The following is a 259,545-nucleotide window of genomic DNA, read 5'->3' on the forward strand; positions in this document are numbered from 1 at the left end:
TCTTACCTAGATCTTTCATCTCAAATTCTGACTTCAGGTGCGCAGCAGTTTTCGCGAGCTCTTCAGGAGTTCTGATAAGATTCATGTCATCGACATATACTGCAACAATCACAAATCCGGAATGTGACTTCTTAATGAACACACAAGGTCATAATTCGTTGTTCACATATCCCTAACTAGTCAAATACTCACTCAAACGGTTATACCACATTCTTCCGGATTGTTTCAAATCATAGAGTGAAAGCCTCAGCCGAATTGAGAGTGTGTTCCGAGGTTTAGAAATATTTGAACCAGTCAATGTAAGTCCTTCGGGAACTTTCATATGGATTTCCATATCAAGATCCCCATAGAGATACGCGGTTACTACGTCCATCAGCTGCATATCCAGTATTCGAAAACTACCAAACTGATAAAGTAGCGAAAAGTAATCACATCCATAACGAGTGAATAAGTTTTGTCATAGTTAATCCCGGAGCATTGTGAGAAGCCTTGTGCAACAGGATGAGCTTTTTAACGCATAATTTCATTCTTCTCATTACGCTTCCGAACGAAAACCCACTTGTAGGCAACGAGCTTCACATGTGGAGGAGTAGGAGCTATGGGTCCAAACACTTTACATTTCGCAAGCGAATCGAGTTCGATTTGGATTGCTTGTTCCCAGTTTGACTAATCAGTTCTACGTCGACATTCATCAACGGAACACAATTCAATGTCAACGCTCAACATGATCGCAGTAACTACTACAAATGTTAATGCATCGTCGATAATCATCTCATTTCTATGCCACACATCATCTAAGCTAGCATAATAGATCGAAATCTCATGATTATTGGGAAGAAGATTCGTCTTTTCAAGGATGCTTCCATAATCTAGAATTTCCTCATGAGTAGGGTAGAATGCGTAAGCAATAGTCGGATTCACGGTAAGTTCTTCAGGACCTTGTGCCGTGGTTTTCCTCTTCCGAGGGTGTGAATCCTTTAAACCAAGGGGTCTGCCATGCTTTTATGTAGGGGTAGATGATTGCCTAGCCGCTCATGTACATGGATAACCAATATTGGCGTCCCAGGCTTCCAGGAGGGCAGTCCGTTGTACATTTGGTACATCTATCTTTGCAGGCGTATTCGCACGTAGAATATGTGATCTTGTCACGCGCGCTAGATCGATGAAAGCATCTGGCGTGCTCTAGAGATCTAATATGTGCTACACTTTAGTTTCAGACTGAGTGGTGCGGGGATCTAAATGAGACAAAGTAGGAGTCGTCTACGATAATTCGCGTCGTTCTTCAGGAACAATGACGTTCTTATCTCCCCTCAACGACGGGAAGATTGTCTCATAGAAGTGACAATCCACGAAACGAGTGGTAAACAGATCGCCTGTCAAAGGTTTTAAGTAATGAATAATTGAAGCAGAATCATATCCAACATAGATTCCCATCCTTCGCTGAGGCCTCATTTTTGTACGTAAGGGCGGAGAGATCGACACATATACCACACAACCAAAAATACGTAGATGCGATATGTCGGATTCCTATCTGGTAACCAACTGAAGGGTACTAAATGGTTGTGTCGTAACAGGCCTCAGGCAGACCAACTTTGTTGCGTGCGATATTGCATGGCCCCAAGCAGCGATTGGGAACTTGGTACGTATGATCAACGATCGAGCAATCATTTGTAAGCGCTTAATGAAAGCCTCTGCCAGGCCGTTCTTGGTGTGAACATAGGGTATAAGATGTTCAACTTCAACCTCAACCGACATGCAATAGTCATCAAAAGTTTTAGATGTGAATTCTCTAGCATTATCCAATCGAATAGATTTGATTAGATAATTAGGGTAGTGAGCCTTGAGCTTGATAACCTGAGCCAACAGTTTGGAGAATGCAGTGTTCCTTGTGGACAACAAACACACTTGTGACCAACGTGTGGAAGCGTCAACCAAAACCATAAAGTATCTAAATGGTCTGCAGGGAGGGTGAATCGGTCCACAAATGTCCCCTGAATCCGTTGTAGAAAAATGGGAGGATTCGAACGAATCTTGTCATAAGAAGGCTTAGTAATAAGCTTTCCCATCGAACATGTTTGACATGCGATTCCTTGGATCGAACCTAAACTTTGGGTTAGTGGATGCCGGTGTGAACATTTGAGGATACGGCGAATCTCTATTCGTCCATGATGTCCCAAACGATCATGCCAAAGTGTAATTTCGTGCGTGATCCTAGTAGTAGGGCCAGCCACATAGTGGCATTCAATGGGGAGTATGGTCGTAGTATACAAACTTCTCGGGATACGCTCCATCTTATCTAGAATACGCTTCTAGCCATATTCGTAGGAAGTTATGCATAAAAATTCAACTCCGTTTTCTTCGTGGGTTTCAGCGTGGTAATTGTTGTCTTTAATATCCTTGAAACTTAACAACATTCTTCCGGAATGTGGAGAATAGAGTGCCTCAGAAATGGTCAACATTGTACCATTAGACAACATTATACGTGCCTTACCGTATCCTTCTATCAGGTTGGATGGGCCTGAGAGGGTTGTCAAAGATGCATTCTTAGGTGTGAAGTTAGTGAAATAGATGTGTTCATGCAAAACTGTATGCATGGTTGCACTATCTGCCAGACAACTAACTTTCCCACTAGTCATACCTAGAATGAAAAATTAATTTGAATCAGTCACTTGCATAAAAGTTTATAAAAACAATTATCAATTCAAAATAATTTCATTTATTCAAGGATTAAAAACTTAATATCCATAACAAATCATCAACTAATAATCCAAACATAAAGGAAAATTGTTCAAAAATCAACCAAAAACAAATGAGGGGTTCGGCCACTAGGTGGAATTCGGCCCCAATTGTCTTATTTCAACTCCCCATTGTCTTATTTCAACTAAAAATAAGTCTATGTCTAAAATTCTAATCTTCCATAGGGGTGGTATCCACCTGAAAATCAGAAACCTTCAACTTTGTAGTCTCCGGTTCGTCCACTTGCATGAAGTTTGATTTAAACTTCTTACGACAAGAATGGTATTCATCTACAACCTTCTTAGGAGCTCGGCAAACACGGGACCAATGGTCCTTTGAACCATAACGACAACACATGTTCGCATCCATGGTTTCAGGTGCTTTGCCCTTATTCTTGAAGTTCGTGGCCTTGGGAGCGAGGTTTGGGCGCTTCTGGGCTTTGTTTCCTCCCTTGGATGGGCCTTGACTTTGTTAACCTTGGTAGGATGGCTTATGGCCACCCCTATCACGCCCCATTTGGCGTTTTGGGCGTTGGTGATTGCTATAATGTGCTTCAGGCACAGCAGTCACCCTAGTAGGCCGAACCTGATGATTCTTCATCACCGGCTGGTTCTGCTTTTCAGCGAGAAGTAAAACAGAGATCAAATCAAAAAACTTGGTGAACTTCTGAGCTCTATATTGTTGCTGCAGAACAATATTAGAAGCAAAAATGGTCGAATAGGTCTTCTTCAGAAGTGATCGAATTCGACAAACTTCATAATTATATCCATTCATAGACTTAAAGTCTTGGAAACGCAAATGTTGCCAGTCGTGTCTTGCTTCAGGCAAAAATATGTCCTTTTGGTGATCAAAATGATCAGCCAATGAGACCCATAATGCACGTGGATCCTCCTCAGCAAGATATTCAGTTTGTAGAGCGTCATGAATATGTCTTCGGATGAAGATCATAGTAGTGGCTTTTTTCAGCTTCGCCAACAGGCTCGTCCGTTACTTCTTCAATGGCAGGACACAAGTTCTTTGCAGTGAGGTGGAGCTTCACATATCCAGAAACCTCTAAAGCGACGAAGTTGAGTTTGTTCAAATTTGACATGTTCCTCTCACAAAATAGATGGACAAGATGTGGTTAGTATGATGGAGAAAAAGCAATCCATTCGTGTAGGAGTAGAACATATAGGTTCTAATAGACATGATTTGGTTTAATTTTGCATGAAAAACTTCGAGTTTTCATGGGTGATGTGTTTAAATGAAAAACTTCAAGTTTTCAAACAAGGCATGGTTATAAGAAACTTCAGATTTCAAAATAATTATGAACTTCAGGTTCATATATTCCTGCAGGCAAATACAAATATATACAAACAAATATGCAACAAGAATATGCAAAGAAATCATTTTAAGTTTATAATTATAATTGAATTTTAATTATTTGGACTTCGGGCCAAATTAAAGTGTGGGCGAAAAAATATAAAACCCATTTGGCCTAAAATATTTAGGCGAATAAAACACGGGACCCAAAAGAAGATATAAGCCCACGGGGTGGCTTAATAACATGGTGTCGTGTGAGCTAGGCCCAAAATTGGGTTGGGGGGTCACAGGTGAGCTTCAGGCTCATAGGTAGATATGGGCAAGGGAATAGGCTGCTGATGGCAGACCCAAAAAAATTCAACATGGGCTGCATCATGCAAGCCCAAAAACCAATTTTTTTTTTTTACGCAGCCCGCTTCAGACGAGCCCAGAACAATAAAAAATTGTTTTTTTTCCATACAGGCTAGGCCGTGACATCGCATAGCAGTAGCAAGCCCAACAAGCACTGATGCAGGCCGAGTGGTCGAGACCTAATTTGGGCTTGGGTCGAGGAGGTTCGAGACACCCCAGCGACGCTGGGTGTCGGAACGTAGCTGGGAGGACGCCAGTGTCACTTCAGGCGACTATCCTCGGGGGTTTATGGCACGGAGAAGCATGGGAAACCAACTGGGGACCCAAATAAGAACGGAGATTGGAGAAATCTCGACGTGATATCAAAACCCTAGAATTTTCGATTGTAATTTCAAAGAAAAATTCGAATTTCAGACAAGAACTCGTCGGGGGGTAGCCGGAGGTGGCTGGGCATGGCTCCAGGCCATGCTATTCGATGGTTTCACGGGGGGCAATGCCTTCTGGGCGTCAGGTCTAGGGTGTTGGGCCTAGAGCTGTAGCTCTAGGATAGGTTCTTAGCTCGGGAAAGCATGGGGGTGGCTCATCGCCATGGATGAAGGTCACGAGTTCGAAAAAACCCTAGGTTTCCCGTTTTAATAATTTTTCTTTCATTTTTATTTCAATTCAAACTCTGCCGTGTAAGTTTATCTTACATTGCCGGTCCCACGCCCGGATAAAGGAGGAGGGGGAGGGCGTCAGGTAGTCGACAGCCGGCACTCCATGATCACGTCGAATCCTTATGAAAATGAATCCAGAACGAAATCGCGCTAAAGCTAGGGCGTCACCCGTAAGTGGCGCGTTGTGTGGCCTGAGCACAGTGATAAGTGAGCAAGGGTCGCTGTATCTCCATCGGCACCCAGATGCAGTGTTAAATGAGCAAGGGGGCTATAGAAACTTCTTTTCGAACGACTCCACTCAAAGTTGTTTGGGAGCATATGCTCCTATCAACTTTACACGGGACACACAAAAGAAGTACTTTGATCCTATTAGACGGGGAAGGGTGAAGAAGCTAGGACAGAAGGGTAGAGTTCAAGAGAGCAAAATGCGTTTAGGAACGTGGAATATAGGAACCTTGACGGGAAAATCTATGGAAGTAGTAGAAGTTATGGTGAGGAGAAGGATAAATATTATGTGCCTACAAGAAACTAAGTGGGTTGGTCGTAAGGCAAAGGATCTAGAAAACTCAGGGTTTAAACTATGGTATTCGGGCACAAATAGAACGAGAAACGGTGTTGGCATCATCGTGGACAAGACCTTGACACAAGATGTTGTAGATGTCAAGAGGGTAGGAGATAGAATCATGGCAATCAAGATTGTAATAGGACAAGAACTTATCAATGTGATTAGTGCGTACGCACCTCAAGTAGGGTTGGATACGAGTTCGAAGGAGAAATTTTGGGAAGACCTTGGAGACTTGGTGCAAGGAATTGCTCAGACAGAGAAGTTATTTATAGGAGGAGATTTAAATGGACACGTGGGCAGGGAGACAGGCAACTATGGAGGTTTTCATGGTGGCCATGGTTTTGGGGAGAGAAACGAGGATGGGGAAGCTATCTTGGATTTTGCAATGGCATATGATCTCTTCTTAGCCAACACCTTCTTTAAGAAGAGAGAAGAACATGTGATCACCTACAAAAGTGGGTCGTCAAAAACACAAATAGATTTTCTTCTAATGAGGAAAGGGGATCGTATAACTTGTAAGGATTGCAAAGTTATACCAGGAGAGAGCGTGGCTAATCAACATCGCTTGTTGGTGATGGATGTACATATCAAAAGAGTGAGAAAAAAGAACAAGACTTGGAAGTGCCCAATGACTAGATGGTGGAATCTAAAAAAAGAAAAACAAGCCATTTTCAAAGAGAAAGTCATCACCCAGTGTGTGTGGGATAGAGAGGGGGAAGCTAACCAAATGTGGGATTCCATGGCTAGTTGTATCCGAAAAGTAGCAAAAGAGGTATTAGGAGAGTCCAAGGGCTTTGCCCCACACCAAAAGGAATCTTGGTGGTGGAATGAGGAGGTACAAGCAAAGGTGAAGGCTAAGAAGGAATGTTGTAAAGCCTTATACAAGGATAGGACCGATGAAAATGGTGAAAGGTATAGAAAAGCGAAGCAAGAGGCGAAGAAAGCTGTGAGAGAAGCTAAGTTAGCGGCTTATGACGATATGTATAAGCGACTAGATACCAAAGAAGGAGAGTTGGATATCTATAAACTAGCTAGAGCAAGGGACAAGAAGACAAGGGACCTAAACCAAGTGAGGTGCATCAAGGATGAGGATGGAAAGGTTCTTGCTACAGAGAACGCGGTTAAAGACAGATGGAAAGGTTATTTTCATAATCTTTTCAATGAAGGACATGAAATGAGTGCTTCTTTAGGGGAGTTGAGTAACTCAGAAGAGTGTAGAAACTACTCTTTTTATCGTAGAATCCGGAAGGAAGAAGTGGGTGTAGCTTTGAAGAAGATGAAGCATAGAAAAGCAGTAGGCCCAGACGATATACCAATCGAAGTGTGGAAAGTTTTGGGAGAGACAGGTATAACATGGCTCACTAACCTTTTCAATAGGATTTTGAAAACGAAGAAGATGCCGAATGAGTGGCGAATGAGCACTTTGGTGCCTATCTACAAGAATAAGGGCGATGTACAAAATTTCATGAACTATAGGGGTATTAAGCTAATGAGTCATACAATGAAGCTCTGGGAGAGAGTCATTGAGCATAGATTGAGGCAAGAGACACGGGTTTCGGACAACCAATTCGGGTTCATGCTAGGGCGCTCAACCATGGAGGCAATCTATCTCTTACGAAGATTGATGGAAAGATATAGAGATGGGAAAAAGGATTTACACATGGTCTTTATAGATTTGGAAAAAGCGTATGATAGGGTCCCAAGAGACATTCTTTGGAGGATTTTAGAGAAGAAAGGAGTACGAGTAGCATATATCCAAGCTATACAGGATATGTATGAAGGAGCAAAGACTGCCGTAAGAACTCATGAAGGACAAACCGAAAGCTTTCCCATAACTGTAGGATTACATCAAGGCTCATCCTTAAGTCCTTACCTTTTTGCGTTGGTAATGGATGAGTTAACATGACATATTCAAGGTGATATTCCTTGGTGTATGCTTTTCGCAGACGATATAGTGTTGATAGATGAAACTCAGGAAGGGGTAAATGCAAAGCTTAACCTTTGGAGAGAAGTGTTGGAATCTAAAGGTCTTCGCCTAAGCCGATCAAAGACAGAATATATGGAGTGCAAGTTCAGTGCAAATGGAGGCCAAAACGAGTTAGGGGTGAGGATCGGAGATCAAGAAATACCAAAGAGCGACCGTTTTCGTTACCTAGGATCTATCTTGCAAAAGAACGGAGAATTAGATGGAGATCTCAACCATAGAATACAAGCTGGATGGATGAAGTGGAAGAGTGCATCCGGCGTGTTGTGTGACCGTCGTATGCCACTGAAGCTCAAGGGAAAATTTTATAGGACGGCAATAAGGCCGGCGATGTTGTATGGCACAGAATGTTGGGCGGTGAAGCATCAACACGTACACAAAATGGGTGTAGCGGAGATGAGGATGCTTCGTTGGATGTGTGGGCACACGAGAAAGGATAAGATTAGGAATGAGGATATCCGGGGTAAAGTAGGACTAGCCGAAATTGAAGGAAAGATGAGAGAAAATCGGTTACGGTGGTTTGGACATGTGCAAAGAAGGCCTACTGACGCTCCGATTAGAAGATGCGACTATGGGACAGAGGTTCAGGGCCGAAGGGGCAGAGGAAGACCTAGGAAAACTTTGGAAGGGACCCTAAGAAAAGACTTAGAGTACTTGGATCTAACGGATGACATGACACAGGACAGAACACAATGGCGTTCTAAGATTCATATAGCCGATCCCACTCAGTGACTTGGATTTTCCAAGTCTCCAACCAAGAAGTTTTCCTCACTCGGGAAATTAAGGGAACACTACCTCAACCTATATGCTTCACTCACAAAGCTTCAACAAAAGAAAATTCAAAGAACTTAGCGAAGAAGGCTTTGGTGTATTTAACACAATACGTTGAAATGAAGGAAAGCTTATTTATTGATATCCCCGATAAGTTACAAATATGTACATATACTTGAGTCAAAATAAACAAACAAGAGGGAGCCTTCACAAAGGTTGCTTAGGAGAAGTCTCAGCAGGCGGTAGAGCCTCAGAAAGAGAAGGCACCGGAGGAGGATCATTCGGAGCCTCAGTACTGGACAAAACCCTAGAAGGAGGAGGCATCAGAGGTTGATCATTTGGAGCTTCATTACGCGGTACAGCCCCAGAAGACGAAGGCAATAAATGCCTTTGGAACAAACCCACAAATCTCTGATGATCAAGTAAAACCTGACCATCAGATTCCTTCATCTGGTCAAGCTTCCTCTTCATGTTTGTAGCATAGTCATGTGCGAGCCGGTGCAACTGTTTATTCTCATGCTTGAGCCCTCTAATCTCATGTTTGAGACTCATCACTTCAGCCGCCAATGATTCAACTTGGCGGGTTCGAGCAAATAGGCGTTGGGCCATATTAGACACAGAACCTGCACACTGAACACTGAGAGCCAGAGAATCCTTAACAGCCAACTCATTAGACCGTTTGGAAAGTAGTCTGTTATCTTTGGGAGTGAGAAGGTTCATGGCCACTACCGCAGCGGTCATATCATTCTTCATCACGGAATCCCCAACGGTAAGAGGACCAGTAGGGGAGACGAAGGATGGGCGCCATATGTTGTCTGGAGAAGGCGGGGCTGCCTCTTCAACAAGGTTCAAGTCAAAACGACGGTCGGAGGGGCCAGACATTTTCAAAGGTGTTGAAGAGAGAAGAGGTCGGACAAATCAAGATCTTAGAAGTGCAAGAATGAAGCTTCTACTGGTGGATATTCAAGTGTGCTTTGGAACTTAATGTCAGCCCCTATAAAAATCTGTACTCGACGAAGCTTCAGCAATCGAAGAGGCGCCTGCTCAGAAATCGAAGAGGCGTTTGCTTTCTCAAAAGCTGGGCTGCTCAGAGACCACGAGGGTCGATCTCAGAAATCGAAGAGGCGTTTGCTTTCTCAAAAGCTGGGCTGCTCAAAGACCACGAAGGCCGATCTCAGAAATCGAAGAGGCTTGTTTTCTCAAAAGCTGGGATGCTCAGAGACCACGAGGGCCGATCTCAGAAATCGAAGAGGCACCTACTTTTCCAGCCTTGTCAGCACCTGTCACACGCACACTCAGCTTTGCGGAAACTATGGGCATTCTGTCGAAAATTTCTGACGAAGTAGAAAGCACATGAATCGTACTGTTCAATCACCCACTTCCCACACGCAACAGTAGCTCATGGGTACCACAGATAACTTTGCCAAAGTTCTCTGACAAAGTTGAGACACGTGAAGCTTGCAGCTCCCACTACATCGCTCTGACCAAGAAGGGTAAAAGAATTGCAAAGAAACAACACTAACAAAGTTTAAACACATAAATTTTGAAGGTCTAGCTACCATAGTATTACCCACAAGGGTAAAGGAACAGTACCACTGCTGGATAATTGGAAAGTCCTGGTGTGTCAACCTCTGTGCTTCGTGGCAAGGTAGACTAGCAAACATGCCCAACCTGTACTCACATTCGAGAAAACACTCCCAACAAGATTGCTTGCTCCAAAATCGAAGAGGCACCGCCCTCCGAATCTCAAGAGCCAGACTCCCAACATGATTACTTTCTCAAAAATCGAAGAGAGGGTAAAGGAACAGTACCACAGCTGGATAATTGGAAAGTCCCTGTGTGTCAACCTTTGTGTTTCGTGGCAAGGTAGACTAGCAAACATGCCCAACCTTTACTCACATTCGAGAAAACACTCCCAACAAGATTGCTTGCTCCAAAATCGAAAAGGCACCGCCTTCCGAATCTCGAGAGCCAGACTCCCAACATGATTACTTTCTCAAAAATCGAAGAGAGGGTAAAGGAACAGTACCACTGCTGGATAATTGGAAAGTCCCTGTGTGTCAACCTCTGTGCTTCGTGGCAAGGTAGACTAGCAAACACGTCCAACCTTTACTCACATTCGAGAAAACACTCCCAACAAGATTGCTTGCTCCAAAATCGAAGAGGCACCGCCCTCCGAATCTCGAGAGCCAGACTCCCAACATGATTGCTTTCTCAAAAATCGAAGAGACACCGCTCTCCGAATCTCGAGAGCCAGACCCCCGGCAGGATTGCTTTCTCAAAAATCGAAGAGGCATCGTTCTTCGAATCTCGAGAGCCAGATCCCCGACAGGATTGCTTGTTCGAAAATCGAAGAGGCACCACTTTCCCAACTTCAAGAGCTGGATCTCCTTGGATAAAGCTTGTCTGTAATCTTCACACGCAACATCAGCTTTCCAGATACCACAGACCACTTTTTCAAAGTGCTCTGACAGGGTTAAAACATGTGAAGTTGGCAGCTCCCACTACCGTGCTATAACCAAGCAGGGTAAAGGAATAGCATTATTACTTGATGTTAGGGAGACTCCTACATATGTCGACCTCCATCCCTAACGGACAAGCAGACCTGCAAAAATGCTCAACCCTTTCTCTTATCTGAGAGGGCACTCCCAACGAAGCATTTCGAAATATTCAGCTTTCTTTCCCCCTGATAATACCTCTGTAAACAAGCTATACTAGAGCAAGAATATCTCATATCATCAGGGTTAAAAGCAAGAGTATCCCATATCATGCTTTTTCCCTGTCTTTTCCTTTGGCCTTGTTCTTACCTGCAAGACAAGGAGAAAGAGAGCAATCAGTCAGCACTTGGAATCAAGCTTCCAGCCAGGAACTGACTGCCTGGAACCCCTTACCTGATTACTTACCTGGCATTGCTCTCGAGTACTCATCTTCAAAATCTTATGCTTCCAGGGAAGATACCGCATCTGCCTGAGGAACAAATAGGGCAAGTGAGAAGGATACAAGGAAGCATGTGGAGACAAGCGTAACAGCACACGTGCCGATACATCCACTACTCTGTCAAAAGCAAAAGTATCCCATATCAGCAGGGTCGAACGTACTCTAGATTTGATGGACTTGTTTTGACCCTCAAATTCTTCAGTCGACCTTATACTCTGGAGGAAACCAGAAAACCCTCCAGCCCAGTTCAAGAATAAGCCTGTGGAAAGTTACTTCTTCAAAAGCAAAAGTATCCCATATCATCTCTCCTCATTTTTCTTCTCTTTATCCTTCATGTTGCCTGCAAGATAGGGAGAATGTGAACAATCAGCCGAAGCTCTGATTGCTTACCTTGTCTGTCACCTCTTTCAGCAGATCCCCTAGCTCGGCGACTTGGGGGACTCCTACTACATGGTTTGTATCGCGCTTGACCAAGCATGAAACTACAAGTAAGCTTCAAGTGAAATTGATACATTACCTTGTGCATCTCCACCAGTTACAGATACCACCCCTGGATGGAGGAAGAGTACTTCCAGAGAATATGCCACATCTACCTATGAGACAGATAAGGCAAGTCAAGACGATACCACACTCCGGTACTTAGAAGTTTCGTGGCTACGAGATCATTCTCCCACAATATTTCCTAATGTCATTTGTACTAAATCATTCACTTGTACTCATTAAAGGAGAGCTTGAACCTATGTACTTGTGTAAACCCTTCACAATTAATGAGAACTCCTCTATTCCGTGGACGTAGCCAATCTGGGTGAACCACGTACATCTTGTGTTTGCTTTTGTGTAAACCCTTCACAATTAATGAGAACTCCTCTATTCCGTGGACATAGCCAATCTGGGTGAACCACGTACATCTTGTGTTTGCTTTCCTATCTCTATCCATTTATATACTTATCCACACTAATGACCGGAGCAATCTAGCGAAGATCACAAAAAGTGACCGTTTTCGCTACCTAGGATCTATCTTGCAAGAGAACGGAGAATTAGATGGAGATCTCAACCATAGAATACAAGCTGGATGGATAAAGTGTAAGAGTGCATCCGGCGTGTTGTGTGACCATCGTAGGCCACTGAAGTTCAAGGGAAAATTTTATAGGACGGCAATAAGGCCAGCGATGTTGTATGGCACAGAATGTTGGGCAGTGAAGCATCAACGTACACAAAATGGGTGTAGCGGAGATGAGGATGCTTCGTGGGATTTATGGGCACACGAGAAAGGATAAGATTGGGAATGAGGTTATCCTAGGTAAAGTAGGAGTAGCCAAAATTGAAGGAAATATGAGAGAAAATCGGTTCCGGTGGTTTGGACATGTGCAAAGAAGGCCTACTGACGCTCCGGTTCGAAAATGTGACTATGGGACAGAGGTTCAGGGCCGAAGGGGTAGAGGAAGACCTAGGAAAACTTTGGAAGAGACCCTAAGAAAAGACTTGAGTACTTGGATCTAACGGAGGACATGACACAAAACCGAGCGCAATGGCGTTCTAGGATTCATATAGCCGACCCCACTTAGTGGGAAAAGGCTTTGTTGTTGTTGTTGTTGTTGATTTTTATTTCAATTCAATTATATACATATATGATTAAATTCAACATAAATTCAATTTAATAGTATGCATATGCAAAAATATTTGATGTAATTCATGCCAATATCAAATTCACATAATTTCAACAATTATGATTATGAGGCATACACAATTTATGTAGAATCTAAAATTCGTAAAACGTAAAGTTGGGTCCTGCATCATGGTGAATGTTCATGCTATCAGGGCTGCAAAAATATTGAGTTAAAAGCCATTGTTTTGAAAGAACCTGATTGCGTGATGATATGGATAAACTGGTTTGATGCAGAAAAATTCTTCAATGTTAGATTCCTTAGCGCAGCGGTAGAAGCGTGCTGATAACGTGTTGTGGTCTATTTTATTTGATAATATTTAGGGTGGCCGGCGGCAAGGAGAAGAGAGAAAAGAGAGATGTGTTTGTGGAATTGTAGGGGAATGTGTGTTGTTATCCCTCCTACATTGTGCCTTTATATATAGCAGTAGAAGGAGAGAAGATATTCCTTCTTCCCCAAGTACTACAAGTTGTAATAAGAAAGGATAACTAGAATAAAATCTAATCTAGAATTTACACAATCACACTTAAACTAGAAATGTTTACAACAACTTGTATAAAAATAATACTAATAATTAAAATAAAGGGCTTTTAGATCCAGCTCCAAGAATATAGGTTGTTTTTTGGTGTGAGTCGAGTTATCTAATTACATATTTTTATACCAATTTTGTCTTTTTAGACAAATATTTAAATTCATTAACTTTTGTGCAAAGCTAGATTATAAAAAAGAAAAAAAAACATAATTCAATTAATCTGTGTTATAGGTAGAATATGAAAAAAAAAAAAAAAAAAAAACCCTATGATATAGGTAGATAAATAATTAAACATACATTATACCTATAAGAAAGATATTAAACCTAACTAAAAGGTACCAAAACATAATATACCTACAAGCAAGACACATTAATCAGTGATACATGTTGATTATAAAAAAGAATCATTCGTATAGGTAGATAAATACAATTAACAATGTGATATACTTTGATTATCTTTAGAGCAAAAAGAAGAATAACAAGAAATAACAACAAAAAAAAGAAGATAAATACAATTAATTTTTATAGTAAATATTATCAATAAATAAATAATTATTGATAATAAAATAATCCTAAATGACACATCCTGACCCGAATTGTCCACTAGGACTTCGAATCAAGTTGTGCTAGCTGACACCTGGAAGGTGACGAAGCCATAACGTGTAGTGATGTGGAAAATGTTAATGAATTTAAACTTAAAAGTGCCTAAATACAAGAGTGCACTGGGAGCAGGAATGAACCCATTTCACACGTGACGTCAGAACATAAGTAAAGTACAGAAGAGTGGATTGAGAATCATACCATTGAAGGTAATCTCCAATACCACAATTTGCCATGAATCCTCGTCGATAAGAAAGCCTAGCTATTAAAACCTGGAGGGGCGAAAAAACAAGGGTGAGTGGGCCTGAAAATAAAGTTTTAATAAAAACATTTTGAAAACGTTAACCCCTCGCTGTAAAACCTACATAGTTTCCAGAAAATCATACTAAGTATAAGTATGAAATCAAATGTAAATCAACAATAAATCCAGAAATATTCCAAATCACTACATATCAGCAATAGTATATTAAAATCAGGTGCTCATCAATCTATTCTGACACACGAATTGGAGTTGCCTAATGCAACATGTACGATAATGTCGGAGTTGTCTATTGTTGCAACCTATACGATAGTGTCAGAGTTGCCTATTATTGCAAACTGTACAACAATGTCAGAGTCGCCTATTATTGCAACATGTACGATTGTGATGAATGTTCGAGTGTAGTGAATAATGAACTACGAATAGCTTGATCCCTATTTAGGGTACGTAGGCAGTCTAACGAGAATGTTAGATGCAGCCATAAAGTCTACGAAGAATTATTGCGCAGTTGGATCTTAAGTTGTGTTCTGCCATTTCCCGGAGGCGAGGTATGTTAGAGATACGGGTAGCATTGGTCCCCGGACCTTTGAATTTTCAGCGAAGGTTGATGCTTGCCTTGTAGTATAGGTGGTATCAAATTTAGAGTTTCCTTAGATTTGTGAACCTTGGAGTGAGAGACTAGTACGTCTTGCCTATGGGGTATGAATTGGGTAGTTAAGTTGACCGTTCTTTCGAATCATTTACATTGGTCGTGGTGATTCAATTCGTATTAGTTTCGTTTTCTTCTTATTCCAAGTGTCCTGTCCGAGAACGTTGTGTTCTTTTGAATCTGGTGGCTAGAGTTTCCTTAGTGAGTTAGTCGTTGAGGTAGAAGTTTAGTTTCGTGGCGAAGTGGTTGTCTTGAAATCCCCGTGTTGGATTTGATTGACAAAAGCGTTAGTGGGGGGATACCTCTTGGATTCGTATTTTTTTTTTTTTTGGATTCTTGAAGTATCGAAAGTGAAGTTGGCTAAGTTCTTAGTGTCGAAGAGAAGGGCGAGATCCTTATCCGATGTTGATGACGTGGTTGTCAATATCGAGTTCGAATAGTGATGTGGTTGTTCCTTGTAGTTTGGCTTATGGAAATTTCGGGGACGAAATTTCTATAAGGTGGGGAGGATGTGATATCCCATCCCCAAAATTAGTATTTTATTTTATTCTTGACGTATTTCAAAGATTTAATTGAAACTAGTTCGTTAATTCTCCAATTTTGAGAAAAACGAAGTGAGGGGTACTTTAGTCATTTCCAATTTTCTCGACCTTTTCAGTAACTCTTGAGTTGGTTAGGTAGAGTTTGATTCCATGAGGGCATATGTGTAAACGGATCTTAATTCCAAGTCACAACGAAGAAGTTAGAGTCGTTTGAAGTTGGTGGCATTTTGGTAATTTTACCAAAATGCTATAATTGGAGAGAAACCTCCAGAAAATCGGGAATGTTTCTAAAAAAATGAGGAAGGGCTGCTGCTAACCCGTTTTGGGGGCGAATTGGACTCGTTAACCCACAAACCTGACCCCGCTTATATCTCCTTCATCCGGGCTCCGTTTTGGGTGATCTTGGTGTCCATGGAAAGCTCTTGACGAACCCTACATCTCTGTAGTGTCAGATTTCCCATTTTCGTTTGCATCTTTGTAGTTCGAAGCCACAAAGCCCACGACCTTTCCGGCGGCTTTATCATTTTTTCGGTGATTCCGGCAACCATTTCCTTCAAGTGAGGTATGAAACTTCATCTACTCTTCATAATCTTCAACTTGGTATGCTTAGACAACACTCGTGGACGGTCCCACGCACCGCCACACGCGGTGGTAGTCAAGGTGGAGGGTTTAGAAACCCCGAATTTTCAACATTAACTAAATGAGTTCAATTTTACATGGTAGCTAGAGCTCAACAAGTGAAACACTTTTCACAACTAGGCCAACGATAAATTCTAACCGGAAACCATCCAAATTCAACGGAGAAAACCAAATTTCTAGGGTTCTAAACACTCAACTCTAAAATGAATGCGAAAGCACAAACTAAGCATACCAACTTGAAGATTATGAAAAGTAGATGAAGTTTCATACCTCACTCGAAGGAAATGGTTGCCGAAATCACCGGAAAAATTATAAAACCGCCAAAAAGGTCGTGGGCTTTGTGGCTTCGAACTGTAAAGATGGAAAAGAAAACGGGAAATCTAACACTACAGAGATGTAGGGTTCGTCAAGAGCTTTCCATGGACACCAAGATCACCCAAAACAGAGCTCGGATGAAGGAGATATAAGCAGGTCAAGTTTGTGGGTTAACAGGTCCAATTCGCCCCCCAAAACGGGTTAGCAGCAGCCCCTCCCCCTTTTTTCAGAAACATTCCTGATTTTCTGGAGGTTTCTCTCCAATTATAGCATTTTGGTAAAATTACCAAAATGCCACCAACTTCAAACTACTCTAACTTCTTCGTTGTGACTCAGAATTAAGATCCATTTACACCTATGCCTTCATGGAATCGAACTCTACCTAACCAACTCAAGAGTTGACCGAAAAGGTCGAGAAAATTGGAAATGACTAAAGTACCCCTCACTTCGTTTTTCTCAAAATTGGAGAATTAACGAACTAGTTTTAATTAAATCTCCGAAATACGTCAAGAATAAAATAAGGTGGTGTTGATCGGCGACTCGGGCATTGAAAAATCGAACCTTTTGGCGGTTCACGAAGAACGAGTTCAGCCTCGAATCCAAGTCCACCATTGGCGTCGAGTTTGCCACCAGAAGCATTCGGGTCGATGATAAGTCGTCAAGGCCCAGATTTGGGACACCACCGGCCAGGAAAGCCATGGGAGAAAGGTAACTTTTTAGTTAGCTGAGCTGAATCTTACTGGGTTTGTATTTGTTTTCGGAATCCATTTCGAACAATCTTCATTAAGTATAAACACTAGCAGACTATCTTCTTGTTAGTTGACCCCGAATAGACTGGAGCAAGATTTGGCTAATGTGGACAGATCCATAACTTCATGGCTGGTAGCTACTTGGCATCCACCCTGGTATAGTACCTCCTTCTTGTACTTCTCTCTGAATTCCTCCATGAAGACGAAGAAGGAGCATCCAAACAACAAGTCGGTAGCTGCTGTCGGTGCCGGTATCGCAGATACAAGTGGATATTATCGTGTCAAAAAACGGAAATGGGGTGTACAAGACGATCGCCGAGGCGATCAAAAAGACGCCTGAGTATAGTTCTCGTCGGACAATTATTTACGACAGGGCAGGAAGGTATGAAGAGAAGAATATGAAGGTGGGGAGAAAGAATACCAACTTGATATTCATCGGAGACGGGAAGGGCAAAACCGTAATCACCAGTGAGAAAAACGTCTCTCAGAACCTGACCACATTCCACACTGCATCCTTCGGGACTGTGTGTAAAGAGGAAATGAGAGGAAGGACGATGGCGGGTTATCAGCTCTGCAGGCGGATGTGCAACACATTCAACTGATGAAATGGAAGCTTGCGTCATAGATGACAAAAAGAGATATGGAGCTGTTTCTGGACTCACCACTATTTTCTACCACTAACTTTCGAAAAAGGGTGAAATTTTCATCATGAAGTTTCCCACCATGCCCATTTTCTGAAAAAAAATTAAAAAAAAAAAAAAAAAAGCTACAGGAAAAGGAGCAAGTAGGTGTATTTAAAGAGACTAATTTGCTGTTAATTTGAAGGTGGACGGTATGGAAAAGCTAAGGATGTGTTTGCTATAAGCAGGCATGCAAATCTGCAAAGATAAGACATTGAGCATCATTCCCATCATGCCCATGTCTCTCTTCTGCCACACTCAATCATCCACTATCCCACTAAAAAAAAAAAAAAAAAACCCACAGGATAACATGCAAAAGTATCCCACTGAACAAACACTCATGAGGAAAAGTCACAGCTTATTATATGTGCTCAAAAAATGGAGCAGGGCCAAAGAAGGATGAGTCAGAGAGGGGTGAGTTCTATTGAAGCAGGGAGATCAAGAAAAGCAAATGGGTGGTGTCAGAAAGGTCGTCCAAGCAGCTGTCACTTTAGAGAAAGGAATATTGCCCTTTTACAGCTGGAGTATATTGACCTTTACAACCAACAAGTGAAAGAGGAAAAGCAACGAAGAAGAAGATAAGCTTTCTCAATAATAAGTCTATTATTATTCCTTATGTGGAAGGCGAAGGCCCATATGCCCAAAAGAGCTAGGCCCTATGGCTTTAAACTCCAACCTTCATCCCTCCACTTAAGGTTCACCCACTTGCTTATCACCAACCAGGTGATCAAAAGTAGGTCCAGTACTCCAAAATTATCCGGCAACCTGCTGCTATTATCATCAACCAGGTGATCAAAAGTACGTCCAATACACCAAAATTATTCGCCAGCCTGCCGCTATTATCAACAACTAGGTGATCAAAAGTACGTCCAGTACTCCAAAATTATACAGGAGCATCACTCATGTCAATCATACATAAACATTCATAAGCATCACTCATGTCAATCATACATAAACATTCAAGAGCATTACTCATGTCAACATTCATGAGCATCACTCATGTCAACATCCATGAGCATCAATCATGTCAATCAACATAAACATTCATGAGCATCACTCATGTCAATCAGCTTCAAAAGCTTCATTTACAGAGCTCCATCTTTGAAAACTTCATTTACAGAGCTCTAGCTTCGAAAGCTTCATTTACAAGAGCTCCAAATTCGAAAGCTTCATTTACAAAGCTCCGACTTCAAAAGCTTCATTTACAAAAGCTCCAGCTTCAAAGCTTCACTTTCAAAGCTTCACCTACAAAGCTTTAGTGCATGGTATACAAAGACCGCCTCCGAACAACCGCCACTTCGGCCCATACATGGATTCAATTTGAAGTCTCCAGCCAACAGACTTTATTGACTGAAGACTTGGGGGACTACACTATGTACCATATATTGGGCTTCACAATTGGGCCTCATGAAAAATACTTGGGGTACTTAGCCCATTATTTATGTACTGAGGAGCGAACCCTTATTCTATAAAAGGGACTCCCTCACTTTCATTAGAGAGCACCCATTATTCATGTATTGAGGAACGAACCCTTATTTTATAAAAGGGACTCTTTCACCTTCATTAGAGAGATACTTAGCCCATCATTTGAACGAGCCTTTATTCTATAAAAGGGACTCCCTCACCTTCAACGCCACAAGCCGAGCCAACCAAGGCAACATAAGCCACAAGCCGAGTAGCCTCGCAACATGTGCTACTTCTAGTTGAGCATCATTTCACATCGAGCACCACCTTATATCGAGTATCAGTTCTAGATGACATCTAGTTATTTCGGCCCACACATGGACTGAATTTCAAGTCTCCAGCCAAAAGACTCTCTTGACTGAAGACTTAGGGGACTACTGTTTGTACCATATTTGGGGCTTCCGTATTTAGACCTCGTATAAATACTCGGGGGACTCAAATGTAATTATGTAATAAATGAAAGGGCAAATATGTAATAAGTGAGGAGCCCTTATTCTATAAAATGACTCATCACTCTCCTCATTGGGAGAGGTCAAGTTTTAGGCCTCTAGCCTTCTTGTATATTCACCATTCAGAGTGAAACAATATCAACATCAGTGTGGATGTAGCCCAAACATTGGGGTGAACCATGATACATCTTGTGTTCTTTACTTTCCAGCAGATTCATGGTCGGATTTACGTTGTTCCAAGACCTCCGGTTTTGTGCATCAACAATGCTTAACAATTAACAAGAATTGACTTTCGTTTTCTTTTCTTTTTTCCCAAACCCTAAAACATGATAATTTGATCAACACACCCAATGTATAAAATTGAAAGTAATAAGAAGATTGATACAAAGCAATTATGGAAAGAACAAAGAGAGCTGGGAGTTTGTTACCAATGTTGCAGGTCGACAAAAGGAATCATACTTTCATTATAATTCTCTTTGCTTCTTCAGACATCGTCTTCAACACTTCCTTCGACCTCTCTCAAAAATTGGGGTACAGTTTTTCTCCTCGTTCCCCCCTTCTTCCTCTTTTTTTTTTCTTTTTCCCGTTCTCCTTTCCTCCTTATTCCCGTTCATAGTTTCGGGGCAACGCCATCTCCCCACTTTTTCTTTTTCTCTTCCTCTCCTTCCAGAAGCCTCATCTTTCCCCCTTTTCTTGGGTTTTTTTTTATTTTTTATTTTTTATTTTTTATTTTTATACTTTAGTTAACACTTTATATTATTATTAGTTTTACTCTTTAAATTTAGAATTACAAGAATACCCTTAATATTTGTGTTTTGTAAAATCTTCATTATGGCTCTAATTTCCTCTCCACTTGCGCTCGTACGCTCGTATCGACGAGTACTACGAACATGTGCTAAGACATATGTGTCACGAGTTCAATGGTCAACAAAAGTCAACACTTTCTCCTCTAAGAGTATTTTGGACATTTCACAATTTTTCAGAAAATAAAATATAGTAACTTAGAGACATGTTGTAACATTCTATCCTCCTTAAAAAAAAATTTCGTCCTCGAAATTTCTACAATATAATTATAGAAAAGATGGAGATAATGATTTGTCTCATATAACCTTCGGTTCCCAATTAACTTCCTTGATTTCATGATTACTCCATGAATTTATATAGATATATATATATATATATATAAAGATAGACATAAGTACAAAGATTAGAACTTAACAATTTGCATGCAAACTACATGCAACGTAGATAAAAGAAGAGAAAAGTTCAGGGAAATGTAAATGAAATGGAGAAGTGGCAGAAGGTATATATAAGACAGGAGTCGGCAAGTATAGCAGGAGGTGTCCAATATTATTGGATAACAAGGTATGAGAGATTGACACTTGTTAGGGTAGTAGTGTTGGCTACCAAGTGGATAAATAAGTGTCACTTACAGAGGATGAATGGTACACACGAAGCAACCTCAAGCGCCGGATCCTTTTCCTGGGGATCCTAGGGATCCCGTGATCGTGACCATTCATATTATATAGTGTGGTAAAAAATCATTTCAAAATTTAAAATTTAAAATTAAATATAAATAGTATCTAAGAAAAACTGACAGCACGATATACAATAAACGGTCACGATCACGAAATTCCTAGAATCCCTAGAAAAAGGATCCGTCCAAGATCATTTTCCACCTCAAGCTCCAATGTAATGTATGCAAATAAGATTGGAATGAATGATTGGATGGTCAATACGGTGGTGCACGTAAGAAGTGAACATCTGGGTATATGGATGACTCAGTTAATAGCAGGGTCCGACACTTGCTATACAAGTGTCATCATGAACAACCACAAACAACATTGATCTTGATCACCAGGTCTTGCATGTAGGAGGTGTACTAACCTAATGCATGAAACGAAAGATATCTAGACTACTATAGTTTGTTATATATACATATACATGCATACATACGTATACAATACATAGAACATAAATATGAAACAAAAGATATTTAATATTATATATATATGTTTTTTTAAATACAGGGTCTCACAGGATCTGTTAAACTCAGCTGAGTATACAGGTCTTTGGGAACAACATATTGCCCAATAAGACGCTGAATTTCTAAGCTACTCCTGGTATCAGTTTTCTATGTTTTTGTGTCTTTTATTTTATATTTTTTTTACAAATGATATTATTTACACTAAGGGAGAGGGGGTAGGCTAAGCTTAGCAATAATATGGTTCAAATTCACCTTTAGCGAGAATCGAATCTAAGACCTCTCACTTGCAAATGAAGAGAAATACCGATAGATAATAGTACTAAGTGGCTTGTATCTTTTTTGAACAAACGATATTTCTACACTAAGAGCAACTCCACATTTGCAAAGGCCCCCACGGGCTATTTACTATTTAATCCACCAAGTGAACAGTAACTGTGACACACCCCGACCGAGATCAAGGCATGCTGGCCGTCACGTGATGGTGACGTAGCCATGTGCACAGTGCAGAAGCATTAAGGATAAGAAATATACGAATAATTAAAAACCGAAACTACTAGAGTGCATTAGAAAACGATGAGTGTTAGGAGTAAGATACAAAAGTAAGTACTCCTAATCAAAACATAGAAAGTCTAGGTGAAGTCCAGTAGGACAAGCACTAGTTATACAGTACCATAAGATGTCCTACAATTATTTTGATATATCAGAACCGTCGAAATCCTCAAGGCCACCAACAGCAAGCTTACCTAAAACCTGGAGGGGCGCAAAACAGAAAACGTGAGTGGGCAAAAACAAATGTTTTACAAAACCAATTCATTTATCAACATTTCTAACCCCTCGCTATAAAACATGTACAATTTTTCCCAGAATCAGAATATAAGCATATACATAAATATATATGTAAATATCTCAATTCAAATCATGCTTCACATAATCATATTCATATGTATGCCATGCCAAGATATAACAGAGTAAGTAATTCAGGTGAGAATAATTTCATATAAATGTAATATATTAGCCGGAACCCCTGTGGTAGTCTGTACGGCTGAATTCATAGCTCAAAAGTCAATCTAGCCGGAGTCACTACAATGACCTATACGGCACTATACTGCACAAGAGTCGGAACCAAATGAAAAGGTATGTACAACAATACTGGGTGTAACATAATTATGCTCAATACTACTCTCACATAATAGCTGGGCGATAAAGCGCCGGTCACCTACGAGTCGGAACCATAGTAAAGGTCTATACGACAAGACTGTGCACCTAAATTGGATCCAATATGAGCATATGGTGCGGGAGGTGACATTATAAATAGGTCTGTGCCATAGCTCTGGCTAAATCACTATCACCTTAGGTGCAGTTTTATGAGCTCAACATTATTCAATCACATATCACATCATCGATAATTCACATAACCAAACATAACTCACCTGAGCTTACCTGAGCATCCACAACACCACAATTATATATATATATATATATATATAATGCATCATATATCAATTCATATACGGATTATAAATTTATATGCATGGCATTCAAGGCATACTCTTATTTAAACATATTTTCTGGGAAAATATCAAGTATATTAATATATACTAAAAACCAAAAGCCCACTCACAAGTATGTCGAAGGGTCGTAGCCCCCGAGTCGCCCTTGAACGCGCTCGTATTTGGGATAAGTCTCACCTATATGCGAATTAACTATAAAAACATTATTTAAAGCACAAGGGCAAAACTAGCTAATAACTTCTCATACAATGCTCAAATGGGGTGTCAAATATACCAATGTGATCTACACAACTCCACGAATATCCTCATATTTTTCGAATAATTTTCTGACCACCCACGCGCTGCCACGCGCCGGCCAAGGCACGGGCGGGCACGTACTTGGCACACCAACGGCAACAGTGACGCTGTTAGGAATATTCCGTTAAATAGTAACAGAAACCATTAAAGTTAACTGACACCGTGGAATATTCCATCAAAGTTGACGGAATATTCCGTCATCCCTAACCTCAAACCTCCGACAACCGTCGCCGGTGCTGGAAACTGGGCAAAACTTGCAACCTTGATATCTCACTCGATATTCAACCAAATTTCACGAATTTTATGTCAAAATGAAGCTTAGAACAATTAGAACAAACCCATACCAGTTTTAGGACCTAAATCCTACAAGATTCGCTGGAAAACTCCTCGATATTCTAGCCAAAACCTGCAACTCGCCGTTCTCGCTATTCCGACGTCCAATTTCTTCCAACGAACCACTTCTAGCCTCGTGAGGACCTCCTGAAGCTACCTAAATTGGTACCATTCAACTCGTATGGACCTCAGGATCACAATGGTGTCCTTTAAACCTTCGATCTGCAAGTTTTCTTCTAAATTTGATGTTGTCCGTACATGAGGGAAGGAGAGAGAGAGTGAGTACGAGAGAGGAGAGAGCACGGGAGAGAAAAGAGAGGAAGGGTGTGTGTGTGTGAGTGGTCCACGTGGTTCACCAACCAAAACCACATAAACTTAGTTCAATTTTTGTCCAAAGATAAAGGAGAAATGCAAGTTTGAACCACCCCTATCATGCATAATACACACCACAACACTCATGTTTAAGGGTATCATAGTCAATTCACGTTGTTGAAATTAAATATTCGGGACGGGTTGTGACAATCTGCCCTTAATGAACAACAACTGCCTTTTGCATCTCTACCCCTACACTGAATAGCCTTGGCAATAGGCAATAAAATATTAGTATTTTTTTATTCATAAAATAATACAAAATAATTTAATTTGTAATTTTGGATAAGATTTTTAATCATTTTCGTTGTGCCACGTGTCATTATCCAATAAGGCAATTATTGGTGATGGATTTCGATAAGATTTTTATCCAATGCCGTCGTGCCACGTGTTGTTACCTTTTCAAAATCGTTGAGGATAGATTTCCGATAAGATTTTTAACCAATCACGCCTCCATATAATCCACCATCCATCCTCAGAAATCTCACACCAATTTTCTCAAGATCTCTATCATTATTCATAGTTTCTGCTTCCTTCTTCACCAAAATCAAAATCTGTATCATTATTCATAGTTTCTGCTTCCTTCTTATAATGTCTTCTTCTTCAAGGATGACGTGGGAAATCAATCAGCAAGAGGAATAATTGTTTAACCAATAAGAATGAATGTTCAATCTCCAGGTGGCCCAAAATGAGATAGAAGATGATGAGGAATGTAGAATAAGAGATGACGAAGCAAGAATGGCCAGAGCCTCACATTCCCATCAAGTTTTCCAAGTTGTGGCTCAGATCTGCAGGCCCAGCCGTTTCGCAAACCTTGATAGAAGTAGGCAATGACGAGGTACGGAACTCTTGGATGATTATTTTGTCCATAACAGTGCATTCCCTGATACATACTTTAGACGTCGTTATAGAATGGAACGACATTTGTTCAACAAAATCATGATTGCCATTTGCAACCATGATTCTTACTTTGTGCAAAAGAATGATGCTTTTGGTGTTATGGGTCACCTTCATGAGCAAAAAATTATTGCTGCCTTTGCGGATGCTTGAATATGGAGCATCTACAGACCAAGTGGTTGAGATAGCGAGGATGGGGAAATCAATCATTCTTGAGTCCCTGATGAGGTATTGCGAAGCAATCGAATCTATCTACACCGCAGAGTACCTCCAAAGACCTACTGAGATGGACTTGCAAAGGCTTCTGAAGAAGGGCGAGATGTGAGGTTTTCCTAGGATAATTAGAAGCATCGAGTGTATGCACTGGACCTCGAAAAACTATCAAAGTGCATGGCAAGGAGCTTATGGGGACAGAAAATGAGCAAAAAGTATCATTTTGAAGGCAGTGGCATCTTTTGATACATGGATTTGGCACGCCTTTTTCGGGATTCTGAGAGCTCAAAATGACCTCAATGTCCTTACCCAATCCCCAGTGTTCAACGATGTCCTGCAAGGAAAGGCACCAAAAGTCACATACTGAGTCAACAGACATAAGTACGATAGGGCATACTATCTAGCAGACGGCATTTACCCAAGGTGGTCATCGTTTATCAAAACAGTGCCATGTCCACAAAGTGCAAAGGAAAAACACTTTGCAAGCTGTCAAGAGGGGTGCAAGAAGGATATGGAGTGTTGTTTTGGTATCCTCCAAGCTCGCTGGGCAATTGTCAGGGGTGTTGCCAGAATGTTTGATTTAAAGTCGCTTCGATCCATCATAATGACGTGTATAATTCTTCACAACATGATTGTGGAAGATGAGTACGATTATGATGCCGTTGATGAATATGAGCCAGACACAAAGAATAATTCCAAAACATAAATATATTGTGCTCATGACGCCACCAAAGAACTCTAGCAACACGAGCCATTAGAAAAGGATGGATGTTACAATGAAAGGCTCATTCAACGATATACTACACTTTAAAAGCCATATATGCACAATTCCTGGCAAATTGACTTGATAGAGCATCAGTGGGAATTGAAACAAGCTCAAGATACTTAAGTTCATTTAGTGTGTTTGTTTTTATTTGGTGTGCTTATTTAATTTTATTTGGTGTGTTTTTTTAGTTCATTTGGTGAGTTTTTTTATTATTTGGTATGTTTATGTAATTTTATTTGGTGTGTTTTTTTTAGTTCATTTAGTGAGTTTTTTTATTATTTGGTATGTTTATGTAATTTTATTTGGTGTGTTTTTTTTAGTTCATTTAGTGAGTTTTTTATTATTTGGTAAGTTTATGTAATTTTATTTGGTGTGTTTATGTCATTTGAATAAAGATTCTCTTAGTATAAATAAATTTACTCTCACTTTAAATAAAGTACTAAATTCAATAAATTGGAAACAACATAAAGTACTCTAGTCAATAAATAATAAATTACAACTCAAAGTGATTGGAAAAATATGGGCTCCGATTACAAAAAGTACTCTATTCATCATCACTTAACCAATTTGTGGTGCTAGGATGATCTTCTCTTGTCGTGCTAGGATCATCTCCTCTTGCTCTCGCTTCTCTTGCACACCTACTTCGCACCACGTCCACTTTCTCCAACTTCCAAAAATATTTAAAATTTGGAGACTTCCCTTCTAAAGGCGTGTTCATAATGTCACGATCTCGTTGAGCCATTCTTTCTTCTCTAACATGTTCCCTTTCTTGCCTAAGTAGCTCTCTTTCTCTCTCATTAGCTTGAAATGCTCTCTCAATAGCTGCAGCTTTTGCCTCCTCTCTAGCCTTATCAGCCTCAAATTTTGCCATTTCCTGCACCAAAGTCAATTCACCTTGGCTGCAAGTTCTTCCATATACTTTGCATAATCATTCTTGGAAGCACTCCCTTTTCTCTTTGAAGCCTTCTTACCTTAAGGCCTAATTGGATAATAGGTCGACCCCAACGCTTGTTCAGGGAGGCATTTTGGGCATTTCTTCTGTATCATCTTCATGAACATGCGAGGCATAATCGGGTGTAGAATGTAGAGGGGTGATGTTCATGAAAACTTTTGGACCGACAGACACAACCCTGAATTTAGGACAATATTTGACAATATTCCAACATTTCCACCGGTTGAATGATTTGTTTTTGCTTTTGGTTTTGGCATTATACCAAACTTGTGCTTGAAGTTCCTACACAATGCGGGAGAAGATATAATTATAATGAAAGTAGGTAACAAATAAATAATACAAACAAATAATTATAATGAAAGTAGATAACAAATAAATAATACAAACAAATAATTATAATGAAAGTAGCTAACAAATAATTATAATGTAAATTTGGGTATAGTACAAACAAATAAATAATATATTGTTACCTAATCCGCTAAATTTTCCCCACTTCGAAGATTACTACTAGATTGTGCCAAGGCATCTCTCCACATACTAAATGATTGGCTAAGTAATTTCCAACGACTAGACATCGATTCTTTGGTTCTTTTTCCACCAATTTTCTCAAGAAAATTGGTATGAATAAGACTCCATATTTATCGCAACTGCATCTCATTACCTGTAATCAGATCATGAGTAACTTCAACCAAGCTAGTACACAATGCAACATCTCCAATAAGCGTCCAATTCGTACCTGCATCAGTAGTCATTTTGTTGGAAAAAAATTGGATTGAAACTTTGAGAGAAAGATAGGAATGTCGTTGAAAGTAGTTGAGAAAATATGAAATTGTGGTGTAAGGTTGAAGATAATGAGAAGGTATTTATAGAAAAGTAAAATTTTTTTTTTTAATTTTTCAATTTTTTTTTCAGATTTTTATTCATTTTTTAAAATTTTTTATTCACCTAATTAATCTCTGTCGTTGGATTAAAAAAAAATTGAATTCCAACACTCCAGATTGTGCCATGTGTGACACACCCCGACCCGGAATGTCCACTAAGACTTCGAATCGAGCTGGGCTGGCCGACACCTAAAAGGTGACGAAGCCATAAAGTGTGATGATGTGGAAAAATGTGAATAAATTTAAACCTAAGAGTGCCTAAATACCAAAGTGCGATGGTGAGTGGGAAGGAACCCACTTCACACGTGACGTTAGAGCATAAGTAATTACAGTAGAGTGGATTAAGAATCGTACCCTCGAAAGAATCTCCAATACTAAGAATCGCCACAAATCTTCGACGATAAGAAAGCTCAGCTAATAAAACCTGGAGGGTGTAAACAAAACAAGGGTGAGTGGCCCTAGAAATGGAATTTTAATAGAAACCATCTAAAGTATTATAACCCCTCACTGCAACACCTGTATAGTTTTCATAAAATCATACCATGTATCAATATGAAATCAAAAGTATATCAACAGTAAACCATAAATATACCACAACACAGCATCTCATCAGCAATATCAATAATCATGTAATTAATAACTCATACTAGCACGCACGTCGGAGTCACTTTTGGTGACCTGTACCACTGCACCCATAACTCATCAATCAATGCTACCTCATAAGTCGAAATCACCTATAGTGACCTGTACGACTTATCCATATCTCATCACATATGCTAGCTCATAAGTTAGGAGTCACCTCTAGTGACCTGTACGACTTATCCATATCTCATCACATATGCTAGCTCATAAGTCGAGAGTCACCTTTAGTGACCTGTACGACTTATCCATAGCTCAATAAGTATACCTACACATGAGTCGGAACCACCTAAATGGTCGGTACGACAAGACTGGTGTAATTAAATACGATCACGTGAATACTGTGCGAATAATCGCGGATCACCTATGAGTCAGAACCACCTATAGTGGTCTGTACGACAAGACTGTGCACCTACCTTGGATTCAAGGTGAGCGTAAGGTGCGAGAGGTGAACATCACGTGAAAGACTGTTTCCTGACCACAAGTGGGAGCACTAACACCGGGATGCAGGTTTATGAGCTCTAAATGCATCTCATATGACATATACAACTCATAGGCAACATGTACGACAATGTCGGAGTTGCCTAAAACATAATATAGTCATGCCATCACTCGATCATTTCAACTAATACCATAAACTCACCTGAACTTACCTGGGTGTCCTGCGTTAGCCTTTGCACTTCAAAGCGTTTACAATAATTATGTGCAGGTAATATACATATAGATAAACCATGATACAATCTAATACTCAACAATGTTATAACATTTTTCCAATATATACATATACATATATATATATATATATATATAATGTGGCATAAAATGCACAATCGATAACGCCCGACTACCGAATTATTTATTTTCGAAAATAATTGTCGGGGATAAGTCCAACTAAACACTAGTTTAATTAACTATCATTACTTACGTTTCCTTATTTCAATTTCTTGATTCCTTCCACATTGATTATGACCAACATCCAATCACTAAAAACATACGGTTAAGTCTCATATTTTCACCAATTTCCTTCACTTTAATCAATTCCCAAATAAGGTTTTTGTCTCAATTATTGTATGGCTGCATCTAACGTCTCGTTAGACTGCCTACGTACCCTAAACAGGGATCAAGCCATTCGTAGTTCACAATAGTATTTCAAAGCATTCACATTAATCATAAGCAATAATCGATTTATAAACATTTATGGAATGGTCTACCATATATATATATATAATACACGATAGAATGGAAAAGACCCACTCACCTGAGGTTCATGCCACGACTCCCTAGCATGCATGTCGAGACATCACGAACCATCGTCGCTTATGACCAATTATCAAATCACATCTCAGAGTTCTAACCGATAAAATACACAATTTACATAAAACACATCCCTACGTAATTTAATTTGGAAGAGCTGCACTGTTGGAAATGTGCCCTAAAACCAATCATATGATGATACTTTACGGACATTTCACAAAGTTAAACTAATGTAGTTTAAATATAAAGGGCAAAGATTATTGTTTGAGCCATCTCATATAAATGTTATATGCTTAAACAATAAGTCCAAGGAATATGTGATTGGGAGAATGCAATCTAAAGAAGTTAGATTCATGAGACCATTCTTTCGTAGACACATCCTAAACGTTCCTGATCATAGGATTGCCAATTGGGCATTGACAGTCCGTTAAGATCAGTACATGATGTGTCTTCTCTCAGGGAGAGTGACTAGTCTCGAGTCATTGGTGTGTGTGACATCAAGACAAGTACGTAGGTGCTCAATAGAGAATGAGTTCACTGAACACGATCAACGAAGAGTTCTCATATTCATGCCACATGAGAACTCATGGTTGGGATAATGCAAAGTAGTCCTTTGACCTGAGGCATCACAGTTGTCTTGTGGTTAAGTCCTTGATCTTTGATTATGTCAAAGTCACCCCATCCGCGGGTGTCCACGGCATCGTTGGGGTTAAGCCACTTAGCCATGGAGGCAATTGAATGCGCAACAAGGGATCTCTAACCTTCAAACCGTTTGGGGGAGAATACTCTATGATATGATTGAAAATCTCTAATCAGAGTATGAATGAGATTTAGGAAGGCATTCCAAATCACATTCAAGGTAATCATATAAGTAAACGAATCACATTGGATAGTAGACATGAATAAACTATCAAACCAAACAATGTGGTCAAGAGTATTGTTTTAGAGAAAGACCGTATTGCATTTGTAATCCTAAACTGAATAGGTTCTCCACCTCTTCTGATTAGCTTGGGTAACCATGATATGCTGCTAGGTGTCACTCATGGTTTGTGGAAGCCCTAAACGTGTATAATCACTAAAGGGAGTATTAAAAGTAAGTTTCAATTCACAATCGGTTTGAAAGAGTTCTAATCGTCCACTGCCTCGCTAAAAGGAACCTAATGGATCGTACACCGTGTAAGGTAAAGATTGAAGAAACAATGGAGATGAGTAAGAATAATTAAATGGTTTAATTATTTATGGCAAGGATTAATTAATATGTTAATTAATCAAACGAATAAGTTCGTTAAAAGACCACGGGTTAGTTTTGGGCCTCAAGGCCCAATGGGCTTCGAACGTCAAGCCCATTGACTTAAGTTGTATGACAACTTAATGACTAATAATTCACAAAGGCCCTAAAAGCCCAATGAAACCCAATGGCCGGCCATTTAGAGATGGAGTGGGTTTTGGACTTATTTACAAGTTTGCCACTCCAATGAATTAAGGTATAAATGTGACTTTATAGCCAAAATTCATTTAGGGTTTCTTTTGGAGAAAGGATGAGAACACAAAGCTCTCTTTTCTCTCTAAAGAGGCCGGCCACCCTAGAGGAAATTAACTAGCAATCTTGCTTCCTCTAGGTCACTCATTTCTTCATCAATCCATCCTTGGTGTGGAAACTTAGAGGTTCTCAATTTTGGGAACTTGGAGAATCTATTCTTCCATCCAAATCCATGGATCTAAGAAGCAAGGAATGAAGGCCCTCTCCTTGGGTGATTAGCCTTTGCTTATGCAAAGAGGAATCTACAAAGGTATAAATTTCTCAACTCACTTTGATTTGAGTTGAGTCTTGGTTCACCAATCTACTAGGCTTTGAATTTCATGGGTAATGTTTTGTTTTTGAGTGCATGCTAGCATGATTCCGCCTTTAATTGTTAATTGCATGCTTATAGATGTTGCTCAAATGAACATGTTTTCACAAAATCATCCTTCATGCACCACGGATTTCTAATCTGTTGCTTCCAAAGATCCACATTATACCTCTAGAACAACATCCTAAAATTCCATTACGATCCAACGGTCAGATCTCCGCCAATTGCCAAAACTGAGTGGCAGTTAACGTTTTATTTCATGAACTTACAAATCCAATTCGGGAAGATCCGTACATCGGATTCCCGATCCGTAAGTTCCTATGGTCCACAAATATTATGTACTATAACGTATTAAAGTTTGGTGATGATCCAACGGTCAGATCGTCGATTCATGTTTTTACCAAGTAACATATCATAAAGAATTTAGGTTCAAACGATCAACCAATGTCGTACTAACATAAAAAATGAACTCAATATATCTAATTTAGCCTAAAAATAACATCGACGACCCCTTAGCCATGCGTCGCCGCACACACTGCCGTGAGTGGCGGTCGACCGTCCCGACTCGCCGGAAAAATCAACTATTTCTAAAAATTCTCAAACTTCACAAAAATAAATATCTCATTGAGTGGAACAACTTTTATACCTGCCACGAAGTCCAAAAGTGGACGAAAGATGATCAATTTTGCCCACAAAGCCGAAGGGTGCCTAAAGCTTCCCGGTGTCGATTCGTCGTCTACGGTGCTCCAACGGGGTCAAGGTTGGTTGGGTTTTGCTCTTGGGATGATGGGCTACAAAGCCCAAGTGGTGGCATCGGCCATGGATTTTCCGATTCGTCAGAAATTTGAAAAAGGTGGCTGGAGTACTATTGATGTTCGTCGACCTTCGTGGCCTCAAACCGCCACATACCGTGGTTAATCAAGGTGGTTCTTGGGTGGGTTTTGTATAGGGGAATGAGAGCTTCAAGATGGTGGTGGTGGCGTCAAAAATCTCCGCCAAAGTTGGTCAGAATCGGCCTTGGATAATGGGAGCTTGCGATGGGTGTGGGTCGACGAGAAGGCTACTTCCTCCCTTTTTTTTTTTTTTTATTCTTCTCTCCTGATTTCTGATTGGGCTTCTACCCTTTTTCTACCTTTTATCCAATTAACTAACTTTAAATAACCAACTTCAAACGTTCGTAACTATACCGTTATAATCCGGACTCGCAAACGCCTTTCGCCTATGCGTTCGTACCAACGAATACTACTTAAATACGACAAAAGAATAAGTCACACATTCCTCTAGACGATGGTCAACAGAAATCAAAATCTTTGCCTCTAGACATTTTTGTCAATTCCCTCGATTAAAATAAATTTAAAAAAAATGAAATTTTAGGGACGGGTTGTCACAATGTGGCACAACGGTAATATTTAAGAATTTATAAACTGTTTTTTCTTTTTCTTTTTAAATTTATAAAAGCGAATAACGTGGACCGTTGATCTCAGTTCCAACGACTGAAATTAAATAAGGTTTTTAAATTTTTGTTACCGTTGGAAATCCAACAGTCCACAAATTGTTGTCGTTGAAATCCAAATGACAAGGGGAAGCCACATGACCTTCCAACGGTAACATTTTCAGAGTGCACCGCAGGCCCCAGCTTCTGAAATCATGTCGGATGACGTGCGCCAACGCGCGCTTGAAGCCCACGCGCCTTATAGAAAAAAATATATAAAAAGTGGATGACGTATGGGCGACGTCAGCCTTGCATTACGTTGCCTTCGGGCTCTCGGGCTAGCAACCTGTGTCGGACCTCTCCATCGGGCCCGCTCGGGCTCCATCGCCAGCACACGCTAGACCAAGTCGCTCGGGCTATCTGGCCCTGTTCCAACGCTAGTCAACCGGGCAATAGCCCACGGTGGAACTGCTCTAAGGGGTGGGAGAGTTGGCTAAGTACTGGTTTGATACTGAGGTGCTTTTATAAAAAGTGGGTATAAAAAAAGTTGAACTCAAAAAGGTGTTTGGTAAACACTTAAAAACAGCTTATTTTCACAATTTTGGGTGAAAAAAAAGCTGAAAACGTGAAGCGGCAAAAATGAGCTTATTCTCATAGCACAATAGAAGCAGTCTTTTTTCAAAGCATAGCAATATCAAACCAGCCTCACAATTGGCTAGCAATAATGTGGTTCTAATTCGTCTTTCGTGAGAATCAAATCTAAAATTTCTCACTTACAAATGAAGAAGAATATAACTAGACCACAATACCAGGTGGCTTGCATTTTTTATTTACCTATGCACTAGGTTTCTGTGCATAGTCTACATGTAACACAGATTAATTGTATTTCATTTTTTTTTCTTTTTATAAACTACCTTTATAACAAAAGTTTGAATTTAAACTTTTTTAAAATGACAAAGTTGATTTTAAATATATATATATATATATATATATATATATATAATTAGATAATTGAATCCAGTCTAAAAAATAACCTATATTTTTTAACTTAGGTCTAAAAACCCTTTTAAAATTAGGAACTTTAACGAAAAGCTCCCGGTACTGTTAATTTTAACGAAAAACCACATTTTTACACTAAAAAGTCAATATTGATACTATTTATTTTACCATTTATTTTGTATTTATAGTTAAAACTTAAAGTTTTCAAGCCCTTTTCATTAGTTTTCCTTTTAAAATTTAAATTACGTATAGTTAGTTAAGGTTATATGAGGAAATTTGGATAAATAATCAAAATTTGAATTTCATATAGAATTTTAGTTACCTTTTTAAATCTACGATAATTATAACCAAAAGTTGGTTTGAAAGTACTAATATACCCTACATAACCTTATGTGTTTCCAAAGTCACGAGCTTTTCTTTTTATGTCAAATGTTGTCACTGTGTTGCTCTGAGGCACAAGCTTCTTTCTTTTTATTCATCAAACACAAGGACAAGTTGCAGTAGCAACAGTAGCACCTTCCTGCTTAGAATTTCCTCTTCAACCAACGACGCCATGTCATCTCCAAGCCGCCGCAGGCACCCTCTCCCTTGAATTTTCCCAAAAATTTAACTACATTTTTTTTAATTAATGGTGTTTTAGGATTGGAATGGTAGTTGGGTTGTAATCCTTCCAAAAACTTATTCGGGCTCGAGACTAATTAAAATCAATGTTCCTCAACTAAAAATTCATTATTATTGGTCTCTCAACTCAACAAAATGCACAACTATGGTCCCTCAACTAAAAATTCATTACCATTGGTCCCTCAACTTTAATTTAACTAAAGAAATGGTCCCTTAACTTTAACCCAATTGTAGAAATAGTTCTTCCAACATAACTTGTTTTGACAAAATTTTTGATGTAGTTGACGAAAATGACCATAATTACACACTTTGATGAGTTGAGGGACCCTAATTATATAAATGGATATTCCAACATAACTTATTTTGACAAAATTTTGACGAAAATGATTATAGCTACACATTTTGATAAGTTGAGGGACCAATGATAATAAATTTTTAGTTAAAAAATTATTACTTCAATTTAATTAAAGTTAAAAGACCATTCCTACAATTTACTCATTATTATAAACTTAAAAAGATGACTATAATTATATATAGAGTCTAACTATCAAAACCCACACAGAAATGCTCTCCTCATCTCTCCTCCTATCCAAATCCAATCTCCTCTGGCCGGTCTTCAACTCCACACCCATGTAGCTTCATCTCCTCCACTGTAACAAAACCCAGATATCCCATTTCTCTGGAACAATGGAAGGTACTCTCTTTCCATCTCGACCTGTATAGCCCATCCCAGCAAACAGACCAACGCAGCCAAACCCTCCTGTGAAATTCAACTCAACGACGCTGCCACCGCCTCCTCAGTCGCGAGCTCCGCCGTTTCCTATAGACTCTCTCCTGCAGCACCTTCTGAGCCTCTCCTCGCCTCCCAACACTCCCACAAGCTCAAGCCTTTAAACCCACCTCACCAAACCAATGGCAGTCTCCTTTCTCTTCAAATTTCGGTGGATTCGACCTCCAAACAGCATCAAATGAAGAAACCCACCTCAGTTTTGGCCCCAAATTTTGAGGACGATCGAGAGCTGGTGGAATCGGGAGATGGGGTTCTTGATTTTTTTACTATAAAGGGTAAGTTGATGTTCAATTCCATTGTAAAGCAGCCTTTGCACGGTTTGGATGATTTCTTTGGTTCTGTGAAGTTTGAGTTATTTGAAGTTGATTTAATTAGTTTGTTGAAAGCATTAGATCTTTCTGGCAATAGGGAAAGAGCCCTTTTGTTGTTTGAATGGATTCTGTCCAACTTAAGCTCTGAAAATTTGAAATTAAATAACCAGATGATTGAACTAATGGTTAGAATTCTTGGGAGAGAGTCGCAGCATGCTATTGCATCGAAGCTGTTCGATGTAATTCCCATAGAAGAATACTCGCTGGATGTCCGAGCTTACACGACTATCCTTCATGCGCACTCTCGTAGTGGTAAGTACGAAAGTGCAATTGACTAGTTTGACAAAATGATGGAAAATGGTATGTCACCAACTTTGGTGACTTACAATGTCATGCTTGATGTATATGGGAAGATGGGTCGATCTTGGGATAAGATTTTAGGACTCTTGGATGAGATGAGGAGGAAGGGATTGGAATTTGATGAGTTTACTTGTAGAACGGTGATATCTGCTTGTGGGCGAGAGGGTTTGTTGAACGAGGCAAATGAGTTCTTTGTCGGGTTAACGTCACAAGGCTATGTACCTGGAAATGTTACCTATAATGCTTTGTTACAAGTTTTTGGCAAGGCAGGGGTATTTACGGAGGCCTTGAGCATATTAAAAGAAATGGAGGATAATAATTGCCCACCTGATGCTGTTACTTACAATGAGCTTGTGGCAGCTTATGTGAGGGCAGGATTCTTTGAGGAAGGTGCATCTGTCATAGAAACGATGGCCCAAAAAGGAACAATGCCAAATGCTGTTACATACACAACTGTGATAAATGCATATGGTAAAGCTAGAAAGGAGGAAGAGGCTCTAAGGTTGTTCAATCATATGAAGGCGACAGGTTGTGTTCCTAATGTTTGCACATTCAATGCTGTTCTCGGAATGCTGGGAAAGAAGTCACTGCCCGAGGAGATGATAAAGTTACTTTGTGAAATGAAGTCAAGTGGATGTGCCCCCAACCGTATTACATGGAACACAATGCTTGCCATGTGTGGTGATAAGGGTAGGCACAAGTATGTGAACCAGGTATTTCGAGAAATGAAGAATTGTGGTTTTGAGCCAGACAGAGACACATTCAATACCTTAATCAGTGCATATGGACGGTGTGGATCAGAAATAGACGCTGCACAGATGTACGATGAGATGATCAAAGCAGGATTTACTTCATGCGTTACAACTTACAATGCACTTCTAAATGCTCTGGCTCGGATAGGGGACTGGAGAGCAGCAGAAGCTGTTATGCTAGACATGAGAAATAAGGGCTTCAAGCCTAATGAAACATCATATTCATTGATGATCAACTGTCATGCCAAAGGAGGGAATGTCAAGGGGATCGAGAGTATTGAGAGAGAAATTTATGGCTATCATATTTTCCCCAGTTGGATTCTTTTGAGAACTCTTATTCTTGCGAATTTCAAGTGCAGAGCACTGGACGGCATGGAGAGGGCATTCCATCAATTGCAAAACAACGGATACAAACCTGACTTGGTTGTATTCAACGCTATGCTTTCAATTTTTGCTAGAAACAACATGTATGATCGGGCCAATGACATGCTGTACATGATTCATGAAAACGGCCTTCAGCCAGATCTCGTAACTTACAATAGCTTGATGGACATGTACACCAGAAAGGGAGAGTGTTGGAAAGCAGAAGAAATCCTCATGGCCATACAAAAATCTGGTGGGAAACCAGACCTCGTCTCTTATAACACAGTCATCAAAGGGTTTTGCAGGCAAGGGTACATGCAGGAGGCCATAAGAATTCTCTCTGAGATGACAACTAGAGGGTTTCGACCATGTATTTTCACCTACAATACTTTCATCACAGGCTATGCAGGGCTGGGAATGTTATCAGAAATAGATGAAGTGATTAGCTATATGACTCAGAACAATTGCAGGCCAAATGAGCTAAGCTACACGATTGCGGTGGATGGTTATTGTAAAGCGAAAAAATATAAAGAAGCCATGGACTTTCTGTCGAAGATTAAGGAAATTGATACTTCTTTTGATGGTCAATATGTGCAAAGACTTGCTTCTCGCACTCGGGGCAATTTGCATTCATGAATTATTGATTGTTCGTTGATGGTTTCTTTTTGGTCTTTTTGTCTTAACACCGGCATATATAGGGTTTCCAAGGCTAATGTAATTGTAAAAGAATGTAAAATCGCCTATTTGGCTGTCCTGTTTCAAACCTTTGTTGCTTCGTTGTTGTTGTTTTTTTTTTTTTTTATTAAATGAAGTATGTTAGATTAGCCACCGATGAAGTTTGAAGTTCTTAATGTAAGGAATGGTGCTTTCATTGTGACAGCAAGCGTTTGTAAATACTATTTCCAAATTTGAAACCGTTCATAATGTGGTTTATAGGAATGCTAGCTACCTTTCCCATTTACTCTCTTCTTCGTGCCCGACCCACTTGTTTGTACCATACTTAGGGCATCTGTATTTAGATCTCATATAAATACTCGGGGGATTTAAATGTAATTATCTGATAAATGAAGGGGCAAATATGTAATAAGGGAGGAGCCCTTATTCTATAAAAGGACTGCTCACTCTCCTCATTAGGGGAGGTCAAGATTTAGGCCATGGGAGGGAGAAAATAGGCTAGAGAGCACATTGTCTCTAGCCTTCTTGTATATTCACCATTCAAAGTGAAACAATATCAACATCAGTGTGGACGTAGCCCAAACATTTGGGTGAACCACAATACATCTTGTATTCTTTACTTTCTTACAGATTCACGATCGGATTTACGTTGTTCCAAGACCCTCCGGTTTTGTGCATCAACATTTGACACCGTCTGTGGGAAACGATACGAAAAGTTATGTCGGTTCTCTTTCATTTTTTCATCTCACCACCGTGAAACCTCACCACACTCCACCGTGAATCTGCAAAAACCAAGAAAACCAAACCCCAAACTCTGACACTTCTACCTCCACATTCCACATGACCACAGACAGGAAGAGCCTGGCCTCTCTCTGCTAGTAAACATAAAAATCCCAACTCATTCTCTCTCTCTAGACTCTCTGTTTCTCTTCCCAAGGGTTAGGGTTTAACCTTGCTCTTCTGCCAATGGACTCAACCAAGAAGCTAAAGATGGACGAGAACGGCGTCGTTCTGGACACGGATCCTGCCTCCGCCCCCAAGCTCTCCCCCGAAGACGCTCGCAGGCTCATCGAATGATAAACCCCCGCTTATCCTCTCTTTTCCGTAAACCCTAAATCCCCAATCTAAGCAGCTGAATCAAAATCTCGGATATGGCAACGGTTCTAGGGCAACTGATATGGGAGATAATGAAGAAGAACAACTCTTTTTTGGTGAAGGAGTTCGGGAGGAGTCACGTCTGCGTGCGGTTCACCAAGGAGCCCAACAACCTCCTCAATCTCCACTCCTACAAGCATTCTGGGTTGGCAAACAAGAAAACCGTGACCATTCAGGGTGTGGGAAAAGATCAATCTGTGCTGCTGGCGACAAGTAAGACCAAGAAGCAGAACAAGCCCGTTGCTATGTTGCATAAGTTTGTGATGAAGTAGGAGTTTCGCAGGATGGCCAAGGCGGTTGCGAATCAGTTTTATGCTGCCGTGATAACTTTCGTCATGAAGGAGTCAGAGACCGTCCCGGTCCGTCGGGTGTGTAACACTGGGGATTTGGATTTGCAGACGATCAATAGCATGCATAGTAACGGGGGCAAGTGGTACAACACTTGCAATATGATGGTTATAACAGATCATCAGAAAGTAGTCCCCCGACTTCATTTACAGACAATCATCATAAAGCTGGTCTTATCACAGCCATAATAGTCACAATGGCGGGAAAGGTGGTGCCTTTAGCTTCAGATTAGGTTTTTCAAGTCGTTTTTCTTTGGAGGCTGAGCAAGTCTCCGCCGACTGGCCCTTTTGGCTCAGCGCCGCCGCCGACGAGGCCATATACGGGTAGATCCCCCTCAAAGCTGATGCTTATGAGAAGTTGGAAAAGAACGAACTCTTTGGCAACAACTATGGAGCTCTGTGGCCCTGCGATGGCATGCCAGGGCTTTGTGCATGACCCCATGCCTATTTTTCTAAAAAAGCCACGGAACAGAACAAAGGGGCAGCTGTCAAATACTTTATTGAAAAAACTTTAAAGGTACCACTTGAGCCTGCACAACAAGAGGTGCCGACACCAAGTCTTGTTGGAGCTGGCAAATGACCCAAAACTTGATACTTTACAGTGCACCACTACACTGCACCAAGGTCCCCCATCCCACTTTCTGTTGGACCAAAAATGCCCACTCTAAAATGATAAGTTTTCTTATAATCATCCTATTATTAATTCTATCATTATTCCGTTTGCCATCTGACAAAAGGAAAAAAAATAAAGAAAGCTTTACTTTTCCTTTTCAGCAAACATCATTATGTTTTCTCAATATCATTGTTTATTTAATATCTTATTATTTTATTTGTGTCATGCTGACTAATTATAAAATAATAATTTTATTATTTTTATATCATGATGACTTATGATTAAATAATATAATTTCTGATATCATATGATTACTACCACGTTATTGATTTATATAACATGTGATTTATCAAACAATTGAATAAATCATTTATTCATGATTATATATATATACACACATATTTAGGCAATACCTAATATATTATTGATTTATGCAGCATGTCATTTATCAAACAATTGAATAAATCATTTATTCATGATTATATATATATACACACACATTTTGGCAATACCTAATATATTGTTGATTTATGCAACATGTCATTTATCACACAACAAAATAAATCATTTATTCACAAAAGGCACATAATACAATATTTTACCTTGACAAACTTTGTCATTTTGATTTATTCATTATACGGTCGTACTTATACTGTCATTTATTGTAAGGAATTATTGAGCAACTAGATCCATTGATCAACATTGTTGCTGATTAAAGAAGTCTACCAACTTATAGACTGATAAGCCACATGCTTATAGTGATCTCTTGTCTGACCGGACACCCACTTGCTTATTACCAACCAGGTGATCGAAAGTACGTCTAGTACTCCAAAATTATTCAGCACCCTGCCGCTATTATCACCCACTAGGTGATCAAAAGTACATCAAGTACTCCAAAATTATTCTGCACCATGCCGCTATTATCACCCACTAGGTGATCAAAAGTACGTCCAGTACTCCAAATTTATTCGGCACCCTGCCGCTATTATCACCAACCAGGTGATCAAAAGTACGTCCAGTACTCCAAAATTATTCGGCACCCTGCCGCTATTATCACCAACCAGGTGATCAAAAGTACGTCCAGTACTCCAAAATTATTCGGCACCCTGCCGCTATTATTACCAACCAGGTGATCAAAAGTACGTCCAGTACTCCAAATTTATTCGGCACCCTGCCGCTATTAGCACCAACTAGGTGATAGGGTGCCGCTATTATTACCAACCAGGTGATCAAAAGTACGTCCAGTACTCCAAAATTATTCGGCAGCATGCCGCTATTATCACCAACTAGGTGATCAAAAGTACGTCCAGTACTCCAAAATTATACATAAGGATCACTCATGTCAATTATACATAAACATTCATGAGCATCACTCATGTCAATCATACATAAACATTCATGAGCATCACTCATGTCAACATTCATGAGCATCACTCATGTCAACATCCATGAGCATCACTCATGTCAATCAACATAAACATTCATGAGCATCACTTATGTCAATCAGCTTCGAAAGCTTCATTTACAGAGTTCCAGCTTCGAAAGCTTCATTTACAGAGTTCCAGCTTCGAAAGCTTCATTTACAAAAGCTCCAGCTTTAAAGCTTCACTTTCAAAGCTTCACCACAAAGCTTCATTGCATGGTATACAAAGACCGCCTCCGAACAACCTCCACTTCGGGCCATACATGGATTGAATTTGAAGTCTCCAGCAAACAGACTCTATTGACTGAAGACTTGGAGGACTACACTATGTACCATATATTGGGCTTCCGCAACTGGGTCTCATGAAAAATACTTGGGGGACTTAGACCATCATTTATGTATTGAGGAGCGAACCCTTATTCTATAAAAGGGACTCCATCACTTTCATTGGAGAGCACCCATTATTCATGTATTGAGAAGCGAACCCTTATTTTATAAAAGGGACTCCCTCACCTTCATTAGAGAGCATCGCCGCCAGCTGAGCAACCGCCTCGCCACCAGCATCACTCCTAACCCATCACTTAGGTATTGAGGAGCGAGCCCTTATTCTATAAAAGGGACTCCCTCACCATCATTAGAGAGCATCGCCGCCTGCTGAGCAATCACCTCGTCGCGAGCATCACTCCTAACTCATCACTTATGTATTGAGGAGCGAGCCCTTATTCTATAAAAGGGACTCCGTCACCTTCAACGCCACATGTCGAGCCAACCAAGGCAACATAAGCCATAAGCCGAGCAGCCTCGCAACATGTGCTACTTCTAGTTGAGCATCATTTCACATTGAGCACCGCCTTATATCGAGTATTCAGTTCTAGATGACATCTAGTTACTTCGGCTCACACATGGACTGAATTTCAAGTCTCCAGCCAAAAGAATCTCTTGACTGAAGACTTGGGGGACTACTGTTTGTACCATACTTAAGGCCTCCGTATTTAGATCTCGTATAAATACTTGGGGGACTCAAATGTAATTATCTGATAAATGAAGGGGCAAATATGTAATAAGTGAGGAACTCTTATTCTATAAAAAGACCCCTCACTCTCCTCATTAGGGGAGGTCAAGATTTAGGCCATGGGAATGGAGAAAATAGGCTAGAGAGCACACTGCCTCTAGCCTTCTTGTATATTCACCATTTATAGTGAAACAATATCAACAACAATGTGGACATAGCCCAAACATTAGGGTGAACCACGATACATCTTGTGTTATTTACTTTCTTGCAGATTCACGGTCAGATTTACATTGTTCCAAGACCCTCCGGTTTTGTGCATCAACACCACTCACCTTTTTAAACATTTATTTTCAGATGAATGTGTAAGAGTAGACCCGGTAGTTTCTGATACAACACGGTGACACGACACGAAAATAACGAGTTTCGGGTCAACATGATAACTAATCGGATCATTATCGGGTAACCCGCTAAGAACCCGTTAATAACGGGTACACACGTGAGTAACCTGTTTCGACCCGTTAAGAAAAAAAATATTTTGATAATTTTAAAGTTTAATTACTAAAAGATTTATTATAAAATACAATAGCCATATTAATATATACAATATATTCTATATTAAATATATAGTTTTGTATTATTATTCTATATAAGTAAAAAAAAAAAGTTTTTGTCATTATTTATTTTTATTATGAGAGTTCCTTATTATCATTACTAGGATAAATTTTACTTAATATGTTGTTGTCCAAAATTATAATCAACTAGTATAGTATTTGCATAGGTAAGAACTAAGAAGACATACATACAAGTATAAAAAATGTGAAAGAATATATAAACACTCGTGATTTATCATTATTCCTCCACGAGCAGATAATGGTTACACTTACATTATCGTTTAGATTTTTAAAATCCTCCAAACCCTCATGAATAATGTTTTTTATTTGAGGGCAAAATTAATAATAATTATTGTAGAAGTGTAATATAAAAAAAATATATACAACCACTCATAATGACAAACTTTACAACTTTCATAAAGGGGTCAGCTTCGAAATCCAACACTATAACCCATAAACCCTACATTTATATTTAACCGTTAATTGTCATCTAGCTTTATTCTTTTTACTGAATTTCATTTTAAATTTTTTTTTTTTTTTTGAAAACATGATCATCTGGCGGATGTAAGAAGATGAACGGTTCAGATCTTTGATATCACTTTTCGATATTTATGGTTAACTAAAATATGAGTTGATGTCATATAGTTTGTAGAAACTTTATAAACATCAAGCAATATTTTAACTAACCGTAAAACTCTGAACGTAATATCAACGATCCAAACTGTTCATCTTCCTGCATCCTCTAATAGATCATGTTTTCAAAAAAGAAAATCTGAAATAAAAAAAAAAAACAAAATTTGATGAGAAAAATGAAGCGTAAATGTAAACAACAATCAACGGTTAAATTTTGATCTATGATTTATATGATTAGAGTGACGAATTTCTAAGTTAAGCTATTCACGAAAGTTGTAAAACTTGTCATTACGAGCGTTTATATATTTTTTCTATATTTTTTTACACATCTACATTAATTAAAAAACTATTAAATACTTTACTTAAATAACAGTTGTAAGATAAATGAGAGTAAATATGTACCATTGGATTCTATTTCACTTATATTATTATAACTTTTTTGGACGAAAAAACCCCTTCTCTATTCCATTATTTTCCAATTTTACCATTTGTTCAAAACAAAAGCCCTAATCCGTCTCCCCACTCCCGTAACCCTCTCCTCTTCGGCAACACCACAGCCGCCGACGACACTGCTACCGTAAGTCTACTTCTCCAAAAAATGAAAAGCTGGGATTGGCTCCATTGGGATTGGGATTTGGATTTCAATATGAGTAGGCAATTTTGAATTAAATTGGAATTCGGATCAAGAACTGCGTTTTCAGATTTGGGTTTTTTTTTCTTCTAGTTTTTGTTAAGGTTTCCTGTTAATTGATGCTTAAACCTGCCAAATCTAAACCTCTGATGTTAATTTATGCTTAAACCTGCCAAATCTAAATATAGTCCCTCCCAAATTTTGCATTATTTCTTGTGCTAATTGTTATCTGGGATGGATTGGGATGTATGTAGTTTAATCTATTGGGAGGTATGTAATTCTAATGTGGGTTTTCGATTTGAATTGGACTGTAGTTCTTGAGCTAATTGTTATTTGGATTTCATTCTTCACGCAAGGCATTTTCTCATTCTTTTCATTTGAATGTCAATATTATACTGAAAATGATCATTTTTATCTAATAATTAGACTTTCTCTTATAATATATTTAGCATCAGTAACAAATTATAAGGGAAAAGTGAAGTACTTGTAGAGAATACCCAGAGAAGGCTACAGGAAATTGCTCAGCCATGATATCCATGGCTGGAAGAAATGCCACAACCTATTCATAAATTCATACCAAACAACAATTAGGATATAGTAGGACAAAGCTTAAGCAAGCTGAGGTAGACTGTGAGTTCTTGAAGAAGTTCTGTGAAACACTAACAGATTAAACCAACCTTTGTACATGCATATGCCAACAACCACCCTCACTATGTGTCCATCTTGTGAAAGAATCGGATGTGCGGAAGAAAATGTGCAAGGTTCCAATGTTCTAATGTTCCAATGTCCTTGATTTTGCAAATCTTTTGAACATTTGATATTTTATAATGTTCTAATGTTTTTTTATTATGCTCTTATTTTGGGTATGTAAATATATACTTAAAATAAAAATGCTATTTTATGTTTTGGATGTGACAATATGGTATGTATATACTTATTTAGTATTATGTTTTTCATTTGATTATTTATTAGTTTAAAATATATTTTCCTTAACGAGTAACGGGTCGGGTCATATTACCTGTTAATATTATCGGGTCGATTTCAGGTTGGATTATTTTACCCGTTTATTTTAATGGGTGTTACACGACACAACCCGTTAAGATATCGGGTATGACACAAAAATAACACGAACACGAAAAACACGACACGAATGCCAGGTCTTTGTAAGAGGAGTCCACATGTCAAAAAAGGCTAAATCGCAAAAATGGTCTTTGAGATTTGTATAACACATCACTTTGGTCCCTGAGATTTCAAATCAATAAAAGTGGTCCTTGAGATTGTCCACCATCCATCATTTTCGTCATTCCGTTAAAAACTTTGTTAAGTGTCCCGGAGCTCTTGACCGGAAGTTTGGGCAATTTTTAAAGTTTTGTAACTCAATCGTTTTTTAACCAAATTTGACCCAAAATATATCAAAATGAAGGTAGGAAAGTGTAGAATAAGATTACACCTATTTGAAAGCCCAATGGTTGTTGAAGATGGCCATAAAATAGCCTCAAAGTTGACTGGTCTGGGGGAAAACTGGAAAACTTGCTGAAAACTGGGTAAACTTTAAACGTTCATAACTTCTTTAATACTCAACGAAATCAAGTGATTTAAAAATAAAAATCATACTTCTCGACAAGACGAAGATAATGGTGCCCTTTTTTTTTACTACTAACTCGTTGTGGTTTGGCCGGAAAACGGCTCGAAAGTGGCTAACTTGAGACCAAGACAGCCAATTTCGAGCCGTTGTCCGGCCAAACCATGGCGAGTTAGCCATAAAAAAAGGTACCATTTTTTTCGTCTCGTCGAGAAGTATGATTTTTGTTCTTGAATCACTTGATTTCGTTGAGTATTGAAGAAGTTATGAACGTTTAAAGTTTACCCAATTTCCGGCAAGTTTTTCAGTTTTTCCTCGGACCAGTCAACTTGGAGGTTATTTTCCGGTCATCTCCGGCAACCATTGGGCTTCCAAATAGGTATAATCGTATTCTACACTTTCCTATCTTCATTTTGATATATTATGGGTCAAATTTGGTTAAGAAACGATTGAATTACGAAGCTTTGAAAATTGGCCAAACTTCTGGCCAAGAGCTCCAGGACACTTAACGGAGTTTTTAACGGAATGACAAAAATAATGGATGGTGGACAATCTTAGGGACCACTCCTATTGATTTGAAATCTCAAGGACCAAAGTGATATGTTATATAAATCTCAGGGACCATTTTCACGATTTAGCCGTCAAAAAATGAGTGGAAAAGGCACAAAGGCGAAGACAAATGGAGAAGGTATATAGCATACCCCTTACCGGATTTTACTTATCAGCACATAGCTGATAAGCATTGTACAATTCTGAAAGAGTTACACCGTTACATGATCAAATAAAGCTTTCGGAGGGAACTATTTGATCGAAAATTTTCAACGCAGGTCAAGAAAAGGTTAATCTTGGCTGAAACCGTCATTAGATACTAGGTACCTATGGTTATTTCCTAGTATAAAGGGCACTGGTGCCGTTTGCACTTGAAAGATAGTAAACTGGAGTTGCTATAATGTGCCTATTAGTCAGACCACAAACTGCTACAATTGGAATAATTAAGAGTGATAAGGATTTAATACTCTGAAAGGCATCTAGAACCCAGGCTCAAAATTGTCTTTGGCTAGAAAGTGATTCTTCTAGTCTTATTTTTATTCTTCCGATCGACTGATTTTGATCCTCATTGGCCTCATTGCATGCAATAGTTTATTTGTTTGGACTGCATTTAGAAGATGACTTTCTTCGCCTCTCACATATGTCGCTAAGGAAATGTTGTTGAGGACAATTTTGTTAACATGAGCTTGTCTTCTCAAACTATGGTATGACATGATTCCCCTCCGAGGATTCATCCTACTTTGTTTTCTGACTACGTTGACTTTCCTAACTTCTTCTCAAATTAATGTGCATCACATCAAATAGGTTTATCTCACTTTTTCGTTTCTTGACTTTGTGATATTACTTGATCTACTTTGCGCGCACTGGTGAAACCCGACCCGGCTCCCAACAACTCCAGCCGGTCCAGAGAGTTTCCATTTTTACGATCAAGGCAGTTAAAAGTCCAGCCGACCATCCGTTAGGCTTTAAGCTAACTTCCACAAACACTTGCCACCACTCGTATTTCTCAATCTTTACCCACACCCACACCCACACCTCCCACCTCCCACCTCCCACCTCCCACCTCCTCCGTTCCCCTTCCATCTCTGCCAACAACAATTCCAATCGAACTTTCCATTGGTTGAAGGAGGAAGACGACGATTCAAATTCTTCTGGCCGATTGAAAGCAATATCTATGGAGTGGGATAGCAATTCCGATCTGAGCTCCGAGGAGGAGGAGGACGAGGAAGGGAGCTTGATTTTCCCTGACGACGACGACGTTTCTGCCCCTGGTCCGCTTCCGCTTCCGTTCCCCGTCGAGAATTTGCTCCAAACGGCGCCGTGTGGCTTCGTTGTGACGGACGCTCTCGACCCTGACCACCCCATCATCTACGTCAACACTGTGTTTGAAATGGTCTCGGGGTACCGTGCCGAGGAGGTTCTTGGTCGCAATTGGTCAGTTTTCTATCTTGGGATTTTGATATTAGGGTTTTGAATGGGGGTTTTATTGGTGCGTCTTTGTTTTGGGTGCTTTTGGTGGGAGATTGATTTGGGGTTCTCAGAAATGCTTAATTTTTGTTGAGAAAACCGTGGGGATTGTATTTTGCGTTATTAAAGAAGCTGCGTGATGGGTATTTTGGATTGAATAGATTTTTTTCTGTGGTGATTGTGGTTGGTATTGGGCAGCTTATTGGGTTTGTGAGTTCTCGAGGGTTTTGTTTGTGCTCGGAAATTGGATGAAAATTAAGCAAATTGGAGCTGGAAGTAATTGTTCTGTTGATTCTTTGTGGTCATAAACCCAGTCATGAGACTAGTGGTGGCGTGTTGTGTTTAGTGTTACTTCCTGTAGGACCAATACAAATTTCTCATGGTGTAGATGTCAAAGCAAATGATAATCTCAGGATATAATTATAACAAAATTTGATGCGACAGGTTTCTGTTGAGTGTTTGGGTGTTGCCTTGTTGCTCTATTTTATTGAAGTTTTTAATTTTAATTTTTTTTCATAAGAAACGAGAAATTCATATAAAGTAGAAAATAATTGTAAATGGGATGGACAAGTAGCCCTTCTAGGTACCCCAATTAGAAAACACTACATAAAAGGAATAAAACAAGCCACACTCGATACAGGACTCCACTGTAGTTGATGAACCACACCAAATACATCTCTAGAGTGCTCTAGGAGGCCAAAAGTCTGGCTCTCCTAAATGAAAACTCTAATCATCCTCTGTATCTTGAAAATTTATTTTATTTTCTGAATATGTGTATTTTAATACAAAGTCTTCTCCGCCTCTAATCTAGGGTATAAGCTTGGGGAATTTGATTGTTGCTACTATAATGCTTGAAATCTATTAGTAAGTTCATTGACACGAGTTGTATAATAGGTTTGTTTAGCTAAAATCTATAATATTGTTGAATTGAATGCTTTTATTTTCTTTCCATTAGTCATAATATGAAAGATTATATTGTAGGGATGTTTTTTGGTGCTTTACCTGTTAGTTGAAATATTTTTATGCAAGGGGTTCATGCTTTTTATTTATTTATTTATTTTTTATGGTTTTGTCTCCTGGTTGTAGCATCATGAGTAAATGTCATACAATGAATACATCAAATTGCAAGCATCAAGTTAACTTTTGAAGATTCATATGCTAGATGGTATCTAATATGATCCATCTATTTTTCTATCATTGTCCTAACTGGTTGAGTAGTGAAATGCCTAATGTCGCTCAAAAGTGTTTAGATTTTCCATGATTACAAGCAGATAAAGAAGAAAGAGCATAAGTCTCTTATGATATTACAGCCACCATAATTGGCCACTTTAAAGTAGGATAAAGCTTAAATATTCACCACTAAATTGTCATTTGATAAACCTGTTTGAGCATAGAGATTGTGTCAGTAGGGAAGATTACCTAAATTCTACGCCAAAATTGAGTTGTTGGAGGTTGTACATATCCAACTTGATTGAAGTAAATTTTCCCTCAAAAGATTCCCTCAGGGTTTTAACAAAGTATGTATAATAGAAACAGTTGTTTTACAAAAAAATTTGCGTGGCCAACTTAGTGGGAAAAGGTTTTGTTGTTGTTGTTGTTGTATTCATTTTATATAACTTAGAATAGTGCAATCTTATACACATCATAAGGTGTTAGTCATCGAAGCTCAGCTGTAAAGCATAAGAAAAATGTTTTTTCTTATTGCACCATAGTATTGGCTCATATAAGTCATAAAATATAAGTGTTGACTACTAAAGGAGCTGGGCATTCTGAAATTCGTGTATGTTTCTGTTTGTGAGCTTCTTGGTGTTTGTGGCTTAACTAGGTTATGAAGATATTGAACAAGCTCTAAAAATGATTTAATCCAGTCTAAGAATGTTTGATCATCACATTTAGGTGTAACTAAGCTATCAGGATCATAATCAAGAACGAGTTGGTGTGTATTTGACTGCTTACGAATATAAAAACCTGATATAAAAGGGATTGTAATTTTGGGTCCCACTTTACACTGTTGTCCAATGATGCAAAGTGTCTAATTTGGATTTCCATTTAGGAAGTATCCATGTGGAAAATCAACAAAATCAAAATTTAAATGGGAAAGTTATAAAGAAATCTAAAAATTAGTCAAGTTGGACACTTGGGCCACATTGCTGGGTGGCCCTACCAATGCAACCCCTTTTGGTTCTTATCGAAATAGATCCCTCTTAAGAAGAGGACTATATGTATTTATGTACAAGTGTATATATATTATATAATTATATATATATATATATAAAGAAGGAAAAATTATGTGCTAGGGTTATTGTTTGGTTACATGTAACATTGCATTGAGGATAGTGCTTCAAGTTTTATTGCTAAATGCTTGTTTATTTTTCTTTTCTTGGTCTTTTTTAGTATTAGTACTAGACACGTTTAATTGTTCATCTACTGGCTATTTTATAGGGTTGGCCATCCATAGTGAATGCAACACATTCTTCACTCTTGTCAGAAGAGAACCACACTTGGATATGTGAAAAGAACAACCAAAATCAAGAAACCAACTACTAGAACACTCGATAGAATCTGAGTTGAATATTTTGACATTATGGGCACTGTATCAATGACTTGAGTTGAATCGATGGCTCTCTTGTACTGGATGCGACTAGCATTCAATTGAACCTGAGTTGAATCATTGAAATTATGGTCACTGTATAAATGACCTTACCTATTGCCTTTGCCCTGAGCTTAGGATAGTAATATTGTTTGACCATATGTCATGACAATAATAATTTATTTGCCCTTGTGATTCCTAGTATTTGATCCATCAGGGGCCTTACGAATCACATGGAGTGTGTAGTCCAAAGTTCAAACCATGGGGAAAAGATTGATTTCATTATATGAGTAGCTGATTCACCTTGAGGGGAAACAAAAGATTGAAGTTTCATAATTTTTGGTACTTTTGACAGTTTTAAACTTTTATTATTATTTATTGATCTGATAAAATAGTTGCTTTCACTTTATAGTATTGCAAAATCAAGATTAAGTTAACAATGACAGTAATTGAGTCAAAATTACAATAGCAAAGCTGCAACATGCGAATTATTACAAAGTTTACTGCTGTAAGATATCCTGATTTTTGGGGAGGTAAGTATAAACTTTGCTACATCTTTGACATTTGGTTCTATTGTGTTTAAACCTTACCTTATTGAAGGCAAAACATAAATAAAAATATGATTTAGTTGCTATATACTAGAGTGTAATTTTTTATTTTTGTTTTTATATTTGGAGACAAACCAAATAGTCTTTGTGTTTCTTTTAGTTTGAGGGCTCTCTTTTGTTGGAGTTGGATGTTAGCTAAAGAAATAGTGCATCTTTCTTTCTCTTCCTTCCTCTGCTTTGTTCTGATGTAGGTGCTTTTTTTTGCAGCCGGTTTTTGCAATATAGAGGACCATTTGCAAAAAGAAGGCATCCACTAGTAGACTCTGCAGTAGTTGCAGAAATTAAAAGATGTCTGGAGGAGGGTATTGAATTCCAAGGTGAGTTATTAAACTTTAGGAAAGATGGATCTCCAATGATGAATAGATTGCGGCTGACACCAATCTATGGGGATGATGATGTGATAACTCACGTCATCGGGATTCAGTTCTTCACGGAGGCAGACATTGATCTAGGTCCTGTGCCTGGCACTTCAATCAAGGAGTCAGCAAAATTTTCTGATCGGTTTCGTTCTTGTCTTTCTGGTTTCCGTCCTGCTGCCTTCCTGGGGGAGCGGAATATGTGTCGTGGGGTTTGTGGAATGTTGCAATTGAGTGATGAGGTACTTGCTCTCAAGATTCTATCGAAATTGGCACCTAGAGACATTGCATCTATTGGTTCAGTCTGTAGGCGGCTGTATGAGCTTTCGAAGAATGAAGACCTTTGGAGAATGGTCTGCCAAAATGCATGGGGTAGTGAAACAACTCGGGTTTTAGAGGCCGTGCCTGGTGCAAAGAGGCTAGGTTGGGGTAGGTTGGCACGGGAGCTGACTACTCTTGAAGCAGCGACATGGAGAAAGGTGACTGTTGGAGGTTCTGTTGAACCCTCACGCTGTAACTTTAGTGCTTGTGCAGTTGGAAATCGTGTTGTCCTTTTTGGTGGTGAAGGGGTTAATATGCAACCGATGAATGACACCTTCATATTGGATCTAAATGCCAGTAACCCAGAGTGGCAGCATGTCCAAGTCAGCTCTCCTCCACCTGGTCGTTGGGGCCATACACTATCTTGTGTGAATGGGTCCCATTTGGTGGTATTTGGAGGCTGTGGAAGGCAGGGCTTGCTAAATGATGTGTTCGTACTGGATTTGGACGCAAAGCCTCCAACTTGGCGTGAAATATCTGGGTTGGCTCCTCCACTTCCTAGATCATGGCACAGTTCCTGCACTCTTGATGGCACCAAGTTGATAGTTTCAGGTGGCTGTGCAGATTCTGGAGTACTCCTTAGTGATACTTTTTTGCTTGATCTCTCAATGGAGAAACCTGTGTGGAGAGAGATACCGGTAGCATGGAAGCCCCCTTCAAGATTGGGCCACACCCTGTCTGTATATGGTGGTAGAAAAATTTTGATGTTTGGGGGCCTGGCCAAAAGTGGTCCACTTCGTTTTCGTTCCAGCGATGTGTTCACAATGGATCTGAGTGAGGATGAACCGTGTTGGAGGTGTGTTACAGGGAGTGGAATGCCCGGTTCTGGAAATCCAGGGGGCATGGCTCCTCCTCCTAGACTGGATCATGTAGCTGTGAGCCTTCCAGGTGGGAGAATACTGATCTTTGGAGGGTCTGTTGCTGGTCTTCACTCTGCGTCACAACTTTATCTCTTAGATCCAATGGATGAAAAACCTACATGGAGGATATTGAATGTACCTGGGCGGCCCCCAAGATTCGCCTGGGGACATAGTACTTGTGTTGTTGGAGGGACAAGGGCAATTGTCCTTGGTGGTCAAACTGGAGAAGAGTGGATGTTAAGTGAACTCCATGAGCTTTCACTGGCAAACTCTGTAATCTGATTAAGAGTATATGGGAACACGCTGTAACCACACATTAGCCTTCAAGTGCAAGATTGGGGTTCATTCGGAGGAATCGGCCAGGCAGAGGTTGCTGCTTCAGTCGCTAATAGCTCTTGACAAAAGTTACTTTAGTCGGGGCTTGTTTTGGGTGTTAGAGGTAGTGCACATTTCTTATATGGAATTGTCCTGGCTCGAGATGAACTTTCAATAATTTCATGAGTGACTTGAACCATGTTTGTTTTTTGTGAGGTTTGTGTGACTACCCTTCAGTACGGAGAGTGACTTATTCTTCCTTGGTCAGGTTAGTAGTACATAGTGGATAGGTAGGTTTATATATGTAGGCCTAGTCTTATTATACCTATGTGTTGTTTTACGTTCTGTAATTTGAACCAAATGTGAAAAATGATGCATGTTTATAGTAACGTATTGCTAGTCCGCTCCTCTATATGTAATGAATCCTTGTTCAGCTATCCTTCATTTGAGTAAGACATGGCATCCAGCTTAGAAGATAGACAAGTAAGGATTGTGTGGCAGATTTGTGTAGAAGCCAGCCTTCAACTCTGCAGAACATGGCGGTCATATTTGGGTGCAGACCAAGTTTTCCGACTTGAGTTTCAAGCATTTCCAGTCTCAAAGGAATGCGGCTTCTTTGGTTTGCTTCCCTGAATCTTTGCTCTTTAGTTTCTCTTTGATTCCGTGTTATCTTACATTTTCCTCGTTACCCGCAGCCAGATACATTTGTTATATAAAGTTGACTGCTGCTGTGACTTGATATCGTTTGTATGCGCTTACCGAGTTTGTGATTGGAAGGAATATGGCATCTGCTTTTGCTTTCGCTTTGTGTTGGCATATGACTACTTGTGTAGTGTGAGTTAAAAGAGTAATCTTGTATTTTGATAGCTTTCATTCCACATTCTTTCTCCCACTTCACAAAATTTACCGTAAAGTTTGCGAATTTACTGCTTCTGAATTTAGTTTTTACTTGGAGGTATGGACTTGATTGTATGTAGAATTACATGCTTAGTGCTCTCTCGTATCGGTAAAGTATACAAATACGCCTCAGTCGTGTATGTTTGATGATTGTTGATGCCTTGATGGTATGGAAAATGAAAATCTTGGCTTCTTCATGCGGCAGTAGAACCGGTTACTTGGAAATTAGTTTGTTTTGTTTACGAGGCAAAACTTGATAGTTCATTTGTTAGAGCATCTTCAACAGGGTGGCGTTCTATGTTAATGAAATAAGAACATGTGAACAACTTACACGTGTTTATTTTATTAGCACTGAGACATCACCGTAGTATTATACTTGCTATGTAAGCCCTCTTACAGGCTAGCTATTTTATTAATTTTAGCTGAAAACTCGCGAAAATCAAGTGGAACGACTCTCTTTCAATGCTACAAATAACCTTTGGGGGCTATTCTTTGTATTTTTGCTACAATTCATATGCAATTATGTGTAACTAATACACTGACAGGTTGTTTGTAATATACTTTTAATTCTTTTGGTAATACAAAAGGCTATTGTTATTCACTCCCAATAAACTCTCCTACTTCCCACTAAGGATTGGCTTGGTATTGCTATGTTTTGAAAAAAAAAAAATTGTTTATGCTGTGCTGTGAGAATAAGCTCATTTTTTGCTACTACACATTTTTAGCTTTTTTTTCACCCAAAACTGTGAAAATAAGCTGTTTTTAAGTGTTTACCAAACACTTTTTTTAGCTCAGTTTTTTTTTTATACCCACTTTTTATAAAAGCACCTCGGTACCAAACCAGTACTAACAACTTCTACTTCCTTGAATAGATTTTGACTGTTTCAAACTCAACAATGACGAGAACCAAGTCAAGGTTTACTTTCTTTCACGTGTAGTTATTTTGTCGAATGAAGTTTTTCACCGGCGAGTGTCCTCGATAAGTACTTTACCGGACATAGTGCGCCACATCCCTTTTCCTTTCGATCAAAATGTTATCCTACTCCGTTTTCATGTAAGGTGTAGATAAATTTTTTTAGACCCAACATGGTTCACCACCAGTGATATTGTTCTAACTCAACCATCTATTATTAGATGTTGAGCTTTATCACAAAAGATCTCGGTGATATTTTGGAATCTCTCATATATTAGTTATATGTTATTTTGTCATACAACCAATGTGAGATCTTATACTCTAACATGCCCCTTTATGAGTGGTCCCCACTGGGTCACAAGAGAAACCAATTCCCATATTGAGAACTGTTCAAGTCATTATACTAGAGCTAACGCCAATCTTTTTGAGAGTCCGGTTAGTTAGTCGGTATTCAATCTTTGGAGTCCATGCTAATCTTTTCAAAGGCCCAATTTTCTCGGTTTGTATTCAGTCATTGGAGCCAATGCCAACTTTTTCAAGGGCCCAATTGTTTAATTAATACCTTTAAGGTGGAGTTAGTGCAACTTTTAAAATTTGAACTTGAGGAAGCATGATTCGTGCTAGTAACTTGGGCCCATGATGTGTTGAGAGAATAATCTGTTTTCATACCATGATAAACTTTTCAAGTCAATATGGTCCACCACCAACATCATTAATATTATCCCTACTTAACAACCTATTACTAAGGGATGAATTTTATCACAAAATGTTTCAGTGATATTAGGAGTGAAATCTCTCATATATCAATTGTATACTATTTTTCATACGACCAATATGGGATTCTATAATTCAACAGGTTTTAGTAGGGCCAGCTATAAGTGTGTCCAACACCTTATCAATTATTCACAAAGAGCTTGTAGTAATTTCCCTTTGCTTTGGTTTTATCCACTAAGTTTTCCTATCAAGGTTTTTATGATGCAACAACCCTTGACTGGTGGACATGGGGAGTCTTGTAAATATTGTTTTTTATGTGGTTGTTCACTTGGATCATTATATTATAATATATATATATATATATATATATATATATATATATATATCCCTGGGGTTTACTTGTACACAAAGCTCAAATTTCCTTATTTACATCATAAAGAAATTTCCTTATTTACATCATATAGAATGAAACATCTATATATATATGATACTTAAAAGACTACAATGATGCTTATATTTTTATATTGATACTTGAATTATTGTACGTAGTCATGCATTATGCTATTGTAGGAGATTTTACATTGTTATATTATTGTGCTACTTTTCTATCTTTTAGTTATATGTTGTCATCTGTTCTAAGCTTCTGTCATGTTTTCAATGTTGCTTAGCTCTTTTTTCTGACATATTACTCCAAAATTGTTCATCTCCTTCTGAAGCAAAAATTTGATTTTACTAAGTTCATTTGAATAACATCTACACATGCAATTAGTAATTAAAGGCGGAACAATGCTTGTATGTACTCAAATTTAAACTTTATCCATTAAATTCAAAGCCTAGTAGTTGTGACTCAAGACTCAACTCAAATATTAAAGAAAGGAGTTGAGATTTATTATACATTTGTTGAATCCTCTATGCATAAGCAAATGTTAATCACCCATGAGAGAGGGCCTTTATTCATAATTTCTTTGCTCCATGGATTTCTTGGTGGATGATAGAAGAATGGATTCTCCAAGTTCCCAAGAAAGGAAACCTCTATGTATCCACATCCATGAGGTGAAGGAAAAAGAGATGAGTGACTTGGAAGGATTTTGATGCTAGTTAAAATCCGCCCAAGTGGCTGTCCTCCTAGAGGTGGAAGGAGAGCATTTTTGTTCTCTCCAATTCCCTCATGTAACCCCAATGAAATTTGGCATACAAATTTTCTTTTATAGCCACTCACGTTTGAGTGGCATGAATGTAATTATCCTCAATGACCGGGGCATTAGGTGTTAGTGAGCCTTTTGCCCTTTTGTGATTTAAGTTGTCATACAACTCAAGTTATTAGGCTTGACTATTCAAAGCCCAATGGACCTTGGGGCCCAAAACTAACATGAGATCTAAAACGAACTTATCCATTTGATTAATTAACATATTAGTTAATTCTAGCCAAAAACAATTAAACTATCTAATCGTCCTTACTCAACTCCGTTGTTTCTTCAATATCAACCTCACATGGTGTAGATCCATTAAGTTCTTATTACTAATACTCGCAAGTCCGTCTCGGCATGAAACATATCCTTAAGGATGCAACCAATATCTTCGATTCCTCCACTTTGTACCTCCAATAAATCCACTTATGGCAATATTCATCTTTGCAAATTTTTCAATCATCACCTTCTTTGCCTATAAACATTGTTCAATCATCACCTTTTTTGCCTTATAAACTTGACGATAAGGTTTAAATAAGTGTGAGGCGCTTGCCATATAGTAGTTATGTCGCTCTTTGAAAACTGTTACAACAAACTAATCATGATCATTTGCCTTCGACAATTCAACTTTTGCCTTGCAGTCAATCCTAGTGTCTGGCCTCTTACCTTTTCGATTGGGTTTGGTAAGCATCCACCTTCTTTAACATGATTTGCAACTAACAAGGGAAGAGCAGAGGTTGCTCTTAAAACCCCAAGAAGTTGGAACTCAATCTCAAAAGGGAGAAGGAAAGAGCAGAGGTTGCTCCTAAAACCCCAAGAAGTGCAGAGCCACAAACAAGCACGCTCCAAAGCTAGACAATGGCCGTGACGATGACAAGGGAATTTTGATAGGCTTGGGCAATTTGGAGGAACCAAACTCGTGTGAGCAGATGGAGATGTACTCATGTACGTCACTGCCAAACGCTATAGGCTGCCTGTCAAGTGGAAGCAAACTCCCGAGTTATACGGGTACAGATGGGTACACTCCCACCGGTCCATTCCACATCTACCAACTAGGAAAATTACTTTACTTAAAAATATACCCACAAAGACAAAGATATGACCGCTTGGGGTTGCGTGCAGTCGACACCACTCCTCCTCCCATCCACCAGCTCACTGCTTTCACTCGGTCTCTCTAACTTAAAGCAACTCCACTCCCCTTCTCAGTTCTCACTCAAAACCCACGAAGATCCCTCACCTTCCCTCACTTTCTCTCCCATCTTCCTCCAAACCAAACACAACCCAGATGGCCATCAACAGGGACTCCACTCCCCCTCCAATGATCGGCAAGATTGGGCCCTACACTGTCTTTATGACGCCGCCCGAACCGGTTTTTGAATCTCCCCGGAAGGTTCCCGCGCCGGTCTTTGAGTCCCCCAAGAAGGTGGCCCCGCCCCCGGTCCAGCCGCCGCCTCAGCAATTGCTGAAGCCCATTGCCGTATCTTCGGATTCCTCGTCCGATGGCTCGGTGTTGGGGATTTTTAAGAATGCGGTCACCAAAGTGCAGAAGGGTAATGCGTGTCTTTGTTTTACTATGTTTTTGTGTGGTGTTTGGTTGTTCTGTGGTTGTGGGTGGGGGAGTGGAGGAAAAGGAAGGATAATTTGGGATTTTGGCATGAAATTAATCAAGGAAAGCCAACCAGATCTTATTGTGAATTGTGGGGTAAATAATTTTATTTGTTAGGAAGATTAAATTTCCATTGGATCGATGTTTTTATTGTTTTCTTTTTGCTTGCCGAAAGTATGCAGGGACCATTGGTGATCTTACAACCCCTGCTAGGTTTCTGAGAAACTAGATAGGAGATTATACAGTGTCTGGTTTGCAGAAACTTAAAACAAATGTTCCGCAAGCTGAATTTTGTTTTGTAGTTTCGCCAATCCTGCATCTTCTGAAGTCTTTTAGGCAGAGTTTTGGTGAATACTTTTACTGATATGTTCTTCCCTAGTGAACTACAGCTAAGGGTGGCTCTTTGGTTATGTTGCAGCTCATTCAAGTTTGGACGACCATTTGGCACGCTGGTTTGGATTAAATCAGTCAAAATATCAGTGGGCGCTAGATGATTATTACCAGAGCAAGGGAGTGGTAAGCATTCGTTTGCTTGCATTCGTAATGCTTGTTTACATTTCGTTGCGTTTTTATGTTGTACTGTTTAGTGGCTTAGATTGATATGTTGTTGGATTGAGCATTTAATAGATTGAAGTGTGCAGATGTTGATTGATGCTGATATAAGCAACTGAGTTCAATCAATGGATTATTTTTCTTGTCCTGAGTTCTTCGTTAATGTTCCGGTTTTGCATTTATAAATGTCTTCCTAGGACAAAGGTTCTAAAAGACGTTAGGCGCTAGTTGGGCGGTGGGCAGAGCCTAGTGCCTAGGCGGGGGCCTAGGTGGTTTTATTTATTTGTTATTATTATTATTATATATTTTAATTAAATTTATTATATAACATATAATTAAATGTCTACTTATACTGAAAATAAATACATAATTGGATTGAGATACATAAATTGCAAAATTGAATGACATGTAGATTATCAAGTATTAGGACATATTGAAAACATGGGAACAAGCATATAATGAGTGATCATTTAAGTATTCAACTAGTTTCTTACAATTTATTGAAAAATTAGAATGCAAAATGAAAGTTATCTATTTTCTATTTAAGTGAGATTTATGACCTAGGAGGCGTCTAGGTGTACTAGGCGGGTCTAGGAGGCATCTAGGTGTACTGGGCAGGCGCCTAGGCAGGTCTATGCGTCCTTTCTTAATTTTCAAACGCCTAGGGAATAATCGGGCGGTGACTAGTCGCCTAGGCACGGCCTAAATGACACTAGGCTGGGATTCTTAGAACAGTGCCTAAGACCAGTGCCATGAAAATCAAGGGTTTTAAGTCATCTGGTTAGAAAAAGGTTGTTATTTTGTATTTTCAGAACGTCCTTTATTTTTTATTAGAAATTTACAACTGGGAGAGTATGCAATGATGAAAGAAAGGACATAAAATTAGGATATACTCACTTGTTGGTCCAAGAGTATCCAACTTAAGACTAGCCTGTTCTAATAAAATGATTCAAATATACGAAATAGAATATCAAAGATCCATTATAATGTAGTATCAGTTCCTCATACTTTCGATGTCGTAAGGGAAAATTAATACTCAATTGTAAAATATTTTACAAGAACAACCCCCACGTCCCCATTTTGTTTTGTGATGTCAGAACATGTCTGAGATGTAATACAAGTATTGAAATTGTGACCAATGAGTGATAAACTTGTGTGAATAAGACATTCAGCCTTATAGCAGCTGATCCTTAAGATTGTTCTTATGAACTTGTGTTACATGATTATTATTTCTGCATCATCTTTGGCATTGTTTCTCAACTTATTCTGATATAAATCCTGAGGTGACATGGAAACCCGTGTTTGCCATTGCCTACCGCTGAAGTGACATGGAAACCCGTGTTTGCTGTTGCCTACCGCTGAAGTGACATGGAAACCATAACAGATACTTGTCCTTGATTGAAATCCCTATCCTTGGTATATATAACCCCCAGAAAACTTACTGGGGCAGGTTGATAATGTAAGGGTGCCTAGTGTAACAACCATAACCCCTTGAACCCCAAACTTGTTTGGAAATAAGCATGTCTAACTCTTAAGTTGGTTTCCTTATCTCCAAGGATTTTGTGCATATGTTTTTCATTTTTGGGTATGTTTTTGCTAACTTGAGTACAACGGTACCATTTAGCTTACTTGATTACAAATGACCTTTGTTGCTGTTATCTGTAACCAACAACTTGATGCTTTTACTTGATTACAGGAAAAGGACGATGCAAAACCAAAAGAGATATCTAGCAAAATGCAGAGTGTGTAACATGGTTTCTGGACGGGTGAAGATAACATGATGTTTAAATACCCCCTTATGTTTCAACTGGGAATTTACGTTGGTTTGCAGAATTAATTGCAAGAGAGAGCTCGTGCAGACATCTTTTGAGTCTACTATATATACATATATATGGAGTAGAAGTGCATCTGAATCTGTAGAATCCAACCAACTTCTGGGTTTCCGGTTAATGCAATTATCCACCTGCTGCAACAGCTGAATTTGGTTGTCTAACAATTTATAAGCCATCTGAGTCCATGGTTTCAACCGAACTTTTCTTTATGTACTCCTTTAAGCTGCCAGCTGATTGTTGTTGCTGTTGTACTTGTGGGTTCTGCACTTTCGGCTTATTGGTGTATTTTTATTTTTCGTGAAAGCCATAATTTGTGGCTTGTGATTGTAGGAGATGCTTTTATTGTGATCTATTTGCTGTTTGTCATCATTGATTCACTTCTAAACGTCAGTCACATAAGAGCTGGGTCAGTCCCTGGAAATCTCGTTTCCATCAACTCAATCAGTCCCTGGAAAGCTCGCTTTCATCAACTAGATCATAACCATGCACTGTCTTAAGTCTTTTAGGAAGGCGGGGGGCGGGGTGTGGTTCGTTTTTCTTGGATCAAGCAATAGATTTTGTAGATTAGATGTTAGATAGCCATTCACAGGGTTTGAACTCACTCTCATGCAAAGTGGATGAGGTAACTTAGTGCATGATAGAGTGGTGAAGGTGATATATTATTCCGAAGTATCACTTTAATCTCGGGACCTCTCCGAACATCGGAAAGAGAAAAATCACTAGACCAAATAAATACTTGGTTATCAAATTATCAAATATTACGCTTGGAATGGCAGTTTCTCAGTTGCAGTGCTTGTATTTTTTTTTGTTTTTGGTTTTCCCCTAATGGTCGTGGCCCCTTCCCAAGAATCCTTTTACAACATCAATCGTGGCCTATGACAGTTGTTCATATGCTGGTCTGAGTCTGACAATTCGTGTGCTTCCTGAAACTCGCATAACACAATTACTTTAGTCTAAAGGAGGGGACATTGCACTGTACAAATGAACAGTGATTTGGAGTGAATTTCACTTTATTTATGAAGCTGATAATCGTGGAAAGGCAGGGGTGCGATGGTCGTTTTAGTCTGCAGGGTTTCGAACGGATTGGGTGGGTTAGGGAGACTTTCATTTCCCTTCCTTCTGTGAGCTGCAGAGGGACTCGGTGAGACCATGCCGTCAGGAGAGAGATAGGGATTTGGTGAGGGGAAGGCATGCGGCTTGCAGAGAGGCAGAGAGGAGGAGGAGGAGGAGAGAGAGAGAGAGAGAAAAGCTTACAGGTAGGAGGTTGAGTCATGAATGGCAAGCTTACACGTACATCTCGGACTCATAAATTGCGTAAAGTCGTCTTTGTATCTATCAAAGGCATATATTATCAGGTTTGGTTATGTACTGTACACTGCTTATCAAATCTTCAACCGTACATTTTATGTTATTGTGTTATTTGGCCGAGGTTAAGGGGCAAAAAGTCACACGGTTGACCCCTCACCCTTTGCAGCAAGTTTTGACTCATGATATTGATTATATTTCCTACTTCGTATTTCTTTTTGTCCGTTTTCAACCTCTATTCGATTCCCAAGTGGGAGTTTGATAAAGAATGTGACTTTGTGATGACACAGTTTTTGAAATTGTGTTGTGGCCATGTGTGAAGTTGAATGATGCAACCTTTGATCTCTCCCATCTGAATAAAGCTAAATTTTACATGATTTTGTCTAGACTTCGTTTAAAGATTTAAAATTTCTCTTCACTCTGTTAATGGCTTTGATTTTTCCCCATCTGTTTTGCAGTTTGAGTCTACTGAGTTCTGCGGATTCCCTCAATTGCAGTCATCTCTTCTGCAAGTAATCTCTACCTTCATTGTTATTCGCATATGAATGTTAGGTTTTATTTGGATGTATTAATACTTGGAATGTGCTTCATCATATTGCCTGTGTTTGCTTATTTTTTACAGCACTTGCACCGTGAAGTTGATGAAATCGGGTTCCATTTGTCCAGTTTATAAAATTCCATATCGACGCAGAGGTATGAATCATGATAATTTTATGCGTGCAATGATCAATTGGCGATGGATACATCAATCTTTTGTGTTTCGGTTTCTTTCGTGTTTGTGTAACTGATCCTGGGATGTTTGTTGCAGGCACTGGGAAGACAACTCTATCTACGGATCATAATCGGTATCTACTTGGAGATGATGAGCACTGCTGGAGCAACAATAGTGTGTCAAACATTGAAGGTGGTTGCTATGCCAAGTGTATTGATTTGTCAAAGGACAAGGAACCAGATATTTGGAATGCTATCAAATTTGGGACTGGTACTTAACATCATGATATAATTGAACATTCTACTTTAAAAATGACAGTTAGCGCGAAATGTTTATGTTCTGTTTCATGATTGGAGTGATATTTCAAATTCTTATCAAATATGGTTGCATGTGTCTGGTAGTTTTGGAGAATGTTGTGTTCGAGAAGTTGATTACTCAGAGAAATCTGTTACTGGTAAGTAATTTAAATTATGGGGTTATTCAATTGAAAGTTTTAATTTGTTTAGTTTAGTTTTTTTTTTTAATTTTATTTATTTATTTATAATTTTGGTATTTTGTTTGTGTTTGATTATATTGAATTCAGATTTTAGTGGACTTATGTTTGGGTTTGATATTTTCCTACAAGTCGTGATTGAGGGAGCTTGAAATGGCAATTGGATTTCATCGTCGTTGGTAAGGAAGACCCTTCCAGCATCTTCCATTTTGTTCCATCGCTTTTCTACTTCTCTTGAGTGCATCCGGCGTATTGTGTGACCGCCGTATGCCACTGAAGCTCAAGGGAAAATTTTATAGGACGGCAATAAGGCCGGCGATGCTGTATGGCACAGAATGTTGGGCGGTGAAACATCAACACGTACACAAAATGGGTGTAGCGGAGATGAGGATGCTTCGTTGGATGTGTGGGCACACGAGAAAGGATAAGATTAGGAATGAGGATATCCGGGGTAAAGTAGGAGTAGCCGAAATTGAAGGAAAGATGAGAGAAAATCGGTTACGGTGGTTTGGACATGTGCAAAGAAGGCCTACTGACGCTCCGATTAGAAGATGCGACTATGGGACAGAGGTTCAGGGCCGAAGGGGTAGAGGAAGACCTAGGAAAACTTTGGAAGAGACTCTAAGAAAAGACTTAGAGTACTTGGATCTAACGAAGGACATGACTCAGGATCGAGCACAATGGCGTTCTAAGATTCATATAGCCGATCCCACTCAGTGACTTGGATTTTCCAAGTCTCCAACCGAGAAGTTTTCCTCACTCGGGAAATTAAGGGAACACTACCCCAACCTACATGCTCTACTCAGAAAGCTTCAACATACAAGCTTCAACAAAAGAAAATTCAAAGAACTTAGCGAAGAAGGCTTTGGTGTATTTAACACAATACGTTGAAATGAAGGAAAGCTTATTTATTGATATCCCCGATAAGCTACAAATATGTACATATACATGAGTCAAAATAAACACACAAGAGGGAGCCTTCACAAAGGTTGCTTAGGAGAAGTCTCAGCAGTCGGTAGAGCCCCAGAAAGAGAAGGCACCGGAGGGGGATCATTTGGAGCCTCAGTACTGGACAGAACCCTAGAAGGAGGAGGCATCAGAGGTTGATCATTCGGAGCTTCATTACGTGGTACAGCCCCAGAAGACGAAGGCAATAAATGCCTTTGGAACAAACCCACAAATCTCTGATGATCAAGTAAAACCTGACCATCAGTTTCCTTCATCTGGTCAAGCTTCCTCTTCATGTTTGTAGCATAGTCATGTGCGAGCCGGTGCAACTGTTTATTCTCATGTTTGAGCCCTCTAATCTCCTGTTTGAGACTCATCACTTCAGCCGCCAATGATTCAACTTGGCGGGTTCGAGCAAATAGGCGTTGGGCCATATTAGACACAAAACCTGCACACTGAACAGTGAGAGCCAGCGAATCCTTAACAGCTAACTCATCAGACCGTTTGGAAAGTAGTCTGTTATCTTTGGGAGTGAGAAGGTTCCTGGCCACCACCGCAGCGGTCATATCATTCTTCATCACGGAATCCCCAACGGTAAGAGGACCAGTAGGGGAGACGAATGATGGGCGCCATATGTTGTCTGGAGAAGGCGGGGCTGCCTCTTCAACAAGGTTCAAGTCAAAACGACGGTCGGAGGGGCCAGACATTTTCAAAGGTGTTGAAGAGAGAAGAGGTCGGACAAATCAAGATCTTAGAAGTGCAAGAATGAAGCTTCTACTAGTGGAGATTCAAGTGTGCTTTGGAACTTAATGCCAGCCCCTATAAAAATCTGCACTCGACGGAGCTTCAGAAATCGAAGAGGCGCCTGCTCAGAAATCGAAGAGGCGTTTGCTTTCTCAAAAGCTGGGCTGCTTAGAGATCACGAGGGTTGATCTCAGAAATCGAAGAGGCGTTTGCTTTCTCAAAAGTTGGGCTGCTCAAAGACCACGAAGGCGGATCTCAGAAATCGACGAGGCGCTGGCTTTCTCAAAAGCTGGGCTCCCCAGAGACCACGAGGGCCGATCTCAGAAATCGAAGAGGCACCTACTTTTCCAGCCTTGTCAGCACTTGTCACACGCACACTCAGCTTTGCGGAAATTATGGGCATTCTGTCGAAGACTTCTGGGGAAGTAGAAAACACATGAATCTTACTTTTCAATCACCCACTTCCCACACGCAACAATAGCTCATGGGTACCACAGATAACTTTGCCAAAGTTCTCTGCCAAAGTTGAGCACGTGAAGCTTGAAACTCCCACTACATCGCTCTGACCAAGAAGGGTAAAAGAATAGCAAAGAAACAGCACTAACAAAGTTTAGACCCATAAATTTTGAAGGTCTAGCTACCATATTATTACCCACAAGGGTAAAGGAACAGTACCACTGCTGGATAATTGGAAAGTCCCTGTGTGTCAACCTCTGTGCTTCGTGGCAAGGTAGACTAGCAAACATGTCCAACCTTTACTCACATTCGAGAAAACACTCCCAATAAGATTGCTTGCTCCAAAATCGAAGAGGCACCGTCTTCCGAATCTCGAGAGCCAGACTCCCAACATGACTACTTTCTTAAAAATCGAAGAGAGGGTAAAGGAACAGTACCATTGCTGGATAATTGGAAAGTCCCTGTGTGTCAACCTCTGTGCTTCGTGGCAAGGTAGACTAGCAAACATGCCCAACCTTTACTCACATTCGAGAAAACACTCCCAACAAGATTGCTTGCTCCAAAATTGAAGAGGCACCGCCCTCCGAATCTCGAGAGCTAGACTCCCAACATGATTACTTTCTCAAAAATCGAAGAGACACTGCTCCCCGAATCTTCGAGAGCCAGACCCCCAGCATGATTGCTTTCTCAAAAATCGATGAGGCATCGTTCTCCGAATCAATCGAAGAGGCGCTCGCTTTCTCAAAAGCTGGGCTGCTCAGAGACCACGAGGGCCGATCTCAGAAATCGAAGAGGCACCTACTATTCTAGCCTTGTCAGCACCTGTCACACGCACACTCAGCTTTGCAGAAATTATGGGCATTCTGTCGAAGACTTCTGGTGAAGTAGAAAGCACATGAATCTTACTGTTCAATCACCCACTTCCCACACGCAACAATAGCTCATGGGTACCACAGATAACTTTGCCAAAATTCTCTGCCAAAGTTGAGCACGTGAAGCTTGCAGCTCCCACTACATCGCTCTGACCAAGAAAGGTAAAAGAATAGCAAAGAAACAGCACTAACAAAGTTTAGACACATAAATTTTGAAGGTCTAGCTACCATATTATTACCCACAAGGGTAACGGAACAGTACCATTGCTGGATAATTGGAAAGTTCCTGTGTGTCAACCTCTGTGCTTCGTGGCAAGGTAGACTAGCAAACATGCCCAACCTTTACTCACATTCGAGAAAACACTCCCAACAAGATTACTTGCTCCAAAATCGAAGAGGCACCGTCCTCCGAATCTCGAGAGCCAGACTCCCAACATGACTACTTTCTCAAAAGCGAAGATAGGGTAAAGGAACAGTACCATTGCTAGATAATTGGAAAGTCCCTGTGTGTCAACCTTTGTGCTTCGGGGCAAGGTAGACTAGCAAACATGCCCAACCTTTACTCACATTCGAGACAACACTCCCAACAGGATTGCTTGCTCCAAAATCGAAGAGGCACCGCCCTCCGAATCTCGAGAGCCAGACTCCCAACATGATTACTTCCTCAAAAATCGAAGAGACACTACTCTCCGAATCTCGAGAGCCAGACCCCCAGCATGATTGCTTTCTCAAAAATCGAAGAGGCATCGTTCTCCGAATCTCGAGAGCCAGATACCACAGACCACTTTTTCAAAGTGCTCTGACAGAGTTAAAACATGTGAAACTGGCAGCTCCCACTACCGTGCTATGACCAAGCAGGGTAAATGAATAGCATTACTACTTGTTGTTAGGGAGACTCCTATATATGTCGACCTCCATCCCCAACGGACAGGCAGACCTGCAAAAATGCTCAACCCTTCATCATATCTAAGAGGGCACTCCCAACGAAGCCTTTCGAAATATTCAGCTTTCTTTCCCCCCGATAATACCTCTGCAAACAAGCTATACTAGAGCAAGAATATCTCATATCATCAGGGTTAAAAGCAAGAGTATCCCATATCATGCTTTTTCCCTGTCTTTTCCTTTGGCCTTGTTTTTACCTGCAAGACAAGGAGAAAGAGAGCAATCAGTCAGCACTTGGAATCAAGCTTCCAGCCAGGAACTGACTGCCTGGAACCCCTTACCTGATTACTTACCTGGCATTGCTCTCGAGTACTCATCTTCAACATCTTATGTTTCCAGGGAAGATTTCTGCATCTGCTTGAGGAACAGATAGGGCAAGTGCGAAGGATACAAGGAAGCATGTGGAGACAAGCGTAACAGCACACGTGCCGATACATCCATTACTCTGTCAAAAGCAAAAGTATCCCATATCAGCAGGGTGGAACGTACTCTAGATTTGATGGACTTGTTTTGACCCTCAAATTCTTCAGTCGGCCTTATACTCTGGAGGAAACCAGAAAACCCTCCAGCTCAGTTCAAGAATAAGCCTGTGGAAAGTTACTTCTTCAAAAGCAAAAGTATCTCATATCATCTCTTCTCATTTTTCTTCTCTTTATCCTTCATGCTGCTGCAAGATGGGGAGAAGGTGAACAATCAGTCGGAGCTCTGATTGCTTACCTTGTCTGTCACCTCTTTCAGCAGACCCCCTAGCTCGGCGACTTGGGGGACTCCTACTACATGGTTTGTATCGCGCTTGACCAAGCTTGAAACTACAAGTAAGCTTCAAGTGAAATTGATACATTACCTTGTGCATCTCCACCAGTTAAAGATATCACCCCTGGATGGAGGAAGAGTACTTCCAGAGAAGATGCCACATCTACCTATGAGACAGATAAGGCAAGTCAAGACGACACCACACTCCGATACTTAGAAGTTTCGTGATTACGAGATCATTCTCCCACAATATTTCCTAATGTCATTTGTACTAAATCATTCACTTGTACTCATTAAAGGAGAGCTTGAACCCATGTACTTGTGTAAACCCTTCACAATTAATGAGAACTCTTCTATTCCGTGGACGTAGCCAATCTGGGTGAACCACGTACATCTTGTGTTTGCTTTCCTATCTCTATCCATTTATATACTTATCCACACTAATGACCGGAGCAATCTAGCGAAGATCACAAAAAGCGACCGTTTTCGCTACCTAGGATCTATCTTGCAAGAGAACGGAGAATTAGATGGAGATCTCAACCATAGAATACGAGCTGGATGGATGAAGGGTAAGAGTGCATCCGGCGTGTTGTGTGACCGTCGTAGGCCACTGAAGCTCAAGGGAAAATTTTATAGGACGGCAATAAGGCCAGCGATGTTGTATGGCACAAAATGTTGGGCGGTGAAGCATCAACACGTACACAAAATGGGTGTAGCGGAGATGAGGATGCTTTGTGGGATGTGTGGGCACACGAGAAAGGATAAGATTGGGAATGAGGATATCCGAGGTAAAGTAGGAGTAGCCGAAATTGTAGGAAAGATGAGAGAAAATCGGCTCCGGTGATTTGGACATGTGCAAAGAAGGCCGACTGACGCTCCGGTTCGAAGATGTGACTACGGGACAGAGGTTCAGGGCCGAAGGGGTAGAGGAAGACCTAGGAAAACTTTGGAAGAGACTCTAAGAAAAGACTTAGAGTACTTGGATCTAACGGAGGACATGATACAAAACCGAGCGCAATGGCGTTCTAGGATTCATATAGCCGACCCCACTTAGTGGGAAAAGGCTTTGTTGTTGTTGTTGTTGTTGTTGTTGCTTTTCTACTTCTCTTCCTCCCTCTTTCTCTTCCCCTCTCTCTGCCTCAAATTCAATCCGATCATCTAAAAACGTAGTTCCTCTATTTTTCTCCGCCGTTTTTCAGAAACCGATCAGGCGTTTCAGATGCTTTGCTTCATTAACTTCTTGATCTTTTGTTTGATTCAGAAGAAAGTTTCCAAATAGATTAGTATAAAATTCAAGCCTTTGCCTTTTTGTACTGAGTATTCTGTTATTTTTTGGTGTTTCTTCCCGATTTTCTCTTATCTTATTGAAGTTTAGCAACAATACTCATCATGCGAAGTTTATTGGATCATGGATTTTTCTAGGTTTATTATATGCAGTGACGATTATTTCAATCAGGAACTATATATTTAAATTTGCTGTTAGCAGGATAGTAGTGAGGCCTTTTTGTACTCACTATCAGTCCACAACCATTTTCTGTGTTTCAATCTTCAAATTTGCGAATGCCCTTTGCTATGGTATGGGGCGTCCAAGAGAATCGGTTTCAGGATTAGGTTTGGTTGGATTTCAAGGATTACGTTTGGGGTTTTGTTTGTAAGATTTGTAGAGAGATGGGGGTGTTTCAGATAAGATTTAGGAGATTTGGTTTAGGAATTGCAGAGAGGGATAGGGAGTGTCCGAGAGAAGTGTGGGACGATTTAGGCGGGATTTGAGGGATTTGGTTTAGGCTTTGTTTTCTGCGATTTCCAGAGACACATTTTAACAGCTTTATCCGAATGATCAATGAGAACATTATCAAGTATAAGGCCATCTCTAACCGAGGACTGGCCAGAGGGCTCGTTTTAGCCCTCTGGCCCTCCAAGATTCCCCAAGATATTAATATTTTAATGAACAGTATAGGGCCATATTTGCCTCCGTATCCAACCGAGGGCCAGAGGGCCAGAGGGCCAGAGGGCTCGTTTTAGCCCTGTCATAAAAAACCGTCTCCAACCAAGGGCCAAAGGGCCATAGGGCCAAACATAATTTATTATTTAAATTTAAAAACTACAACAACTTAAATTTAAAAACAACAACTTATATTTAAAAACTACAAATTAAATTTAAAAACAACATTAACTTAAATTTAAAAATTACAACGACTTAAATTTAATATCCATAATCAACATCATCCGCCATTGTAGGAGTATAGTTAGAGGTAAACAATTGCCGCCGAGATATAATTTAAATTTCATTGCAGATGAGGCCATTTTTTTTGAAAAAAATGAAGGAAATATTGAAGGAAATTATTGAAAAAATATTGAAGGAAATTATTGAAAAATTGAAACAAATATTATAGATGAAGGAAATATTGCAAATGAAGTGAAGAAATATTATAGATGAAGGAAATATTGAAAAATTGAAACAAATATTATAGATGAAGGAAATTATTGAAAAATTGAAACAAATATTATAGATGAAGGAAATATTGGAAAATATATTGAAGGAAATATTGAGAAATATATTGAAGGAAATATTGAAAAATATTGAAGAAGGAAATATTGCAAATGAGGTGAAGAATTGAAAGAACTTCACCATATTTATAGAAGAAAAGAAATGTTTAAAATTAAAAAAAAAAAAACCAACGGCTAGATGCAACGGCTAGCTGACTCAGTTAGTCGTTATATTAAAAAAAATTTCAAACTATTAGTGTTGGTTATAACCGACACTAATAGTAAAACTATAAAAAAAAAGAATTTCTCTTTAATGCTGTCGGTTATAACCGACAACAATAGGAAAACTATAAAAAAAAAATAGCCAGCCCGGGGCTGGCTGGTTGGTCGAAAGCAGCCAGCCCTTTGGCCCTTTGGCCCTTTGAAATTCCGTGGGGCCCTCCCAGATTCCCGAACCCTCTGGCCTAGCCCTCTGTTGGAGACGATTTTAGGGCTATTTTCGGCCCTCTGGACCATTCGGTTGGAGATGGCCTAAATGACTAGTTGTCAACTGGCAATGGAACCCCATCACTGTAACTGGATATAATAATTTAAAACCCATTGTGGGTTAGAGCTTTGCCACACACCAAGCAAAGATGTCTCAATATGATTTGTTAGTTTTGATGATAAAATTTCAATTTCTTTGCTTTGTTTGGAAATTTATACGTTTATCTTTGGTCAAATGTAGGGGACAATGTGAAAATTGATGTTCTGAGACTTACCCTTGTGCACTTTCACAGATTAAGTCCATTATACCGTCACAATTTAAGTTACTTTTATTGTATCTGTTTGTTTGCACTTTGAATTCTTAATCTCAGTCTCACTGCTTTTTCATAGGAGCAGTATGTATCCTACGCTGTCCAATGTCATTTTCTTAGTCGAAGGTTTAACATCTCAACCCTAGCAGCCAGAACCCCAAAGGTTGCATCTTCCAAGTCGGTATGTGACAATCTTCAATCCCTTCTGTGCGATTTCTCTGATTAGAATCTCAGATGGTTCCTCAGGAGGGCATATTTGTGAGTTTTTGGTTTTTAGGGTTTATTTTTTGGAAATTTTCTTTCTTTTTTGGCTATAAATCTCGGGATTTTGGGGTTTTTACAGTAGTGGGTTTTTGGGTTTAAAGTTTTGGAAATTTTCTTTCTTTTTCGAATAATTTTGACAATTGGGGAATTACGTTAGGGTTTCAAATCGGGACATGCGTATTCGAACTCTAATTCATGATTTGTGTTTGTGATCTTTGCGATTCGTTCGAGGAACCAATGTTTCGTCATCTAGCGGTTAAGGTACGCATGCTATTGAGTTGATTAATTTGAAATTTGATGTGATTTTTGTTGTTTTTACTGGCAATGCTAAAAACTTCTTCAACCAGATAGACTCATTAGCTTCTTTGGAAGGCAATAAGCAAGTGCTAACTTCTTTTTTTTATTGAATTGCATCTCCAATTATTTTCCTTTGTTTGGTGAGAAAGTGTCTTTTAGTTATGAGCTATGATGCACGGATACTTCTGTTTGGTCCCGTATCCCGTATCCGATACTTGATCGGATACGATACCTGCCCGATACTCTCGGATACTCGTCCAACACGTATCCTGGTTGATGGACACGAATTTGACATAATGGATATGCGTATCCTACATTCAGGATACACGTATACATTTACACTTTCAAAAAAAGGTAATGAGGAGGAGAAAATTAATAGGAGACATCTATAATTGAAAATTGCTAAATACAAAGAGCTTCCCTCTAATTAAAACCATGAATACGATTCTCACACTTCTTCTACTGTATAAAGAGGATTAGATTTTGAACTTTCCTTCTCTAACAACTCAAATGTACTTGAATTTGAATGATGAATTATGTTTTAAAATGTATATTTTTGTTGCTATATAGATTTTTATTTGCCGTATCCATAGCGTATCGTATCTTAATTTTTAGAGATTTTCCGTATCGCCGTGTCGTGTCGTATCGTATCGCCGTATCCGTATCCGTATCCATGCTTCATAGGTTATGAGATCCATGTTCCTATAATACACTTTTAATGTTGATTGCACATTCTTCATTTATAGTTGCTGCTCTTACTTTTTTCTAAAGGTCGATGCTGGTATTTATTTAATTTGCTCACTTTTGCTTCTTGTAGTGTCTCCATGGTCAATGTCCCATTCTTCATTGTTGACAATTTTATCATTTGATATACTTCAACTTCTCATTCATCATGATTCAAACTTTCAGCTATATGGATTAGTACTGAGTGAAGTACGAGTGGCAGTAGAGAATAATGTGAAAAGATTTGTTACGGGTTAAGGGTGAATCCGAGGTAAGTTGCTGTCCAGTTTTTTCGACGAGGTTTTCCAAGTTTCCGGCAAGTTTCTTATTTAATTTTCATTGTTTTTGCAAGGAACCAGAGCAGTTCCAGCGACGGGGAAGGCCATGAGGCAGCGCAGAGGAAAATCCTTCCCACCTCTTCCATACTTTTAAGTTCGCGACCTCTGCTGCTTCCAGCTCCGGACCGGGATCTGAAGCCCTCATGTGTAGATTCCCTCACACTTCTCCCTCTCTCATTTCCATGCTAATCATCCCAATTTTCATTTTTGTGTCGAATTCTAAATTTTAGAATCAGGGTTTAGATTAGAACCATGTGTTACGCAATTGGGATTTTGAGTACAGTTACTATTTCATGTTTCCCTCTTTTTTTAATAGATAATCAACTATTATTAAGCTGTTTTGGTAGTGATTAGAACTTCCTTTAGAAAGAATGAATCAAGTGATAGAGAGATAAGCTAATTGAAACAGTACAAATATGAAGTAAAAAAGGTTTTGCTTTTTTAAGGTTTCAATTTTTTTGAAGTTTGGAGGCTTATGTCAATCTATAACAATTGTTTGAATGGTTGTATCTAAGTATGCATTATACATTCAATTGAGCCGATGATGCATGTGTGCCAACGAATTTTGAAGAGTTCGGCTTGGTTTTCTCTCTTTGGTCTTTAACATGAAAGGTGAGGCACCTGTTCGTCGACTAATTGAGTCCCTTCTCCAAGTTTTTAGTATATATTGGGTCGCTGTAATTTGCTTTTATGAGCACATCTGTGACTAAAGAAAATTTAAGCTGTCAAGTTCCCACAATGTCTAAGGATATATCAAGTTTAACAAGTCACGAACTGTGATCAATCGAAATGCAGTGAAATTAGGGATTTTACACTAAAAAACTCAATTAACTTTAGACCATAGGATTATCATTTTGCACATATGAGTATCATTAACCTGCTCATTTTATTTTTCTGGATAAGAAACAAATTGTCATTGAAGGGAGCATACACTGTACAAAAACAAAGTTTATGTAAGATTTATATACATTAGATATTTGCTGCTGTAGTTTTTACTTGCTATATATAGTGGGTCATAGTGGATAGCTGGGATAACCTCACAATAAGTATGTATTCTTCTTCTATTTAATCAATTCTATAGCTGTTGTTTTTTCCTGATCCATATTTGCATTCTACATGTTATCTTTGTGACTGACTTATCAGGTCACTAAGCAGCAAGCGGATGTGCTGTTTTTTATTTTAGTCAAAGGGAACAAACGAATGGTCTAAGAGATTGCCTAAATGGATCCTAGAATTGTAAAAAAATGCATAAAAGTTTGAAATGAATTGAGATCCAATATTATGAGTTGATTATCAGTACCATACATAAAACAAAGGAGTTCTTCTTGATTCAAAGGTGAACCGGTTCATGAAATTATGATATTCTGAACAGTGAATTTGTGTTTTCAGGTAAACAAGAAGCTAAAGCATAACTAACGGATTTGTTGACCTATTGTGGAAGGTGAGATGCCAACTTTGTTTCCCAATACTTTTATGGAAATTTTAATATTTTATATTTTGAAACTCTAAACTGATAGTTCTTCACATGTTTTATGTAAATAGTTACACATCTATGCACAAATGCTTACAATCAGTTCATCCAAATCTTGGTTATTTAAATTCTTAAGAGATGCCTATGTTGATTTGTGATTTTGTTGCCCTGTGTTTTACTTTGTTGGCTGGCAAGAAGCATGTTCAGTTGATTCAATTTATTCTTTTACTTTCTATGACAGAGCAATCCTTTGGCATCAAGGTTTTTTTTTTTTTTTTTTTTTTTTTTTGTTGTTGAATCTGGCCAGCTACGTGCAATTACATGTGTGAGAGACTTTTTAAATTAGATGCACTACACGCTTCTCACTGATTTTATAACGTCAGATTCTCTTTTAGTTGTTGTTTTAAATTTGGGCTTCCATTTGGTTGAGCATCCTTCTCTCCAAAAGGTAACATTGTTTCTAATGCCTAATCAAATTTTGATTTCTTGGTCTCTCACATCTTGAACCAGATTACTCTGGGTTTGGTAGGTATGAATGATTCTAGCCTTTTTTTAGAGGAACTATGCTTTCCATATCAAACAGAATATTCTGTTATTAGAAGCAATTACATAGAGTTAGGCCAACTAAAATGGCTGGACAGAAAAAATGGTCCTAATTGTTCACTCTCTAATGATGTTGGCAAGTAACGTTGATTGTTCTAAACACTGGCAGTGCTTCTGTTTTCCACAATGTAAGCCCAAGATTATGCGATGGTGCTCAATTTGGATTTGTTGCATTGCTAGAAAGATGATCCTGCAGTAATTGTTGAAGACAGTTATGCCAAGGTATTGATTCTTTCAATCCCAGTTTAAAAAACAGTCAGATTTATATATATTTTGCATCATTATAATTAGTCTACTTGGGTTAGCTTAATATTACAGAGAACAGCCTACTACACATCCATATATAGCAAGCAAAGTTTCATTTCGTTGGTTCTTAGGCACTAGACAGTCTTTCCTTTAGCTTATAATTAGTTGCTCATGAATTCTTGGCATCTTATTTTATTCTTCTTATTGGGGTGTTTTAAAGCACCGTAGATTTTTTCAAGGAGCTTCCTCAGTTTGTTGTCAAGGCTGGTTCAATTTTAAGTAATATTTATGGTGTAGATTGGGAAAACAAACTTGAGGTATTAATTTTTCAGAGATAGTTTATGCTTGAAATTAGCCCTGTTTTTATATCTTCCAACATTCTGTTTTCATGGAGTTACTATGTGCTTGAAAACTTGCTGAAACAACAATGGAACAGTGTTTTTGTTATTTGTTAACTGCTGAAACAGGTGACAGGCCTACAGGCCATATATTTTGCCACCTTAACTGCAAGGGCAAAATATGTGTGGACTGCATCTTGCTTCTGTTTCTTACGAAAATAGGCGTCCTGCATTTTTTTTTATTTGAACATTAGTGCTTGAAAGCTTAGCTGCTGAAACAAAAACAGAACACTTTTAATGTTTTTTGTTAACTGCTAAAACGGGCGGCTAGCTTGCAGGACATATATTTTGCCATCTAAACTTCAGAGGCAATATATGTGTGAACTGCATGTTGCTTCTGTTTCTTATGGAAACAATGGATTTTTTGCAACCACGTCTTTTGTAATAAAAAACGTTCAACTTCGTCCTGTTAATTGTACAATGTCTTTTCATATCAGTTATGTTGAATGTATATAAAAACCAAGTTGCTTATCTTACCGACCCCTTTCAGTCATCTAACCCTCTGTTAAATAGAATTGTCAAGAAAAAGAAGTTAATTGTGATGAAAAATGACCTCAGGCACAGAGAGCTGTAAACGGAACTTGGGGCCATCATAGTGGTAGAGTATGCACTGCAGGAAGCTGTGCACTTACTTCAACAGGAGGTTGAAAGAGCTCAAGCAAAGAATTCCAATCTCAAGAAAGGTAAATTTTTTAGAATCCTTCAGACATTAAAAATTTAGTATTGTTAAGTAAGCTGTTGAAATGTTAATACTTTCTTAACATGGGTGGTCTCTGGAATTTGGTACTAAACTACTAATTGATGAAAAACATATTAGCGAACGGGGTACCTTCGATCTTCATACGTTGGCTTTTCTTGGTCTTTTCGTGATCAAGACACTAGGCGGTAGATAGGGTACGTTGTTTGCTTCTCTTGTCTCATTTGGTTTTGTGTTCTGTTTCTTTCTTTCATTTGTAATCGGAACATGACAGAGCAAACCAAAATGTTCCAGCTAATAATCACTTTGTAGCTTGCCTTGTTATCTCAACACCCAATGTCATGGAAACTCCAGAAAGGTTTAGTATCTTTTGTCATTTGTAATCTAAACTTTGATACTCTTTGGTGACGTCATCGGAGCGTGTAAGATTTCTCTATGTTCTCTTCCTTGTTCTAGTGTAATCTATCCCCTCATAATGTCAAATCAAGCATTTGGTGCCATCATTGGAGCGTGTAAGATTTCTCTCCGTTCTCTTCCTTTCGGTCTTGGTTTGTTAGTTGTTTGTATTTTTGTTCAGGAGAAATAATAGTGATTTGTTACTGGTGTTCTATTGACAGGTATTGGTGTTGTGCTCTTGGGTAAGATCTCATCTCTCTCTCTCTTTCTCTCTCTCTCTCTCTCTCATCCCTTCATTCCCATTGTTCGCGGCAGGAATTCCCGTCGGGGGTGTTTCCTGGCCGACGAGCACACAGCTCCCCTGGAGGTTCGGCGTCGGTTGAGGGCTGCTGTCGGGCTTCTGCTTTCCTGTTGGGCTTTGTCGGGCAAGTCTCGTCGGGCAAGACTCGTCGGGCGAAACTCTTCGGGCAAGGCTGAAAGAGAAGGACAGCGTTAACTTTGAGAGGGTGCCTTTGTGGGGCCTTAGGTGTAGGCCTTGAGGCTCACAATCAAGGTTAACATTTTGGTGCTCAGGCGTGCCACTGCCATCTTCATTATGGCAGATGTCGAATAGATGTCAAGTTTTAGTTGTGAATATGTATATGCCCGAGAAACCGTGTTAGATATAACAGGTGCCTTTGTGGGGCCTTAGGTATAGGCCTTGAGGCTTCCTGTCAAACTAAACCAGTGCTTGAGCATATTATATTTGGTCTTTATGGTTGTCGGGGTCTTATAACTATTATATTTCTGATTATCCGAGTCTGAGAGGTAGAGCGAACCCAAATAGGTGCCTTTGTGGGGCCTTAGGTGTAGGCCTTGAGGCTTCCCATTAGAATCCGTTCTTATACTCAAACCATCTAGATCGCAGAATAGAATAAATCCAAATAAGTGCCTTTGTGGGGCCTTAGGTATAGGCCTTGAGGCTTCCTATCAGAATCCATTCTATACTTAAGCGTTCTATAATAATCATGATATAATAGAAATAAAACCAAGAGGTAGGTCGATTACTTGCGCCCCAAGTAACTTCGGACTTCTCGTTTATCAAGGATTGTTGTGGATGAGTTAAGTCCACATAAAGTTCTTTTTTATGCCTTGAGGCCAAGGACTTTTAAACTAATCAGATTTACATGCCTGAGGGCTTAGGACTTGGATCTGATTTAAACACTGAAGATATATTCAAATCGGATCCAAGTACTGAGAACGCTTTGTCATTGTGATTTTACTAGAAACAACTTGCATATAACTGGAAATATACAACATATTGCTAGACTTTAAAGAAAGAGAAGACAAAGACAGAGCAAAGCAGGTCGGGCAAGATTAAACCTTATCAATTAAGGCTGATCGTCTTGCAGGTCCCTATCTTTGTAGTTCTGTCAAAGGTCTGAAAGCTTAGAGGGGGAGAGGGGAAAGGAGAATACAAAGGGTGAATTGATACTACAACCTGTTCGAACAAGGTAGCAGAGCTATTACAGGGGTTGGGAGAAAAGATTATCCCGCGGGGGATGAAGGCTTGGGCTGACTACAGCTTCGTTTTGAAAGGCAAATCTGGCTTTTTGAGCAGAGTTTGTGCTTTTGTTTGTTTGATTGAGTGTCGTTATTCCTGTCTTCTCTTCCTCCTTTTATAGACGACTCGGTTTGGCTCCTGTAGTGACAGCTTTGCCCGAATGCGGTCTGAGGGTGATGACTCATCAGCTTTATTACATGTAATGCCATCATAAAGTACTTTATGGGCTGTGCAGTCTGATCAGTCTACACCACTTGGTCCTTGGGTAGGTAGGCAAGTGACCCTTATGAATTGTATCAAGTCAGAAAAGGCCCTTTCCTGCTTTCCCAAGTTTCGGCCGGGCCTTGATCTTCTATTCCTCCAGGCCTCCTTTTGGGCCGACTCCATCCTTGGGCCAAAAATCGAGTTTTAATCCAAACACCCATGCTTTCCCATTCTGATCGTAACAGGGACAATACTCATATATCGATGACAGGAGGGAGGGGGGACTCCTGGTTAAGCTGCACTGGAACTTTGGCTGCAATTCTCTGTAACACCCAAATGTGACGTCTACAGCTTTGGGATGCTCTTGTTTGAGATCATTGGTAGGAGAAAGAACCATGACATCAATCTTCCTGATAGCCAAGAGTGGTTCCCAGGTTTGGTGTGGAAGAAGTTTGAATCCAAAGAACTAGGAGAGTTAATGGTAGCTTGTGGGATAGATGAAAAAGATAAAGAGATAGCAGAGAGAATGGTAAACGTAGCTCTGTGGTGTACTCAGTATAGGCCGGAGTCGAGGCCTTCGATGAGCGGTGTGGTAAAACTGTTGGAAGGAGATATTGAGATTCCCAGACCTACAACTAACCCTTTTCAGCACTTTGATTCCAGGCAATCCATACCCTAATGCACCTATCTACAATTCTTCAGTTGCAACAAATAGTACTTGAGCTTTGGATTCAGAGTTATCCCATACTGTAACTGGATATAGCGGTGTGTGCGCTACTCCTCTCATGAGGAAATATGAGCTGGAAATAGCGTCTACCTAGGTAAGCCGATGTAAATCCCTCATGGTCTCTCTCTCTCTCTCTCTCTCTCTCTCTCTCTCTCTCTCTCTATATATATATATATTGTGAAGGGTCGTATATCTGCAATTGTGAACAATAATTAATACTAGTGTGCCAACTTTTTGTTTGATTAAAATACAGTTACTCTATTCTTTCTACAAGAAGCTGCATAAACCTTTCCTGATTAGTTTCATGGAAAAGTACCTTCTTTGGCCTATAAATTATATGGGACAGAAAACTGGTGTAGCCATGTCGATTTTTAATTTCTTCCAGTCATACTCATAGGACTGTATCCGCCACAAAAAAAAATCTCTTTGTTCATTCGCACCAGAAATTTCCAACTCTGTGATGTTGCTCCTCATTTCACTGACAAATGGTTGCTGAATTACATGACCAAAGAAAAAACTGACTCTACTGACTTGGATTGAGTGGAGTTAATCATGCTCGTTGCTCAATCTGAAGCATGAATGCATTTGCGAGGCTGTGAGAGGCCGGGTGGCCTACCTGTGGATTGTCAGTCAACGGACAATGTTGCCTCCCTTGTCAGAAAAATGGACGTTTACATTCAAGGTTTGCAATCTTACCCGTAATTCGGCAGATTTCTTTTTTGAAAGCGTGATCTAGACAGACTAGTCATTCAAGGTTTAGCAAAGTAAACATAATCATAATAGAAACAGGTATCAGAGTCAAATTTTCCAAACCATGCACATTAATTTAAGGTCGCCTGCTACTTTAAAAATGTGCTTTGCAACACTTGTTCTCTATCATCACTTGTTCTTTAAATTTTATTATTAACGGGACGGGTGAGAGTCAAACTCTTACTACACTGGTAAATTGCTCATGCCATGAGTTTCTCGAACCTAAACTCTTGACTCTGACCTTAGGATGAGCCCTAGAACTTGGAGATTCGTTGCCCCCATCACCAAGAAAACCTCTTTGTGCGGGTTGACCAAGAAAATCTGTATGATGGTTTTCTACCTAGGACATTTCCTTGTAACGAGACTAGGCCGTTTGTCGTTGGCAATGTTTCCGTTCTTAGCTGTTTCCTTATCGCTCCGGATAGTCGAGAGGGAAGTTCTGTCTGTTTGCTCATATACAGCCAAGAAGGGATACAAAGCAAGGTTTTGGATCTTTTAATATGGTCTTAATGCTCTCTTATTTAAGTTTATTTTTAGCCGGCCTCGTTATCTCATCCTCGTCAAGAAATACCCCACACGCTTTCATTAATCGTATATCCATGGAATCATGGGAAATTAAGGATAACATTGACATATAAAAAACGTAACGGAGACTTCACCAAACTTTAACTCTTTGTTCTTTTGTACTTGATCTTTCTCTCTAATGCATCTCATGTGTAATTATCTGAATTCTGCTATTAGTCTCTTGCACATTTGAGAGTTTGTTGAATGCTTTTCATAACTCTATTGAAATCGGTCTACCTCCTCTCTTAATGTCGAGTTACCAGAGTCCACCGCCACCTTCAAATTCTGGAGAGACAGCAGTTATTGTTGTTAGCTTGGGTAAAGATATATTTCACTCCCCGTTTCCTTTCTTTTTCGCATTACATTTTTTTTTCTGAAGTTGATAATGGTTTTTCATCAATGCGTTTTGAATTTTTCCAGTAGTGTTCTTGGTGAAGATCGTTATCGTGGTGGTCGTTTGCATGAAAAGGAATCAGAGAGGCAGCTCTGTTAATCCAGACTTTCTGACGCTCACAATGAACAAGTTTCTAAACGATATGGAAAGAGAGAAGCCCATCAGGTTCACTTCTCAACAACTTCGCATTGCGACTGATAACTTCACCAACCTGTTGGGCCAAGGAGGTTTTGGTGCAGTTTATAAGGGGATATTTAGCAACGGAACCCTTGTAGCCGTTAAGGTTCTAAATGGGAGCTCAGACAAAAGAATCGAGGAACAATTCATGGCGGAAGTTAGTACAATCGGAAGAATCCATCACTTCAATCTGGTCCGTCTTTATGGATTCTGCTTTGAGAAACACCTCAGAGCACTTAAGTACATGGGAAATGGATCGCTTGACAAGTACTTATTTTGTAGCAACGCGGTGCTCTTAGGATTTGAGAAGTTACATGAAATTGCTGTTGGGACGGCGAGAGGGATCGCTTACTTGCACGAAGAATGTCAACAACGAATAATCCATTACGATATAAAACCTGAAAATATTCTTTTGGATGCAAACTTCTTTCCAAAAGTAGCTGATTTCGGTTTGGCCAAGTTGTGTAACAGGGACAATACTCACATAACCATGACAGGGGGGAGAGGGACTCCGGGTTATGCTGCACCGGAAGTTTGGCTGAGGTTTCCTATAACACACAAATGTGACGTGTACAGCTTTGGAATGCTATTGTTTGAGATCATAGGAAGGAGAAGGAATCTGGACAACAATATTCAAGATAGCCAAGATTGGTTCCCGAGGTGGGTATGGAAGAAGTTTGAACCGGGGGAATTAGGAGAGCTGATGGTAGTTTGTGGAATAGAGGAGAAAGATAAAGAGAGGGCAGAGAGAATGGTAAAGGTAGCTCTGTGGTGTGTACAGTATATGCCCGAGGCAAGGCCTTTGATGAGTGCCGTGGTTAAAATGTTGGAAGGTGCAGTTGAGATTCCTACACCTTCAACTAACCCTTTCCAGCACTTGATGCCGGTCGCTCCATACCCTACTGCACCTGTCTATGATACTTCAAATCCAACATATAGAACCAGCACTTTTGGTTCGGATCCTTCTCAGACTGTTACTGGATATAGCGTCGTACGTGCTACTCCTATCATGAGGAGATATGAGATTGAAATAGCGTCTACCTAGGCCGGAACTGCATCTGCTCATCCTGTTGTGCAGATTGCTGAGAATAAATGTATACTAGTGCATGTAAAGCAACTCCTTTTTCACGGCAAACTACTCCATAATAATTATTTCCATTTAGCGTCAAGTAAAATTTATATCATCCTGATGTGAATGTTTATAGAATTTTTAGTTCAGAGGTCCAGGATTTCTTCAAGTGACGCAGTTTAAACATTGAATTCGGTGGCAGCTACTGATTATTTATTTCCATTCCTCGATTTACCGCATCGATTTTCGTCTAATCCATACGTACGATTGCGAAATGTTTAGGGTTAAACTATATTAGATTAAACCGTCTCAAACCGTCATATCCATATAACAATACCAACTCTGGAAATTTGGATCAAACTAACTAGCAATCTTACTTGCAGGTTTCCAGTCGCGTACTTATAGCTTTTGCTGTGGATTTAGTTTTGTACTAGAAAATAAAAACTGCAATATCAGTGCAGATAGAAACTCTCTCATATCTTTTCCTATGAGATATGTACCGCATGACCCGATAGAAAATTATGCATATGAACAACATCTCATAAACTTTGGAGCAAATAGAAATGTGCTTTCAAGCACTATTACAATATCTGCCAGCGGTGTGGAAATACACAGACACATATGGTTTGGGTTCGGACGTTTTTGCATGGCTCATTCCGTAATGTATTTCAACTATCCAACAATTTATATTTCAACTTATCATTCATTGATCATCCTTGCAAACAATGATATAAATCAAAACCATTAGAGCATCGGAAAGTGAGACCCTAAAGTGTAGAGACTCACCAAATACTTAGTGTATGTACCCACATATAGGGACCGAAATGATGGAGCCCAATGACAATTTGAGTGTTGTGATTTTTAATGGGTGATGTAGGACGCCGGTAATTGCAAGGTTAATTAGTTGTTGATGATAACATACCCAGTTAGTCAGTTACCCACTATCGTTTGTATTAAGAAAAATGTAATATTATTACTTTAGTCTAAAGAAAGCTTTGGAATTGGCACTGTAGAAATGAATAGTGTTTGGGTCCGAATTTCATTTTATTTACGGGCATGCCATTCCTTTAAAAAATGGGCTTTGTGGGTTTGGGCTCCGGATGAAGTTTTATTTGCTTGGTTGGCATTGTATTGGGCGGATGGAAATGGGGTTTGGGCACACAATCACCCACAGAGAGGAGTCACCTGCAGATTAGAGAGAGATGAGAGCTCACAGAATGGAGAGAGAGATGAGAGCTGACAGAATGGAGAGAGAGTGAGGGCCGCCCATTTTGACTCAGGGAGAGATGGCTGTGCTTCGGGTGGTTGGGGGAGGACAGGGGGAGTGACATACTGGAGAGAGATGGGTGCTAGGGTTTTCGACTCAGTGAGAGAGAGATTTATCTAGGTCCTCTGCCAAGACCTATGGCGTTTCCTCTGATTTTAGAGAGAGAGAGAGAGAGAGAGAGAGAGAGAGAGAGAGAAAGAAAGAGAGAGAGAAGGACAGGGAAGGCATGGTTGTGTGCAGTTTGTGGGGTTGGCCAGTCAGGAAGTGGTGACTGAGGGAGGTATGGGTGACTTTGAGGGACTGACAGATTGGAGAGAGATGGGAGTTAGAGGTATGGATGAGTTTATTGTTTTTAATTCATTGTTTACTGTTTGATTTGCCATCTGCTTTCTTCAAATTGTCATAGATATTTTTTTCCTTCTTTAAAGTTGTCATAGATTTTTTTATGTGGTTTAGTTCATCGGCAGTCTATTGTTTTCCCTAGTAGAAAGGTCCAGTCTTGCTGTATCCTCCGACTCACTCTACTCTGTCTCTGTCTTTGTGATTCTGGGTTCTGTTCTGCCATTTTTTCTTCTCAAAGAAACCTAATTGCAGTTTCCTTTTCTATTTCCAAGCTTTTGCTATGCTTTGTGCTGCTGTATTTTCTATTTTTAATGAGGCTCGATTGAAATATACATCAGTTTGATTGAAATATGCATCAACTTGAATGATTATGTTGCTGTGTTTCGAATAATAGCAACTTTAATAGGTCTTAAGTGTCTAATTCATTGAACTATTGCATATATTGTGAGGTATTTAATTTTTCCGTTGATTTTCATGTTGAAGATATAGATTTTCATTCTGTCGCTGGAGCTAACTTTCCTTTTAAGTGAAGTATTTAATTTTTTTTGTTTCGTCAGCAGATCATTTGTTCGTATTTTTCATTGCAACCTTTTATGTGTATAAATATGCATGTGATTTTTTTTCCAGGAAAATAATTGCAGAAAGGGAAGGTACTTGCCACCAAGGTGCGTTTCGTTTGGGTTTCTAATGTCTATAAAATTAGATTTAATACTTGCAAGTGAATTTTCCCTAGAAACAATCAGATTTTTGGATCTAAGTTGCTAATTGTTTTAATTTTGTATAGGCTGCAATAAAATCTGCACCCACAACTGGAGGAGTCAAGAACCCTAACCATTACCGCCCTAGAACCGTCGCCCTTTGGTGAGTTTTCAACACAATATAGTTCAAATCCTCTGAATCGTGATCTTGAATTTTACTATGTTGCATTTCGTTATCTGAACTCTGTCCTTTTATTTATAAATCTGTTTGATTGAAAATTAGTCCATTCGGACCGTCTTCCACCCAAACAACCACTATATAGTTTGAAGAATGCATTTAATCTTTCTCGCAACGCCATTTATTTTTCTCTCAGCCCCCTACAAGGGGATTTGATTGCATCATATTGGTTTGGTCACTCATCTCTTTGTCCCCTTTTCAATAAAATTTTGTGCGATGTGGATGTGGGTTATTCTCAATGTTTAAATGGTAATTATTTGACAACTTCAGCAAAATTCTGTGTATGATATAATAAAGCTTTTTCTTACTGAATGTAAGCAAAAGTTTTGCAAATTAGAAGTGATAAAAATCTTTGTTTCATATAGCTACACTACTGCATAGCAGTATTTGATCAAACAATAATACGTTTTTTTTACAACAGTGATGCAGAAGGGTGAGCGTTGGAGTTGGAAATAAGTAGGACTTTGTATGGATTATTCTCTCCCTTCCCTGCATTAGAAGGTAAGTATTATTCCAAAATGTTTAGTATAAGTGAAGTTCAGATTGTTGAACTGTAGCTTTTTAATTTGACAAGTTCAAAAATTTTCATTGAAATTGAAGCATTTTGAGGATCTCTTTTGAGTTTTATTGTTGTATTATTGTTTTATTCTCACCTATTTTTGTTTCTACCAATTTTGCTTATTTATGTTTGATTAAGAATATGGATATTGAAAGTTTTGTTAATTTTTTCTCATCCCTCCTTTACAAAATTCGGTGAAATGCATTGCAGGTCATCAGTGCCATTTTGCCTCCAAAGTTTCCAAGTTAACTAAACTCACGTCCCTTAGGCCCGTTTCTCCTCCTTGACTCGCTGTGAAGAAGCTCAACTTCTCAGGGTTTGGTTTTTATTATTAGAACTTTCGTTTTTTACATATGTTTGTGATTAATGGTTTTCTTTTGAAAAAATGCTAATGGAAAATTGAATTTGAGTTATGATTTGTGATTTGTGATTTTTATTCGTCGTCTTACTAAGATTTTTGTCCATTTTGTCCAGCTCTCTCTCACAGCGGAATCACCATCACCACCCAACAAACCCAAGTGGGGGAATTTCAATTACTGTTCTTGGAGGGAGGTAAAGTTGCTATCTTTCTCTACAAAGTGTTGGATTTTTTAAAATTTGGGTTCCATATTTTTTTTCTCTATTGGTTTAGCTTATGTCAAATTTCGCTATGTCTTAAGGTTCACTTATGCCTTATAATTGGTAATATTTTTAGTGCGGTTGTGTACAACACTATGTGGTGTTCACGCACAGCCGTTTTGTTATTGGTTTTGGCTGTTTGTTATTATGTTCCATTCCACTTTGATATCCTTTAATAGAAAATGCTAAAATCCTAACTCATTCCCATTCAATGACATCTTAAGTTGTTGTAGAAGCAAATGATCCAATAATTACATATTTAATTAGAACTCCATGAGTGTTTTTTTCAATGATTTGTTGATTTTGTGTGATTTCGGTTGGATGGCTATCATAAAGCGAATCCTCAACTTTGTTCGTGTATATTGAGAGTAAATTAGAGAGCTAAAAGGTAGTAAAGTTTGAATATTTATGTTTAATGTTGTTTTGAGTTTGGAATAATTTTGTTTGTTTGATATTAGAAATTTAGTGATAGGGAATTGGCACTTTTCTCAGTTTTGAACAGCGTTTAACTCGTTTCTAATTTTCTGTTTGGTTTCCAAGAAAATCGAGGGAAAAAAGGATAGAAGATTAATGAATTCATTGAATTGAGTGATTTAAGTCCATTTTTAATTGAAGTTATTCCCCTTGCTTTCATTTCTGTTTTTTTTTCTTTTGGGTTTCCAGCACGTTGAGGATGGTAAAATAAATTATTTTGATTTTGGAAGTCTACTTTGTTTTTCAGCTTTAGTTCTTGGGAGAACCAAAAATGTGATTTCATGGATGGTGGTTGTATTTGTCTGTCATTTGAAAGCAATTGAAACAGAGAGAGAGAGAAGGGAGAGGAAAAGGATTTGGTCCTTATTTAATTCTTCTTCTATTTCATAGATTCAAAATGTGTAGTATCTCATTTAATTGGTGTACCTTTGCTTATTTAACTCAAATTTAATATGATTTGGTCCTCCAATTTCTCTAAATTGCTAATGGATTTATTTTCTTTGGAAATTTTATGAACTCTGGTTGTGGGATGATGCTTGCAGGTGAACTATATGCATGGTTTTTTGGGATGAGTTAGGAAGATCCACCTGAAAACAGCATAAAAGATAGAGAACTGGTATGTTGCTTTGTCTTTCTGTTGGATTTTGATGTTTATGTTTTGCTACTAAGAGGATTTTATGGTGTTCTAAATCTGTTTTGTAAATGTGCTTAAAGATTGGACATGTTCTTGAATATTAGCCATGTTGTTTGAATTGGATATGTGATTGAATTTTAGGTATTTAGTTTGAATTGATTCGGATATGTGGTTTATTGAACTGGAATTTCAATATGTGCTGATAGGAATTGGATATGTTGAATTAGAGATGTGCTACTTTGAATTGGATAGGTTGAAAAATGACAAGCCATGGTATAATGACAGCTTTTTTTTTTTTTTTTTGCCCCAAGTTTACATAAGTCCCAAAGGTTGAATGTCGTTGCAATTTGGACGATCAGCCATTGATCGAAATCATTAGAAAACATGACTCAGGAGAGAAATGACAAGTCCATCACATATTAGAAAATCAGTTTTGCCCATTGATCTAAATCATTATAGGATTAAAAACTAGAATCTGACTTTGGAAGAACTGACATTCTCTTCTAAAACAGCTTCCTCCAACAAAAAACGTTCTTGCAGATGTTTAATTGCACATAGCAATGGAAAAAGATAATAGGTCAGAAGTTAATAGTTTACACCCATATTTCAACACGGTGATTGTTTGTTTTGAACATACACCAGGTTCACCTTATATCAGCAGTTTCCCAGTCACACGAGCATAAACATTAGATATGAGTTTAATAAAAAAAAATATTGGTAGATTTGTATATGCTCCCTTGGGAACTAATTTTGTGTGGAATTTTGTTGTATAGGCTATGGAGTAAATACATGTTGCATGACGTGACTTATTTGAGTTCATTAGAGGGTCGTGGCGATGCCCATGTAAAGGTGCATGTCATGCTTCTTATGAAAACTTTCCCTTCATCTTTATGAAATTATGAAAACTTTCCCTTCATCTTTAGATTAGCAAATAGAAGATTGAATTCAGAACAATATGATTTCGATTGCTTTTTCTTTGCTCATTTGATTCGCTGGGTTTACAGATTTTAAAGGTTCAACATCGACCCTATGTTCATTTCACATGAAATTTCCTTTTTATTTTTCTGGGTATAAATTATCTGTGAAATGCTGGTTTGATTTGACTTTTGAAAGAAGAAAAGAAAAGGATAACTGAGAGATTGGTTTTTGAAGAAAACCCATCTGGATATGGAATAAGATCCTTTGACTAGGCCTAAGAGTCGTACGTCAAGATTTTGAGTTGTTTATTTGGGCCATAAGACCCATTGGTACCTAAAATGTGTACTCCATTGACGGACACCTTTTGAAAATTTAAATTCAACCAAAGGAATTTGAACATTTGTGCTTTGGAAGTTAGCTACTTGAACAAGTACTTGAACATTTGGCATATATTTTATCCTTTTCCATAATCCCTGTTGGATCAATACTCCCCATCAACATGTAAGTCTTGGCACTAGAATTTTTTCCTTTTTTAAGATTGGTATTTTCCTCTTTCTTCAGGAATGACAATGTTGCAAATATGATTATTCTAGAGGAATATAAGAAGACATCATCTTAAACGTAGTGAAAGGAACTGCAAATACAAAACATGAAGGAACGAAACCCATCAAGGAACTAGAAATAGTAAAAGGAAAAATAAATTTGATAGGATGTTATATAATCCATGGACATGTATAAAAACAATAATATGGCAGCCATTTGAAAAGAAAGAAATATCAGCTTACCTTTGGTTGATGCACGCCTATTGAAGAAAACACCACGAGTATTTTCCTGATTTTTCATCAGTAACTCCATAAAATAATATTTCCGCACCCCTCCATGGCATAGAAGGGCAATTGAATTCCTATTGGACATAGAATGCAGTAGGACTAAGATACGATCACATTACATGAACTTTAATTACTTTTCATGACATAGTTTCAATTTCTTTGCTTTGCTTTGGAAATTTGTGTGTTGATCTCGATTTAGCTTGCAGTTTAACTATTGAGGATTCTTAATGTATTTTGGTTTTACATGGATTCCATTTTTGTGATTGCCACCCTTAGTCGGTGGTATTATCTTTACAATGGATTTAAATTGCGGATTTAGAGAATCTGATAACAAAACTAAATTATATGTTCCATGCTTTTCGTTTTCATTTTGGGTTTTGCTTTGTTTGGAAATTTGTGCATTTATCTTTGGTCAAATATAGGCAACGATGTGAAAGTTGATGTTTTGAGACTTACCCTTTGTTTGGTGCACTTTCACAGATTGAGTCCATTATACTGTCACAATTTAAGTTACTTTTGTTGTATTCCACTTCGAATTCTTAATCTCACTGCTTTTTCACAGGTTAGATCGGGCTTACATCGTAGAGTTGTAATCTGGTTTTGCTGTTGCCTTTAACGTAGGGGTTATGAGCCATACATTTCAATCAAGCCTTTGGTATGTCCTGAACTTCGATACATTGTTTCCCCCATGCTTTCCGTTTCAGCCAGTGCGATTTTAGAAATTTTTTAACTAAACCTTTGGTTTCTTCGTCTTATATTATACGTTTGTCCCATGCTTTGTTTCTCACTCTTGGTTGTCTTTATCACCTCTGATTGTCCAAAGGTCCGATAGTACTTTGTTTTTTTGGGTTTAAATAATGTCTATGCAATTCTATTATTTTTTTGAAAATTTCTTGCTCTCTCTGTTTGTAAAGCAAAATAAACTAGTTGAAGTATCTTCTAAAGGGCTCCTGCAATCTTTATAATTACTCTGTTGTTTCCTTTAGTTATGGGTATCTGACTTTCATTTTAATTTCTATATATGTCGTTCCAATGGAATCAAGTGCCAAAATTAGAATAAACATCTTTTAGTCAAGTTGGACACTTATCCATATAATGTTTGGTTCAGGGATCCTTATACAAACATAATCTTCTGATGTATTTCAATTAGTGTGAAAACTGTCTTAACTATACAATTGATGCGTTATAGTCTTAGTTTATTGAATCCGTTTGTTAACGGTTTGAATTCTTACTGTGAATCTCACTCATTTTTTGCAGTTTAGATTAGACTCTCATCACATCATTATAATCTCCTCTTGCTGCTGCGTGCATTTGAATCAACACTTTGGTATGTCACCTGAACTTAAATGCATTCTTTTTCGCTTGAGGCACCACGACTTTATAATTGTTTGATTGATTGTTTGGTTTGATCGCCTTATCTTATTCATTTGCTTTCTGCTTTGTTTTTCATTCTTGGTTGTCTCGATCATCGTCTCATTGTCCAGAGGTCAAATGGTTTGACTTTTTTTTTTGTTTTAATTATGTTTGTGCAATTCTATTATTGTTTCAAAGTTCCTTGCTATCTCTGTGATTCTGGTTTAACCCAGTGCTCTTAATTCTTTATCGGATGTTCTTGGGCATTTAATCTCTGTTATTCTGTTATTAGTTGGTTGGTGTTTTCGTTTGGTTTTCTAATAGTGAACTATCTCATCCTCCCCGAAGTGCTTTAACATGTTTTGTTGATAATTGCGCTCTCTAAACGAAGTGGACACTTTTAACTTCCATATTTAAGAAAATGAGTGGCCTTTTAACAATGCAAGAATGCAGCTAAGATGTTAAGAAAAAAAATCATGGATATTTACCTTCAAACTACAACTATCATTAGATCATAAATAATTAAGTTATGTATTTTCTTTATCGGCCATCACTTCAAAATTTGATCCAAAACACTGTCAAAATGCTTTTTGGTTCTGTTTTCTATATTTGTTATCTAAATTCTGCAAATCTTCTACATTTACATGATTAATCTGAGTTTTTAAGATTTTTAGTAATTGTGTTGTAATTAGTGACTCGAATTGTTTTGGATCTGTCGTCAAATTATGTAGCAGTAGCCAAATATAAACATTTGAAATAACATTACTTAAAATAGTGGTTTTAATCCGAACTCAATTCTTTCGGGGACATATTGTAGGTTGATTCACTTTCTGAGATGTAATATAGTTGGCGTGTTGGGGCTGATTGTGGAGATTCTGTTTGCATTGTAATTGTTGTTGTAAAGAGTCCCTATATGCTGCTTAAAGGCCGGTATCGACTGATTCGTGATCTGATTACTCGAGAAGGTCCATTTTTTGAAATAGCTTGCATCCTTATTGCTGGTTTGACAATCATTACATGGCTAATTGTGGTTGTTTCAAGTATCGTGTTGGCAGTTTTCATGAACATTTTAATTGGATTGTATGCATCAGTTGTAGCATATCAGGTTTGCTTACACCAGACTAAAATCATTGTAATCTCCTTGGCTTTTCAGGACGCATTATATGTGTGAACTACATGTTTCTTCTGTTTCTTAAGGAAACAAAACTTTCTTGGAAACCATCTCTTTCTAATCAAAGACTTTCAGTTTCTTCCCACTCATTGTACACTGTCTTTATATGCCAGCTTACTTAAATGTATATAAAAGCAAAATTGCTTATCTTATCGACCTCATTCACTCATGTAACCATCTGTTTGTTAATAATTGTGTTGAATTTATTCAACTTAAATGTGTTTTATTCATCCGATTACGCCTGAAACAGTTGGTTCCCGCATCAACGTGCGGGCGTAATTTCTAGTCTATTCTAAAATTGAGGATGAGGCTGCCAAAAAGGGGGTGGTTAGGGGTTGATTTTGTCTCCTCAAATCAAGGTTTGAACCCACCTTCACTCCCTTCCTCTTCCTCATCTCAGCCGCAGAGGGTTGAACCCCCCGCCTCCAGAAGCTACTCCAACAACAACAACAAAGCCTTTTCCCACTAAGTGGGGTCGGCTATATGAATCCTAGAACACCATTGCGCTCAGTGTTGTGTCATGTCCTCCGTTAGATCCAAGTACTCTAAGTCTTTTCTTAGGGTCTCTTCCAAAGTTTTCCTAGGTCTTCCTCTACCCCTTCAGCCCCGAACCTCTGTTCCGTAGTCACATCTTCGAACTGGAGCGTCAGTAGGCCTTCTTTGCACATGTCCAAACCACCGTAACCGATTTTCTCTCATCTTTCCTTCAACTTCGGCTACTCCTACTTTACCTCGGATATCCTCATTCACAATCTTATCCTTTCTCGTGTGCCCACACATCCCACGAAGCATCCTTATCTCCGCTACACCCATTTTGTGTACGTGTTGATGCTTCACCGCCCAACATTCTGTGCCATACAACATCGCTGGCCTTATTGCCATCCTATAAAATTTTCCCTTGAGCTTCAGTGACCTACGACGGTCACACAACACGCCGGATGCACTCTTACACTTTATCCATCCAGCTTGTATTCTATGGTTGAGATCTCCATCTAATTCTCTGTTCTCTTGCAAGATAGATCCTAGGTAGCGAAAACGGTCGCTTTTTGTGATCGTCGCTAGATTGCTCCGGTCATTAGTGTGGATAAGTATATAAATGGATAGAGATAGGAAAGCAAACACCAGATGTACGTGGTTCACCCATATTGGCTACGTCCACGAAATAGAGGAGTTCTCATTAATTGTGAAGGGTTTACACAAGTACATAGGTTCAAGCTCTCTTTTAGTGAGTACTAGTGAATGATTTAGTACAAATGACATTAGGAAATATTGTGGGAGAATGATCTCGTAATCACGAAACTTCTAAGTTCCGGAGTGTGGTATCGTCTTAACTTGCCTTATCTGTCTCGTAGGTAGATGTGGCATCTTCTCTGGAAGTACTCTTCCTCCATCCAGGGGTGGTATCTTTAACTGGTGGAGATGCACAAGGTAATGTATCAATTTCACTTGAAGCTTACTTGTAGTTTCAGGCTTGGTCAAGCGCGATACAAACCATGTAGTAGGAGTCCTCCAAGTCGCCGATCTAGGGGATCTGCTGAAAGAGGTGACAGACAAGGTAAGCAATCAGAGCTCCAAGTAATCAGTCCCAGATCAGAACTTTGATTTCGAGTTCCGGCTGATTGTTCACATTCTCCCTATCTTGCAGGCAGCATGAAGGATAAAGAGAAGAAAAATGAGAAGAGATGATATGGGATACTTTTGCTTTTGAAGAAGTAACTTTCCACAGGCTTATTCTTGAACTGGGCTGGAGGGTTTTCTGGTTTCCTCCAGAGTATAAGGCCGACTGAAGAATTTGAAGGTCAAAACAAGTCCATCAAATCTATAGTACGTTCGACCCTGCTGATATGGGATACTGTTGCTTTTGACAGAGTAGTGGATGTATCGGCACGTGTGCTGTTACGCTTGTCTCCACATGCTTCCTTGTATCCTTCTCACTTGCCCTATATGTTCCTCAGGCAGATGCGGTATCTTCCCTGGAAGCATAAGATGTTGAAGATGAGTACTCGAGAGCAATGCCAGGTAAGTAATCAAGTAAGGGGTTCTAGGCAGTCAGTTCCTGACTGGAAGCTTGATTCCAAGTGCTGACTGATTGCTCTCTTTCTCCTTGTCTTGCAGGTAAGAACAAGGCCAAAGGAAAAGACAGGGAAAAAACATGATATGGGATACTCTTGCTTTTAACCCTGATGATATGAGATATTCTTGCTCTAGTATAGCTTGTTTGCAGAGGTATTATCGGGGGGAAAGAAAGCTGAATATTTCGAAAGGCTTCTTTGGGAGTGCCCTCTCAGATATGAGTAAGGGTTGAGCATTTTTGCAGGTCTGCCTGTCTGTTGGGGATAGAGGTCAACATATATAGGAGTCTCCCTAACAACAAGTAGTAATGCTATTCCTTTACCCTGCTTGGTCATAACACGGTAGTGGGAGCTGCCAGCTTCACATGTTTTAACTCTGTCAGAGCACTTTGAAAAAGTGGTCTGTGGTATCTGGAAAGCTGATGTTGCGTGTAAACATTACAGACAAGCTTTATCCAAGGAGATCCGGCTCTTGAAGTTGGGAAAGTGGTGCCTCTTCGGTTTTCGAACAAGCAATCCTGTCGGAGATCTGGCTCTCGAGATTCGGAGAACGATGCCTTTTCGATTTTTGAGAAAGTAATCCTGCTAGGGGTCTGGCTCTCGAGATTCGGAGAGCGGTGTCTCTTCGATTTTTGAGAAAGTAATCATGTTGGGAGTCTGGCTCTCGAGATTCGGAGGGCGGTGCCTCTTCGATTTTGGAGCAAGCAATCTTGTTGGGAGTGTTTTCTCGAATGTGAGAAAAGGTTGGGCATGTTTGCTAGTCTATCTTGCCACGAAGCACAGAGGTTGACACACAGGGACTTTCCAATTATCCAGCAGTGGTACTGTTCCTTCACCCTTGTGGGTAATAATATGGTAGCTAGACCTTCAAAATTTATGTGTCTAAACTTTGTTAGTGCTGTTTCTTTGCTATTCTTTTACCCTTCTTGGTCAGAGCGGTGTAGTGGGAGCTGCAAGCTTCACGTGTCTCAACTTTGTCAGAGAACTTTGGCAAAGTTATCTGTGGTACTCATGAGCTAGTGTTGCGTGTGGGAAGTGGGTGATTGAACAGTAAGATTCATGTGCTTTCTACTTCACCAGAAATCTTCGACATAATGCCCATAATTTTCGCAAAGCTGACAGGTGCTGACAAGGCTGGAAAAGTAGGTGCCTCTTCGATTTCTGAGATCGGCCCTCGTGGTCTCTGAGCAGCCCAGCTTTTGAGAAAGCAAGCGCATCTTCGATTTCTGAGATCGGCCTTCGTGGTCTTAAGCAGCCTAACTTTTGAGAAAGCAAACGTCTCGTGGTCTCTGAGCAGCCTAGCTTTTGAGAAAGCAAACGCCTCTTCGATTTCTGAAGCTCCGTCGAGTGCAGATTTTTATAAAGGCTGGCATTAAGTTCCAAAACACACTTGAATCTCCACCAGTAGAAGCTCCATTCTTGCACTTCTAAGATCTTGATTTGTCCGACCTCTTCTCTCTTCAACACCTTTGAAAATGTCTAGCCCTTCCGACCGTCGTTTTGACTTGAACCTTGTTGAAGAGGCAGCCACGCCTTTTCCAGACAACATATGGCGTCCATCATTCGTCTCCCCTACTGGTCCTCTTACCGTTAGGGATTCCGTGATGAAGAATGATATGACCGCTGCGGTAGTGGCCAGGAACCTTCTCACTCCCAAAGATAACAGACTACTTTCCAAACGGTCTGATGAGTTGGCTGTTAAGGATTCTCTGGCTCTCAGTGTTCAGTGTGCAGGTTCTGTGTCTAACATGGCCCAACGCCTATTTGCTCGAACCCGCCAAGTTGAATCATTGGCGGCTGAAGTGATGAGTCTCAAACAGGAGATTAGAGGGCTCAAGCATGAGAATAAACAGTTGCACCGGCTCGTACATGACTATGCTACAAACATGAAGAGGAAGCTTGACCAGATGAAGGAATCTGATGGTCAGGTTTTACTTGATCATCAGAGATTTGTGGGTTTGTTCCAAAGGCATTTATTGCCTTCGTCTTCTGGGGCTGTACCGCGTAATGAAGCTCCAATTGATCAACCTCTGCTGCCTCCTCCTTCTAGGGTTCTGTCCAGTATTGAGGCTCCAAATGATCCCCCTCCAGTGCCTGCTCTTTCTGGGGCTCTACCGACTGCTGAGACTTCTCCTAAGCAACCTTTGTGAAGGCTCCCTCTTGTTTGTTTATTTTGACTCATGTATATGTACATATTTGTGACTTATCGGGGATATCAATAAATAACTTTCCTTCATTTCAACGTATTGTGTTAAATACACCAAAGCCTTCTTCACTAAGTTCTCTGAATTTTCTTTTGTTGAAGCTTGTATGTTGAAGCTTTGTGAGTGGAGCATGTAGGTTGAGGTAGTATTCCCTTAATTTCCCGAGTGAGGAAAACTTCTCGGTTGGAGACTTGGAAAATCCAAGTCACTGAGTGGGATCAGCTATATGAATCTTTGAACGCCATTGTACTTGGTCCTGTGTCATGTCCTCCGTTAGATCCAAGTACTCTAAGTCTTTTCTTATAGTCTCTTCCAAAGTTTTCCTTGGTCTTCCTCTACCCCTTCGGCCCTGAACCTCTATCCCATAGTCGCATCTTCTAATCTGAGCGTCAGTAGGCCTTATTTGCACATGTCTAAACCACCGTAACCGATTTTCTCTCATCTTTCCTTCAATTTCGGCTACTCCTACTTTACCCCGGATATCCTCATTCCTAATCTTATTCTTTCTTGTGTGCCCACACATCCAACGAAGCATCCTCATCTCCGCTACACCCATTTTGTGTACGTGTTGATGCTTCACCGCCCAACATTCTGTGCCATACAACATCGCCGGCCTTATTGCCGTCCTATAAAATTTTCCCTTGAGCTTCAGTGGCATACGGCGGTCACACAACACGCCGGATGCACTCTTCCACTTCATCCATCCAGCTTGTATTCTATGGTTGAGATCTCCATCTAATTCTCCGTTCTTTTGCAAGATAGATCCTAGGTAACGAAAACGATCGCTCTTTGGTATTTCTTGATCTCCGATCCTCACCCCTAACTCGTTTTGGCCTCCATTTGCACTGAACTTGCACTCCATATATTCTGTCTTTGATCGGCTTAGGCAAAGACCTTTAGATTCCAACACTTCTCTCCAAAGGTTAAGCTTTGCATTTACCCCTTCTTGAGTTTCATCTATCAACACTATATCGTCTGCGAAAAGCATACACCAAGGAATATCATCTTGAATATGTCCTGTTAACTCATCCATTACCAACGCAAAAAGGTAAGGACTTAAGGATGAGCCTTGATGTAATCCTACAGTTATGGGAAAGCTTTCGGTTTGTCCTTCATGAGTTCTTACGGCAGTTTTTACTCCTTCATACATATCCTTTATAGCTTGGATATATGATACTCGTACTCTTTTCTTCTCTAAAATCCTCCAAAGAATGTCTCTTGGGACCCTATCATACGGTTTTTCCAAATCTATAAAGACCATGTGTAAATCCTTTTTCCCATCTCTATATCTTTCCATCAATCTTCGTAAGAGATAGATTGCCTCCATGGTTGAGCGCCCTGGCATGAACCCGAATTGGTTGTCCGAAACCCGTGTCTCTTGCCTCAATCTATGCTCAATGACTCTCTCCCAGAGCTTCATTGTATGACTCATTAGCTTAATACCCCTATAGTTCATGCAATTTTGTACGTCGCCCTTATTCTTGTAGATAGGCACCAAAGTGCTCGTTCGCCACTCATTTGGCATCTTCTTCGTTTTCAAAATCCTATTGAAAAGGTCAGTGAGCCATGTTATACCTGTCTCTCCCAAAACTTTCCACACTTCGATTGGTATATCGTCTGGGCCTACTGCTTTTCTATGGTTCATCTTCTTCAAAGCTACAACCACTTCTTCCTTCTGGATTCGACGATAAAAAGAGTAGTTTCTACACTCTTCTGAGTTACTCAACTCCCCTAAAGAAGCACTCCTTTCATGTCCTTCATTGAAAAGATTATGAAAATAACCTCTTCATCTATCTTTAACCGCGTTCTCTGTAGCAAGAACCTTTCCATCCTCATCCTTGATGCACCTCACTTGGTTTAGGTCCCTTGTCTTCTTTTCCCTTGCTCTAGCTAGTTTATAGATATCCAACTCTCCTTCTTTGGTATCTAGTCGCTTATACATATCGTCATAAGCCGCTAACTTAGCTTCTCTCACAGCTTTCTTCGCCTCTTGCTTTGCTTTTCTATACCTTTCACCATTTTCATCGGTCCTATCCTTGTATAAGGCTTTACAACATTCCTTCTTAGCCTTCACCTTTGTTTGTACCTCCTCATTCCACCACCAAGATTCCTTTTGGTGTGGGGCAAAGCCCTTGGACTCTCCTAATACCTCTTTTGCTACTTTTCGCATACAACTAGCCATGGAATCCCACATTTGGCTAGCTTCCCCCTCTCTATCTCACACACACTGGGTGATTACTTTCTCTTTGAAAATGACTTGTTTTTCTTCTTTTAGATTCCACCATCTAGTCCTTGGGCACTTCCAAATCTTGTTCTTTTTTCTCACTCTTTTGATATGTACATCCATCACCAATAAGCGATGTTGATTAGCCACGCTCTCTCCTCTTGGTATAACTTTGCAATCCTTACAAGTTATACGATCCCCTTTCCTCATTAGAAGAAAATCTATTTGTGTTTTTGACGACCCACTCTTGTAGATGATCACATGTTCTTCTCTCTTCTTAAAGAAGGTGTTGGTTAAGAAGAGATCATATGCCATTGCAAAATCCAAGATAGCTTCCCCATCCTCGTTTCTCTCCCCAAAACCATGGCCACCATGAAAACCTCCATAGTTGCCTGTCTCCCTGCCCACGTGTCTATTTAAATCTCCTCCTATAAATAACTTCTCCGTCTGAGCAATTCCTTGCACCAAGTCTCCAAGGTCTTCCCAAAATTTCTCATTCGAACTCATATCCAACCCTACTTGAGGTGCGTACGCACTAATCACATTGATAAGTTCTTGTCCTATTACAATCTTGATTGCCATGATTCTATCTCCTACCCTCTTGACATTTACAACATCTTGTGTCAAGGTCTTGTCCACGATGATGCCAACACCGTTTCTCGTTCTATTTGTGCCCGAGTGCCAAAGTTTAAACCCTGAGTTTTCTAGATCCTTTGCCTTAAGACCAACCCACTTAGTTTCTTGTAGGCACATAATATTTATCCTTCTCCTCATCATAACTTCCACTACTTCCATAGATTTTCCCGTTAAGGTTCCTATATTCCACGTTCCTAAACGCATTCTACTCTCCTGAACTCTACCCTTCTGTCCTAACTTCTTCACCCTCCCTCGTCCAATGGAATCAAAGTACTTCTTTTGTGTGTCCCGTGTAAAGTTGATAGGTGCATATGCTCCCAAACAACTTTGAGTGAAGTCGTTCGAAAAGAAGTTTCTATGGCCCCCTTGCTCATTTAACACTGCATCCGGGTGCCTATGGAGATACAGCGACCCTTGCTCACTTATCACTGTGCTCGGGCCACACAGCGCACTACTTACGGGTGACGCTCTAGCTTTAGCACGATTTCGTTCTGAATTCATTTTCATAAGGATTCGACGTAACTGTGGAGTGCCGGCTGTCGACTACCTGACGCCCTCCCCCTCCTCCTTTACCCGGGCTTGGGACCGGCAATGTAAGATAAACTTACATAGGCGGAGTTCTCCAGAAGCTACTCCAAACCCCTAAATTTTATCCCAAACCCAAAGAAGCCCCGAAATCCCAATTCAGTTTCACGGAATCAGGGTGTCCTGCTGGTCAAACTGCAGTGAAGAAAACTGAGGTGGGTTCATCCAACGGTCAACTGGTGTCTGTGCGTATTGTTGAGACAGCAACTGGGCAGCAACAAGAACATGAAGAGAAGAAGAAGAGAGAATCGCTGTTGGTGGTGTTCCGGGGGAAGACGTTGGGGCATCGGAGTCCAGCAAAGCCCATTACGAGGATGATGATTGTGATGTGGTGAGTAGAATGGAAGAGTTGTAGGTCGTTGTCGAATTAATGATCAGGCTTAGGAGGATGAGGTAATCTGAGACTTTCAAGTTTTTTTACTTTCTCATTTTGTGTAGCTTGAATTTTAGTTCAGGATTGCTTATTTCGCTATACTCTGCTGGAATCATGAGAATTACCGCCCCCCCAAAAAAAAAAAAAAAAAAAAAAACCAACAGAAATTAAATTTGTCTTTCATTGTTTCATACATATTTTTGTAAACAAAAAACATAAAACGGAAAATTTTTAAAAAAGAATAAATTATAACGTGGAACTCAAAAAAAACTCTTATCACTTTCAACACATAAAAGTTTATGTACTCTTGTATTTGGCTTTAATTGGTGGGAAAGGTCATGAGTTTTTTGGTGTCATGAGCCCTCATGCGTCTGTTCTCGAATTTAGGCGCATAATTTTTCTATTGTAGTAGTTTTTGCTGGGCTTATCTTGGATTTAGGTTATTCAATATATAGTTTATTGAGAAAGGTTTTAATCTTCTGGGTTCATAAAGGTTGAAGCTTTTGCAGTTTTTATGTAGACCCATCTGCTCAAAACTAATGGATTTATGATGTTCTTTTGATTTGTAGGTCCACTTGCTGATTGGAAATCCCAGCACCTGCTATCAATCTATCTACTGGTAAGTTCTTATGGTTAATGAAAGAGAGGGAAAAAAGTCGACTTTTGTATCTCTCTCCAGTTGTTTTGGAATTGATTTGCATAAACACTCATCTTTGATTTCTTCATTTTCTCATTACCTCTTTTCTATATTTGATCGTTGAGGTGGTGTGTGCTTTAGTTTGGCCTTTTGTTTATGAATTTCATAAAATCAAAAAATCTGCTGTGTGCTGAGTTTTATTGGCGTAAATCTATTGATGCCTGGTTTTTTTATAACTTCATTTTCTACATTGCTTTTGTTTTTAATGATGTTTTCTTGCTTAATGATTACTTATTGAAAGTCCTAGGATGGGTACTAACTTAACTAAAATTATAAATAAATTTCAACTTAAAACTAGTTCAAATTGTGATTTATATTAATCAGTTATGCGGCTTTAATTCTACACAAAATATCCAGCATAAATATAAAGAGTACACAATGATGTAGGATTTTACGAGGCAAAACCCACCACTGGGAAAATCCTCGGGCTACCAAGCCAGGAAGCACTAAGAAAGAAAGAATACATAAAGACTTACAAAACTCATCAACTAGACACTCATACCAGTTGGCAGCTTTGTCTCCGCGCTTTGCTACTCGATCTTTCTTCAGTCTTCGAGTTGAAGTGGCACACCCCTAACGCAGTCGTCAATCACTTTTCCCTCGAACTTTGCAGGATGCTAACTCGATCATGCAGAATGTTTATATGATGAAGTGTTTGGTTGAAAAATCAATCAATTATGAAAATCACAAGGCACATTTTCACAATTGACATTCAATAAAAAACCAAATGAAAATCAGCATGAAAATAATATTTTCTCTTTAAAAACACATGCTATTGAAACCACAAGACAGCAGCAATATCAAAAATATTTTTTCCTTATTCCCATAAACGCCAAGCTGCTGCCCTTTTCTTTTATTTGTCAAAGGAGCCGAATATAAGCATGTGTGGTTGTCAAAAGGAGCCCAATAATTGCATGTGTGGCTGCCTTTTAAACAAAACAAAACCCTAACTCCTATCTACCTCACGGCACCTCCCAATTAAATTGATAAGGATGGCAAACCATTTAGATAACTCCCATGCAATTAGATTATTTTGAAATCATGTTTTAATAATTAATGTAGAAAGGATAAGTCATTCTAAAGAGATAAAACCCACAAAGGGTAAGAGTCCTATCCCAAATACAATAATATATGGATGTAGATGAATGTAGTTGGATGCATGCATGCAAACGTACCTGGATGAGTATCGCGTTTCAGTAACATCTTCGCATTGAAAGTGTGAGAAACCTCCCTAGACTAAAACTATTACAATTGTAAATATGTAACAAGTCTAAGCTATTATAGACTCAGGCATTTTGTCAGGGATTGCCAATTTTACCCTAACACTTATTTCCTTGGATCAATTGTATATGTCTAATAGAGGAGGTAGCATGCAATTTCGTATTATTTACACACGTATACATATTAATGGAATTAGTATTTAATTAGCTACAATCACTAATTTGGAGATGCATAATGTGCGTGCAAACTCTTCTCATGTGGAACAAGTAAAGAAGGTGAATCCCATTTGGTGGAGTGGAATGAGAGCGGAGGGGCTATCAAAATGACATATTATGGTTTTAGAAAACGCTCTTTAGACGTTGTTCAGTCAAGTTAGATATCATGCCAGGTTTTGTTACATTACAGTGATGATTATGAATTTCTAGAAGAAAATGAGTATTTCAGAGAGAGAATTCACAGAGGAGAGTGAGCTGATTTCATTTCTTCTTCATTACTCTATCGGAATGTAACCGATTGCAAATTCATACATAGCACTATCACACTCTCTCTCTCATAACAGAAAGTATACATCACAGCCATTCATTTCATCTATCCTATGAGATAGCTACAGCTTTCACTCTACATTGTTAACTCTCATTCAATCTAGAGCATTCATTTTGGAATGTAATCCAATGGCTCTAATTAAAACAAGTAAAATGAATTTATTTATTTCAGCTAAAACACTTAAACACTAACACTCCCTTCTAAGTTTTTAGTTGAAATTGTTGTACTTTTATGCACAAACGGAAACGAATTATAACAAAGTACCAAATATCAACGTTGTAGATGGAAAGCTAAAACAAACAATCTCAAACTAACACAAGAGATTTACGTGGTTTGGCGTAAAGCCTACTCCACGGGCGAATCACGAAAAGGAATTTCACTAAACAAACGGAGATTACAAAAGAGTGTTTAAACTCTACAACCTAAATCTCACAAATTACAAACCCTAAACCAAACGAGTAGAGAACTCAAAACAAAAGGAGAAGATTCTCCCAAATTGCTCTCTAACTCACAAATTGACTCTCACCAAATTGCCACACGAATGAGTCACACAAAATACACTAACCCTAAGGTCCTATTTATAGTGCATAGGACTTAGGTTACAATAGGAATCCTAATAGGAAATAAATCCAAATCCTAATCAAATAGGTAATTAACAAAATCTCTCCACCAAGGAAACTAACTAAGAAGTCAAAACCAAACCCAAATAGGACACCAAAACCAAATAGGTAACACAAACCTAATTTATTGCATTATCCTAATTTTGAGCCAAAAACCCAACAATCTCCACCTCGGCGAGAAATTAGCAAACTTCCAAATTTTGGGATACCAAAATACAAACGCAAACGTGCACCAAATTCTTTCGAAACTAATCTCCACCTAGACTCAAAAAATCCAAAAGTCTTCAAACTTCAACAAATTCCATTATGGAAACTAACAAATACGAAACAAAATCCAAGTAAAAGCTTGAACATACGAACAAAAAGTGCGAATTGCATTCCACCCAAAGAGCTTGAGTACCAAGCTCCACCTCTTCACATAACCTTTAGAGGAGTTCAGAACAACGATCTTCTGCAATGTTTGCATCAACACTAGCAAAAGATTTATCAAACAACTTCTTTTTGCCCTTGAGTTTAGGGCAATCTACTTTCCAATGACCATCCTTATAACAATAGCTACAAGTGTTCTTTCCAAGTTTGCTCCTTTCCTTATTCCTTCCTTGAACTACCAAAACTCCATCTTGTGTGTCAGACATTTTATTCTTTAGCTCTTTAGAATTCAAAGGGACTTTAACATCTTCCAAACTAAGGCTTTCTCTACCAAATAGCATGGTATCGACAAAGTGTTCATATGAAGGAGATAAAGAACACAACAAAGTTATCGCATAATCCTCATCACTAATTTGGTTGTCCACACTTTTCAAATCCATCATAAGTTTATTGAATTCATCAACATGCTTATGAATTGACGTACCTTTATCCATACGAAGAGTATGCAAACTTTTCTTCAAATACAACCGTTTAGCAAGGGATTTGGTCATATATAAGCTCTCCAATTTTATCCATAACTCAGGTGCAGATTTGATGCTACCAACTTCACGTAAGACTTCATTCAATAAAGTCAGCAGGATTGCTCCAAGTGCCTGTTCCATAACGTCTTCTTTTTCTTCATCAGTCCACGAATCCGGCAAAGCCTTCACACCCTTTAGTGTTTTCAAAAGCCCTTGTTGAACTAACAAAGCATGCATCTTCAATTGCCAAATACCAAAGTCATTGCCGTCGAACTTTTCAATATCAACCTTCACCGACGACACAGAAGGCTTCATCGTGATTGCCAAACAAAGCCCAAGCTGAAACCTGGGCTCTGATACCACTTGTTGTACTTTTATGCGCAAATAGAAATTATAACAAAGTGCCAAATATCAATGTCGTAGATGAAAGCTAAAACAAACAATCTCAAACTAACACGAGATTTACGTGGTTCGGCGTAAAGCCTACTCCACGGGCGAAGCATGGAAAGGAATTTTACTAAACAAACGGAGATTACAAAAGAGTGTTTAAACTCTCACAACCCAAATCCCACAAATTACAAACCCTAAACCAAACAAGTAGAGAACTCAAAACAAAAGGAGAAGATTCTCCCAAATTGCTCTCTAACTCACAAATTGATTCTCACCAAATTGCCGCACGAATGAGTCACACAAAATACACTAACCCTAAGGTCCTATTTATAGTGCATCTCTGATAAAATGGAACCTTCTGTTTATGTGTCTTGTCTTATGATGTGCCACTGGATTCTTAGAGATTGCAATAGCAGAGGTATTATCACATAGAATCTGAGTAGGCTCCACTTGTTCCTCTCCAAAATATGATAAGACAAACCTTAACCAGATGGCTTGAGCAGTTGCTTCTGCAGCACTAACATACTCAGCCTCTGCAGTGGACAATGCTACACTGCTTTGTTTGATTGAGGCCCAAGAGAATGCTCCAGAACCAAAGCTAAAAGCATATCCGGAGGTGCTCTTCATGTCATCTTCACTCCCTGCCCAGTCACTATGACAGTATCCAATAAGCATAGCATCTTTTGCCCTTTTCATATGCAATTCCATAGTCCAGTGTGCCTTGGATATACCTTATCACTCTCTTTGCAGTTCCCATATGTTTCCTGGTTGGATTATGCATGAACCGAGCAAGTAAACTTGCAACAAACATGATATCAGGTCTTGTAGCTGTTAAATATAATAAGCTACAAACAATTTTCCTGTAAAGACTCTCATCAGCTATTTCACTTCCATCTTCTTTGCTTAATCTTTCATTTGTTGCAAGTGGAGTTGCAACAGGTTTGCACTCCTTCAATCCAAATTTCTCCAACAAGGTCCTTGCATATTTCTTTTGATGCAGAAAGATACAACCTTCTGTTTGAATGACTCCAAGTCCCAAGAAATGATGCAATAGTCCCAAGTCAGACATTTCATACTTTCCCATAATTTCTTCTTTAAACTCATCCATTAATGTACTGGAACTCCCTGTGTATATAATGTCATCAACATACAAAGAAACAATGAGTATTCCTGCCTCAGTTGCTTTGATGTAGAGAGTTGCCTCACTTGGACTTCTGTGAAAACCAGAACTGCAAAAGTATGAGTCAATCTCCTTGTACCAGGCCCTTGGTGCCTGTTTCAACCTATACAAGGCCTTCTTGAGCTTGTAAACCTTGTCCTCATTGCCTTTAATCACAAAACCAAGTGGTTGATCTACATATACTTCCTCATTTAGAACTCCATTCATAAATGCGGACTTTACATCAAGTAGGAACAGCTTTTATCCTTTCTGTGCAGCAAGCCCAATTAGAGTCCTAATAGTGTCAAGCCTTGCCACAGGAGCAAATGTCTCATTGAAATCGATCCCAGGCTTTTGAGAGTATCCCTTAGCCACTAACCTTGCCTTATTCTTCTGTATAGACCCATCTAGGTTCAATTTTGTTTTGTAGATCCACTTGACACCAACAACCGGCTTATTAAATGGTCTATCAACAAGTTCCCAGGTACAATTCTTCTCTATCATGCCAATTTTTGCTTCCATTGCCTTTTGCCATGACTCATCTTTTGCTGCTTCCTCAAAGTTCTCAGGCTCAATAATGCACATATTGCATTTTGCATATATTTCTGTCAAGCTTTTGAACTTCAAAGGAGTATGATCATAGTCTTGAGGACTTGTGTTATTCTGCATTTGCACCAGCCTTGAGCCATTTTCAATTGACTCATTGGTTTCAGATGATGATGCTAAGGATTCATCATTTACATCACTTTTATCACTTGAGTTCCCTTCCACACTTTGCTCACACATTTTCTTTCCAGGTATAGATACACTGATGGTTTTCTCAGGTTGAGACTTCCAATCCTAGCAAGTATTTTCATCAACTATTACATCCCTTGACACAATTATTCTCTTTGAGATAGGATCATAGAGTCTATAACCTTTCTTACACGTGCCATATCCCAAGAGAATGCATTTAGTACTTGTTTCATCTAACTTCTGTCTAATTTGTCTTAGAATGTAAGCATAACACACAACCAAAAATCTTTAAGTGTTTGATCCCTGGTTTTCTACCACTATATGCCTCAAAAGGAGTCTTCTTATCAAGAGACTTGGTGGGACATCGGTTCAAAATATATACTGCTATATTAACAGCTTTTGCCCAGAAATCAAATGGAACACCCTTTTCAATCATCATACACTTTGCCATTTCAACTATGGTTCTATTATTCCTCTCAGCTACACCATTTTGCTGAGGTGTGTATGCCACTGTCAGTTGTCTTTCCATGCCCATTCCTTCACATAATTCCCTGAACTCATTAGATACATATTCTCCTTCTCTGTCACTTCTCAACTTCTTCAATTTGTAGCCACTTTGCAGTTCAACTGTGAGCTTAAATTTCTTGAATATACTAAACACCTCTGACTTGTTCCTTAAGAAGTAAACCCAACACATTCGAGTGCAGTCATCTATAAAGGTAAGAAAATACTTATTTCCAGCCTTTGTAGAAGTCTACATAGGTCCACAGATGTCAGAGTGAATGAGTTCAAGAGGTAATGAAGCCCTCCATGATGCTTCATTTGGAAATGCATCTCTGCAATGCTTCCCAAGAGCACATCCTTCACATATCTCATTGGTCATTTCAAGATCAGGCAAACCCAACACCATATTATGTTCTCTGAGTTGCTTCAAGCTGCCTAAATTCAAATGTCCTAATCTCCTATGCCAGATTGTAGAAGACCGATACACACCAGCCTTTAGAGCAACCTGCATCTCAGGTTTAAGTCTCAAAGGAAAACTTCTGTTGCCCTTCATTGGTATTCTAGCTATCAGATTTGACATGGAACCATCATCATATATTTCTGCAGTTGTACCTCCAAACACAAGAAAGTAACCGTGTTCCATCATTTGCCTTATACTGAGCAAATTGTCTTTTAAACCTGGAATTAACATCACCTCCTTGATATACCTCCTTCCCATTTTGGTATTAACTACTAAACTTCCTTTCCTGTAACTTCAATGAGCTGTCCAGTACCCATTTCTACCTTAGCAGTTATAGTTCTATCAATGTCAACCAGCAAATCCTCCCTTCCAGTCATATGGTTACTGCAACCACTGTCTACATACCATATATCTTCACTTTTCTTAATAGTGACATTATTGCAGACATAGAACATAGTAGGAGTGTCATTGACTTGATTAACAAAGTTCACATGTTGGTTAGCCTTCTCCTTCTTGCCCCGCAATCTCTTGCAATATGCCCCAACTTATGACAATTATGACACCTTGGCTTATCTTTGAACCATTCACCAAAATGCAGTTTATCACAATGTATACAAGGATTCTTAGCTCCTTCAGAAGTACTTGCAACTTTTCCAGTTTGATTTGCAGATCTATTATCCCCCTTTTTAAATTTGGACTTCCAATTCTTCTGTGGTTTGAACCCTTGATTCCCATTGTACTTATTTTGTTTTGGAGCTATACTGAGACTAACAAATGCTTTCTCATTGTGAGTTTCATCATGCCTGTCAATTCGTAGCTCATATCCCTTGAGAATAGCTACAACATCTTGAACATCAACAGTATCTAGATCCTTAGTATTTTCAATCGCAGAAGCAATACTATCAAAGGACCTAGGTAAACTTATCAGCAACTTTTGAACAATTCTCTGATTACTAATATCCTCACCATAGCTTCTCATTTGACTAATCAAATCAAATAATCTAACTAGATATGCAGAGAAAGCTTCATTTTCACCCATTCTAGTATACTCAAAATCACAACGTAAGCCTTGGAGTTTCACAGCCCGTACCTGTTTATCTCCTACAAATTCTTGTTTCAGCACATTCCAAGCAGCATTTGCAGTCTATTGGATGGCGATTCTCAGAAAGATCTGATCAGAAACCGCCCCTTGAATGATTCCAAGTGCCTTTGCATCTCTGACTATATTCTCCTTCAATAGCTTGCTCTCAGCAACAATGAGTTCTTCATCCTTCTTCGCCGAAGTATCAAAACCCTTCTCGACGATATCCCAGAGCTCATGTGATCGGAATATTGTCTTCATCCGAATTTGCCAGAAGTCAAAGTTGTCACCATTGAATACCGGCGCACGAAGATCTGCACCACCCGATCCAGCCATATGAGACTAGATCCAAGATCACTGTGATTTCTTCTCCGAGTTTTCTTCAGTGAGGAAGCTCGACGGTCAGTTCGAGTTCTTCACTGTGAGCTTCACAGATTCACGCCTAGTTGTAGATGATGCAACCTGGCTCTGAGGCCATGTTAGATTACAGTGATGATTATGAATTTCTAGAAGAAAATGAGTATTTCAGAGAGAGAATTCACAGAGGAGAGTGAGCTGATTTCATTTCTTCTTCATTACTCTATCGGAACGTAACCGATTGCAAATTCATACAGAGCACTATCACACTCTCTCTCATAACAGAAAGTATACATCACATCCATTCATTTCATCTATCCTATGAGATAGCTACAGCTGTCACTCTACATTGTTAACTCATTCAATCTAGAGCATTCATTTTGGAATGTAATCCAATGGCTCTAATTAAAACAAGTAGAATGAATTTATTTATTTCAGCTAAAACACTTAAACACTAACAGGTTTTTTTCTATAATTTTGAGGCATTTGGGTTCCATCTTAGTAATCATTGTGGTTTTTATGTTGTTCAAATATCTTTTTTTTTTCCTCTCATTGTATCAAGCTATTCAATAGATTGATATACTTTTGCTTTTTGTATCATTCTTATCATATACGGTTACACCCATGAGTTGGTATCAAGTCAGGCTGTGCACTAAATTGTTATCATTTTTGCAATGACTGTGCTTTATTACCAATGTGTTGGATATACCCCAAGAGGGCTATCAAATTAAGTTATGGAATATGGATAATACCAAAGTGTTGACATCTGTGGAATCAGATGGCAATTGCCTGTGAGTAACACTCTTTTTACATTTCATAAACACCATTCAATAAATTTGAGTTAGGGTTTTGTTCAATTCAATTTCAATAGTTTGATTCTAATTTGGTGAATAAAATTTCTTTCATAGTTCATTCAATTTGTTTCATTTTCTGATTTGGATTTTGAAAGTGAGTAAAGTTTCTGTTTGTTTGCTTGCTGCAGTTATTGAACTTATGCCATTACAATATTTGTTTCCTTACGTTTTGTCTTCTGCATTATGTCTATGTAGAACTACCATTTGGATAATGTGAATGACAACTTTCATGTATATTTTTGTAGCATCTACACATGATCAGGATGTCTTTAGCTTCTATGAAGACGAGCAACATTGTAATGGATTCGAAGAAGTATTGACACAATATGGAGATATCGTTCCCCATCTTTGACTTGCAGGTCCTGCAACCTCTAGCCACCGTAAGGGTTAATCTGTATCTTTTTTGTTCCTTACTGCAGGACCTACATCTTTTGCACCAACTATTAAGATGGCCATGACAAAAACAGAAACCTCACATTCCATTTCCCTCAAAACATAAACCTCACCTTCCATTTCGAATTGCATCCTTCGTTTGAACCGTTGCTCAGTTCTCTCGCAGAAACTACCAACGAGAACATCTTCTGAAAACCACAAATTTGGTGCACATTCAAAGAAAAAAATCTTAAACCCAGAAAAGGTTGGGTTTTTTGGTGAGTTTTTGGCCGATTTCGCGTAGGTCATTTTTTGGTTTGAATATTATGGCTTTCGAATTGTAATTGGTTTTCTGTGCAACTTTTGTTTTAGTGATTTGAGGGGTTTTGTTTTCAAGAGGAGACCAGTTTGTTGGTGATGAGGATATGCAACAGCAGAGGTGTCTGCATTTGATAATAAATGCAAGGAAATTGACTGGTAATTAACAGTATTACCATGTATATGTCTTCAGTTGTTGCTACTGAAAGTATTTAGTTGAATTCTACTATTTATAAAAAAACATCTAAACAATGATATGTAATCTATGAGAAGAGATTTAATGGCATTACTATGTTTTTAGTTCGATTCAGTGATGCAAACTGTTAATTTCCTTTGCAATTACTTTTATTTCAAGATATTGCACTCTTCTTTCAATCCTGCAACATCTCGCGGGCATTCCTTGCTAGTAGTTATATATCTTTGACTTTTAAGACTATAAACCTCCTTTTTTTAAAAAAAAAAACAAAAACCGTCCTTTTTCTTTTGTCATCGTTGAATTATGTGTGTGCATGTGTGAATTAAAAATAAGGCCATCTTAAATTATGTAGCAATGCATCTTTTTTTCAACTAAGTATTAAGTTAATGTTTTGTTTATTAGGGATTGATTCAATGTATTTCTTTTCAATAATAGTAAGCTAATGTCATCTTTTTGTGTCTCTAATTATTCTTATATTTTCTATATAGACCTAGTTTAATTATAAAAGAAAATTGAGATTAACACACTACAATATATGAACCCTAGGCTTTTTATCATTATGTGCCCAACTACTTACCTAATCGATTTGCAAGGACATAATATAATAATGAAGTAAATTTCTAGTTATGTTTTTTAAAGAAAAAATGTTCACAAAAATATTTTACAAGAACGTAATATTAAACTAATTCAAAAAATGTTAACATAAACAAAAATGTACACAATAACATTTTTTTTAAGCCTAATTAGTTCTTGGACATGGTCTTCCATGCTTAAATATCTATTTTAGACGTTCAATTTCTCCATTTATTATCCAGTACTTTTTAAATCTAGGATATGCTTTTCGCTTAGTTATTTGATGGTTTTAGATTTATGAATACAGGTTTGTGTTTTTTAGCCCAGATACTATTTCAAAGCTGAAGGAAACATTGTTCGTGAATAGCACATTGTCTACAAAGACGACATAGAAGACAGTTTACTTCATGTGAAAAAGAAGGGTTAGTTCTCACTAGAAAATAATCGGATGAATGAAACACATTTAAGTTGAATAAATGTAACACAATTATGAACAAACAGAGGGATACATGAGGTCGATAAGATACACTTTATGCTACCTTGTGCCAAAGAGTTTATGCTAGCATGCCCTCTTATGTTTAAGGAGCAATTGAAAGAAAATAGTTCATGAATGTCGCGCTTCTGCTGGCAGACTCATATCAGGATCACTATAGGTTCTGGGAAAGGATTGCCAAAAGAATGCATGCATAACTTCTCCTACAATTACCTAAATGAATGCATGCATACTTCTACAGTAAATTTGTTCACCTGAGTCATAATCCCCTTGCAAGGATTATAAAACTCAAAGCTTACTGTCCAAAACCAAATCATTTGTACCATTTACATGCTTGTGCAACATATGCCTTACACTGGAAAAACATCAAAAATCAAATACAAATTTGTAAATCATGGACGGATTTTGTTTTACATTTTTATAATCAAATCAAGTGGCAGTGTAGCACGTAAAATTACAAACTTGAAGTAACCAGAGAGCAGAAATTAAGATGTAGAGATATCCTCAAACTTGCAACATATTGTATGGAAGCTAACCGTAGAGGTTTGTGAAGCAAACTGCGGCATGAGTTGCAGTCAATTGAACAAAAACATAGTAGTTTAACTAAAAAATGCATGATGAAATGCATTCATAGTTTTCATGCATGACACAACCCTATATTATTCCGTAAGTCAATATCATTCCACAGTGAAATTATAATGCTTACTTGTCGCAGAAAGGGCAATGCCACGATGAGGGCATATGGCGAAACTTAGTAACCTGTAGCATTCATTGCACTTTGTAGCCGATATGTTTTTGCCTATCTGATGGCATCTACCAACATAAAAAAGGCCACAAAAGGGATGCCAAGTCTACTTTGATTCTTATATCAAGCGATAAATAGAATAGATAGATGATGTTTTCCATATCAATAGCATACTAAGAAATCTGAAGGACACAACACAGTAGCTTACTAATTCAAAAGATTAAATGAACTATAAATGGACTAATGGTTAATCGAACAAATTCAATACAACTGAATCACATTCTAATTTTAAGCTAAGCACTATATTGCCAAGAAAAGTGCTCATATTGCTGTGAATGTAAAAAAAAAATGAGTTAGCACTATCCACTGCTCATTTTGCTAAACAAAATGCCTAGAATCTATTCATTTCAAGTAAGTAAAAATCCAGAACAGGAAGATGGAGATATTGAATGTTGAAAAGTGATTAAATTGCCATCCTAACAATCGATTTAACTTTTATACACCTATAGGTATCAAATTCGATCTTAGACAAAAATAAAGCTGCTGATGAGATAACTGATTCCTGGTGTGAGTCATCACTTCTACTTTTGTATGGCAATGATTACTTGAAGTTCTCATGCATACCAGCTCTCAATAGACTCAACAACACATGGAGGTAAGGACCAATCCAGTAATCTTGAGAAAAGGGGATCCCTGAACCCTCAAAACCCACATACATCTTTTGGCAAGGTAAGTCATATTGCCAAAGCACAAAGGAAAATAATACTAATAATAATGTATTGACACATTTAAAGAGAAATTTCGAACCTATTGTACAATGCAAGAAGGTCTGGGAGTATTGAAAAAAAATGTCTATAAGAAGTATTCAATTTTTTCTTTACTATGCTCAAATATGTGGATGTTCATCGTACTGCTATAATGATGACAATTATTTGTCAAATGCAAGTGGATTTCTGCCATTTTATCAGAAAATGTTAATATCAAAGGAAAGTAAGTTTGTATGGAATAACAATCGTTTAAAATTAATGACCATATTAAGAACAGAAAATTTTCAGCAAATAATTGAATGTAATACAATAGACATAGATGAGAGGGTTGAGTAATTAGGAATTCTATCGTTCATGTGAAAAAGAAAACATGCATTATAGTTGAAACAACTCTTTACCTTTTCAATTGTTATCGGTATTACATGGACTAAAAGAACAGGAGAAGTAAGATTTCATGTAGAAGATCGCTTGTATAAACTAAATCCAGTAAATCAGAGATAAATGTAATACAACAATACACGACTGGAAAAGAGAGAGTACAAAATCTAGTCTACTGCTTAAGCATGACTCTATGTAAGATTCTTTTCCCTTCCGTTAAAGTTTGAACAGACCAACATATCACATTAAGGAAAACAAATCACCTTCTCAGTGTCAAGTTGACCCTTCAATTTCTTATCTTTCAAGCCTTGAAAACACAAAATCCAAGATGCAGTGACAAATAAACATGTATAAGTTTCATGAAAACTCAAAGTTTCTAGGCCATACCTCCAAATTTGCTTCTGCTCCTCTAAGAAACTTCTTCACTCTCTTATCTAACTCATCAGAAATCTTCTCCTGCAAATTAAGGTACTGCCCATCTTATTTTCTCATTCTCTTTTTATGAAAATTATGTGCACATAAGAGCCTAAAGTTCGGCTCTCACGTTGGTGAGTTAAATAGTGCAATGTACAAAAGGTGAGAGCTTAATCCAGAGCTATCATAACTAAAATATCAAAATATCAAAACTCGAAAATCTCCACCTAACAAACATCTAAAAAACATATTTTCAATGAGATTGAGTAGAATCATGACTGCAAGCAAATCTTGTGGGACTGCTACAAAAAATATAAACCAGTTGATTTCCGTAATAAAATATAATTAGTTGATTTTCAGGCGGACCTGTTCCTTTGCAGGCACAGTGTCAATAGTGCCACCAGCTTGTTTCACACCCATTTAGCTTACAGCAGTCTCGAATCCTTCAAACGCACAATACCTTGAAACTTGATGAGTAATACAATTCAACGACGACATTCAAATTTTATTTTTCCAAAGAAAAAAAAGATAAACTGGTCCACAAAAATCTTTTAGCTTGAAAATCCACACCCACAAATCAACCCAATTCAAATGGTGAATTTGTTATAAATGAACACTACAATTTGAGGATCGATCAAATACCAGCTTAACAGCCACCTCCTCCCCATTGTGCACATTTACACCTAACACCAGAAGAGCAATTTCATTACAAAACACATTAAATTAACACAATGAGTAATTTTCTAAGAAAAAAAGAATATCAAGCACTGATTAGCATACCTAAATAGAGTTCTCCCAAAGACCCACTCCCAATCTTCCTCCCCAGCTTAAACTTCCGAGCAATCACATGCTCCATGATGCAACAATGTCCAATACGATTCGACCCACAGACTCAAACTGGCTTTATTTCACATCAATTTGTGCAAAATTCTTCCTTCCCAATCCAATCCAGCTACACAGCATGCTCAACTGACGAAAATATGCATATCCCCTTCTGATTCATCCACTTTGAAATCTGCAACCTATAACACATTATTACTAAAGCAGAGGAATTTTCAATTACTTATGATACAAACAAACACATTAACTAACAAAAATCCTAATTCCCTCTTTCACTCACTTTCTTTAACTAAAATTTAATTACTTTGATGCTTCTTTCAATTTTCTTTCATTTTATGAGCAACCAAACAGGGGATAACACAAATTGCAAGGTAAGAAAGAAAGATGGAAACCTGTATGGCTTGGGAGAAGCGTTTCCACTTTCAGAATGATGCGCTGAAGCTCGGTGACTCGGACTTTGTTGAATTTGGGGCAAAATAAGAAACTTTAACGAAAAACTCCGGTACTGTTCATTTTAACAAAAAAAATCATATTTTTACACTAAAAAATCAATTTTGGTACTATTTACTTTATCATTTATTTTGTCCTTATCGTTAAAACTCAAAGTTTTCAAGCCATTTTCATTAGTTTTCCTAAAAAAAAAAAAAACAATCAATAAACCATGGCTTGTCATTTTTCAACCTATCCAATTCAAAGTAGCACATCTCTAATTCAACATATCCAATTCATATCAGCACATATCCAAATTCCAGTTCAATAAACCACATATCCAAATCAATTCAAACAAAATGGCTAATATTCAAGAACATGTCCAATCTTTAAGCACATTTACAAAACAAATTTAGAACACTATAAAATCCTCTTACTAGCAGAACATAAACGTCAAAATCCAACAGAAAGACAAAGCATCATACCAATTCTCTATCTTGTATGCTGTTTTCAGGTGGATCTTCCTAACTCGTCCTAAAAAACCGTGTATAAAGTTCACCTGCAAGCATCATCCCATAGCCAAAAATTAGATAGAACCAAGGAATACATAAGGAACCAAGAAATGGGAAAAAAAAATAATCAACCAACAGAGGAATGAGAAGCAAACACCAGAAAATTTTGAAGAAGCATAGAAATGAGCACATTGAAACCCAAAAATTCGAATGATGATTCTAACAAAGCAAACAGAAAGCAAAACAATAAAAAATTATTTTCAAACAGTGCATAACCTATAGAATCAGAGGGAAAAAATAAAAACCCATACCCGGCTATACACCCCTCTGTTACTCTCTCCTCACTGACCCTGCGCACTAACCCATTAATTAACCCAAAAAAATGCACACAACCATGCTTTATATATCTCTATCTCCCTATCCATCTTTCTCTATAAAATTAGAAATCCCCGAAAACCGGACTTAACATACTAAACAGTTAGAAAATCTAAGGCACCATTAAAGAATACAATTTAAAAAAGAAACTTATCTTTGGATTTGAGGCATGCAGCGCAAGATTCGGCACACCCCACTCTCAGTAGGGTTTGTTGATGACCCTACCCTATTTCCCTGAAATCACCCATATGGTCTTCTCTGACTATACCAACCCTCCTATATGCAGCAACAGTGTTGAGACCCCTACCACTCCCCCTTGCTCTCCTTCCATCGCCATGTCTCTCTCTGTGTCTCTGTGTGTGTGTGGTAGGTTCCAGAAGGGCTAAGAGGCGAAATTGCAGAGAAAAAGGAAATGACAGAGAAATTATAAGAACATCTTTTCATTCATATCCTAAAAGGGTACCACCATGGGCATTGTTTACCCACATCATTCACTACAGACAAAGAGTTCGGGACATTATTGCTGAGTCACTATGTTCTACTATTCCACTACTAGATAAGGATTAAGCAAAAGGAAATAAGCTGAGGTGGATTAGAATCCTAACAAGGCACCCCCTCGAAGAAGCCTGTCTTCAGGCGTTGAAGTCCGGAAAACGACTGATGATGGAGTCTGCGTCTTCCCACGTGGCATCATGTTCGGGCAAGCCTTGCCAATTGATTAGCAGCGAGTTACTGCCTGGTTGCTCCATTTGAACATGCTGTGTTGGAGTATCATTTCTGGAAACCACAAGAAGGTGCCATCTGCCGCGACGAGTGGCAGCGTTGGGGACGCAGCAATATGAGAGCCAAGTTTAGGCTTAAGGAGCGAGACGTGGAAGGTTGGATGAATGCGGGATTGAGGGGGAAGGTCCAAGGTGTAAGCAACTGGGCCAATGTGGGTTAACACCTGAAAGGGGCCGTAGTAACGAGGAGCGAGTTTGGGACAATAAGTCTTCGACACTGAGGTCTGTCGGTATGGCTAGAGCTTGAGGAAGACCCAATCCCCAACATGAAAGGTTCTCTTCGAGTGGTGCTTGTCTACTTGTTGATGTATTCGATTCTGAGCGATATGTATATTCTCTTGTAAGTGCTTGAGAAGAGTGTCTCTATCCCTGAGAGTGATATCAACCAGATGGACCAGCGAGGAACCTGGAAGATATGAGGACACTGTTGGTGGGGGATAGCCATAAACCACCTGGAAGGGCGTCATCTTGATCGTTGCTTGAAAGGTAGTGTTATACCACCATTTCGCCTATGGAAGCCAACGGAGCCAAGTAGTTGGTTTGTCCATGACAAAATTGCGCAGATAGTGCTCCAGTGTTCTGTTCAAGACCTCAGTCTGTCCATCCGATTGTGGATGGTAAGCTGAGCTTTTACAAAGTGTCGTTTGTTGGTTTTTGAAGAAGGCAGTCCAAAATGCACTTAGGAAAATCGAATCATGGTCACTAACAATGGATGCCGGCATCCTGTGCAACCGAAATACCTCATGAATGAACACATCTGCAATTTGAGGGGCGGTATAGGGATGCTTAATAGGAATGAGGTGGTCATATTTGGAGAGACGATCCACGACCACCAAAATAGCATTCCGACCAGTTGCCGAAGGAAAGCCTTCGATGAAGTCCATGGCAATATCTGTCCAAACTTGGTGCGGAATGGGAAGTGGCTGTAAAAAACTTGGTGGTTTAATTGTTTTGTAATGGGTGAGTTGACAAACATCACAAGAAGCCACAAAACTCCTGACATCTTTTTTTATGTCGGGCCAGTTGAAGTTATGAGTGAGGCGCTTATAGGTGCATAAAAATCCGAAATGGCCTGCAGACGGAGAAGCATGGAATTCCTTGAGGAGTCGGCCACGCCACGGGGACATAGCTGGGATAAAAAGATCGGACTTGTAATAAAGGAGGTTGCCCTGCACCTTGAAGGAGACTTTACTGTTGGGATCTTGCTGCAACGCCTTAATGACCTCATTGGTGTGCGGGTTTGCTGCATAAGAGGTCTAGATGTTAGCCACACAATCAAAGAGTGGTTGGGAGAGTCCCATCAAGGAGAGGAGTTTGGGCCGACGGGATAATGCATTGGCTGCGACATTAGAAGTTCTGGGACGATACGCCAAAGTCTACTTGTACCCCAGTAGTTTGAGCAGCCACTTTTGTTGAGCTGGAGTGGTGATGCGTTGGTCCAAAAAGTATTGGAGTGTTTGGTGGTCCATGAGAATGGTGAAGTGGTGCCCGATTAAATAGGAACACCATTTTTGGACCGCAAACACCACAACTAGCATTTCTTTGTCATACATCGAGAGAGATTGGTGTTTGGGTGCCAATGGTTTGCTTAAGAAATCGATTGGGTGGTTGTCATATGACAGCACTGAACCAATGCCAACGTTGGAGGCATCGCATTCCAAGGTGAAAGACTTGGTGAAGTCGGGAAGGGCCAGGACCGGTGTGGATGACAAAGCCACCTTGAGGGCCGTAAACGTCGTGTGTTCTGCGGAGGACCATGAGAAGTTATCCTTCTTCAGTAAGTCTGTCAGAGGCTTGGCAATGAGTCCAAAATGCCGTACGAACTTGGACACTAAAAGGAGTTGGCCACTCTGCAATGGCTGCTATCTTGGAAGGGTCAACAGTAACGCCACCAGCGGATATAATATGGCCTAAATAGGTAATAGAGTGTTGTCCAAAGAGGCACTTCGACGGTTTCAAACGGAGCTGATGCTAATGGAGAATATCAAAGACAGCGGTCAAATGGGAAACATGATGGTCCAAGGAGTCACTGAAGACCAAGATATCGTAAAAAAACGAGAACAGATTTCCGGAGTAAGGGTTTTAAAATAGAGTTCATCATAACTTGAAAGATGGTCGGGGCATTGGTGAGACCAAAGGGCATGATGGTAAATTCGTAGTGGCCCCTCATGTATGTGGAATGCAGTCTTGTGGATGTTCGCCTCATACATGAGGATTTGGTGGTAATTGGAGCGGAGGTCCAATTTTGAAAAGATGATCACACCTTGTAATTCCACCAAAAGTTCATCAATAATAGGAATCGAAAAACAATCCTTGATGGTGACTGCATTGATTACTCTATACTTAACACAAAATCGCCAGGACGAGTCGGTTTTAGCTACCAACAAAGCTGGAGAAGAAAAATGACTCATGCTGGGACGGATGAGGCTGACTGCCAGCATCTCTTCAACTTGGTGCTCCAGTTCCGCCTTTTGGGCATGGCCGTAATGATATGGGCGAACGTTAATTGGGCCCGTGCTGGGGAGTAATGGAATGCGATGATCAATAGCATGATTGAGGGGTAAGGATGTTGGTGGTTGAAAGAGCTCGTGATACGCCGTGATGAGTGATTGAATGCTTGTCGGTGGTAGGGAAGGTGATTTATCTGTTGCGGTGATATTAGCTAGATGCGGAATGGGTGGGTGAGGGAAACCAACAGAAGGTGAGACACTCTGGTGCACATGGGAGAGAAGCACATCGAATGTGGAAGAGCCTACCAACCGGTAGTTCGTGCCGTGCACCGAGAACTCCATGATTTTAAGTAAAAAGTTCTAACGAATGAAGCCCAAAGTTTCCAACCAATCCACGCCTAATACTACGTCACAACCCGTCACCGTGAGGAGGTGGAAATCACTAGTGAAGGTATATCCTTGGAGACGGATTGGAACTTGGGGAGCCACCCCTTTGGTGCGAAAACAACAGCCTGTGGCCACCATGACCGCCTCGGTTCGAGACGTGTCGACGTGGAGTCCCAAACGAGTCGCCACCTGTGGGTTGAGGAAACTTTGGTTAGCCCCATAGTTAATGAACACTTGAATATGTGTGTGTTGAATGAAGCCTTCCAAACACATCGCTCGGCAGCGGGCACGCTTGGTGGTTGATATCGTGTTAAGAGCGATGGGGTGTTCCGGCTGTTCAACTAGGGTAGGAGGCTGTAGGAAGGTGTCTGCAAGGTCTGGAAAAGGTGCCAAATCTTCCTCATCGGCCAGTAACATGAGAATATGGGACTGTTTACAGTGATGGTCGAGACGATATTGTTCGTCACAGTTGAAACAAAACCCTTGTTCTCAACGGGTGCGCATCTCGGTCTAAGTGAGCTGGAGGATCGGCTTTGTTGGTGGAGGGTTGGGTGTTGTGAGGGAGGGTCGAGAGGTAGGGTTGAGGATGTTGGAAATGTGCCCTAAAACCAATCATATGATGATACTTTACGGACATTTCACATGTTAAACTAATCTAGTTTAATATCAAGGGCAAAGATTATTGTTTGAGCCGTCTCATATAAATGTTATATGCTTAAACGATAAGTCCAAGGAATATGTAATTAGGAGAATGTAATTTAAACAAGTTAGATTTATGAGACCATTCTCTTTCGTATACATATCCTAAACGTTCCTGATCATAGGATCGCCAATTGGGCATTGACAGTCCGTTAAGATCAGTACGTGCTGTGTCTTCTCTCAGGGAGAGTGAATAGTCTCGAGTCATTGGTGTGTGTGACATCAAGACAAGTACGTAGGTGCTCAATAGAGAATGAGTTCACTGAACACGATCAACGAAGAGTTCTCATACTCATGTCACATGAGAACTCATGGTTGGGATAATGCAAAGTAGTCCTTTGACCTGAGGCATCATAGTTGTCTTGTGGTTAGGTCCTTGATCTTTGATTATGTCAAAGTCACCCCATCCGTGGGTGTCCACGGCATCGTCGGGGTTAAGCCTCTTAACCATGGAGGCAAGTGAATGCGCAACAAGGGATCTCTAACCTTCAAACCGTTTGGGGGAGAATACTCTATGATATGATTAAGAATCTCTGGCCAGAGTATGAATGAGATTTAGGAAGTCGTTCCAAATCACATTCAAGGTAATCATATAAGCACACGAATCACATTGGATAGTAGACATGAATAAACTATCAAACCAAACAATGTGGTCAAGCTTATTGTATTAGAGAAAGACCGTATTGCATTTGTAATCCTAAACTGAATAGGTTCTCCACCTCTTCTGATTAGCTTGGGTAACCATGATATGCTGCTAGGTGTCACTCATGGTTTGTGGAAGCCCTAAACGTGTATAATCACTAAAGGGAGAATTGAAAGTAAGTTTCAATTCACAATCGATTTGAAATGGTTTTAATCGCCCACTGCCTCGCTAAAAGGAACCTAATGCATCGTACACAGTGTAAGGTGGAGATTGAAGAAACAATGGAGATGAGTAAGAATAATTAAATGGTTTAATTATTTATGGCAAGGATTAATTAATATGTTAATTAATCAAACGAATAAGTTCGTTAAAGACCTCGGGATAGTTTTGGACCTTAAGGCCCAATGGGCTTCGAACGTCAAGCCTATTGACTTAAGTTGTATGACAACTTAATGACAAATAATTCACAAAGGCCTTAAAAGCCCAATGAAACCCTATGGCCGGCCATTTTGTTAAAGGAGTCGGTTTTGGACTTATTTACAAGTTTGCCACTCTAATGAATTAAGGTATAAATATGACTTTATAGCCAAAATTCATTTGGGGTTTTCTTTTGGGGAAAGGATGAGAACATAAGCTCTCATTTCTCTCTAAAGTGGCCGGCCTCCTTGGAGGGTTTAGCTAGCAATCCTACTACTCCAAGGTCACTCATTTCTTCTCCAATCTAACATTGGTGAAGAGACTTAGATGTTCTCAATTTTGGGAACTTGGAGAAACCTATTCTTCCATACCAAATCCATGGATCTAAGAAGCAAGGAATGAAGGCCCTCTCTTTGGGTGATTAGCCTTTGCTTATGCAAAGAGGAATCTACAAAGGTATAATTTCTCAACTAACAAATGTTGTTTTAAGTTGAGTCAAGGTTCACCAATCTACTAGGCTTTGAATTTCATGGTTAATGTTTTGTTTTTAAGTGCATACAAGCATGATTCCGTCTTTAATTTGTTAATTGCATGCTATAGATGTTGCTTAAATGAACATGTTTTTCACAAAATTTCCTTCACAGGATATGTGGGTTGGGTATGGGTGAAAGTAGGGGTTTAGAGGTGTAGGGGGAAGTACGTAAATTGCCGGAGCGTACCACCGGCTGGCAACCTTGTTTATGCTCATAAATGCGAGTGAGTTCAATGGCACGCTCTAGAGTGGTTGGTGCCAGGACCACGACATCGTCCTACAACTCATCTTTGAGGCCGCCTAAGAAGACTCCTAGAATTTGTGCATCAGTCTAATCGGGAGCGTCGCATGAGAGGCGAATGAACTGGCCCACATACGCCTCCACTGTTATGGTCTGGGAAATGTGCAATAGGGCCATGTTGAAGTTCAAGGAATCTGTTGGGCCAAACTGTTGTAGCAGTTAGGCTATGAAGGTGGCCTATGACGAAAGCGGAAACCATATTTTGAACCAGCGGAGCCAATAAGCCGCATCATCGCTAAGATGAAGTCCTGCCACTGTGATGCGGTGATGCTCGACTATTTTGTGATAGTCTAAGAATTCATCAACCATTGCAAGCCATCCATATGGGTCGTCCCTACAAAAATGAGGAAGTTCGATTTTCAAGGTTTTCGGCGCTGAGAAGGTCGGTGAAGAGGGTGGGTAGTGGCAGGGAACATGGAGGTTGGGGTTAAAGGAAGAAGGGTTTGGGCTGGTAGAGGATGATGGAAGGTAGCGAGAGGTGGAGGGTTAGCTCAAGGAGTGAAGTGGAAAGGAAGTGGATGAGGGACTCGCGGCGAGGTGCGACCTTAGAGGGTGGGTGGATGTTATCGGTTGGGAGGGAGAGACCCCATGTGGGTGGTGGTATGAGAGTGTGGACAAAAGAGAAGGGGGAAGGGCCGAGGGAAATGGGGATAGAACCAATCAGAATTTAGGGGCCGGGTTGGGGTGGGGTATTTAGAGCACGAATCTCGTTGAGAATCGTCTGTTGCACTTGATCTTGACGGAGTCGGTGGACAGAGAGATCGGCCATGGCTTGTTGGAGGTCTTCATTGCAGACGATCATTATGGACAGGGCTTCTTGAAACTCCTGAAGCTGAGTGAGGATTGGATGTTGTTAAAATTCACGGTCCATCTCATCCTCCATCATGTCGGCCACCGTGATCGACGCCTTACTCTTGCCCATGGATGCAAACCTGGCTCTGGATACCAAATGGTAGGTTCTAGAAGGGCTAAGAGGCGAAATTGTAGAGAAAAAGGAAATGACAGAGAAATTATAAAAACAACATTTCATTCATATCCCAAAAGGGTACCACCATCGGCATTGTATACCCACATCATTCACTACAGACAAAGAGTTAGGTACACTATTGTTGAGTCACTATGTTCAATTATTCCACCACTAGATAAGGATTAAGAAAAAGGAAATAAGCTGAGGTGGATTAGAATCCTAACAGTGTGCATGTGTGTATGTCTCTCTCTTTTTCTCTCTCTCTCTCGCATACCCTACCTCTCCCCCTTGCTCTCCTTCCATTGCCATGTCCGTATGTGTGTGTGTGTGTCTCTCTCTCTCTCTCTCTCGCAGACCCTCCCTGAAATCCTAATTGAACGACAACAAATGTTACCTACCCGGTGACCCCTTATCTCGCCCAAAACAGAGAGGACAAAATTGCCTTTCGTAATAGACCATCCCTACCATCGGATTGTAATCTTTGATGGGCAAAAATGTAATTATATAATTTGGGCCTTACTGAGGGCCGGGCTTCCCAACTAAAACCAACACATTTGGGCCTGGCTGTGGGCTGGGCTGCTAACCCAAAACCAACACAAAGACCAATGGCATGGTTGTAATTAATCTGAAATTCGGATTGAAAAATTGTTCATTTGAATAGTGCCAATTTCAAACCTTTCTTTAAAGCAACTCCAATGTATCAAAGGCCTCATAGGGCAACTTCTTATTCACTCCCCTCCAGTGAACATTAACTGCTTTTAATGAACAGTAATTGCCCTTTACATCTCCACCCCTAACTGAATAGCCATGGCAATACGCAATAAAATATTAGTATTTTTTATAATACAAAATAATTTTATTTGTAATTTCGGGATTTTTAATCGTTCTCATTGTGCCACATATTATTATCCGAAAAGATAATTGTTGGTGATAGATTTCGATAAGATTTTTATCCAATGCCGTCATGCCACGTGTCGTTACCTTTTTCAGAATCATTGAGAATAGATTTCCGATAAGATTTTTAACCAATCACGTCGTGTCACGTGTCACAATCTATTTACAATCTTTGAGGATAGATTTTGATCAGATTTTTAATGAATGACAGCATGCCACGTGACATTATCTACAACCTAATCATTCCTTTTTCCTCCTTATAACCCACCATCCATCCTAAGAAATCACACACCAAAATCAAAATCTCTATCATTATTCATAGTTTCTGCTTCTTTCTTACAATGTCTTCTTCAAGGATGTTGTGGGAAATCGATGAGCAAGAGAAAGAATTGTTTAAGCAAGGGGAAGAAATGTTCAATTTCCAAGTGGGCGCAAATGAGATGGAAGAGGAAGAGGATGAGGAGTTTAGAAGGAGAGATGACAAAGTAAGAAGCCAAAGAGCCTCACATTCCCGTCGAGTCATCCAAGTTGTGGCTCAGATCTCCAGACCCCAACCGTTCCGCAAACATTGATAGAAGCAAGCAATGAAGAGGTACTGATCTCTTGGATGATTATTTTGTCCGCAACAGTGCATTCCCTAATATGTACTTTAGACGTGGGTTTAGAATGGAATGACATTTGTTAAAAAAATCATGATTGTTGTTTGCAACCATGATTCTTACGTTGTGCAAAAGAAGGATGCTTTTAGTGTTATGGGTCTCCTTCCTAAGCAAAAAATTAATGCTGCCTTGCGGATGCTTGCATATAGAGCATCTGCAGACCAAGTGGATGAGATAGTGAGGATGAGGAAATCAACCATTCTTGAGTCCCTGATGAGGTTTTGCTCCGCAATCGAATCTATCTACACCACAGAGTACCTCCGGAGACTTACTGAGATGGACTTGCAAAGGCTTCTGAAGAAATGCAAGATGCGAGGTTTTCCTGGGATGATTCGAAGCATCGACTGTATGCAATGGACCTGGAAAAACTATCCAAGTGCATGGCAAGGAGCTTATAGGGACATAAAAGGAGGAAAAAGTATCATTTTGGAGGCGGTGGCCTCAATGTCCTTGCCCAATCCCCAGTATTCAACGATATCCTGCAAGGAAAAGTACCAAGAATCACGTACTGAGTCAACGAACTTAAGTACCATGGGCCATACTACCTAGCAGACGAGATTTACCCAAGGTGGTCATTGTTTGTCTAAACAGTGCCACATCCGCGAAGTGCAAAAGAAAAACACTTTGCAAGCTATCAAGAGGGGTGTAGGAAGGATGTGGAACGTTGTTTTGATATCCTCCAAGCTTGTTGGGCAATTGTCAGGGGTGCTACCAGAATGTTTGATTTAGAGTCGCTTTGATCCATTATGATGATGTGCATCATTCTTCACAACATGATTGTGGAAGATGAGTACGATTATGATGTCATTAATGAATATGAGCTAGACACGATGAACAATTCCATAACACAAATATATTGTGCTCATGACACCACATAAGAACCCGTGCAGCATGAGCCATTACAAAAGGATGAACGTTATAATGAAAGGCTCATTCAATGATATACTTCACTTCAGGACCCATATATGCACAATACCTGGCAAAATGACTTGATAGAGCACTAGTGGGAATTGAAACAAGCTCAAGAAACTTAAGTTCATTTAGTGTGTTTGTTTTTTTTTTTGGTGTGTTTATTTAATTTTTTTTGGTGTGTTTTTTAAGTTCATTTAGTGAGTTTTTTTTATTTTTTTTATTTTTATATTTGGTGTGTTTGTAATTTTATTTGGTATGTTTATATAATTTTATTTGGTGTGTTTATGTCCTTTGAATAAAGATTCTCTTAGTTTAAATAAATTACCAAATTAAATAAATATACTCTTAGTTTAAATAAAGTACTAAATTCAATAAATTGAAAACAACATAAAGTACTCTATTCAATAAATAAGAAATTACAATCCAAAGTGATTAGAAAATTATGCGCTTTGATTAAAAACAAATTCCCTAATCTCTCGTGAATGGAAAATCATCACCTAACCAATTTGTGGTGCTAGGATCATCTCCTCTTGTGGTGCTAGGACCATCTCCTCTTGCTCTCTCTTCTCTTGCACACCTCCTTCGCACCACGTCCGCTTTCTCCGAATTCCAAAAATATTTAGAATTTGGAGACATTGCCTCTACAGGCTCCTTCATAATGTCATGATCTTGTTGTGCCCTTCTTTCTTCTTTAAGCTCTTCCCTTTCTTGCCTAAGTAGCTCTCTTTCTCTCTCATTAGCTTGAAATAATCTCTCGGCAGCTGCAACTTTTGCCTCCTCTCTAGCCTTATCAGCCTCAAATTTAGCCATTTCCCATGCCAAAGTCAATTCACCTTGGTGAGCAAGTTCTTCCATATATTTTGCATAATCATTCTTGGAAGCACTCCCTTTTCTCTTTGAAGTCTTCTTACCTTGAGGCATAATTGGATAACGGGTAGACCCCGACCTTTCTTCTGTATCAGTTTCATGAACATGCTAGGCATGATCATGCGTAGAGTGTAGAGGGGTGCTGTTCATGACAACTTTTATTTTAAAACTAAACGATCATGCCTCGCATGTTCATGAAACCTACATAGAAGATTACTACTAGCTTGTGCCAAGGCGTCTCTCCAAAAACTAAACGATTGGTTGAGTATTCTCCAACGACTGGACATTGATTCTTTGGTTCTTTTCCCACCCATTTTCTCAAGAAAAAGGGTATGAATAAGACTCCAAATTTCTCGCAACTGCATCTCATTACCCGTAATTGGATCATGAGTAACTTCAACCCAGCAAGAACACAGCGTAACATCTTCAATAAGCGTCCAATTCGTACATGCATCATTAGTCATTTTGTTGGAAACCAATTGGATTCAAACTTTGAGAGAAAGATTGGAATGTGGTTGAAAGTATTTGAGAAAATATGAAATTGTGGTCTAGGGTGGAAAGATAATGAGAAGGTATTTATAGAGAAGTAAAATCAATTTTTTTTTTTGGATTTTTTATTAACTTAATTAATTTCTGCCGTTGGATTAAAAAAATTTGAAATCCAACCCTTCAGATTATGACACATGGCACAACGGTAACATCTCATTTTTTTTTTCTGTTTTTTCTTTTGTTTTTAAAATTTTTAAAGGTGAATAACGTAGACCGTTAATCTCAAATCCAATGGCTGATATTGAGGAAGGTTTGAAAATTTTTTTGACCGTTGGAAATCCAACTGTCTAGAAAAAAGTATCTGTTGAAATCCAACGGACGAGAACATGCCACGTGGCCCACCAACGTTAACATTTCAGCCGTCTGCATCGTGAGCCCCACCGACTGAAAAGCTGTCCGTGACTCGCCCCCACGTCCACGTGTGCGACACGTGCCTGACGCAAATTTGGCCTTAGGCTCTCAGGCCACTGATTCAAGCCGGGCCTCTCACTCGGGCCCCCCCTCAGTCCAATCGCCTGCATGGGCTGGAGTAAGGAGCTGGGGCTATAGGGTAGGTGGTCTCACCGGTCCATCGGGCTGGATCTCCCGCTGGAGTTGCTCTTAGACTAAATTAATTACTTTTTTACATTATTTGAAATCAAATTTCGTCTCATTGAGCTTAGCTTAATCATTTTGTTGCATACATTGAATTGTTGGCGCTAATTGCTGGAAAAAAAAAAAACCATAATTTAAAATTTTTGAATGCAGATTTGTGTTTGTTTATCCAGATACTATTTCAAAGCTGGAGAAAGCATTATTGATTAATACTAGAAAACATGATAGTCTGCAGTGTTTGGAAATGCTCAAACTGCTTGCACATTGTATACTATAGACTGCAATGAGACAAGAGTGTATTTCCAAAAGGCATCTAACGAGGTACTTTCACCAAAAAAACTTCAAATAAATTGTATTATTTTTAAACTTTTTATGTCTAATAAGTACTATATGTTATTTTTACAAAATCCAGGTGATTTTCCATCTGTCTATTCTGATTGATGTCAAAATTTGATTCTTTGCCCAATTCAAATTTAATATCAACTCAATTTTAGCTCACTCAATTGCATGTAACTTTTTAATCTCAGTTTTCCATAATTTTTCTTATCTAAATATCTCATAATTATTTTCCTTTGGCTACGTCGTTGTCAACTCAGTGTTTGATCATTACTCTATACCTTTTAAATAGTTTGTGTGATCAATTCATACATAGTACCAATATCATTATTTATCTGTGAGTACACTTAATATATAAAGTCATCATTTCGCTGCCTTACTCTGCTAATTGAATTTCTATCATACCTTCAATGTTGCCATTTCATTTTTAGGAAAACTAATGAAAAGGGCTTGAAAACTTTGAGTTTTAATGATAAGGACAAAATAAAGGGTAGAGTGAATAGTACTAGAATTGACTTTTTAGTGTAAAAATGTGGTTTTTCGTTAAAGTGAACAGTACCGGGTGCTTTTCGTTAAAGTTCCCTTCATTTTTTCATTCAATTTAGTATAAAGACTGTATGGTTTAAGTTGCCAAGACAGATGATGATCCCGCATTTAATAGTTATTTGTTTTCCTTGGTTTAGGTTTAAACCAAAACAAAGTCACAAAGGAATGATGCACAGTGATATAGAATACTTACATTACAACTTCAGCTATACAACTTTTCCCACTCCAATTGATCAACAGGTATATAACTTTCTGTTTACACCCTACCAAACAATATTTTCTCCTACGTTTCATCTAGCTTTTATATGATATACATTTATCTTTTTGGATCTTTGTTATACATTTAAAATAGTGAGACAAAACAAATCAGTGAGGCAAACGCACAAAAGTTTCATAAGAAGATATAAAATTGCTGAGAAAGGTAACTATACTTTATCCTTATTTTCTTTATAGTATAATTTCATTGTCATATAAATTTATTTCATGTGTTTCAATATCCCCGTTTTGTCAATTCATCTTCACGGGCTAAAGTTACTGGAGTTGCCATCTTGCACTACTCCAATTCTCAAGGACCTGCATCAGGTCCTCTCCCTGATCCTCCTAATGATTACAACACATAATACTCAATGAATCAAGCAAGATCCATAAGGTTGTAGTTGATTATATTTCTTTTTGGTTTACTAACAAACACTCATTCAGTTACTCCCTAAATTTTAATGGCAATGGGGATAACCTTCATATGTACATAAATTGCTTACCCTATTATCAGTGTTGTCAGTCATTAACCTCCGACAAAAAAAATTCTTTTTTCATAAGCGTTTGTTTTATATTAGAGTTGCAATAATCTTTCCATACATGTTGTCATACCCCCATGAGCTTGCCAAAGGTACTGACTGGTTGCTGATTGTAGGTTCACGTACAAATGTGACTAGCGGGTCAAGTTCTATAAGAGCAAGTCCACCGGGAGTGGATTGCCCAGCACCCAACACCAAAAACAGGTCGGCCCCCAGCCAAATCACTCCACCCTAGCTTAATAGGTTGGCACCCAGCCGAAGCCAGGCAAGAAACCGACCCAAAATCGACAGACCCAACAGCCGAGCCATCTAACGTGAGCAATTCCGTGCTTGGCGGTTGCGACGGTGTTGGCCATGGGGGCGTTCACCACCAAAATAGGAAACCCCAATAACACCCTTCATCAATCACCTTGCCGCACTTAAATCTCACCCCAAAATAAGAAACTAGACGTGTACCTCCAGGAACGACACCCAAACAACCCAGATCATCCAACAACCATCAATGCCACCCCAACAACTTTCACTTTTGGAATTTCACCGCGGAATCTAACTGTCTGCGCTCCTACCCGATGTAGTGGACCAGGATTGAGACTGCTTTCGTCGACAAGTCCGCTCGTCGTTGGACCAGGAGTTGCCGAGCTATGTAACGGTGGCTATGGGGATAAAGGGGCTGGGAAAGAAAGGCTTGAGATGAAAGGTTGGGGATGGTGAACAGGCTTGAGCAAAATTTTTTTATATATTATTTTATAATAAAAAATAATAATATTTTAATAAGATTGACTAGGATATTTTTTGTTAGGGATGGATATGCATTTGGTCTATTACTATCCATTGATGTCTATCACTGTTCACTGAGTGGATTACGTAGGCTGGGTGTTGGCGTATTTTTTTAAGGGTGGACTTGCTTCAAGGAGGTGGAAGCAGAAGAAGAATTGGCGTCACCCTTCAGTTTTTCAACCAAAACACTAGTAGAAAAAAGCCTACCTATCTACCACGGTTGATGCCCGTGGTAAATTGCAATCCACCACGAACACTGTGCCCGTTAGCATTCTGGATGTGATAAAAAGTCTCAGTTTCTACCACAGACTATGCCCGTTCTCAAATGCAATATAACCACGGATTGTACCCGTGGTAATTTGGAATCTAACACCACATGCTATGACCGTTGTCGATTATTAATTGACCACAGCCAATGCCCGTTATAAATTATTTTCCAAAATAAAAAAAAAACTATTTAACAAATATATTTATATATCTGTATGTATACATTTTAGTACAGAATAACCAACAATATTCCATATTTACTACAATATAATAACTACGTAAAAAATCACAAATTCAAATATTACAAGTAGTACATTGTTGGCCCTCTTCCCTTTCTCTTTTTGCTTCATTCACATCATCACTTGAGTGCATCTCGTCACTGTCTAGCAAACCATCAAAATCTAGACACCTAAAAATTGAAACCAAAATCGTAGAGAGATTAACAAATAAATGTTTTGTATCCTAGAAGAAAAAACGAATTTAGAGAGAGATTTCACGGAGTAACCAAATGCATCTAGAAGACCACTCAATTTATACCAAATTTATAGAGAAGCAAATAACCCAGTTTACAAATGCGTTCCAAAATGTCATAACTCTTTGAGATATTTTGTCAAACACTTAGTGGTCATACTACACTTACCCCAAATTACTTGTAGCAAATTTGATAACCACTTTAGGTTCTCTCTCCTTCCTGCAAGAAAAAAGATGATCATATGGGTAAGAAGGCTCACTAAAAACGAAGTGTCATTAGCGTGCAAATAAAAGTATCTTTCCTTTTGTACATACAATGTATGTAGCTCCTTCATCACCCCTTCATATAGCTTTTTCATCACTCCTTCATCACTTGCAAGTTCAAATACTGGAAAACACATTGCTCTCAGATAAAACCCATGAGATCCTGAATCATGTAATACATTAAGTTGCATGTTGAACCTAGTTAAAGTGAGACTATGATTACACAACCAACAAAATTTCCTCCAATGGCAGCCATGACTTGGCTAAAGAATGTGGCAATTGTCTGACAAAAAGATAACATTCCATCAAAGTCTTTTAAAGAATACAAGAAAAAAACTTTGAACAAGAAAGAGGCAAACAAGAATTTCAAAAATTGAAAAACATTTAATCAAAATTTTGGCTTATTTGTAACCCATTGCAGTTGGCCCTGTAACAACCTACAGAAAGCTACCGTATAAGCTTCCTTATATACAAAGTAAATCCCTAGATTCTAGAGTGATGACACAAATGGCATCAAACTTTAGCCTAGATTCCCTATTCATCTCCACTCCAGTATAGAGTCAAAACACTTGCTATTACTTGGGAAAGAATCCAAAACAAAATCCAGAACTATAACCTGCTCATTAGCCAAGGGAGGAAGCCCACCAACGTATGCCCTATGTGCATGCCTTGTAGCCTGCAAGAGAGAAATATATATACACTGCTCATCGACCAATGAAAAAGACGCTGTTCATGTATTTATGAGAAAAACAAATTGTGCAAATATATATATATATATATATATATATATATATGAACATAAATACAATAAATTTACTTGCTGAGTCATGGCTTGAGCTGGCATCAATGGAAGAGCCATCTGTAACAAGCAAAAGCATATGAAGTTATTCACAAAGAACACAAAAGAAAAATCGAACTCAAGATCCCATAGAAGCTTATACTGGTGAAACGTACATACAATTAATGCCCCAAAAGGTAATGAATTTTGTACAACTCCAGGCATCGTTTGTGGAATACCTGACAGTTGTCCTGTATTATTATTATTGAAGAGATAACAGAAGGATAAGTAGTATAGCTTTACGGAAAAATTATGTCACAATTACACTATTAATGAAATCCATCTGAAAGCCCAGAAGTATCTTTTACATTGAAAAACCAACCAAATTCTTTTACCTTAAATCATCAAGAAAAACCTAAGAACTCAGGAAAAAACCAACCTGCAAGTTCATATCAAACAAAAAAATATTCTGGAAAAAAAAAAAGACCAAATAATTAAGAAAAAACTACACATGTATAAATTAATCGGGTAAACAATTTCAACATTTTGTGAAGAAAAAAATAATAATTTCAACATTACCCATAATAATAAAAAAAAAAAAACTATTTTACCCAAACAGAGACTTTGGAGGGTGGATCCGTAGATGCAAAAGTGAAGGGCTACTGGAAGCTCAAGATTGGAGGTAGGTACCTATGAATCCAACACAAAAATCATGATTAGAACAAAAGGAGAAGTATTGGGCAACAGATCGAGGTATTCTGGGTGTGGATTTGGCTTGTTGGTTGAAAGGGTCTTTATGGTTTTTGGTTGTGGAGAGTGACATAGAGGGAAAGGATAAGAGAGGGTTTTAGCGATTGGCTCGAAAGACCCTGGTATTGCCGTAGTAGAGAGAGAAGAAGATTGAGAGATGAGATGGCGGTGGCTGCCATGATGTTGGGTCACGATGATGGAGAGAGGGAGAGGGAGAAGTCTGAGAGACAGAGAGAAAAACAAAATACAGGGAGTTGAGATTTTGGGCGCCATGCCAAAATTTTGGCAGCCCTCCAAATTTTTAATCTCCCGCCTCCTTCAAATGTTTTCAATTATGTAGGATAAAAACATCCACCACGGACCAAAGACGTAGTGAATTCACAAAAGGCGATATTGTAGTTTGAAGTGACCATTACGAGTATATCTCGTGGTAATTATGATATTCCATCATGGATTTAAATGTCTGTTGTAAATTATTCGCTTTTAACAATAGGTCAAAATCTGACCGTGATGGATTAATGTTATCTACCACGAGTTAAACTTGATCGTGGTAATTGAATAGTTTTTACCACGAGTTATATATGTCCATGATAGAATTGATGTGGTAGATGAAATGTTTTGTTCTAGTGAAACCTTTATAAATGATTTATACAAGCTTCTTTGTTTTGTATCTCTGAAATTTGAGTTCTTTGACTAAAACTGTGAATAGTGATTGGTAAATATTTCGCATTTTTTTTCTATGGGCCATTTGTGTTCTATTTGGGTTGTATTTTGAGTCATGTAATTTAAATTGCAAACAAAAGGCCGAAGAAGATAAAACCAGTACAAGCTCTCATGGGAAAGTTGAAATTGAAACTACACTATGGAATGTTAAATATTTAGTCTAAATCTGAAGATTGAAAATAAAATAACTACTGAGCAGAGTTAAATTTTTAGCTTCAAATATCCTTAAGCCTGGTTTGGTACTGAGGTGATTCTGAAAAAAGCTGGTATAAAAAAAAAGCTCCTAGCTTTTTTTGTGTTTGGTAAACATTCAGCTTCAGCTTTTTTCACAGTTTTGGGTGAGAAAAGGAAAAAACAGAAGCTGCAAATCCCAGCTTTGAAAAACCGGTTTTTTTTCACATTCGTTTTACATAAAAGTTTACCAAACACTATAATACTGCCTTTTTTTTTCAAAAGCATTTTTACAAAAAAGTTTACCAAACACTCTACAGTTTTATTTCACAACCGCTTATTCTCATAGCACAGCAGAAACAGCTTTTTTTCAAAACACAACAATACCAAACCAGCCCTTAGGCGGACACAAAATTTTAACCCCAACATCCAATTTAATTAATTTAATTTTGATAAGTGAGTTAAGAGTTTTTCTATGACTGTATTACTGTGTTTGATAAATGAATGACAAATTGGAAATAGTTTATTACTTGTGTTTTTCTTAGGTGTGTACTAAATTGGATGTTGGTTTGGTTATTTCTGAACTTTTCACATGACTTTCATTACCCAATAGAGAATATGAAAACCCTAACCTTAATTTTGTAAATTGATTTTGGTACCTGCAAATGAGGAAAGGGTAAAGTTTCTTATCCATTTAGTTTTTGATCCTGAAATTAATTTATCTGTGAGTTCTGGATCTCCGTACATTTTGGGTAAATTTAAAAGACTTTTTGTTTTCGAATGCCTTTTTGTTTTCTATTTTTGTCTTTGAGCTTCTGCTTTTTGGGCATTTTGGGTTGTATTTTCTATTTCCCAGTAGAGAGAGAAATTGATCTTCAATAAGAGCAAGTCCACCCATGGACATTGCTCGGGGGACAGGGGAGAGGAAAGGGCCCGAGGCCCTATGAACTTGCTCCAGCGTTGAAGGAGCCCAAGCAGAGGTGAGGCCCGAGCTCCGGGCCTGTGAATAGTTGACAGCCCGAAAGTCTGAGTGGGTGTGACGCTTTACTAGAAATGACAGCTTTACTTTATTGATTTTTTTTTAATCAATTTAGGATGTGCTTGTTTGGCATCACTAGCCCTCACTAGACTAGACTGGACTAAGTTTTAGTCCAGTCTTGTGTTTGTTCCCTACTCGGACTAAGTTTAGTGGGATTAGCAGGGACTCGCGCCCTGGCTAATAGGCCTTAGCGAGACCCCCGATTCAGAGAGGACTGCTAAGCCGCCCTCTAATCTCGTCATCTCCTTTCACCTTCGCACATTCGCACATCAACCGCAGCAACTGCAGCTTGCTCCTCGTCCCTTCGCACCTTCGCCCTCTCCCTTCTCCTTCCTTATCGTACCACCTCGTAGTCGTCCAACATATAAACAATCGACGACGGACCAGTATCGTTGTCAGTGGTCTGATCAGGTGAGCTTCATTTGCCTTGCATTTCAATGGGTAATTTTTTAATTTTCCAAATTCAATTGGTTTTTGTTCATTCCTTTCAGTTTTGTTTATGCATTTCAATGGGAGTTTTGAGTTTTGTTTAGGGTTTTTGGTGATTAACTATAATCCAACATTCATAATTATTTAATTTAGTAGAACGGCACTGGCACTGACTGCAGCTTGTTTTTTGGATATACTTATGAAGAATTTGACATTCAGGAATCCATTCACAGCTTATGGATGTTTTCAATTTTTGTGGTTCTTCAAGTGTAATGTGTGAGAAATTCACCCTTATATGGAGATCTTAGTAATGGATTAGGGATGTATCATGTCCAGGATGATTGGTGTTGTATTGGCAATGACGCGGTATCTAGTTGGATTGGATGTGTTGAACAATTATGCTATGAGCTAAGATTTAAGAAGAGGCCTCTACCTATTCTGATCATACTTGATCTTTTTCGAGCTTTGTATTCGAATATTTAACCGTTTCTTCAACTCCAGACCTAGAAGGAAAACCATTTCTTTAGCCCTTAAGGGTGCCACTTGTTTTCTAGTGAATATTTAACATATTGGAAGTTTCTCTTTGGAAACTTTTGTGAGTAATCGTTTTCTGAAGCTTTCATCAACGTTTTGTGAGTAACCATTTCTTATACACAGTTTATATTGGAAAGAAAAGATTGGGGGTATGAATACTATGTATGCGGAAATGAAATGCTTGCAGTCGCTTATACCTTTTTGGAAAATCAGTGTGATCTTTGGCAGGGCTTTTTGGCAAAAGGAAAGGTCATATTAGTTTATGGTATGCAAAAGTGGCAGTTTTGAATGCTTTCTATGGTCTTTTCCCATATTTGGGGTGTTGCCATGAGTCCTATAGAGCTGATGTTTTTGTTCTGTTTTCTTTTGTGTATTTTTTTTCTTTTTTTATTTCGTTGCCTTTTTCGTGATCGTGGGATTGAAAATATCACTTTTATTCCTCATAATGCGATGGTTCTCACATATTCGTTGTTGGGTGGGCGAGATGTATTTTTTTCCTTACTTTCTGTGTATAATATGTAACTATGAGTTGTATTTGGGTTTAGGGGTTGTGAGTAGCAAATCAATGCTCCCTTGTATGAGTTGGGATGGAAACAGCTGTTTGACTATTGTCTGTTTTTCTTTTTGGGAGACATATTCTGTGCTCCTTATGTACATTTTACTGGACGTAGTTTTGTACTTCTCTTCATAGATTTCATGTTGTCGATTTCTCAACAATGTATCATTTAGTCAAGTTGTCTGAAATGGTTGTTTAGACAAGTTGTATTGTTTCTCAACAATGTATTTTAGAAATTTGGTGTGTAGTCATGTTTAGTGTATGAGAAGTTGCATCGTCCTTGAAGAAGGCGTTCACTGGAGGTGATTTGATTTACATGTCTTCCTGCCAGCACTACCTTTTTAATGAACCCTTGAAGGATTGTGCTTTGCTCGAATTACTATCATATAAATTATATTCTTTGCTGTATCTTGATTCTGTTAGTATACAGTAATTCTGCATGTACTTTGTAGTCCTGTTGTTGTTTGAGCTCTGTCATTGTAAGTTTTCATTTTAAGCTTCGTAGTTGGTTTTTCAATTTGAAGCATTGAAACTCTACGCAAGCGGAAAGCTGCATTTTGTTTCAGATTTAGTCTTTTGAGCTATGGCTTTTATCTTGAAGCTCTGTTTGTCAGTATGCAATAGTTGAGACCATTCATGTCGATTTTTCTGTTGCATCATAGTTCTTAGCTGCAACTGTTAAGACTAGAGGAAGACAATGATCTTTGCATATGCTAGAGTTTCAAGTTTTTTTTTTTTTTTTTGGCTTATGAACTAATCTTTGCATATGCTTACTTTTTGGTATCAGGTTGGACTAGCCATTTGGGAAGCTTGAAACTCTGGTGGGAAAGTTGCCTGTGGTAAGAGAGATTTACACTCACTCCTACGACAAGATAGAGTCCAACTGCTACCCAAAACGCAGGCCAGGTGATATGAAATGCATCTAAAAGAGTAAGCAAATGCAAAGCCAAAAGGACCCAACTACTGAGCCTATACCCACGATGTTCCATTCCCTAATAAGCTATAAGCCTGCCAAAACTAAATTCAAATGGTTCTCTTATCTTATCCAATCCATGCAACAGAATGTTTCAACTTAGTTTGAATGAGTCAACGATCTTGGAAGTATGAATTTTGTAATTTATGTATTTAGTTCTTAGTTATTTGTTATGTTTTAATTTGAAGAGTTTGATTTCATCTCAAACTCTCTGTCAACTCTATATATATAATGAAAATATACATATGGCTAATTCATCTAGCCTAATTATACCTGAACTGAGATTTCTATCTTGGTATCATCCCTCTTTGCGTCTAACGACAAACTTTCTCTCAACTTTTCCCATGGATCTTGTTAATCGTACAACCTTAGGATATGGATGTATTTTGTTCGGCCAATGCTACTCTTGAATCATGTATGTTTCTTTTGTTGGCAAGAGAATTTGGTTTTTGTATTTTTATTGAGTCTCACTCTCATCCAATATTATTAATTTTAATAATATCTTTAATAAAAAAGCAATTAAAACAAAACAATAATGTAGTCCTAGTCTGAGCAAACACCAAACTGGTGACAATACTGTTTTCATTATCCTGCTTCTTAGTCCAACACTGCACCAAACATTTCACTAAGCTAGTCCAGCTTAGTCTAGTCTAAGCCAGTCCAGCTTAGTTCCTGAAGATAGTCCAGTCCGAGGCAGTCTGGTACAACAAACGCACCCTTAAGGTACTATGAATTGGGACCCGACAATCCACCATATGCTGACAAGTTCTACGACTTTTGTGGGGCTGAGGTTCCTGAGGCATCCAGCTGCACTACCAGTTTCCATGTTTCGTATGATGACGATTGATCCATGTAATATCTCTCTTTTAAGTTTCATCATTTCATTCAATCTTGCTCTTGCACTCTAACCAAGGTTTTGTATTTCCAATAATCTCATCTCTTTTATATAAACATGAAGTTGATTCGTAATTGGTTTTTTTTTTCTTAAGGTCTGTGTTTATTTTCATTACTGTATTAATGTTTTCTGCTGTTGTTTATATAATTCTAAGAGGAGAGAGATTAATGGCAATATGGCATGAGGGTAAAAAAGACAAGCAAAGGAGGGAAGGATGAGGAATGCACGGGTTGGCCTATTTTGGCCTGAGTTTTTTTTTTTTAATTGGTTTGGGATTTCGTTTATGTTTGCGGTTCTTTTGCCCTAATTAATATTGTTTGGAATTCATTAGAATTTTGTTTATGTTTGGGGTTGTCATGTTCGAGTATTTAATTAGGATAAACCTAATTTGGTAGTTTACGTTACAGTTGTTAGTTTTCTTAAAGGATAAATCCAAGCGATAATGCCTTTTCTGATTTATGTGCAAATGTTAACACTTTGTAGATTTTCAGTTTTTAAACAATAAGAAAATCTAACCGTTCAGACTCTAGAGTATTTTGTCATTAAGGTAAATGATTTTCATTTTTTGCTTTGTGCCTTTTGTGATTAAGAAAGTTTAGTCATTTGTTTATTCACTTAGTAATTAACTGGTGAGAGGATGAAACATTTCACTGCTGGTTACTAAAAAACTAACATAATCTGACAGAAGAGCTTTCGTTTCTTTTTCTTTGCTTGCATTAATTTTGTATTGTGTTTTTTTTTTTTTAGAATTTTTTGTGCATATTTTTGGGAATTTTTATTTGGTTAGAGAAAGGGGAAGAATATAAGGAGAGGAATTATATCCTTCGAGTTTCTGGAAGTTTTAATGCGATTCGCATCTTGCATTTTTGTAACGTCTGTACAAGTTGTCACTTAGATCTTTTGGTTTTTGGCTACTTTAGTTTTTGATCATTAAATTGTAAGATTAAAGTTTGTGATTGAGTTCTTATTTAATGCCAGATTGGAATGGGTGCAATCTAAGCACTCCTAAAATTGAAAAGTTCTCCGAAGATTTTGAGAATGGCTGTGTCATATATGGTTTATCATCCATGCAAGGATGACGTACCACAATGGAGGATGCTGTGAGTACATTAAACTTTTCTCTTCCTATTAGAAGAAGTTTTCAAAACATAAATTCTTTTATGTCTGTTCTTAGAAGTTTCTATTGTTGTATCCTTTTCCGTTTTTATTTAGCATGCTATAGTTTGGATTCAACTTAATATGATTTTACTTGACATGTTCAATTGACTGCATAGATCTAATTCCATTGGCGGATTATTATCTATCCATAGTTTGCATGCATCAGTAAACATCGTTTTTTTCACCACCAAGTACGATTACTGAAAACATATATAATAGAGAATTTATTTACTTTTTGATGGACATACTAGAGAATTCGTAAACATGCTAATAGAAAATACTCTTGATAAGCACTAGAGAATGATGTGATGCATATTCTGGGTCCTATACATATAGCTAGTTGCTAGTGATTTTGTCACCAGAAAACTCAGTGGGTGAAATCTTGCCTTACCAATAGACATGTGATACACTTTTTTAAGACTAAGAGTATGTTCTAATTTACAGTTGGGAGCATTAATAGTTGTTTTATCTAATTTTAAAGGATCCTTTGTTTGGATGAACCTTATCTGTGTGGTGCTAGGTCATGGTGGGTACAAGAAACGAAATAGAACTGTTTCTTCCTTATGTATAAGTGTCTTGATTTAAGATATTGTTCTTTGTTTGTTTTGCCATAAAGTTTGTTTAGTTAAACACTTGCCTTAGCCATGAATCTTAATTTTCTGTTAATATTGCATATACTTCATTCCAAGTTTGACTCAAATTTAGATGTCAGTACGTCAGCCATGAATCTGCATTTCTTTGTGATGGTTCAATTACAAATTTTGATTCCCGGTTGAGTGGATTTGATATTGGTGCTTGCGTAGAGGTAACTTTTAACATATTTTTCTTTCAAACCCGTCTCTAAAAAGTTCCGCCACACTGTTTTCATAGAAATCAAGTGCCCCCGTTGTACTGTAATTGGTTCATAATGTTGCTTACTCTTCTATTTAAATTCTGGGAAAACTTTGTATGTACTTTAACCGGTAGTTGTTTTAGCTCAGGACAAACTTTATAGCTCTGCAATTACTCTGCTTGCTTGGAAATTATGTTCCTTTTCATGCTCTTTGTTGCTCAAACTGCGTCGTTCTTTTTGCTGCAAAAAGTTTGCATATTTTGTTCTTCAATTTTGCCAGAGTTAATTTCAAATGCCAACTTTCCTTTTCCTTTTTATAGGTAATTGATCATTATGCGGTTTGTAAATTGGATTTTTCTAACTGGTGGGTTATCAAATTGATAAAATTGGCGAATTTGATTAATGTAGTGTCAAATTGGTGGAGCATGAGTTATGACAGCGAGAAGAGAAGGGGTTAATTGGTGTGTTGTCTCAAGGTGATTTCTGCTTATTTCTCCATTTGTTACGGATGACTGGATGCCTATGATTAAGTGAAAGTGAAATCTAAGAGGTTTTTTTGTTGTTATTGTTGGGAATTTGCCTAATTTTAGGAATGGGAACTGATTTTGGTGAACGAAGCTCTAGAGTTCAAGTCATGTGTTCTGACTGTTTTTATTTCAATCAGTTTAACTGCCATTTTAACCATTGAATAAGCCATGCTTAGTTGAATGTATATAATAGTCAAGCTGCTTATCTTATCGACCTCATTCACTCATGTGTCCCTCTGTTCATTCATCATTATGTTGAATTTATTCAGGTTAAATGCGTCTTATTCATGCAGTTACACCTGAAATAGTTAGTTCTCGCCGCAACGCCCGGGCTTAATATCTAGTAGGTTCTAAGGGAATGTTGAGAGAGAAGATTTCCCCAATAAATGAACGAGAGTAGATGAATTCCATGAAGAACTAAGAACTGCTCTCTCTCTCTCTCTATATATATCTTCTGATTAATGTCGAGTCTAGATTCATCATCAAATGGGAGCAATAACATCTATTGCTATAGTCATGGGTAAAGATCAATGTCTCTCCTCTTTACCTTTTTCTTTTCTGCATTCACTACTTATGTTTATAATTCATTTGTCAGTAAGGAGTTCTCAATTTTGCAACTACAGTGTGCAAGAAATGTAAGGAACTCACAAGAAAGAAACAAATTCAGAATGGCAGCTTAGTGAGGATCACAAGTCTAGACTTTCAGACACTTGCAACAACCCTTGAGCTGATATCTTGGAGGCAAAGTTACAAGTTTTGAATTTCATTTGTTTATGTTTAATTTCATATGTAATCTGAGCCATTGGATCATAGTCCAAGTGGTCTCTTCTCTAGCCTAGGATTTAAGTGATAGATTATGACAAGTGTAATCACCTCACAGGGTGATAGAATCAAAGGCTAGGATTTAATCTTGGTGTAAAGTTGTTAGAGAAGAATCTCACTGCTCTCTCTCCTCTAATGGTTATATTTCCTTCTTCCCAAACACTCAAAACCTTAAGCTATAAACTCTAACATGGCATCAGAGCCAGGTTCGGTTGCCTAAACTGGGCGTGAATCTGTGAAAAGAAAACTAGAATCGATTCGAGCTGTGATCGAGCTCATTTGAAGATCGAGGTGGTGTGATTTATTGAATCCAATGTCTAATATGGTAGGATCGAGCACCGTTGAGCTTCGCACGCCAGTTTTCAATGGAGAAAATTACGATTTCTGGAGTATTCGAATGAAAACCATTATGAAATCTCATGGTCTGTGGGATCTTGTTGAAAATGGTTTCGATGGTCCAGATCCAAAGAATGAGAATGAGAAGATAGAATATGTAGATAAAAAGGAAAGGGATCGCTGGAGTGGAGAAGCTTACGATGACTGAAATCCTGATGAAGGATGCTCGCGCACTTGGGTTAATCCAAGGTGCTGTCTTAGATAAAATATTCCTCAGAATTGTGAACAAGGAAACCTTAAGGGGTGCTTGGGACATTCTGAAGCAAGAGTTCAGAGGACATAAGCAAGTAAGGAGCGTAAAATTGCAAGGTTTGTGATGAGTAGATTTTATATTATATATTTTACCCTAAGCTTAGTATATTTTGGTTAATATATTGGAAGAATTTTGATACTTTGAATTGTATTTTCAATATAGGACTTTCGACTTCCTCTGAAGCAAAATAGAACCAAATGGACGAATTTTAGAGTGATTCTAGTTGGAGGACGTTTGTGAGTCACTTAGCTTGATCGTATCAAAATTTGGGATTTTTCCATCAAGCGGTTATTTTCTGGCGATAAAAGAAAGAAGCAGTGCGCAGTGCTGGAAAATAACGTTTTTGGGCTTAAATGGCGTTTTTGGAGCCTAAGATGACCTCGGATGGGTTCGTGGCCTTCTGGAGAAGTGTTCAGAATATTCCAAACATTACATCCAGCTATATTGGGCCAGTTTTGGAGCAGCTTATGGGTCCAAAACGTGGGTGTTCACATTTTAGGCGAATTTGACAATTTAATTTAGGGTTATGTTTCCTATTTTATTTAATTATTATTATTAGTTTCCTAGTGGGAAGAAAGGACCTGTTTTTGGGGTTTGTGAGGGGGTTTAGCAAATATATTGCTTGGCCGTCTACAGTTTTAGACGACGCTTTCTTTTATACAATTTTGGAGACAGAGATAATTGTTAGGGTTTTGGAGACTTTTTGCTTGAAGGTGCTTTCAATCCTTTTCTTGAATATATTTTCTATGATTTCAATTATGAGTATGCGGAACTAATTTCTTTTGCTAGGGCGAACCCTTGAGCCTTAGCATGAATATGTGATTTTTATTTAATTGCTTATGATTGATTGCATGCATACTTTGAATTGTTAATCACCGGGATAAAAACTATCTAATTGTCTTAATGCCTGATCACCATTAGGATCTTTAGAAAAGTAATTTGATGCAATTTTGGTCGGAAGGTTCATTGAAATTGACGCTGGCTTCTTGTGATTAATAATTGTAATTTCACTTAGGATGAATATCACGTCTTAAGGATTGCATGGTTTTTCAAAGGATTTTCATAAAGCATAATGAGTCTTTCATGTTCAGATTTGATCCGAACGTCCGGACGAGTTGCATGTTAGATATACGTTCTATGTTGGAGGTTCCAAGTAGAATATGAATTAGGAAAATCTAACCTTCAAAGTGGCATGTATAGATCATAAGTAATGGGTAAAAATTCATAGGATTGCTAGGTGATGGTGGAACCCTAGTGTTTTCTTAATTTGATTTCTCCCAAAACTGTTTTTTTTTTCTCTCTAGCTCTAATATTGGAGATTGTTTATTTTAATTCTTTAATTTCGTTTTTATTTTAATTAGGTTATAAAATCAATCACCTGAACTTCTACTTTACAATAATTAAATGGAATCTGATTAGTTTCGAATTATTTAATAATCCCTGTGGAGACGACCTTGCGAGATCCGTTTATACTACAATAACCTTGTGATTCTTGCAAGTAAAATAGGAGATTTAAGCCCGTTCACATGAGTAGTAAAAATCCTATCAAGAAAATGGCGCTGTTGCCGGGGATTATTTAAAATAATCCCTACTAATCAGATTTTCAATTAGTTATTGCTGTTTATACATATAACAAAAAAAAATTAATTTTCGTTTTTATTTTATTTTTACGGATTACAACAGTACAGCAGTGCAGATTTCAGAAATCTGTGCATGGTCAGCACCCATTCAACAGTGCAGAAATTGATTCCACTTAATCCAGAACTTGAGCAGAATTTAAGGAGGAGACGCAGGGAGCAAATTTTGCAGTGGGTTCCTCCTCTGCAAGGAACTTTTCTACAGTCTTTAAATTCTGGAGACCTGCACAGTAAAGGAAAAATGACATTCGTTATTCCAGTGGCGGGTTTGCCTTTGGGTGATTCTTTAACAGTCCATACCACAAACATACCAAGTTGCATTACTTATCCGGCAGTGGAGGAAGGGTCTACATTTGAAATAAAGTAGCACATGTTGAATATTCTACTTTCATTTCATGGGTTATCATCTGACGATCCAAACATGCATATTGCAGAATTTTTAATGGGTTGCAAAAATATTTTGGTGAGGGGATTTTCAGCCGAATCTATTAAGCTTTGTTTGTTTCCATACACTCTAAAAGATCAAGCAAGGAGATGGCTTCTCACACTCCCATCTGGAAGCATTACAACTTGGGCCCAACTCAGTGAAATTTTTTTAAACAAGTATTATCCAGCTTCGAAGACTCTTGACATGAGAACTCATATTTTATCATTTGCCCAAAAGCCAAATGAAGAGTTTCATGAGGAGTGGGAGCAGTTCAAAGAGTTGATTAGAAAATGTCCACATTCGGGTATTAACACTACTGATCAAATGCATATATTTTTTAGAGGGTTAAATATGACTACAAAAACTCTTGTCAACACTTCATGCGGAGGTTTGTACAAAGATAAAAATGCACAAGAGGCTTGTTTATTATTTGAAAAAATGGCAGCAGATACACAATAATGGGCAGTTGAGCAGCCACAATCTAGATCTGTTTTTGAGATGTCAAATGGTTCACCATATGTGTCGGCACAAATTGAAAAAATGGAGAAAAAGCTTGAAAGATTTGATGCAAAATTTGACATGTTATTACAAAGAATTTTGGGTTCACAGGTTGCTGTACAGCAGCCTTTACAAGCTGCCTGCAGCATTTGCAGCTTGACAAATCATGATTTTTTGAGCTGTCCACATAAAGATGCTTATCCAGAGTTTATAGCGGAGCAGGTTAATTCATTTAATAATTTTCAACGTCCCAGATATGACCCGTATTCAAATTTCTACAACTCAGGTTGGAGAGATCATCCTAATTCAAAGTGGGACAAAGATCAGCACTCTAGGCCTCAATTTCAACAGCAGGTACATCAACTTGCTGCACCTAAGGCTGCTTGGGAGGTTGCAATTGGAAAATTAGCAAATATTACCACTCACGAAATCCAAAATCTACATGCATCAATGAAAAATATGGAAAAACAAATTAGGCAGATTGCTGTGCAGGTTTCAGAAAGAGCTCCGGGTACATTTTCTAGTCAAACAGTACCTAATCCAAGAGGACGAGAAGAATGCAATGCTATACAGACTTTACAGTCTGGCAAAAGTTACAACAACAGACATGAAAATTCTGTTGGAAATTCGCAGGCAGTAGAACTGCCTCAAACTACATCTGCAAATTTTACAGATTCTGAAATTTCTGCAGATTCTGGGCAGTCCTAAGACAGATCCGAAAATACTGCAGAAGCTACCACAAAAACTGCAGAACGTGTTTATGAGCCTCCTATGCCTTATCCAGAAAGGTTAAAGCCTAAAGCTAAAGATCAACAGTTGACAGATTTTATAAAGACTTTGGCTAAAGTTCAGATAAATCTTCCATTAATTGACATAATCAAGAACATTCCATCTTATGCCAAGTTTTTGAAGGATGTTTGCACAAAGAAAAAGAAGCTCGTTGATTTTGAAAAAGTGATTCTTACATAACAATGTAGCGCAGTTCTATTACACAAGTTGCCCCCAAAGAAAAAAGATCCTGGGAGTTTTACTATTTCTTGTACTATTGGCAATTTTGATTTTAAAAGTGCTTTAATTGATTTAGGTGCTAATGTAAACGTAATGCCTTATTCTGTTTTTAAATGTTTAGGTGAAGGAGAGCTGAAGCCAAACTCCAACATTATTCAATTGGTTGACCGTTCAATTACCTATCCTAGAGGGATCATTGAAGATGTTATTGTGAAGGTTGACAATTTATATTTACCAGCTGATTTTATGGTGTTGGACATGGATGAGGATTTGACAACGCCCATCATTTTGGGCCGCCCATTCCTAGCAACAACCCGCACTCTTATTTATGTTGAAGCCGGAACATTAACATTCCGGGTTGAAGATCAAACTGTTGTTTTCAAGTTGTTTGAAGCAAGCATACATTCAAGTGATAAGTACGTGTTGATGCATTGGATGGTTTACCAAGTGCCGAGTTTATGAGCAGATCATCAATTGACCATCTGTCCATAAAGCCTCCGAATTTGACTCGAGATTCCATAAGTCCTAAACCACAGCAGCAAATGGTGCTACATGATGACCAGCCAATTAACACTATGAAAAAACATGAAAATTTGCCAGGCAGCCCAGATGTTAAGAAAATACAGCCTGGTAAAAAGGTGTGGCTGTTGAATACCAATTTCAAGTTAGTTCCAGGGAGACAAGAATCTCGGTGGAAAGGCCCTTATATGGTTAAGCAGGTTTTTCAAAACGGTAACGTGGACATTGAACCAGAAGGCAGGGGTTGTTTGCTCAAGGTCAAGAAATATGAACTAAAACCATGCATAGGGAAATTTGGTGAAAGCGAGTCTTTGACTCTGAAGGCACCAGTGATCTAGCCACCGAAGTTCTGCAACGTCTAGCTACAGACTTAAAATAAAGCGCTTGTTGGGAGGCAACCCAATTTTTCTAAACTCTTTCCTTATTTTATTTTATTTTTTCGTTTGATTTTTTTTTATTATAAGTTAAATTTCTAGATGCATATATATATATATATACACCTAAGTTTTCAAAAAAAAAAAAAAAAAAAACAAACCATGAAAAATAAAAAAACATGTCGCTTTCTTTATTTATGCATGTTGATTTTAACTTCGTTTTTAATATTCGCCTTTATTGGTTAATTGCAGGTTGAAAACATGGAAAATAAAGAGCGTCCTATGCTGGAATCCTGCACCCAGCAGCAAGTCTACGTTCACATCAACCACATTTAGAGCAGTCAACATAAAAAGTCATTCACAGATGCAAGTTTGGGGGGAGATTGTTGCAGATCCAGCACAGAGACATAATTTTGAGCAGTTAATTTTCTGCAGCTCAGTTTTGCGATGCATGGAGGAGAAGCACAGTTAAATCACAGATCCATACACCACAAAACTGAGTACAACTTTTATTACCAGATCTACAACAATTCCACTTGCAAGGATATGAAATTTTACGTCCCAGATGCACTGATCTGGGCTCTTGGAAGCTTGTGTCGTTTTGTTTATTGAAGCTGATTTTTGTCCATCCACTTTCCTTCCCATCGGTTTTATCATGGATTTGCCTTTCCTGCACAGTTCACAACAGAAAGACTAGTGACACTTTGATTTTCATGATCCAGGTTCTATATCACTTAACACACAACATTGTGAAAGTCATTCTAGGTCTTTAGGGATGAGTGTATACCCTCCATATCGACAGATCAAGACCTTTGCGAGGGGGTACTGAGGCTGCATGACTCGGGTCCGCGATGTCTTCAATGTTTGTTTTGTCTTTGCTATTGTTCAGCTTCCAGCTTGAGAACCTTTGCACCCTAACGCGATGTACATATTTTACATATGCCGAGTGAAGTTTATATGAGACATGCAGTAAGAGATTAGTTATGGAGGGTTGTGAGTTTACCTTTTTGTGTTTCGGATTTGAGCTAATCGAGTGTTGTTCTCCCTTTTGCCCATTATGTCTTCCGCGGATCCAACACCTCCTACACAAATCAGCCAAGCCTCTGTTAGTTTGGTTCTTTTCTGTATAAAACATCATCAGATGGATTACACAAGGCCAGGGGTGATGTTTACCTCAGTGGAACGATTGGAGCTTAAATGTGTCTACATTTCCATGGTAGCACTTGATTTGGGTTGTTGCAGAAAAGAGTGTGTGGTTGCGTGGCTAAGGCTAAGGGTTTGTGTCGAGGTGCAAGAGAAGGGTAAACCATTGAAGTCGAAATGGTGAATGTGGTGCAGCTAGGTTCTAAAATGTGAGAACGGGAGAGCCATTTCTGATTTTAGTGAAAGATAGGGCTAAAAAATAAAAAATAAAATGGAAGGTTTGTATGAAGAGGGATGCCGAACTAAGAAGACAATGGAGAGATTAAAAGCCTTTTCAGATTTTCTAGAGAGAGCTAGATGGGCACATGGGGTTAATCTTAACCCTTGATTTGGAATCCTATGGAGCTACCCTTCCTGATGCATGACACGGGAGTGCATCATCAGTTTTTTATGCTCCTTAGGACACAGTTTGAAGAGAGGGGAGAGAGCCGTTTGGGCTCTGGGTTTGATGACTGACATGTACTGATGCTTGATGCCAATTTCAACACGGCATGCTAGCTGCATGCCTTTCAAAAAAGGGAATCCAATGTTTTCAAATGTTGGTGCACAGGTTTTGGTGCACATGTGCCGTGCACATGGACTTGGTGTGTGGTCCGGGTTCTCAATGAAGTGGGCTCTTTGTGGCTTTTTATTTGGCTACCCATTTATTAACCAGCAACTTCATTTTCCAGCCCAGGTAATATCTTTCTTTTTCTTTGGTTTTGTTAATCATTTACACTTTTATAATTATTATATTTTAGTTTAAGTTTATTTCATTTTTGTCATGTTTCTTTTATTTTCCACACCTTGAGGACAACGTGTGAAATAAGTTTGGGGGTGGGAAAGTAAAATTTTAGGATTTTAATTTTTTTGTCAAGTTAAAATTTTTCTTTTTAAGTTAATATCCATAGATTATTTTAAAAGTTGGAACAGATGGACATGGTGAAGATTAATCCCACAGTAGAGTCTTTTCTATTTATCGTTGCTTAGACACTAATTCATGAATTATACTTTGAACTTTGCACATCACACCAACATGGTTTGTGGGGAGTGAGATTGAAACACTTACTTTTAGTCTAAGTTTATTTTTAATTTTTGTTTTAAGTAAAGTCAGTTATTATTGTGAATAAAGTAATAATTGTCTCACCCGAGGTTTTGCCTAGTAACCGGGCCAGTCCTGCCTAATTAGCAGTGATTCTTGCGTCAAACGGTAGATTTTTGGCATGGGGCAGGGTGGTTAGTTGGTTTCGTAGCCTTTTCAGCTCGGGTTAATAAGTCCTTAGGGGTGTTCTACACCTAGTGCCCTAAAGCCCTAGTGGTTTGGGAGTCATTGACCTAAAGCTCGCTACATGGGTTGGATTGAAAGCTTAAGTGAACCGACATTGCACGACCACTACTGTTACTGAAAAAAAAAATGTTATAAATGAAAAAAAAAAAAGAGAAAAATTGAAGAGAAAAAGAAAATGAAAAATAGTTATATTTAAAGTTAGTATGTGTGAAAGTGTGAAATAAAGAATCACGAGAGGTAAGGGTTTTAGTTGAGTCTCCTTAACTATGTTGGTTCACTTTACACCAAAGGAAGTTTGTGAATTCTTTTCTAATTGATTCTAAATGGTTTAGACTCTGTGGTGGGATTAGTTGAAACTTTTGAAAAGATGTTCTAGTTTTTAAAATTTGCTATGGATTGCAACTTAAAGGTGGAAGTTTTGTCTTGGTTGAGTTTTAGCTAGTTGTCTAGTTTGTTAAGTTTTTATTTTTGTTTGAGTCTTGTTTTGCTTGAGGACAAGCAAAAAGCTAAGTTTGGGGGTATTTGATGAGTAGATTTTATATTATATATTTTACCCTAAGCTTAGTATATTTTGGTTAATATATTGGAAGAATTTTGATACTTTGAATTGTATTTTCAATATAGGACTTTCGACTTCCTCTGGAGCAAAATAGGACCAAATGGACGAATTTTGGAGTGATTCCAGTTGGAGGACATTTGTGAGTCACTTAGCTTGATCGTATCAAAATTTGGGATTTGTTCATCAAGCGGTTATTTTCTGGCGATAAAAGAAAGAAGCAGTGTGCAGTGCTGGAAAATGACGTTTTTGGGCTTAAATGGTGTTTTTGGAGCCTAAGATGACCTCGGATGGGTTCGTGGCCTTCTGGAGAAGTGTTCAGAATATTCCAAACATTAAATCCAGCTATATTGGGCCAGTTTTGGAGCAGCTTATGGGTCCAAAACGTGGGTGTTCAGATTTTAGGCGAATTTGACAATTTAATTTAGGGTTATGTTTCCTATTTTATTTAATTATTATTATTAGTTTCCTAGTGGGAAGAAATGACCTGTTTTTAGGGTTTGTGAGGGGGTTTAGCAAATATATTGCTTGGCCGTCTACAGTTTTAGACGACGCTTTCTTTTATACAATTTTGGAGACAGAGATAATTGTTAGGGTTTTGGAGACTTTTTACTTGAAGGTGCTTTCAATCCTTTTCTTGAATATATTTTCTATGATTTCAATTATGAGTATGCGGAACTAATTTCTTTTGCTAGGGCGAACCCTTGAGCCTTAGCATGAATATGTGATTTTTATTTAATGGTTCGCCCTAGCATGAATATGTGATTTTTATTTAATTGCTTATGATTGATTGCATGCATACTTTGAATTGTTAATCACCGAGATAAAAACTATCTAATTGTCTTAATGCCTGATCACCATTAGGATCTTTAGAAAAGTAATTTGATGCAATTTTGGTCGGAAGGTTCCCTGAAATTGACGCTGGCTTCTTGTGATTAATAATAATAATTTCACTTAGGATGAATATCACGTCTTAAGGATTGCATGGTTTTTCAAAGGATTTTCATAAAGCATAATGAGTCTTTCATGTTCAGATTTGATCCGAACGTCCGGACGGGTTGCATGTTAGATATACGTTCTATGTTGGAGGTTCCAAGTAGAATATGAATTAGGAAAATCTAACCTTCAAAGTGGCATGTATTGATCATAAGTAATGGGTGAAAATTCATAGGATTGCTAGGTAATGGTGGAACCCTAGTGTTTTCTTAATTTGATTTCTCCCAAAACTGTTTTTTTTTTTTTTCTCTCTAGCTCTAATATCGCAGATTGTTTATTTTAATTCTTTAATTTCGTTTTTATTTTAATTAGGTTATAAAATCAATCACCTGAACTTCTACTTTACAATAATTAAATGGAATCTGATTAGTTTTGAATTATTTAATAATCTCTGTGGAGACGACCTTGCGAGATCCGTTTATACTACAATAACCTTGTGATTCTTGCAAGTAAAATAGGAGATTTAAGCCCGTTCACATGAGTAGTAAAAATCCTATCAGTTTGCTTCGAGAATTTGAATACACTCGTATGAAAGATAGTGAATCCTTATCTATGTATCTTGCTAGACTGTTTAATATAATGAATCAAATGAAGAGTTATGGTGAGAATCTGACTAGAGAGAGAGTTGTGCAAAAATTATTGATTAGTTTGGCTATATCATATGATCCTATTAGCTCTGTGATTGAACACTCTAAAGACCTTGAAACTCTTGAGGTTTAAAAGGTAACTGCTTCTCTGAAAAGCTTTGAGCTCAGATTGGATAGACATGCTGAAAACTCCATAGAGAAGGCTTTTACAAGTCTAAATGTAGGAGGTAAAAATCCTAAGGGTGGAGGTTATTCTGGAAATCAAAAATTTCAGAAAAACTGAAAATCCAAAGGAAAGAAATGGGATAATAAGCCTAATTTCACTCCCAAACCAAATGTCCCTCATGATTGAAACAAAAAAGCTTGTAAACACTATGATAAATTGCATTATGGCAAGTGTTGGTTTGAAGGGAAGCCTAAATGCACAGGTTGTGGGAAGTTTGGGCATATGCTCAGAGATTGCAATGGAAATAAAGGTGTACAGAAGGTGAACTATGCAAATCAAATAGAAGAAACTGGTTCCTTATTCTATGTATGCAATGTTGTGACAGATGTGAAGGTGAACCACTTATGGTACATTAATAGTAGTTGTAGTAACCACGTGATAGGTGATGAAAGGTTGCTAGTTAATATTCAAAGAACTTTGACTTCCAAAGTGAAGATGGGAATTGGAGAAATTGTTTAGGTGGCAGGAAAGGGAACTCTAGTGATAGAGACCAAATTAGGAAGGAAGCACATTCAAGAAGTGATGCTTGTTCCTGGACTTGAAGAGAATCTTCTTAGTGTTGGACAAATGATGGAGCATGGGTATTATCTGGTGTTTGGAGGAAATGTAGTGAATATCTTCGATGGCTGGTCCCTTGACAATCTTGTAGTTAGAGTGCAAATGACAAACAATAAATGTTTTCCCCATACTTTTATGCCTGCAAATCAGTTGGCCTTGAAGTCAAGTGTAACACACTGTTTGTATATATGGCACAAGAGATTTGGGCATCTAAATGACAGAAGCATGAAATTGCTTAAAGATCAAGAAATGGTTCATGGGTTGCCTCATTTGGAGAAGACTTCTATTATGTGTGAGGGTTGTATGCTAGGGAAGCACTATACAGACTCTTTTCCATCAAAATCTACTTGGAGAGCTAAACTTCCATTGGAATTGGTTCATACAGACATCTAGACCAATGCAAATTGAATTTATCTCTGGAAATAGGTACTTTCTGTTGTTCACAGACGATTGTACTATAATGACATGGGTGTACTTTCTTAGGAACAAATCAAATGCATTTGAATGTTTCAAAAAGTTCAAAGCTATGACTGAGCTACAGTGTGGATATAAGGTGAAATGTCTAAGAGGTGATAGAGGTGGAGAGTTTATGTCAAATGAATTTAACAAGTATTGCAATGAGCTTGGAATTCAAAGACAATTAACTATGGCATACTCTCCTCAACAGAATGGAGTGGTTGAGAGGAATAATAGAACTATGGTGTAAATGTCAAAGTGTATGAACACTATAGTCTATATACTTAATAGATGTCCTTCTAAGTCTCTTAAGAAAATAACGCCATTTGAAGCATACATTGGCAGAAAACCAAGCATTGCACAGTTGAAAGTCTTTGGATCACTATGCTATGTGCACATCTCTACAACACTAAGGCATAAGCTTGAAGAAAACAGTCACAAATGCATTTTTGTGGGTTATGGACTCTGTGAGAAAGGGTACAAGTTATTTGATCCAAGTTCCAGAAAGATCATCTTGTCCAGAGATGTAGTCTTTGATGAAAATGCATCATGGAAGTGGGAGAACACTGAGAGAAGTGAAATGAGAGTTCCTATGATTGCTGAGGGTCAAATGGCAGGATGCAATGAAGGACATAAGCAATTTGAAGTCAGTGAACCAAGTCAATCCTTGGATACATCAACTCAAGTGGATGAAGTTATTACACCACTGAGTGAGGAAGTTCTTGGAGGCCCTCAAGCAATCGATCACACACCACAAAAATGGAGAAGCATCAATGAGATCATGGCACAATGTAACATGTGCATTGTGGAACCAGAGAACTATAAAGAAGCAGTTCTAGATAAGTCATGGAAGGATGCAATAAAATCTAAGCTGGAAATGATTAAGAAAAACAACACATGGGAGCTAGTTGACAGACCATTTGACAAGCCAATCATTGGTGTTAAGTGGGTCTATTAAGCCAAGTTGAATCTTGATGGACCTGTGCAAAAGAACAAGGCTAGACTGGTGGCAAAAGGCTACTCCCAAAGCCTGGGATAGACTACAATGAGACATTTGCTCCAGTGGCAAGGTTAAACACAATCAGGACATTAATAGCTCTTGCTACACATAAGGAATGAAGCTTGTACCAGTTAAATGTAAAGTCTGCCTTTTTGAATGGAGTCTTGAAGGAAAAAGTTTATGTTGAGCAGCCACAAAGGTTTGTGAATGAGAGTGAAGAAACCAAGGTGTATAGGTTGAACAAGGCTTTGTATGGGCTGAAGCAAGATCCTAGAGCCTGGTATGATGAGATAGACTCCTAGTTTACTTGCAAGATTCATGCATAACCCCACAAAGAAACATACGGGAATATCCTAAAGAGTGTTGAGATACATTCAGGGCACTCTTGATTTTGGAATTGAATTTGTGAAAGGAAAGACAACCACTCTAATTGGCTACTATTATAGTGACTGGGCAAGAAGTGAAGACGATATGAGAAGCTACATCAAACAAAACACAGTGGCATTGTCCACTACAGAAGCATAATATGTTAATGCTGCAGAAGCTACATCAAAGGCAAAATGGCTAAGATTTGTGCTTGAAGACTTTGGGGAGGAACAAGTGGAAGGCACACCAATTCTGTGTGATAACACATTTGCCATAGCAATGGCAAAGAATCCAGTTCTCCACCAGAGAACTAGACACATCAGTTGAAAGTTCAATTTCATCAGAGAAGCCATTCAAGTAAAGGAAATTGAACTGATTTATTGTAAAACAGAAGACCAGATTGCTGATATCCTAACTCAAGCTTTGCCAAAGGATCCGTTTGTTTGTTTGAGAGGATTGGTTGGTGTGAAATCAGCTAAAGGGTTAGAAGGGAATGTTGATGTGTAACCCTTGAGCTGATATCTTGGAGGCAAAGTTACAAGTTTTGAATTTCATTTTTTTATGTTTAATTTCCGATGTAATCTGAGCCATTGGATCATAGTCCAAGTGGTCTCTTCTCTAGCCTAGGATTTAAGTGATAGATTATGACACGTGTAATCACCTCATAGGGTGATAGAATCAAAGGCTAGGATTTAATCTTGGTGTAAAGTTGTTAGAGAAGAATCTCACTTCTCTCTCCTTTAATGGTTATATTTGGTTAGTGGAGTGTGAAATTCAATTGGAACCTTCATCACTCTCGCAGCACCATAGCTGCATTTTCTCTGCAATTTTCCTTCTTCCCAAACACTCAAAACCTTCATAAAACTAAATACCAAAAGGTATGAACTCTAACACAATTATCTATATGATATGGAAAGAGAGAAGACCATCAGCTCCAATAGCTTCGGATTGCAACTCCAGACTTTGGGACACTCACAATGGACAACTTTCTAAATGATATGGAAAGGGAGAAACCCATCAGGTTCACTTCCCAATAGCTCCGGATTGCTACTGATAACTTCACCAATCTGTTGGGCCAAGGAGGACTTGGTGCAGTTTATAAAGGAATATTTAGTAATGGAAACCTTGTAGCAGTGAAGGTTCTATATGGAAGTTCGGATAAGAGAATCAAGGAACAATTTATGGCCGAAGTTAGTACAATCGGAACCCATCACTTCAATCCGGTCCGTCTTTATGGTTTCTGCTTCGAGGAACAACTCAGAGCGCTTGTTTATGAATACATGGTAAATGGATCGCTTGACAGCTACTTATTTCGTACCAACACGGTGGCTTTAGGATTTGAAAAGCTTCATGAGATTGCTGTGGGATAGCAAGAGGGATCGCTTACTTGCACGAAGAATGCTAACAACGAATTATCCATTATGACATAATGCCAGAAAATATTCTTTTGGATGCAAACTTCTTTCCAAAAGTAGGTTTGGCCAAGTTGTGTAACAGGGAAAATACTCATATAACCCTGACAGGTGGGAGAGGGACTCCGGGTTATGCTGCACCGGAGGTTTGGCTGAGGTTTCCTATAACACACAAATGTGATGTGCATAGCTTTGGAATGCTATTGTTTGAGATCATAGGAAGGAGAAGGAATCTCGATGTCAATATTCAAGATAGCCTAGATTGGTTTCCGAGGTGGGTATGGAAGAAGTTTGAGCAGGGGGAATTAGGAGAGCTGATGGTAGTTTGTGGAATATAGGAGAAAGATAAATAGAGGGCAGAGAGAATGGTAAAGGTAGCTCTGGTGTGTGTACGGTATATGCCCAAGGCAAGGCCTTTGATGAGTGTCATCGTTAAAATGTTGGAAGGTGAAATTGAGATTCCTACACCTTCAACTAACCCTTTCCAGCACTTGATGTCGGACACTCCGTACCCTACTGCACCTAACTATGATACTTCAAATCCAAGAGACAGTACCGCCAGTGAGTATTCTTCGGGTCCTTCTCAAACTGTCGTACATGGTAATCCTATCATGAAGAAATATGAGATTGAAACAGTGTCTGCCTAGCTAAACTGAATTCTGTTTCTCTCTTTCTCTCTCTCTCTCTCTAAATGTTTCATATCTTTTTGTTTTATGAACACTGATAAGGGTGACTACGTAATTCATCATATTCTGTAGATTCTGGAGAGTAAATGTATGACATCTCCTTTCATCAAATGGCATCTTCTTTCATCAAACTACTCCATGAGGAGTTCCATATATGGAGTTAATGTTAAATCCTTCTGAAGTGAATAAATTTTTTGGAGGTTTGTGGAATTTACAGTTCTGATTCATGTGGTAGCTACTTATTATATCCATGCCTCGATTTACCGCATTGATTTGCGTCTAATATACACATACAACTTCGACTTGCTATTATCTTGGCTTGTTATATCACACAGCCACTTCACTATTAGGCAAGTCTATTAGATTATCACAATCATAAACATACAAACTCGAGTTTTGTATCAAAATAACTACTAATTAATCTTACTTCCAAGTTCCCAATTACATACCTAGCGTTTGCATGGGTCTTGAAACACCATTTTCAGAGAAAGGACCCAAGCTAATGAAGGAAAAGAAATGGTAAAGTAAAAGAAACAAGGTGTGTGAAAAAAAATTAATTATTATGTGATTAGAAGAAAATTCTATATTATTTTATTTTTGGAAAAAGAAAATTTTGTTGTGGCCTATATTTAACTGAGAGAAAGGGAAGAGGCATGGCATGTAGAGAAAGAGAGATAGAAAATAGACTTGAGGAATTTTATGTGTTATTCTCTAGTCCTCATGTGTTTATTTATAGTAATCCGAGGAGAATTTCTTACCTTGCAAGTAATACAAAGTTTAATAGGAAAGATCTTCTAGATCCCGAAGGATTCCTAATTTATCTTTACTTAGGATTTACACAATCACACATGTATTAGCATGTATATCACAAAAAATTTGTATATTATTAAGAGCATATCAATTTAGTGGAGTCATGGAATACATGCACAGTACATATTGCTAAAAATTATTTATATGCTTTCTAAAAAAAAAGAAAGAAAACAAAAAAAAAACCTTTACATGCATTGCTGATTATATATAGTGGATGTAGCCCTCAAAAGGTCCGAGAATGTTTGTGCTAAGGGCATTGACTCAACCACGAATAAGCAATGGAAACATGAGAAAAAGTGTGGTCTTCCACTTGGCTTAAGATTTGACAAAGAGACAGAGTGGTGAGATTTGTACATTGCTGATGCATATTATGGCCCTCTAGTTGTTGGCCCTCTAGGAGGACTTGCCACTTCTTTGTCAACTCATGTGGGAAGGAAGCCTATACTTTATGCAAATGACCTTGACATCCACAAGAATGGCTCTATTTTCTTCACAGACACATGCAAGAGATACAACCGAATGTAAGTATAAAAGTGCTTCTATGTTTAGAATTGCTTTTGTAGGGAGCATTTTATGTTCATAAACTTTTTTATGTGAAAATATTATAAGAAAAGCACATCTTGGAAAACACTTAAAAGCACTTAAAATATTGTTAGGTATTTCTCTTGAAAGTATCCCAAAACAAAAAAAAAAAAAAAAAAAAAAAGAAAAAAATTTCTTTTTAAAATACAGATGCACTTTTTAACTTTTCTTGGCTGAATATGAGAACGCTTTCAGCCCTTCTAAGATGATTGCATTAGTAATCATATAGTTTATGTGCCTTCACATGTTAATGCTTGGTAACGATACTAATTGGTAACCAAATGAGGCATTAATGGACACTAATCAAATTGCAGGAATCATTTCGTTATACTATTGGAAGGAGAATCCACTAGTAGGCTTCTGAGATATGATCCTCCTACTAAAACAACTCAGACAATGTAAGAATAAATGAGAAAGGCGGGTAGCAATAGATTGTTGCAGGACTCAAGCACAAAAGAGAGAATAATCCATGCATATAGAGTGTCTACTTTCGCTTGCCCATCCGAATGACCTACTTAGCGTGAATTATGGGGATGAAGATGTACACATTGATCTCACTCTTCAATGAGAAGGGAGAAATTTTGGAAGTTCTTGAGATAGAAAGGTGTGGTTATGAAACTTGTGAGTGAAGTTAGAGAAGTAAAAGGCAAACTGTGGATTGGAACTGTAGCTCATAACCACATTGCCATCCTCCATTACCCTCAAGAGATCATTATTTACTAGCTGTTGGAATCAAATTTGCGCACCGCCACAAATGGTGGGGACACGAACTCGAGCAATCTGTAAAATAGAAAACAATCGTAAGTTTGAGACCTGAGGCGGAGGTGTCTGTGCCAGCCAAAGCCTCTCTAACGGTCAAGTTAGTAAAAAGTTTAGTCTCAAACAATGGGCAAAAGAATTCAAGTATTGGGATTGCGTTACTAGAGACGAACCTTAGATGGGCGTATTTATACCGTGGGGAGGGAGACATTTTTAGGATAGAATCCTCATTCTAAGCTGGGAAATTCCTAGAGGATATCTAGAAGTAGACATTGCATCTTCTTAGGAATTGTGATTACTTGTGGTGCACGCCAATTCCTAGATTGTAGGAATTCCATGACTCATAAGGATTTGATTGAGTCCATATTTGGATCGAATCGCACGTCTTGTGGAAAAGCATGGTCACCTAGCGGAGTCACTAGGACTTCACCTATTTCCCCGGAACAGGGTGATGGTGGCACCATGCTCCATCTGATCCAGCTTCACTTGAAGTTGTTGAGTCAATGAACGGGCTTTTGAGGTAATAGTATTTGGTTCAGCCTTATTCTGGCCCTAAAAAATCATAGTTCCACAATTGCCCTTAACTATATATCGGAGAAGGCAACTTGTCCCCCTTGAGAATGAATAGTTATCTAAAGAGCACACCTTTCAGAGTAAGCTGGAATACATATCATTAGTCTTTTATCTTCTTACTTTGATCTGACCTTTTCTAATGAAGTGGCGACGCTTAATCTAGAAGTATAGTGGCGAAGCCAGGAATAAATTAGGGGAGGGGCGAAATTCAAAATCGTAAAAAGTTAAAAAAAAATAATAATAATAAACATAGACAACCAAATCTTTTTACATATTAGACAATATCAATATCGTTTATAATGTATCAATATAAAGAAAATACAATTGTTGTGGGCAAGATTTCAAGTCATAAAAGCATCGCATAATAGGCTCATTATCAATAAAAGCAAAAATATCTCTTTAAATATAAAAAACCAAGCTATCACTCAACCATTGATTTCCATTTTGTTACGCACTGGTGTTTTGAGAATATTCATAGCACTGTTTCTTATAGTTTTGTCTCATTATGTAACTGTATAATGGAAAAAGTCTTAGACTATCAATTTTAGAGTAGAGTCTATTATATGACTAATAACTAATATATTAAACTAACAATTTAATTAATCAATATCAATAATCATATAAATTATTCAATAACTATTAATTTACTTCATCAATAATCAACCATTTCATTTATCAATAATCATATAATTCATATCAGTAATTAATAATCAAATAACAGACACTATAATTCTATATCAATTAAACACAATTTCATATTAAATTATCAATTATGAATTCAACCTTAAAAAAAAAAGCTATAAAATCCTGCTTTGAAGCAGAAGCTGCTGAGGGGCAATTCGGGCGGAAGAACTCTATCTTCTCGTGCAGCTGTGCTTGCTAGCTTACTGATTTGGGTGGGGCAGATTGGGACAGGGAATGAAGGATTAATGGGGCCTAGTGTTCCCCATATTGTATTATATATAATTTTTTTGATGGAATAAAACGATGTTGGGTTAATGGGGATAATACCTACTTTTTTTTAATTGAATAAAAACGACGCCATCCAGCTTAGGTCTACCTTTCGTTTTGGGCTTGGATTTTTTGAAAAAGAAAGAAAAGCCATCGTGCGCAGCAGCAATAGAAAACAAAACCCTTACCTGCAAATTTTTCGGTGGACCAGAGGGGCGGCTACTCGTTCCTAGGCTTCATTTTCGGCGAGAGGATGGGCAGCTGGCCCTCCTTGCTCCTTTGTAGCTTCACCTATATCTGGACGTGCTTTCTTGAATATCGTGTCATAAAGTTTGTAATGATGAGGCGTGCATTTGTTGCGTGTGCACAAAAAATGAGAAATTATCTTCGATATTCTGCCTTAATGTTTAACTGTTGGATTTGTTCATACCAAGGAAAACCAGTCCATATTCAACTGCTGAGGTGATTTGAAATATCTCCTTAAATACTTATTGGATCCTTGTCCTCATTTCTTCATCAAATCACTAATTTCTTTGTCTGTCCATGAACATTCTGACTGTTTTTTTTTTTTTTCAATTCACACTTGCCTTTACCGTACTTTCCCAAAATTCGTTCCCTTAACGAAGACATGGCTGCCACTTCATCTGTTCATCCCGCTGCTCATGTCAACTTCGATACTTTCTCTGAACCTGATATGGTCAGAGTTCGTAATAAAGAAGATGAGACAACATTTCTCTCAGGTCGATGTCATTCGTTTAATGAATGCAAAGTCTAGTGGGAAGACAATCATGATGTGACCAACGATCTCCCCAAGCCTTCAGGCCATGATCCTCCTTGTACTAGAATACATCCCTATTATTTGGATTTAGGGCTAAGGTTCCCTTTATTGCCTTTGTTGAAGGAAATCTTGATCTTATACCAAATTGACCTCTGTAATCTCACCCTGTCTTCCATGTGCATTTTCACCTGCTTCAAGCATTTAAACGACTAGTACGGAGCTTTCTCAATCTGACCCAGTACTATTTTTAGTCCCAATCTGACCTCCGGTGGTCTGTTTGCATTATTGATCTGCCCAGGCAGGACTAAGATTGGTATAGAGATATTCTCCTCATTGAGGGGAATTGAGATGAAGATATATCGGGGTTGAGAGTCCCCAACAAACCTATCAATAATTTTGACTACAAAATAGATATATTAAGAGCCTCCACCTATGTAACAACCCATCCCGGTTATTTAAACGGATTTTGAATCAGGAGGATATTTCTGTAATTTCATTAAAAAGGGTATATTTTCTAATTTTAGGTTTGCTTTTGGGACCTAAAATGGTGAGCCAGGTGGGACCCTTTTCTTTTTTTGGTTCCCTGGTCTCCGTTCCTTTATGGCTGCCACTTGGCAATCCTATTTCTTTCCCACTTCTTCTCTCTTTTCTGTCTCGAATCCTTCTCTTCTCTCCCTTACAAACTCTCAGCTTTCTCTCTCTCTTTGTAAATTGTCGTAGCTTTCTCAATTCTCTCATCTCCTCTCGATGAACCCTCGCACACACATAAATGCCTACAAACCAACCAAACCACCATAATCACCTGTGACCTCCCTTCCCTCCTTCACCCTTCCTATCTCTTCGTCAGCACTGTGCAACGCCACTGTACACGTGGCTCTCCGATGAGCTAAGTCAAAACGTGCCCTAAATGTTCCTAAATTGGGTTGAGTGAGTGTGTTGGTAGTGTTTGAAGCTTGTTGGTAGTGTTTTAATGCAGGAACATCTCAGAAACACCTTTGCCATATTTTCCAGCAAGGAACTCGGCCTTTGTTGGCATTCTTCGGCCGATCTCGACGTCAACATAACCCCATCTTGGTATATTCTTATTCCTTGCCTTGATATCTACATTTTTGGTTTTTACATCATTGAGAATGGTTAAGATTCGAGCTCCACTGAAGCTCAGGAATTATCTTGCTGATTTCTGACCTCCTTCCTTGGGTCCGGTGACCCACAAACCTTAGACCCAAAACCCTTTTTAACCAGCCCAATCCCTTAACCTTTTAAACCAAAGGACCAAATTAAATAATCGGGCTTTCAAGCCCAAAACTCTAGTTTAACTAGGCCCTTGGGCTGTGCACCTAGGCCTAGGCCCGTCATTAACCCAGCCTAGGAACTTTTTTTAAACCCAAACCTAAGCTTTGGCCCAAACCCATAGAGCCGACCCAAAGTCTAGGCCCATAACCGGTTGGAACCTTCCAAGGATATTCCTGGAACATTCCTTAGAATATTCCTAGTAATATTTCCCTGTTGACTTTTTGTTGAGTTTTTTGAAATTTACCAGGGACCCTTCTTAGGGTAATTCGACGTCCTGGATCTGTATTTGAGGTCCGTTTTCCCAAATCCAATCATTTTAATATATTTTTATTATGTGCTTAGGGGCAATTATTGTGGCGTTTCCATGTTCGCTAGTTTGTGTGGCACTTCAACGGTGAAGTATCTGTGAGTAGACTATTTCTAAAATCTATTTTTTAATAGTAGAAATACATACATGAAAAGCATGATTTGGTGATCACGTTTTAGATAACGTTTTATGAGTAAATTGGATTTACCTTATACGATTATCATGCTTACTTAGAATATTTTGGAATACCTTATTTTCTATCGAACCCATGTTCCTTGTAGGATATCTGATGGATGACGATATACTATTTAGAACATGTTTTTACAAACTTCTTTATAGTATACATGATGGATGACTTTATACTATGAAGATGTTTTTCAGATATATGTACCTATGTTTGGAAAGATTATATTCAAAGGTTTTGTGCGTAGCTAGTAGATACATATTGACCCTCGGGTTGGGTGTTGTTGGAGCCTGCCGGTGATGATACTTATATTAACCTGTGGGTTGGGTGCGGTAGGAGCCTACGGGCGATTGATACTTGTGAAAGAAGTGTTCTGAAGGAAATGTTCTGAAGGAAGAGTTCTGTATGCCTTCGGGCACTACTGATACCACTAGTTAGCACACTATATACAATATATGTTTTATGAATGTTTTTATGGCATGCTAGGGTTTCGGAAAACCTATCACATATTATACTATTGAGTTTTCATAAAATTTTGGGGGTTAGTATGTTGAATAACTATTTCAGTATTATGTATATATTAACTTGGTCTACTTATGTTTGTTTTGCACCCCCTTAGGATTTAAAATCGAGGCGTACAATCCCTCAAGGCACATCCGCATCGGCATCTTCGAGTCCTCTCAGTGTAGGACCCACTCCTTGTTCATTAAACTTTACATTATTTATTTTTAGTGTTCTGGTTAGTTGTGTGGTCTGAACACGTTCTTAAGTTGCATATTCATTGTATTTAAATTTATAAGTCTTATTTATTCTTCTTTTTCATGCATTATAATATGGCTTCATCACTTTCGGGTGTCGACCAGCACATGCCTACCCTGGTGTTTGGGAGAATATCGGGGTCCGGCGTGTCAGCCTATGTCGACCTGAGCTCATTGTTAAAGTTTTCCATATTATCTCCTCTGCATACTGAATTAGTTTGTTACATGACTTTCAACATCGGATCAATACTCTGTAATCTGCATTCTCTAAGAATTGCGGTCGGAGTTTGATCTACATAGGAATGTTGGGAAACAGAAAAATCTTAGTGGTACAAGTTGGTTAAGACCAACTGGGGATCTGAAGCAGTGTTGTACTCTACGACATGCGTTCCCCAAGAATGGCGGCCATAGTCATGTCTTAGTAGTAATTACTCAAAACTTTCGAAGCGCGTGTTGGAGAAAACGAGTAAGCACTAGTTGTGATGAAGTTAGTAAGTGGTAATTGGTGGGATCGAATTGATGTCCTCATACTCATTCCCATTGAAGAAATTCGTGTGAATCTTTAGAGCAATTCTCTACGATTGTCCTATTGATAACCTTCTTGCTTACTCCAACGACGAAGTCAAGTTCCTTAACCATCGACTGTTAGTTTCACGCCAAATTCTTTGAGCGTTGACTTCATTTAGACTAAATAATTTCTTGGGAGACTATTCGGTAACATACGTTATTCTCATCAATTTCCAAAAAGGTTGCGACCATTGGAAATTGAAAACCCTCACAATGAGTTGTGAAATGCAAAGTATCCTTGGTCTTGTGCTCTAGATTTGATGGATTTGTTTTGACCCTCAAATTCTTGAGTGTTCTTTTAGCCTTCTCGACATGGTTTCTCGCTCAATCAATGAGGAATTCAAGATTGATCGATTCGGTGAAAGTGTGCACCTAGTTCATATCGATTATGACAGGAACGTTAGGAGAAAAACCTTTTCACAAGCTTACCAGACTTACCGGAAAGAGTCCCACGTGGATGTGGGGTTTGAGCCGTCTTTTAGTAAAAGTTTGGTGAAGGTAGTAGTACAGGTGGTCAGCGGATTGCATCACAAATCACTATCTTCACGTAGAAATGAATAGTCATCTCTTATTATTTTGCTGCAATTCATAAACATCATAATACTTTGGTAGATATTTTCCAACAATATGATGCCTATGAATTGTAGCAAGATGATGAGATGTGATCGCCTCAACGCATCTTTCCATTGCTTCACTCTAAGACCTTATTGTTCATGAATACGTAGATATGATTGGTACCCTCTTGAATGGTACCACAACGTGGTCGAGGTAAGAATTGGATGATCTTTGCACTTCTGTCGAAAAATGTGTACTCTCATGGGGTTTTTAGGTTGATCACTTGTGAGTCCTTCTTCTTTCCTCCAACATTGACCTTGTTTGACTAGAAATCTACAACTAAGCAAAAATGGAGAGGTGGATTGAGCACTACAACAGTCCCGAAGAGATACTGCTTGTGAAGGAAGGTGACTTCTCGTTTTTTTGCTTGCTTGGCTCGAGCTTTTGGGACTACTATTAACATGGTAGCCACTTCTTTTGAATCCCAAGATACAGTTTTCAAATGGGTTCTTTATTGGCAAAACACTGGAGTAGTTGGTCACATTTGGAAGAATCGAGAATGATGGGGTGCTTGATGCTGGATGGAGTTTTTACGACGACAACTTTTATTTTGTTTAGTTTGGGGTATGACACTTTTTGCGACATGGTACGAGAGTTTCTACATACAACACTGGTTGACAGAGGAGTTTTACCAACTGGTATTCGGAGGATCGAATTTACGATGTGGGAATTTGTGCACCCTTCGGAAATTACTACTTGCTTATCGAGACAACAATGTGTGGTCGATATCGCGGGTAGCCGATTGTGATATCGATAGCTTATTCATTTGGTTTGTTAAGCAAGTGGGCAAGTAGACCCGTCTGCGGTAGCTGTTACCATGTTGTATTGTTGGGGCTCGACCCAAAGATAACTATTCTCGAAGTACGCGACGTTACGTATGCTTGGGCAAGACCCACTTTCCTTTGCGGTTTTGGTTTTTAGTACAAGTATTTTAACTTACCATATTATAGTTATACTTGTTTTTTGGTGTTACAAATGTTTTGGGGGAAGTATTTTCGTTTTCAGTTTTAAGAGTTTTCGACCTCTATGTTATTACATATCTATTTTGACTTTATCATATTCTACGTACTTACTTTTGACCCTATGCTATTATATATTTTCGGCTTTATATCTTTATAAAGTATGTCTTCTACTTTTTCACTGATAGGGGAAGAAGGTATGAGCCTAGAGGCACGAAAGATGGAATCATTTCAACCCTAGCGCGACGAGGTGGCATTTTCCCTTTCGTACAACTGCTCTGACTTGATTTCTTCTATATATATATTTTTTTTCTTCTCCCTATTTTTGAGTTTTTCTGTGTATCAAGTTATTTCAAAATTTTGGGACGAAATTTTATTTAACGGGGGTATATTGAAACAACCCGTTTTGGTTATTTAAACGGCTTTTGAATTAGGAGGACATTTATGTAATTTCACGAAAAAGGGTATATTTTCTAATTTTAGGTTTGCTTTGGGGACCTTAAATGGTGAGTCGGGTGGGACCCCTTTCTGTTTTTGGTTTCCTGGTCTCCCTTCCCTTATGGCTGCCACGTGGCAGTCCTCTTTCTTTCCCCCTTCTTCTCTCTTCTCTGTCTCGGATCCCTCTCTTCTTTCCCATACAAACTCTCAGCTCTCTTTCTCTCTCTTTCTCTCTCGCAGCTCTCCCAATTCCTTCTTCCCCTTTTGGTGAACCCTCGCACACACATACATGCCTATAGACCAACCAAACCACTATCATCACCTGTGACCTCCCTTCCTTCCCTCACCTTTCCGATCTCTCTGTCGGCACTGTACTCGTGGCTCTCCGATGAGGTAAGTCGAAACTTGCCCAAAATGTTCCTAAATTGGGTTTAGTGAGTGTGTTGGTAGTGTTTTAATGCATGAACACCTTAGAAACACCTTCACCATATTTTCCAGCGAGGAACTTGGCCTTTGCTGGCATTCTCTAGCCAATCTCGACATCAACTCAACCCCATCTTGGTATATTCTTGTTCCTTGCCTTGATATCTACATTTTTGGTTTTTACATCATTGAGAATGGTTAAAATTCAAGCTCCATCGAAGCTTAGGAATTCTTCGGTCAGTTTTCGGCCTTCTTCTTCCTTGGGGCTAGTGACCCACAAACTTGAGACCCAAAACCCTTTTTAACCAACCCAATCCCTTAGCATTTCAAACCAAAGGACCCAATTAAATAACCGGGCTTTCAAGCCCAAAACTCTAGTTTAACCAGGCCCTTGGGCCATGTACCTTGGCCCATGCCGGTCATTAACCTAGCCCAGGAACTTTTTTTAATCCCAAACCCAAGCTTTGGCCCAAACCCATAGAGCCGACCCAAAGTCTAGGCCCAAAACCGGTTGGAACCTTCCAAGGATTTTCCTGGAACATTCTTCGGAATATTCCTTGGAATATTTCCCTATTGACTTTTTGTTGAGTTTTTCGAAATTTACCAGGGACCATTCTTAGGGTAATTCGACGTCTTGGATCCGTTTTTGACGTCCGTTTTCGCAAATCCAATCGTTTTAATATATTTTTATTAATTTGACCCTTTATGTGCTTAGGGGCAATTATTGTGGTGTTTTCGTCTTCGCTAGTTTGCGTGGTTCTTTGACGACAAAGTATCTGTGAGTAGACCCTTTCTAAAATGCATTTTTTAATAGTAGAAATGCATACATGAAAAGCATGATTTGGTGATCAAGTTTTAGATAACATTTTATGAGTAAATTGGATTTACCTTATACGATTATCATGCTTACTTAGAATATTTTGGAATACCTTATTTTCTATCAAACCCATGTTCCTTTTAGTATATCTAATGGATGACGATATACTATTTAGAACATATTTTTACACACTTCTTTATAGTATCGATGATGGATGACCTTATACTATGAAGATTTTTTCATATATATGTACCTATATTTGGAAAGATTATATTCAATGGTTTTGTGCATAGCTAGTAGACAAATATTGACATTCGGGTTGGGTGCTGTAGGAGCCTGTGGGTGATGATACTTATATTAACTTTCGGGTTGGGCGATGTAGGAGCCTATGGGTGATGATACATATATTGACCTTCGGGTTGGGTGCTGTAGGAGCTTACGGGCGATTGATACTTGTGAAAGAAGTGTTTTGAATGAAGAATTCTATATGCCTTCGGGCGTTACTGATACCACTAGTTAGCACACTATATACAATATATGTTTTATGAAAGTTTTTATGGCATGCTAGGGTTTCGGAAAACCTATCATATATTATACTATTGAGTTTTCATAAAACTTTTGGGGGTTAGTATGCTGAATAACTATTTCAGTATTATGTATATATCAATTTGGTCCACTCATGTTTGTTTTGTGCCCCTTCAAGATTTAGAATTGAGGCGTATAATCCTGGCGTCAAGGCACTTCCGCATTGGCATCTTCGAGTCCTCTCGATTTAGGACCCACTCCTTGTTCATTAAACTTTACATTATTTCTTTTTAGTGTTCTAGTTAGTTGTGTGCTTTGAACACGTTCCTAAGTTGCATATTCATTGTATTTAAATTTATAAGTCTTATTTATTCCTCCTTTTCATGCATTCTAATATGGCTTCGTCACCTTCGGCTGTCGGCTAGCACGTGCCTACTCTAGTGTTTGGGAGAATATCGGGTTCGGGCGTGTCAGCCTATGTCGACCTGAGCTCATCGTTAGTGTTTTCCATATTATCCCCTCTGCATACCGAAGCTGGAAATGGCTCATTGCCCTTGAGAGGGAGAGAGTACATGGGAGGGATGCCATCGTAGATCTTTGCTCCAACTACCCTATTTAAAACCGAAAGTGGGTTAAGGCTGAGATTGCCAGATTGCACCCGAAACCAAAAACTGCTAAAGGTGTTTTCAAGTCCGAGAAGAAGAAGAGGAAGAAACCGGAAGAGGTTATTCCAAAAGAGGGCTAGGCCAACGAGTAGTTCTGGCGGTCGCCAAGGTAAAATGCTAGAAACTATTGACCTCACTTCTTCAGCTGAGGAAGGCTTTCAGCAACCATCGATAATCGGCGGAGGAGAAGGGGGAGATTCTATCCTCGAGAGAGTTAGGAGCCCTGTCAGAGGTTCTCCAGAGAAAACATTTTCTGCCGTAGTACAAAAATAGACGATGTCGAAGCAACAACAGCAACTATAACATCAAAGTTCTCAGATTCGGACTTCCGTTTTGCTTATGCCATGAGTTTCTTGAAATGCATGCAGTGCTTTGTTGGGTGTTTCCAGTATATATCAACTTAAACTCGGATCTGACCTTAGGATGAGCCCTAGAACTTGGAGATTCATTGCCCCCATCACCAAGAAAACCTGTATGATGGTCTTCTACCTAGGACATTTCTGTGTAACGAGACGAGGTCGTTCGTCGGTGGCAATGTTTCCATTATATAGCTGTTCCCATATAATTCCCAGGTATCATTTGTTTTTTTGCCGATGATGATATCTTGGGACTTATCACTGGATACTTGAGAGGGAAGATTATGTCTGTTTGCTCATATACAGCCAAGAAAGGATACAAAGCAAGGTTTTGGATCTTTTAATATGGTCTTAATGCTCTCTTATTTAAGTTTATTTTTACGGCCTTGTTATCTCCTCCTCATCACGAAAAGCCCAACGCGCTTTCATTATCCGTATATTCATGGAATCATGGGAAATTAAGGATGACATTGACATATAGAAGATAATGAAGACTTCACCAAACTTTAACTCTTTGTACTTCAATCACTCTCTAATGTATCTTCTCATGTGTAATTATCTAAATTCTGCTATTATTCTCTGGTACATTTGAGAGTTTGTTGAATGCTTTTCATAACTCTATTGAAATTGGTTTACCTCCTCGTTAATATCGAGTTACCAGAGTCCAATGTCACCTTCAAATTATGGAGAGACAGCGGCTATTGTTGTTGGCTTGGGTAAAGATTTATGTCACTTCCTGTTTCCTTTCTTTTCCGCAATGCCTTTTTTTTTTTTTTTTTTCCTGAAGTTGATAATGGTTTTTCATCATTGATGAATTTTTACAATAGTGTTCTTGGTGAAGATCGTTTGTTTGCATGAAAAGGAGTCAGAGAGGCAGCTTTGTTAATCCAGATTTTCTGACACTCACAATGAATAAGTTTCTAAACGATATGAAAAGAGAGAAGCCCGTCAGGTTCACTTCTCAACAACTTCGCATTGCCACTTATAATTTCACCAACCTGTTGGGCCGAGGAGGTTTTGTTGCAGTTTATAAAGGGATATTTAGCAATGGAACCCTTGTGGCCGTTATGGTTCTAAATGGGAGCTCAGACAAAAGAATCGAGGAACAATTCATGGCAGAAGTTAGTACAATCGGAAAAATCCATCACTTCAATCTGGTATGTCTTTGGATTCTGCTTTGAGAAACACCTAAGAGCACTTGTTTATGAGTACATGGGAAATTAATCGCTTGACAAGTACTGATTTCGTAGCAACGCAATGAGCTTTAGGATTTGAAAAGTTTCATGAAATTGTTATTGGGACAGAGAGATAGATCGCTTACTTGCACAAAGAATGCCAACAACGAACAATCCATTACGACATAAAACCTAAAAATATTCTTTTGGATGCAAACTTCTTTCCAAAGGTAGTTGATTTCGTTTTGGCCAAGCTGTGTAACAGGGACAATACTCACATAACCATGACAGGGGGGAGTGGGACTCCAGGTTATATTGCACCGAAAGTTTGGCTGAGGTTTCCTATAACACAGAAATGTGATGTGTACAACTTTGGAATGCTATTGTTTGAGATCATAAACAGGAGAAAGAATCTCGACAACTATATTCAAGAAAGCCAAGTTCGTTCTCGAGTTGGGTATGGAAGAAGTTTGAACGGGGGGAATTAGGAGAGCTGATGGTAGTTTGTGGAATAGAGGAGAAAAATAAAGACAACGCAGAGAGAATGGTAAAGGTAGCTTTGTGGTGTGTGTAGACTTTATTTGAAAGGATCCAATCAACTAAGTTGCTAAACTACATGAACGTTAGAATTATAAGCATGCTTGTGCCCTAATGAGTTGTTGCTAAAATGCAGTAATCTGCATAAACCCTAATAACAAATTGATGTATGAACTGACCTGAATTCGCAGCCATACTTCTCGATATTGTGGTGTCTTCCCTTCTCTTGTACTCGGTGCAATAATGTTCTGGATTTACAATGGGGCTAACCCTTCTTAATGAACATAAAGATTATACACCGAGAAGTGGGACCAATCCACACCATTGATTTTGGTAACAGCCTCATCCCATTACCATGACAGTTACCATCAGTTTTCAAATTACAAACCAACAGCCTCACGGTTTAATTAATTCTTGTGGCCTATATCATTTTCCCCTCCATTATGTGTTAAGTTTGCCAGGATACAAACTCTTAGTAGTGCACGTGAGTTATAGGTCATTTCTAAGTTAACTTGTTGTCCAAGTATTGATGAACTCACTGGAATTCAAATGTGATGAAATCACATGAATTCCAACATTCTCCCACATGAGTGATATCAAAACTCTTCACTTTATCACAACAACTTAGTAAATGTGATCACTAAGCTAACTTGATTAGAGAACTTTCATAACTAACTAAAACATTGTATTCGCAGAACCTAAGAGAAACATAATACTCTAATTCATGTATTAGTTCTCCAAGATCACTAAACAAATACAATACAATGTGAATGCTGTCATTGAGGAATATTATTATTTGGGAGCATAATAGTATACTAACACACTCCCACATTTTTTGTTCTAAGATGTCATGAACATCTCTTATGCATTAACTTTGCAAAGATTCATTTCAAGTAAATAATATACTCAGTAATTTGTACTTTGCATTCCAAGTGAAATTAATCACTCAAACAATTCATCAACTTCATTAAACATCAATTAACAAGATTTAGAACTATAGTACCTTGCTCCCACATTACTTATGATCCATTGATGGCTGCAGGCCCATCTTGAGTACATGCTTATTACATGTAGAGACATTCAATGCTTTTGTCAATAGATCTGCTACCATTTCATGAGTGCTGATATGCTCAATGTCTATAACCTCACCTCTAACTTGATCCTGCACTTTTAAGTACTTGATATCCCTAAGTCTCGAGTCTTCTGATCTCTTGTTATTCTTGGCAAATATTGCAGAGGTGTTGTCACGATATATCTTCATTGGTCTCTCAATGATCCTCACTACCTTCATGTGATGTAGCAAATTTTTCAACCAATTTGGTTGTCTCATTGCCTCAAAACAACCAATGTACTCAGACTTCATTATTGACACATCTCTTGTTTGTTGTTTCTTGCTTCTCCATGACATTGCAACTTTAACAAACATGAAAATTTATCCACTGGTTGACATCTTGTCATCCACACACCCTCCAAGATCCGCATTTGTGTAGCATACTAATTCCAAATTATCAACATAGTTGTAGCATAATACATAACTTTGTGTTCTTTTTAGATACCTAAGAACCTTCTTTCCAACATTCCAATGAACCACATCAGGATTCGATTGAAACCTTCCTAAAACACTCAATGCAAATGCCAAATTAGGTCTTGTGCATACTTGTGCATACATTACACTGCCAACTAGAGATGTATAGGGTGTATCCTTCATCACTAGTATGTCATGATCAGTAATGGGACGTTGTTTCAAGGAAAGTCTGTCACCTTTACCAATTGGTAATTCACCATCATTGCAGTGCTCCATATTGAACTTTTTAACACCTTCTTAATATAAGCCTTATGTGCCAATCCCAGAGTTTGTTGAGATCTGTTTCTACTGACAAAAGCTTCTTGGTTTTTTCAATAAGTCAATACGGTTACTTGCAAGTAAAATGCCATCCACATATAGAACCAGAAAGATGAAATTAGACTTCACAATTCTCATGTAGATGCAATTGTCATTCTTGTTTTTTGCAAAACCAGAAGTTGTCATAACTAGATCAAACTTTTTGTACCATTGTCTTGATGCTTGTTTCAAGTCATAAATAGATTTGTTCAATTTGCAGACCCATTGCTCATTCCCCCTTTCAATGAATCTGTTGACCCTAAAAACTACTAAGCTTACGAGGCGCGCATGCCGATTAATTAATAAGCTAACTACATTTTTCAATTATGTGTAGGGTGTGCCAACTCGACGGCCGAGCTCGGCCGGGGAGTAAAATTTGTTGGTGTTGCGTTGAGTGCGCTGCTGACTTCTTGATCTTGCAACTGCGACTGAGGAAGGAACACGTCTTGGCCTTCGGGTTTTAGAGCCTAAAGACAAGGTTGCTAGTCTCGCGAAGTTCCGGATCGTCAGCGCCAGGTTCGGTCACGGTGATTATATTTGTAAGAGTATAAGCATACCGAACTGTTTCCAAACTATACGGACACAAGTACTCAAAATAGATATATGTCTTGGTGGTGAATGTGGTTCGGCCGTCAGAATGCTGAACTCTAAAACTTACTTGTGAATATCTAATCATAAAACAACTCGATGTTCAATGCGCCGAGCCTAGTAATCTGTAACACCTCACTCCGCCAAGAAGGCTAATGAGATGACCTCTGCCAATAAGGATTCAAAAATCCTTCTCGACCGAGACTTGGATAGATAATCAATTGGCCTCAACTCAGTGTTGTTTATCCCAACTGAAGGTTCTCCGCGGTCAGTTGATTCTACGGCAATAGTGTTGTTTATCCAAACTGAACGTGTTTACCAGTTGCCTTCACAGTGTTGTTTATCCAAACTGAAGATGTGTCGGCAAAAAAGAAAATAAAAATCTTAAGGTTGTTGAGAGGTTTCGCGTAGAGCAAGAGTTTGCGCATGGTAGTTTGTGTGTTGAGTTAGATGGGCTTAGAATGATGCACCCCCTTCTTATTTATAGCAGCCAATCTTATCATGGCCGAACCATAATTATACTCGGATTAGGATTCCTTAACCTAATCCAACCAGGTCTCGGCCAATCCTGCCTCTATTAGGGCTTTGAACTAACCACTTTATCCGGCCACATTCACCTCTCAAATCTTAGCATCCTCATCCTATCGAGACTTCTTATTATACTAGGATTCGACTTACCCCATCAATCCGTCTTATACTAGGACTCAGCCGAACTTAACCACGCAGCCCATAATAACTAAAATTCACGATAATTCTAGAAACATACTGCTGGGCCGAGAATAACTCCTAACTCGGCCCACATCAATATTTTGGGCCCAAACATTGCCCCTTTTCTTTTGAGGTCCTTAGCTTTCACTCCTAAGCCGAGCGTCGACCTTGAAGAAGCGAAATCGACTCTTATACTTCTTCAGTACTGAAACACCTCAAATAGCCCAAACACGCGCATTTATGAGACATGATCACACGGGCTTGATTCTTTTAACATCCTACCACACGGTAATCTTTTACTTGCTTGTCCTTTAATGATGACATTTGAAATGTGCAGACGTTAAACATCTTTTCATCATTAATCCTGCTGTTACACATACTCGTGCTACCTTGAATCACGAACGGCTAGGTCATCGAATCGTCCTTTCATCATAAAAAACCACCACCACACGTCACCACGTCGCCTCAATCCACGAGTTCTTCGGTCTTTTCATACTGATTTCCTGAATCTCCATGATGATTGTAAAACTGTCCGATTGGTCTTACCCTTTCTTTTCAAAATTAAACGATTCGCCTTCTTCCAAAACCTTTATAAATACCCAAAGTCCTTCATTTTTCCTTTTACGCCTTCCGAACTTTCAAACCTTTTACTTCCAGATCAACCTTCAAACCTCCCTTTCTAACCAAAAAACTTTTGAGTCCAGAAATTTCTTCGAGTTCTCAACAATGGCTCCCAACACCTTTATCTCCAAACTTTCCGACGAATGCGCCAAGTGACGGGACTTCATCGACCAGAGTGCCATCAAAACCCTATGATTTGAATGTGACTCGAGCACTTCTCACCAAATCCTGGGAACACTCTTTAAAGACAACGTCCCAGCGTCCATTACCAACCTCCTCAAAGATCACTACTTGGAACCTTTGCTTCAAGGATATGACTGGTCAAAGTGGGAATTGACCAAACCCCAAGGGGCCTGGCCTTCAACTACCGCAACCTGGGTAGCGTGGGTCGAAAGAATGGAGAAGTTTTTCAGTAAGGAATGAAAGATTCTCAGCATTTATGATGCCATTAAGCTCTTGACCATCGAGATCGCCATGGATAAAGAACTTCTCATGGCAGCTCATGGCTTTTGGTGCTCGGCCACCAATACTATGGTCTTCCTGCTTGGCCCTATTGGCCCCACTATTCTCGACATCTCAGCCATTCCTGGGACCTCCTCTTCAGGTCTTCCGATTGACGTCTCCTTTTCTAGGTGCCCATCCAACCTCGACCTCAAGATACTCTTCGATGAACACGCAGTCAAGTCGTTGAGGAACCAAGAGCCCTAGAAAGAAGAAGTTAAGAAGTTGCATAAGAACTTTTTCAACTACAAGACCCTCATAAAACACTTCACTGGCCAAGGGGAAGAAAACCTCAAGAATGGAGAACGCGAAGCCTTCTTTTTTTATTGGTACAACAAATTTATTTGTTGTACCAAGTCGATTAAATGTTTGGTTGAGAACATCCCGGTCACTGAAGCCTTAGCCAGTGGTCATATCCTGGCTCTTAGCTCAACTATCCTAGCCAACCTCACTCATTGCCTAGCCGAGACGACGGTCAACAAGATTGACCCACACCAAAGTGGCCCACTCTGGGTTCTTCAACTCTGACTGCAAGTCTATTTTGCCACCTTCAGGCCCCCCAACTTCAGACCCTCTGAAGCGTTAGGTCTTCAATTGGCTCTAGACCTGCTCATTCTCACTTGGCCGAAGAAGTTTTTAAACACTTTTTCAGCCTAGAAGACCGTTATGATGACAAGTTTTTAATCTATCATCGTCAAGAATACCCTTTTCCATCAAGCTCCCATCCTCGACATGGAATGAAGCTGAAGACGCTAACCTCTGAAAGAACTAGGGATCGTTTGTGTTAACTCGCGACCTTCCTCTCAGCTGCAATACTAAGCACGCAAGTTGGGAAGTCTACCAACCCCACTTCACTGTACGATAACTTGGTTACCTCCAAGGCTGGCCCACTGCCTTCACTCACCTCTCGTTCTCTCGTAAGCCGATGACGCCTCTCTGGTTCTTCAGAAAGAGAATGTGGGGAGGCCGAGCAAGAATTTCAAGAAAGGTGCAAGAAATTCCACCTCTGGCCGAACATCCCTGCGACTCTCAATACTGCCACCTTTGTTAACTGGTGGGCCGTATATACTCAAGACTTTTTTGGTGCACCGGTTGAAAACGTTATCAAGAAAATTTCGCCCCAAGAATTCTTTTTATATTCCACATCCAAGCCGTCTAAAGTGATTCTAACAAATTCAACTTCAGGGAGAGATACTCGACACCAATTTCTAGCCGACTTGAACCTTGTTAAGTATTCCATTGGCGACTCGTCAGATGCTTGAGCCATCCTAGCCAGTGATGAAACTGACATTTCCATCCCCGGTCGGTAGAATTGTTCATGGAACTTTTCGACCAGCTCCTCCCAACTTTGGATGGAATTGGGCGGAAGGTTGATGTACCAAGCAAATGCTAAACCTGTTAGCGAGAAGTTGAATAGTTGCAGTTTGTGGAAGTCGCTATTAATATCTTCGTATTGCGCAGTGAACCGAGCCACATGTTTTAATGAGGACATGGACGATTCTTCAGCAAAAAGTCTGAAATCTGGGATCTTGAAGCCTTTAAGATATTCAAACTTCTCTACGTACTGGGTATGGATGGATGAATTTCAGGAACTTCGGCCCTTTCTTTAAAGCCGAGTCGATCATCCTTTGGACCTCGATCATATTGACTGATGTTGCTTCCATTCTCTGGTCGGATTCGTCTGATCTACTGCTTGATCTTCCTCTTTTTTTCCAAGTCAATCGTTTTGAGTCGAGTAGATCATGTTTCGGCCTGTAGTGGATTACTTTTAAGTGGAAGTTGTCGGGACTGATCAGTAGACCTCACTTTAAAGGCTCTGCTAACCAATAGTTTGAGCAATTTGGTGTGTGTATGACTATTATTTCGTATCACCTCGAGCAAACTGTTCAATTTTTGGCTAACTGTCTATTTAACCTGCCGAGATTACTTGTCAAGTCATCTTCGAAGAAACGACCTAGTTGGGGATCAGAGCCTTCACCACCATTTTCATTGCAGTCCTCCATTATCCCTTCAATGAAAACACCTGCGGTTTTGTTGGGAATTTCTATATTGCGAGGCTGGGTACCGCGACAAACTTTATTTTCTCGGTGTGTTACACTTGTAGCCTCAGGTATCACAGTAATAAGAGGATTTTGTGCATGTGACAAATTTTGTCTAGGGCTCCGAACTGGTAGGTCGGTCGTTGACTTTCCCATAATTGCTTTCTTTTTTATTGACCGTGTCTCAATGGTCATGGACTCCGAGGCTAAACCTGTCCTACTGGGCATGCCAAAATGTTGACCCTAAAAACTATCAAGCCTACGTGGTGCGCAGGCCGAGTAATTAATAAGCTAACTACGTCCTTCGGTTATGTGTAGGCCGTGCCAACTCGACGGTCGAGCTTGGCCGAGGAGTAAAATTTGTTGGTGTTGCGTTGAGCGCGCTGCTAACTTCTTGATCATATGATTGCAGCCGAGGAAGGAACACGTCTCGACCTTCGGGTTCTAGAGGCCGAAGACAAGGCTGCTAGTCTTACGAAGTTCATGGATCGTCGGCGCCAGGTTCGGTCACGGTGATTATATTCGTAAGAGTATAAGCATGCTGAACTGGCTCCAAACTATACAAACACAAGTACTCAAAAGAGATATATGTCTTGTTGGTGAATGTGGTTCGGCCGTCATAATGCCGAACTCTAAAACTTACTTGTGAATATCCAATCATAAAACAACTTGGCATTCAATGCGCCGAACCCAATAATCTATAACACCTCACTTCGTCAAGAAGGCTAATGAGATGACCTCTGCCAATAAGGATTCGAAAATCCTTCTCGACCGAGACTTGGATAGATAATCAGTCGGCCTCAACGCATTGCTGTTTATCTAAACTGAAGGTGCTCTGTGATCAATTGATTCTACGGCAACAGTGTTGTTTATCCAAACTGAAGGTGTTTGTTGGTTGCCTTCACAGTGCTGTTTATCCAAACTGAATATGTGTCGGTGAAAAAGAAAATAAAAATCTCAAGGTTGTTGAGTTTAGGCATGGCAGTTTGTGTATTGAGTTGGAGGGGCTTAGAATGATGCACCCTCTTCTTATTGATATCAGCCAATCTTATCATGGCCGAACCAGAACTATACTCAGATTAGGATTCCTTAACCTAATCCAACCAGGTCTCGGCCAATCCTGCCTTTATTAGGGCTTTGAACAACCACTTTATCTGACCACATTCACCTCTCAAATCTCAGCATCCTCATTCGATTGAGACTTCTTGTTATACTAGGATTCGACTTACCCCATCAATCCGCCTCATACTAGGAGTATAAAACAAGGGATACTTTGGATGCGGTCCCTAATTCTTAACATTCTTTGATTAAAACCTTAATAGTATTCAAAGTTTGTTCAAAGTCCCTTGACTTTGTACACCTCATTATATTATTATTATTATTTATATTTTTATAGTTTTGATATTAATTGTTTGATATTTTATGAGATTTATAATCTTATAAATTTAAAATCCCTCATTATAATACTATTAGAAACTGTTACAATTAAAAAATTCAAACATTTTGACTGAATAAGTGGATAAAAACTATGTAAAAATTAGAAATAATAAATGGCAAAAGAATGTATCCATAGTGTTAAAAAAATTGGTACATGTCACATATAACAAAGTGGTACATTAATAAAGAAGAATGGGTACATTATAAATAAATTAGGGTACAGATAAAAGATTAAAAAATTATGAGTACAAATGCATTTTTAAAAAATATAGGCGGTAAAAGAAATTAATAAATGGGTACAAAATAAAACTAAAAAGAAAATACTACAAATTTAAAAAAAAATGTTGCAAATTAAAAGTGGGTACAAACAAAAAATATAAATATATGATCCAAAGTTTAGGCATAAAATATAAATATACCATATGTAATTTTTCTATCATTGATTAAATATACAATGTCATGTGACGGTATACACATAGGTACAAACACAAATAAAACTTTAAAAAATATGGGCACAAAAAAGAAACTAATATATGGGTACAAATAAAAAATGAAAAGAAAATTGGTACAAATTAAAAAATATTTGCAAATTAAAAATAGGTACAAACTAAAAATAAAAATATATGATAAAAAATTTAGCCATAAATATAAATATACTAATTGTAACATTTTTAACACTAAAGGAATATAGTTAAAAATAAAAATATTTTATTATTCAAATAATTAATGATGTTATTAATACCCAAGGACTTTGATTAAAAATTAAAAATGAATAAGATTTTAATCAATGAAGTAACAAAAAGAAGGATGTGAACCTAATTTTCCCATAAAACAAATATAGGGACAAAATGGATCGGAAAGTGAGTCTCTGAAGTATAGAGGCTTATCGAATACTTGGTGTATGCAGTGGCGGATCCAGGAAATAATGTTTGAGGGGTCAATAAGGATAGCGCGCGTAGCGCGAAATTTTTTTTCAACAGAAACGGCATGCATATCGAGAATGTGACATCACCGGCAATTCTATCGGGAATGTGACATCACCGGCACCATAGACTTCATTTTCGGCAATGCAGCTGTAGTTTTCCAGGACTGCAACATCCAGCCCAGGCAACCTATGGAAAACCAATTCAACACCATCACAGCTTAAGGCAAAAAGGACCCAAATCAAAACACCGGCATTTCAATCCAAAATTGCAGATTCTCTGCGCTAGACAGTAATCTCACAGCTAAAACATATCTGGGCAGGCCTTGGAAGGATTACTCCACCACAGTCATCATGCAGTCTGAGATAGGATCATTCTTGAACCCATCGGGCTGGAAAGAATGGGTTACAAATGTTGACCCCCCATTCCTTCTTCTTCAACCTGCAACCAAAGTCCTTTTCTTATTTCAGACATTTCATCGAACACGTGGTGTGCAGCTCCAAGAGGTCGCACCAGCAGCTCCAAGGGGTCGCACCAGCAGCTCCAAGGGACCTTTAAGGTTATTTCCATGGCTTCCAAGGGGTCGTGCGACCCCATTGACCCCACTGTGGCTCCGCCTCTGGGTGTATGTACCCACATATAGGGACTTTATAGGAATTTAAATGGTGGAGCCCAATCAGCTCCAAGGGGTCGCACCAGCAGCTCCAAGGGGTCGCACCAGCAGCTCCAAGGGACCTCTAAGGTTATTTCCATGGCTTCCAAGGGGTCGTGCGACCCCATTGACCCCACTGTGGCTCCGCATCTGGGTGTATGTACCCACATATAGGGACTTTATAGGAATTTAAATGGTGGAGCCCAATGGCAATTTGGGTAGAAAATTGGCTCACCAATTTCAGGGATAAGGATCCTCTTTGTGAGGATCCTGGGAATCAATTCACCTTAGCCGTTCATCATACATTGTGCAACTAGCTTTAGTAAGGTACTGCTTGTGCTCAATTTTAAATTAAAAATTTCAAAATGATTTCTGACCGTTGGGTGACTGATGAAGGGATAAGATGAACTGATCGTTAAGATCTTCACAAAGAGGATCCAAATAGAATCATATTCCCAATTTGAGGGTTGTTGTGATTTTTAAAAGGATGATGTAGGACCCCAGTAATTGCAAGGGACGCATAGGATAATTAGTTGTTGATAACATACCGAGTTAGTTTGTAACCCATTATGTTTGCATTAAGAAAAATGTAATATGGTCAGGCCCTTTAAGGGAACGAATCCCCATTTTTCAAAAAAAATGGGGACACCCTCTTAATCATTAGATTTGGTTTTAATGAAATTTTGTGGTTGATATTAAATCACATGCCACAAAATCTCAACCACAGGATTTCATTAAAGCCAAATCTAACGGTTAAGAGGATATGCATTTTTTTTTGAAAAATGAGAATCCCTTCCCTTAAAGGCTTTGGTAATATAGTAATTATATATTTTTGACTTTACAGACTTTACAAACCTCAATTTTCTTTTGTCATCGTTGAATTATGTGTGTGCATGTGTGAATTCAAAATAAGGCAATCATAAATTATGTAGTAATGTATTTCTTTTAAACTAAGTATTAAGTCAATTTTTTGTTTATTAGGAAGTGAATCAATGGATTTCTTTTAAATAACAGTAAGCTAAAGCCATCTTTTCGTGTCCCTAATTATTCCTTATCTTGACACACCCCGACCTAGATCGAGGCATGTTGGCCGTCACGTAAGGGTGACGTAGCCATGTGCATAGTACGGAAGCAATAGAGATATAAGGAATTATGAATAAACAAAAACCAAATCAACTAGAGTACTAGAGAAGATAAGGTGCAAGTGCGAGATTAAGTGTGAAATACACAACTAGAGCATAACTTCCTAGATGCAATCAACCAGGACAAGTACTAATTATACAACACTTGAGGGTGATCCTACATGGTGATGTTCTGTCAGAACCCCCGTCAGAATCCTCGTGATCCACTAAGCACTTCTACTTAAAACTTGGAGGGGCACAAAACAGAAAGTGTGAGTGGGTAAAAACAAAGTTTTTCAAAATCATTTCATTTCTCAAAAGTTCTAACCCCTCGCTGTAAAACCTGTATAATTTTCCCAGAAAAATAGAATATATACATATCTCAAAACCATGCTCAGAAAACGATATTCATAAGTATGCCATGCCAAAGTATCTCAATGCAATGCAATAGGTAAACCAGGCAAAATATATAAATATCAAATATCGCATCAACCAAATCTCTCTAACTCAAACTGCACTACTGAGTATATAGCTCATAACCAATCTCAATCATATCAAATCAAATCAAATCCTGCACATGAGTCGGAACCACCTACAGTGGTTTGCATGACAAGACTAGGTGTAAAGTAAATATGCTCTAGTTCTACGATCACGCGAAGGCTGTGCAAATGATTACGGGTCATCTACGAGTCGAAACCACCTAAAGTGGTATGTACGACAATCCTGTGCACCTAACTTGAATCCAAAGTGAGCATATGGTGCGGGAGGTGAACATCACATGAAGGACTGTGTCCTAACTCTGGGTGGGAGCACTAACACCGGGGTGCAGGTTTATGAGCTCTCAACACATTACAACATATCTCACATAACCGAAACAATCTCATACCTTTGATTTATGAACGTACCTGGCACTTACCTGTGCGTCCGCAGCACCAATCATGAATGTATGCAACTACTAATGCATAATTAAAATAGACAGATACTTGCATGGCATTTCCGAAACATATATCCATTTAAACATATTTTCTAGGAAAAATCTCAAGTATATAGGTATATACGAAAAACCAAAATCCCACTCACTGTTATGTTGAAGGGTTGTAGCCCCCGAGCCTCGATTGATGCGCTCGTCCTCAGGATAGGTTTCACATATATGCGAAATAACTGAATGAACGTTATTTAAAGCACATAACCAAAATTAGGTAATAATTCTCATACAATGATCAAATGGGGTATTTGAATATACCACCATGATCTACTCAACCTAAGGAACATCCCCATATTTTTAGAAAAAAATTCTGACGTCCCATGCGCCGTTATACACCGGCCAAGGCACGGCCAGACTCGCCCCCACGTGCAGTCAACGTTGATGGAATCCTTAACCGCTGTTAGGGAATATCCCGCCAAAAATTAGAATATTCCATTAAAACTAACCTGACGCCATTAGCTGCCGTTAGGAATATTCTGTCAATATCGACGGAATATTCTCCTTTGTTCTCCGGCGAATCGCCGATCACAGTTGCCGTTGTCGAAAACTGGAAATTCGAAAAGCCTTAATATCTTCTTCATTTTTCAACCAAATTTCACAAATTTTATACCAAAATGAAGCTTAAGACAAGTAGAAAATAACCTTACCTTTCAAAAGTCCTAAAATCGACGAAACTCGCCGGAAAATCCTTCTATAATCCGGCTAAACCTACGACTCGTCGAAACTCAACTTCCTGACATTCATTTTTCTTTTCTGAGCTTCGTGAAGATGATCTAAAGCTTCCTATAACCTTAGAATCTTCCAAAAACTCCACATTTACGTGTGCATGAACAATGCTCAAATCGGAGATTATGGTTTCTCGGGGTTTTTTGAGGTTTCACGTCCAAATAATAGTATCGATAGGTTCTTGGGCTCGTAAGGAACTTGAAAATGGTCTCCATAACCTCGATCCGTGAAGAAATAGTTTGCTTGAGGTTCGTCCGTACGTATGGTACGAAAATGGAGAAAAACTGAGAGGGAAGAGAGAAAAAGAGAGGGTCAACGGTAGAGAGAAAGTGTGAGTGTGTGTGGTCCTAGTTGGGTCACCAACCAGCACAAAAGCTTAAGTCCTTTAGTTCTAATTGGTCCCAAAATATTAGGGACTTAATGAATTGGTCCAAATCCAAAATTTAAACCACACAACACCACAAACGCTCAAGGGCATATTTGACATTTCACGCCTAAAAATATAATATTTCAGGACGGGTTGTCACAATCTACCCCTTTAAGGAAATTTCGTCCTCGAAATTTATACACAACAATACATCCACTAATAACCATAAAACAATCGTGGATACATCTCTCTCATTCGATCTTTTGTCTCCCAAGTAGCCTCTTCCACTGAATGATTTCTCCACAAAACTTTCACCAAATGCACTGTCTTATTTCTCAGAACCTTATCCTTCCAATCCAAAATAGTTACTGGCTCCTCATCATAAGTCAAATCCAAATTAATTTCCAGCGGTTGATGAGGTATCACATGACAAGGATCTGAGATATAATGACGCAGCATAGAGACATGAAAAGCATCGTGCACTTTGGATAACTCTAGAGGCAATTCAAACCTGTAAGCAACCTCACCGACTCGCTCAGTGATCATATACGGTCCAATGTACCTAGGACTCTGCTTCCCTTTCTTTCCAAACTGCACAACACCTTTGCATGGTGATAGCTTCAGAAATACCCAATCACCTACATTATACACCCGGTCAGTGGCATGTCTGTCTGCTAGACTTTTCTGTCGATCCTGAGCCGCTTTCAGGTTAGACTTAATCACCTAAATATTCTGAGTAATCTCATCCACCATCTCAGGACCCACCAAAACTCTTTCACCAACCTTTGACCAACATAAGGGGGTGCGACAAGATTTACCATAAAGAGCCTTAAAAGGTGACATACCAATACTGGAATGAAAGCTGTTGTTGTAGACAAATTCCATCAAATCCAACCGCTTATGCCAAGCGTCACTAAACTGCAACATCGAAAATCTCAGCATATCCTCCAATGTCTGAATGGTCCTCTCTGATTGTCCATCTGTTTGAGGATGATATGTTGTACTATAAAATAATCTCGAACTAAGAACTTCCTGGAATGCTATCAAGAACTTGGAAGTAAATCTAGGATCACGATCTGAGATAATACTAACTAGGACTCCATGGTACTTCACAATCTTCGATACGAATAATTCAGCTAATCGGCTTAAAGAATACTTCTCCCTCATATGAATAATATGTGTTGACTTAGTAAGCCGATCAACTATCACCCAAATACCATAGTAACCATTTTGTGTACGAGGACGCTTGTACACAAAATCCATAGTAATATTTTCCCATTTCCACTGTGGTACGGGAAGTGGCTGCATCAATCCAAAATGTTTATTCCGTTCAGCTTTAACCTGCTGGCAAATGACACACCTATTCACATATTCAACAATTTCTCTTTTCATACCCGGCCAATAATAAAATGGTCGAATGGTATGATGCATTTTAGTGCCTTCGAGATGCATTGCATAAGCTGAAATGTGTGCTTCATCAAGAATTACCTTATTTAATTCCATATTATTTGGCACATACATCCTACTATCCTGCATAAGCATGCCATCAGTTTCTCGAATTTTGAAGTCTTTCTTCTTCCCCCGATTCTTTGCTTGAATTATTTCCTTGGTCTTTTCATCATCCATTTGGGCTTCAAGCACTCGATCAATTAAAATTGGCCTGACTTGAAAATTAGCAAGTAAGGCTTCATCTCCATCTTTCACTCCTAACTCCACTCCAGTGGACCTTAAATCCGCAAAAATAGGAACATGACAATCATAGATGGCATTAAGTCTAGCTAGAGTCTTCCTACTAAGTACATCCGCCACTGCATTTGCACGACCAGGGTGATACTCAATCGTGCAATCATAGTCATTAAGCAACTCAATCCACCTTCGCTGCCGAAGATTAAGATTCTTTTGAGTAAAAAGATACTGAAGGCTCTTATGATCTATGAAGATCTTACATTGCTCACCATAAAGATAATGTCTCCAAATCTTCAAAGCAAAGATGATAGTTGCTAACTTCAAATCATGAGTAGGGTAATTCTTCTCATGAGGTTTCAACTGTCTCGAAGCATAAGCAATCACCATACCATGTTGCATCAATACACAACCCAAACCATTCAAAGAAGCATCACTGTAGACCTCAAAATTACCACTATCATCTGGGAGTGCCAAAACAGATGCATAAATGAGATAATACTTCAACTGCTGAAAACTTTGCTCACAATTATCATCCCACTCAAACTTAACTTCTTTTCTAGTCAACCTCGTTAATGGCAAAGCAATGACTGAGAAATCCTTAACAAGCCGTCTATAATAGCCTGCTAGGCCAAGAAAACTCCGCACCTCAGTGACAATTCAAGGTTGTTCCCAATTCTCCACAGCTGCTACCTTTTGAGAATCCACTTGAATGCCTTAAGCAGAAATGACATGTCCCAAAAATGCCACTTGATTCAACCAAAATTGACATTTGATAAACTTAGCATATAACTGATGTTCCCTTAATTTCTTCAATACCAAAGTATGATGTCGAACATATTCTGCTTTAGTCTTAGAGTATACCAAAATGTCATCAATAAAAACAATGACAAACCTGTCTATAAATGGCTAGAATACTCGATTCATCAAATCCATAAAAGTTGTTGGTGCATTCGTTAATCCGAATGGCATCACAAGAAACTCATAATGACCATAACGAGTCCTGAAAGCAGTCTTAGGGACATCCTCGTTGCTGATCTTCAATTGGCACCTCGAAGCTGATCAAACAAATCATCTATACGTGGCAATGGATAACGGTTTTTAATCGTTACCCGATTCAATTGCCTATAATCAATACATAGCCTCAAAGTCCTGTCTTTCTTCCTTACAAACAAAACTGGAGCTCCCCAGGGTGAAGTACTAGGCTGAATAAAACATTTATCAACTAATTCCTGTAACTGGACTTTCAATTCCCTCAATTCAGCATGAGCCATTCTATTCGGAGTCAAAGATATAGGATCCGTACCTGGAAGCAAATCAATAGTGAATTCCACATCTGGGTCTGGCAGCAATCCGGGTAAATCATCAGGAAAATGTCTGACTACTCGAATATCCTCCACACTACTAGGAGCAACATCATTCAACACTACATGAGCTAAATATCCCTGGCAACCTTTCGATAACAACCTCTTTGCTCCTACAGCAGAAATAACACCATGCCTCACCCCACTACGATCTCCCACAAAAGTAACTTCAGACAATCCAGGACGATGGAAAGTAATCGTTTTCCTGTAGCAATCTATCTTGGCACGATTATAATGCAACTAATCTGTGCCCAAAATCACATCAAAATCAACAATATCTAACGGGATAAGATTAGCTGGCATAACCACATCATCTAACATCACTGGACATCCTGGATATACACAATCAACATAACATCTCTCCCCTCTAGGCATAGCAAACTCTAAATCATACCTTAGAGGCGTAGGATGAGGTTGCGTCACTTGAGCGAATGTATGAGAAATCACAGAATGCGTAGCACCACAATTAATTAAAACTCTAGCAAAGTGATCGAGAATGTTTAACGTACCCATGATCAAGTCCGGATGATTCTAAGCATCTTGCAGAGAGATATTATTAACACGTCCCTAGGCTTGCTGTCGTCCTCCACGACCTCTACTAGCTTGATTACCTCGCTCCTGCACACCTCGTCCCTGACTTGGCTGACCAGATTGCTTAGAAGATTCTGCACTGCTGGAAGTAATCTCTACCTGAAGGGGTTGTCCTCCTTGGTACCATTGAGATCCACCAGCTGCAACGGAAGGATACGGTGTATACCTTCCAGGATACTGAGAATACCCACTCTAGTAATAGGGATCTTGCGAATACTAATACTGCCCTGAAGCATAAGGAGCGGCATCACCCTGATAATGGTAAGCACCACCTCGACCCATCTGACCATAACTACCAGACCCTGGAACTTGTTGGATCGGCACTGGTGGTGGCATAGAAGGCTGATGGGGCCTCTGCTGACTCTGAGGACAATTTATAGCTCTATGTCCCATTTTCCCACAAGTAAAACATCCATTGTTGCCTCTCCTACACTCTCCAAAATGCATATCATTACATCTGCAGCACAAAGGAGCACTTCCTCTTCCAGCATCTCCCTGCCTCTAAAATCTAGGACCTCTTGTAAATCTACCACCTTTCCTCTATCCAGTGGCACTAAAACCTCCACTAGAAGAGCTGGAACTAGTCCCACTCCTCTTAAAGCATGGAGTCTTGCGAGGTCATTGAGAAGATTGACCTTTACCTTTATCATCTCCCCTCTGATTCCCATTCTTTTCTTCCTCATCTTCACTTTCACTGGGCATATTTTCTGAGTCCTTAATCCTCAACAAAATCTCATAAAACTCCTGGTAAGTAGCACAAGGAATTGAGGTAGCTATAGAACGCCATTTCTTCTTAGTACCCAACCTAAAACGACGAAGCATATCAACCAGATTAGCAGCAACCTCCGGATGATAGTGAGACAAGTCAATGAATCTCCTATAATACTCATTTGCTATCATCTTCCCCTGCTTTCATTGAGTAAACTCTTGCTTTTTGTGATCAATATATTTAGGGGGAATAAACCTTTTCTAAAACAACTGCTTAAACACTTCCCAATCCATAATTTCCTCTAGGGTCAACTGATAAGACTCCTGTCTCTAGTAGGATGCAGGCTCCGGACCCAAAAACCAGGTAGTCATTTTGACCCACCTATCAGGATGAAGATTCCCCTGACTCTGCATTACACGAAAAGTCTTCTCAATATGATTGATCCATTTCTTCGCTCCTTCATGTCCTTCATTCCCCATAAAATGATTCAACTTCAGGTTATACACAATTTCAAGAGGTGTCATTTGGGGAGGACGAAGCGAAAACTGAATGGCATTAGCAATAGCTTCCCCTAACTAAGCTATATCGGGGAAACTAGGTTCAACAGAAGGACGTGGATCTTTACGAGGCGACATAGTTATGACATAAGACATCAAAATAATTAGAAATTCTCAAGATATGCAGGAACGCAAACCTAATGCTCTGATACCAAACTGACACACCCCAACTTAGATCGAGGCATGCTGGTCGTCATTTGAGGGTGATGTAGCCATGTGCACAGTGCGGAAGCAATAGAGATATAAGGAATTACGAATAAACAAAAGCCAAATCAACTAGAGTACTAGATAAGATAAGGTGCAAGTGTGAGATTAAGTGTGAAATACACAACTAGAGCATAACCTCCTAGATGTAGTCAACCAAGACAAGTACTAATTATAATACCCCTGAGGGTGATCCTACACAGTGATGTTCTGTCAGAACCCTTGTCAGAATCCTCGTGATCCACCAAGCATTTCTACTTAAAACCTGGAAGGGCGCAAAACAGAAAGTGTGAGTGGGCAAAAACAAAGCTTTTCAAACTCATATCATTTCTCAAAAGTTCTAACCCCTCACCGTAAAACCTGTATAATTTTCCCAGAAAAATAGAATATATACATATCTCAAAACCATGCTCAGAAAACGATATTCATAAGTATGTCATGCCAAAGTATTTCAATGCAATGCTATAGGTAAACCAGGCAAAATATATAAATATCAAATATCGCGTCAACCAAATCTCTCTAACTCAAACTGCATTGCTGAGTATATAGCTCACAACCAATCTCAATCATATCAAATCAAATCAAATCCTGCACACGAGTCGGAACCACCTATAGTAGTCTGCATGACAAGACTAGGTGTAAAATAAATATGCTCTAGTGCTACGATCACGTGAAGGCTGTGTGAATGATCGCGGGTCACCTATGAGTCGAAACCACATAAAGTGGTATGTATGACAAACCTATGCACCTGGCTTGGATCCAAGGTGAGCATATGGTACGGGATGTGAACATCATGTGAAAGATTGTGCCCTAACTCTGGGAGCACTAACACCGAGGTATAGGCTTATGAGCTCTCAATACATTACAACATATCTCACATAACCGAAACAATCTCATACCCTTGATTTATGAACTTACCTGGCACTTACCTATGCGTCTGCAACACCAATCATGAATGTATGCAACTACTAATGCATAATTAAAATAGACAGATACTTGCATGGCATTTCCAAAACATATATGCATTTAAACATATTTTCTGGGAAAAATCTCAAGTATATAGGTATATACGGAAAACCAAAAGCCTACTCATTGGTATGTCAAAGGGTAGTAGCCCCTGAGCCTCGATTGATGGCACTCGTCCTCAGGATAGGTCTCACCTATATGCGAAATAACTGAATGAACGTTATTTAAAGCGCATAACCAAAAGTAGGTAATAACTTCTCATACAATGCTCAAATGGGGTATTTGAATATACCACCATGATCTACTCAACCTCAGGAACATCCCCATATTTTTAGAAAAACTTCCCACGCGCGGCCAACCCTGACGGAATCTTTAATCGCCGTTAGGGAATATTCCGCTAAAAATTAGAATATTCTGTTAAAACTAACCTGACGCCGTTAGCTGCCGTTAGGAATATTTTGTCAATATCGGCAGAATATTCTCCTTTCTTCTCCGGTGAATCACAGGTCGCATCGCCGTCTCCGGAAACTGGAAATTCGAAAAACCTTAATATCTTCTTCATTTTTCAACCAAATTTCACAAATTTTATACCAAAATGAAGCTTAAGACAAGTAGAACAAAACCTTACCTTTCAAAAGTCCTAAAACCGATGGAACTCGCTAGAAAATCCCTCGATAATCCGGCTAAACCTGCAACTCGTCGAAACTCAACTTCCCGACGTCCAAATCACTTCATTTTTCTTCTCCAAGCTTCATGAAGACAATCTAAAGATTCCTATAACCTTTGAATCTTCCAAAAACTCCACATTTACGTGTGCATGAACAATGCGCAAATCGGAGATTATGGTTTCTCAGGTTTTTCGAGGTTTCACATCTAAATAATAGTATCAATGGGTTTCTGGGCTCGCAAGGAACTTGAAAATGGTCTCCATAACCTCGATCTATGAAGAAATGGTTCGGTTGAGGTTCGTCTGTACGTATGGTACAAAAATAGAGAAAAACCGAGAGGGAAGATAGAGAGAGTGTGTGAGTGTGTGTAGTCCTAGTTGGGTCACCAACCAGCACAAAACCTTAAGTCCTTTAGTTCTAATTGGTCCGAAAATATTAGGGACTTAACGAATTGGTCCAAATCCAAAATTTAAATCACACAACACCACAAACGCTCAAGGGCATATTTGACATTTCACACCTAAAAATATAATATTTCGGGACGGGTTGTCACATATATTTTCACCATTGACCTAGTTAATTATAAAAAAAATTAAAAAAATGAGGTGAACACATTACAATATATGAACCCTAGTTTTTTTTCATTGTGTGCCCAACTACTTAACTAATCAATTTGCAAGGACATAATTTTATAATGAAGCAATTCTAGTTACATTTTTTTGAAGAAAAAAATTTGGTGTCAGAATTTGAATTTTATTTGGTTAAAATGTTCAAAAAAATATTTTACTGTTGTAGGCTTATTTTATTGAACAATTATAGAGGAAATAAGGAGAGTGGGCCAGTGGCAAGGAAAGAGAGATTTAATTGTGAGATGTGTGTTATTCCATCCCATTGTGCCTTTATTTATAGTAGTAGGAAAGGTTAATTCCTTACCTTAATAGGATTACAACTCTAATAGGATAATATCTAACCCTAGAGATATGGTAAAATCTACTAAAGATATCCCAAATACTTTAGGATTTACACAATCACATTCCTAAATTATACATGACTGCAACAGTCCCCTTTGAGAGTTTAAATTCTCAAACAAAACATCGCATTAGGTCTTACAAGACGAAAGTATGCATTGGTGAAGTCATTAGCATAACTGGTGAATGCGAGTCTCAAATTAAAGAAAGTATGCATTGGTAGTAAAAACTCATAAAATCTCGCTATGGTAAGAGTAAAAGAACTTTAGCGCAATATGCTTGATGTTGTATCCCTTGATGTATCCCTTCTTCAACTGCTCAATACATGCTGCATTGTCTTCAAAGATCGTAATACGAAGGTCAATGATGGTAGAAAAACCATTAGTGCTTTGAATATGTTCCATGATTGCTCTCAACTAAAAGCATTCATGTGAGCCTTCATGCAAGGAAAGAATCTCAGCATGGTTCGAAGAAGTCGTAACTAGCATTTGCTTGGTAGACCTTCAAGATATTATGGTGTCTCCAATAGTAAAGACATAACCTGTTTAAGAACGTGCTTTATATAGGTCAAACAGATAACTTGCGTCTGCATAACCAACAAGGTGAGAATCAACCCGAGGACCGATGGAGGTGGCGGTTCCTCTCTAAGATTCATGGGTAGAGAACAAGCCCAAATCCGTCGCACCCTTGAGGTAGCAGAAGATGTCTATAACAGCATTCCAGTGTCTGCATGTAGGTGCATTGTTGTATCTTGCCAAAAGATTCATAAGGACAGAGATGTTGGGTCTAGTGCATTGAGTCAAGTACAATAAAGCACCAATTGCACTTAGGTATGGAACTTCAGGCTCCAAAATCTCTTCCTCATCCTCCTTGGGAAGGAAGGGATCTCGTTTAGCATCTAGAGTTCGAAAAACCATAGGAGTACTCAAAGGCTTCGCTTTATCCTTATTAAAATGTCACAGCACCTTCTAGGTGTATTATGATTGATGTACTTAGATTCCATCCAAACAATGCTCGATCTTAAGGCCAAGACAATATCGAGTTTTCCCAAGGTCTTCATCTTAAATTCTGATTTCAAGTGAACGGCTGTTTCCTCAAGCTCTTTGAGCATTCCGTTAAGGTTTATGTCATCGACATAAACTGCAACAATCGCAAATCCGGAATGTGACTTATTGATGAATACGCATGGGCATAGATCATTGTTCACATAACCCTGACTTGTCAAATATTCACTCAGACGGTTATACCACATCTGCCTGGATTGTTTTAATCCGTAGAGCGCTCTCCTTAATCTTATTGATAGGGTGTTCTATGGTCTAAAACTATTTGAACCAGTTAATGGAAGTCATTCGGGAACTTTCATGTAGATTTTTGTATCTAGATCCTCATAAAGATATGCGATTACCACGTTTATTAGCTGCATTACCAATTTTTCAGAAACTACCAAACTAATAAGGTAGCAAATCATTATGACGTCCATTACGGGAGAATACGTCTCCTTGTAATTAATCCTAGGACATTGAGAGAAGCCTTGCGCTACGAGGCATGCTTTGTATCACACTATTTCACTATTCCCATTACGCTTACTCACAAAATCCCACTTGTAGCCCACGAGCTTCACACATGGTGGAGTAAGAGCTACATGCCTAAACACTTTACGTTTCGCAAGTGAATCGAGTCCGACCTAGATTACTTGTTTCCAGTTTGACCAGTCGGTTCTAAGTCGACATTCATCAACGGAACGTGGTTCAATGTCATCGCTAAGCACGATGTCAGTAGTTACTGTGTATGCAAAGGCATCATCAATTATCATCTTATTTTGATTCCAAACCTTATCCAATACTGCGTAATGGACCAAAATCTCACAATTCTTGAAAGGCCGGTTTACCTCGTCTAGGACATCACCGTAATCTAGAATAACCTCATGCATTGGAACAAATGAGCAAGTAATGGTCAGATCATTTTCCTCTTCTGGGGTTGTGAATCATTTGAACCAAAGGGTCTACCACGCTTCAGGGTAAGAACAAGTGATTGGCTAGCCACCAGTGTACAGAGCCGCATAGGAGGTGCAACCGACCCTCTTTTGAGGAAGGCTCGTCCTTGTAGGGGTGATGTTATGACGTACTCTTGGTACGTCGATCATTGCAGATGCGTTTGTAATTGGTATATGTGATCTCGTCACCTTTGCTAGATCAGTAAAAGCATCTGGCATGCTTTGAGCAACACTCTGAAGATCTAGAATACAACTCACGATAATTCGCGGCGTTCTACAGCAACGTTAGCGTTCTTATCTCCCCCTAACGACTGGAAGACTGTCTCATCAAAGTGAAAATTATCAAAACGTGCGATACAGAGATCTTCTATCAAGGGCTCTAAGTAGCGAATAATTTATGGCGAATCATAACCAACATAGATTCTCATTCTTCTATGAGGACCCATTTTGGTACGTAGTGGCGGTGCAATTGGCACATAGACTACATACCCAAACACACGTAAATGAGAGACGCAGGGCTCGTATCCAATGACCAACTATAAAAGTGAATGAGATTAGGTAGTGGTGGGCCTCAGGTTGACCAACATAGCTGCATGTTATATTGCATAGCCCTAGGAAGATACCGGTAATTTGGTTTGCGTAACCAAAGTTCAAGCTATTAATTGAAGGAACTTTATGAAAGCTTCTGCCAGGCCATTTTGGGTGTGAACATGGAGTATAGGATGTTCAACTTCAATCCTAATTGACATGCAATAATCATTAAAAGTATGTGAGTTAAACTCTCTAGTTTTATCCATTCGAATAGACTTGATTGGATAATCAGGGTGGTGAACCCTTAGTTTAACAATTTGAGCTAGGAGTTTCGCAAATGCAGCATTGCATGTCGATAGTAAGCAGACATATGACCAACTTGTCAATGCATCAACCAACACCATAAAGTATCTAAATGGTCTGCATGTTGGTTTGATAGGTCCATAAATATCCCCTTGAATCCTCTAAAGAAACTAAGGAGGGTTGTGAATAATCTTTGTAGATGAGGGTTGAGTATTCAACTTCCCTAAGTGACATGCTTTGCAAGGCGGGAATCCAGTATAAGGAGGTAAATGATGCCCGTGTGAAGATTTGAGGATACGACGCATCATATCCCATCAAGGATGTCTCATACGGTCATGCCAAAGAAGCAAAGTGCTCTGGAACCCGGGCTCAAGGCTGGCCATGTGGTGGGTCTCTGTGGCTCAAATGGTTGTGATGTACAACCCATTTGGGAGACGTTCCAGCTTCTCGTGAATATGCTTCTAGCCATGCTCGTAAAAAGTGATACGAATAAATTTAGAACCATTATCTTCAATGGTTTCAATATGATATTTATTATCTCAAATATATTTAAAACTTAGCAACGTTGTTCAGGAACGGAGAGAATAGAAGGATTCTTTAATGGTTAATTTGGTACCATTAGACAACATTATACGGGCTTTTTTGTGTCCTTCAATCAGGTTGGATGAGCCTTAGAGAGTTGTTAGAGGTGCATTTTTAGTAATAAATTAGTAAAATAGTGTTGCTCGTGCAAGATGTTGTACTTGGTGGCACTATCAACCAGACAACTAACTTCCCCACTAGTCATACCTAGAAATAAATTAATTGAACCAGTCACATGCATAAATATAGTTCCATTCATTCAATTAATCAATCGAGAAATAATATCCATAATTCAAAACAAACCAAACCAAACAAATTATTCCAAAAAACTTAGAAAATTAAACCATAAACCTAGAAAATAGAGGGGGGTTTGGCCACTCCTAGTGGGTTTAACCACTAAGGGTAAAAACCACCCTAAAACATGTCTTAGAAAAATAAACTTTATTCTTTCGTAGGGGCTAATGCCTCCTGAAAAATCTGAAACCTCCATAGTTGTGGTAGTATCATCAGGATGTTCCACATGTGCAAAGTTAGACTCACTAGGGGAATGATACTTAGCAATGGCTTCGGGGGTAGCTCAGCATACACGTGAAAATAATCCCTTGATCCAAAGTGGTAGCACATGTCCATTATAGTGGAATTCAATTGAACATTAGCTCTTCCCTTATTCTTGAAGTTTGTGGCCATAGGAGCAAAGGGATTGTGCTTCTAGGTCAAATTTTCTCCCTTGGCAGGTGCTTTGCTCTATTGACCTTGGGCCTGGGACTGGGTTTGATGTCCAGTTCCACAGCCACGACAATTCTTCCGTCATTTGTGGCTGCTAGAATTGGTTGCATGCACTTCAAGCATAGCGTTCGAGCCAGTGGGTCGAGCTTGATGATTTTTCATCAAAAACTGGTTCTACTTTTCAGTGAAAAGTTAAACAGAGATCAAATCCAAAAATTTGGTGAACATATGTGCCTTATATTGTTGCTGCATGACAATATTGGTGGCATTAAAGGTCTAGTAGGTATTCTCCAAGAGATCATGTTTCGTCAAGTCCTCGTTACAGAACTTGAGTAGTGATTGGATTCTACAAACTTCAGAGTTGTATTCATTAACGGACCTAAAGTCTTGGAAGCGAAGATGTTGCCAATTGTATCTTGCTTTGGGAAAGTAAATGTCTTTCTGGTGATCGAAACGATCGACTAGTGCAAGCCAGAGGGTGCATGGGTCTTCCTTAATAAGGTACTCCGTCTGCAGTGCATCATGGATGTGTCTTCAGATGAAGATCATAGCAGTAGCTTTCTAAGCTTTGTCAACCGAGACATATGTAGCCTCTTCGATATCGGCTCAAAGATTCTTCGCAATAAGATGGAGCTTCATGTCTTGAACTCACTTCAGGTAATTTCTTCCAGATACCTCCAAAGCGATGAAATTGAGCTTTTTCAAGTTCGATATGTCCCTAAAATAGAGGGTACAAAAACAATGTGGTTAGTCATATGGTAAGCCATAGGCGTATAGTTTAGAACATTCAAGTTCTATAGACATGTATAGGATTAATTTAAACATGAAACTTCGGGTTTCATGGTGTAAATTTTGAATGAAAACTTCAGGTTTCAAAGGCACTAAATTTAAAACTTCAGGTTCAATTTAGTTTATGAACGATTAGCTCGTAAAAGAGAGGTTCATGCAAGAACACAGAATACAATGTACTGACTTAAGTGCAGTGGATTTGAGTTGCTTTAGGAACTCAAGTGTGAGAGCTTCAGGACAACGAAAGGATGTTAATGGTTCAAATAAGAAAAATAAATTATTGAATCGTTAATATCCCAAAGTGATCTTCAGGCCAATAATTTTGGATTTCTTTTCAGATTAATGGATTGCTGGTCACTTTTAATTAATTCAATAGTTTGAGACTATATGGGGTCGATCGTGGAAGTAAAAGAATGACAGACGGGTCATATTAGCTTTGGTTGGTGATGGGTCAAGTGACAAGGATATTGTAGCTTAATTAACATTAACCAAAACATCCCAAAAATTAAATGGGTATGGTCATAAAGCGTAAATGCCAAAACTTGGCATTAGGTCGAAAAAAATAACGAGACCTAGCTCACATGGGATGGCTGCAGTATGGGACAAGGCCTTGCACCATGGCTGCAGGCTATTGGGCCACGGGGAGGGCTGCATGGGCAACCTAGATATGGCTACAGGCCATTAGGCTGAGTCTGGGATGAAGCTCAGCAATGCAAAGCTACTGGCAATAGGCTAAGTGTAAGAAGCCAAGCTAAAAGCTAGCTTCTGGATACAGGCCAAGGTGCAGTCGAGCTTAGCAATGTAATGCTGCTGCAGGGGGCCAAGGTGCAAGGCGAGCCCAGCAAGCATCAAGCTTGCTGCAGGCGAGTCGATGAGCAAGGCGAAGCCTAGCAAGCTTCAATCTTGTTGCAGGTAGAACAAAACTATTGGACAAGCCCAACAAGCAGCATGCTTGCTAGTTTTGGACCAGAGGTGCGTACAGGTCCAACAAAGGCTACAGGCTTGTGAAAACCCTATATTAGGCTTAGGGTCTGGTTGTCCGTGGCGTGTAGCAAGCCCAAAAGGCTGCTACAAGTGGTCCAGACGTCATCAAGCACGATGTGGCTGCAGGCTAGCGGGCATTCGTCGGTTCCAGTAGCGGTGTAACTAGGACCCGCAGCGAGGCCGCAAAAAATCCCAATTTAAAATTTTTTTCAACTATAGGGTTTTAAAAACCATAATTACTTCTAATTTCTTTTGATCCTTTGACTCATAAATTCCACATAGCAAAAATTGCGTAATGCATAAAACATGTGTGTGTGTGTGTGTGTGTGTGTGTGTGTGTGTATGCACACACTAGCATATGGGCACACACAAAGCGTGTGAGAAATTTTTTTATTTTTTTATCTTTTTTGAAATAGAAGGATAGAGGAAGAGAGTGATAGAGAATGTGGGAGTGGGAAGGTTTATTTATTTATATTTAGAGATATGTTAGGATTACATGTAGGTGATGCTTTGAAGGAAAAAAAACAGCAAAATTTGGTTGTGTGAAATTACATTTCTGCCCCATATTTCATATTCATGTTCTGTTTTAATTAGATAGTTAAACTGGTAATTTCATAGGGCTTTGGTTGACAATGAATGTTTTATTAATTAGTAGAGATATATATATTGACAAATATATGAAACATATACAATATATATATCAGAAGGTAAATATAAATGTACAGGATTCATGTATCTTGGGGAATGTTTTCATGCTTTGTGGTCATTTCAAATATCTTCATTTATTTTAAGCGTACCTAATTGGTAGAAACCAAGAAAAGCCTTTGAATTTGTAGAAGAGCCTCCTCCACAATCTTTTAGTTCCTTAGTTTCTAGCAAGAATGTGCTAATAAAGTGTTGCAGACCAACTAAACAATATTTTACTGAACAATTATAGAGGAAATAGGGAGAGGGGGCCGGCGGCAAGGAGAGAGAGATGAGAGAGATTTAATTGTGAGATGTGTATTGTTCCACCCCATTGTACCTTTATTTATAGTAGTAGGGAAGGTTAATTTCTCATGCTAATAAGATTACAACTCTAATAGGATAATATCTAACCTGGAGATATGGTTGATATGATGCCACTTGGCATCATATTATTGTGACATGTATATCATTGGCTAATTAGAAATTGTAACTGATTGTGGTTAAAGTTGTTAGTTTATTGCTTAGCTTATAAGTATGTTCATAGTTAGTATAAATAGGGGTTCTTGTAAAACAGCATGAGTCAGTTGTAAAATTATCATTTGTGTAATAAAAAGTTACTTTTACAGTGCAATTGAGAAAGACATAGTGAGGGTCTTAACAATGGTAGAATCTACTAAAGATATCTCAAATACTCCAAGATTTACACATTTACATTCATATATTAAATATGACTGCAACATTTATGAGAACATAATGTTAAATTAATTCAAAAAACGTTAACATAAAAAAAAAAATTGTCACCCACTCAAATTATCACATAAAATTGTAAAAACCTCATATTTAAGGATTTTATTATAATGACTCTCCCATTGGAGGCAGTATTCATTTAGAGATACAAAGATTCCCTTTAAGTCCTTAAATGAGTACTCAAAGGTAGTCGTGGAAGTCCCTAAATAGGGACTCCCATCGGAGATGCTAAGACATTAGTTTGTAGTGAAGAAAATGACGAGTGCTGTTTTGCAAAGAAATACTAAATTTAATCTAATGATCATATGATTTCGAATTTGGGTGTTTTTTGGTATAAACGATTGGATCGTTAAAATACATTATACAGTGGGATCCACAAAAACATATGTCAAAATGTGTGTGTTTCCGAATGCTAACCGTTAAGGTCACAGTCGGCAATGGGTGAAACATCAAAGAAAATTCTAGATTGAAACTTCCTCTCAAGCTATTGAACCAGTCCACTGCGCTAACGTGTTGGGGGACTTGTTATCTCACCATCATGGAAACCCCACACGGTTTCAATGAAGATTTGAAACCACACGACCTCACACGGTTTCAATTAAGATTTGAAACCCCACGCGGTTTAATTGGACATTTAAAACCCTACACGGTTTCACTAAACATCAGAATAGTATGTCTGTCAAACAATTATTTTGAACTTTATCTCAGTGAACAATTTCTTTAGCACGTAGCCCTCTATTACAGTGGTGGAAAGAAGTATTATTCTTACACTAAGGCATGAATTTGAACCTCGTTGATTTTCTAATCTAACATTTAATCTAACAAATATATCGTTTGACAAAAAAAGAAAAAAAAAACAATTTCATACTTATATTATTTAATCACGTAAATATATGTGTGTTTAAACCATCACATGGTGGCTCAGTGGTTAGGGACTCTAGACCCGTATTTTATAAAACATGTCTTGAGCTTAATTCTCGACGCTGTTGAATCGCAGATGGTGGCCAGAGAGAGAATGAAATACATCTACGAGTCTTCTTGGTTCCGAAAGGATGGAATGCGGTGGCAACCCTTTTAAAGAAAAATATATATGTGTGTGTGTGTGGTCCTAATACCAAATTAAGGGCTGGGATTACATCAATGCTGTTGACTTAAAGTCAGCTTCAAGGGAGTGTTGAAAGAGAAGATTTCCCCCAATAAAATGAATGAGAGTAAATGAATTAAATGAAGAAAGAAGAACTGCTTTTTCTCTCTATCTTCTGATCAATGTCGAGTCCAGATTCATCATCATCATCATCAAGTGGTGGAGAAACAGCAGCTATTGCTATAGCCATGGGTAAGGATCAATGTCTGTCCTCGTTACCTTTTTCTTTTCTGCATTTGTTTATAATTCATTCGTCAGTAATGAGTTCTCAATTTTGCAGTGGTGATCTTAGTCAAGATCGTTATCGCAATTGCAGTGTGTCAGAAATGTAAGGAAATCGCAGAAAAGAAACGAATTCAGAATGGTAGCTTAGTGAAGATCGCAAGTCCAGACTTTCGGGCACTCACAATGGACAACTTCCTAAATGATATGGAAAGAGAGAAGCCCATCAGGTTCACTCTCAACAGCTCCGGATTGCTACCGATAACTTCACTAATCTGTTGGGCCAAGGAGGATTTGGTGCAGTTTATAAAGGAATATTTAGCAATGGAACTCTTGTAGCAGTGAAGGTTCTATATGGAAGTTCGGATAAGAGAATCAAGGAACAATTTATGGCGGAAGTTAGTACAATCGGAAGAACCCATCACTTCAATCTGGTCCGTCTTTATGGTTTCTGCTTCGAGGAACACCTCAGAGCACTTGTTTACGAGTACATGGGAAATGGATCGCTTGACAAGTACTTATTTAGTACCAACACGGTGGCGTTAGGATTTGAAAAGCTTCATGAGATTGCTGTGGGGACAGCAAGAGGGATCGCTTACTTGCACGAAGAATGCCAACAGCGGATTGTCCATTACGACATAAAGCCTGAAAATATTCTATTGGATGCAAACTTCTTTCCAAAAGTAGCTGACTTCGGTTTGGCCAAGTTGTGTAACAGGGAAAATACTCATATAACCATGACAGGGGGGAGAGGGACTCCGGGTTATGCTGCACCGGAAGTTTGGCTGAGGTTTCCTATAACACATAAATGTGATGTCTACAGCTTTGGAATGCTATTGTTCGAGATCATAGGAAGGAGAAGGAATCTCGACGTCAATATTCAAGATAGCCAAGATTGGTTCCCGAGGTGGGTATGGAAGAAGTTTGAACCGGGGGAATTAGGAGAGCTAATGGTAGTTTGTGGAATAGAGGAGAAAGATAAAGAGAGGGCAGAGAGAATGGTAAAGGTAGCTCTGTGGTGTGTACAGTACATGCCCGAGTCAAGGCCTTTGATGAGTGTCGTTGTTAAAATGTTGGAAGGTGCAGTTGAGATTCCTACACCTTCAACTAACCCTTTCCAGCACTTGATGTCGGACACTCCGTACCCTACTGCACCTGTCTATGATACTTCAAATCCAACAGACAGTACCGCCAGTGATTTTTGTTCGGTTCCTTCTCAAACTGTAACTGGACATAGCGTCGTCAGTGGTACTCCTATCATGAAGAAATATGAGATTGAAATAGTGTCTGCCTAGGCAAACTAAATTCTCTCTCTCTCTCTCTCTCTCTCTCTCTAAGTGTGTAATATCTTTTTGTTTTATGACCACCGATAAAGGATGACAACGTTATTCATCATATTCTGTAGATTCCGGAGAGTAAATGTATGGCATCTCCTTTCATCAAACTACTCCGTGAGGAGTTCCATATATCGAGTTAATGTTAAATCCTTCTGAAGTGAATAAATTTTTTGGAGGTTTGTGGAATTTACAGTTCAGATTCTGTGGTAGCTACTTATTATATCCATGCCTCGATTTACCGCATTGATTTGCGTCTAATATACACATACAACTTCGACTTGCTATTATCTTGGCTTGTTATATCACACAGCCACTTCACTATTAGGCAAGTCTATTAGATGACCTGTGACAATAACTAGAGAAACTAAGTAGTTGACATGTGACAATAACTAGAGAAACTAAGTATGGAGTCTCTGACCAACTTAAGTCATAATATAAAATGATGGAGCATAATAATTTACCTTCGTATGGTCCTTTGAGATGACAACCGTCTACCCCGATCATTGGTCTGCATCCTGCTTTGAATCCTTTCTTGCAAGCATCAAGACAAACATATAACCTCTTAAAGAATGAAGGATCTACACTCACTTTCATAGTACTTCCCACATTTGTTTGCCTTCCTTCTTCACAATATTCCCAAATTTTAGCATATTGCTCATCATATGACCCTCTTAACACTTGTAGGGCTTCTGTCCCTGCTCTAAAACACTGACTAATCCCAACATCCAACTCCATGTCCCTTTTTATTACATCCTGTAAAGTTTTTGCAGTCATGCCCGGATGATCTTTAAATCGATTCAAATACTTCTCAGCAATGAACTTGTATGTCACATACTTATTTTTCCACACTCTACTGCATATATGTTTATCATTAAGAACTTTGATTTGCCAAGTGGTATCATTTTGCATTACACTTGCATGCAATCTCCAAGGATACCCTACTGCACAAACTGCAGTAACCCTACCCCTATCATTCTTCTTCAGATCAATATCATAACCCCCATAAATCGAATACCTCTTGATGGCGGTTTTCAGGTGTTTAGCTTGTGCAAACCTCATCCTAATTTTGAAACTAGGTTTATCCATATCAGTTTCTTCATTAAACTCAGGATCTCTCTCAGTAGAATCTTCATCATCATCTGAATTATGAGGACTATGCAATTCCTCAGAGTTGTGCTCTTTCTCCTCAGGTAGCTCATTATCAATAATATTTTTAGGTATAACAGTCCTCTCTACAACAGGTCTCGTGTTTGTCCTTATAGATGAGATGTCCACATACTTAGCAAACAACAAATCATCATCTTCCATAGCAGCATCATTTTCAGAATCATACAACTCATAGTCAGAATCATCACTATCTGTTCCATGATTACACCGATAACCAATCTCCCCATCCTCTTGTAAAAAGGTTTCATATAGCCCTTCACTATTGACTTCATATTGCTCCCCACTTTCTTCTAAAACATTTCCATATACCCTTTTACCCTTATCTACATTAGGGTTAGGAATTTCAGTTGACCATAGGCTATTAAGAACTTCATCTTGTACCTGAGTATTGCTTTGAATGTGAGAGAACACTTTTTCTGGGACTTGAGTGGACGCATCACCCATTATCTCATGAAAAAAAATCATTAAAGTTTGGTTCTGGAACTAAAATTGACCTGTCCGCATCATGCTCCACATAGATTGTCATTTCCCTTGAACTAGGGATAATGTTAATCATAGCTGATATGTCATTGTCACCATCTAGTGGATGCAAAGCACATTGAGGGTCCTCTCCTGGCTTGGTGAAATGAAATCTCTTCACATGTTTGTATCCAACTTCTTCCATCATATACTTGAGTTCATGAGTTGACAACAAGTCTGGATCTACATTATCAAAATATATCATCTGCCCTCCGCATATGAACTTGAGTGTAAACAAATCAGCCCCTGCAATTTGATAGCACATGTATCTCAACCTATGTAATACAGAAAAAATCACTTATGCATTGCAGTACTGGCCAACTAGGGCCTACATCAAACCACACTACCAATTAAAGACAAAATTGAAAGACATATATGCATTCGAACAAGTACAAAGTGATACAAGAATGAAAATTCAAGTAAGACGTGTTGGCATTGAAAAATAAACAATGGTTTATTAGAAGTATTAGGATTTTCAAACAAAATTAAATCATACCTAAGAAATTAGGTGCGACTTCACCTTCACCCCTTCTCCTAGCCATTGAAGTGGTTTTCCGAGTTTAATTTCACTTGGGTTTTGGTTGGTCTGCAAATTTGAGGGGTGGGATGTGTTTTTCACAATGGGTTTGGCTTGATCTGCAAGACTAGGTTAATAGGATTTGAGGTGATGGTTAACGAAGATGGACGTCCACCAATGGCTATCTGGGAGCAAGATGAGATACGGGGACTGTTGAGTTTTTTTATCTTCACAAGTTTCTTTATTTGTAATTTTATTTTAATTCAATCATGTTTTTGTCCTTTTATTTTCTAAAATAAATAAACTTAATTTTGATAGTTTTTATTTAACAGAAGACTAACGGAATTTTGGATTTGGACCTTAATTGCTAACAGAGCTCACCACAGGGGTTTAATTAATAGCTTTTTCACCACAAGGGTCACATTGAAAGTGACGTGTCACCACAGGGACTACAAAAAAAATTTGGCCATAAATTTTTATGGATGTTGTGGAATTTATAGTTTAGATTCAAGTGGTAACTATATATTGTGTTTTGTAAGTTGAATATTCATTATAGAAAAAGAAGTACAAGCACTACTACAAATTTTAACATACATGACGCAGTTTATAGGTCATGTTAAAAGTTTAATGACGCAAGGATTTAGCGTCATTGAATTAAGAACTTGAGTCATCTATAACCATTTAAGACGCAGATTAAGTGTCATATACAGAGAAATGAGCGTCATGGTATACTAAACATGACATCTATATAGTGTCATGTACTATAGCACTGAAACCATTTGCAACATCATTGAATATTAGCAATGACACACAAAGCATGTCATAAACCGTTCAATACATGTCCTGAAATATGTTTGATGACATATATAATGTATTTTTAATTTGAAAGCACGACCTACATAATTCATCCCGGGAGCAAGATATTGACCTCAAATGAAACAATATTGCTTCATAAATTTGAAATTTATCCACCACCGAAGTATTACAAAAGACAATATAATGTATAGAGCTTTCCTACTAATAAAACTGTAAGTTCACTTAATTTAAAATCTGGTTATTCTCAAAATCTGGTTCAGCATAAGATCACCAACAACAAATATCCTCCTCCCTTGACGCAGGAGAGACTCCCACTTTTCTACACAAAAATGATCAACATTAATTAAAAAAATCAATAAGAATAACAATTCTTACTTTCACATGCTAAAACCAAAAAATAAACTGCAAAGGGCCATTCTGATTATCTCTAGAATCTTGGAAAATTTGAACTTAAAATCATTATTTCCGTATCCTACACAGATGAATCAGGTCAAACAAAAAGATCAACAAAAGTGCAGTGTAGTTTAAGATCACATGGAAGAAAATAAACGAACACAATAAATTCTCTCTAACCATTCTAGTATAAAATCAAAGGTTGATTTAAAGTAACCGTGCAATAAAAATAAAAAAAGGCATCCATTAATCTGTGATAATCTAGAAAATAGGACAGCTGTACATACAAGTAACAAAAGCATCTAGTAATCATATTGTTTCATAAAAAAATAGCACAAAAAATTAAGGCAAGAAGAGAAAGAATCTCACTTGCATAGGATCTGCATGAACGGAGGATTGACTGGTAGCAGGGGCAAAGGCACTTGATTTGGATGAGGCCTCAGACTCTTTATTTGTCTGACTACTTAATGCAGAAATCTCTAAGACTAATGAGCCTTTCTTCACACGTTTTGCACCAGCAGTTGTTGAAACCAACAATTTACATAATTAAATTGCCCACCAGTGCCAACCCTAGTAAATTAACAGTTAGAATATTGGTATAGAGATATTCTCCTCGTCGATGGGTATTGAGATGAAGATGTATGAGGGTTAAGAGTCCCCAGCAAACCTATTAGTAATCTTGACTATAAAATAGATATTAAGAACTTCGGCCCACGTTGACCTGAGCTCATCGATAGAGTTTTCCATGTAATCCCATCTGAATACCGAAGCTGGAAATAGCTCATTACCCTTGAGAGGGAAGGAGTACATGGGAGGGATGCCATCGTGATCCTTGCAACCACTAACTTATTCAAGACCCAAAGTGGGTTGAGGTAAAGATTGCCAAGTTGCCCCTGGACCTAAAAACTGCTAAAGATGTGTCCAAGTTTAAGAAGAAAAAAAGGAAAAAACTGGAAGAGGTTATTACAAAAGAGGTTCAAACCAAAGTTTCCGAGAAGAGGGCTAAGCCAACGCGTAGTTCCAGCGGTCGCCAAGGAACGGTGCTAGAAACTGTTGACCTCACTTCTTCAGCTGAGGAAGGCTTTCAGCAGCCATCGACAATCAATGGTGAAGAAGGGAGAGATCCTATCCTCAATAGAGTTGGAAGCCTTGTCAGAGGTTGTTTGGAGCAAACTTCTTCTGTGGTAGCACAAAAACAGATGTCGTCCAATCAACAACAGTAACTGCAACATCAAAGTTCTCAAATTCAAACTTCCATTTTGTTCACCCGCGACTCCACCTTTGAGTTTACCCATGTCGCACTTCTAGCTAAGGAAATAACTGGTGGTTTCTCCGAAGTGCTACTTACTCAACCGGTTGGCCCTGAAGGGACATCTAGTGAACCATTGTGCTTAGTAATCAAACCTATGCATGATTTAGTGCCACTTTGCATAAACGCAAGTGGTCTCCGTGATGCCAGACATGCTCAAGCTTAGTCCGCTTAGCAGCCTCTCCTGGTGATTTTAGAGAGGTGATGGCTAAGGAAGATATCCTAGTGATTTCAAAGAGGTGATATGCGATTAGCCCTTTTGCTGTTTTTCCTCTTCTTCAATTTCTAGCATCGCTCCTCATTTTTCTTCTTTTTATAACCGTACTTCCCTTAGGCTAATGCATAGACAAAGGCTTTGGTTCGTACCCAGACGGACAAGATCTCCAAACTCAAACTGGCCAACAAGAGCAAGTTGGGCAGCAAGATCAAACTTGAAAGGGACTTGCAGAAGAAAAGTTCCAAACTTGAAGCACTTCTAGATACCATGACAACAAGACATGAAAGAAGAAATTCTATCTAGGGACAACATGCTTTGCAAGTGTTCGTGCAAGAATAAATTGTATGCACCCAAGCAACCACGCCAAGCTAAACAATGCATCTAACTTAGTCTTACTCGAATATGCACCAACAAGCAATCAAGCTGGGCTATGAAATAAACACGCAACACGCATGAAAAAACAAGAAGAAAACCACAAAGGGCAAACACACAAAGGTCCAAAATCGAAGATTACTAAGGATCATGAGTTTAATTTTCCAAATGAAGGAGTTACAACCTTGTTTATGAAGACAAAAGCCCTAGAATTTCTTAAAACGTGCAAACAAAAGAGAAAATATGGAAGCATGCTCAACTTCACCACCAAAGCCGACAGAGAAGACGAGGAAATGAAGAAAAATTCAAGAGAAAAATTAAGGGTTTTACCTTACCTAAGGAAAGTTTTGGCGCAAAGCACGGGAGTACACGAATTGGGAGCGCAATGCAAAGTAAAGGAGTAGAGGGAAGAATTTTAGAAGAAAAATAAGTTAAGAAAGAGAAGAACAGGGAAAGACAAATTAAATGCTTGTCCTAGGGAATAGAGACAATTAAAGCAGTTGTCATACATAGATGAAAGAATACCTAGCGCTATCTTGGGTGATGAGACGTGCATGAGAAACAAGGGTGCACATCCCCATGATGTCATCAGCAGCCATGCAGGAAGGGGGAAAGGTCTTATCAAGGAACTCACGTTCAAAATTTCTTTGGGCCAGGATTGATTATCTAGCCCGTTCAAAGACCTTTCACAACCCTAATAATCAAAGGGGCTAATTTTAGGGCCCAAAAATGTCATATGCAAGCCCAATCAAGTCTCAAAGCCCAATTGTCATACAAGCCCTAAACCAGTCATACAAGCCCCAAGCCAAGCCAAGCCTAAACGCATGCAAATGTGCAAAATCAAGAAAGTAAGATATTGACAGTCATTGCCACGCTATAATAATTAAACCGGATATTTACATAAATCATGCCATGCCTTATCACGCTAACTACTATTCATGCTAAAATAAGCTCAAGTCATATGCTTGGGGCTTGCCAAGTGAATTGTGATGTAGATGATTACAGAAGTTTATCGGGCCTACGTGAAGTCAAGATTATGGAAGACTTTAAGCTGCTTGAGAGCCCAAAGATCTAAGCCTATAATCTTTGAAGTCAACCAATCTTGTTCCTTATTTCCCTAGCAAGCCAACCAATCTAGTTAGGAAGGAGCTAAACCCTAAGTCTTAAGTTCACGTGAAAGCCTGGCAAATCATGCATTTAATGAACAGAGATGCTAACTTTCTCTTCCTAACTCACGCAGAAAAACGACGCATGAAAGCCATGAGATGCATTACCAGAAGTAACACATGTGGAAGTTGACCTAGGAAAACAACACTTTGGGAAGGAGGTGTAGTGCAATCTTCACGAGTGCAACATTGCTAATTTGCATTATATCAATAAGGAAGGCCATAGTTATATCAAGAGAAAGAGGAAGGAAAACCTAGCCAAAATTAGAGATTCCCTAGAGAGCATGGAAAGGCATCATTCACCTACAATAGGGGCAAAATTGAGTGCATAGAGAGATCATCATCACAAGGGAGAGAGAATAATATAATAGAGAGAACATGAGAGGGGATTCAAGGTTGTATTGCACCAAGCTAGGGAAATCACTTACTAAGTTCAAATAGTCTTGGATTTTAGGGAGCATTATATTCCTGCAACCTTAGAGTTTTTCCTAACCTTCCCTCAATCCTCTCAGCTAGCAGAGGCCTCCTTAGAGCATCTCCAGTAGAGTCCTTATAGAGGGACAACCACCGTATAAAATGAGTATAAAACAAATAAGGGGACAAAATGAATCTCCAATGGATTGGAAAGTGAGTTCCTAAACTATAGGAACTTGCCGAATACTTGGTGTATGTACCCAATTATATGGACTCTATAGGGACTAAAATGATAGACCTAATAGGACAATTTAAGGAGAAAGGTAGGTGTGGGTCCCAGTAACATGGTCCTGTCTTTTTTTTTTTTCAAACGTTTAATATGAAAGGTCCATATTGATTCTTGCTTTTCAATTTTTTTTACCATTGAAAGATAGTTCTAATTAAATAACGATTTCAATTTAGGTTACTTTGTCATGTTTGTTTTCAATTTTTTTTTCTCTTTTCATATTGCCTCCATTGAAAGATTAACAGTTTCAATTTGGGTTACTCTCTAATGTTGTTCTCTCATCATTCCTATAACTACAAAATTATCTAACCAAAACTTACCACAACTTCATCTCCTATACTCAATTCATTCATTCTAGTTACGTTTTCATGATGAAAAAAATTGGTGTCAGAATTTGGATTTTTTTTGGGTTAAAATGTTCACAAAAATATTTTACGAGAACGTAATGTTAAATTAATTCAAAAAATGTGCACATAATCAAATTATGACATAAAATTGTAAAAACCTCAAATTTAAGGATTCTACTATAAGGACTCTTCCATTGGAGGCAATATTCCTTTAGGGACATAAAAATTCCCTCTAAGTCCTTAAATGAGTACTCAAAAATGGTGGTAGGAGTTCCTAAATAGGGACTCCCATTAGATATGCTCTTAGAACCCTAAGAAACCCAGACTATTCAAGCCTAGAACACCTGACAACCATGCAAACTCTGTCTTGTGCTAAACTGATAAGTTTCTAGCTTCCATACCATGGCTCACTTGAGTAAGCTATTATTTGCTTAATCATGTTATCTTTGAGTCATTGATCTAACGAGAATATTTCCTAAGGTGTGCTAATTCTTTTGAGATATTCCAAGACTTGGTATGAAAGCAAACCAAAGGAGGCAAAAAGATGTTTGCAAAGCCCAAGTTTGCCTCGACTTAAAAGTTCCCCAACAGTAATAAAAATAATTTTTTTCTTAATGGGTTACCTATGTGTAAACCCGTTAAGGATCTGTTATTAACGGGTTCTTAACGACTGCCCCAATAACAAGCTGATTAGTTATCGTATTGACTCGAAACTCATTATTTTCATGTGGTATTAACGAGTTGGGTAAGAAATTGTTAGCTTAACGAGTTGTGTAAGCTCTACCACCTAGGGCTGTGCAAACGGGTCTTGGACCCATGGGTTGGGCCTGGTCCAAAATTTCTAGACACAAAATAGGATAGGTCAGGCCGGGTATATGAAATTAGCGGGGTGGGGCGGATCTTAAAATAGGAGGGAATGGGCCCCCGGCTCGGCTCAATTCTAGCATGGAATATAGGCTATTATTGAATTTTCTTCCTCATCTCAGTCTTCTCAGATAATCACTCAGACAGAAACTAAATAATTATGTTTCCCTTTCTCCCATTTATTCACGACTCAAGCTCGAGTCGAGTAGCCGTCCATCACCAAGACCTCGATCTCTCCTCCCGACTCCTCCCCTTTCACTCAGACTTCAATCTCTCCTTCTTATTCGCTCCCGCCCTTCTCGCTCCGTCCGCCACCATCATCATCAGACCTCGGTCTCTCTTCCTGGCTCACTCTCTCGAAATCAATGTCTCTCTCTGTCGAACTCGAAGGGACGAATGATAAAGTCGAACACTCGAAACGACAATTAGTCATCTCCTCCGTCTAACTCTGACCTATATTTGCAACCCACGAGCTCTGCTTATAGTCATCTTCAGTTCTAAGGTATTACGTTTTAGGGATTTAGGATTGAAAATTAAATTAGGGTTTTCTAGATTTAGGGATTTTGTTGGGTTCTTGAACCTTGACCTCTGTTCCTTTCCAATTTCAAATTTTTATTGAAATGAATTTGAATCGATTGAATTTGAAACTTCTGTTGAATTAAATTGAATTTGAATATATGGATGTTTTGTGATAGTTTCAGACTTGTATATATTTGAATCTTTTGTTTTAGATGAGTATTTTTAATTAGATTATGTTGATTTGTGCAACGTTTCTGTAAATCTAAGTTATGTAATTAGATTATGTTCGGCTGATGAGAAAATTTACTGGAGAATTCTATAATTTCAGTAAATTACGTTACCCAGCTGCATTTAGTTTCCTTGTGCCTGAAAAGTGCGCTGATAAAACATGATAGGAAAAAGACCAGTCCATTATGATAAGAAAATTTTTTGTAAAAAAAACATTGTACTTGGACCCAAATGGGCCAAATCTGATCTTAAAAAAAACAAGTAATTGAACCCGTGGACTTGGCCTGAAAAAGGCAGAGTTAGGTTCAGTTCCAAATTTAGAAATTCCATTACCTGGCCCGCCCCATCACGATGCAATTTAAAACGGGTCTGATCCGGCCCGGACCCACCCCTGCAACCACCAACATAAACCCTCCACCCGAAACCGTAACAGTAACTAAAATAAAATAAAAAAAAATCCTTAAACCCCAAAAACTTCAACTTCCTCCTTTCGCTTTCACGTTAACCCGCAGGTCTCCTCCCAACACGATTGCAAGAGCCCGCCTTCACCACCGCGAGCATAGTTTCAGCCACCGTGAGGCACACCGGAAAGCTTCCAACTCTGAGTTTTTTTTCCCTTTTCTGATTTGAATTTGCCGTTTTGAGTGTTCCGAACCATGGGGAAAGTGGAATTCTATACATAATTTGTCAAAAATTAATCTTATCAGAGACTGATGGTGCAAAGTTCTAGCTGAAATATTACTTAGGAAAAAATGATGAAGAAAATTAATTTCGTTTTTCGTTTCTATAGAATTAAAATTTGTTTGCTATGTTATTCTGTTTGAATCTAAATTCAACGACCTCAGGCTTCAACTCCAACAAACTCTCATCCTCCTCCGGTCGTTTAACCGAAACCAAGTCTACACTCGAATTGAGGGATTTTTCTGGCGCGAAGTTTCCGGTTTTCTTTTTCTTCTCAACATGGGAAAACAATCAGGCATGAACCCAGGTAAGTTTTTGTTTGGCTGCCCTACCCATGAACTGAATTAGCAGAATTCTTCGTAATTTTTGTTGAATCTGTAGCTTCCTCTTTGTTTCCATTGCAATACTTACTGGTAAGACATTTTTGTGTTCCCATAGCAGGATTTGGAAAACGCAAAATACCCAACAAGTTCAACACGAGCAAGAAAAGTCATCGTCTTGAAGAAGAAAATGTTACACACAGCCCTGCGACTACTTCGTCAGGCATACCTTATATTTTACCTTTTTATAGTGTTAAGTTGAACTTTAATCTAATAAAAGAGTTAGCTTTTTTTTTTCCTTGCCCTTTGTACCTGTTTAGAGAGTTTCCACCCAATCGTTATCTTAGGGGATCAATATTTGGTTAATGCATTGGAGATAATGATTTAATTGCCAATGTTTTCATATTCACATTCACGATCATTCTAATACAGGGGAACTACCAAACGAAGAATCTAACTGTGTGGTTTCCGAAGAAGAAATGGTTTATAAGGAGCCATCCATGTATGATAAATTGTTAATGACGCTGGGATCATCTAGTAAATCTGTTTCTGCTGCATATAAGATGAGGTAACGGTCTTCTTAAAGTCCTGGGTTTATTTTCAGTTTTCTTTTAGCATCTACTTGCTGCATATGGCTAAACTCTAAAAGATATTTTTGGCCTCAATTTTAACTGTGCATAAGGCAGTATTTTTGGGTTTGTTTAAGCTTGTTTTGGTTCTTACGTGACCTCCACTTATTAGTTTCGGTGTGCTCTGTTCTGCGACGTTTAAGAGTTGCATATAAAATGCGGTTTATAAGGTTCTGAGGTGCCTCTAGGAGTCAAGTACTCCTTTCTAGGATGCACTTGGGTTTCACATTTGTAATTTCTCCATATGTTGTGGACTTCTTTACATAGAAAGAAAACAAAAGATTGCGCTGTCCTTTCAAATTCATTATGGACTCAATTTTGTTTGTATTGCCGGATTTTTGTTTGATGAGTAATGTCAGCACTTTGTGACTAAGAAATATATAAAGCTCAAAAAAGTTGGATTCACACCTGAGATACGTTTATGTTTAATTGATAGCAATGTAGCATTGGTGCGTTTATTATTAGGCAGTTTAATATATAATTAAGCTCTTTTCTATCTGACCTAGGAAAAAAGGAAATCTCTTCTCTCAATGTTAGTAATTTGAAACTTGTTGATTCATTCAAGGAATTTACAACTAACATGTTATCATCCACTTCATTTTTGTATAGAAAAAGACAAGAAGAAGGTATAAGTGACTCAGAAAAATCTGAAGATGATGGAACTGAATCTTCTAGTGACTCAGAGGATGCGGATGATGATGAAGAAGGTAGAACATTTCTGTTTTATATTCAAATATGAGAAAACAATTTTGTTGTCTCTGCCCTCCTAATTGTTTGCATTTCCTGTTGTAATGATACTGGCCTCCAGGATCTCACAACCTTTTTCATTCTCTTTATCATAGATAAGTAACCAAAAGCCCATAGTTGAGGTTCATATAGTCATATATCAATTTATTATGGAAGGCCTGCACTACTGACATTGTAGTGAGCATGAATGCTGCTTTTGCTTTTATCTCCTATATGATAACGGATTAAGGTGTAGTCTTACTTCTTCATAAGCAGAGTCAACTTGATCATTTGTGTTAGATTGTGCCACACGTCATATTATTTAATTCATGTCCTATTCTTGCATAGGAGTTGATGATGAATTTCCTATGGAAGGAAAACCCAAAGACCCTGAAAAGGCAGGACTTGAGGAGCACAGTGAAGATTCTGAAAATGAGGATGACCAGGAGACCTCTGACTTGGATGACCAAGAGACCTCTGACTCAGATGACCAAGAGACTCATGATTCAGATGCAGAACAGGACCTGGGAACCAGTTCTCAATCTGCTGTTGAACAATCAATGTGCTTGAGGTGCATTTACATGAAATATCTTGTTCATTTGGCTTTTGCATTTTTATTATGTATTGGCATTATTACTTTATGCTGTGTTAAGCTTGATGTTAATCACCACTAGCTTTTATCTTTGTATGTCTTACCATTTTGGGATCTTATTAAGTCAGATTGTATGCATATATACACTCATTCCCCCTTTATATCTTGCATTGTGCAGTTCCTTTGATATACACTTGGGGCACAAGTTAACAAAAGCTGAGGTTGAAAATCTGTCAAAAAAGAAGTGGATATATGAGTGGGAGGTGCCTGCTGTTGGGATGACAAAGGGCAAGTGGGCAGGAACAGGAGAGTGTTTTACAAAAGTATGTATCACATTTATGACTTGCACTATATTCGTTTTATGTCTGTGTAAAAGCTCTTGAAATGGTCTCTTTTGCATTGTTCTTGTCCATTGAAGCGCCTTCCAGCGTAAAGGCAACATAATGCACCTTTGTTCTTCCTTATCAATCATTCTTTTTATATTTATTAGGGTGAACTGTCGATTTAGTCCCTAAATTCTTACATGAATGAAAATTAGGTCCCTAATGTATTCTTTTGGAAAAAATAAGTCCTCAAACTAATAAAAATCTGCCAATTACATCCCTAATATTAGATTCGAAGCAATTCTATTTTAATTTTTCGTCAATTTAAGTCACGTGACTTGCATGTGAAACTTCAGAGAGAAGATTGGTAGTTTTTCATAGTTTAAGGACTTATTTTCTTTGAAGAAATAGGGTATGGAGTTAACTCTGGATGGTAAATTAGATGCTAGATTCGCAACCTATATGCAACATTAAGGGCTTATAGGCAAGAAAATGGGGGCAATATCCTCTAAAATGTGTCATGTGACTTCAATTGACAAACAATTGGATAAAATAGCTTTGAGTATAATATTAGGGATTAAATTAGCAATTTTTAATGAAATTAGGGACTTATTTTACCAAAAAAATAATCCAAGGACCTAATTTTCACCGAGATGATAATTCAAGGACTAAATCGGCAGTCCACCCTATTTATTAATAGTGGGAGTTGCTATTATAAAAAAAAAAATGACTAAATTGCTATTCAAGTACTTACTTTTTTTTTCCCTTAAGTAATGCTGGGAGTTGCTCTCTCCACACTCTGGAAGAACCATCTTTCAGATTGCAAATCGTACTTACTCTTGTTGACAATCCACATTTGATCGGAATCTCCACAACCTTAAACCGAAGAATGCAGTATTCCTCTTATTAACAAGCTCCCTTTGGCCAACCCTTTTTCATTTTGTTTTTAGGTTTTGCAGAATGTCCTAACGAATTTTATGATCCCCATCTTCTTACCGCTCCTTTCTCTTCAAGAAATCTTTCATCAACTTTCAGTGGAAAGGAGCAGATTGTGGTGTGCTTTTGTTCTTAAATGACTGGGTTTTTGGGATATTCACTTTATTTTAATTCATCTAGAGCGCGGGGTAGTTATGAATTCATTCTAATGGTTCTCTCATACTTTCGGAGGTGTTATTTAGGCAGAGATGGATCCCTTGTGTTACACCTTCTGGGTAATGTTTCTTGTAATTTTTTTAGATATGTGATCCATGTTGTACCTTCGCATGCTAAGTATATGTATACATTACAGTCCTTGAGCTGTTTTGATTGAATTTGTTCTTGTTCAGCAGTTTGTACAATTATAATCATAATATGCCCCTTAATTTTTTGTTTTGGGTATTATGTTCAGGATGACGACCCCAATTCTTGTTATGGTCTGAAGCAAAAGTTGTATAAGCACTGGTTAGATGTTTATAACAGATCTGGAGGGAATGATTTTCATTCATCTAGACAAAGATTATTCTTCTCCCTGTGTGAGTGCGCCCAATTTGACTTGCACTAGCTACTTGTTAGTGTAATGGCTTTATCTATATTTTTTTTTTGAGAAGAAACAATTTTATTAAAGAATAGAGAAAAACACAGAAGTGGATAAGAAGTCCACCAACAAATTAGAAAGGAAAATCCTAATAGGAATTGGCTACAGTAGCCAATTCTAGACCAAGCTCACTTAACTGCTGCTAACAAATCCCACAGTATTTGAGATAGAGAGCAATTATTAAACTCTTTAGTAACCGAAGCCCAAAAAGATGCCCAATATTTAACTCTCCCCCAAAGTACTTCTGCCCCCACTCCAGTATAGTCTTCAAAAATCCTTTTGTTGCGTTCCAGCCATATATTCCAGAAAATTGCCGATACCAGGCAACCCCACAAAGCTTTGGATTTTTTCCCTTTTCCAAGTGCCTTGAAATTGGTGCTTAGTAGCTCAAAACACCCTTTAGGAATGACCCAACTTACTTTAACCTCCTGAAACAGTTTCCACCACAGTTGTATCGAGTAGGAGCAATGAAGAAAGATGTGATTTACACTCTCCTCCTTAGCTTTACATAAACTACACCAATGTGGGGATAAACACATCATAGGGTTTCTCCTTTGAATTTTGTCGCAAGTGTTGAGACTCCCATTGGCCACAAGCCATACAAGTATTTTAACCTTCGGAGGAACTTTTGATTTCCAAATCTGAGAGTAGGGTGGATAATAGTGCACAATCCCATTGTTGTTCAGTAATGACCGATAGGATTTGCATGTGAACAAACCTGAAGTTTCTAGGTTCCACCTTCTGTTATCCATTTTTGATGGAGACAAGCGAACCACTTCCACTTTCTGTAATAAGCTGGCCGCCTCTTCTATCTCCATCTCATTCAGATTTCTCCTAAAATCAAAGTTCCAACTCAAGGAACTTGACGAAGCTTCCACAAAGCTAGATATGTTATGATTATGCTTCCTCGATAATAAGAATAATCTGGGGAATTGCTCCTTCAGCGGTCCCCCTACTAACCACCCATCCTCCCAAAACCTAACCCTCTCTCCATTGCCCACCTCAAACTTGCAACAACTAAGAAACTGATGAGCACCACTCGAAATGTCTTTCCATGGGCTACGACTTGAAACCCTCCTTGGAGGAAGTACATTCCATCCATTAACTTGTAGCCCATACTTGCTTCTTATCACCTTGTGCCATAAGGAATGAGACTCCCTTGGGAATCTCCACAACCACTTAGCCAATAGTGCTTCGTTCTGATTCCTCAAATTCCCCACCCCTAGACCTCCTTCCTCCTTGTTTTTAGTAACTAACTCCCATTTGACCAAATGGGTTTTCTTACCTTCCTCCACGCCTTCCCAGAGAAACCCTTTCATTAATTTTTCTAGATGTCTTCTTACCCCACTGGGAATTTTGAACAATGACATATAGTAAATCGGCAAACTTCCCAAGACTGATTGAATTAGAGTCAATCTACCTCCTCTGGATAGGAAAGCCTTCTTCCAACTTTGAAGTCTTCTTTCCATTGTTTCTACCACTGGATCCCAAAACCTTATAGCTTTTGGCCTTCCCCCAAGGTGAAGTCCCAGATACTTTATAGGCCAACATCCTACCTCGCAACCCCAAGAATCTGCCATCCTGTTTAATTTCTCACTTTCTGAATTTATTCCTGCCAAAAAGCACTTCGCTTTGTTGATTTTCAGTCCTGAGACCGAACAGAATAAGTTGAGCACTTGTAATAGGTTGTTCCAAACTTCCTCATCTTCCGTCAAAAAGAATATGGTATCGTCTGCAAATTGAAGATGAGAGATCTCCACCTTTTCTTGCCCGATACACAAACCTTTGATGAGATCATTTTCTTGAGCCTTCTCCATTAACCTGCTCAAAACATCGACTACTAAGGTGAAGAGAAAGGGTGATAGTGGGTCACCTTGTCTTAGTCCTCTTGAAGCTTGAAATTTTCCCCTAGGCCTCCCATTGATCAAAACAGAAAAATTTGCAGAGCATAAACATCCTTGAATCCATTTCCTCCATCTATTGCCAAAACCTTTTCTTTGTAGTACTTCTTCCAGAAATCTCCATTCAACATGATCATACGCTTTTTCAAAGTCAATCTTGAGCACCAATCCCTTCTTTTTTTTCTGCCTTATCTCTTCTACCACTTCATTTGCAATGAGGACTGCATCCAAAATTTGTCGATCCTTAACAAACGCCCCCTGATGTGGGGAGACAGTGGTAACCAAAACCTCCTTCAATCTTGAAGCCAGTGTTTTCGCTATGATTTTATACAATCCAGTTACTAAGCTGATGGGCCTATAGTCCGTCACCTTCAAAGAATCTGACTTCTTTGGGATTAGGCAAATGAATGTTTCGTTCGTCACTGCATTTATTATCCCTTTCTCAAAGAATTCCTCCATGATCTTCATTATATCTTCCTTCAAAATATCCCAGCAATGTTGGAACATTTGCATAGAGAAGCCATCTGGTCCTGGTGACTTGTCCTTTCCACAATCGAAAACTGCTCTTTGAACTTCTGCTTCCTCAAAAGGCCTCTCAAGCCAAATTGCCTCAAGGGCGCTTATTGGGGCCCAATTTATACCTTCTAAACCACAACATGCCTCGTCGTTACTGCTAAATAAGGATTTGAAAAAATTTACAATATGCTCTTCAATCTCCTTTGCATCCTCTATTAATCCCCCTCCAATCGGCTCCAACCTTTCAATATAGTTTCTCTTCCTTCTTCCATTAGCAACTCGATGGAAGAATCTTGTATTACCGTCCCCTTCCTTTGCCCATTCCACTTTGCTTCTCTGCCTCCATTTCACTTCTTCTTTAAAAGCCAAGTCTCCCACCAGGTTTTGGAGTTCTTCCCTTTTACTTCTAGCTTCAAAATCTAAGCCTTCCGTCCCCTCTCTCTTATCCAACTCCTCTATGTTTGCTTCCGCTTCTTTCAAGACTTTTTCGATTTCGCCGAAACTCTCCTTACTCCAGCTTTGCACCTTTTTTTTCATGGCTTTTAACTTGATCATAAATTTATAACCCTCCCACCCCTCCACTTGCTCCGATTGCCACCATTCCTTGAATTTGTTCCTGAATTCTGGATCTTGGAGCCACATGTTTTCAAATCTGAAAGGACATGGCCCCCATTTCACTTTGTTGGTGTCTAGCTGGATTGGACAATGATCGGAAATGACCCTTGCCAAGGCCGTTTGTCTAGCCTCAGGAAAGATATCTTCGCAACCTGTAGAGCATAAAAATCTGTCTAATCTTCGACACACAGGTTCTTCTCTGAGATTTGACCAAGTGAACTGTGCATTGAGTAGATCCAAATCCTTGAGTTCTGTCTCTCGAATGAAATCATTAAAATTCCTCATGCTTTTGGTCAGCCTCCCCCCGTTTGATTTCTCATTTATAAATCTAACCACGTTAAAATCTCCTCCTATACACCATCTTGTTCCACACATACCATAAATTCCCGCAAATTCTTCCCAAAACTCCCTCCGCTCTCTATTTTTACATGGACCATAGACTCCGGATAGCCACCACTCCATCCCATTGGGAGCCTTAATTTTTATTGATGCAGAGAAAACACCGACCAAAGATTCGGTTACAGAAATGTGTTTTGTGTTCCAAATTACAGCTATGCCCCCTGAGCTTCCTTGAGCAGGGACAAAAATCCACTCTTTATATCTGCTTCCCCACACGCTAGCCACAAGACTTCTATCAATCACTGATTTCTTAGTTTCTTGTAGTATGATGATGTCCGGCTGTAACCGTTGGAATTGTTTTTTCAATGTTAGCCTCTTCCGTGTACTTCCCAATCCTCTAACATTCCAACTAATTATCTTCATTAACACTACTAGTGCCCCTGTGAAGTTTGTTTTCTCCCTTACAACCACCCTCTCCCTTGCCTCTTCTGACTTTCCCATTCTTCGTTTCTTGGAATAGAGACCGTTTCAACGGAAACAAGGAGACCTTCATTTTAGACAAAAATTTGGAACTTAGATGTTTGGCCTCACGATTGGCTGATGCTCCTGCCAATTTTTTCCTTCTACTGTACTTTAATAATTTCTTGTTTTTTCCTATTTCCTCAGTAACAGACTGCTCCTCGTGATTGGTTGCCTCCTCCAACTTTGTCACTGCTTCCAAATTTGAATCAATGAAGAGGTTGTGGAGGTCCTCACAGGATAATTCAAAATCGTCAGATATTTCTTTTTCCTCTTGAGAGTTAGCATCCTCCTCCCCATCATCGACAGAAGATTGAGCGAAGAAATCTTCGTCGTCACTGTCTAACAATTGAACCGAATCCATGCCAAAATCCTCCAACCTTCTCCACCATTGATTTGCTGAATTCTTCTCACTCGACCCGCCCGGTGATCGGACAATGTTATCATCGGCCTCACACTCCAGGTCTTCCTCTGATTCACTAGCTGAATCGGTGAATGTGAGGTTAGAAGACATGGCTTCCATCGGAATAGGCCATTCTAGATGATTCTGACAAGAGCCAAAATCATGTGGTAGAAGAAACTTTAGCCTCTTTCCGCCCCTGTCGTGTTGTCCAAATCTCCCAAAGAAACTCGAACTTATGCTCCAGGAAGGTCTGATTGGAGCGCCTGCTGCGTAGAACTCCATGGCCCGAATTTGCTGGGGATCGCCCAAAGCCATATACTGTGGCGCATTATTCCTTATAGTTGGCAGCCTTAGATCCGCAAGCGGGTTCGAAAACGTTAAAGACTTACACAGAAAGACCATTTCGGATTGATGATGAGATCTCAGCCCGTGAGTAGTTAGGGTGATTGGGCCACCGCCAGACCCATTCCAATGTAGGTCGAAGCCCACCGAAATACCATTTATAATTGTAAATAAATGTTTGGCAGCCATAGGCCCGCTCACCACAATGTTATCTCCAATATTTGGGCTTTGTGGATCAAGGCCCGCCACTCCATCAAGTTTAATTGGAAAAAAGTTGTTTTTATTGGGCCTGCTCCCGTCACATGGATCAACACTATTTCTAGTGAATATCTCCACTCTTGTTCCATTAAAATACTCCCCGCCTGTTGAAATATGTGCCTCCTCTATACTAGAGCCACCGCCATCTTCTTTCCCATCTAATTCCAAGCTTTTGCTTTTACCCGGAGAAATCATGATACTGGAGCTTCCTTCCAATTTCGAAATCATTAAAAACTCATTTACCGCCGCTTCTATTGATTGACTCGCCGTAGCTGTCCCGTCCTGTTCTTGAGATGGCGACCCACGCTCACTTTCAGGAAAAGTAAGGTCATAGAGTGGGTTTGCATGCTCCTCGTAACTCGCGCCCACAGTCACAGACCTGTTGTGATCAAGCTTTCTGTCACATCCGATGGTGACTGGGCAGTCGAAGACGCCGATTCGGAAGCTAGCGCAAGTCCCCGTCGCGTGAGCTGCCTTTCCAAGCTCAGCCGTCGCCGGATGATGTATTCCAGAAATCCTTTGTAATTGCTGATCCTTTTTCAGAGACCCAACTAAAGATTCCGATTTACCCCGATCTTCAGCCGAAAGCATAGGTCTCTTCGCTGGCGTTAATTGCCGAATCCTGACCCTGAAGACTAGGTCTCCGTCAGCCACTTCTACTACCTCAGGGATAAAACCAGTGAAGTTGGTTTTTAGTTTTATCTTTGCTTCAAGCAGAAAACCGAAACTAGTGGTTGCTTGGTCAATGTCCGCCAGACCTCCGCAAGCCTCACCAATATCCTTGAAGAATTTTTTGGTCCAAAGATGCGGTGGTAAACCTTCCAATGCAACCCAACCTCCATAACTGACCGCCAGTCTTTTATTTGAATTCAAACTCTCCCACCACCCTGCCAGTTCCACCTCGGGATACTCCTTCATAGCTATAGCTCCAAGTAGTGCAATTTTTTTTGCTTCCTCCTCGTTCTGGCAAACAAACAGTGCTTTGTTGCATTGAAATGGCGAGAATCTGATGTCCGTTCCCAAAAGATTTCGAAGTGAGGTCTCCACCTCCCTCCAGGATTGATGCACCACCTTTCTTTCACAGACTACAACACTTCCCCAACTGAAAGATTCTTTAGAGCAAGTCCTCTGATTCCAAGTGTATTCTTTCCAAAAATCCTCTCTGGCACTCCGTGTGGATTCCTCAGTTGACGTCGACTTGCCTCCAATGACTGCATCCCTGTATGAGCCCTGAAAGCCGCCGCCCAAAAGATTTCTCCTAGGCTTAGTTCCAGCCCGATTCACCTTCCTCATTGTAGCCCCCGTCTTCTTTCCCCCTCGCAGGATCTCAGACATCAGCTCTTCCAGATTCCTCCATCCAATGCCTTTAAAACCTTTCGGAACGAAGATATTTCTGACAAAACCATCCTTTTCAGTTTTGGAAAGAACAAGGACCTCCCCGTTTCTGTTCTGAAATCCTTCAACCCAAAACTGATAGTTGTGACCCTTGTATTTTCTGAAGAAGTTCAGTCCGCCCGTGTCAATGGCCGCCTTTAACTGATCAGTGATCCATGCTGCACAACCCAAGTCAAAAGATATCTGATATCCTCTGGCTCTCGTTCTCTCTGTTACTCTAATCCTCTCGCCAAAAGACTTCTCTTCGATCTCTAAAATGAAAACCTTGTGCTCAACTTTAAAATCCCTGGACAAGTGTCTGTAGCTCATCTTGCCTTATCTTCTTCCTCCTCAGTAGTTCCACAGTATCAGACTACAAAGAAGTCAGTCTGTCCTTGACACTGCAACATGGCTCCATAATCTCAAGCTTGGCAGCAATATGGCTTTATCTATATCATTAAGTTCTAAATGTTCCTACTCAATTCCTACTACCATAAATAGTTGATATGATTATATATTTTTTTGGAGCTGGTGGGGTTCAATCTTCCAACTTATTCCAAAAATACACTTTGATAATTATGCGACTGGAATTTTAATGCTAAATTGTCCTATTTTATCTGACATTTTCTTATGGAGCTTCTGAACAAGAAAATTAATCTCTTCTAAGGCTAAATCGAAATAGACTGTTCTTACCTTATAGGGTTAGGCTTCTCTTTTGAGTTGAAAGTGCAAGTAGTGGTTCATTCCTATTTCATCATTAGTGGAATTTCAGCTTCCATGAGGCTTTATTGATCCTGACCGTAAAAACGTCATATGTACTGTAAGGGATATACAGGAAGAAGTGGGGATGATATACTAGCATTCAATATATCTTTTTTCTAAATACTTGGATTGTTTTTTGTATGGAAAAATAATTCTATAGAATCTATACATTGACATTCATTTCAATTTTCTTGGGTGGTATGAGGAGAAAGCTTCTTACAATTTATATGGGTTTGTCATTTTTGGTAACCTTACCTATGGTTTATCTTTTATCTTTTTTCTTTATCCCGATATCAAAATGAATGGGAAAAACATATAGATTTTAGCAAGTAGTGGAATTTCGTTCCTATTTCATCATTGATGGAATTTCAGCTTCCATGAGGCTTTATTGATCGTGATCATAAAAGATGTCCTATGTACAGAAAGGAATATACGGGAAGAAGTGGGTATGATAGACTAATATGGAAAAATAATTCTATATATAGACATTCATTTCATTTCTTGGGTGATATGAGGAGAAGGCTTCTTACAATTTCTATTGGTTTGTCATTTTTGGTAACCTTACCTATGGTTTATCTTTTATCTTTATCCCGATATCAAATGAATGGGAAAAACGTATAGATTTTAACAAAGTGTCATCTGGTAGGTTTGCTGGTTTGTAGTTTATCCAGATTTTATCTTCTTCTTTTTTATTTATTTATAGTTTAACCAGATTTCTATTGAGGGTACTATGTGAGGTAGGTCAGATTTAATCCTTTATTGTGTTTGGACGAGGGTTGTGCGCATCCCACCCCCCTTTCCTTTCATGGACTATTTTTACCTAGCTCCCTGCACATTGCTTCTCTTTCTACCCTTGTTCAAATTTTTTTTTTTTTTTTAGAAACTTTCAATTTTATTCATTTATTTATTTAATTTCTGGCATCTCTTATACCTTTGATTTAGGAGTTATACCCACAAACATGCAATCATTAGAAAATTACGTAGATCAGTTACCCTATGGACATAGAACCTAAGAATTTAGTACTTTATGAGTTCCACTAGTTTAGGTTTGAGTCTTTTGGGTGGCTTTCACCATGTTATGAGGGTGGTTGTCCCCTTGAGTGTATACGGAGACAGTGTTCATTCTACATGGATGTGTATTGTCCGACATATCTCATAAGCAGCTCCTCTACCCACACACACATTTAAACAGATCCTTTATTATGTAGAAGAATGCGGAGGATACAATTGTTAGTTTGTTATTATATGATGACACATGACTTCCAAGGGCACACCCTTTTATTCTTTGGATGTTGATATGTTTAGGATTGTTGAGATTGCTCGTAGTGAAGCTACATTGTTACTTTCTGTTCCTTGAAAGCTCAATTATCAAGTATTCATCTTGGTAAACTTTTTTTTTTAAGAAGAAACGATAGAAATTTATTAAAACAAAAGAAGGAAATACAACAAGTGGATAAGAAATCCACCAAACTAGCTATGACCTCTCAAGTAGGAGTACTACTTTAGTTGCTAAAGAACATTCCAACCTTTATGCTAAATTTCTGCCAGAATCATTGTATGAATACATCTACATTAATATTTCTGAGTTTTACTTGCATTCTCATAATCATATTTATCTATCAATTAATGAGGGTTTAGTTGAATCTCTGTGGTTTGCTCCCATGTGGTCTGGGGTTCAATTCCTCAAGGTAGCTATTTACCATTCGCTATATGAAACTCCCAAAGATTGTGGGCAGAGAACCCAGTTTTAGATTCAATTCCGTGAGTGAGTTTGGGAAATTGCTGGGTAAAAACTATAAAAGTATAAAATTTCTATCTTTTAATTAAAGAAAATGACGTGAATATTGGGTATATTTACCCTGTTCTTAATACCATATGTTTGCTTTCTCAGGTAAATGTGGAGCACATGGATTGATTTCTAGAGAGTTTGGAACTGATGACAACGAGGATGAAAAAGAGATAACACCAGCTGGCCAGGACCTGGAAATTGTAAGACCTCATAAGTTGTCAAAGCCTAGTGATTTTCAAGTACTTTTTGGAGGAAATAGCAAGGATGACTTCATGGTTGGCATCAAGTTCACTAAGTAAGTTACTTAAACTTATAAAGATGATAACCTATTTGAGATTTTTTTTTTTTTTTTTTATAGTAAAGATGATCTAGTGAATAATAGTTTCTCTTATTGTTGCTTTACTAAGGGTGTTGTGTAATCTTCTATGCAATGTGAAAAGTTAAAGAAAACATATTACATGTGAGATTTGACTTGCATTTATCTTGTGGCCATTTAAGTATATAGTATATCTTTGGTAGAACATGTAAGTTTTGAGCCTTTACGTAATTTAGACAATGTGAGCATCAAGCAGTTGATGTTTGGTTCTGGAAATGGGTTTAGAAGAGTTAGTGTTTTGTGATTTGGTAATTGTTCGTAAAATATACACAAGCACAAAGCGATATGTAATTAATGGCTGTAGGTATATTGTACATAATGCATATATGCATGCTGATGTATTTTATTATAGGACCTACAGTTTATCACATATATATATATATATATATATATATTCAAAATAATGTACCTAATCAAAGATTCAAAATTCAATTTAACACTAGGCTTCAATGTAAGAAAGAAATGAACTTATTCAATGTAAAAAATCTAACTATTTTAAATTGGGAGAGTTAATACTGAAGAGTTAATGCTGAACATTGGTTATCCTCAAGGTTCTAAAAGACGCTAGGCGCTAGTCGGGCTGCGGGTTCGGGCTTAGTGCCTAGGCAGATTTGAGTAAATATATTATATATTGTATAAATAAGTGCCTATTTGAACCTTAAAAAAAAAAAATTAAATTAAAAAAAAAAAAAAAAACCTATACTTGTCTAGAAAATTTGGAATAGATAAAATGCAAAAGAGAAAGAATACAACTAATATTTTTTATTTTTTCTTAAAAAGATGTATGGGATAAATGAGTTGTAGAGAAACAATTTTATAGGGAAAACGTTTTGACATTGGTAGCTCTGGTGACTCCTTGAAGTGAACACCTTTTTTCCCAAAAAGAAAAAAGAAAAGTGAACCCCGCTGCCATCTTGTTCTTCCTATGAAATTCCTTCACAATCAGAACTAAAGAAAAATAACGATAAAAAAAAAATTAGAAAAAAAAAAATTGCAAACCTAGTGTGGTAAGATTGTGAGATATGCAACGCGAGACGGTACAAAGATGTAGTGCAGGTGCGATGGGGTATGAGTCTGGTGATGCAGCAAGGGCAAGAGATGCAAATGCGAACGGATGAAGATAAGCTATGTCTGCAATTTTGTAAAAGTCGACAGAGAGAGTGCAGAATTGACTCTTTCAAATGTTGTACTTTTATGCGTAAACAAACAATCTCAAACTAACACAAGAGATTTACGTGGTTCGGCGTAAAGCCTACGTCCACGAGCGAAGCACGGCGAGGAATTTCACTAAACAAACGGAGATTACAAGAGTGTTTAAACTCTCACAACCCAAATCCCACAAATTACAAACCCTAAACCAAACAAGTAGAGAACTCAAACAAACGGAGAAGATTCTCCCAAATTGCTCTCTAACCCACAAACTCATAAATTGACTCTCATCAAATTTGCCAAACAAATGGGCCACGAATTTGCCACACACTCATGACTCCAAACGGTGACCTCCACCCAAAACCAAAATAGAGAAAAGCTCTCTAAACCATGATGAGGCACACTAAATACACTAACCCTAAGGTCCTATTTATAGTGCATAGGACTGAGGTTACAATAAGAATCCTAATAGGAAATAAATCCAAATCCTAATCAAATAGGTAATTAACAAAATCTCTCCACCAAGGAAACTAACTAAGAAGTCAAAACCAAACCCAACTGCCTAGGCCGACTTTTAGAACAGTGGTTACACAACATGAACTGTTCAAAAAGTCATCTGTGTAATCTGGTTTGGGTACTTCTTAAGTTAGTGCAACATTAGTGGCCAGCAATGCAAGTGTCTCTCCCCGTCACTTGAATATTTTACTGAATCATTTTAGAAGCATTCTTCTGTGTATGTCGAACTATTGTGATATTGTGAGCACCAATTTGTCTATTAATGGTTTGGATGGGTTCATTGTATCTTGCAAAACTGTAATTGGAGTTTTGAGGTTTTGGATCTTTTGACCCTAGTGCAACATCAGCTACATATGATCCTTTCATGGCTGAAAAGGTCTTTTTAATCAGTTTTTAATTGTGAATCACTAGTTAAAGTAATGAAGAATCATACTGGAATTTTATGAAGTCATCCTTTTATGATGTTCTTATGTTGAATGTAGAGTGAGTGATAAAAGAGTGCTAAAAGTTATATTCGCTTTTGTTGTACAATTTCATGCTATTTTTGTTCTCTTTCAAAAAAATTATTGACAGACATTTAACAGAGATGACATAGATAGGAATTTCAACTCATTTTTAATCTTTGCTTTGTAGGAGGAGCATAAAGTTGTACAGTGATTTCTAGACCTCAGATATGATAGTTGCTTCTTCAGTTGGTTTGTTGAAAGTAAGTGATCAGCTTTATTTTCACTTTCAAAGTTCCTAGTCTGATTTTTCCCCTGGTGGCTTGTTATGAAATAGACGTATTACTTGCACGTTTATATTACAGTTGGTTACCTAATTTCCCATAATTATTTGAATATATGCAGACACGCTTGTCTTCTGAAAATTACTTTCTTTTAGATCAAAGTAGTTAAGATATGTTAAAAGACACATTTAGCCTTCTCGCCTCTAAATAACAACTAGAAACAGAAGGTTCCTGAGAAAGAAACTAAAAGGAATTGATAATTATATAATTGTCTCTAGTTTGTATAACCAACTTTCATACTGAAGCTACCAACTCCTTTGCAAGAATCATCTTAAAATGAATTACTTTTTTCTAAATAAAGGCGTGTGGACTTTCTCTATATATTCTAAGGCTGGAGGTTGGTCATTTGTTTACGTTTGTGATTGGCTTACACTTCCTTTATGTCTATTATAATGAGTCTGGACCTCTATTTTTGCAGAAAATTGATGAGGCTAAATTAAACAAAGAAAAGGATGTCGACTATCTTTCTTCCATAGAGGTAATATATCTTACCAACCTGTCAGTGTTTGGAAGTATGTTTGTATGCTTATCATGGGGTTTTTTCATATGCTTTAATGGTTCCCTTCCAGTGATGGAGATATATGTCTTTGATGTGGCAGGTTCTAGTTATTGATCATGCAGTTGTTGTAACGATGCAGGTAATAGTGTGATCAATTATCTACTTGAAATATGTGGTGCTTGCAAAATTTATATCTTCTATTTTCTGATAAAAAAATCCAGAACTGGGACTTTTTGAAGTCTGCTGTTGAACAGTTGAACCGCATACCATCTAAGCAGCATGGGACTGATGTCATGCGGATAAGACCGTGGTATGCTTTGTTGTACATCTTTTCAAGTATTAACACTGTTGTGTGCCAGGCATGGCAATTTATCCTTAGTTTCCTCCCTCACACTATTGGTAACAAATGTTAGTGTAATTAGAATTATGCTCAGTGAATGGAAATCGAAGAAGAAAAAATATCAAAGAAATAACAAAACAGAAAATGGTTCCTTCTTTCATTCTGCAAATCACAGAGGAATATGCTCTCATTGATTGTATTTGTACCAACCATGCTCGAAATGAGCACTACATAACGGTTACAAAATCTCAGCTGCATTCTCTCTCTGCAAACTGATCTCAGCTACTCATCTAGCTAATAACTAGGATCATTACACATGGCATTCTTAGCCTTACATCTTAGGGCCTTACACTTTGGCATTCTTACACTCAAGTGAATACGCAATTAAACCCACATGGCTTATTCACTAATACTAATCAGCTCACTGCTTATAACTCAACAACAAAGTGCTTCCCATACAACTTAAACTGATATGAACATCTCAAGATGTAGAATACACAATGGAAACGTTGTATTCTGATTGGAAATTTGATTGTGAACATACTGGTCCATATCACATGTCATGAAGACCAACTCAACAATGTTTTTCATGGTCAGGTACCTGGATGGATGTGCACATTTCTATAGGCAAACAATACTCTTGAGTTATTATTCAAATCCGGGTAAGATTTCTCCTTTTCTTTGATGGTAACTGTGAAATCTTTTGCTTTCTTGTATATTGATGTTAATCGTGATAAAAATTCAAATTTATAAGATAATCGACAATATTCCAGTTCTTGATCAGCCTTTAACCCTATGCTTTTTACTGCAGATATAAACAATTTGTTCAGCAAGCACTGTAATAATTACCATGGGAAGGTATGTTTAAGAATAAATATTTAGAGCATAATTATCTATTCAGATAGTGCATAGATTTGGACTATAAGAAATCTATTATAGCTTTATATCTCCTCCTATAATTCTGGGCTGTCCACTGGTCTTACAATGGATTAAATGATATGAGTAGAAAACATGAAATTAATGAAAAAACTATCAGTTAAATAAAATGGCTGTTTGCCAACACAGTGCAAAAGGAAAACTTCAATTTCTGTTTTCCTTAAAATATTCAGATTGGCAATGCTTATTTTATGGTTCACAGAACCCAAAAATTCTAAAATACTGAGTTTGTGATATCTATAGGTGAAGCTGGTACATGAACATAAAGGAGTTCTTCCTGAAGTGATACTTCAAGTCCGCCAGGTATGCCTCATAAAACTTTCTTTTCACTTGATTTGTGGATGGTTTTGTGATATCTTTTACCCTCTCAGATGTGTTGATGCTTTTACTAATTTATTTTGCATTAAAAGATTAAAAATACAACTCTTTTCCAGTGAAAATATATGGGTCAAAGTGGTTTGTACTTGAATTATAACGCAATGTAAACGAAAAATAGCTGCATATGGTCCTGTGAGCATCCCCCCACATTTATTTGGAATGTCGTCCTTCAATTGCATTTCATAGTATACCTTTTGTCTCTCATGTGACTAATGTCCAATGGGTGTTTTGTTCTGATTAATTTAGTTTCCATGTTTGTGTCTCATAACTTGAAATTTCTAGATTCTAGTTATTCTCTCGACTCATATGACAATAGCATCAAAACTTAAGACCGTTATCATTCAAGTTGAGTTTATTTGTTTCTTGTACCTAGTAACTTTTCTGATTTGGAGATCTTATCTATCTTCTGATTTCCTTAGAGGCATTTGTCATCCTTTATTTGCCTTTCTTCACATAAATAGGACGCTGAATGTACTGTCTAAATAATATGTCAATTTCTGTTCTGCTCCTTTTTTCTTTCTTGTTACTGATAATTGGCTTTTCAAGTGGTTAAGGTGGATTTGAAATGAAAACATGGAATCAGTGGATATGTTCTTTATTTATTTATGTTTTGGGTTCATTCATTGAGAACCTGTTGGGAATATGGGTCACACAACATTGAGACTCTCCGAAGTGTTCTTTTCTTTTCCTGGTGTGATTTGAATATTTATCATGTTAGGAGAAGTGGCTACCACAACAACAACAACAAAGCCTTTTCCCACTAAGTGGGGTTGGCTATATGAATCCTAGAACGCCATTGCGCTCGGTTTTGTGTCATGTCCTCCGTTAGATCCAAGTACTCTAAGTCTTTTCTTAGGGTCTCTGCCAAAGTTTTCCTAGGTCTTCCTCTACCCCTTCGGCCCTGAACCTCCATCCCGTAGTCACATCTTCGAACCGGAGCGTCAGTAGGCCTTCTTTGCACATGTCCAACCCCATTTTGTGTACGTGTTGATGCTTCACCGCCCAACATTCTGTGCCATACAGCATCGCCAGCCTTATTGCCATCCTATAAAATTTTCCCTTGAGCTTTAGTGGCCTACGACGGTCACACAATACGCCGGATGCACTCTTCCACTTCATCTATCCAGCTTGTATTCTATGGTTGAGATCTCCATCTAATTCTCCGTGCTTTTGCAAGATAGATCCTAGGTAGCGAAAACGGTCGCTCTTTGGTATTTCCTGATCTCCGATCCTCACCCCTAACTCATTTTGGCCTCCATTTGCACTGAACTTGCACTCCATATATTCTGTCTTTGATCGGCTTAGGCGAAGACCTTTAGATTCCAACACTTCTCTCCAAAGGTTAAGCTTCGCATTTACCCCTCCTGAGTTTCATCTATCAACATTATATCGTTTGCGAAAAGCATACACCAAGGAATATCATCTTGAATATGTCCTGTTAACTCATCCATTACCAACGCAAAAAGGTAAGGACTTAAGGATTGTTGATGCACAAATCAGTGAGGACTTTGGTACAACAGAAAGTATTAAGTTTGTAATCTTTGCTGTATTGCTCTGGTCATTAGTGTGGATAAGTATGTAAATGGATAGAGACAGGAAAGCAAACACAAGATGTGCGTGGTTCATCCAGATTGGCTATGTCCACGGAGTAGAGGAATTCTCATTAATTGTGAAGGGTTTACACAAGTACATAGGTTTAAACTCTCCTTTAGTGAGTACAAAATGATTTAGTACAAATGACATTAGGAAATAGTGTGGGAGAATGATCTCGGAATCACGAAACTTCTAAGTACCGAAATGTGGTATCGTCCTCACTTGCCTTATCTGTCTCATAGGTAGATGTGGCATCTTCTCTGGAAGTACTCTTCCTCCATCCAGGGGTGGTATCTTTAACTGGTGGAGATGCACAAGGTAATGTATCAATTTCACTTGAAGCTTACTTGTAGTTTCAGGCTTGGTCAAGCGCGATACAAACCATGTAGTAGGAGGAGTCCCCCAAGTCGCCGAGCTAGTGGATGTGCTGAAAGAGGTGACAGACAAGGTAAGCAATTAGAGCTCCAAGCAATCAGTCCCAGATCAGAAGTTTGATTTCGAGTTCCGGCTGATTGTTCTCATTCTCTCTATCTTGTAGGCAGCATGAAGGATAAAGAGAAGAAAAATGAGAATAGATGATATGAGATACATTTGCTTTTGAAGAAGTAACTTTCCACAGGCTTATTCTTGAACTGGGCTGGAGGGTTTTCTGGTTTCCTCCAGAGTATAAGGCTAACTGAAGAATTTGAAGGTCAAAACAAGTCCATCAAATCTAGAGTACGTACGACCCTGCTGATATGGGATACTTTTGCTGTTGACAAAGTAGTGGATGTATCGGCACGTGTTATGTTACGCTTGTCTCCACATGCTGCCTTGTATCCTTCTCACTTTCCCTATCTATTCCTCAGACAGATGTGGTATCTTCTCTGGAAGCATAAGATGTTGAAGATGAGTACTCGAGAGCAATGCCAGGTAAGTAATCAGGTAAGGGGTTCCAGGCAGTCAGTTCCTGACTGGAAGCTTGATTCCAAGTGCTGACTGATTGTTCTCTTTCTCCTTGTCCTGCAGGTAAGAACAAGGCCAAAGGAAAAGACAGGGAAAAAGCATGATATGGGATACTCTTGCTTTTAACCCTGATGATATGAGACATTCTTGCTCTGGTGTAACTTGTTTGCAGAGGAATTATCGGGGGGAAAGAAAGCTGAGTATTTCGAGAGGCTTCGTTGGGAGTGCCCTCTCAGGTATGAGGAAGGGTTGAGCATTTTTGCAGGTCTGCCTGTCCGTTGAGGATGGAGGTCAACATATATAGGAGTCTCCCTAACAAGAAGTAGTAATGCTATTCCTTTACCCTGCTTGGTCATAGCACAGTAGTGGGAGTTGCCAGCTTCACGTGTGTCAGAGCACTTTGAAAAAGTGGTCTGTGGTATCTGGAAAGCTGATGTTGCGTGTGAAGATTACAGACAAGCTTTATCCAAGGAGATCTAGCTCTCGAAGTTGAGAAAGCGGTGCCTCTTCGGTTTTCGAACAAGCAATCCGGTCGAGGATCTGGCTCTCGAGATTCGGAGAACGGTGCCTCTTCGATTTTTGAGAAAGCAATCCTGCTGGGAGTCTGGCTCTCGAGATTTAGAGAGCGGTGTCTCTTCGATTTTTGAGAAAGTAATCATGTTGGGAGTCTGGCTCTCGAGATTCGGAGGGCGGTGCCTCTTCGATTTTGGAGCAAGCAATCTTGTTGGGAGTGTTTTCTCGAATGTGAGTAAAGGTTGGGCATGTTTGCTAGTTTACCTTGCCACGGAGCACAGAGGTTGACACACAGGGACTTTCCAATTATCTAGCAGTGGTGCTGTTCCTTTACCTTTGTGGGTAATAATATGGTAGCTAGACCTTCAAAATTTATGTGTCTAAACTTTGTTAAGTGCTGTTTCTTTGCTATTCTTTTATCCTTCTTGGTCATAGCCATGTAGTGGGAGCTGCAAGCTTCACGTGTCTAAACTTTATCAGAGATCTTTGGCAAAGTTATCTGTGGTACCCATGAGCTGATGGTGCGTGTGGAAAGTGGATAATTGAACAGTAAGATTCACGTGCTTTCTACTTCACCAGAAATCTTCAACAGAATGCCCGTAATTTCAGCAAAGCTGAGTGTGCATGTGACAGGTGCTGACAAGGCTGAAAAAAGCTGGTACCTCTTCGATTTCTGAGATCGGCCCTCGTGGTCTCTGAGCAGCCCAGCTTTTGAGAAAGCAAACGCCTCTTCGATTTCTGAGATCGGCCTTTGTGGTCTTTGAGCAGCCCAGCTTTTGAGAAAGCAAACGCCTCTTCGATTTCTGAGATCGGCCATCGTGGTCTCTGAGTAGCCCAGCTTTTGAGAAAGCAAACGCCTCTTCGATTTCTGGGCAGGCGCCTTTTCAATTTCTGAAGCTCCGTCAAGTGCAGATTTTTATAGAGGTTAGCATTAAGTTCCAAAGCACACTTGAATCTCCACCAGTAGAAGCTCCCTTCTTGCACTTCTAAGATCTTGATTTGTCCAACATCTTCTCTCTTCAACACCTTTGAAAATGTTTGGCCCCTCCGACCTTCGTTTTGATTTGAACCTTGTTGAAGAGGTAGCCATGCCTTCTCCAGACAACATATGGCGCCCATCCTTCTTATCCCCTACTGGTCCTCTTACTGTTGGGGATTCCATGATGAAGAATGATATGACCGCTGCGGTGGTGGTCAGGAACCTTCTCACTCCCATAGATAAAAGACTACTTTCCAAACGGTCTGATGAGTTGGCTGTTAAGGATTCTCTGGATCTGAGTGTTCAGTGTGCAGGTTCTGTGTCTAATATGGCCCAATGCCTATTTGCTCGAACCCGCCAAGTTGAATAATTGGCGGCTGAAGTGATGAGTCTTAAACAGGAGATTAAAGGGCTCAAGCATGAGAATAAACAGTTGCACCGGCTCGCACATGACTATGCTACAAACATGAAGAGGAAGCTTGACCAGATGAAGGAATCTGATGGTCAGGTTTTACTTGATCATCAGCGGTTTGTGGGTTTGTTCCAAAGGCATTTATTGCCTTCGTCTTCTGGGGTTGTACCGAGTAATGAAGCTCCAAATGATCAACCTCCGATGCCTCCTCCTTCTAGGGTTCTGTCCAGTACTGAGGCTTCGAATGATCCTCCTCCGGTGCCTTCTCTTTCTGGGGCTCTATCGACTGCTGAGACTTCTCCTAAGCAACCTTTGTGAAGGCTCACTCTTGTTTGTTTATTTTGACTCATGTATATGTACATATTTGTAACTTATCGGAGATATCAATCAATAAGCTTTGCTTCATTTCAACGTAGTGTGTTAAATACACCAAAACCTTCTTCACTGAGTGGGGTCGGCTATATGAATCTTAGAATGCCATTGTGCTCGGTCCTGTGTCATGTCTTCCGTTAGATCTAAGTACTCTAAGTCTTTTCTTAGAGTCTTCCAAAGTTTTCCTAGGTCTTCCTCTACCCCTTCGGCCCTGAACCTCTGTCCCGTAGTCGCATTTTCTAACCAGAGCGTTAGTAGGCCTTCTTTACACATGTCCAAACCACCGTAATCGATTTTCTCTCAGCTTTCCTACAATTTCGGCTACTCCTACTTTACCTCGGATATCCCCATTCCTAATCTTATCCTTTCTCGTGTGCCCACACATCCAATGAAGCATCTTCATCTCCGCTACACCCATTTTGTGTACGTATTGATGCTTCACCGCCCAACATTCTGTGCCATATAGCATCGCCGGTCTTATTGCCGTCTTATAAAATTTTCCCTTGAGCTTCAGTGGCATACGGCGGTCACACAACACGCCGGATGCACTCTTCCACTTCATCCATCTAGCTTGTATTCTATGGTTGAGATCTCCATCTAATTCTCTGTTCTTTTGCAAGATAGATCCTAAGTAGCGAAAACGATCGCTCTTTGGTATTTCCTGATCTCTGATCCTCACTCCTAACTTATTTTGGCCTCCATTTGCACTGAACTTGCACTCTATATATTCTGTCTTTGATCGGCTTAGGCGAAGACCTTTAGATTCCAACACTTCTCTCCAAAGGTTAAGCTTCGCATTTACCCCTTCCTGAGTTTCATCTATCAACACTATATCGTCTGCGAAAAGCATACACCAAGGAATATCATCTTGAATATGTCCTGTTAACTCATCCATTACCAACGCAAAAAGGTAAGGACTTAAGGATGAGCCTTGATGTAATCCTACAGTTATGGGAAAGCTTTCGGTTTGTCCTTCATGAGTTCTTACAGCAGTCTTTGCTCCTTCATACATATCCTTTATAGCTTGGATATATGCTACTCGTACTCATTTCTTCTCTAAAATCCTCCAAAGAATGTCTCTTGGGACCCTATCATACGCTTTTTTCAAATCTATAAAGACCATGCGTAAATCCTTTTTCCCATCTCTATATCTTTTCATCAATCTTCGTAAGAGATAAATTGCCTCCATGGTTGAGCGCCCTGGCATGAACCCAAATTGGTTGTCCGAAACCCGTGTCTCTTGCCTCAATCTATGCTCAATGACTCTCTCCCAGAGCTTCATTGTATGACTCATTAGCTTAATACCTTTATAGTTCATGCAATTTTGTACGTCACCCTTATTCTTGTAGATAGGCACCAAAGTGCTCTTTCGCCACTCATTTGGCATCTTCTTCGTTTTCAAAATCCTATTGAAAAGGTCAGTGAGCCATGCTATACCTGTCTCTCCCAAGACTTTCCACACTTCGATCGATATATCGTCTGGGCCCACTGCTTTTCTATGCTTCATCTTCTTCAAAGCTACAACCACTTCTTTCTTCCTGATTCGACGATAAAAAGAGTAGTTTCTACACTCTTCTGAGTTACTCAACTCCCCTAAAGAAGTACTCCTTTCATGTCCTTCATTGAAAAGATTATGAAAATAACCTCTCCATCTGTCTTTGACCGCGTTCTCTGTAGCAAGAACCTTTCCATCCTCATCCTTGATGCACCTCACTTGGTTTAGGTCCCTTGTCTTCTTTTCCCTTGCTCTAGCTAGTTTATAGATATCCAACTCTCCTTCTTTGGTAGCTAGTCGCTTATACATATCGTCATAAGCCGTTAACTTAGCTTCTCTCACAACTTTCTTCGCCTCTTGCTTCGCTCTTCTATACCTTTCATCATTTTCATCGGTCCTGTTCTTGTATAAGGCTTTACAATATTCCTTCTTAGCCTTCACCTTTGTTTGTACCTCCTCATTCCACCACCAAGATTCCTTTTGGTGTGGAGCAGAGCCCTTGGACTCTCCTAATACCTCTTTTGCTACTTTTCGGATACAACTAGCCATGGAATTCCACCTTTGGCTAGCTTCCCCCTCTCTATCCCACACACACTGGGTGATTACTTTCTCTTTGAAAATGGCTTGTTTTTCTCCTTTTAGATTCCACCATCTAGTCCTTGGGCACTTCCAAGTCTTGTTCTTTTTTCTCTCTTTTGATATGTACATCCATCACCAACAAACGATGTTGATTAGCCAAGCTCTCTCTCGGTATAACTTTGCAATCCTTACAAGTTATACGATCCCCTTTCCTCGTTAGAAGAAAATCTATTTGTGTTTTTGACGACCCACTCTTGTAGGTGATCACATGTTCTTCTCTCCTCTTAAAGAAGGTGTTGGCTAAGAAGAGATCATATGCCATTGCAAAATCCAAGATAGCTTCCCCATCCTCGTTTCTCTCCCCACAACCATGGCCACCATGAAAACCTCCGTAGTTGCCTGTCTCCCTACCCATGTGTCCATTTAAATCTCCTTCTATAAATAACTTCTCCGTCTGGGCAATTCCTTGCACCAAGTCTCCAAGGTCTTCCCAAAATTTCTCCTTCGAACTCGTATCCAACCCTACTTGAGGTGCATACGCACTAATCACATTGATGAGTTCTTGTCCTATTACAATCTTGATTGCCATGATTCTATCTCCTACCCTCTTAACATCTACAACATCTTGTGTCAAGGTCTTGTCCACGATGATGCCAACACCATTTCTCGTTCTATTTGTGCCCGAATACCAAAGTTTAAACCCTGAGTTTTCTAGATCCTTTGCCTTAAGACCAACCCACTTAGTTTCTTGTAGGCACATAATATTTATCCTTCTCCTCACCATAACTTCCACTACTTCCATAGATTTTCCCGTTAAGGTTCCTATATTCCATGTTCCTAAATGCATTCTACTATCTTGAACTCTACCCTTCTGTCCAAGCTTCTTCACCCTCCCCTGTCCAATAGGATCAAAGTACTTCTTTTGTGTGTCCTGTGTAAAGTTGATAGGAGCATATGCTCCCAAACAACTTTGAGTGGAGTCGTTCGAAAAGAAGTTTCTATGGCCCCCTTGCTCATTTAACACTGCATCCAGGTGCCGATAGAGATACAGCGACCCTTGCTCACTTATCACTGTGCTCGGGCCACACAGTGCGCCACTTACGGATGACGCCCTAGCTTTAGCGCGATTTCGTTCTGGATTCATTTTCATAAGGATTCGACGTAATCGAGGAGTGCCGGCTGTCAACTACCTGACGCCCTCCCCCTCCTCCTTTACCTGGGCTTGGGACCGGCAATGTAAGATAAACTTACACAGGCGGAGTTGAGAAGTGGCTACCGAGAAAAAAAATATAATATATGTATCACAGTACTTAGTTTCTTCTTAAAGTGTAAGGAATTAGGTTGATTCCTAAATTCTGTTTCAGATCTGGATTAACTTCATCAACTAATTCACTTTGTTACTTTTCGACCTTACAAATTTATCAGCGGTTTGATGCAGATTCGATACAACATATTGATGATGCTCGTTTTGAATATTTTACTACAAAGGTTTGTTCTGTTACCCAGGAGGTTCCTTAATTGCAAGAGACTTTATAGTTTGTTGTTATTGAACAATTATAATTTGATTTCTGAATTGCTATAGTTAGACTTATTAAAGAAGGTCTCTATAACTTGTGGCTAGATAATTTGTCATTAATTTGATAGAACCATCTTGTAGAAGAATTCGTTAGGGCCTGTTTAGTATCCTCCTTGGATCCAATTTTTGTTTTCAAAAATGATGAATGTAGTTCAAGGTCTCATTAGCTTCAGTAACAAAAAAATTCAAGATGGATAGCAAACAACCCCTTAATTTCTTGGAAAGATAAGTTTTAATTTTTAAGTTACAGTTCCGGCAGTTTTTGTGTTTTCAAATCTAAGGAAATAAATAATGGATAGTGCTATTTGCACACCCATTTTTACCTCCCACACACCCTTGTTAATTTTTGGTCGTTGATATTGTTCAATTCATTTGATCCGACGGCTGAAAATTGAGAGGGGTGTGTGAGAAGTAAGATGGGTGTGCGGAAGGGCTACCCTAAATAATTTTGTGCCTCGCCTTTTAGGAAGACGGGTACAAATGTTTGTATTAGCTAGAACAACTTGTACTTGAAGTTGGAATAGAATATGAAAAGTTGCTGATATAAATTTAGTCTTTCTTGAAAGAAAAAAAAAATCCCATATCTTAACCCATTTCCTACCCACATCATTGAACTTGCTGCATCTTGAGAATTTGAAATTAACACTGGGCTTGACTGTTTTAGTTTAGCTTTATTTTTTTTTTCCATCTTTTTACTCAGATTTTGAGATGTTTGGTGTTTTTCAGTTTTCAGGTCTTCCCAAAGACAAAAGATTCTGTTGAGGTAATTATTTGAGGCCTAAGAATTTTAAAATTGCAAATATCAATAAATTTTTGTTTAAATTGTCCTTGTATGATCCTTGGAATATTTCATGATATCTTTCGTTTGAAACCTTCGTTCAGGGTGGGATTATGATATTTATCAGTTCTTACTTTGAATATGTTCAAGTTCGGAACTTTTTGAAGTCACAGAGTGCGTCCTTCTGTCTACTTCATGAGTAAGAACCTGTCCTATTTATGTTGTGATGATTGTGCAGTCGTAAATGTAGTGATGCAGTAAAATTTCCATGGCTCCTTAGATATGCAGAGCAAAGTGATATTTCTCGTGCACGGGTTTGGTTCTTTGAAGGAAAGCGGAAGATAATGCTTTACACTGAGAGATCACATTTTTACCACAGACATGAGGTTCTTTAGACTGCTTTGAGCATAATTTTCTTGTCCAAATGCTGATGATTTTGTGTCCTTCCATTTTGGATATTGTTCTTTAACTTGGAAAGTATTTGGCTGAAGTTTAAAATCAGTATTTTGAGCCTCTTTGCTGACATACAATTATTCTCTTGTGAGTAGATTCGTGGCATTCAGAATTTAGTCATATATTCTCTGCCTGAGAAAGGAATTTTAGCCTGAGGTGAGCGCGATACAAATAGTCATTCTCTTTAAGAAGCTCAACTGGAGAGCTACCAAATTAAAAAATAATAATGATGAAGCATCTGTCTTTTGATACTTTATATAATTCATTTTGAGATACAGTCATGTTCTTCTTTTCTTGAACCAATACGCTCTTTTTATTTAATTGTAGGTTGTTAATATGCTTGATGGGTCCAATGACATGGCATGCACGGTGCTCTTTTCTCAATTTGATCTCCTTCGGGTAATATTTCTTAAAAGTGTGCTAGATCGTTGTTTGATTGTGAGGATGAGATAGGGTAGCTGTTTAACTTGCTAGGATTTTTGGATGTTTAACTTCTCAGTGATCCGTTATATTAGAAACTGGCACAGTTGATCAACTGAATAAAGAAACTGCCTAACATCATTGTGTGAGTCTGATCGATGTGATGAAATTGTGTTAATCTCCTGTTGCCTTTTTAACCCTCCCTGATGTAGTGAACATGAAGTAGATTCTCTATTTTGCTCGCTTGTTTGGTTTTCGGGCCAGTGAATAAGGAGAAACCCGTTATCTAAGTATATTTTTGTTTTTCTCTTATTGCATTTCAGCTCGAGAGAATTGTGGGATTTGCTTCAGCGAAGAGAATGTTGACATCGAAAATGAAAATGTTTTCTTTCTCTTGAAGACTTTAGAAATGCAGAACATGAGATGAGACATAGCTGTGACTTCAGTTTAGCAACTCTTGCTCAAAGAAAGATAACTATGCTGGTTTTCAATACCCACTCGGCCAAGGTCATTTTGATTTTGTTTTTACCCCATGTTAACATTTTGTTCCACCCAACAGTGTTCAAAGAAATAGTGCATCGTACTATTTTTTTTTTCTTTTTCTTCTTGCCTCTGCTTTTAAAGCGTTAGGACAGGTTGATATGTGTAGGTTGTACTAGGAATCATTTTTGACTATGAGCAATTGGGAATTTCGGATTTTGTTTTCAATTGTCTGCTAAGATTTCGATAATTGAAGAATGATTTGATTGTTCATTACATCCGCCACCAAATTAGCTTCTCTAAACGCACCCGAAAGCATTGTAACATTCTCTTGATATCCGAATGGAGAGATCAAATGCGACACGGAGGAGGTTGATTTGATAGCCGAAGTCGAATAAAAACTTGGGAATTACTAGAGTTCAAACTGGCTTGTTCTCGTACTAACGGGGAATATGTTTGCGTGGCCAGTCGATGCCCGTATCATCAAGAGGAAGCTTGGCCTAATATGGAAACATGGCGCTTTGCCGTCGAATTCGCTGATGAGGATGAGAACTCATCAGTGAATTCCATCTCTTAGAGTCTGGGTTAGGCTCCCACGAGGTCCTATCCAATACAAGGATGTTGATATTATCAAGGGTATTACTATTACTCAAGCAATCGGGGGTCTCTATGAAAGTGGATAAGATTACTTTGAATGGTCTGAATAGGTTGTTTGTGAAGGTCTTATTGGAGATTGATTTGAGGTTCCCACTGAAGAGGGTGCGGGTTGTAAATGGAGATGATGGAAACCCTATCCTGGGTTGGCTATGCAAAGCTTTTGAATGTGTTTCTACCGTGAGAGACGAAGGCTTGAAGGGCATTCTCGCCCTGAAGATGAGCTCGGTGATGGATGTTGTTGATGCACAAAATCGGTGAGACTTTAGAACAACTTAAAGTGTCAAGTTTGTGACCTTCGCATGGTTGCTCTGGTCACTAAGGCCATCTCCAACCGAAGGGTCTAGAGGGCCAGAGGGCCGAAAATAGCCCGAAAACCGTTTCCAACCGAGGGCTAGGCTAGAGGGCTCTGGAATCTGGGAGGGCCCCACAGAATCGGAGAGGGCTGGAAGGCTGGAGGGCTGGCTGCATGCAGCCACCAGCCAGCCCAGGGCTGGCCATATTTTTTTTTTAATGTTTTGTTATTTCTGTCGGTTATAGTCAAGGTATTAAATATCGATGATATCAGAAATATCGGTAGTCCAAAAACACGGAAATGTCGATGGAAATATCGGGATTTTATCGATATCGATAAAAATAATATGGAAACCATGGAAATTGTAAGAAAAACTTGGAAATTTTTATTGAAACTTTGCAGGATGTTTATTTAGTCAATTATCTATTAGTTTATCACAAAAAATTGGAAGGAAATGCATTGCATGATGGATTTAACTAATTTAAGTTGATTATATAGCGAGCTGGCAAATTTTTCACTATTTCCCTGAAATTATATATTTTCACTCTTTCCTAAAATTGAGTCCTTTATCCTAATCTAATCTGGACCCCAGATTAATTTATATTTTCACTCTTTCCCTGAAATTATATAAATTGTGCAATTGAGTCCTTTATCCTAATCTAATCTGGACCCTCCATCTTGATTCTCACTCTCCGTCACGCTGCCACGTGGCAACCCACTAACCCTCACCCTATCTCTCTCTCTCTTTTCCCGAGTCTCTCTCGGACCCCTCACTCTCTCTCAGTTCTCAACTCTATCTCTCTCTCGAACTCTCGTTCTCTCACTCCATTTCCCCGATCGCACCCACACCCAGGCACAACCAAATTCGTCCACCCCGATGCCAGCGCAGCATCTCCACCACCCTCCTGAACTCTCCCTCCCTCTCCTCCGTCTTTGGGAAGCACGGCGACGCGCAGAGGACTCCATTTCCCCGATCGCACCCACACCCAGGCACACCCAAATTCGTCCACCCTGATGCCAGCGCAGCATCTCCACCACCCTCCTAAACTCTCCCTCCCTCTCCTCCGTCTTTGGGAAGCACGGCGACGCGCAGAGGAACCCTGATGACCCCAAGAACACCAACCCATATTCCGGCCACCTCCGGAGAAAAGAGATTGCTCATTTTGATGGGTCTGAGCGTGGATTGCAGAGAGGGGCGCAGATCTTGGCAGCTGCGACAACGGAGCCTAGGTTGCCGTTGCGACAACGGAGCCTCGGCGATATTATCGCTAATATCGCGATATTATCGCTAATATCGATAATATCATGATATTATCAATAATATCGCGATATTTTGATGAAAACCCGTTGGATACCTATTAAAATATCGGTAACGTGAAAATCCGATAATATCGGCGAAATATCACCGATATTATCGGCATTTCGGACATTGGTTATAGCTGACAGGAATACATTCTATTACTTAATATAAATGTATTCCTGTCGGGTAACATGATTTTTTTTTTTTATTTTAGAGTTTTATTATTATATTTTATTTGCAAAATTTTTCATATAACTTCTATTTTTTCCTATAACTTTTATTTTACAAAATTTGCTTCATATTTTTTTTAAATTCCTTTTTTTCCCTATAACTTCTATTTCACAAAATTTGTTTCATTTTATTTTAAGTTGTAGTTTTTAAATAATAAATTATGTTTGGCCTTATGATCCTCTGGCCCTCGGTTGGAGACGGTTTTTTGTGACAGGGCTAAAACGAGCCCTCTGGCCCTCGGTTGGAGACGGAGGCAAATATGGCCATGTACTGTTCATCAAAATATTAATATCTTGGAGGATCTTGAAGGGCCAGAGGGCTAAAACAAGCCATCTGGCCAGCCATCAGTTGAAGATGGCCTAAGTGTAGGTAAATACGTAGAAATATAAAGATAGGGAAGCAAAAATAGGATGTACGTGATTCACCCTAAGTTGGGCTACGGCCACGAGGGTAGAGGACTTCTCATTAATAGTGGAGTTTACACAATACATAGGTTCAAGCATAATCATCGTTAGTGAGTTTTAATGATGAGTTTTAGTACAATAATTACATTAGGGTTTAACTGTAGGAAAATAATCTTGTTTTATAGTCGATGAGAGTTGCATGCTTTTATCTGCGATCGAGGTGGGACTCTAGGAGCTTTATTCTAATGTTGACATGTGTCATGTGATGATGGGTCTCTTGACTGGAAAGGAACTCATATGCTTCAGTAAGGGTGCCTCAGCATGAACCTTCAGTGGGTCCCTGAAGGTATGAAGTTGATCAGTGCTCGGTAGTTTCAGGATTTGTGAAGTGTGATACAAACATTGCGCTCCCATAAGTTCTCGAGTGAGAAAAGCTTCTCGGTTGGGGAATTGTAAAAACCTAGGACACTGAGTAATCACGAAACTTCAAGGTACTGAACGAAGAGAGTTGCTGAACGAGGTGCCTTAATTTTTGTCGAGTTGCCGAAGGACCGAAGTTCCACCTATTCTATTTTAAGTGGCAGCCCAAACTCTCTTTGTTCGGCTGTTAGGTGATGCGAAAATTATCTTAACACACAAATTTAACCCTCTTTTGACAATTGTAGTACAAGTATAAGTAGGAATCGTTCTGGACCGAGGATTAGGAGGGCTTGCTAATAACCTCTAAACTGACTCAAAAACATAACACTAAATTTAAAAACACTTAACAAGACTCACAAGACTTAAAGCAAACCTAAAATACTCAAAACAGCTTAAAACAACTAAATAAACTTAAACTAGACACTAGGAATGACTTTGGACGAAAATTGACTTTTACTTGAATCAAAATATTTAAAAACACAAATTAAAACAGATTCTAACTAATTAGACACACTCAAGTAAATGGGGATTGAGTTTTGGATGAAGTTGAAACAAACAAACAAGTATGAAAAACTAGACAAATTGTAAAACAAATTTGAGAAATAAGATGATGGATGGGATAGCTAGAGGCTTTTTCTCCACACATGATATGTATGCAAACAACTTGATTTCCAGTTACTACTTTATTGAATTATGAACGACAATGCTCCAAATTAACCGTGACATCACTAATTAACTCTCAGATTTTCCTTGTTTTATTGGATTGGATGACATCATTCGACAACCCAAAACATTCTTCTAAAGTTCCCTACATGACATCATAATAAAGATACAATCAAAGATAATTACGTTTAATGAAAATCATAAGCATTGACAAAGCACTTGCAACTATGACATCATGTCACTCATGCTAGGAATTGAACTTAACGCGATCGTTTATAAGCGACCTTCACTACATGTGAGTATAAGTTTGTAACGATTATGTGAAACTTCCTTATATTCTAGCAACAGATTTATGCATGCCAATTAAGTGTCGACCCTTAATTAACAAATACAAATAAGTTATCAATCAAATAGTTAAGCCAATTGCATTCACGATTCAAGAGTTCATAACTGGAATTTATCAAATTATATTGCACACATAATCATGGCTTTGAAATCACCCCTAGCCAAGAGGGGTTTAGCCACTCATATTTACAACAAAACGAAAGGAAATGAATTTAAACATTAGAAACAAAAGAAAGAAAACACCTAAACGCTCCAACGATCCAAGTTGGACAGCAAGCACGTCCAAGCACTTTCCTTCCCTTCCTTTGCTACGGCACAAGGTGTTGGTGAGTGTTTGAAGGTTTGTTTGTATGGAGAAATGGATGTGAAGATGAATGGATGTGTTTGGATGAAGGTTGTGTTGAAATGGGAGTGAATGATCTAACAAAGTATGAACTCAATTTATGTTACACACACTTCCTTTTATAGAGGAAGTGCAAGGCAAAGCATGGGTAAAATGGAGTGGTGTTGAAATGTTTCAAAGGTGAAAGTGAAGTAATGATGCAAAGCATGGGTAAAATGGAGTGGTGTTGAAATGATTCAAAGGTGAAAGTGAAGTGATGATTGATGCAAGAATTAAACATGGATGGAGTGCATGGCAAAGGTTTGTTATGGTACAAGGAACCCTTAATTTGTGTCATAAAATGCATAGGAAACCTTCAATGTTGCTGGAACTTAGGGACATTTAGGATTTAGGAAAGATCAAACCAAAATAGGAAACCTTGGCTTAACTTTCCTACTTCAAGTAGGAATCCTCATCTTTAGGTCTTCGATTTCGTCCATTCCTTTAGTTCCAAGCATGTGATATTTATTCCAAGCCCAAAATTGCTCCAAAAGCTCCAAAATGCACATTTTTGCATACTTTTGTCCTTAGAACCTGAAATTGCACAAAAATGACTTTAAACACTAAAACTACTAAGGAATAACAACATAAATGCATGAGAACAAGCTAACTCAGTCGAATAAATATGCTCCTATCAAATTCCCCCACACTTAGCTTTTGCTAGTCCTCGAGCAAAACAAAAGAAACAAACGAATCAAAACAAACAAAACACAACTTAACCTTCCAACATTTGCCTCAGGGATTTCCAATGCACATGACATGTTAAAAATCATCATTCCCACAACTTTTAGTCATCTTCACACTTGAGCACATACTTAATTACAGTCACCACTTACTAGTTCGTAATTAACCAATTAAAACGATATTTTGAATGTAGTAACATGCCTTAGAGAATTTGCTCAATTCCTTACAAGATACTCTCTATTTTCACACACATTTTCTAACTACACATCCTACACTAGTTATATTTGAGCACATTGATGGAAACATGGAAGACTAGTACTCACATATGTTATAACAAAGAAAACAATTTCTGGAGTTAATAAGCATGTTTAGATATGATCTCATGAATGGAATTCTACTACTTAGATGCGAGAACTAGTGACACCATATGCTCATACCAATTTCAAACTCCACAAATTGAAACACACAACACTCAAGATTGAAGTCAAGGGTTGTAACGGGGCTTGGGGGTAATGGCTAACAAAGAAAGGATAGGGATAGCAAATGTTCTTAAAGCGATAGCAAGCAAAGTAATGAAATAGACACTTGGAATTCACTTAATAATGCAGAAATTAACTTTTAAACACAAAGGGAAGATTCAAGCAACACTTAGGGCCGAATTCAATGTTTTGGACCCTTTTTTAACAAACTTTTTTTTTTTTTTTACCCGTACCTTATTAAGGACTTTGGCACACACACACACAAGAATCACTTCCCCCACAATTGCTTTTTGCAATACATTGATAAAAAAAAAATCATTTTAAGTCATGCTTTACTATGCTTCAAGAACAAGGGTATGGATGGTCCTAAAACTAGGCTAGGTAAGGATAGTGTGGATTAACAAAGAACATAGGCTTAACAAGGCTCAACGGGGTTAAACTTAAACACATAATGAAATAGGGGCACGGCAATTTGGCTTTGGTGGTCACTACACAACTTCATCTTGAATATGCATTACGCAAATCAATAGCATGCTTTGAATGAAATAGGCATGAGTTCTAGCATTTGAAACTAAATGATGAAACGCCTTCTAAGTAGCAACCAAGCAAAGAATAATGAGATCATGCAACGACTTTAGAAAACAATGATGCACAGATTATTAACTCTCCAAATAAACGTTTAGGCTCAAGTCTCACAAGGTTGTAGTGTTCATTTGAGTTCCTTCCTTCAAGCATCTTACAAAAACTGATTTTTCCTTTATGATTGCATGTGAATTCATAAATTATAACCACAACCAAGCATACACCAAAGAGTAAATCAAATTTTCATCCATGTTTATAACTTTCTTTAACGGTCATGTAATTAAAAACCAAATCCTCATCATTGAGTTGGAAGGTACCCTAAGACACAAACAAACACATAAAAACAACTCTCTTTTTGGGTTTTTCAAAACAATTTTTCAAATTTTTTATGAGATTTTTGGATTTTTATGTCAAAACACACTAAAACACTCCAAAACAGCTTAAAAACACTTAAAAACAGCAAGGAACAACACTAGAAGTAATGGGTGATAAACTCTTACGAATTTCATGCAAAACAACTTGGTTACCCCCCCCCCCCACACTTAAATCAAACATTGTCCTCAATGTTTCAAGCATAAACTCACACAAAAACAAGCAAACAAACAAACAACGAATAAACATGACAAGTATAGCAAAGTAAAAACTAGACAGAGTAGAGTTTAAGAACGCAAATCTGGTTTTGGAGATAGATGATCTTGTTGACTTTCCACAGCTTTGATCTCGAACTGGTTTGGAATTCTGAGTGAGGAATATCAAAGTTCCTTGGTTGTGCAATCTGCATTCTTCTCTGCTTGTTTCTTCTGCACGGTAGGCAGGCACGAGGTAGAGGTGATGGTCTGTTTCTTTCTTCAATCTTTCCAAGTTCCGACCATTTGCTTTCTTTCTCCTTGTCCCTAGCTGAGGATGAATTAGCACATTGCCTCCACATGCTTCGAGGTATCATTTTCACTTCCTTTATATGTTCCCTAGGCAGAAGTGGTAGACGAAGAGGAAGCATAAGATGTTGAAGATGAGTACTCGAGAGCAAGGCTAGTTAAGCAATCAAGAAGGGGTTCCAGGCAGTTGGTTCCAGATCGGAAGATTGATACCAAGTGCTGGATGATTTCTCTCTTTCTCATTGTCCCGTAGATGAAAACAAGGACAAGGAGAAGGATAGGGAGAAAGCATGATATGAGATACTTTTACTTTCAACCTTCATGATATGAAATACTTTTGCTTTTGATGGGTTGTTTGTAGAGGTATCCCAGGGAATAAGGAACACTGAGTGACTCGAGAGGCTTTGTTGGGAAGGCACTCTCGGATATGAAGAAGGGTTATATATGTCTGCCTTGGAATGGGGGGTGAAGGTCGACATTTATATGAATTAATAACCGGTACTATTCTTTCACTCTTGTCGGCAACCGTTGGATGATTGAATAGTAATCTTCACGTGCTTTCTACGTCACCAGAAATCTTCGACAGATTGCCCATAATTTCCGCAAGGCTGAGTGTGCATGTGACAGATGCTAACACGTCTGGAAAAGTAAATGCCTCTCCGATTTCTGAGCTTGCCTTTTCGATTTCTGAGCTCCGTCGAGTGCAGAGGTTGCATGTGACAAGTGCGGACAAATCTGGAATTGAGAATGGCCCGTGGTTTCTGAGCAAGCCCAACTTTTGAGAAAGCTAGCACCTCTTCGATTTTTGAATTGGCCTATTCGATTTCTGAGCTCGCCTCTTCGATCTCTGAAATCCCGTCAAGTGCTAGTTTTTATAGAGGATAAGCAGTTCGTTTCTAAGCACACTTGAATTTCTGCCCATAGAAACTCCCTTCATTGCACTTCTAAGATCTCGATTTGTCCGACCTTTTTTTTCTTCAACACCTTTGAACATGTCTGGCCCCTTCGACAGTCGTTTTGACTTGAACCTTGGTGAAGAGGCATCCATACTTTCTCCAGACAACATATGGCGCCCATCCTTCATATCCACTACGGGTCCTCTTACCGTTGGGGATTCGGTGATGAAGAATGATATGACCGCTGTGGTGGTGGCCCAGAACCTTGTCACTCCCAAAGATAACAGACTACTTTCCAAACGGTCTGATGAGTTGGCTGTTAAGGATTATCTGGCTCTCAGTGTGCAGTGTGCGGGTTATATGTCTAATATGGCCCAACGTCTATTTGCTCAAACCCGTCAAGTTGAATCATTGGAGCTGAAGTGATGAGTCTCAAACAGGAGATTAGAGGGCTCAAGCATGAGAATAAACAGTTGCACAAGCTTGCACATAACTATGCTACAAACATGAAGAGGAAGATTGACCAGATGCAGGAATCTGATGGTCAGATTTTACTTGATCATCAGAGGTTTGTGGGTTTGTTCCAACAGCATTTGCCTTCGTCTTCTGGGGCTGTACCGCGTAGTGAAGCTCCAAATGATCAACCTCTGATACCTCCTCCTTCTGTGGCTCCGCCGACTGCTAATGCTCCACCGACTACTGAGACTTCTCCTAAGCATCCTTTGTGAAGGCTCCGTCTTGTATTTTTCTACCTCCTGTTCATTTTCAATGAATTTTAATGTAAAATACCTTGCATATCTGTCAATGTTTCAAAAATAAACCCACAACAAAAACAATTAAACAAGCAACAAATAAAAATGATAATCATGGCAAAATAAAATTGCAGAAAAGGGAAGGTTTTTAGGAACGTAAAACATGGGTTGCCTCCCAAGAAGCGTTTGCTTTAACGTCTTGCAGCCGGACGAAACTTCCTTCTAAGCTTGGATAGGGCCCACGACACTGAGTGGGATGTCTTCCACAATCTTCCCCACATCACTCTCATAGTATAGCTTCAGGCGATGCCCCTTCACTTTGAATTCGTCGCCGTTCCTTAAGCTTTTAACTTGGACTGCACCATGGGGAAAAACATTAGTGACAACAAATGGCCCAATCCACTTAAACCGTAACTTACCAGGGAACAATCGTAGACGGGAATTGAATAGTAGCACTTTTTGTCCAATTGAGAATGTTTGTCCCTGAATCATTTTGTCATGAAACGCCTTTGTTTTTTCCTTGTAAATTTGTGCATTCTCATAGGCTTCATTCCGTATCTCCTCAAGTTCATTCAGTTGGAGCTTCCTATTCATTCCAGTAGCATCTAAATCTAAATTGAATGTTTTCACAGCCCAGTGCGCTTTGTGCTCCAATTCCACAGGTAGGTGACACGGCTTGCCGTAGATTAGTCGAAATGGAGACATCCCTAGAGGTGCTTTGTAGGCAATGCGATATGCCCACAGTGCATCATCTAAACGCAAACTCCAATCCTTCCGGTTTGGCCCAACAGTCTTCTCCAAGATTTGCTTGATTTCTCTATTCGAGACTTCGGCTTGGCCACTTGTTTGAGGGTAGTATGGCATGGAAACCCGATGCTTCACATTGTACTTTTTAAAAAGTGCCTCAATGGTGCGATTGCAAAAGTGGTAGCCTCCATTGCTTATGAACACCCTCGGCATGCCAAATCTGGAAAAGATGTTAGCCTTGATAAAATCTGCCACCACTCTAGAATCGTTAGTATGGGTGGCTTTGGCTTCCACCCATTTCGACACATAATCAACGGCTAGCAAAATATAAGTAAAACCATATGAGGGCGGAAAGGGTCCCATGAAATCCATACCCCATACATCAAAGATCTCCACATTAAAGATGGGGGTTTGCGGCATTTGGTCTTCGGCACCGATTGTACCTGTTCTTTGGCATCTATCACAAGTTATACAAAATGTTCTAGCATCCTTAAACAATGTAGGCCAATAGAAATCACTCTCTAAAACCTTAAGGGTTGTCCTTTGGGTGCCAAAATGACCCCCACATGCATAACTATGGCAAAATGCAAGAATTGAATTAAACTTGGAATTGTGCACACATCTACGAATAATCTGGTCAGGACAATACTTCCACAAATATGGATCATCCCACACATAAAATCATGCATCATTTCTGAGTTTATCACGCTTGTATTTATCTAGAGTGCTAGGAACTTGTTTTGTGACCAAATAATTAACCAAATCAGCATACCAGGACTCACTTACCTCTAGGGACAGCAATTGCTCGTCAGGGAATGTCTCTAGAATGGGTAAGGAGTCCTCTTCGTGCACCAAACGGCTAAGGTGGTCAGCCACCACGTTTTCACTCCCCTTTTTGTCTCTTATTTCAATGTTGAACTCTTGAAGTAGGAGCATCCAAAGAATTAGCCTTGGTTTGGCCTCCTTCTTGGTGAGGAGGTACTTCAACGCTGCATGGTCAGAATATACAATCACTTTAGTGCCAAGTAAGTATGAACGAAATTTATCTAAAGCAAATACAACTGCAAGAAGTTCTTTCTCAGTGGTAGAATAATTCAATTGAGCATCATTTAGTGTCCGAGAAGCGTAATGGATGACGTGGGGCTGTTTGTTCCTCCTTTGGCCTAAAATGGCACCAATGGCATAATCAGATGCATCACACATTAGCTCAAATGGAAGGCTCCAATCTGGTGGCATGATGATGGGGGCCGACGTCAACATGTCCTTGAGGGTTTTGAAAGCGGTCTCACACTCCTTGTTGAACTCGAAGGCTACTTCCTTTTGGAGTAAACAGCAAAGGGGTTGGGCGATTTTTGAGAAATCCTTGATGAATCTCCTATAAAATCCTGCATGGCCAAGAAAAGAACAAACCTCCCTCACCGAAGTGGGAAAGGGTAAGTGACGTATAAGATCTATTTTAGATTTATCAACCTCAATCCCTTTTTCTGATATGATATGCCCCAAAACTATACCTTGTTTTACCATAAAATGTCACTTTTCCCAATTCAAGACAAGATTAGTTTCGATGCATTGTTGTAAGATCAGAGTAAGATTATTCAAGCATGCATCAAATGAGTTACCAAAGACACTAAAGTCATCCATAAACACTTCAATGATCTTTTCCACAAATTCTGAGAAAATACTTACCATACACCTTTGGAATATGGCTGGTGCGTTGCATAACCCAAATGGCATGCGTCGATAAGCAAAGGTACCAAAGGGACATGTGAAGGTAGTCTTTTCTTGATCATCGGGAGCTATCACAATCTGATTATAACCCGAATAGCCATCAAGAAAATAATAAAATGAATGACCGGCTAACCTTTCCAGCATTTGATCAATAAAAGGCAGCGGGAAATTATCTTTTCTTGTCGTAGTGTTGAGCTTCCGATAGTCAATACAAACTCTCCATCCGGTTTGGATTCGGGTGGGCACAAGCTCATTATCTTCATTTTTTACCACAGTGACTCCGGACTTCTTAGGAACAACTTGGACCGGCGAGACCCAATGGCTATCAGAAATTGGGTAAATCACTCCACAATCTAGTAGCTTGATGATTTCCTTCTTCACAACATCCATCATAGGTGGATTGAGCCGGGGTTGTGCTTCTCTAGATGGTTTGGCTCCTTCTTCCAAGAGTATTCGATGCATACAAGTGGTAGGGCTAATTCCCTTGATATCGGCCAATGTCCACCCAATGGCAGTTCTGTATTCTCGAAGCACCCTCACCAACTTGTCCTCCTCTTGTGTAGTGAGTGAAGAAGAGATGATGACGGGCAACGTCTCTTGCTCTCCCAAAAACACATATTTCAAATGGCTAGGCAATGGTTTAAGCTCTAGGGAAGGGGGCTGGATTACAGAAGGAAGCAACTTGTTAGTCAAAATGGGAATTGAAATTAGGTTAGGAGACTTACCAATATGCCTTGGATTTGACTCTAAGGCAGCAACCACCTCCACCAATTCTTCTTGAATAGGCACGACAAGATGTTCCTTGTTGTTGCTGTGTGCATGCCTAAGTGCTAACCCTTCGTTTTTGGGTCCAATGCTTTACGTGAGAGTCTTTTCAAGTGCATCCTCATTCAAATCATCAAGGAATTCCTGCGCCCAAGAGTCAATCACATCAATAGAGAAACAAGAGTGACCATCATGAGGATATCTCATAGCATCATAAATATTGAAATCAATAACTTCCCTATCAAATTCCATGGTCAATGTTCCCTTGAATACATCTATCTTTGTACGGGCAGTCTTCATGAATGGTCGCCCAAGTAATATTGGTAATTGAGAGGAATGGTTCGAGTCTTCCATTTCAAGCACGTAGAAGTCCGCCGGAAAGACTAAGTGATTCACCTGCACTAAAACATCCTCCAAAACACCTTTTGGATACGCATTAGATCTATCGGCCAGTTAAATGATCACTCCATCATTTTTTAATTCTCCCAAGTTCATAGATGCATATATTGAATAAGGCATGACATTTATTGATGCACCTAGATCTAACATGGTAGATTCAAAGCGAGTATTTCCTATAACACAAGGAATTGTAAAACTGCCTGGATTTTTGCACTTAGGAGGTAGTTTTCGTTGCAACACAGCTGAGACATTCTCACTTACCCTTACCACCTCTTTGTTTGAAGCCTTCTTCCTTGTAGTGCACAGCTCCTTCAGGAACTTAGCATACTTGGGGACTTGTTTAATTGCATCTAAAAGTGGAATGTTGACTTGCACCTTTCTAAATGTGTCAAGGATGTCTTTGTCACTCTCATCCTTCTTTGATTGCATAAACCTGCGAGGAAAGGGTGCATTGGTTGGAATGGAATTAGAAGTCATGGAATTTGAACCCAACTTACCTTTAGTGGTGGAATTAGGGTGTGTAGGTGGATGCGGCAACGATTGCTCAATCCTTGTCGAGGGCAGGCCTTGTTCTTTCTCCTCAGATTGCATCTTTTCATCCTCTTTTTGATTGGATTTAGATAGGCTAGGATCAGATCCAACTTCTTGTCCACTTCGCAAAGTGATGGCTTTGGTAGATTCGAAGCCTCCATTTGGATTCACATCCATCGAACTAGGTAACTTACCTGGCTCTCTACTAAATTGCCCCATGAACTCAGTCATTTGTCCCATCTGTCTCTTCAATTCAGTCACCTCTCGAGCTTGATTTTGCACTTCCTTGGCGTAATTGTGCATATCTTTGGCTTCATTTTCCTGACCCTTCGCCAACGTAGTTAGTAACTGAATAACTTGAGCATTATCAAAAGACGAACCTGAGTTATTTTGGGCAGGTTGTGTTTGGGGTTGTGAGGGTGCATACGGCCTTTGATAAAATCCCGGAGGTTGTTGTCTGAATGCACTTTGTTGTTGGGCTTGTTGGGGCTCCCTCCATTTGAAATTTGGATGATCTCTCCAACCTGGATTGTATGTATTCGAGAACGGATCATTCATTGGTTGGTTTTGACTCCCAAAACCCACGGCGTTGGCAGAGTCCCACCCTCCGTTCTAGATTAATTGAGGGCATTTATTCGTGAGATATCCATTCATTGAGCACACACCACAAGCAGCTACACTTTGTTCTTTTGGTTTTTCAACCACCTGTGAAAGAAGAGTAGTAAGATTAGCTATTTGATTTTGAAGTTCAGAAATAGCACTTACCTCATTAACTTGTTGCTGCCGTGGGTTGTCTCTTTGACCAATACCTTCATATTGTTGAGCATTTAATGCTCGATTAGCAATTAAGGTCTTGGCAGCCATGGGTGTTTTGTCCAGCAAAGCTCCTCCCGCTGAGGCGTCTAACATTTGGCATTCAATTGGTAGAAGCCCTTCGTAGAAATATTGAAGAAGAAGTTCCTCCTTCATCTGGTGCTGTGGACATGAAGCAACAAGGGTTTTAAAACGCTCATAGTGAGTGGGAAAGGATTCACCTTGGTTTTGCTGAATGCCACTAATCCTTTTGCGTAGTAGAATGACTCGAGAAGTTGGGAAAAATTTCTCCAAAAATGCCCGTTTCATACTTTCCCATGATGTGACAGTTCCGGGGGCTAGCTCATACAACCAATCTTTAGCCTTTTCCAAGAGAGAAAAGGGAAAAGCCTTCATTTTCAGAATGCTCCCATCAACATTCATAGGGGTCATGCTCGAACAAACAACCTCGAACTCCTTCAAATGTTTATTAGGATCTTCCATGGACAACCCATGGAACTTAGGAATATGATGCAATAAACTGGACTTTAATTCGAACTCGTCGGTCTTGTTTTGGGCCGCCCTTGGATATTGAATGCATAAAGGCAGAGCATTGTCCAATCCCGAAGCGGAAACTTCCTTGATTGTTCGATTGTCTACTGCCATATCTTGGACTTCTTCAAAAGTCCTTGCCGTGGCCTCCTCTTGCTCTTCTACTTTGTCTTCTTCAAGATCTGGTGCAGGTTAAGATGGTTGGGGATCTTGTTGATTCCTTGCTCGTCTCAAAGTTCGTTCAAAATCGTTGTCAAATTCAAAGATGTGCTTATGAACAGGTTGAGAACTTCGAGTCATAAACCACCTAAAACAAGAAAACAAGTAAAATCAGCAACTAGGAACAAAAATACATGAAAATAAACAAAAAGAAATAATAAGGGATTAGCAAAGTTGCTAATCCCCGGCAACGGCGCCAAAAACTTGATGCGAAAATTATCTTAACACACAAATTTAACCCTCTTTTGACAATTGTAGTACAAGTATAAGTAGGGATCGTTCTGGACCGAGCATTAGGAGGGCTTGCTAATAACCTCTAAACTGACTCAAAAACATAAAATTAAATAAAAAAACACTTAACAAGACTCACAAGACTCAAAGCAAACTTAAAATACTCAAAACAACTTAAAACAACTAAATAAACTTAAACTAGACACTAGGAATGAATTTGGACAAAAATTGACTTTTACTTGAATCAAAACATTTAAAAACACAAATTAAAACAGATTCTAACTAATTAGACACACTCAAGTAAAGGGGGATTGACTTTTGGACGAAGTTGAAACAAACAAACAAGTATGAAAAACTAGACAGATTGTAAAACAAATTTGAGAAATAAGATGATGGATGGGATAGCTAGAGGCTTTTTCTCCACACATGATATGTATGCAAACAACTTGATTTCCAGTTACTACTTTATTGAATTATGAACGACAATGCTCCAAATTAACCGTGACATCACTAATTAACTCTCAGATTTTCCTTGTTTTATTGGATTGGATGACATAATTCGACAACCCAAAACATTCTTCTAAAGTTCCCTACATGACATCATAATAGAGATACAATCAAAGATCATTACGTTTAATGAAAATCATAAGCATTGACAAAGCACTTGCAACTATGACATCATGTCACTCATGCTAGGAATTGAACTTAACGCGATCATTTATAAGCGACCTTCACTACATGTGAGTATAAGTTTGTAACGATTATGTGAAACTTCCTTATATTCTAGCAACGGATTTATGCATGCCAATTAAGTGTTGACCCTTAATTAAGAAATACAAATAAGTTATCAATCAAATAGTTAAGCCAATTGCATTCACGATTCAAGAGTTCATAACTGGAATTTATCAAATTATATTGCACACGTAATCATGGCTTTGAAATCACCCCTAGCCAAGAGGGGTTTAGCCACTCATATTTACAACAAAACGAAAGGAAATGAATTTAAACATTAGAAACAAAAGAAAGAAAACACCTAAACGCTCCAACGATCTAAGTTGGACAGCAAGCACGTCCAAGCACTTTCTTTCCCTTCATTCGCTATGGCACAAGGTGTTGGTGAGTGTTTGAAGGTTTGTTTGTATGGAGGAATGGATGTGAAGATGAATGGATGTGTTTGGATGAAGGTTGTGTTGAAATGGGAGTGAATGATCTAACAAAGTATGAACTCAATTTATGTTACACACACTTCCTTTTATAGAGGAAGTGCAAGGCAAAGCATGGGTAAAATGGAGTGGTGTTGAAATGATTCAAAGGTGAAAGTGAAGTGATGATGCAAAGCATGGGTAAAATGGAGTGGTGTTGAAATGATTTAAAGGTGAATGTGAAGTAAAATGGAGTGGTGTTGAAATGATTTAAAGGTGAAAGTGAAGTAATGATGCAAAGCATGGGTAAAATGGAGTGGTGTTGAAATGATTCAAAGGTGAAAGTGAAGTGATGATTGATGCAAGAATTAAACATGGATGGAGTGCACGGCAAAGGTTTGTTATGGTACAAGGAACCCTTAATTTGTGTCCTAAAATGCATAGGAAACCTTCAATGTTGTTGGAACTTAAGGACATTTAGGATTTAGGAAAGATCAAACCAAAATAAGAAACCTTGGCTTAACTTTCCTACTTCAAGTAGGAATCCTCATCTTTAGGTCCTCAATTTCGTCCATTCCTTTAGTTCCAAGCATGTGATATTTATTCCAAGCCCAAAATTGCTCCAAAAGGCTCCAAAATGCACATTTTTGCATACTTTGTCCTTAGAACCTGAAATTGCACAAAAATGACTTTAAACACTAAAACTACTAAGGAATAACAACATAAATGCATGAGAACAAGCTAACTCAGTCGCATAAATATGCTCCTATCATTAGGCCCACATGCCTTTTTTGTTTGATGGAAGTAATCTGCCCAAGAATTAGGACAGCTCCATTAGAAAGAGCGCATGCCTTGGGCACTCATTTTTTGTTAGGCCCAAAGTCAAATCAAGAATTGGGCACAAAGAAAAGATCCAAGTATAGCCCAAAAGGAGGGGCGAAGGCCACGCATTTTTTAACCAGTCCTTTTGTTGTTGTTTTTTTTTTAATATTTATTTCTGTTGACCGTGACCTACCCCAAGCCCCTTTTAGTTTCTGCTGACTGAAACTCAACCTCCTCCCCCAGAAGTTTCAGTGCCTCTTCTCTTATTATTCTTTTTTTTTGGGTAAATTACATAGAAACCTTTTAGGTTTGAGGTCTATTACTACCCTATTCAACATCTTTAAAACATTTTACTTTCATACCTTACGTACTATTTTATTTCAAAATAATACATCTATTAGATTTTTCATCCATTGGTTTATTAAATGTTGACATGGCTGCCACATTTGTGCTAATGTGGCTGCCACGTGGCAAAAAAAATAATTTTTTATACATTAAAAATATTATAATATTAACCCTATTAAAAAAATAATAAAATAATAAAAACCCAAACCCAGAAATCCTCTACTGCAACCCCACATCCCACCCCCTTACCTATCTCTTCCTTCCCGTCCACTCTTCCACTCCCTCCACAAAAGCTAAAACCCGCAACCTCCGCACCTCCCTTCTCTCTCCCCCGAAGAAGAAGAAGAAGAAGAAGAGGAAGGATAAAAAAATAAAATAAAATAAAAAAACAGAGCCCAACTCGCAACCCCCCTGCACCCAAATCCAGCAAGCTTATTTCCCTATCCCCCACGGCAGACGCCTTCACCACACCCTCCCTTCCCTCTCCCCCCCACGACACCTTCACCACACCCTCCCTTCCGCACCCCCCCTTTGCGCCCAAACCCAGCAAGCTTATTTCCCCATCCTCTGCGGCAGACCCCCCCAAATCTAGCAACCTTATTTCCCCATCCCCCCATGGCATACCCCACACCCCCTCCCCACATGACCCCCACTCCTTAAATCCACACCCATTCCTCCCATTTTCACCTCACAAACTCGGTGATGGCAGCGTAGACGGGATCTGGGTTTTTTTTTTTTTTTTTTTTTTTTTTGGGTTGCAGGTAGGGGAAGAAGAAAAGGATGAGGGAGAAGACAGAGGGAGGAGGAGGGTAAGACAAACTGAAGGGCTTTTTTTTTCTTTTTTTCTTTTTTTTCGGGGTTACAGGTAGGGGGTTGGGAGATGAAGATGAAGATGAGGGAGAAGAGATGAGGAGGAGGGAAGGGAGGTGCGTCTGCATTTTCTAAGGTTTTTTTTTTTAATTAGAAGATTCAGGTTTTTTTTGAAAAAAAAATTAAAAAAATTTGCCATGTGGTACACATTTGGCAACCACGTGGCACAAATGTGACAACCACATCAGCACTTAAAGAATCAATGGATGGAAAATGTAACGAAGGTATTATTTTGAAATAAAATAGTACGTGAGGTATGAAAGTGAAATATTTTAAAGATGTTGTATGAGGTTGTGATAGACCTCAAACCTGTGAAGTTTCTATGTAATTTACCCATTTTTTTCTTTTCGCAGTCATTAGCTGCAATAACCCTCACCTTTCAAAAGAGAAATTATTAGCTTCAGTAGCCCTCAACCATTACCCTTTTCCGCAGCTTCCCCTTCCTTGGCTTTTCCCCCTTCTGAACAAAAAGAACCCAGAAGTGCTTCTTGTTATAACTGAATAGAATAGGGTTAGCTCATACATGGATTACATGTTGGATTTATCCAATATAAATCAACCTTAAGTGGTCTACTACATGTAATAGGAATGTAATATTGGAGAATAATGTTAATTGTGATTTAATCTCTTAAAGATATTAATTCTATATTAGGTGTCTTATATTGGAAATAGGATTGATGGAATCCTTAATAATATATGATTATGATATTTTACTTGAGAGCCAAGAAAGGAGAGTTTTAGTTTTCCCTTATGGACGGAATCTAAGACTTTTTGGCTAGTATATAAACATCGGTCCTTGCTAACCCTAGACACGACAACTAAGGCTTCCCATAGAGCATTGTCATAAAGCTAGGAGTTTACAGAAGAGTTGGTGTTTCTGTTTGTCACGGCAAACATAAGGATTGGAGTTTTATCGATCACGTCTTGCTTGCATGGCTACTGCATCTTCGGTAACTACCATTGGAATCAGGTCAGTCACTCTTCGTTTGTGTTTTAATTGTATAACCTTATAAGGCTAACATTACATGCATTGAAATGTATAAAAATGGAACTTGTATTTCAAGAACCATTGGGTTTGTCAACAATACACACACACACACACACACACACCAATATGAACCCAGCATGGCTACGATAGAGAAGATCATAATTCACGAGACTACCCGAACAAGACATGCTAGTTGGTGAAGACGGTGAGCTTGCAATGTTCTTTATAACACCCTAGTTCACAAGGAAAGCCTTCTATTTACTCAGAACCATATCTCCAACTAGTGATAGCCCTAGTGCCTTATGGAATGGATTCTCTAGTAAGCGGGACATCTCCTTACATGGGCAATCACCCTAATCGTATCCCAGCTAGCAGAAGATCACGTTGACACCCACAAAACTTGAGCTAAATTAGACTATTAGTAAAATACCGACAATATTTTTTAACTATTATCAATGAAGGTAATATAATATTTTCTAAGAATTGAATGGGTTGCTAACAAAAAAAACCTCTCATTACTTGAGCAAGTAAAATACTATCCCAAGCTTCCGTTTTTTGTATACACACTTTCTCTTTTCTTTTGTCTTCTTTTTTGTCCTCCTCTTTTTTTCGCGCATTCTTTTGTCTTTTTCTCCGTATAATTCGAAATTGTAAATTTTGTGTTTTTTCACATCCAATTTCTGAAAACTATTTTCATCCGTTCAGAAATATCAAAAAAAAAAGTTGTCTATTTGGTCCAAAAAAGAGGGGAATGCACATTTGCTTCAAAGAGTTTCCAAGTAATTGTTTTACGTTTGTTTGTACCATACTTAGGGCCTCCGTATTTAGATCTCGTATAATTACTCAGGGAACTCAAATGTAATTATGTAATAAAGGAAGGGGCAAATATGCGAGGAGCCCTTAGTCTATAAAAGGGACTCATCACCCTCACAATAGGAGGAAGCCTCTCACCCTCACTCTCACCCTCACAACCAGAAGAGCTCTCTGACCCTCAGAAGCTCTCACCCTCTCATCCTCTCACAAATAGAGAAATACAATATCAGTGTGGACGTAGCCCAAACATTGGGGTGAACCACGATACATCTTGTGTTACTTACTTTCTTGCAGATTCACGGTCGGATTTACGTTGTTCCAAGACCCCTCCGGTTTTGTACATCAACATTTGGTGCCTCTGTGGGAAACGATACAAAAAGTTATGTCGGTTCTCTTTCATTTTTTTCACCTCCGCCGTGAATTTGCAAAATCACAAAAAACCCAGAAATAGAAAAGATCCAAATCTCAAACACTCACATCCTCCTCTCTCAATCTCACGCTCTCTCACTCATTCTCTCCCTCCCTCCTACCATGGCCACCACCATCAATGACCTGCCGAAGCCCATACTCTCCACCGTCATCACCTTAGTTTTCGACACCCGGACCAGGAAATCGCTCTCCCTTATGTTCAAAAAGTTCTGGAGCATGGAGAGGGCCACGCATACATCCCTTAAGCTCCAAGGCAACGCCCGCGACCTCCACAGGATCCCGATTTGCTCCACGGCAGATGCCCTCGGATTTCAAATTCTACGATTTGGGTTTTGATCTCCTCTCCAAATCGAAAAATGGGTGCCTTGTCGACCATGCTCAAACACCTCGATGACATTTACCCACTTCTGAAGCTTAAAATTGCATCGAGGCAAATCAAAAAGCAGATCCCGGCAGAGCCCCATTGGGCTTTCTGCTACACCACGCTCCAGAAGGTTTCTCGTAGTTTCCCTCTCGTTATTCAACAGCTCGGTACAGAGCTCCGCAATGTCTATCTATTTTACCTGGTTCTTCGAGCTCTAGACACTGTCGGATGTCGGACCTCGAAATCCTCTCGTCAACTGCACTAAACTCAAGTTCCTCTACCTCGCCGGCAACGACCTCTCTAGCAAAATTCCATCCGAGATATCCTCCCTCTGGCGACTCCTCCGTCTCGAGGTTTACTGAAAGAACCAAAGGGGTATTTGTATACCTACATCTCAACTGGGTGTCCATCGTTTTCAAATTTTTTATTGGAGTAGAAGAAAACTGAAAGAACCCATGAGTCTTCTTCCGTTTGAGCTCGGTTTACTGCCATTTCCAGAACTGAGTTCTTCATTTCATTGAAGATTTTCAATTGGGTTGGTGGGTTTTGGTGCAAAGTTTCAAGCTTTGGAGTTTTCTGCTGCCATGGATACTCCGCCGGCGGATGAGCTTCTGAAGAAGATCCAAGTGCTGGAAACAGGTCAGGCCAACCTCAAGAAGGAGATGACCAAGCTCAGGCACTCCGAGGATGTCAAATCAGAGCACCAGAGGGCCCACTCCGTCTCATCGCAGGACTCAAGGTTCTCATCTATGCTCAGAAGGAGAGTCGCTGGGGGCGGCGGTGCTGCTGGTAATGGAGGTCATGATGTGGCGGCTTGGAAGAGATAGAAAGTCAGAGAAAGAAAGGAAGAAATCCAGCAGACAAGGAAAGGCAAGCCATCAGAAGATGCCATCAACTTTTGAAAAAGAAAACTTTCATCATTCAGGTTCCCATTTTTTGAGAAAGCCAGAGAAAAGTAAATGGGTGGTGTTGGAAAGGCTGTCCAGGCAGCTGTCACTTTAGAGAAAAACAAGAAAAG

At 38.9% G+C, this 259,545-nt stretch overlaps 8 protein-coding genes, 2 long non-coding RNA genes, 1 other non-coding gene and 5 pseudogenes across 24 annotated transcripts; 13 read left to right on the forward strand and 3 right to left on the reverse strand.

The window, feature by feature from the left end:
* Window positions 1-3,207: 3,207 nt before the first annotated feature.
* On the reverse strand, window positions 3,208-3,684 carry LOC139190902 (uncharacterized). Its single transcript, XM_070811392.1, has one exon. The coding sequence runs from the start codon at window positions 3,682-3,684 to the stop codon at window positions 3,208-3,210; it is 477 nt and encodes a 158-aa protein (XP_070667493.1).
* Window positions 3,685-35,396: 31,712 nt separating this feature from the next.
* LOC103414669 (pentatricopeptide repeat-containing protein At2g18940, chloroplastic-like) lies at window positions 35,397-38,184 on the forward strand (annotated as a pseudogene).
* A 9,277-nt stretch (window positions 38,185-47,461) lies between these two features.
* On the forward strand, window positions 47,462-53,970 carry LOC103414826 (adagio protein 1-like). The gene is made up of 2 exons (XM_008353192.4): window positions 47,462-48,086; window positions 51,525-53,970. Exons 1-2 carry the CDS (start codon window positions 47,827-47,829, stop codon window positions 53,134-53,136), a joined length of 1,872 nt encoding a protein of 623 aa, XP_008351414.3. The 5' UTR covers window positions 47,462-47,826; the 3' UTR covers window positions 53,137-53,970.
* Window positions 53,971-57,911: 3,941 nt separating this feature from the next.
* Window positions 57,912-61,239, forward strand: LOC103414827 (uncharacterized). The gene is made up of 3 exons (XM_008353193.4): window positions 57,912-58,430; window positions 58,905-59,002; window positions 60,735-61,239. Exons 1-3 carry the CDS (start codon window positions 58,166-58,168, stop codon window positions 60,786-60,788), a joined length of 417 nt encoding a protein of 138 aa, XP_008351415.3. The 5' UTR covers window positions 57,912-58,165; the 3' UTR covers window positions 60,789-61,239.
* A 673-nt stretch (window positions 61,240-61,912) lies between these two features.
* LOC103453834 (uncharacterized) lies at window positions 61,913-76,919 on the forward strand. Of its 4 annotated transcripts, none has more exons than XM_070811210.1 (14): window positions 61,913-62,225; window positions 62,634-62,687; window positions 62,798-62,868; window positions 62,984-63,157; window positions 63,289-63,341; window positions 71,459-71,560; window positions 72,850-72,934; window positions 73,016-73,148; window positions 74,391-74,442; window positions 75,185-75,297; window positions 76,278-76,402; window positions 76,537-76,613; window positions 76,691-76,774; window positions 76,873-76,919. In XM_070811210.1, exons 1-7 carry the CDS (start codon window positions 62,146-62,148, stop codon window positions 72,919-72,921), a joined length of 606 nt encoding a protein of 201 aa, XP_070667311.1. In that variant the 5' UTR covers window positions 61,913-62,145; the 3' UTR covers window positions 72,922-72,934; window positions 73,016-73,148; window positions 74,391-74,442; window positions 75,185-75,297; window positions 76,278-76,402; window positions 76,537-76,613; window positions 76,691-76,774; window positions 76,873-76,919. The 4 variants fall into 4 exon arrangements, with proteins under 4 accessions (XP_070667311.1, XP_070667310.1, XP_070667312.1 ...); XM_070811209.1 differs by having other exon boundaries at window positions 76,711-76,774; XM_070811211.1 differs by having other exon boundaries at window positions 73,023-73,148; window positions 76,711-76,774.
* LOC139187576 (rust resistance kinase Lr10-like) lies at window positions 76,814-82,355 on the forward strand. 5 transcript variants are annotated; one of them, XM_070811208.1, is made up of 4 exons: window positions 76,814-76,928; window positions 77,034-77,054; window positions 80,864-80,918; window positions 81,021-82,355. In XM_070811208.1, the coding sequence occupies exon 4, from the start codon at window positions 81,062-81,064 to the stop codon at window positions 82,214-82,216; it is 1,155 nt and encodes a 384-aa protein (XP_070667309.1). In that variant the 5' UTR covers window positions 76,814-76,928; window positions 77,034-77,054; window positions 80,864-80,918; window positions 81,021-81,061; the 3' UTR covers window positions 82,217-82,355. The 5 variants fall into 5 exon arrangements, with proteins under 5 accessions (XP_070667309.1, XP_070667305.1, XP_070667306.1 ...); XM_070811205.1 differs by lacking the exons at window positions 76,814-76,928; window positions 77,034-77,054 and adding exons at window positions 78,204-79,380; window positions 79,540-79,968; XM_070811206.1 differs by lacking the exons at window positions 76,814-76,928; window positions 77,034-77,054 and adding exons at window positions 78,204-79,380; window positions 79,798-79,968.
* Window positions 82,356-94,889: 12,534 nt separating this feature from the next.
* LOC114820532 (uncharacterized) lies at window positions 94,890-111,017 on the forward strand. 3 transcript variants are annotated; one of them, XM_070811214.1, is made up of 5 exons: window positions 94,890-99,456; window positions 100,006-100,055; window positions 109,193-109,597; window positions 109,692-109,796; window positions 110,714-111,017. In XM_070811214.1, exon 1 carries the CDS (start codon window positions 94,890-94,892, stop codon window positions 95,562-95,564), a length of 675 nt encoding a protein of 224 aa, XP_070667315.1. In that variant the 3' UTR covers window positions 95,565-99,456; window positions 100,006-100,055; window positions 109,193-109,597; window positions 109,692-109,796; window positions 110,714-111,017. The 3 variants fall into 3 exon arrangements, with proteins under 3 accessions (XP_070667315.1, XP_070667316.1, XP_070667314.1); XM_070811215.1 differs by lacking the exon at window positions 110,714-111,017 and having other exon boundaries at window positions 109,193-109,327; window positions 109,507-109,597; window positions 109,692-109,943; XM_070811213.1 differs by lacking the exon at window positions 110,714-111,017 and having other exon boundaries at window positions 109,692-109,943.
* Window positions 111,018-123,772: 12,755 nt separating this feature from the next.
* LOC139190904 (uncharacterized) lies at window positions 123,773-124,639 on the forward strand. Its single transcript, XM_070811395.1, has 2 exons — window positions 123,773-123,916; window positions 124,169-124,639. The coding sequence occupies exons 1-2, from the start codon at window positions 123,773-123,775 to the stop codon at window positions 124,637-124,639; spliced, it is 615 nt and encodes a 204-aa protein (XP_070667496.1).
* Window positions 124,640-137,138: 12,499 nt separating this feature from the next.
* Window positions 137,139-140,814, forward strand: LOC103414824 (uncharacterized). 4 transcript variants are annotated; one of them, XR_011575125.1, is made up of 5 exons: window positions 137,139-137,272; window positions 137,799-138,415; window positions 139,714-139,781; window positions 140,102-140,352; window positions 140,456-140,814. It is a non-coding gene; the product is annotated as an uncharacterized lncRNA (long non-coding RNA). The 4 variants fall into 4 exon arrangements; XR_011575122.1 differs by having other exon boundaries at window positions 137,145-137,409; window positions 138,294-138,415; XR_011575124.1 differs by having other exon boundaries at window positions 137,145-137,409; window positions 138,294-138,415; window positions 140,126-140,352.
* A 2,754-nt stretch (window positions 140,815-143,568) lies between these two features.
* LOC114822820 (small nucleolar RNA R71) lies at window positions 143,569-143,673 on the reverse strand. Its single transcript, XR_003771012.2, has one exon. It is a non-coding gene; the product is annotated as a small nucleolar RNA R71 (small nucleolar RNA).
* A 2,495-nt stretch (window positions 143,674-146,168) lies between these two features.
* LOC139190685 (uncharacterized) lies at window positions 146,169-147,172 on the reverse strand. Its single transcript, XR_011575027.1, has 4 exons — window positions 146,940-147,172; window positions 146,770-146,848; window positions 146,554-146,680; window positions 146,169-146,436 (listed from the first exon to the last, which is right to left on the reverse strand). It is a non-coding gene; the product is annotated as an uncharacterized lncRNA (long non-coding RNA).
* Window positions 147,173-153,940: 6,768 nt separating this feature from the next.
* LOC103453861 (rust resistance kinase Lr10-like) lies at window positions 153,941-155,040 on the forward strand (annotated as a pseudogene).
* Window positions 155,041-155,992: 952 nt separating this feature from the next.
* LOC114820430 (protein STRICTOSIDINE SYNTHASE-LIKE 13-like) lies at window positions 155,993-157,194 on the forward strand (annotated as a pseudogene).
* A 10,003-nt stretch (window positions 157,195-167,197) lies between these two features.
* LOC103453860 (rust resistance kinase Lr10-like) lies at window positions 167,198-169,188 on the forward strand (annotated as a pseudogene).
* A 28,462-nt stretch (window positions 169,189-197,650) lies between these two features.
* Window positions 197,651-199,642, forward strand: LOC103453830 (rust resistance kinase Lr10-like; annotated as a pseudogene).
* A 9,554-nt stretch (window positions 199,643-209,196) lies between these two features.
* Window positions 209,197-238,056, forward strand: LOC103430910 (protein NUCLEOLAR FACTOR 1-like). Of its 2 annotated transcripts, XR_011574488.1 has the most exons (15): window positions 222,408-222,547; window positions 224,927-224,999; window positions 225,499-225,558; window positions 225,680-225,718; window positions 225,801-225,889; window positions 226,517-226,581; window positions 226,731-226,777; window positions 227,099-227,158; window positions 235,560-235,609; window positions 236,424-236,460; window positions 236,580-236,674; window positions 236,756-236,861; window positions 237,024-237,084; window positions 237,256-237,327; window positions 237,672-238,056. XR_011574488.1 is itself a non-coding variant. In XM_070810396.1 (10 exons), the coding sequence occupies exons 1-9, from the start codon at window positions 209,551-209,553 to the stop codon at window positions 224,955-224,957; spliced, it is 1,080 nt and encodes a 359-aa protein (XP_070666497.1). In that variant the 5' UTR covers window positions 209,197-209,550; the 3' UTR covers window positions 224,958-224,999; window positions 225,499-225,530. The 2 variants fall into 2 exon arrangements, 1 of the variants encoding a protein (XP_070666497.1); XM_070810396.1 differs by lacking the exons at window positions 225,680-225,718; window positions 225,801-225,889; window positions 226,517-226,581; ... (7 more) ...; window positions 237,256-237,327; window positions 237,672-238,056 and adding exons at window positions 209,197-209,578; window positions 209,713-209,814; window positions 210,024-210,159; ... (2 more) ...; window positions 211,717-211,861; window positions 213,249-213,372 and having other exon boundaries at window positions 222,355-222,547; window positions 225,499-225,530.
* Window positions 238,057-259,545: the final 21,489 nt, after the last annotated feature.

Source organism: Malus domestica, chromosome 13 (assembly GCF_042453785.1).
Source record: "Malus domestica chromosome 13, GDT2T_hap1".
NCBI classification, from domain to species: Eukaryota; Viridiplantae; Streptophyta; class Magnoliopsida; order Rosales; family Rosaceae; genus Malus; species Malus domestica.

What these genes read in the sequence shown, in the direction of transcription:
- LOC103414827 (XM_008353193.4), top strand. Translation starts at nt 58,166, where the DNA reads ATGGCCATCAACAGGGACTCCACTCCCCCTCCAATGATCGGCAAGATT. An exon ending in GGTCACCAAAGTGCAGAAGG is followed by an intron (nt 58,431 to 58,904) that starts GTAATGCGTGTC and finishes GTTATGTTGCAG; the next exon opens with CTCATTCAAGTTTGGACGAC. An exon ending in ATTACCAGAGCAAGGGAGTG is followed by an intron (nt 59,003 to 60,734) that starts GTAAGCATTCGT and finishes ACTTGATTACAG; the next exon opens with GAAAAGGACGATGCAAAACC.
- LOC103430910 (XM_070810396.1), top strand. Translation starts at nt 209,551, where the DNA reads ATGGGAAAACAATCAGGCATGAACCCAG. An exon ending in CAGGAGAGTGTTTTACAAAA is followed by an intron (nt 211,862 to 213,248) that starts GTATGTATCACA and finishes TATTATGTTCAG; the next exon opens with GATGACGACCCCAATTCTTG. An exon ending in GTTGGCATCAAGTTCACTAA is followed by an intron (nt 222,548 to 224,926) that starts GTAAGTTACTTA and finishes TTTGCTTTGTAG; the next exon opens with GAGGAGCATAAAGTTGTACA.
- LOC103414826 (XM_008353192.4), top strand. Translation starts at nt 47,827, where the DNA reads ATGGAGTGGGATAGCAATTCCGATCTGAGCTCCGAGGAGGAGGAGGAC. An exon ending in GAGGTTCTTGGTCGCAATTG is followed by an intron (nt 48,087 to 51,524) that starts GTCAGTTTTCTA and finishes TTTTTTTTGCAG; the next exon opens with CCGGTTTTTGCAATATAGAG.
- LOC139187576 (XM_070811204.1), top strand. Translation starts at nt 79,927, where the DNA reads ATGTTGCCTCCCTTGTCAGAAAAATGGACGTTTACATTCAAG. An exon ending in AATGGACGTTTACATTCAAG is followed by an intron (nt 79,969 to 80,863) that starts GTTTGCAATCTT and finishes TCGAGTTACCAG; the next exon opens with AGTCCACCGCCACCTTCAAA. An exon ending in AGTTATTGTTGTTAGCTTGG is followed by an intron (nt 80,919 to 81,020) that starts GTAAAGATATAT and finishes GAATTTTTCCAG; the next exon opens with TAGTGTTCTTGGTGAAGATC.
- LOC114820532 (XM_070811214.1), top strand. Translation starts at nt 94,890, where the DNA reads ATGTCTAGCCCTTCCGACCGTCGTTTTGACTTGAACCTTGTTGAAGAG.
- LOC139190902 (XM_070811392.1), bottom strand. Translation starts at nt 3,684, where the DNA reads ATGATCTTCATCCGAAGACATATTCATGACGCTCTACAAACTGAATAT.
- LOC139190904 (XM_070811395.1), top strand. Translation starts at nt 123,773, where the DNA reads ATGTCTTCTTCAAGGATGTTGTGGGAAATCGATGAGCAAGAGAAAGAA. An exon ending in TTAGAAGGAGAGATGACAAA is followed by an intron (nt 123,917 to 124,168) that starts GTAAGAAGCCAA and finishes GTGCAAAAGAAG; the next exon opens with GATGCTTTTAGTGTTATGGG.
- LOC103453834 (XM_070811210.1), top strand. Translation starts at nt 62,146, where the DNA reads ATGGCAAGCTTACACGTACATCTCGGACTCATAAATTGCGTAAAGTCG. An exon ending in TGCTATCAAATTTGGGACTG is followed by an intron (nt 63,158 to 63,288) that starts GTACTTAACATC and finishes TGTGTCTGGTAG; the next exon opens with TTTTGGAGAATGTTGTGTTC. An exon ending in CTCAGAGAAATCTGTTACTG is followed by an intron (nt 63,342 to 71,458) that starts GTAAGTAATTTA and finishes GCTTTTTCATAG; the next exon opens with GAGCAGTATGTATCCTACGC.